Source organism: Leptosomus discolor, chromosome 6 (assembly GCF_034619465.1).
Source record: "Leptosomus discolor isolate bLepDis1 chromosome 6, bLepDis1.hap2, whole genome shotgun sequence".
Lineage (NCBI taxonomy): Eukaryota > Metazoa > Chordata > Aves > Leptosomiformes > Leptosomidae > Leptosomus > Leptosomus discolor.
In genome coordinates, this window is record NC_141396.1 from 9,897,466 (window position 1) to 10,185,823 (window position 288,358).

A 288,358-nucleotide genomic window follows, 5' to 3' on the forward strand; every position below is an offset into this window, starting at 1 on the left:
GATGATGAGGAAAAATGAAGACATCCTTAGTGAGCATGCTCTTTCAAACAGAAATGATTCTTCTGAGAAATAGTCTGTTTTCCCCAATTCCTAGCTCTGTAAGGAATGATAGGATGTGAAATAACTGGTCTCAGAAAGGGGTATGACATTTTAATTTCAGGATGGCTGGAGGGACTTGATTGTTTCCTATAACTTTGTGCATACAAGTTACAATGCTTCTGCCTGGGCAAAACCATTCATGACTGCAAGATGCCACTATAGCCCTGCTGCATTCCTGCCACTTGTCAGTATCCAGAACTACCTCCTAGGTGCCTTTCTGAAGAAAGGAGCTGATTTACTTGGAAATACACAGGGGCAGTCAAATAGCAGTCACAACCTGATTAACTAGATGGGCTTCTGGTCTCGCTCAATATGACACTTTATAGGCTTGCACATCTCATGGATGTGATAAGGGACACTCATGTGTAACTCTGCATTTCCTAGAAGACATGGAGTTAGTGGTTGATTCTACTGTTGTTTTGGCTTAAGTCCTATAGCTGAACCCAAACTCATTGATCATGTGAACTGATCAACTCTCTGGCACTCACTCTGGAGTGAGGTGACCTCTTGAGCAGAGGGATTAATTGGGGGCACTGAGGGTCAGTCAGGGATGTTTTCCTTGGAGTGCTGCCTTCCTCTTTATGTTGTGCAGCCCTGTGGGCAATGAATTAAAACTAAGATGGTCTGAGGAAGTACACGGAAAACAGACTGTTCTCCTGCACAACCCATGATCCTGCACAAGTCGTGTGGATGCAACTGGCTCTAGCCTCAGTTAGCACTGAGAACTCAAGCCCAAATTCCAGCACAGCAACAGAAGATATGACCATGGAAAGTAAGAGGGGAGGGCTCCCCCTGCCCCTGCCCCTCCTCCAGAACACAATCATCTTTGCCTTTGTCATTCTCACGCATTCCTCACTTGCTTTTTAAAAATCTCTTGTGATGCAGATTCTGTGTCATCCTCAAGCAATCTACCGCACTGCTTCCCTACACTTTCAATTAAAAGATTTCTCCTACTGTCTGAATGTCCCCTCTTGCAACTGATGCTTCCACTCAGGTGTTCCCAGCCCCATGTGCAGCAGAGCTACTCCACTTGCCTTTGCAGACCAGGCTCCCAGCCTGGGCAGCCCAGCATGCTGCTCACCTCTTTTGCAAAGGGACAACATCAAGCTCAGCTTCTAATTCAGTTTGCCTCCCTTTTCTGCAGTTGTGTTTGATTATTTCTGCCCCGCTGTAGTCCCTATAGAATTACGTTTTTTCCACACTTTTTTTTTTTCCTATTTGCCAAGGTATTCTGGCGTTTTAACTGTGATTGACTTGCAGCCCTTCCCACTTTAGTGGCCTCTGGAAACTTAGCAGGTATAGTCTCTTTTGGTGGAATCATGAGGTTTGAAATCCTCTATATAGCAAAGCTTTGAAACTGGAAGTGAACCTGACATCCAAATTGTCCAGCTCTCCCAGAACCCAAGGGACATTGGCTGAACTTTTTCTTTTAATAGCCTGCATTAGCATCAAAGAATACAATTGTGACCTGACACAAAGCTATTGTTAGAGATATTTGCACTCTCCTAATAGAATATAAATGTCCTCAGAAAACAAAGCTTCAGCAAAGCTTTATTAGAGCAGGCTAGTGAAGCTCAGGGGATGGAAAGGCTAGCTAAAGGCTTTCAGCAGTGTGCGCTTTTTCTTGTCTGTTTGCAGTTTTATTCCAGTGCTCGTATTATGATCTTGGCACAGATAAAAACCCCATTTGTGTGTGATCAGGAAGCAATACTTACTACCTCATGTTTGGACACTGCTGCAGGGGACAAATGCGTATTTCTTTCTTATGCACAGGCAGATGTTTCTGGATAAGGTAGATTATATCCAAATATTAAGGAAATAACTTCCAAGAAGAATTTCTATCCTTCCTGGTACAAATCTGAATTTTACTCTTTTTTTTTTTGTTCTTTTTTTTTTTTTTAATTCAGAAAGTCTATTTACTATTACTTTGACAAGGTTTTGTGAGATGTGCAGCCCTGCATTGTCAGGCATGAAGAGTTATTGTGACAGCATAAACCATAATCGTATCCATCTAGCCCATCAATCAAGTTTCCCAAAACACCCAATGAAAGAAAGCAGTCTTCTATCCACTTTCTGACTGTTTTTACTCAAAATAAGCAGAAACTAGATGAGAATTTCTGGAGGTCATGCAAACTGAGTCAATGCAATCCTGAATCCAAACGTGTTGCCATTAAGACAGATCTGTTGCAATTGCAGATGATGATGGTATTATGATGGCATTCATTTCTGTTAAAAAAACACGCTGCCCTTTCCCTCTCTTTCCCCGGCCTCTACTTTCCCTCTTAGTAAGGCAGGTCCAAGGGCAGGGACAAAGACCTGAATTCTCTTATCATGTTACCCTAATGCCCTGTTGGTCTCCTTGCCAAATGGAAGAAGAACCTGACTTGGAATAAAAATTGTCAGAGCTCTATTGATTTCTGTAGAGTAGGGATAATTTGTGCCAGCAGAAGTTTTCTCAGGACTCTTAAGAGGAAAGAAACCAAAGGATTACAGGGAAAACTGTACTGGTATTCATGGAAAAGGCTAATCTTGTGTGTGAATATGGTCATGCTCTGGCTAAACTAATTGCTGGCACTAGAGAGTAGCAGAAGTTAGAGTCTGTCATTGAGAACAATCTGTTCTGGCTCATCTTGCACTGGTTATCATGAGAGTTGTGGATGGGGGCAGATTATGCTGACCCAGTCCTCTCTGGCAGGGCTGGCTTGTCTGTGACTGCGGTGCTCTGGAGACAGCACTGGAGGGATCAGCGCAGGAAGGCTGTTTGCCCTTTTAGAGCAACTTATCTGCATTCTCTCATGCAGCCTTCTGCAGGAGGCAGCAGCAAGCAGAACAAGAGAAGGCAGAGGATGCATGGTGTCCAAAGACAGACAGGCACTTATCCGTGGTTTGTCAATGGTTTTAGTGACGCCAAGCAGCTGGGGCTGTTGGGAGGTCTTGGGAAGACAAAATGAGAGGAAGGGAACTGTTGCAATATTTGTTAGAGTAGAGCCCATTCGAGGTCAGAAACCCACCGGTATAATAAAAACACAGGCAGGCATAGCTATAGCTCCAAATTTAGCTGGCAAAACAAAGGGTAATGAATGTCCTGAGATACCCCAATCCCACCAGAAGTCAGAGACAGAGCCAGGAAGAGAACTTTTCCAATGACTGATGGTTTTGTTTATTTTTAAAAATTATTAAAATCCCTCCAACTCCCTACCCCACAAGTGTCTGGAATTTGATGTAAAGAAAACATTGTTTCAGATTCAAGCATTGTAGAATGTTCTAACATCTATTTTCTTGAATAAAGAAAGAGGAATGAAATTTCTAAATGAAGAGCCGTTTCCAACTGGAAGCCAAATGTTCTATCTGGAGTTGCCAACATGAAAAATTTCAGCTTTCACCGTTTATTGTGGTTTGTTATTCATGGACAGTTGAGCACAACTGAGACAGATTCACAAAATGTTTACGTTGCTGGCAGGTCTCCTGATGCTCTGCTGAGTCCCACCATGAGGAGCTCCTCCTGCATGTGCACAGCCAGGACAATTTGCTTAATCTACTGTTTGCCAGTTGGCACCTGCCTTACCAGTATTATTACCTGTGGCCTGTATTACTTGTCATAGTAGCAGCAGAAGATGGGAACACCAGTATAGCACCTTTCTAGACCTGGGGACACTTGAAACCCAAAGGGGTGCCAGTTCTCTGCGTGTATTCAGTAGGTATGGTCACAGTGTGAGCTTGGGCTATGGTGTATAGCCCATGACAGCCACCTACCCCAGCTGCACTACAAATGCTGGGTGCTACTGCATAAAAATGTGCACCACTAGAGTGTCTCAGTCAGAGGTAGTTGAAGCTGATTTGTGGCCAGCTGGAACCTGCAACTCAAGAAAGTCCCCAGTTCGCCTGACTGAATCATTCCAGGGGCATCTGCAAGCTGGAGTACCCGCAGGCTTGTTTGGCTATGCCAGTAATTATTCAGTAGCCAGCGAACCTATCCTAGGCATTCAAGAAACCTTCAGCTTCCCGATCCTGGGAAAGGAGAGATTAAACTCTCAGTAGCCCACATCTTTATTAGCCAGTTCATACTCACCTGATTTTTAAAACCATTTTTATAGATTTGTTAGTTTAAGAGAACCTGATTGTTTTTGTCACAGAAGTATCACCATAGTGCTAACAGAAGGATATTAAACTGGATATTTGAGTGGAAAAAAAAAATGTTTAGCAGCTGTTTGCAGATGCACATGGTTTGACAGATATTAAAATGACATAATACTGTCTACTCCTTCAGACAAATCTTAGAGCTATTTATAGCTATTAGCTATTTATCTATTATGTGTTAGCTCTTCATAGTTGTTTATAACATCATGTAGTGCACTACAGGGACAGGACTTCAGCACCACTGGGTTACCATGGTGTTTGCAGGGAACAGAACACGAGGACCTGAATTTTGGTGCTCTTTTAATTTTGCAGCACACACATGCACGCACACACACATAGGCGCTTCTGGTGCCAGTTTCTTGCTAGTACAAAAGAATGAAGCTCCTTGGTGTGCCTAGAATGGCACCCATTTACGTTATCAGGGAATTTGGCCTGTGCGATTTATGCCATGCTGCTGCAGGCAAGTACTGAACTGCTGTAGTTCAAGTACTGCTGAAGATGGGAAAACTCTCAGCAGCTACAAGAAGACATAACAAGAGTGCATTAAAGTTTGAATGAAGGTTTCAACAGCTTCACTGTGAACGGTGTTCAGTATGTGCTCCTGGGCTCCTGGGATTTCTGTCGTAAAGAACATCAGAAAATTATGAAACAGAAACCTCCACCTCTGCATAGAGAACATGAAATCTTGAAAAGGGGGAAAACAAGTTAAGTTTTGTGTCCAAAATTGAAGCTGCTCTCTGTTCAAGAAGAGTAGAAACATAGAATTAAACTTTCAAACATGGACATTTCCTTTGTGAATGCAATTTTTTAATGTTTTTTTTTTTTAATGCTGCAGGAACTCAAAGCAGAGACATTTAACCTGCAATGGTGTCCACTGTTGTTTTCCATCTCTGACCATTTTGGGTAATGACACAGATAAACAGAATTCACTGGAGTCTGTGTTTAAGCTCCTGGCTCATTTTCCCAGGATTGTTGCCAGCCTCATGAACTTTGCCCCAAGTTCTGTTTGGAGTTTTCACCCATGGTTTGACAAAAAGTGAAAGGTATTAATGATCTGACAATTTAGTGCTTTTCATCTAAGATGCCAATGTTATATCATCAAGCTTCATAAACAAAGGGCCAGATTCTTATTTATAGTCAAGATGTTTTGTGCAGAAGTCAGCATGTCATGCACAGAAACTGCATGAAGATTGCTGCCATATTCCTCTGACCTTGTTCCTGCTTAGCACAGGCTGGTTCACCTGTGCTGTCTTTGAACTGTCAGAGCTGCTCCATCTTACATTACCCTTCAATGGCAAGAAAAGGCCAGAAACAAGCTGATGAATGAGCAGAAGAATACTGGCCATGCAGTTCCCATAGACTCCCACAGAATAGAAACTCTTGTTTTACCCCTACACAACTGGGAGATCATCCTTGCCCTGAAGTCACCTACATGAGGCTGGAGTGTCATTGCAGAGAGGCTGCGCCTAGCAGGGAGAAACTATTACTTTGCACACGAAAATCTAACCCTTGTTTACTGGATGAATTAAAAAATATATTGATATTTCTATTACAACTAACAGGATTTGGTTAAGAAATTAGGCTCATTATTTCTCAGATTTATGGAAAAGTTTATAGTATTGGTTAACCCAAGGAGTAAATAATCTGAAGTTTACGTCTCCTCTGAAATGTGTATGTGAGCACACTCAGATACTTGTTTTCATGGGGAATACCATGGCCATTTGCCACTTGCTAGAAAAAATTCTCTGCTAGCATATTACCAAAAGGGCAAAACCCAGGTCCATTTCTTTTATAAGGGGCACAGTCATGTTAACTTACTTTCATTGCCCGGTCAGGTAAGGAGTTGGCTTCCTCCTGAACACTGATCAGAGCTACTTGGGAAATTGTTTTTATTCTCACACTCCTTGGAAAATATTGCTATAATTCTTAATAATGAAATACTCTCTAAACCTCCTGAGACATGTGTAACACAGGTAAACCCCACTGCCTGCCATTGTAGATAAAGCTTGGACACATGGAGTTAAAGCCTCCTAAATATCTTGAAATTACCATGATAAAACCTTGTCCTACCTTTTGAGTCCAAGGGAATAGGACCAGTAATGGTTGGCACTTAACTCAGGCCATTCAAATCAAAGAGCCTTTCAGGAATGGCACTGCTCTTTCTAGGCAGCAGCAGCATTACAATTTCCCAGACATTTATTTTGTCCTTTCCTTTAGTGTAAAGATGATCCAAAATATCCTGTGTGTGAGACAAAGCTGAGAGAAGTAACGAGCCTTCTGTGACATATTGTGAGTGGATGCGAGGAAACAGAAATATCTAAAATTGGCAAAAGTTGATGTGACACAAAGCCTGTGCTCCCAGCAAGACTTCCAGTGGCCGCGGTGAGCTCTAGGATGGCGACATCTCTGCAGAGTCCATGGGGACTGCTGCTGGCTGCTGCTGCAAGACATGGCTAGAAAGGGAAATACTGGGAGCCCTTACTAACAGATCATTGATTTCCTGTTTTTTTCCCCCAGATTATCTGAATCTCTGGACTCATTTGTGTGGAGAAGAAGGGGAAAAAAATAGATTTGGCACTTTCTATTGTGTTTTCTCAGCTTTTTTTTTTTTTTTTTTTTCAACTGACCTGTGACAAAAAAAAAATAAATCCATTTCGGCTTAGAATAGCAGAAATAGTGTCAGAGAGTTTACAGACAAAAGGAACTCTCTGGTTTAGGCACAATTATATTTAGATGGATTGTTTTCCTGAGAGCAATTCATCCTCTACATTTCCTTCAAGCTCTCTCACAGCAGTAAGTGGAGGTATTTCCCCTGTGTAATACACGGGTGGAGGATACTGAGACTGTGTTAACCCTAAGTGCCAGGTAGTTACCCATCCATCAGCAGGCTAGGTGCTTTTAGCAGAACACAACTGTACTGTTGGTTTAGGAAAAGGAGTGCTCACCAGAAACCGCAAGTATTTAGGAAGGTGGAAAGATAAGGACTTAAATCGGGAATGGGAATAGGACACAAATGCTGACAGATATAAAAAGGTACAAGAGAGATTTGTAGAGAATATTGGTGAGGACTTTGAGACAGGGTCTCTTCAGTGTGGAATGGTGCTGTGGTACACACAGCATTATGCGTTGTGTGGAAAGGTGGACTGCCTGGTTGTGCCTGCCTTCTTGCTACAGACACGGTAAATCTTCACCTTTCAGCACCTTTGATTCACCTCCCACCTGTGAAGTACTCTGAGAATGGTTTGGAATGTTCTTCCTATTACAGGTCTTCAGAAGAGTAGGACCACAAGACCCAGCTGCAGACTGTTGTTGTTGACATAACTCTTCCACCAAATAAAATACAGCGTTTCAAGATTCTTTGCCCATGAGTTATCTCACCTCCATACACACCGTCTTCATGTATACAGCACTTTATGTAAGCAGAAAAGTGTGTGGTTATATCAATGATTATGTGGGTAGCAATTTTTTTACTAGCACCAAACATCCAAGGCACAAATTCCTTGTTCACGGATGGTTTCCGCTGCTAGTATCTTAAAGTTGTTTTTCACATAATGTTAAGATTTTGATTTCTTTCCCAAACAAGTATTATCTATATCAACATTTATGTAATATGAGCAATCACAGGTCTTTACAATAGAGTTTTAAAAAGTTTAAAAAGCAGGGTTTGGCAGAGAGGTATGTTAGATAAACTCCAAGTCTACCTACATAGAGGGCCTATGCATGCACATACACACATGTATTTTCCATTCATACAGCACTTCCCATGCTAAACTTCGCCTGACTCCATTCTGTTAATGAAGAGTTAATTCCTGGCACATATTTAGATTCATATAACAATGGTCAGAATAACTAATAACAGTCAGGCCTAGAGATATTGAGCAAGAATAGCAAAGGAGTAAGACTTTGAGATCTGCGTTTCTATGCAGAAAGAGTATAATCCCTGACACGTCTACTGTAACTCTAGGTCCAAGCACCTATAAAGTACCATGGATATTCTTTTAGTCTGTGTTTTCCATGGAGGGGAAGCAGACACCACACTTATTGTGGGCCTAACAGTTAAGAATTAACAGCCTTAGTCCACATTTTTATTAACTGTGCAGTGGCAGTTGTGCAAGATGCTTTTGGCACACAAGAATTAAGAAAGTCTGTCCCAAAGAATTTTCTGCCTTAAGACAGCTTGCAAACAGGAGGAGGAGAGCGGCTTGAATTCAGCTGTCACTCTTAGCGAAGTGTGGCTGGCACATGAAAGCTGGGAACCTTTGAGATTAAGTATCACAACACTCATTAAAAAACAAGCAGTCAGCCCCCTTCCTCAAAGGACCATTTGTCTAACTTTCATGATTGCAGAGAAACTTGCGAACATAATCTATGAGACAAGATATACAGTTTTTAAAAATACTTTTTGATTTTAAGTAAAATTTTTGACCTGGAGAAAGCGTGAGGGGAAACGCATCACATTTTGTCTGCATGATGTCTGTATACTTACTGGGAAATTAGTTCTTTTTGTGAGAGGAGAATACAAGTCTACTTTGGAACATTTTTGCGATTCCTGTTGAATTTGTGAATTGGGCAACTGGTAGGATCTTTGAAAAGAGGCAAGTGTGTTTCTCCTATGCAGTTCTATTTATAAAAATACCCAGCAGCTGGCAAAAAATGAAGTCTGTGTATCTCACACTGCCCCAGAAGTTGTGAACAGCAGCTAAATGCAATCCTGACAGGCCATGGAGATGTTGTGAGCCAGAAGCTGCATCTGTTCACTTCCACCCTGGGAAACAGATGAGTGTGAAGGCAGGGAGTTGGAAACCTCTTCTGGACCTTTCTTTGCTGTTTGCTCCAAAGAAGTGATGGAGGAAACCAAATTTCTTCAAACTTAAGATAGCATTTTGAAGGTAGGAGAGTGACAGGACTGGTTCCTTACCTTCTAGCTGAGGATATTGAGTCTTTGGAACAGTTAATCCAGGAAGCTGAATTATTTCCACTCTTGCAACACTGAAACAAATTTAGAACATAATTCAGAAGTTTTAATTAGGATCCCAAGTGGCTGTTGCCCACACAGCTTCTCTTAATTAGCAAAATTTTTAGAAGAGCAGAGAAACACAAAGCAATGCAGGAAAGACTGTGAGGTGTCAGGAAGATGCCTTTGGTCTTTGCCTTATCTCCTCCCACTGCAAAAAAAGAAAGTTAATTTGCAGTTTTACTTTTCATTAGCTAGTCATTATTTACTACACCTGATCTGTAACTGATGGCATAGATTTTACATTCTACAAAGTTAAACTATCACTTATTTCCCTAATAACTTTTTGTAAAGCTTTACAATGTCACTGCATGTCATTTTAAAAATATATAGGATTTCTGAATGCTCCTTCAAACAGAAATCAGAACATCTGTGTAGGGTAACACGCTATTACACCTACGTTGCATAATAATATTGCAGTCATGATGTTTAAACTGCAAGTCACAAGAAGTCAGAATCAAAAACTGATGTCCATCTCCAATTGTAAATGATGTTAATATGAGTATGCCACGTTCTCACACACCTCACTGAAGCACAGGGCAAAATTTATATCCTGCCGGTAGAATATAACAAAGCTCATAATATTGCAGGGGGCTATTTCTTGCAACCTGGGACCCTTTCTGCTGACTTCTGCATTCAAACAGAAGTTTGGGAGCTTGGCTCGCTGTCAGTCTGTAGCTCCCTGGGTCGTATAGCCCAGCATACGGGCACAACGCCCGCTGTAACTCAGCTCTTCTGCTGCAGCGAGGTGAAGCTGGAGATCCGAGGGCTGTATTCAAACGGGTCTGAAAGGCAGAGCACCACCCAGGAGCCATAACTCTTTGTTTCTAACTTTCAATGCATCTCTTCATGTGGGACTTTAGCCAGGTCTACAGTGAGTCAGGAGGTATAGTTAGAAGGATAATTAAATACAAGAAAACTCTTATGACTGACAGTGTGGCCTTTCCGTTTTGTACGGTCCTCGTGGCAAATCCCTAGACCACTGTTTTCTTCTCACCCGCTTACCACCACTCAGATGAGCTTTTTATTAACTCACCTCAGCTGTAGATCTAACAGCTGACAACTGCTGTGCCAGCTGCAAAGGTTACAAAGGCGTTTTTGATATATAGAGCTGGCTAATGCACACAGCACTCGCTGTGCAGCAGTAAAACATCACAGGAGGGTGATATGAAGCCACTTCACTCCCTTACGGTTCAAAGCTTGTCAGGGGACATTTAACCTGGATGTTAGGAAGCATTTCTTTACTGAAAGGGTGGTCAAACACTGGAACAGGCTTCTAGAGAGGTGGTCGATGCCCCAATCCTGTCAGTGTTTAAGAGGCATTTGGACAATGGTCTTATTAACGTGGTTTAACTTGGTCAGCACTGACATGGTCAGGCAGTTGAACTAGATTATTGTTGTAGGTTCCTTCCAACTGAAATAGTCTATTCTGTTCTATTCTTATGCCCATATGCTAATTAAAGATTTAAAAAAAAAGATTGTGAATGCATGATTAAATATATGTAGAAAATGTGTTTGTACTCATCCACTTCTGTCACGTGTGTTGAATAGAGAAATTTGCTCTCAACCCTGGCTACCTGACATCCAAAGTATTGATTTTTCATTTTTCATTCACAACATAGAGACTCCCTTCTCCTTCCTTTAATTGTAGGTGGCTTCACAATGTCTTTTAGTCACCAATGCTCACAACTAAAACCATATGAAGGTACACAGTGCAAGCCTTTCAGTCAACATAAGATTCTGACAGCTCGTACCCCCAAAACATGTATTACTGACTGAGTCACGCTGTCATGTCAGATGACTTCTGCTTTCCAGAGGCACAGACCTGAGGCAACTTCAACATAGATTTTCACACGCATTTCTGACACATTTAATAGGTGAGAATGCGTCACCACAAGATGTAATTTCAGCCAAGGGTGGGATACTGGATCTGTATATGGATAAACACCACCACCTCAGGCTGAACCAATCCTGTAGAATCCCAAGATGCTAGAGGAAATACCAACTGTCATGTTGAGGGAGTGTCACCTCAGATTGTGCCTCTCTGTGAGACCTTACTGGGAGGCAGCAGTAACTTCCTCATAACTTCTGTACTACCAGAAGACTAGTACCAAGTCAGACTGACAGGGTGTTAGGCTTTGTGATTGAAGGCTCCAGTTTTAGAAACCGTGCAAATACACTTGTATTGTTTTATACACACAAATCCCTAGGAATGAAGCACCAAATCTTCCTTTTCTCCAGTGTAAACTTCGTGCCATCTGAGGTGCCAGAAGTCCAGTTTCTTCAGATTTGTGCTAGACAAAGCAGGATTTGCTGGGTGTTTTTTGTCTGCAATTCATTTATTTCTCCTGTTTGGTCCCTCTCTGATGGGACTTTAATAAGGTAAACTGAATAACAAATGAAAAATAGCCAAACTGCTCTAAACCCACCAACTTTCCCACTTCCTTCACCACCTCACTTACTGTTCCTCATATGGTAATATTAATTAATAATTAATAACTTCGGCAGCCAAGGTTTTAAGAGGCAATCACCTTTAACCAGTTAGAAGAAAATTAATTTGTCAAGCAGGCTGACAGACTAGTCAGCCCAAGCAGCTGTGTAATACTACCAGGGCAAGTTCCCAGCTCTGTGGCAGCACTAGTAATGTTGCATCTGCTGAGTTGATTACATTTTCTGGATGTCAGACTTAACTAAAGAAGGAAAAGAGAATAGAAATTTATGTTGGCATCTGCCTGCTGCAAAGATCAGCAGTAGAGCTTAGGCATTAAGGAGCAGAAAGGAATAGAAAATAACCCCAAATTGATATTGCCTGGATTGCTCATTATAATTTGAGAAGCTCCCTCTGGTCTCCTTAATCCTTTCCATAAAAACCCTACATTGACACATAAAAAGTAACACACCCTTACGGCTCCAGATATTATTCTTCTAGCACTGCTTTTTACTCCAGAATAGGAAGGAACCAGAGATTGCAGCTTTCGCTGGTATTTAAGCAGGCATCTGAATGATAATGGGATTCTCTGTGGATGGCCTTTCTGAGGGCTGCAGCTGAACTTGCTTCTTTAAGGTTCTCTGGACACTTCTTTTGGGTGTGAGTGTCAGTAGACAGTCCTCCTGTTACAAATATCTGAAAACCTCCTATAGTTATTCTCTGGTCCCTCTCAGACAGGGAATTGTTCTCTTCCTTCTTCAAGGAGAATTAAGGTGTAAAGGAATGAAGTTACTGCTCTGGATGACCCAAGGAATCCAGGTAGGGGTGGGAATGGACCCCACAAATCAGCATTCAGTCCTCTGGTCTGGATATTATTGATTTTTCTGGGACAGCATTTTTTTTCATGGTACAGCAATGAAATCCAAAGGCAGTCCAATCAGCTACATGACTTGTCCTGGAAGGGAAAGACAGTATTCTTATCTTTGATGACTCTGCCATGCGTCTAAGTTATTGGTCTATATCTTCTCAACATATGTGCCCATCACACTGTTTTCAGCCACAGGAATTTTCTTCCCTGAAAGAAAAATTACTTTGAAGCTGTAAAAAAGTAAACCACCTATAACTAGAAGGTACGTGACAGAAATCACTTTATTAATGAGAACCAGATAGGTTCAACAAGGGTTCTAGTGTTTCAGCCCCCCGCAGAATACATCTTGCCTTTAAGAGAGAATTTTATATGTTGTCTTTAAGAGGCAATTTACAGCAAAATTGTGATTTAGTCCTCCCACAGCATTGCATACAGCCGGCTGCACATGGGAAAATTCTCCTAAGGGTGACAAATATTTTCTTACAGTACCTGGGAAACCTTTAGCTTCTTAGCATTAGAAGCATGAAGAAAAGATCACACAGCAATTAGCTTACTGCTAAAAATTCATCACGCCCTTGATATTTGATGCAATTTTTGCCTGTCGCTGGGTTGTTTTGGATGTAGGGAAAAAAATCACCTCAAAAACACTACCTACTGTAAATGGGCATATAAAAAGTATTTCAGAAGCTTGTTAAGTTTGCGTAGTGTTGTATTTCCTTCATGAAGACAACATGTGCAGCGCTGAAGATGATCTATGAGAAGAAACAGAGCCTAAAGAGATCTGAAGATACAAAGAAAAGCAGAAAACTTTGGAGGAACAGAAAAGCAGGTATCAAAGCAATTGGCCTTGGAACAGAGAGTCCCATACTGAACAATGCTTTTATCTGCTTGACTGGTGCTGGGGAAGTAATCATGCCATAGTTATACTGACACTGGCAGTGAACAGAGAAAGGTTTGATATTCCTTTTCCTTTATTGGGAAGAGATACCATGTAAAAATATGGTAAAAAAAAAAAAAAGATTGTAGGCAGAAAAGAACAAACTGAATCCTGACATATTAAAAACAGTTTCCTACTGAAGTTTAAAAAAATGTACCATAACTGGAAAAAAAAGAAAACAACCCTCAACTGATCCAATGAACAATTGAAAGAGGTAAAGAATTATAGACATACCATTAATTCTTCTTTTATTTTTTTTTAACATAATTTAAAAATTCACCCATATCTTTAGCATTTGTTGAAGAAAGAGAACATAAATATAACCGATACAGCAATCTTGCTACTTTTAATCATACTAGAGTAAGTGCAAGGCTTTGATTCTTGGGGGAAGGTGGAATTCACAGAAGACAGAATGGCTTGGGTTGGAAGGGACCTCTGGAGGCCATCTTGTCCAATCCCCCTGCTCAAGCAGTGTCACCTAGAGAGGTTGTCCAGGACCATGTCCAGTGGATAATGTCCACTTCAAATACCACGTGAATTGCTACGAGGCGGATCAACACTGGCATAAGGGTTTCCATCCTGTTTCTCACTTGAGCCTTGTGGACCATTTGTGTATAAACCGCTGAGATAACCAGATGTTCTAGATCAGCAGAAGGAACAAAATTGACAACACGAGTGAATGAAGTTCTAGGGCATGAAAGAGAAAACACAAATCAGCTTTTAAAGTCATTACCTCTGAATTTGCGGCATGTAAAGCAGAGCATGCTAACCCCCAGATAATTTGTTAATTTGTTCTTACAAAAGCACGCAGTACATTTTATACTGCGTCAGCCAGTCCGGTATGCTCCATTTACAGCATCAAAGGGACGTGAACTTGAACCTCAGCTGAAACAGAGACCATTCTAGATAGTGCCCCAAGATTAAGCAATGTTTTGAAATCAAGTTCAACATAAGTCTTCTGTTCTCTGTGGAGTAAGTTATCACTAGTTCTGCAAACAGAAAAGAATATCTTATGTTTCCCAGAGTAAAAGGAACCCCACAGACTGAGAATCCAGCCAATATCAGAACAACCTCACTGTATATCATGTTTGTTTTAGCTGTATATCTTGGGCTAACGAAGTAATCAGTTTTGCAGTGGGCAAAAGGACGATATTTATAAAGGTTCAGGCAACCGAGCATTTATGATTTAATGTAGAAACATACATCTTTCTGAGGCAACAAACATACAGCAGTCTGAATATTTTTTCCCACTTGAAATAGGAGGAAAGCTGAAGAGTCTGAAGAGCCATTGTGTTTTAAATACCATGAAATGGATGGGTGCTTTTCATATCTATATTTAGTAACGATAAACATTGCACACAGAGATTCATAAACCTAAAGAGGGTACTGAAACCCTCTTGTGCTCTTCTAAGAAATATAGCAATACCTGTTCTCTTAGTGAGGCAAAATGAAGCAACTGTTTAATGTGAAGAAGGAGACAAAACGGTTACCCAGGAAACTATCTTGTGGTTAACGCAGGTATTAAAAGACACCTTTAATTCATAAATCCTGTTGGAAACATACACCTTTCTTCTTCCTTTTTATTCTAAAAGGTGACGATGGGAGTCAAAGTCACTTCACTTTCTCACTCAATCTGAAGAGCCCAGTTATCCGAAAACTGTGAGTCAGAGGCAGGAGGAAGACTGCCTACCTCTGACACCTAGCCTGAACCAGATCATTCAAAGTCCTGTGACAACACGCACTATTTCAGGTGATGGTGCATTACCTAGGGTGCTATGGCCTCCACAAACCTCAAAAGGCAGGTGTCCAAAATGTCTTTGTTCTACGTGGGTGCGGATGAGGAACTCCCTTGCATGCCTAAATTGGTTAAAGAAGAAAATGGAGTTGTACAGGCAGATCAGCACTGGCAGGTGTGGTCACTTGTTTTGCACCTGCACGTATTCAGGCACGCCACAAGTGACTGGACGTGCCTCCCAACATTGCTGTTGAAATAAAGAAGTCGGCCTGAGCAACAGCCTGAAGTACAATCTTTTACTAAATTTAACCATGCATGTTATTTGGTATTCCGTCTCTTTCGCCTTTGTCTGTGTACAGAGGTATGACCAGTGTGCCTGGTGAGTCATACCAGGAGACAAGAATAGCATCAATGAATTACATGAGTGTTTACGGCAGGATGTGCCAGAAAGGTGCCTCGTTCACAGTTTTAGATAAGACTCCAGCTGCAGTTTGTCATATGAAGTCCAATGGCTCTGAAACATGAAAAACTGTGACTTTATTAAGCTTGTCTCAGCTAAAAGTTGCTGTTTCCCTATCTTCCATTAGCTTAACTTCCACATGGGTCTTATATTATTGCAAGACTGTCAGAAATCTCTCAGCAGGAGCAGTAAATGCCAGTGAACTGTAAAAGTGAACCAAGCATTTCTAATAGCATACTGAAGGAGGGCGATAACTTGTTGAGTAGATTATCAGGAAACTTTCTTATGTGATAAATCTCTTCAGGCATTCAAAAATATGAAGAGGCTGAAAAAGGTCTGGAGAAAACAATTTATGTAATGCAGATCTTCTCAGAACCATCAGACATTTCAGCAGGGTTTTTCCTCAATCCAAGCTTTATTACCAGAGCATTGCTACAGCTCTCCAGAGGAGTCTGTGCACACCGTACCTATGAATAGTGTAACTGTGAAGCAAAGGTACCAGTTCAAATGTTTACTGTTGTTCTTGGTACTGGAACAGCAAGTTTTCTGCAGAGAATATTCTGGTCAGATGCAAAGACACTTTTATTAAATTTTAATTTGAAAAATGTTTTAAATCAAGTTAAGTTTGGTGGTGATAGCACTCTAAAAAGACAATGGATTGCAAATAATTTAATCTGTGAGTACAAGACTATGTACAGAGCTTTATCTTTAAGTTGTTTCTTAAGGAGACAGCACCCGGATCCCTCTTAGAAGGAGAACTATATCCACTGATGAAAAAAACCCTATTGAATTGTTCCAGAAATCTCCAGAAAAAGTATCTGACATTTTTAGTGGTTTTAAAATATACAATGTGCCTTTCTCTTTTTACTTCCTGTGGGTTTTTATGAAAAATAACTCATTTTGAATCAACATTTATGTGATAGAAAACTGTGAGAACTGCAAAAAGGCTGCTCTGAGACTCTGTGTTTAAAAGCATCTTCATTCAAGGACCCCTAATGTCTCCGTGCTCCCACGATCTGAATTGATTTATACAAATATATCTACAGACAGAAACACTGTTCAGGAATAACGATAGAGGTTTGTCGATGTCTGCCACGTATGACTGAACTCTTCTTTTGCCTCACTTTTTCTGGTAAGGTCGCTGTGGAGTTGCTGTTCCTCGTGACCGTTGCATGACTCTTGCGGTGGTGGCAAAGCCAACTCATCTGTGAGTCTGCTGTGGAACTTGTGGTTTCATAACTTAGCAACTTCAAACAGAAACAGGTATGATACTGCTCTTCTACCTCTAGCAAAGTAAATATCAAGTGCCTGAATGTTCTGTGACCGGGTTGACACAATCAGGTGTTGTGGAAAAAAATAGCCTTCTTTTTGCAGCCTTTCTTTTCATTCTTTTATTTCCCAATCTCATCCACTCCTCTATGCTTGTCCAATACCTGATCAGTTCATTAAACAAAGTATTTTAGTTCTTGCGGGTAAACATCTCAGAGAATATTTTTTGGTGCTGTGCCGAATAAGGGCATGGAACAATAGACTCACCATTCCTGACCTTCATAGAGTCCCTAGCTACTACTTGTTTTTTTTAATGTTACTGTCTGAATACTATTTATTAAATCACCTTAACAAAGCTGAAACTCAGCTCCCTACGTATATTCCAGTACTTCACCATTCTTAAATGCTCAATCTCTTTTTGCTCACTTTTTCTCCTTTACCCCTCAGCCACTCCAGGATTATTGCTAGATTAATGAAGACCAGAACCCACTGTGCTGGTACCACACTTACAGCTGTTCAACTGTCCCTTTGCCTTGGACTTATTAACATCTACAAACACCAGGCAGGTAAAGAAAAAGAAGTGGACAAATGGTAGTCTGTGCAGAGACAGTAGGATCAGGTATAAATTCAAGTTCCCAGTAGATCCTACTTCTTCCTCTAAAATTCCTTTTCTTTTCCTTTCGTGCATCATGTATCTGGAAAGCCTTTATTTAGCTCTGAAGTCTCCAGGTGACAGTAGCTCACTTTGAGTGTCTTTGCAGTAAACTCATCTCAGTTGAGCAAGTGGGAAGACCTAGGCTGAGCTGGGAGGGAACTGTCACCAATGTCTGTGAATCACACAAACTTAATTTGCATTTCAAGCTGACCCGGTGCTCTTTCTTAATGAGAAATTTACTGAAATGATGCTGTGCCTGCCTACACAGCCCCCCATAGCAAGGCACTGATTGCATTTGGGATCAGAGTAAGCAGCTTTCATTCGCATATTGAGATACTCGCCAGTTAAAAAAAGAAAAAAGAAAATAAGTTTGTTTTTTTTTTTTAACTGAAAAATTGTTCCTCAGAGGAAAAGAAGCAGTGTTGCTGGTCCTCAGAGTACATTTTGCCATGATACTTACTTATCCTTATCCAGTCCCTCCAGCAACAGTGAAGCAGCAGGTGCCTTTAGTTACATTAAGAAGGATGGCATTTGGTGGCCATAAAGTCATTATATATGGGAAACAAGACTCACATTACCCGAAGACTGTGCTGTCAGGGCAGCAATTTGAATGCCATCCCGCTTCCTTATGGTCAACAGTTGTTTTCATCTGAGGCTGTAAACCAGTCATTGAGACTTTGTTGAATTCACACTAATTCTTAACGGCCATCTGTCTGTATTACAGAACATTATATCAAACATGGTGTGCTTTTAGCAGAGGGGCTAAAGGAAGAGCAGGCAGGAAAACTAAACTGCCTTGTCACCTCCTGCAAGCACTCGAAGGCAGTCAAAGCTTGCAGTGCACCCTGGGCAGTCGAAGCTACAAACAGATGAGCAAAGGTTACGCTGACAAGTGGTCCCAGCCAGGTCTAACAGCAACAGACCTGTGCCTCCACGACTGGTACTACAACACCCTTCCACTAGCTGCAGCCAACCAATTTCCTTCTTCATGCTACAACCCACTGGGGGTGTGAGATGCTGAATTTGCACGTCTGAGCCCTGGTGGCAAAGAGACGTGCTAAGTGATGGCAGATGCTTGCTCTGAGTGTACACGTGTGGTGCTTACAAAGGCTCATGAGGAGGGAAAAAAAAAAATTAAGAAGAAATAGCACTGGGTGCAGTGACACAGTCTTCCCTTTCTTTTGGTTTAAAGTTGGGAAAGATATAAAACAAGATAGCTGGAAAACTTCAGGAGGATGGTGACTGAGGTATCAGATAGTCAGCATCTGTTTCTGGATGAGATGTCTTTTAGGGTGATGGTAATTTTTTTTGCATTAGATTATACCTTATGGCTGAAAAAGCTGATTGAGGATTTTTTTTCTTAAATGTAAACACATTTTCCTTTGACAGTTTTTTAAATGAAATGTTTCCTCTTGGAAACAGTGGAACATTTTTTTATTTTGATGTTTTCCAAATGAAATTTACCCGTCTGAAAAGGCATATTTTGCTAAAATTGTATTTAAAACTAAATGTCTCAAAAAAAGAGCATCAAATGAACTGAATTCTTCAAAAAGTGGAGCTCAAAGGGGAATGAAACATAAAATATTTGTTTCCGTGAAACATTCCTGCTTTGTTTTGTCCACAATTAAATCACTTTCCTCCTCCCACTTTTTTAGAGTCGGGATACACTGGGTGAAAACCCCCTATATTTTCCTACAGAGTAAAGGACATCAATAATGTTACAGAACAAGAGTGGAGGTTAAGCTCTGCAAAGGTTGAGTAGAGACAGATGGCAGCAATAAGCCTTTCCAGAGACTACTGCAAAAACACACCCTTGCCACTCTTAGATCATTTTGTTTGAGGAAACCCAAGTACAATGCCTTGGAAAGATGATATGCAGTGTGTCATTGGCAGTACGAGCACGCAGGAGGAGATGGCAATGGGAAATGCTGTATCTGCTAGGGCTCCTTTCCCCTCACAAGCTGAGTGCTCATCAACACAGCCAGTGGTAAAGGCTTGACTTGTGGGGGTTTCACATAGTTGAAAGACTTACTGTAGTTGTGAAGCTGACTTTTACTGCATGCATTCTTGATTCCCTCCTCTTGGGGAGGAGGGAAATGCAAAAAGCTGCATTGTTTTTTTTAGACTTACTAAATAACCAGAAGTTTTCTCCTAGATTTAACTGGGTATTCAGATAGTTGAACCTAAGTAGACTTTGCCTTTTAATTAACCCTCAGTAGCAATAAATAATATGAACTGAAAACTGGAGTTGCTAGTAAGTTATAGCACACTGCTTGCAAACGTGCAGCACTAAGTACACATTAACTTACTGTCTTCCATATGAATTCCCACTCTACAAAAAAAAAGAAAGCAAGAACGGGGCACGGTGTCATCCTTGGGATCATTGAAGAAAGTAAAAGGACAGTTCTGGGCTCTCGCACTGACACTTTCTGCTTTTTAGCATATACATATAATTACATGAGTACGCTTCACGGGTGTATCACCTCCTACATCTGTCTACATTTTTACCACAATTCTAAGCCATGTTGCCACTAAACGAACCAGGCACTTGATCCTTAAAATCTTCATTCAAGCACCAGAAGGAGTTTGCAGTGTCACTGAATCTGTCCCCCACTGCGTGTCATGTGACCCAGTGACAAAGCATGCCAGTCTCCATCTCTAAGCTAGACAAGCTCTTACACCTCTTATAAGGCTGTCCCAGTCTCACAGAGCTCTCTTGTGATACCAGCTGAGCTACCTACAACCTCTTGTTGTGCCATGTTACGGAGTACGACTGTTCTGAGACCTTTATGGACAAAGCGATCAACTCAGTAATTTTTACCTGCCTTACCTAGTGATTTGGAGAGCCATTTATCAACGTTAAATGGAGAGCAGAAGGTCCTTTTCCTCCTTTATGGTTTTGACATCATTGTTGAAAAGCTTTTGTTTCAGCTTGTATTGTATAACAGAGAGTGGTTTCTTCACATCCCAATTACCCAACAGCTAAAAGACCACAACATGACAGTATCTATAAAATCAATATCTTTCTTTCTACCCATTACAAAGCAAAAGAGGTACTCAGTTCTATCAGTTGTCCCTATATGGACTGGATATCAATAGTTTGGCTTATTAGTAACTTTTTGTACGGCTGAGAAATACAATGCATGAAGAAGCCACAACAGCTTACTCAGCAAATCAGTCAGTATGGTGTTATTTAATGTAAATATAGGGGAATTGTCCAGTCAGTGGAATGCATTGCATTTCATTTCTATGCAGCAATGTGAAAACAATTCTAAAACAACATGAAAGTATCTCTGTTAGATGTCTAAAGGAGTATCAAAAAAATGTCAGGAGAGTGGTGGTTTTAATAGCAACCTCATACAGTATTTTGTAGGTTCATAACTGAGGAAACTGCATATATTTTTTGTGTGTGAGTGTGCGTGTGAACACTTACCTCTTCCCCATAGCCACAGTACACAAGCAGTGTAGTAGGATTCTGGAAATGAGAGGCTTTAATTTTTAGCATGACCATTGGACTGGCAGGTTGGTTTTGACCAAATCAATTTTCTTCCAGTACACATCCCTCAAGTACTTTGATTAAGTTTCAACCTGATTAGGATTCAGGTTACTGACAGTGTTGTTGAGTCATTATGAACATGTGATCTAACTAGTTTAGCATAAAACCTGGAGGATGTTTATCTCTGTTTTCTGGGGCCAGGGGAGATCAGGTAGGGCCAGATTTGTCATTTGACCCTAGATCAGTCTGATGTCCCAGTCTTGGGTGTGCGCTGCAGCACAGCTTTGGGCTGGAGCATCAACCAATTCAAGGCAGTGGAGCAGACCTCAGCATGGCCGGGGAAATCCTCAGGAGTCAGCCAGCCTGGCCGTGCCATAACTGTTGGCTTGCTATGCACGTCACATTTTAGCAAGAACAGAAGTGACAGACCGAGAAATCTGGGATGGTCCTATAATTAATAGCTCGTGCTTAAAATGAAAAATTCAGCATGGCCAGTGTCTGTTATTGTAGGAATACAGATGGTTCACAACTGTTTTTCTAAGCAAAGGAATTAAATCACAGCGAGTTGAACAGTTTGAGGTTGCTTGAGAGTGTGGCTTTCTCCAGCAGAAACCAAAGTCTAATTGATGTCTTCTTTCCAGAGAAAAGCTCTCTCCTAAAGCTTGGATCACAGACAGGCCTGAACCAGACCACCAAGCAGCACAAACTTTGGCTGGTGGCTAATGTAAAAGCAGACTCAAACCCAGATCTAGAAATCCAGGAATAGGTCCCACCTCTGTCATTTGTCAAATTCGAGCAATTTGGGAGTGCACAAGCTCCAAAGTTTGTGAAGTCCCATGATTTTCTCTAAAAGGCTTAACAGAAACCTGGAATTTAAACACTGCTTCATGTACACAGACTAATGCAGGAGCAAACTTAGATTTCAGGAAGGTATCTCAGACTGATCCTGATTTCTCAATCCTTATATTGACCTTCTTTGCAACTTGCTTTCTGTAATGGAGGAGATGGGCACAGGTCCATCCTAGCTTGGTTTCTGACATCAACAGTCTGTTCTGCAGATGCTCATCAACATGCTAAGTCTTCTGATATATAGCGTGTTCTTTATGCCCCTAAGTCCTATTTAGCAGTAGAAATGCCAGGCATTTATTAAATCAGCAGTGGTATCTCGTGGTCACTGCCTGGCATAGACAGTCCTTTCCAGCTCTCTCTGAATATCTGGAAAACAGCAAGCAGGTTGAATGTAGCCACCGTCCCTGCAGATCCCCAGCTGTTTCACGAAATAGTCTATCAAAGGGCTGTAAAAACGAGACTGATGTCTCTCCTTCCTAAGTCACTGCTGGAGACCAATTGTTCCCAGACATACCTTATAACCTGCTTCCAGCTTGAAAACGAAAAAAAAACCCAGGTTTTTTTCACATACATATTCCTAGGCTATTTCTTGGTTTAGAACAACAATATATTACGTTAGATGTTTAATATTAGCACAGCACTAAATCACAGATACAGAGCTGAACCCACAGAAAACATTTTCCAGCCCAGGCAGTGAGGCCAGCAGCTTTGCTGAGCCTGCAGCTTGCTCGGAGGCTCTCGGCAGTGCCCTGGCATGGAGGGAGCTGTGGGAGGCACGTGGGACTGGCAAGGAGCACCACGAATTCCAGCAGCAGAGAGCGATGGGCAGGAGAAAGGCAGTGGCAGAGGCAGCACAGAAACAACCCTTCAGAAATCAGGTTAATTTCTTACATGAGGTCAAGCTTGAGTATTACTTGCTTTCAGTCTCATGCTTTAGAAATCTTATTGCTGGTTATGCAAATTTTTTTTTTGCCAGACAAAAATGGTGAAGAAAACACGGGTGATGATCAGATGAGCTCTTCAGCTTTGATAACACAGACCCCCACCCTAAAGAGACCACATGGGAGCGGAAGGCCCCATACGTCTGTGGCCATCACAGTACCCACGCACAAAGACAAGTTTTAGCTAGGCTTTGGAATCCACACCCAGCTGAGATGGAGTGGGACAGTTCATGCTTCTCAAGCTCTGTTTCTTCCTGGCAGAGCTGGAGAAATGCCACATCAAGCACTCACTTACTTCAGTGTTTCTGCCTAGCTAGGGCTTGAGGAGAAGGAACCCCCTCCTTTATATTCAGGTTTTCTTTGCAACACAAAAGGACGTGAATAATTACTTCAGTTAGATACTTTGGAAGCTGATTGAGCCACTGGAAAAACGTTGGTAGGAAGCGTCACTTCGATCCATCATGCACACACACCGTGAACACAAATTGCCAAACAGACGTTTAAGCTCCATTTTAAGAGAAAGTTCAGAGGGAACATGAGAGGCATCAACTTCCACAGCAGCTTGAACAAACCTTCAGGCTGAACTGAACTGTCACGTAACAAAGTTCTGGCTAATGCACTTCATCATCCACAGCCCAGGCACTGCCTGTTCTTCTACAGGCCCATCACTTGGTCTCTTCTCTAGATTGAAGACAATAGCTATTTTTAAAGATCATTACTTCTTTGCTGTAGCTTCTTTTGTTCAGGCTTGGGGCCCCTGTAAATGGCCACAGCGATGTTCATTGCGAAGGCGTTGTGAACAGGTTGGACTCCCAGGACACTCCTTCTTGACTGGGCTTTTTTCTTCAAAACAAAAAAGGAACAAAGAGATTGCCAAACACTTGCCTAATTAACACAAATATGTATGGCTTATCAGGGTGTTTAGATATAAGGAACAGTAAAGAGGAATAAGACCTGGCTTTTCAAAAGGATTTAATTCAGCCTGTAATGGTTTGCAGACATATCCAGCAAATCTCCAGATAATTAGGCCTGTTTCTAGCATACCAAAGCAAATTGTTTACATCTTTTTCCCTTTAAAATCACAGTATCTGGAATGCCGTCATTGATAGCAGGAGGCTGAAGCTCAGAGGCATGAAATATTTTGTGCAAGAAGACAACACAGCTGTAATGGTCTTTTCCATTAATTTCCATGAACTTTATTTTTGGACAAGCTGCCTCAAGACAATCAGGCAGCTTTCAGAGCACTGGCGTTACCCTCCACTGTAACCTGGAGTGAGAAGGGGCAGCAGCATCTCAAAGAGTAGCTCAAATGAAAAAGCACTGACAGATATCTGCTCTCTCCCTTTGCCTTCTCAAAGCCGCCTAATGTATTATCACTTCCATTACTACTGAGTGGAAATGAAAACACACGGGGCTTTCCTGCTGGCGGAAAATGAATGTATTCTCGTCTATTGTGTTCATGTGAAGCCAAGCCAAAATTAGTAAGAAAGAACTTTATTCTAATACCATGCTGAGAAGGTTTTATTCACCGAGTCTCCTTGCCTCAAGCCATGTTGCTGCCTTAGAGCAGAACTCCCACACATTCTGGTTTATTACCAAAGCTCACATTTTACAGGCAATTCTTAATCCTCATGTTATTTTGTTACTCAGAGAAATTTATCTAAAACTATCTGCAAATTTTTGCAAATACAGACTGTGCTGTCTGAGGATGGAGTAGTCTGGGACTAGCTGCATAAGGGAATACAAAAATGGCTTTCATTTGCTTAGAAGTTGCAAACAAGGTAGGTCATCAGGCCGTTTGAAAACTCCCTTTTGTTGCACTCATGGAGGCAAAGGCTGGCAAAACGAGGCTTAGGAACCCCACTCCAGTCTAACTCTCATGATAAGAAGTGCTCTAAACTTATGAAAAGGGACTCTTGGCCTTTCTTCCCAACTGTCACTTTTTAATTTGGGGGGGGAAATCCTGCAAATTCTCTATAACTCTATTTTATTATATCTAAAATGATCAGCCTGCATCTTTACCTTGTACATTGACCTCCTCAGATGTGACAGTAGAGTGTGTGACTTAGATCTCCCTTTGATGTGAGTATTGACTTCTGGCTGGTTTTCTCAAGTTTACCACAGCTGAGGATCTGTCAAATAAGTGTAAAAGTCTTTTCATAATAGCTCTTCCTTCACCTGCAATGCATAATTTAAGTGGCTCCTGTTGTCCCTTAAAAAGGTCAAAAATCCTATGTTTCATTGATTCATAAGGATACAGGAAAGGGGGTTTTAAGAACAGATTTGATTTTTTAATGTGCATTTAAAAACCGCCTAGAGTTTCTTTGGGACCTGTTAGAAAGGTTGAAAACTCTGTCAAAGCTTAAACAACCATTTTAAGTGGAAGGCTTTCCAACCTAAAGTTAAATAAAATAAAATACGCAGCTGAGAAAAAGAGAACTAAACCATTTTTTCACATATTTTTTCCTATTTGTGTATTTGTGAAATGTTTTCCAATGGATGCACAGATCCATTTATTGCAAATTGAAGCAGACCCACATCAGGCTTAACACTTTCAAAGAGCTCCACATGATGTTCCACCAAACCACAGGGACCCATGGGCCATTAGGTGGAAACAATTCAACCAGATTTCCGAATATTTCACTATGCTGCTCACAGATACATTCATCAATTCCCCACACATCCTGCTACAACATAAAGAAATGCACCTATAATATCCCATAGTTTACAGAGTATGCTTGCTATAATTCAGCACGGTAGAGAAGAGGGTGATCAGCAGGGCAGCTCAAGGCATTGGGTACTTACTACTTGCCATGAGCAATGGGAAAGAACAAGCTCTCCAGACTTCTGATCTCAGTCACTTCAATGTCAACCTGAAGCAGCTGCTCTGAAATTAATGGATTTGCACCTGCATGGCTGAGAGCAGAATCTAATTCCCAATATATATAATTTAGAGGGGCATTGCCCTAGTACCTTGCTATTTTCCACATTTTAGATTGCTCTAAAGTGCACTCTGAATCTTTAATGTGCATCATTGATTCATGGAAAAGGCATCATCATTAAACTAATTTACTTTAGACAATTCTGTTCACCTGGAAGTTTCTATTCTTTCTATTAAATGGAAATAATAGAAAAGAAAGCAAAAGGAAAAGGACAGTGTCTCTGGAAAATCATGGACTTGACTTTACCCATCACCTAATTATAGCGTTGAATTAAACCCCCAGCTTTCCATTTCAGACTTGTTCGATGTTAAAGTTGTAGAATAGTGGTAGGTAGCAGTTACGGTGAGAATTTGGATCTATATTGCAGACACTGTCTTGTAAAGATGTTAAAAAACAATTAAGTCACAGGTTTATGTATAAATTAAAAACTACACAGGAGAATCTCAACACCAAGTAAATGACAGTGTTCTGGGCTCCCAAATGCTCTGAGAAGTATTGCTAGGCTTACATGAAAGTAAACTTCATTATCATTAATTTTCAAATGTGAGACACAGGGGTTAATCAAATGATCCAGCTTTTAATTTTCCCCTTTTAAATCTCCGTACAGTACTTGTGATTTGATATTTCATCTCTAACAGTCTGTCAGCTGGGAATGCAGATGTATAACGGGAGGTAGCTTTCTCGTTTTCAAACTTTGGAGTAACCAAGCACATACACAGCAAAAAAGCTGTAAAAGGAGAAACAGATTTTTCTGAAGTTTCCCACTGAAAACTCTATAGAGATGTAGCAAGAATAAAAATAGCATGTAATAACTAGTCAAGACTTTCTAGTGGAAAGAAAGGAGAAAGGCCATATGAATATTTGCACTTCTAAAGCCTTAGGCTGAATTGTGATAAACTAGTAACATGCAATTTAAGCAACTTCAGCCAAAGTGTGATGGAGAGAGAGGACGCTCTCCCTCCTCCTACCAAGCTCTACTTGCTAGCTTGTCCATTTCACTATTGTTTTTAGAGAGGCATCTTAGTCATAAAATCTGATTTTGAGCAATCACCATCTATGAATGCCACAGAGAGTAGCGTTTTCCTCATGTGGACTCATACCTTTCTGTCAGGAAGACTGATACAGCAAAACCATGGAGTCAGGTTGTTCCTAATTACTAGATTATCCTTAACTCCTTCATTCACTGCATGTGGTTCAATGATGGCAACAGAGGGGTTGGTCCTTTAGATGAAGTCTGCCATCCACTTCAACACACAGACGAAGAGCCAAGGAGCCCTGGTGTGGGCATGTGCTGGTTGCTTTTCCAGGAAAACACAAGCTAATGCTGGAAAGTTACAGATGGCTTTAAGATTGAAAACCCATGGAGTGGGTCTGTCCCACTTCCAAAATGAATGTCAGTGTTAGCTCTTCTAACGGCTGATATTCAAATGCCACTCTAACATCCCACCTACATGGACCATCTGCCTCTTCTTGTTGGAGCCTCGGTGGGTGCTGGACCACCACCAGTGGCTGGGTACAACCTCACAACCGGCTGCTGGAGTGTACCAGCTCCCAGCAACGAAAAGGTAGGGGGAGAAAGTATTTTTATTAGCAGAAAATAATAAACATAGGGAAGACTCCTGTATAAACAGGCTTCTGGATGCAGCTCTGTAAATGAGCAGATCAAAAGAGCAAATAACCCTTGACACTGCTAATAAGTCACTCTCACTGTGTAAAGGACAGTGATTTTGTGGAGCTGCTATTTCACAGCTAGTCTACAGAAGATAAAATCTGCATTAGGCTGTATTTCTTTTGTTTCATGATTCAGGAAAAAAAGAGAAGGTGCTAAGATAAAAGCACAGGCTGGAAAGGAGATGAGGATTCCATTCTGAATTCTGTTAAATAGTTTCTTTTTGTAAGCCAGCAATTTTCTCTCTCCATATCTCAGTACCTGAGGTACATCATTCTGAGACAGCTATACCCATGATACAGCTCAAATTTGACACATTAATGTTTTAAGAGATATTTAAAGAGATGTGAAAGACAGATCTGCATTTGAGCTAAGATACATACACATCATTACTGTGTTGATTACTATTCTTTGTATACAAACTTCTAATAACACCATTCTGTTTTGTGGGGCTATTCTGGGTTCTCACTGTCATAGATAAGACTGAGAATCCGTCTTGATTAAGAAATGACTGTAGGTATGAAAGGGTTGAGCAGTCTAATTCTCATTCCCTTAGTACATTAGGGTATAAAGACTAGTATCACTTGGCAGGTAACCTTTCAAATGCATGATGCTGGGAGTTTCCAAGTTCTCTTTGTAGCCATGTGAAAGTGTAGGTCAGCAACAGGACACATACATAGAATGTCTACAGAACTGTTGCTGGTGTTCATGTGACCTGTAGAACTTAAGGTCAAGCCTTAAAGCTGAGTTTAGGAAAGCCAACTTTCTTCAACTCAGTTTCCATTTCTTTAGAAAGCTACCTTAGCTTATTTTTCCTCCCAAGAGAAGTTTTAAAGTTTAGGGTTTTTTTGTTTCTTTCTGCTTCCCTTGCTGATGTTGAAGAAAACTCAAGAAGAAACCATGGCAAGTTCAAGAAAAGAGAGTAAATACTGCTCTCTGGGTGGAGGACCATGGCTGCTTTAGAATTGCTAGCAAAAAGCCAGCAGATCCAGAAGCCAGAGAAAGGGCAACAATTTTTAAATTTCTGAGCAGCTCTGACTGTCCCTGGTAATCAGCATTGCTCTCAATCACGTCAGGATGGAGAGCGGAGTGACAATTTGAGCTACCTTTTCCCATGCCATTTTGGGCGCCTCTCAAGATGGTAATGACCTGCAAGTAAAGTAAGGATGTAATATTTCAAACAGTATGAGCAAGCAGAGAATAGGGCTTTTTAAAGGGTTGATATCATCACTATGAGGTCCAGATGAGAAAGGAAAGGGAATAAATTGTTTAAATATTTCCCTGGTAATTCTAAACAATGCACTACTATCTTTGATGTGAATTGACTCCTAAAACGTGCACTGATAAAACTTAAGTCTTCAAAACACACTGTGTTATTCAGTGTTTGAACTAAGAACTACCTGGAGAAAAACTAATTTCACTGGTGCTAGCATTACAGAACTCAGCAATAGAAATTAAGTAGATGTCCCTGCATTGATCAGGATCACATGCTCTTGTACCTTTTTTAATACTTTGTTTAGTCTCATTTGAGCAAAGTGAATTTTCACATTGCATTCATTTCCATATAGCTCAGAAACAAAATTAATTTAAAACCATGTTCCAATGACAGAAAGAAACCTGTAAGTTTAACAGAAAATGGGTCCAGTGTGTAGAATACTTAAGCAAAATGGTTGCATTAAAGAAGTTAGCAAGGTGGTGCTTTCCTGTGCCCAACTATTGTAATGGAAAGTACACTTTAAGGCAGAAAAGAAGGAGGAAATAAAAAAAAAAAAAAAGGCACAGGGAGAAATAAAAAGCCAAGAAGTCATCAAAAAAAAGAATCTATAACTGAGCTGGCGAAGCTACATGCCAAATTTCAGCTAAGGACATTGAATTTCAGCTGACAGGTTCATCTAATTTACTGCTTTGTTTTGGACATCAGGTTAAAACTCTAAAGAAAAGCTGGACCAACACAGCTATGTCCTGCGTTTTCCAAGCATGATGAGCTCAGCTTGGAGAAGGAACTGAGTGTTTGACCTTACTGTGCAGAACTGGAGTTTTCAATTTGCTTTCTTTCTTATTATTTTTAAAACGGTTATTAAATCATATATCTTATCGAGAGAATATGTTTTCAGGGCAAGGATTTAAAAGCTCAAGAAGGACTTCAGACAACACTGAAACAAGGACTTGTGCTTAAGAATGAAATTCAGACTGCTTACTCAGGTGGTGTGTAAGTCTAGCCTTGGGGAGCAATCATATTGCTTGCACTGCTTGCACTAGTGCCCAACCCCAGAGGAACCTAACCACCACCTCTGTATTTGACTGCTGGAATCTCTGCATGTGTAAGTCTAGGCACCCACATGTGTCTGGGAGGGCCATGGTACTGAGGTGCTTCTCTTCCCCCTGGGACGGCAGCAGTGGCCCAACAGCCCTCCCCTGCTAGAGCACTCCGGCTCCACTGCAGGGCTCGTGTGGGGGAGTCCTGGCTGAGTCCTTGCCTAGTTAGATGGCTGTCATCCGAGTGAAACCCATCCATGCTCTGAGTCTCAAACGGACAAATGGACAATAAACAGTCCTGACCGGTGCTCATGGACAAGAGAAGAAAGGGATTTTAGGCTGACTTCCCACGCAAGGCATTTGTAAGAACCTAATCTTCCTGTACAGTCTGTGAGGAGGGAAGAGGGTCCCACTTAGGTACCATTGGCCTTTCCTACAATTGTATAGAGAAGTCCTGGCATTTTGTTTAGGTATTCTCAATAATTAGCAGGAGTTGGTACCAGTTAGCTGTTGTGGGCTGACGCATCTCTACAGTTTAGGGATTACTGGTGCCTGAAGTAGGGTGCGTGACAGAACAACTCACACAATGGGGTCTTCTCAGAGGTCAGTTTTAAGCACATGCCTAGCATCTAAGATAACACCTCTACATTAATTATTCCACTGTCAAATGATACTCCAATACAAGGCTCTGTTCTTCTGTAGTCATTAAAAAGCCCTAACAATAGGGGTATTATCTCCAGTTTCCAACCAAGGCAGCTACTTTTGCTTTACCTATATTTTCCATGTGATAGTATGGCAGGGAGCAATACATTTTAAGTTGTTATGCATGTCATATTCCTGTATGATATGTCATATTCCTGTATGATGTGTCATAGGATTGTGCTTCCATATGATAAAGTGGTACATTAATGTGCTGGTCTGTATTTGTATATCCCTTAAGTGACCTCCCAGATGAAGGGTGCTATGTAAATTTAAGTACGTGTTAAGAACAACAAACTCACTTCCACAAAGCCTTGTCTCAGTCAGCTCTGTTGAAAGTTTAGCTTGAAAGTTTAGCTCACCATTGCAACTTTTAGTGTCACACCTCACTTTTCAGACCCTAACAGTAGGAGAGACACTTGATGTACAGACAAAAATTTCCTGTCCCACTTTGCAGTAGATTAGAAAAGTTTCCTGCATTGTGTAGTGTGTCTCGAAGGAAAATCAGAAGCCCAGGTTGTTACCTCTCTGCTGCTCATTCCTTGCCACAGTAGCCAAGATTTGCAGCTTCAAACAGCATGCCCAAGCCATATGGAGCTGCAGAACTTTGCAGCTCCCAGTGACTCCTCTGTGCAACTGAAGTGCATCTAGAACTGGTTTGTCATTGCGTCCTGGGTCCAACCTCAAGAGCAGACCTCAAAGGCAAATGAAGTTTCCATCCATTCATATTCTCTGTGGGCACATGTCCTTTTTTTAAATGACAAACATGTAATTTAAAAAATGTTTCCAAAATCAAACATCTTGGAATGCTGCAGCATGACTGAAGTCCTCAACCCCAAGGATGTCTAGTAACCAAATAGCAGGTGATGCTGCAGATGATGACTTAGATGAGCTGGCAGAGCAGCCTAAGGTCTGTACACTCTGTTGCCTAGCCACATTTTTATATCATTCTAATTACCAAAATAGTCTATAAAGTCTGCTCTGTCTCTCACCTTCTTAACATAAATAAAGACATGAACATGTTGGCTGCATTTAATTTGTGTATCTTTGCTTGCTGCCCATTCTTTCTGGTTTGGGATAGAGAGGTATAGTCCTCTCATCCACAGAACAGACCCAGTGCTGGCAACAGCTATTCAAGATTAACCACATCTGGGGATGAAATGTACTGCATAAAAATGGCTGTTACTGTCTCTTCAGCACTGTGCTTTAGCTTACAGGCACTTCTCTTTCCCCTTTTCTCAGAATATTGTGGGGTTTTTTTTGCAAAGTCAGCCTAATGCTGGTTAGCTGTGATGATATATTGGAGGGTGGCTGCATGACCACTGAGAGTAGACTGACACCACCAGTAACAGGTATTAAATAGGTATGAGGTAGGCAGTGCTTGTTCACTTCCACCTTGGAGGTGGCCAACAAAGGTTCTGGTTTCTGATGTGAATAAGCAGAGTTTTGGTAGATGTAACCTGACTGAAAATGTTATCTATATGAACGAAACCTGCATATTATGAGTCCCTTCCAACTCGAGATATTCTATGACTCTAATATTCTGTGAGTGCTTCTGTCCTCTGTAACACTACATGAACCATCAGAAATCTTGGCTTTACTGTTCATGGATATTGTTGCATATCTGCTGCATGCTTTTCTGCAGATTTTTTTTGTGGTCTTTCTCTCAGAATTTTAAATCAACTTTCCAGGGAGATAAGTCTAAGGATTTGCAAATGTGATGATTAAATCAACTCCAGAACCACATGCCCAGGTATATATTTCCTTACAGTTTCAAAATAAGTCTTTCATAGCTGGATGATTCATTCGCTCGCTTGTCTGATGTATAATTTTAGCAGCGTTACTTGTTGAAGAAGAAAAGCAGCACAGGTCAAGCTTTAGCTGGAAAGCAATACGCAGTTTTGAGGCACTTGTCATTGTCAGGGTAAGTAATGTCGAAAGAGGCAGGGAAGTGAAAATAATTTTTGGATTCCAAGGTTGTGGAGGTGTTTGTTAAGTATTTGCACGGTGCAAGGCTCTTAAAGGTGGCATTCTTCTAGCACTATTTTTTTTTTCTGCTGTGAAAAATAGTCAAGTTGCTTAAATTTCTCAGTGAGTTTGTCTAGAATTTGAAATACCATTCAGGTGACTTTCTTCTGTTATTTCTGCCACCTTGAAGCTGTAGTCTTCTAGTCCACAGCAACTGCAAAGTTTTCTAAGTTACTGTAGCCTTCACAGTGTGGGCTCACTCAAATAACCCTGATGATGACATATAGGCCACAAATGTCTGACTGATCTTCTTGAGTTGCTGTAACTTGACTTACAGTGTAAGAATATTTAATTTTTTTCAAAATACCCCGATGTCCTGATGTGCCAAGGGCTCCCAGTTAAAGCTTGATCCCTGTGACACTGAGTCAGCGATGTTCTCAACATGCACAAAAGCTCCCACTGTCACCTCCACCACTTTGGTGAGGTTTAGGTGTGACACCAAGACCCTCATTTTGGGTGGTGACTTCCAGCAACCCCTGGCAGTTTGGTGCTCACTGGAAGACACATCATTACTGTTGGTACCCTTTAGTTCGAGTATGAGCTCTCCATGGATCCTCCACAAACTGCTGACCTATGGATGTGAAAAACAGCAGCCATATCCATTCTGGAAATGTTGACCTGGCTGTCTAAGCAGATTTAAGAAAATCACTGATAATAAATCTTCTGGTGTTTCCTTTGTGTATAAATTGGTATCTCCATTTCCCATTTCTCCCTCATACATTTTATTCTGTGATTTATGTCCCACACAGAAGCAAAGCTTTTCAAATATAGAAGATGACCTAATGATGCAGAGCTGTTACAAATGGTTTGTAGTTAAATTAAACATACTAAAAATGTGTTCTACACTTAAAAAAGAGATGAGTTATCTTTGTTTCCTCAGTTTATAGACACCAGAGGACAAATAGCCTGCTGTTTAGGAAGGATTGAACAGCCATTCTTTGAAAATTAGATCCATTTGAGGGAACGTTAAGTTGCGAGTCCCAGAATTGAGTGCTTAAGTGCTTAAGCCACTTAAAAATATTTAGAACACAGAGCTCACCTGACAATCCGGGAACACTAGAGTGCTCCCAGGATTTGCAAAGATGAAAGACTTTATGGTAGACCAGCACTGCATTGCCAGATTCCTGCTGGATATACAATTTAATTTTGAACCTAAAGCTGCTTAGGCTATTTGATTTTTTATTGCATTTATTGAAGGATGTGCTCTGTGAAAGTGTTCACAGATTTTAAAATCAAAGGAAAAGAAGGATTCCAGGAGATTAAAGATGAGAGTGTGTTAACCCCTCAGATTTAGGATGACAGAGCATGGTACAGTGGACAAAATCTTGCTTATGGGATGGAGAATGTGTACCACCAAACTGGCATGCATAAATAATTTGACAATAGATATTAACCACCTGGCCATACTACTGAAAGAATCTGTTTTAAGAAGTTGTGTAAATAAACTCTGATAGCTCTCATAATAACATGTTTTTATCATCTCTGAAGCTGATGAGTTCAAACAGCAGGACATGGGAGATTAGCAACATGAGCCTTTCTTTGGAAGTGAGATTCAAATTCATCTGTACTTTGAACAGACTGGAACATTTTTTGCCACCATGAGAAACTCTCATAGACACACTACAGTAGGGTGTTTTTTTTTCATTTTTACATATTTATTTTGTACGGTAAATGGTACCTACAGGCTTAATTCAGGGCTTTTAACTCCTTTTTCATACTGCAGAAGGTTTTAATTAAGAATGCAGAAAATGCAATGCAACCTTTCAAATATCAGGCTAAGAAAAAAACAGTCTAGGAAATGCTTTTTATGACAGGGCTATTTAAATATAATCACATATCTGTCATCATACAAGCCTGCTTATAACAGTTTGTCAGTTCTCCTGGAAAGGAGGTGATCTGCAGTCAAAGGTTTTAAATAAGTTAGAGTGTAGGATTTTTTAAAAGTCTATAATGAGCATTTAAGAAAGAGTCCATAATTGTCATCATTTATTTCCATTAAAGCAACACTTAGCAACTCCAAGTTAGGGCTAGAGCCCCACTGTGCTAGGCACATGAAAAAATTAGTGTGTGCTTATGCAGCTTCATGTTTATTTATGGGCAGATCTCTACTACAGCGAGTAAGCTCTGGGCCATCAGCAGCAATGTGCCTGGACAATGAAGCACGTACATAGTTTTGAAAAACCGGGGTCCAACAAGTAGACTCTACAAAGATCACAGTCTTCCAAAACAAAACTTTTGTAGAATTGGTCTTCTAGGCTATTCATTCACAGAGATTATGTCTATACTAGCAAACTAAAGCTGTGCAGGACCTTTTCTTGATACTGAGAGGACCTGGCATGGAACAGCACAGATGCTACTAGACTCTCTGCTTGTAAGCTGCCTGGCCCTGCCAGCAACTCAACCCTACCTTGGAAATTTTGAGAGCGGTGGTACTTGTAGGCATCAGGGAGGCCAATACCAACACAACTACCAGGTGCAGTTCACCAGAGCATGCAATTTTGCCTCTGGGGAAATGATGACACTTAAAAATTAGTTTTCTTTCTCAGTAGGAAAAACAATATGAAAACTATTTTCCTCTGATTTAGAAGTGATTTCATAAGTCAAAAGTGAGGAACACCCTCCAGAAAACCAAAAGATGTTTTCAACTCAAGTTAAACAGCTAGATATTCAGGGGCAGCAGAAAGATACAGCATTCTAGAAAGCTGTTTCAAATACCTTGTTTACATTCTTCTAACTGAAAAAATTGAAACGCTATTGTCAATTTTGCACAGAAATTCGTAATTTGATGAAGCAATAGGCAGAAAAGCTTGCTAAAAATATTAGTAAGCCAGTGCCAACAAGAACAGTGCTTAATTATGGTCTAGGGGGACAGGAAACTGATAAATAACTACAGAGAACTGAGTACTCTCAACTCCCACTGCTGTAACGGACAAGACCCAACTTGGCTCTGTTGTGTTTTATGATGGTTTTGGTTATGCAGCCTTACATTCTTGACTAAAATATTAAGTGCATTAGCTATAGGGTTTTTTTAATCTTAAAAGATATAAGTGTGACGTTCTTAGGACTGTAAAACAAATAAACTAAAGTTCGGGAATCTGGGTAAAAAATTAAGTTCTTGAGATAGTATCTTAAAATTTTTGCTGAATTTTATGGGTCTTAGATGCTTATTTCCCAATGTTAATGTCATGCACTAGGTGCTTTACACTTCAAGTCCCTCCATTTTACAGAAAAGGGAAAACAGCACATTGTTCCTTCCAATATTTCCTTAGATACTGTATTATCTTAAAAGGAAAATCAACTAGAGGAAGGTGTGAAAGAGTTAAACAGACAGCTTTTAGTGAAAAGCTAAGCTCAGGATCCCACGCATACTGGAATGAGGCTTTGCAAGTTAGTTCTAATAAAACATGAGAAAATAAGGTTAGAATATCAGACAGGAATTCTTCAGGATTAAAGGTAAAAATAAACCAGGCCAGGGCAGAAGATTTATGTACAACTCCAGAAGTTTCCCAAGAAAAGGCTTCCTGACCATCTATCTGTCTGGGTGTTTGCACTGCACCTTGAGTACTCTGGGATTCCTCACTGACGCTGAGGCCTCACACAACTCCATCTCAGGGCGAGGCTTTCTACCTTCTCTTGTTGACCAGGAGATGTCGTTCCTGGCAGACTGCTGGCCTCAGTTATGAAGGCCTTTCATTGCCGCCTGCCTGGACTGTAGCAGTGTAATACCGAAGATGAAATCAGCACTGTTTCATGAACTACAGCAGAGTCATGGCACAGCAGTATGTCCCAACAGCAAATGAGAGGCCATTACATGTCTTCCTTCTCTACTGAGACAGGCTTCCCGTGAAAGAGTGCCATCTAACCAGCATTAACAGGACTTAACCACTGCCTTTCCTCAGATGAAATGACTAGTGGTCCAAACAGCCAAAAGCCTCTCCCTGGCAGAGGGAGCTGACAGCTTCTTAGGAGGAATCACTCCATCCTGTGCTACTCTGCAGGAGCAGTAGTATCATGTGTCCCCCAAAAGATACAGGAACGATGGGAAGCAGCTTCTGATGCTGAGTGTAGAGAAGTATGCAGAGAACAGCTTATATAGAACAGTAGACCTGTGGCTGAGGAGATTGAATCTTTCTGCTCAAAACATCAAGTAAAATCCATGAAATTGTTCCAGATGCTCATAGCCAAACATAATAAAGGCAGGTAGGTGTTAAGAAAGAACATTGATCAGTCATTCAGATCTCCACATCAGGGTAACAACCAGCAGCTCAGGCGGCATCCTTGTGGCTTGTCCGAAGCCACGGAATGCAGTTACATGGGAACTAAACATAGCCACAAACCTCACCTCCTAGGGACATTCTAAATGCACCCTTTGCAACAGCCCCCTTCACTCACATGTGTGTAGGATCTGTTGTACAGAGGTATCACAACACAGGATCAAACCCTGTGTCTGATGCTGTTTCGTTTTTTAACCCTTCCAATCAATCGTCTCTTTATCTACTAGAACAACTAAAGAAGCCAATAAATACTGTGAAGACAGATGCATCTCTAGCCAACTTCAACATTTTTTCAGCATGTGATCAGACATCCTTATAAAAAGCATGATAAAATCTTTGGACCCTTTAGGACTTCAACCTAGAGAGACATCCAGCTCATCTGAACTCCATGCGCCCTTCTGGAATTCTTGGACTAAGGACATAATCCCCTCAGTTCAGGAAAGTTTTTTAATTTATTTGCTTGTACATTGCTGAAGCTTCAGTAGGACAAGCAATGGGAGATTAGTCTACAAATACATAGGCAAGAGCAAGAGCAAGACATTGGAATGATGGAAGCAGAACTTCAAATTTTGTAGAAGTCATTTATTTTATTTTTCTGCCCTCTGAATCTATTTTAAAAGCTGTTTTGCTAAGATTAAGCACAGCTAGGGAAATAAACCTGTCATACCAACTGTTATTATCATTGATATTACCATAGTGTCTAGGAGCTCTTCTCAGGAAAAACTCTACGGCATTAGGTGTTGTGTAAACACATAGGGAGTAGAAAGTCCCGTATACACTGAGAGCTTACAATTGATGTACATCTCCAGGCAACAAACGATACAGGGCAGCCAATAGAGTCTGACAGCAAACACTGAGATACTGTTGGTTTAAGAGTGAGTGATCTTATCCAGGAGAGCCTAAATGTTGACAACATTTCAAGTTGTTGCAAGAAAGGCTTTGCCAGTGTTGATGAGGAAATCCTTTTGAAAACTAAGGGAAGCCTCAGAGGTAATTTTTGCAATGTTTTCAAGATTAATAGTGGAAAATGGTGCAGAAAGATGAAAAAATCACAGGCAGGAGTTGGTATCCTGAAAATTAATACAACCTCACAGACAGGATATGACTATGCTGTGAGTGGCATATTGAAATATGCGGAGGTGCAGCATATGCTTGATACTAGCAAGTAGGGAGAGCTGGCAGTTATTTTCAAGAAAGTAATGTTTCCTTCATCACCCTTTGGGTGACAAAACCAACACTTGACAAAGTTGTTTCTTGAACAGGTAAGAGCAGGACAAGATTCCGAAAACTAACACGGTGTGTTGTAGTGATGGAGAGATCAGGTAGAAAACCTTGAACAAATGTTCAGGCTAGAGAGAGAGAGAAGACAAAGGATGTAAAAAAAAACCAGCTGCAAAAATTCAGATACTGTCCAAATGCAAGGACCTAGTGAGATGCTGAAATCAGAATGAATGCTGAAGTTCTAAGGCTTGTCTGTAGCCAGCAGGGTGGCTTGATAAAGGAAAGGAGTAACATGAAGGAACAGTGAAGGAATGATTGGGAGTTTTCAGCTAAATTAGATCTTATAAAGTCAAAGGAAGATAAAGGATGAGACTCAAGTTTGACAGAAAGAGACTGTTCTGGAGGAGAGAGGTAGGACTCTGACTCCTCAGCGCAGGTGGCTGCTGAACTTCGTACAAAGACAAATTGTGCAAAGGGAAGAGGGAAGGAAGAGTGGCAGTCTGGGGGACTTCCCACCAAAAGCTGGAGATGGGGAAGACATGGACTATTCAGCCAAGGGCATGATGAAGGAGAAGTTTCCAGAGTGTGCAGAGAGCTGGAATAAAGGGAAGTACAGCAGCAAAGTGAAAATTTCCAAACTAAAAGACTGCCTGTATATGTTGAAGGCAACTGGCAGGTCAAGAAGCCTGAAGATACTTGGCTAGCAATAGATCATTAGAAACCTTGCTGAGAGCAATTTCAGTGGTCAGCATGGGGACAGCCAAATTAGTGGGATGTAATATAGAAGTGAAATAGAGGAAGCAGGAGCTCTTGCTAACAGCACATTTCACGAGCACAGAAAGAAAAGAGAAAGGGATGTACAGGTTATGAAATCTTTTTTCCAATATGAGAGAAACAAAATTTCTTTTGTGAGTGAAAAGAGCTACAAGCAGATAGCCAATGGGCTGCAAGCTTTGGGAGAACTAATTAGAGAGATGAAGGTAGAGTGAAAAGGATCATGTGCTAGTCATTAAGGAGAAACTCATCAGAGTAATTTAATGAGAGGAGTGCAGCAATGGAGGGTTAAATGCATCTATTTGCTGCCTGAGAGAAATGTATAAACTCCACTGGCTAGTTAGAAGCAGGAAAATTTATTCCACCTACGGGGTGAGCGTTCACATGGTTCTGTATCATAGAGTCAAACTTACTACTGAGTCTCTTCCCAAACTGAGGAGAATTCAGTAGCCTTTAATGCTGCGATGTACCATTGAAGTGCTGCGCTGGAACATAATCTTAGTGGATTTTCCGCACTAATTTCCTTGGCTCACAAAAAAAATGGATGGGATATATCATTGCTTACAATAGTCCTCATGCTGTTAAACTGGCAGGTCAAAATTTGTTCGGAATAACTGATCCCTTTTCTGGAAAATTTCTTTACTTGACTGTAAACATTTCTGAGTTTAAAACATACAAATTTGCTAGGCTAACAACATTGGGATTTTTTGCAAATAGCAAATTAGCTCTTTCCTGGGACCACTTTAATCATAAAGATAACTTTCCTTTAAGACTGCAAGAAGCTTCACCATGGATTAAATCCAAAAGAATCTTGATCATTTTTTGCTTGCAGCTGTACAAGGTACTCCACAAGCTTTCTGCATGTTAGGAGAAGGTGGAAAAAATTACTATGACAGGTTCGTCTGAGCTAAACTGTTCTCGGAAAACAGATGCATGCCTGCTGTCAGATGCCTATAATAAGGTAGTCTCTCCTACTGTCAAGACCAGATCTCTGATATGCAGTGTCCCAGAGGGCATCATGGTGATTAGGCTACTGAAGTATGTGAAAGTAGGAGAGACCCTGTACCAAGTGTATATAAAAAATATATAATCTCATGATTATAGGGGATGTACTTATGTAGACCAGAAGTAGGTCACAAAGTTGCTAAGATTCTCCATCCACTAACATTTAAAAATATGTGTTTTTTAAAATCAGCAAGCTTGATGTATATTAGAAAAAAGATGCTTACACTTCTATATAAAATGTACCATCCATCCTACTTCACCTCTCTTAACCGGTTAAGTTCTGTGGTTTTCCTGTATTTCATACACTTCCATGAATTTAAGCCTGCTGTAAAGAGAATTGTTCTGTTCAGCATCCTCAAGTTAAAAAAAAAAAAAAAAAAAATCCCCTGCTAGTTTAAATTCATAACTAATTCTGTTATGATTCAGTAAAGGCTTCATTTTACACTTACCGGTGAATTTGTGAGTCAAATTCTGTCACTTTTTTACTAGGGACTCAATTTCTGAGCATCCCAGTACATCCTCTGCACCTTCCTCATACGGTCTAAGAAGCTCTGCCACATGCACCTCCTTTGATTCAAGTCTGCGATAACAACAGCACTTTATAGCACTTCCACTGCTAAGAACATGGCAAAAATGCTAATTAAATCCATCTCCTTCCCTCAGCTGCATAAAGGAAAAAAAAAATTTAAAATGACGGGTTTCTCAGTAGCCCCCAGCAAATTTCCCTTGGATTTAACTGCCATTTAGGAACCAACGCTCCTACGCACTGCTTGGCACATTTAAATTTTACATTCTCTCCTGTGATTCCATTTGCTGAATGTATTAAGATTCTGAAAAACAGTTACATCTCTCATTCTTAGTGATCTCTGTATTTTAGTATCAACCCCAGATAGCAACTTGGAAAACATCACAGCTTTAGTCAAATCACGAGTGTGTCAGTGGGCACAAGGAGAGGGAGGGAAGGTGCAGAGACCTCCAGGCAATGACTGCTTACGCTTGCTGCTGACCACTAAACTCCTGACTCTACTTCGCTCTCCTTAAAACATGCAGTTATGTGCTGTTATCTCAGACGCAGGGTTCAGACCTTTGCTAGGGAAGTGATGTGCTGTCCCAAGCCCTGCTGCATAAAGAAGATATTAAACCTGATGCACTGCCGCCTTATTCGTAAATAAAGATGGTGTTAGAACAACTTCTCAGTTCTCAAGGACAATAATTGCAATGATAGTTTCAAAGATCAAAATTAACATCGTAGTTCCATGGTGGATGGAATTCACAAGTGAATACACAGCGTAAGGGTAAACTTGACTAAATATTTGGTTTTACTGAAGCAACCTCTTCATTAATATCTAACTACTCCTTAACACTGCAGCTTTGTTTAGTGTTTGGAGAATACACTCACTTTATACACCCCATTGTGAGGAGCTCTGAGCACTGGTAAGCCCATACACTCTGCTTAAGGGAATGCCTGAGATGGGAAAACTATGGAGAGACTTAACTAAGGGCTGCCACTTACTTTTCAAAAAAAAAAAAAAAAAAAAGAAACAACATGTGCTGCTGCAGCAATGCTTTAGAAACCTACTCTTTCACACTTGAAGGCTGAAATCCCCACCTCTGCTTTGATTTCTGTGCTTAAGGAAGAGGGCAAAGGAGAACAAATTTGCTCTAGAGAGCCCCGTTACAGCGAGGGTAGAATTTTGCTACGCACAGCAGCACATAAAATAGCCATCAGGGATCCGTCTCAGTTTCTGGTGGGACTGTGTGCATGAAATACCAGGGTGACGGGCAGAAAAGAAAAAATTCAGATGAGGCAGCAGGGTCATGATTTTGAACAGCCACAGGAAACTACTTCAGATGGGAAGGACAGGGCAGGGAGAGAAGCCATTTAAAGCCCCATCTACCCAATCTCCGGCTAAGTTCCTCTTGGCAGGAGATTGCAGAATCCCTTGCAATAACAAGAAAATAACTTGGCCCTGTTAGCAAATTTCACATGAAAGGCTCCTTTCCCTTGCCTTTAGAAACAACCCAATTAATTGTTTCCTCGAGCAGTGACATTGTGACCACAGAAATCTCTACCAGGCAGTGCTACCCCGGGTTCTGGCAAAATGCACAAGTCCAGCTCAGTCACACAAACGCCGTTATGCACACAGGCACCACAGGTTTGTGGGCACACAGAACGTACAAGTCTGTGTACACACAGGCTTCTTGTTTTAGGAATACTCAGATAAAAGTTGGGGGTGAAGCTGTCATTCCAGAGACGATGACTGAGAGCAAGTAAACTTTCAGCTTTACGATCCGAGGCAAATGCTCGCTAAGATGCTGAGAGATGGCACGACCCTGCCTAAACTAGCGGAGTTAGGCTTGGCAGAAGCTTTAGATGCTCTTTATAACAAAACAGAAATTTCAAACAAATTTGTTTGAGTGTTTGTCAAATTCAGACTTACAGCATCGGGCTAAGCTGAATATATTTAATCTGGAAGGAATTCAAAGAACGTTAGCTGAGTTGTATAAGTAGTAAGTATAAATGTTTTAAATATTTGAATAGATGAATAAACATGAGGAATAATCTTCAGCAAGGTGGGGGGGGAGGGAAATCAACACAGCTACACTACTATTGCTGGGGCTGACCTATGGCAGATATGCCAGAATTTTTGGCATACGATGCTTTCACTAACAATAAATCATTGTATCAATAAAAACATGGTGAGCAGCATAAATGAGGGATTAACTTTGTAGTTATGTTGATATCGGTCCTCAGTTGTATTGGTGCACACAAGAAGCCTGTACTAGTACTCTGTATCTGTATGTTCTTAGGAAAAGCTGCAAAAATGTTATCCAAGTAAAACAATTTTTTTTTTTTTTTTTTTTAGAAGTTACTGTTAAAATATGGTACACTCTTAATTATCAAAGAGGCACCCACACACTGCAAACCGTGGTGCAGTTTAGCCACAGTAATACGGCTAACAAACACTGCTTCAAAGTGGAGCTCAATGCAGCGAGATCTGTCGCACTAGCTAAGCTTGCTCTGGGGTCTCTGCAATAACCTGAAGGCCACCACCGGTCTGTGTCACGCAGAACACCATTTCTCCTCTCTCTTATGTGCAGAAACGGAGTAAAACCAGATCTCTGGTTTCCAGACCACTGTGTAACATTAGAACTGGGGAGTCCTCACGACTGCACAGTGTTCTACCAACCCTCAGGTCACCGCGTGGCTGGCTGACACCCACGGCTGCAGAGCCTTGTGGGAAAGAGTGTGTGAAACAAATAGTACTTGTTAATTAAAGGATTTTAAATCAAGCTGTAGCCTGCTACGTCAGACACATTTCATAACTTCCACATCTCCACTGATGTAAAGATTGACAGACAAACCCAGCCTTGAAAGAAAAGATAATTTTTTTAATGTTTATTTTTCCATGAAAAAGCTTTACAAGGAGAAAGAGGCTTCACAGGAGAAAGAGTACATTCTTTAATCACTGTTTATTTGTTGAATTGATATCCGAGGCTGACATTTCTTCTGCAGTGTATTTATTTGTTCCCATAATATTACAGGACATTTACCTTTTATTTAAAAAGGATCATAATCCATGAATACTGTTAAGAACATTATTAGGCAATGCTGTATGTGAAGAATTTACACAACCTACATCAGCTGTAGATTAAGTGCCTACAGTTTTAATTCTTCACATATTTTGTAGTAACAAATATAAAACACATCTTTCAAATGTTCAGATATTTGAAAGGCTTTGCATCACATGTAATGGAAAAACAGAGCTTTAATATCTCAAAGAGCAGACAAAAATATTCCAACGTCCACAAAGCCACACTGAAGTTCTCAAGGAAGAAAAAAAAACCCATCTTTACCCTTAAACCATATGGAGACATTTATTAAGGTGTTAAGTGCCGAAACGAGACTTTCTTCACCAGTATTATTCTGCTGGGATTTTCAGACATCCCAGCACCGTAACCTAATGAAATTATGCGGTTTCACAGTGACAGAACCTGACCCTTCCTCGCTGCCTCTACACACAACCTTCTGCCATTGAAAGAATCTTCGCCGATCTATAGAACAGGGAAAAAAGAAACTCAAACCAAAGACCAACGCTCAACACCTCAAATACCAAGAAGCATCACCCTCACCCTTTTAGAGCAGTGAATATTTTGCCTTCCATCTCACTCATATCACAATTGCAGCAGGATTTTGAAATCTCCCTGCCAAGTTTGTTCTGAACTGTACAAAAGAGGGAACAACAGTTTCGGAAGTTAAGTTCACAGGATTGAGAAAAACAACGTCTTAAAATACTTTGTAAGAAGAGTCGCTTCAAGAAAAAGCACCTTAATTTCAACTTAATTCAAAAACATGAAGGAGAAGGAAAACTCTTCAGAGTTTCAGAATTAGTACAATTAAGAAACTTGTGAACCATGAAGGTCAAATACCTCCTTTCAATCAGTACTCCAGCATTCCTGTAAAGACATACTTTCAAGTATTTTTATGCAAGGCACTGATTTTTTCCTTCAGCCATCATGATGTAATGAAAACGCAGAATTTCTGTCACACTGGGCTGAACTACTGGCCCTAAAGATATTTGCTGCTAATCTTGGAGGACTGGGATTTCACCTAGTAGCAGCTTTACAACTACCTTATTTGTCTTTATTAACTTCTTTATAAAATCACATAGATCCATCACAGGTTTTAATGACACAATGATTAATGGTATACAGAACAGAAAGTTCTAATTCCATTAATTCCCCTTTAAAAGTGAAATTGGATAGTTTCGAAGTTAAATATTCAAAATATAAAACACTTAGCAATTCTGTTCCTCTAATATCAATTCTACATTTTTAAAAACTGGAAGCCAGTTATCTGATGCAGGCAACTCTCAGGACAGATTCCTTGAATGGATGGTTCAAAACCAAGTATTTAAGTTTAATCAAAAGTTTGAAGAACAAGCTCCTCTTTTTTAAAAACATTAATGTAAAATCAAATCGGGAACCATTATCTTGCTTTCTATGAAGTCTGACAACAGACAGATGGGTTGTGTTTCTAAATACTTAGTCAAACGGGGAAATATACAGTGTGGAATATCGCTCTTCTGAGGCATGTTGAGTATAGAGCATTAAATTAATGTAGACTTATGGACAGATTTTTACAAGGGGGATTTCTTTAGCTCAAAATTGGTGATGTTTCAAAGGAACTAGGCAAGACTTGAAAAATACTTGCAATCTTTTTGCTTAGCCCTGGGGCTTGCAGTTGGTCAAACACTTCTCTGGTAGCCTTGAAAGCAATTGAACAGCAAAGACGTACACTAAGCAGTAAGTAATTATAGCTGCACAAACACTCCCCAACTTAGATGCAAGGTTTCCAGTTTTGCAGCTGTGACAAAAGCATGTTACCCTCTGAAAATAATTAAGCACAACCTGCAACAAGATAGCAAACTGGGGGACCTTTCAAATCACCTAGTAGCCAAAGTATTTAATTTATAGCATCAAGGTTTCATGAAACTAAGAGCCATCAAAATCCCTATATAGGCTACTCAAGTTTGATGGGATGCTCTGGGAGATTTAGAAGCAACTTCGGGACCTCACTAGACAGGGCCAGAGGTAACGGTAAAAATTGTGATGGTAGCTGCATCAGTGTATAGCTTGATGAAGTTGACCTGAGGACACAACCTAATTCTAAAGCTACCTAGAAGTGTGGGGGAGGGTCCAGATAGATCCTAGATTCCAGTAATTATTACCAGATTATCTTAAGATAAGGAGTACTAACAAATCAATTAACTGAAGATTTTTGCAGAAATAATAAGTGCAAAATTCTTGCTTTATTTATAGAGCAAGATTTTATAGGCTGCAAAGAGAAGTAGATCTAGGCAGCAGGTAAGCCCAGAAAGCCAGTATGCTGTAGGTCTATCCGTTTTGAGAAGCAGTGTCCTGGTGCAACTCGCCCTGAAACCCTCACCTCATCAGCAGCCTTTTGGAGTGAGCTGCCAGGTAACGTTATCTTTGTATGGGGCAGCCCTACTGCACTTGCTCTTTGCATCCCCACCCCTAAAACACAGGAGGGGCCAGGAGCTGGTGGAGGGAATTATCCTACTTGGATCCCTCCACAGTAACTGGCTGCATTTCATTCTTGGGGAAACTACAGGAGGAAAAGAGACTCAAAAACCTAACCAAAATCCCCCATAATATTATGACAAAGAAACTAAGATAAACTTGGAAACTCAACCAAAGGTGTGCCGAATCCTGAACTGGAATGAATCCTAATCCTTAACGAGAGAAGTGATTTTACATATGATAGTGCAAAACCTATGAAATATAGAACAGCTCCTTCTGATAGTAGATAGTAGTCAAATTGGGTTATATGAACATAATGGAATGTAAAATATTGGAAATATCTTCTCTAAATTCATAATCCGTTGTAGAATACACAGGCAGATGTGGTGGTTTAATTAAAAAATAACCAGGTCTCACATTTTCAACAACTGTCTCCAACTAATCGTCACCATTCTTATACCTTCCCTGCTTAGGACAGAGAAGCTCCTCTAATCCCTGACAAACCAATTTCAATTAAAAGTATAATGACTAATTCTAAATAACACATCTTTGCTAACATAAATCAGTAATTTTAATTGATTATAAGAACAGCTGAGCTGGCAGAATTGAACGGAGAGTTACCGGGGTGTGGTTGATAAGCTGCTGTTCATGGTAAACTCGCCTCAGGTACCACAACTGCAGCCTGGAGGACACATATATGTAACGTGTCACAGCATCTCACGCATATTATACAAGGAAGAAAACTTACTTTTGGGTTGCAACACAAAGTTTATGAACACACTTCCATGGGATTTTAGCTGCAATATATTTTTGAGGTAAGTCTTAATGAATAACAGTGGGTTTTGAAAATTACAGCTCTTAAGAATGTACATGAATCTCTGCTATCGTCTGCTAAACTCTAAGCCATTTTAAACCAGATATATCACTCATAGCTCTACAAAGTCAGACATTTAAAGCTTCCCTGTATGTAGAAAACCTTGTTAGGAATAAAACCCCCACATCTCTTTGCTAAAATAAATAGTCAATAATTAAAGGAACAGAAGGACACGTCCCTGCATGAGAAGGAAAGTCACTTCATTCTGATCATCCCCCCTCCTCTTAGCAAGAGATAAGGAACATGTTTTTCTTGACAATCTCACAAAAAATAGTTTTACCCATTGTTTGAGCTACAAGATTTGCCCATTGGAATAAAGTAGTGCATTAAGAATATATACAAAGTACTGGAAGCCATATGCACCTTTTCTCAGGCTAAGCAGGTAAGGCATTTACACGATGTTATAAAACTACTTTCTCACGTAGTACTCATCTGGTCTATACTTGCTTTGCCTCACATTACCACAGCATTATACAAACGTAATGCTCTCCAAGAGGACAGACATGAAAGGCAAAATACAAACCATGAAGAAGTGCATCCAGCAGAAAAGCCCCAAATGCCATGTGAGATTCTAACACAAAAAGGAATCAACTAAAAATGTATGCATAAAATACGCACCCATCAATAGGTTTACACAGTCAGCATCCCTACTTTTCCTTCAAGAGAAGGGAACAAACCAGAAAGATACTGCTGAATTCAAATAACACGGGAAAGCTATTAAAACACATTACGGTCCCTCTTCAAAACCACATTATCTTTTTCCTAGTCTAATGAAGAATATTGTACTGTAATTAAATAGATTTCTAAAAACATCTCACGGAACTACTAATATATTCATTCAAAACCAAAAGCTGTTCCAGAAAAGCAAACACTGCAACTAAAAACTCCAAATGCCACTGAACTTGTTCCCATTATACAATACAACCATGACAAATAATTCTTTAGAGATTTGCTATAGTAATTTATTACTTTATTAAGGTCTGATGCAAAATCTATTGAAGTCAGTAGAAAAGGCCTTGAATTACACACTTTTACGGTAAGGTACAAGTCTGGGAGTGCTGAGCCGTACCAACCTGCTTAGAATTTTTATATCACGAAACACTAATAAACTAAATTACCATACAAAGAGCAGCCATCAATCTATCCGATTTTTCAGTATTTAGACAGAGTAGTAACATTTTCTATTTTTCTGATTCATACTGTGAAGACGCTTTCTGGTAATTAACTGAAATAGATTTCTGTAGCCTGTACGTGCCGTTCTGTTTGCCCGTCTGGTTACATTTATGGCACTTGTTGCTTTACTGTAAGAGCATCTTGTAAACCCTGGAGGAAGCAATGGAAGTAGCACCCCTAAACATCATAATCTTTTAAAAACTGTTTTCCTAATTATAGAACAAATGTCTGTGCACCACAAGTGAAACAGAAGGAGTGACTCCAGCAATGTGTATGCTATTCCTCAGACAAACAAAACATAGCATTAGGCTATACGAATAAAGGCCAACAGTGAACACGCAGATTGAGCGAGGAGCAGAACCCCAGTAACCGCATCAGCGAGAACTGGAGCACATTGGGAATCAGCGGTTCCCAAGATGGTGAAGGAGAATGATCAGAGCAGTGTCCCTATGTGAAGCCCACTAAGATGAGTGAGGAAAAGCAGCCCTCCCTTGCAGGCTGAAGGGGTTATTGCCTAAAAGGTTTGAGGACTTACTGGATGCGGGTGGAAGGTATCTTGGGATATGGTTTTGTATGGCTTTTCTTTGTAAACAGTGGGCTGTGTGTCCTTTTGGGATGGCATCACACCTTCTCCCTCTCCTTTAGCAAAAAGCCATCACAGTGCAGTAGCAAGGAATGCCCTGAGGCTTTGTAGAAAGGGTAATAGTAGCATGGATATAGTATACCACCCCCCACTCCCCTAGTTTATTCAGTCATCTGCTGCAAGACATGGACTTAAAAGAAAAGATGAAGAAAAAATGTTGTTCAAACAGATATATTCCTGCTCTCCATTAGCAAAGCTGAAACTGTTTTCCTTGAAATGTAATTTAAAATTTGGCTACAACTAAATATTTGAAGATGCTTTACAATTTGATCCTGGACTTCAGCTTGATGTTTATGCAACAGTTTTCCTACTACCTGCTATCACATTTTCCCAATAAGCCTATAGTGGTTCTGAGGGTGGCTACATACAGTGACTACAAGTTGAAACTTGAAAACAAAAAAGGAAATGATATTTAAACACACATTTATATATTTACATTTAGATAGAAAACATATCTACAATACCATATTCAAACATAACACAAAGTCAGGAATACACAGTCTTTCCCCTGCAGCAACACATTAATTAAAATGTGTTAATAAGAAAACAGATTTGTTGACTTTTTTTTTTTTTGAATCCTGGAATACAGGCAGAATTGTACGACTTCATCCAATTGAAATAGACTAATATAATGTCATTCTAGTTGAAAATGACGGAGAAAAATCCATCTGATGACTTATATGTTCAAGATAACTGTAACAGCTTGGGTCATTACTCTGAACTTCTGAAACTAATGCTCGCTTTTTTCAGTAAGCAACAAAAAATTTGTGGGCTAGCTGGAAGCTGATCTAGGGTTTCCTGGCTACTATCCAAATTTAAACAAATAAACAAAAATTTCTGAAAGAGTTGTACTAAAAGTGTAAAAAAAAATTATAAACGCCAAAATAATTTCTTTACCTTCATCCTTCCAACAGCATTTGCAATCTGTGAATAAAGTAACAAAGCTTTCTCCTCCTTCAAAATGGCATGTGAGAATAGAGACGCTTACTCAAAGGAGCTAAACCACTGAATTAGAAAAGTTGCTTAGAAGACAAACACGAGAAAAATAATAGTTCAGCCCTTGCCTTGGTGACAGGTGAGATAATAACCATTTCTGGTACTACAGAGAACTCGCAGATAGACTGGCATTTCAATGGAAGGAAAAACCACGCCAGTCCATATGGTTCCCTTAAAACAAAAGCCTCTTGGGTTCATGACCAACATTTCAGTCGGCCTTTAAGCAAGAAAGAGCAACAACAAACCATACTGGACATTTACTGACAGGTGTCAGGAACAATGGTGATTGTTTTAAAAAAGACTATGTAAAAATTCTTTCACTACTGTACATTATAATATATGTGAAAACACCATCTTCAAACTTAAAACAAAATCATCTTCTCAGAATCGATCCTCATGACCAAAGCACAGAGCCTAATCCAATTACCACTTAAGCACTGTGGAAACTCTTCCAGTTCAAGTAAAAAACCTGCACCCCCTCCTGTATTCCTGCTACTTACTACGGCAAACTGAAGGAATTTTATTTGTAAGACACTTAACCACCGAAGGCAGAGTTTTGTAATGCAGTTTTAAAGCACCTTACTCAAAGATTAGGTTACCAGTTTTCTAGCAAAAGCTCAGAACCTCTAAACATGAATGTAAATAATCCATTATTAAATACACAGCTCTGGTTCAGTGGCCACTATTACAAATCGGGGGACTAACAGTAACTTCAAAAGACTGAATCAGACTTCAAGAGTATAATATTCTTCTTAATATTATGTATTTGCAAGACAGAAGCCTTTAAACAAGTCTTTACAGAGAAATCATAAAAGTAGGAAAGTGACTCACACTGCTCGAAATGCTTGACATTTAATTTTTGCAGTTTAGATATTCAACCATTATCTACCACTTACTATAAAACGTAAATTGGTACGTTATCAGAAAAACTCCAGCATGGTTTTGTGGTATATACACATTAGAGAGAGGCACATTCTTTGTTAGAAATCAGCACAAAATCCTTCTGTAGGAACTTGAACACTTCCTTTCACAGAAATTTTTCCATGAAACTATGCTCTTCATATAAGGCAGTCATATCTAGTTAAGCAAAACACTCAGTTTGCATAAAGTTAGAGCTGCACCTAGTTTTAAGATGTATTTTCAAAATGTGTCATAAATGCCATTACAGAAAAGTAAGCAAGATGCTTCTTTTACACCCTGGAGAAAGAAACTATTCGTTTTGACATTCTATTAAAATTTAATAAGGTCACAAAAGGAACATGTAACTGTTAGTCCAAAATGATCTAGCTATTCTAACAGCATGTACAGTGCAAAGAAGTTCTTACAGTAACATCACAAAGTAATACCAGCTCTTTCAAAAGCACTCTAAAAACTGTTGGTCATTGCTTAGAATGGCATACATCCAATATATTCACAATTGGCAACACAGTCTAGAGTATTACAATACTATTGCTGCTACTGTAATGAAAAGAAAAGAGGTTGTGATGATAAATTTTTACGTTAAGCTGCAGGGAACTCTACTTCATTTTACCAAGTATATTATTTCTTAGCTTTGTCATAAGCTCCAGGAAAATGAAAACCAGAAAAAAGTTAATCTATTTGTATTTTCTCCTACAGAAATGGTAGACAGTAAATAAAGTATAAAATTAGCTGGCTTTGGGTTAGTTGGTTAAAAACGTGTGTATCAGTTCAACTGGAGTCAAGCTGCCTTGGTTTGTAGTGGCTATCTGTAAAGGCTGACTGAATGAGATTCCTTTCATCATACAGGCACTGCTACCTTTGCTGCAATAGTAGAGGCACGCTTTGATAGCCAGGACAGCTTCAGCTGACAGACAGCTCTTGGGTAACTGAAAGGGAATAATAGTTTTGCAGGAAACATCCTTTATTTCTCCAGACAGACACTGTCCTTGAAGCAACCAGGTATTATCTGTAAAAGAAGGACAAGTTTTATCATTAGGATCTTTAACACCATGTCTTAAGCCTACAGAAAACACTAATTTTACCTACAGGACAACATGGACTTTCTTTCCCTAAGCAACATTAGGGGATATGTCCTTCCCGATTTTTCCTAGTCATGGACAAAAAAAAGGAAAAGTAATTTACAAGTGCTTCTTTAGCACTCATTTAAAGATGAACAGATCCATAGCTTTGCTTCAGAACTATAGGTATAGATACAGTACATCTGATTGAAATGCAATGGATCTGCAAGTTGTCCTGAATGCTCTTAAGAAGATATTAAAATTTATTCTGATTTATTATTTATAATCTAAAATTTATACTGTTAACTAATTTTAATTCTGTAAATTAAAATGTATCTCTAAAATATATAAAATTTATTATTTATTATCTAAATTTATTCTGCATTCTTATGTAAGCCAAATTCCTTAAATTAACAGGCTGCTATACATTTGTATCAGGTCTAATACTCCCAGGTAAGATATCCAGGCAGCATAGACGCATTAAACTGCAGGTAAATGAGAGCATTCCCAAACAGAAGTGCTGGTTTTACAAGTCGGCTGCTACAATTCAGCAATGTTCAGGCTGACTGTTAGAACAGAACTTTAGTTTCACATTTATTTAAAGAGTATGTGAATTGAAAAATGAACTGCACAATAAATTTACCCAGCTCACTGCATTGTACTCGGTACTGTAGTGTGAGATGGATGAAGTGCTCTTTTGGCGTTTTTCAGAAAATACCTAAAAGTTGGCTCTAGAATTTATGAGCTTGAAATGACTTCTTGAGTTTAGGTTGCCTACCTTCTCCAATTTTACAAAACCTTGAAGCTATCACATATATCTTTACTTCAACAATGTTTGGAGATTCTGTAGGCCAGCTCTCCTGGAAATAGCCTACTTGTACTCCAAAAGCACAAACTGAGATGAGAAACTACTTTAAATCATGAGGCATATAAAAAGTTGCAGTGCCTGTACAGTACTTCTTGACTGCTTTTATGTAAATATGAATTATAACAAAGTAGGTTCAAAGTGGTTAGGTATAAATGTACCGCAAATACTCTTTGGAAGAAACAAAAGAAAAAAAAAAAAAGTTTTCTCTTTCAGGAATATGCTTCAGCTTCATGGTAAGCTTCCTCCCAGAAACAGACAGTAGGGCTGTGGGATAAGCTGTTCATAGAGAAAGAGTGGAGAGGGCAAGTGTCTAAGGGGGATCGGTACCTTTGCAAGCTCTCACTGGCAGCTTGTTCCAAGAAAGTTAAGAAGAAAAATAAAAAATAACACAGCATGTATTAATCCCAGCAAAAAGCTGCCTATCAGTTGTTGGTTTTTAATTTCCGCACTCCAGCTGTTAAACGCATCAGTTCTAAGTAACATGTGTTGCATCACAAGGTCAGATGGGAACACAGGATGGGGAGGGACATTTTGATTCACCAGGCTGAGATCCCTTGTACTGCAGGGACGTCATGATATAACCCACTTTGCATCTCACCTACTCCTGTTCAACGGATAAAATAACAGAGATGATTTACCTTCTGCTGTGATAAACCAGGAATTGGGTGCTTCTTCATTCAGTTTTGAATCTGGAGGAAGAGTCAACTTTAATAAAAACTCAATTGTCTGGCCAGGAGCTACAGTCAGTGAGGGAAGTTGAACATTTGGTGCAGATTTAGGCAGTTTTGGAAGGTTTGTTAATTTATCCTTTTGCTCAGGCAGGTTATCTGGAACATCGCATGCTTCTGGATTCAGGATAGGCAACTATCAGCAGAAATCAAACAAATTATTTATTTTTATTTCTACTGAAAGCAAACAGGCTTTCATAATACAATCAGTTTCAAAGCTTACACGGACTAGGAAAACTAACACGTGATAATATGGCTATTAGACCAAAACTTTCTGACAGGGTGCAACAATACTACAACGACAAAGAAAAAGGGAAAGACAAAACCATGTTTTTAAAATGATAAAACTGATTAATCCAAATAAAAATATTATTTACTATGAAAACCATAAAATCCACAACTACTTTAGAGTATCCTTTAATTCAAAATTTTAACAGCTGCATTGTATTTTCAAATAAAACTTATAGGTATTTTCTTCTAATCTGGTGGTAAACTGCATGCTTCAGTAATAAAGCACAAGATTTTAACCATGCAGATTGATGCAATAACAAAGTAAAGGATAATTTCCCAGAAAAGCCACCAACATGTTATATGATACAAAAATTTAAACACACAGTAAGATCGTGTACTATTAAATGCAAGAAACATACAAGACGACAGTTGGATCATCATGTCATATTCATATGTGTGTGTGTGTGTGTATATATATATACGAAAACATGAAGACACGGTGCCATCGTAAGATGGACAGGAGCACAAATTTGTTTTGCATTCCAGTTTATAAGCAAATACAGCAGGGCTCCATTATGACAGTGGTTTTGATTGGACAACTTGGAAGCCCGCTATGTATCCTGCTTTAAGTCAGTGACCTCCCAAAATCACCTCTTACAGCTTAATTACAGGACTTGGTAACTGATTTCAACTGTCACTTGTTACAAAGTGCTTATGAAACGCTTTCCATACTGAAAAACCGGGCTGCATTTTTTAATAACTCATGTTTCTGCATCATTCTTTTCTAGAGGATCACCATTTTCTGTTTTCATGGAAAAGCTGCCTCTCCAAAGACTAAGGCTTTCAGCAACTGCGCTAACAGGCAATGTTCATTTGCCAGATCATCACAAATCATTCTGTGAATAAAGCTACTGTACCCAAAAAGTTTATTAGCTATACGATTTTTAGCTATATGATTTTTATACCATTTGCCAAAGTCTGTAATAGTAATTTATATCAAAAAAACCCCATCACTATCAGCCTGTTTAATAAGTATTACTTGCCATGGAAAGAATTTTTGTTTCCAAATCCAGCACTTTAATCTGATGATTATTTGTATCTGCAACATACATCAAGTGGCCATTTTCTTCCACGCACAAACCTCCTGGTTCATTAAAAGTTGACTCTGTAAAGCTGGACCCAATAACATTGCTTGCTTCTCCTGTGCCTGCCAGGGTAGCACAGTTCTTCATCTTGGGATCTACAACCTTAATCTAAGATAAACAAAGACACAAAAAAACTTCTCTGAAAAAAACTCCACCAGGATTCAGAAGTTCTGCATTATCTTATGCCCCACATTTTCAGAAGCCAGCACTAACTTTGAGTACTTTGGCTACCAAGTGTGCGCCCTAGAGGCTAAGTTATCATACTTTACCAAATGACATATCCCATCTTCCACCCTCTCCCCCATTCCCTGATGGACTTTACTTCTTCCTTTGGTCTTCATGCAGCATTCCCTTTCATAATTTTGAAGGCACCTACCCCTCTGGTATAAAAGCATGCTGAATGGCTTGTTTTTCTAATGTTTGTTGCCCTTCTGGAAACATTTGCAAAACAGTAAGAGCATAACAAAACAGGCAGGCTAACCTCTGTATCCTTTTTTTTTTGTAAAAATAGATGATTTTTTTTTTCTTGAAGTGATAGCAAAAAAGTTTACAATGTTTTACACAATACCTGAAACAAAATTTCACTTGCCACATAAATTCCAACAAGCATTTAGTTCAAAATAAAACAAATTACTTTTAATGTATTTAATCAATGCGCAGTTAACAACCTTCTAGACATGAAAGCTTATACAACATCATGTAAGAACAATCACATAGAACAACCTCTTATCCCAGAGTTCCATGGAGTAAACCCATAACACTTCTCAAAACTTGGGTGGCTTTTTTAAGGGAAAAGCAAGTCCTCTCGTTCTCCCAGTTTTATCTGTCCTGCAGTATTCCTGACTAAGCACTTTTGCTCTATTCAGCATGTTTGGGAAGATAGAAGGAAAGGGTCTTTAGTCCAAACTGTAACTCGGCACTTGAAATTCACCTTCCCAAGGAACCACCGTATCAACACAACACCATGCGAGAGCAAAACAATGGTAAAGAGAAGGACCTATAAGGGAAGGAAGGGAAGAAAAAGAACCCACAAAGGAACTTGTATCATTTGTTTCCTCAGCTTAACTGAACCAAGCACAATCTTTGTATGTTCCCAAAATAATCCTTTGTAGCAGTAAAAACTGCAAAGCCTGTATATAAAAAGCTACTATCTGCTTACCTTATGATTATAGGAATCTGCCACATAGAGCAGTTTTCTTTTCTTGTCCCATGTTACTCCTAAGGGATGCTGCAGTTTTGCATTTATGCCCGCTCCATCCACATCACCAAAGGCAAACAAATTCTGAAAAAGTATTTTATTAAATTAATACATTTGATTCTCCAATGTTGATGTGAATTGAAATGGTTGTAATAAAATGGAAATTCAATGACTTAAAAACAAAATTAAAAAAAAAAAAAAATCAAGGCAACTTCAAAACAAGGACACTGAAAACTGGGAAGTGTGGATGCTAACCATGGAAATGGAAACTCTCACATTTAAGTTGTCACTATGAATCCAGCTGGCTTAAATGACCACACAACGCTGAATTAAGTTGGCTACTTTAAAAATAAGCAAGTACTTCGTTATCTGAGGAGCAACAATCTGCACTACGACCTGAGCGTCACAACCGGCACACATTTGCATTCCAAGCAGTGAAGTTAAGAAATTGATGGCCACGGAAACTGATTTACCCTCTCACCCCAAAAGTGGTTCCTCCAGGTCAGGCTTGAGGAATATTAGTAGGGCAGTGTGGGGAAGTTTGAAGTGATTACCAATGGATCTCTCTCTCCTCCTACAAGGTGCTTCACTGCTCCGTCTCTCAGAGAGATGGTTCGCACCGTGCTGCTCTCGCTATCCGCTACAAAAAGGCAGTTCCATGGTTCCTCGGAAGCCAGAGAGAGACCCGAAGGCTGCGCAAAGCCTGCCTTATGCGGGTACGCGTTGTTTCTGTTCTCTTCGTTTCCGCTCCCAGCGAACCGAAGGCAGACTCCTTTCTTTAAATCACTAAAGGAAAACAGCACCCAAGTTCAAGAACAAGTTTGAAATATATGTGTGTGTGTGTGTCTGTGAATACTTCAGTATTTTGAAACACTTCAGTCATTATGCATAAACAGAAGCTACAGGATGAGCACTTGTGAGTTATAAAACCCACTGTATTGCAGCACAAGGAACTATTCAATACCTTTGTGCTAACTTTTATTTCACCTTAGTATCACCAGACAATTCAGCAAATGTAATGCAAAGTAATGTTCAACTACATGAATGTGCCTTCCCAAGTTATAGTTTTATAGCAAAAGTAGCATCTTTCATTTCATCTAACATGTGGGAAAAAGCAGGCAGACTTTAAAGGACACGTGCCTTTTAAGTCTGAACAGAAGCAGCAAGTTTCAAGCTAAGTACAGTTGAGAAAAATTATTTTTAGTTTAATTTGATTATCTCTCCCTTCGGGGTTTGAAAGCTGAAAGACAAACAGCAAATTCACGTATCTCGTATTACGGTTGCTTACCTTCCCTTGGGTAGTTTTCCACCTTCCAGCATCAGTGCCCAGACCTGATGAGTGCCTGCCATTGCTATCCATAAAACATCGCCTTCCTGGGTCCCTGAAACTTTTAAAAATGCATGTATAAAAACAGATGGAAAAAACCACTTTGGGAATGTTTTATAAAACAAAGAAACAGGCAAACCAACCCCGCTGTTGCCCCTACTCCAGCTCACTTTTTGCCATGGGAAAGAAAAAAAACAAACCCAACCAAAAAACAGAGCAAGAGAAGGACCGAGAGAGAACGTCTTTCCTCTACCAAAAAGTCTGCTATTTTTCTTCTGCTCTCTTCCCAAGGATATAAAAATTGTGTGTTTAATATCCCTACCAGATAAAGGCAAAACTTCAAAAGGGATTTGCTCTTTGCAACGTTCTGCTATTGGGTCCATGTTTCCCCTGCTATTTTTGGATTCGTATTGGCCAACAAATACACATATATCTTTGGTAAGCATGGTTTTGGGGGGTGTTGGACATGTGGTTTTGTCGTTTTAGTCTTTTTTTTACTACATTAGTGACAAAATTAGATATTCCAAAAAACTACTGGCAGCTGTTTACAGGTTTTCAGAGAAATAATCATGGAACTACCATTGCACATTATATACAGAGTACATAATGTTTCTGAGATAAGGGTACCTGATGCTTGCATGTCATGTAGATTACGCACTGGAAAGCAACAACTGCTGTTCATTCAAACTTTAGAGGAGTCGTGGACAATGACTAATGTCCCCCAGTTTCCAAGTTGTTTTCCCTACGCACATGCACATGTGGTATCACAAATGCAAGATGCAGATCTGCAGAACAGTGACCTTCTGATCAAGAAGTGCTCAAGTATGTGTCAAGCATCTAATTTTTCCAACTCAAAGTATAAAACTAGTATTCACCGATTCAAACCTATAAATTACACAAAGCTTGCCCAGATAATACTTCACAAATAAAATTATACAAATGGAAAGTAAAGAAGGTATAAGTACTCTATAGCTTTAAACACATCACATTACAACAGAAGAAAGAATGCATGAACACAAGTTGTGAAAGACCATTAAAAACACCCAAACAGCAAGCCAAAACCAAAAGAAATTTACTTATCTTAGCCTTTTCTGAAAATCCTAAGGAACAGCAAGTTATCTTTCTAACATCGTACTAGTCTATGCACACTGTATACAATGGTCACATTTGGTCAGAGACAACATTAAATTGTTTTTCTGAATGAATGTATCAGGTATTGGAATATCTATTAGCCACTCAATGGAAAAACACCTTCAAATTTCTCACAGAAATGTTTTATTCACATGAACTTATAAAACATTATGCATCTCATAGCTGTCACTGCAAATAATCTAATGGATACCTCCCCACACATGCACATATTTTGGAGTTTCAAAATAACAACAATTATATGTAAAATGCTTGCAAGCATTTTAAACCTGAGAAGTTAGTCCAAATCAATCTTCCTAAAATGAAATTACCACCATTCCCCCAACTGAGATCCTGCTGTTTTTCTTCTAATCCTAAACCTCTCCTGCATCACACACTGCAAGAGTGGAAAAAAAAAGCATCCTTCTGTCTCCAGAATCAATTTCCTCATACTGCGAGCCTTCTTCAGAGCAGTACGGGTATGATTTTAATGCAGTTTATCTTCAGCCTTTCCTGTTTCTTGGATCAAGATAAATGTTTCCAAGACTGTGATCAAAGGAACTCTGCTGACTATCCTGCACCTCCACATTGCTCCATGTCCTTACGCAAACCAGAGCTCCAAGAATAGAAGTCAAACTTCCAAAGCACCTAGAAGATTTTTGTTGAGCAGAAAGGATTGCAAAATGAGTTGGAAAACACACATTTTATGAGTCATTAGAGATGTTATGAAAGCACTGGCAATGCCAAAAACACCCCAGTAAAGAAAAAAACATCCCCCCTAGGGAATCACCTTTGATTAGAGCTCGTTTCCAAGAGATTTAAATTGAGAAAAGGCCTATGAAATCATTTCACTACTTCCTATGCAATACACGGTCAACTTCAGGATTTTACGTTTCCATGATGCATGCCCTGGACTTCTCAGATGCTATTATTCTGAACACCCCAGCACGAATAATGCTAAAATCACTGGCCAATTCAGAAAGTGAGCTTTTTGACTTGCTATGCTATGTAGTTCATTCTGAGGGATCTCAAAAAGTGCTTTGATAATTATTTAATATTCACTTCATGCACCAATGAAGTGAAGGAGTAAGATTTGAACCAAGCACTTTAGCAAAATCTGTTCCATTCATCTATCCAGTTTTCCAATTCCACCCACTGAAAACTCCTTGTGACAGTTATATGCTGAAAAATTGAAGAGGTATCTTACCCTAATTCTGCACACTGAAACGCTTATCAAATATGAGACATGGGGAAAAAGTATCAATAATCATTTTGAATTTTACTGAATATGTAAGATCAAAAAGATTGATCAATATGTAAGATCAATAAAGAAGATCCCTTCTTTAACTACAGAACAAGACAAGAAAAATAAGTAAGAGCATCATAACTGTCAAATTTTAATGTGATCTTTATTTTCTATTGGATGGCAATTAGAACAAAGAGAATGGATGCAAGTGTGGAAACAGCACAAGCACACTGAATTGTGGAAAATATGTCAAAACTTTAATTAAAAAAATGTATACAAACCCAGAAAAGTAAAAACAATGGCTACACTTGCACAGCTAAGGTATTTTATCACACAATGGTCCTGATGCTACAGAGTTTAATGCTTTATGTTCTGAAACAAAAGACAAAACCCCCTTTTCTTTCAGGATAGAACAGTTTAAGGACATGTCACTGTTGTCATCCTTGCACTGTTTTCACAGGAGAAGGGAGCCAGGGAGAACCAGCATGCTAAAATTACGGTAACGCCATCACTATCATAACTCCTTATCATCCTTGGATGGAAAGAATTTATTTTTAAAGAATTTATAAAACAACATAAAAGAATAAAGCAATTATTTTACATTTACTCAATTAAGCACCGCATTCCAACCTATCTCGAGCTGTTTTAAAAATCCAGTGTGTTTCTCCTTATTAGGGTATGTGCTTTCTTATCTTTAGCGCTGCCTGTATCAAAGCAAAGCGTGGCTTGCAAATGTTATATACTTGTGTTATAAAGATTCACTAATAATCAACTAGAGCTCTGAATGCGCTGGTGTTCCATATTACACAACGCTTCAGTTATTACACGATGCTTCAGTTCCTAAATCTGCCTCTGCTATGTATTTGTGTCTTAAGAATTCAGAGTCCTGTTTGTACACACACACAACTTTAAACAGCTCAGCACTACTGCTGACCATTGAGTCAATCTGAACGCACAGAAAAGACTGTAGTTTGTACCAATCAACAGCAATATCTGTTTGAAGAGATTCCATTCCCAGGACAACCCACACTTCCAGCTTCCGTGTCTGGGAACTGCATGCTTACTTCCAGTCTGGGAATTAAAAGCCTGGGAATCAAAGTTATATTTTGTGGCTGGCACCACTGCCATTTTCTAAATAGACTGAATTTTGAAAATATTCTTCTCGTCTACTAATTTTATCTTAAAAAAAAAAACCAAACAAGGAAGAAGTCTGTTGAAACACTCATCCTCTGCAAAAACACAAGAGGCAAAAAGGGGCTACACAACATGCCCTCTGGTTTACGCTGCCTTTGTGCACATATGAATTCAACTCTCGCCTCCACTATAGTCAGGGGAAGTTTAGCAAATGAAGTCCAAATCTGACTGACATAACAGCTAGAGAATCGTTGTTCCTCTTCAGTGAGACAGAGATAGCAAAGCCCCAAAGGAATGCCTTAGCACCGTAAGGCTGCACTGTAACAAGTACACATCATCCTTTTCAGAGGAGTAAAAATTAACTTCCTTTTCTTCCTGTGCTACCTGGCACTCTTTCATATAGTGTTGCATCATGCAGACAGCATAATCCTTTATGAAACAAAATGCTTCTGGAATTTTCCTCCTTAGTAAACATACCTGCCCTCTCATCAAGGGAAATCCTTGGACACAGATATCAAGGGGATGTCATACAAGGGGAGATAATAGTGAGCTAAAAATGATGACTATAATTAAGTATTTTCTCTGTCTTTCCCAAGTTTTCTAACTCAGGCCTTCTGACTGTAATGGCAGTAAATACTTGGGGGAAAAAAAGAAAAACAACAAAACCAAACAACCACAAAGTAGAAGTAACAGCATTTGTTAACAAGAACAAACTAATTTAAATTATTTAGTGTTGTGATACATCACTATAACTACAGAAAAAGCTAAGTCTGGTTATGTGTTTATGTGTGTTTTTCAACACTATTTAAGCACAGCAAACACATACACCTGAGGGTGCTTCCACACCGCAGCCTCCCCTGACCCACAACACCCCCATTCCATATTCAGAAGTACTTTCAGCATCAAATGAGAACAGTTAAAAACTGCGTCTCATTCCGACCCCAGCATGCCTGACACAGTCTCTGTGAGACTTGTTACAAGGGCAGATGGAGCCCAAAGCTGAACAGGGTATCTCTGAGTTTGTACTTTGCAAAGGAAACTGCTAAGGAGATCAGGCAGCCTTTTGCATTCCAAGTAAATCCACATAGCTACATCACGCTGTCATATTACATATGCAACATAGGTTTAGAGTAATTCAAATTTTGAGTTGTCCACAAAAACAATTCCTAATTGATCCCTGATGATCACAAAAGCAGTTCTTTTATTTTCAGCTATTACCAAGGAAAATTCCTTTCACAGGACAGTGAAGTCTGGAGCCTCAATGCCAGAATGAGACCAGACTAGAAGGAAAAAGAAGAGTGACATGGAGCAAGCGTAATTTCAAGATACAGACAGTTCATACATAAACAGTTCATACACGGTCTGAGCTCACCCAGAAGGTTCTACTTGCTTACTGCTGAAGTGATTATTGCTTTATTTGTTTGTAAAATTAGGGAAGAATCACCATGAGCAATTCAGGAAAAAAAAGTGTGTTTCCTCTGGAATGCAGTGGTACTAAATAACCCTCTAGCAGAAACATGGAGAGAAAAAAACCTCTTACATACTTTCGCCTTTTAAGGGCTATAAAAATTGTACCAGTATGATAAGGTACTGTACTTTCATTTAAATAATATCTATGTAAAACCTAAATTGACGTAAAAATTTCCAACTAGTTTACTGAAAGCATGGTCAATACTGTACTTGGGAGCTTCTATAAATAGATTGCAATCATGCAATTTAAGACCAGATTTTGGAATGTGAAACACACAGTTATGTCACCAAGCACAGGTCATTGTCCTGTTCCTTCCAGCAAGAATGCAGCTATCAAGTACATTTCACGCTCAGATCAACTGTGCATTTAAGTATCACTTGCTTTCAACACCCACTGAATAAAAATAGAAGGGGACAACAGAGAAAGCTAAAAAAGCACACAGTAATTTAATAATGTAGTTTTAAGCTGCTGGCCCTCCCCCTGTATTTCCTGCACAATCTATGTCAATGCAATTTCAGCACCAACTTCAACAAAGCCAGAATTTAATCCATGGAGTTCATTCAAGAACATAGAAGGCTGAGGGTAAAACACAAGCTCAGTAGCCACAATAAAGAAATAAAAAGATGACAAGGAAGAACACTGTCTGCCTGAATCTTAGCATGTGTTTTATCTCCATTAACTCCCCTACCTTAAAGAGAGACATTTGTGCCAACTTTGTTTTAAATGGTATTTCACAGCCACTTAACCTCTTTGCCTCAGACTTCAGCATCTGTATAAAATCAGGAAACAACAGCCTATTATCTCACGGAAATACTATGAGGATGCTTAAAAGCATGATACTTAGTAGTAATTGTTCTGAATATTAACTTATCTGCGCCCTCACAAACTTTTTTTCCATTTTTTTTTCATTTCACAACAAACTATACATTAAAATTTTAAAATGCAAACAACTAAGTCTTTTAATTGACCAATACATACTCTAAACTGCAAGTAGGAGTAATCTCAAGAAATAGAAACAATACTGAAATTTTTTTTTCTCTTAAGAAGTAATCTTTCCTTTTAAGACTTTTGAAAAATGTGAGCATAAGCTGTTCAATACTATTTAGTGTAGTAGAGAGTACGACACTACTGAAGAGGTTAAACATTTAAACTTCTTTTTTCATTTTCTTTCATGTTCTGGATAGCATGGCTTTGGACACTGAAAGGAAACTCACTGAAGCATCACTTGTTTAAAAAGTATAAAATCCATAAATCCATCTTCTGAAAAGAAAAAACACCTCTTGTACACACTTCAAGGTACATAGAACTAAGGAAAACAGGGAAAGTATGACGTTACGTCCCATATGCCATGCCAGCTAACACAAAGGTCAAGCTTACAAATTTTGTAACAATGACCCCAAGTTGCTGAAGTGTACATTACCTCCTGCAACTTGTACAGATACGTATACGCATATGTAAAAAACGGGCACTGCTGTGTGCATGTCAACAAATGTAATTTTTGAAACTCTCATTGATTACTTCACCCATCCACACACATAAATAGACACTGGCACACCAGTTTTAATATACTGACAAGAGGTTATCTGCTTGTCGGACAGCACACTGAGACTCACCAACAGAAGGCTGGGTCTCTGCCCAGGACAGTGAAGATGTCCTACAAGACTGCTTCCCCTGCATTTACTGAGGAACAAATGCATCCTATGCTATACCAGACAGTAACAGAACATCCTACCAGGCTCCAGCAATTTGCAGTAACAACTCTGACAAACTCTGCTGCAGTGTTGACAAACTATTTTGACGTCTGGCAACAAACTTCTTTAAGTCACTGCAGCTCGTGCCAGTATCTACGCCACAAGACAAATGCACTGCAGACTACATGACACAGTCCTGGTTCCTCATGCTCTGGGACAGACTCTTGTTAGCATTCTATTCAATATAACCCTCTGTTTTGACAACTCTCTCTGGTTATAGTTTTCTAAAGAGTTTTATATAAATATTACAGTAATTTACATTTTTCCTAGCTTACTTTACTCACACAAAACCATATAAAAATATCTTAATAAAAACCTGAAAGCAGAGCCTCATATCTATTTGGCCTTTTACCCTCTTAAAGAAGGAATTTAAATTGATTTAATTTATTCTTAACTGACAGGTTATGTTCTATTTTGCAGAGATCTAAACAGACAACTGACTGACTATGAAAAAAATCTATACTAGTCTAAACAGAGTGCATTTCAGAAGATCTGATTTCAACGCAAAGGCTTACAAAAACTCAGCAGTCAGTGTTGAACAGTGCCGATGACTAATCCTCTACAGGTGACTAATTCAGTGATTACTATGTTCATGTTGATAACGGTATTGATTAACATTTAACAAGCAGAGCTCTCAAAAATAAAAAGTATCAACGGATATTCAGCTACTGGCAGAAACAGAAGAAAGCATAATGAAAAATGAAAAGTCAAATTATAGGATATTTCAAATAGTTCTGTTAATCAGCTTAGGTTTCTGAAGCCTCCTCCTTTGCTGAACTGCAAAACAGCTCTGCAATAACATCCCACAGAGATCAGCTGGCTGGTTCAAGGTATCTTGAAAACTACACCGTCTAGTCACGCAACAGTCTACCGGTTCACAAAAGGAAAATCATTGGATAAAATTCAGGAAAGTTCATGCCTTCATTAATGGCCACCCACACCCAGTAAGATTCTCTTTCAGGTACTCCCCTTTCTCTTGCAAGTAGGATGCCATATGCTTAAAACAGGTTGTAGGAGTCATTGACAAAGCCTTTGAAAAAAGTGCCTTTTTTTTTGGTAGAAGACATGTTACTAAAATTGTTAAATCTAAAAATTGATGCCAGTTGCTTACTTAAGTAGCGAAGGCTGCTGGTGGTACACTGTCTATACTGACAATGCATTTCTACCAGAAGACTTCTATACAATCAGCATTATGAACTAGCTTCATGTTCCCTTAAACTTAATTTGAGTATGTTGTCCTCCCTCGTAACTGATCCAAGATTATAACAAATGCTTCCAGGTCAGTAAAATGCTCCAATTTACTGATCTTGCAAAGCTCCTCCAATTTAAAGATACTAGACTTACATCATGCTACTTCCCCACCCCGTTCACCTGCAGATTCAAGAAATCCCAATACTGGAAGTCAATTTTTATGCCTGAAATACTGACGTAAGGGGTCTATGCCGCACTAAAGCATTGTTCTGTCACTGTTAAGAAACTGGCATCTTCACCTTCTAAACTATATTGAAATGGAAACATGAGAAAATAAAGTATCAACTCACAGTTAATAACAGTTGAAAACATGGCAGTTACGCAATGTCAAGCTCAGGTGTGTGTTAAGCAAATCAGGAAAGAAAGCTACTCAAATCCTCACAAGCTGATTCTTGCATCCTATTATGCAAATATTTAGTTTTTACCCTTTGATGCTTGCAAGGTTTTCTCTGAGGTATATCTGATAGAGTCAATCATGATCTTGAGTCTAATGATTTTATGTCACCTAAACAGGAATAAATAGAGGTTCCCAACTAAAATTATTTTTACTTCCTAAACTCAAATATTTACAAGTAGTCAGACATGTCTGTATAGTTAAGGAAAGGAACTGCTAGACAATACTCACTTCCTGTAAAACATAGCTGTTTCTTAAGTGATCCTGGCATAAAGCACTGGCCTAACAAAAGCAATGACAATTTCCTTCTGTATTTGGACTCAGTAACTATATAACTTGCTACAAAAGAACTTTGCTTCCATCAAGGAACAGTTGACGTTTTTTCAGGATCCAAAGCAGAAATGCAGTATTTACTTTCAAATGAAACCACTGGTTTTTAGACTCAGTTGTAAAGTAAATCTTTACTTTTTCATACCTCAATTATTACCAAAACAGAAGAACATTTAGCAAACAGTCATGCATTTGTAAATAAGAGATGGTAGAAGCTCAACTGATACAATACCTGAATTTCCGAAGACCACATCCCACGGAGAGCTGATAGGCTGTTCTTCTCCTTTTGCTCCACCTTCCTTATCAATACCTTGTATCCCAATGCCTGCTACAGTGGTCACCATCTCTAATTCCAGGTCAATCTACAAGAAGCAAAATTCTACACGCTGAATGTACAAAATTAGCTTGACTGAAGTTACAGACTAATTTGAGCTAGATGTCAAAAACAGAGTTTTTGCTGACAAACAAAACCCAAATCCTAACAAATTTCAAGTATTTGTTTATGAAGGAAAAGAATTAATTCTACCAGAATGCTTGGTGATGGGGTGGGGGGAAGGGGGAAGCAGCAGGAAAAGCATGTGGCTGGAATCCTCTTCCACACGCAATAAAAATTAACACTTCCTCTGCAGTTGCAGAAGAAAGCATCAAAATTCTCTAGAGAAATACTCGGACAACGGATGTGGATATTTTATTTCAAACTTCTTTAGGCATATGACATAAAAATTTCAGATACTGTAACAGTATCTGCCATGTCTGTATAAAATAATCTACAGAGCAAATTATTTTTGCAGTATATTTCAAGCTCTAGAGCAAAATATTTTAAAATTTTATTTCTGCAACCTAAATCCCTTCATTTTTCCTTCCCTTCTTGCTTATTTTCTAAGTGACTTCCAGTTCCTCTCACGCATCTATTGTGATGACCATGTAAAAAGGGAGTTTCGCACACAGAACCTTCTAACTTTTGTAGCAGTAAATGCACTCTTTTTGCATGGCCCATGGCCTGCACAAACATTTGAAAGCACGCCCTGTAGCTGGGTATTACTTTAATTCTTGGATACCCTCATGGCACATTTAGATGAAACAGCTAATTATCATGAAAAACGCTGACACAGTATGATTCAGATCTTCAGATGCTTCTGTGCTGCCTTTGCTACCTGCAATGCTTAACTGCCTGTGGTCACCAGGCTACAGTGATGAATATTAGTACGATGAGGATCCTGGAGCAAACTACTCATTTTTAGTAACAATGTCTCTTTACCAACAGGAAGCCTTGGTCCTCTCCAGAATAAAACCTGGTAGCCCACCTCAGTGAACACAGTGCAGGGAGCTTGTGGACTAGTGCTTTGAACTGAAACACAGAATGAACCCCCTTAACAGTACAAAGGCACCCCAAACCGAGTAAGGAAGTACCTCCTCTGATCACGAATCAGACATATGGGTGAGGATCTGAGTAAAAGATCTTCTGAGACACATAAAATACTTTTAATAATAAGGTAATACACTGCTTCAACAAACTTAACTTCCAATTATTCTAAATTTGACCTAACCAAATGTAAGATCCAATGACAATATATATAAAGAGTAACATTACTACGTGCTAAAACCTTGCAAGCATTCAATCCAAAACCAATCCTGATAGAAAAGCAGTTACCTGCACTTTGGAGACCCAAACAGCTAACAGCAGTTTAGATAGTCACCAAACGATAGCAGTACAATAACTTTAGATAAGAATCTGATACTACTGGAAGTGAAACAAAAACAATTTTTGCTTCCAGTACTAAGAATAGACGTTACTCGTAACAGGAAAGTAAGAGACACTAGGGAAAAAAAAAATCTGTTATGCTAGAACGAGTAGTGAACACCACCTTCACTTGAAAACAAGCACAAAAGTATATGTAGCCCTTTAAAAACCAAACTGCACAACAGCATTTATTTATAAGATATTGGGCCAAATTTCCTTCCTGATGTTGAGGGCATCTGAAGAATAATTAATTTGGTGTAAATTTTCACCTGTGTAAGTAGAGTAAGGTATAAGAGATTAAATTTTAGATTTCCTTACGGAAAATTTACCTTTCTAATTAGGTGATTTTCTGTATCAGCTACATAAATAACATTATTTTTTATAGCAATCCCTTGTGGCGAATTGAAAGCTGCCTCTGAAAATCTTCCATCTCTCCTTCCACTGTTTGGACCTACAAATGAAACAAAGCAAACTCAAAAGTAATTTTAGGGAAAAACAACCAACTTGAAAGTAAAGTGCATACATTTAAACCTGTAGGAGAATTACATATTCTAAGAGCTGCTTTCAGAGCACCTTGTACAGTTGACGTTATTAATATTTTGTGGAGTCTCATTTCAGTCACTGTGCTATGTAATTGCAATAGACTCATGCTATTAACTTTTGAACTCATTCTCCACAAGTTCTCTGCTTCTTTAAGCTCATCTTCCAAAAAGAAGTCTTAATAACAGGCATCTGAATTGTTCCTGTTCCCTTGCACTAAAGGACAACAGCAACAACAGAAGACAGAAATAGAAAAAACTACATTGTTTTTTATTCCCAACTACATCAAAGCAAGCCAGCAGGAAAAATTCTAATGTACAAAAGTCAAATCCATTCCAATGGCTTATATTTTGGTGTAATCACAAATGAAACTAATATCTGATTAGCAGCATTTTCTCATTAATAATAATAATAATAATAATAAGGAAAAAGATTACATGGAACTAATTACACAAAAGAACGACAAGAATGATGGAGGGACATTCTTCTGCACAGAACAATCAAGAAATAGGAACATGACCCGAATATAACAGTATGAAAGTAAGCATCGAATTTCAGAGGGAGTAACATTTAAAGTGCATTAGCAGTGTGTGTCAGCAGAAGACATTTAGATAAGAGTTATGTGGGCATCATGATTTATGATGCAAATGTAGCAATGTCAACCTTTGTGCATGCCCACATTTATTACTGTATTATCAACTTCATTACATTATTTTCTGCTCACTGAATCATTTAACTGAGTCACTGAAACACACAAACTTTTACAACCTACTGTCAGAAGACAATTTCGACCTTAACAGACAGGAAGGGCTGAGGTGCTGGTGTGTCAGGTTCCAGTAGCTCCCCTTGTAAGCACCACGGTGCACACCCCCAGGGAAGGGAATAGCACAGAGGGCCAAGGAAGGAGGGGTACCTGTTCAGAGGTTAGGACACTGCCCTCCAAATTGCTGTTTACTGACTATCCCAGAACACTGAAGGGTAGCTTGTCAGCAGAGACCTAATCTCATGTATCAAACAGGAACCACATTCTCTCCCTTTTGTCATAAGAAATCCTGTTTGTACTTCCCATGGGAGAAGGGTATTAAGACTAATGCCTCTATCAGGTTAACTTGGATAATTAGTCTGTCTATCCAATGTGCTGCTATGTCAAATAGCAAGAGATGTTCTTCCTTTCTTTAAACAGCAGTGCCACTGGCACTTTTATGAGGTTTGTAGGATCCTGCCATGGGACAGGCATTAGTCATTACCAGACTAAGTAATATGGGACCCATTAGCACACAGGTCCTGATTCAGAGACATAAATGAATCACTTTTCAATGACCTGGGGATTCAACCACTTCCTAAATCTGTCTATTATGGTGGCTCATAGATGAACTCTCCTAACAGCTATGTACTTGCTGCATTAAGATGTAACTTTTGACCACAGTAACAGATTAAAAAAAATAAAAGAACAAGTCTGAATGCTTCATTTATGAAACAGTAGAGCATATAACGAGTGTGCAAATTTTCTTGACTTGCACTGTAAAGCAGATAGTAACTTTACAAAAACAGTTAAGAGAGATTAGGTTTTTTAAAGCTGAAATGTTACCAATATAAACTTTGTAACAAATGTAACAATTGAAAACAATTAATGTTACACCTCAATTTTGGTCAGAAGACAGGCCTTTACATACCTGCTAAGGCAATTTCATTTTCAGGTCCCCAAAAGACTTGAAAGAATCAGCCTAGTAGGCCCAGCAAACATATCACACTGCTAAACTAAAACCCTTATAATAAATTTATATACCCTTACCTCCAATAGTGTGTAAAATTTGTCCATTTTTTCGAGTAACCAAAATCCTGTGATGTCCAGTGTCTGCTATTACCAGCCTTTCTCCTGAATTATCTACAGTCACTTTGCCAGGAAACAGCAGAGGAGAAGGCGGGAGGGAGTCTCTGTACAGCTTTATTCCAATGTTGTTATCTTTGATTTGTCCTCTCTCCTTGTAGAATTTCAGTGTTATGGAAGTAAATAAAAACAACTTCTCTCTGTGTCCCTCTCCAACGAGTGAAAACAGCATATTTCCGCGAGGCCCGAGAATGACCAGCGTGGGCCAGCAGGACACTTCTAGCTCATGCCACAGTGTTGCATCTGCATCATTTACTACAGGGTGGACAATATTATACCTCAGAATTGCACTTTTAATGTTATCCAGAACCTTTTCGTTTGGGAATTTCGCTGAATGGACACCAACAATAATAAGACCATCTGAAAGGAAAAATAAAGTCGTGCATTGAAATATATTTGTGTTCGAATAAAAAAAAAAGAAAAGTAAAAGAGAAGCACACTTATCTCACAATGTGACTGCTTTCCACAACGAAAGAGGGTTGGAACAAACAAGAAGCAATTACATCTCAGTAGGAATATAGATAGCTATGAATACAAAATACTGAAACTCAGAAATAACATTTCAGGAAAATTACTGAACTTTAGGACCATTACTTCCCCAGCTGGTTGACATTTAATACGTCATAAATTAGTCTTAGTTCCCGAACCTCTACATACTAAGGTAGAAAATACTTTCAAAATAATTATGGGTAAGTTGTAGCAGTTCAACTGATACTCTGGGTATTTTTCAGTTGTTTATGATATCTCTTTGTCTTTTGATTCCTATACACAACTACGGTGTTTTAGAAAAGGAATTCTTTTCCACAGTTAACTAGGAATCAACTGTAATACTGAACTCTGGAAGTCCAGAGTTACCTTGTCATATCTAACTCTAGATTAACAGTAAAAAAATAATGTATAGGCTTCCGAAATCAATACAATATTCTATATTTAAATAAAAATAAAAATGACAACACAAAACAAAAATGATAACAACTATGATAACATGACAAATAGCACTTGTTACAAACCAGGCAGGCTTGAACCCTTTTCCTTAAAAAAAAAAAGAGCAAAAAGGGGACAGGAGGAGGATTAAATAACTGATTTTTGCCCCTCCCCTTAAAATGTTTAACTTAATTTCTGTATTTGATTAATAAAGACAAGGAAGAGTTTAGGTTTTCCCACAGCAGGGATAAATGCACTTGAAATCCTAGTATGAAGGTGTCACATAAGCATAAAGTAACATAATTCTGCTTATATACACTGCATACATAGTATCCACTCCAAGACCCATCAAAAGCATGCAATTACGAGCTTCCTTGAATTGTTTGCTTATTTTCTCAGTTTTACAAAATTCAAACACAGAAATAAAAATCTATGGCTCAGACTTCAGCTCCTTTTCCCTTGTGATAAGAAATAAATGTACTTCCACCCCAAGCAGACAACTATGTAAGCAGCCCCAAATTTTCCACTCTCCCTTCCTACCCAACAGAAAAAGAATGAAGAGCCTTCCTTCAGTCAAGCCACTCGTCAGTACTTTCTAGGAGCAAAAAAAGGGGAAAAAAAAAAAAAAAAAAAGACTACAGCATTTTCAGGGCTTTAAATTACGTTTTACTGGCGTAACTTCCACCAAATGAAGCAAACTGTGCACATGACATCACTACCATTCTTCAGCTCACTTTGTACTTAAAGAATACTATTAGCCATAAGCATAATCTTGTAGTCAAAGTAACCTGCCAATACTAACTGAAGTAAGGAAGGCAATAACAGTAATTATGCAATCGTAGGGAGGTGTAATACAATAATTTTAAACCAGAGCTGTTAATCTAATGGAAATCCTTAGACATTAATCTTACCACTCATCCAAAAATCACTTGTTTCTGGATAGCACAAGCATTTTATAACCACAAATAACAATTTGGATCTTTCTACTTCTTTGTCCAAGTAAATGCTTTAAATTTTCATGTGATCTTTTGTGTTATTTTGAGGAAAGGAGTAAAATTAAACGGGAAAGGAAAATATCCTTACAGTTGGCACCCAACTTGAGTTACTTTTACCACAGTATTAGAAATTAGTTTGATAACAAAGTAGTACTTTTTTTTTTTTCCCCAATCAGATATTTAAAAACCATTTAGCATTTTTAAACCCTTTTATCAGCAGCATTCAAATATCTGTGGTGTTTCCTTCCTTCCCACAGTCACCAATGTCTATAGGCAGCTCCTTATAGTACCGTACTTTTTCAGTAATACAAGCAATACCAAAAAGCAAAGAAGACTTGGAGTCTGTACAGGGTGGCATGGAGGAAGAACAGCCATTATCCAATCTAATCCAATTCTAATGATGCTTATATTCTGAAATACAAGTGTAGATCCTAGAAGAACTTCATAATATTCTTAAATCAGACTAACTTGTGCCCATACAAACACTCACAGCGACTGAAAACGTATTGTGCTACTATAGACAAAACAGGTTTGGCTGAACAGCTATTAAATTTAGATAAGCAGGATACAATTTAGTTACAAAGGATAAAGGCAGATGTGCAATGTGCTTCTCTAAGTAGGCAAGTTCTGTTATTCGGTGCTTACTCCAATATTGTCATGCTTTATCCTAAACAACAGCCAACGGAAATAGCCCTCCTGGAAGGACACTCATCTGGAAAAGACAATTTTTTAAATAAATGTTTTCTCAGCAAAGCGTTAAGAAGACTCGAGAGCATGAACTGTTTCAGTTACTTGTAGTAGCTGATACTTAATTTTTAGAAGGTAATTTTTTTCTTATTCAAATATAAACATTTGTTACAACAGGAAAAGACTTCATCAGTTTATCACAAATCTAATCAGAACATAACCTAAATATTTTCAGTCACCTTGCTAACAAATTTATTTCTCATTTTCTAGCTTCTCATGGTTGCTAGAACAGTACTCCTCTTCCTCCTAGTTTTTCTCTCTTCACTCTTCCAGTTGCAACTGCAATTATCAAAACCCAGAATTAGCTCTCTGAGAAGGAATGCCACACACAAAATAACTTTTTGCTGCTTGCATAATGCATCTTTCGCCTTTATTTGTTTAGCGTTCTAGCATTTTAATTTCTAATCCACAAAAAGTGTACTTTTTTCCATAACTCACTCACTTATACATTTTAGTTCATCTAGCATTAACTGTCACGTGTCACACAACAATGCCTTTCAAACTGGAAATTTACACAGCAGATCATTACTGTTATTTGTCATTCACTACTGAAACCATTAAAGGGCTTCACTATTTGTAAAACTTCAGGCAAGTATGTAAAATCGAAATGCTTTTGTAAAACAGTCCTCCAAAAGCCCTGCAGTTACAGCCAGTGGAGTTTGCCATTGCAAGAACATAGAAACCAGCCCTGTGATCAGAAAGGGCCTGAACCAGGACCCATAAAGTAACAACTGCATCCAAGGAAATGGTTTGGAATGGAATGTAGTATTTACTTTTATGCTTTTCCCCTGCCTTTACGGCAGAGGTGAAACCTGGATGGCCGGACATCTACCCTCAACTCTAGTTTTGTGGTAGAAACGTAAGAAAGGCAATTATTTCAGGCCTTAAATAATTGTGTTATTTGAGCTCAGACAAGTTTGTTTCCTTCTAAAAAATCCTAATTTAATCTCAAATTGGCTTTTTATTCAGTTAAGAGAAACGCAAAACTATTTTTCTCTTTTAGCCCTTCTCCTCAACCATAAAACAGTGCTAATGGAGAATATCATGTTCAACGTGACAACAGGAAAGAGTAAAGTGCTGCACAATAATAGATTTAGTTGAATATAACAATTTCACACGTACAGAATTAAAAAAAAAAAAAATCACCGTAACTGATACAGCCCTTATCAATCCTATAAGCGCAGCTGAAGTTGTAGTATCATTAACTGCTGAACTCCAAACAGCAGGTCAAATACTTTAACTTCAATAGGATCAGCAGCAGCACTTGTATTTGTCTTTCAAACATACCGTTCAAGCTAGAAAGACAAGTCTATACCAAACACCTGAACAGCACAAATAAGTTATAACATCCTCTCATGAAGAAAAGTCTTGTGGAAACTGGCAGATGCTATGCTGTTATAAGCATATGCACACCATTTAGAACACTTTATTTGAAGGATTATAACAGCACCACACTGGACTTACGCCAAGCTATTTCTGAATATTAAAAAGTACTCCCTCTTATAGAAGTCATTTCTGTACTGCTGATAACATGAACTGAATATGCACGGGGGTTTAAAATAACTTTCTGAATGCCACTTGAAACACAGAAATAGTACCACTGAAGATAGCAGCGAGAACGTATCAGATAAAGATGCTAGGTGACACTGAATCCTATGGAAAGCAGTCTTCATTTCGAAACAGATCTCCTGAAGTTCCAGACAACAGAACTACATGCTTGTGTTCAACGACACATATAATGGTTTAGAATCATCCTAAAACTACAGCTTCTTGTGATCAGACTTCTCATGCCTGATGATTACACTGCTGAAGTTTCAACATACTCCACGTAAGAGGGCATTTCAACCACGTAAACCCAAAAGTGATCACAGCGTCAAAAATGTACGTACACGATGTACAAAGACATTGTATCAATATTGAGGTTTGTTCTTGTCATGCAGAAAAACATAGGCAGCATTCCTTCAAATACTAAACCAACAGATTGAAGATCCAAATGCATATGAGATAGATGCTTTGTCAGAGTAAGACGCTTGTTTTCATTCTGACTAATATTGCCTGCTAGGTCAGCACCCTCTTCCATTTCTATATCATGGCAAATATATACACAAAACGTGTAAATAAATGCTATGTTTACAAATCTAAAGTTTAGTAAAGCTGCAGTTTCACTGTATATTTAATCTGACTTGCTGCTGCCAAAACAAATCATGTCACTCCTCTTTTGCACCAAAACCAATTTTTTGCAATCACGAGGTGACAGATCTCGGAACTAACCCAAACAAATGTGAAGAGACTTCCAGTAACCAAAGAAAAGAGCAGATCAAACCAGAATGAAACTCCAGAACAAAGCTGAATACCAAGATACCTGCATTGATGTATCTAGACATTCTTAAAGCATTTTTTTATATGCCTGACATCCTTTCTATTTTAGTTTTATTCTTCCAACTTTCTCAAGTTTCTCAAGTCAAAAACTCTCCCCTCCTTTCTCCCAGTGATTAGTAAACCATGTTTGCCTTTGGTGAAGAAGTAATGCACGTTGATATAAGGCCATCTACTGAAGTATTTTTCTATGGCTTAAAACCCCACAACCCTTACTGCCTTGATATATTTATACACATTACTGAAATGCTAAAATTTACACACTCAGCACAGCAAAGAAAGATTAAATAATTCTGAAAAGGCTGACAATCAAAACATGAAAACAGCTGAAAACAACCAAAAGGGAGATCTGTAGTGAAAAAAAACCAACGCATTTTTCTTTTTGTTTGAACCATCAAGCACCTTAATCTCTTCCTGACTCCAACTGCTATCCTCTGTTTCCCAATGGATTAAATTCAAGATTAATGTTGCACACACCTGCTCTTCTTTCCTTTTACCTCCACTTTCATCCCAAGTTATCTTTTTTTTTTACTCCAGTTCCTGTAGGAACAGGGTAGCTCAATCCAAAAAGAACTTACTAGGTTAGCTCAAAGGCAAAAAGAATTAATCACCTATCGGCAACCTACTTCACCAAGGTAATAACTCTATGACAGGAAGTTTAATACAAGTCAAACAAATAAATGTGTCTTTAAGTGGACCTCCAGTTCAGTTCAGAGTGCTGCAGCCTCTTCTACAGAGATGTTCAAACACTTTAAAGAGAAAGCTTGTGGGAGAGGTTGTTAACATGAATATTTTGTTATCAACTGACTAAACAGCTTGATCTTAAAAAACAGGTTAAGGATAGGACAGCTGTATTAACACAATACACTACACTACAAAATCTTTATAATTTAAAGATATTATTCATCATATGATCAATATAATCTTCTGAAACCTTAATCTGGACCTTCTGCCCAGCATGCCTGACATCCAGAGCAGTCCATTTATCATTTGCTAATCACCTTCCACTTTAAACTGCCTCGCTCCCATAAAAATGCCATGACAGTTTTTCCTTATATCTGAAATGCTGTATCAGGTATCAAGTTTCTCCAAAGCAAACAGTTAAGCTTTCTGAAGTAGAAAAACCAGTTTATTCGATTCTTCTGTAAAGGGCTATGTAAACCTACAATATTCAAGTGAACTACTTAAAGAACTTGAAATTTCAAAGGCATTGTAATTTCTTTTTCTCGTGAAAGAAGGTAACACATGAAAATAAATGCTGCCAAAATTAAAAACAGTCAGGAAGAATCAGAGACTTAAACAGTACAAGATAATGTTATTTACTACATACATATACACTATATTTAATACAATATTTTTAGGGCTGAAAGTAACACTGTTCTTCGTCTCACTGTTCAGCCTATTAAAATATCCAAGATAAGTGAGCAGCTGATACATTCTGAGTAAGACCACAGCTTATCTCTGACAAGTCATCATGATGACAAGAGACTGCATTCTAAAGAGTAATTACTCTGAATTTTTATTCACTCAGAGAGACAGATTTCATCTCAGATGTGACTTTAAAGACCTTAATTCCCTCTCCAGAATACAGGGCTACTAATGGTATATAATGTATAACGTGATGCCAACACGAAAAAAAAAAAAATTCTAACCCAAGCTTACATATTTTGTTATTTCATTTAGAATGGAAAAAAAACAAGTAATCTTAACTATATCCACTCTACCACCTTTACTATATTCTTCTCAGATGCTGGTTCCTAAGTCAGGTGTAGAGGGTTACACACCTATATTAACTTTGAGCCTGCATCTTACATCCTTGCATAGCTTTTTGCAAACAGCCTTATTTATCAGATTTGGGCTTTAAGCACATATCCTGTTCCTTTAATTATACAGGCACAACAGATACCTTATTTAACCCCATTTAAAAGTGTGATGCGAATATACACAGTCACCTTTTTTAGGCTACTTAAAAGATTAGAAGACATTTTTAGGCACCCCTGAAATTTTGCCAGCTGTTTAGTAACGAGCAACAAAGTGACTCAGCTACTCCGCCTGCAACACTGCCAGGAAATTCTATTCCAAGCAAGCCAAAGCACTTTTACCTTTATCAGAGTGCTGGTGCTCTAACGCGTGGAGATCAGGCAGCAGGTGCAAGCAATTGATGCAGCAGTAAGTAAAGAAATCCAACACCACAACTTTTCCACAAAGGTCTTTGTGAAGAGAAATAGGACCTTCAGTGTTTAACCATTGTAGATCTGGAATTCAGAGAACAGTGATACCCAGTCAAGGGAAAGGTAGGGAAAGGCAGACATGCCTAATTTGCACACCACCACACAACACTCTTGGTACATCTCACTTAAAAAAAGTTCAACAGCCCTTTCTATGAAGGTAGAAAAGCAAACAAAAAGTCTTCTATTTATCCAACTCCTCCGTATGTTCCACATTTCTTCATAATTAGTAAAGGAAAAGAAGTATTCTAAACAAGATTTAATGTAATAAGGAAAGTGCAGTTTATGTATTTAAATAAGCACCTTTTAATTGAAAGAATATGCAAGCCCATACATTTTAAAACATGATCTACATTATTCAACCCCTAACAATGTCATAGGGGTAACAATTAAGTATTTAAAACTCACTTAAATGCTAGTAAAAAACTGTTAAACTCTTAATGATTTTTCCAACAGTTTTGTAATGAAGTAATTCAGAGATGACTGAAATATTTTTGTGTTTATAGTTTTGATCTTGATTTTCAAAGTTTGAAATGACAGGTATAAATTAGTCCTGTTAATGGGAAGAAATACAACCTTTTCAGATATACCCAGCAGTACTCCTGGTCATTTATTTTAACCACCTGATATAAGACATGAAAGCATTTTTTTCTCACTGGTAACTGATATTCCTCTGATTCCATTAGAAACTGGTATCAAGATAAGAAATAAAATATCCTAGAATATGGTCTGCCATTATTATCACTTAACATTTCTGAAAATAATGGGGGAAAAAAAGATACATGTGATACAACGCAAAGCGATCTAAATTTTTTAAGGCCTATTTTTTAAAAATGTATGCTGACTAATCTAGAAATTTTCAAAACTTCCACCCTGACAGTTTCAGCAAACTGAGTTCTTACTGCCCCAGGAGAAGTTATCGCTGCCCAGGTCAGCAAGCGTTTTGTTTTCTGTTTCACTAAGAGGAGGATTGATTTCTACCTCCATACATGCACACCCATTCAGATTTGGTGACAATAATAATCTACCTAGTATATGCATTATTTCCATAGTATAAGGGCTGTACTGTTCACTTTTTAAAAGAAAAGGTTATTTATTTTACGCCATTGCTCCCCTTTTTACTAGAATTAAAAAACCTTTCATTAAAAAATACTGGAAATTAAAAATGTTGGCTACCTACTTGAACTCTTTTTAGAGGAGAAAATAAGCTTTGATAGAACAAGTGAGACAATATTAATGACAAAAGTGAAAATTCAATTCAGGGGTCCACATCTAGACAGAATAAGCATTCATTTTCCTCCATTGGTTAAATGAGAACTAATTCCCTTGACAGACCAGTGGTTTTAACCCTGAAGTTTACCTCCTGAGGTCTCTGTCTTGTAATCAGATGCGAGCTCCCACAGTTAATAGAGCCTTACTCAGGTTAGAAGGACCCTGAGCAGAACCTGCAAGCTCTTACAAGACTTAACCTCTGATTTCACACTCAGCGCAAGGAGAGATGTAGAAATGTGTGAAGCGTGCGAAAGGGAAATGGGCACTCCACCGAAGGAGGATGGCACCTCCAGCACACTGCGCATTATCAGGGACGTGAAAATGGACCGGGAAAGGCAAGTCATGGGGAGAGCGAGCTGGGAACACCCTGAGCGGCTGCGGTGAAAACGGGAGCCCAGGGGGCAGCTGCGGGAGTTGGTAAGGTTCTCCCTATGCCCAGGGGAGGCACATACCAACACACTGTACAGAGGGGAAAGGCTTTATTTAAAGAAAGGTAAATTAATTAAGCTAACAGAGATTTAGAAAAGAGCCTTTAAGGAACGCGTTTTTACAACCAGTAACGGGGGGAGCGTTTATAAACGGGTTCTTCTCTCTCGTTCTTTGCTCCCGGTGCCTTCAGGAGTGGCATTTCCTTCTAAAAAAGCAGCTAACGGGGCCGCAACTACACGGCCCTCGCAGGCAGCAGGACTTCAGGGAAAACACCGCCCGGTGAGCGTCAGGCCCAGCCGCCTCCGCCGCGGGAGGCCCCGCAGCCGCCCGCCCGCCCGCCCGGCGGGCCCGGGACGCCGAACCGCGGTCCGCCGCGGGGCCTGACCCGCTCGGGCCCCGCCACCCACCTCCGCCGAGCTCGGGCACCGTTAGGTCCCGCTCCCGGCTGTCCATCTTCTTCAGGTACTGGTAGACCAAGTTCTCCTTCTCCTGGGGAGTATCGGCGTCGAGCAGGGCGTACTCCAGCTGGGTCTGGGCGGGCAGGAGCCCCGCCAGGCCCCCCGCCGCCATGGCGCCTCCTGGGCGAGCCGGCAGCAGGGACGGGCCGCTGTTTACCGGCCTGCCTTTCAGCGCCGCACATTCGGCACCCCCGCAACGCGGGCGGGGGGGGTGGTGGTGGGGAACTGTAAGTAAAACAAAACCCAAAACCTAAGAACAAATACACAATAAATCGTCTGTCTTAAAAAGGGAGCGTCTCATTCATTTCGTGGTTTCAGGCAGCTTTGGTATTCACAGAAGCATATTCGTGAAGTGAATCCCCAGCGCTGATTCCGGCCCGGCAGATTCAACACAGCCTGATTTTCCCGCCCAGTTACTTTTTTTATTTGTCAGTGCAATGTATGTGAAAACCGAGCAGTACTGGCACAAAGTCCCAACAAGGCACCCGTAATTTAAACGGTGGGATTTTTTTGGGGGGGGAAACCACTATGCTATGAGAGAAGCGGGAAGTTGAGCGACAGCCGTGGTGGCGAAGCTGCGGAAGCGAATGCGTTGCCGCGGCGGCAAACGGCTGAGGAGGCGCCGGCCCGGGACCTTCGGTGGCGGCGGCGGGAGGCAGCCGCCCTCGGTGGCAGCGGGGAAGGCAGCCGCCCTCGGTGCCCGCGGCGGGAAAGCAGCCGCCCCCGGTGCCCGGGCGGACCCGCTGGCGGCGGGGAGCGCGGCCCCTCCCGGCATCGCCGTCCCGGTGTCGGCGGCCTTCGCCCTGTGGTGACTCCCGGCAGCGATCCCGTAGCCGAACGCTTCGTCGTTTTCTTTTAAAATCTTCCTGCTTCGGGGCAGCGGGGTGGCAGTCAGGGGAGCGGGGTGGCAGTCAGGGGAGCGGGGCTGGCCGGGCTTCACCTTCCGAGGCCGGGTGGGTGTTAGGAGAGGGATCGCTGAAGGAAATGGCTCACCCCGCAAGTCCTTCTGCATCTTACAGACTCGGGTTTTGTTTAACAGGAGCAATTACATCTATTCACAGAGAAGGCCGTTAAATTATTTTTAGGATAGGACCCACCATGCTTGTGTCCCATCACGGACTGCTGCTTGGTTTGTGGCCCAGTGTTGCTTTTTTAAAATGGAGTTCAGGTGCTTTTCCTCAGGTAGTGAAGGAGGGAGGGAAGAGAAGGCGTATTAGCGGAAGGAAAGGTAGATTTGTGAACTGTTGCTTAAAAGAAAGAATATTTCATGTGTTGCCATGTCTGAAGATGCTTTGTTGGAAGAGGACATTTGGGAGTACAAATCCATTAGGAAGCAAAAGCATCAGAGTAATTCAGAGAGCATCTCTATACCTGTGCAGAAAGTGAGTGATGGCAAGTGCAGGCCAAAAAGAAAGATAAATAGAAATAAAAAAAAATCCGTAGAAAAAAATTATACGCTTCAGAAAACTGAGCAGAGATCAAAGCCAAATCAGGATGGAGATCAATGTAAAGATGACAGTAGTGTGCATTCCCAGGAAAGCGTGAGCAGCCTGTCGGAACAGAGCTCGCAATGTGCAAAGCCTGTTCATGATGGATACTGTCCCAGCTGCCAGATGCCTTTCTCTTTGCTGTTGGTGCAGACACCTCGATGGCATGTTGCTGAATGTTTGGATACTCCAGGATCCATTGAAAAAGGTACGCATAGAGTAAGAAAAAAGCCTTCAGAGAAAAAAGTTAAGGGCTTCTCACATAATGTTGCTGTAAACCTTGGTTTTCATATTTAGTTCAAAATCTAAGGTGGTAGTTGGTATGATTTAGAATGTTACTACTGATAATTTATCAGTATTGTTTTTGTATGAGATTTCTGGTTCTTTGTGAAGAACATGGAAATCTGACTGGAAAATCTGTCATCAGAATCTAATCTTAAAACTTTGTAGAGTGGTCATAAAGGCTCATGGTTGTTTGTCCAGCTCCAGCTTTAGTAGTTTATTGGAGAAATTGGAGGTGTATACTTACCATTTTAAAATAATGGAACCTGTTTCAATTAGTAAGGCATTGTCAGCAAAAAACCTCCTTCAGTTAAGAGGATGCTACTTTTCACACAGAATTTCTTTCTCCTTAGGTATAAATTTTATTATACTGGATCCATGTTACTGTGTGGCTTGTCCAGTTGTCTATGGACAGTTGGAAGCTGAATCAGTCTGTTAGGCTAATTTACTTGAAACGTTAGCCTCTGGTCCAGTATGCTTTAGAAATTTTATACAGATTTATACATGAACATTCCTGTATCATAAAACAACAGTTTTGAGTTCTGTGCAGGAGGAATAAAACTGACTCATTCCAGTTGCTGATTTCACGTGGGGAAACACCATGTCTGAACAGATCCAGGTATCCAAATTAGGTTCTTAATACTTTTTGTAACTTTAAAAAATAGAGAGCATACAGTCAGGAGACTTGAATAAAAGCTGATTTAGGTAACACAGTCACTTTTCTTTTTACATCTTTGTAACTCCCCTTGAAGTTTCTTCTTCAGAACAGTGAAATGCAAGTCCTTTAATCCTGATTTTGGCAGTGGTTTTAACTTAAGGTAGATGTGTTAACACCTGATTTCCATTTCCTACTCCCATAATTAACAGGTAAAAACCCCTTCTGATTGATTTATGCATTCACCTTAACATTCTCAAAAGTAGGGCTAGTAAACTCCCGACAAAAAAGGCTTAGGAAACAGCCACAGATTTTTGTCTGGCATCTCAATCCTGAATGCTTTTCCCATGTAAATAAATATATGACTTTTTAAAAACAAATTCACATGTAACCCAGCAGACAAGTTGAAATGAAATTTCAGGTTGATTCAGAACCAAGAATTGGTTTATTTTGAAACACGTCTGCTGGCCTTTTCTGGTGCTGCTGCTCCAAGCTCATGGCTTGCACGTGAGACAATTCTGAACTAGAAGCCATATGATTACATTAGCACAGCACTGAAACAGGGTGAAGTGCTCTTGTTCAAGGCCTGTATTAATTCAGGCATCGAGCTGTATTAGCAGCAGCCATTTGGTTTCAGGTTGGAAGTGATCTCATTTCTAGCCAGCTCAGGGCAGATCTTGGCAGCTTGCAAATGACTTTACTTGTACCTTCTGTCCTCCAATTTATAAGAAAAAGCTTTTAAATTGTGTCTCATGTGATTTTTTATTTTAATAATTGTGCCAGCTATATTTACAAAGACATTATTTCTCTGTTTAACTTTTTTCATAGAGTGTCCTGATGGTTTACAGTGCACTTCCACCATTCCATCCCACTACAAGCGTTACAGCCATTTTCTACTTGCAGCAAGCAGGGCAGGAGATTATGTTGTTAACTCTTCAGCAAACAATTTGGAGAGGAAGATGACGTGTTCTACTGCTACAAAGCCCAGCTGTTCCCCAAGTCATGTAGAGGAAAACTCACAGAATGAGAAACCAACTAATAATGTAAAAAATGTCCCAGATGGTGACTGTACATTGATGGTACAGAGTTCACCGCAAATGAAGTCTCTAAATACAATCGGTGAAATTCCTTCCTCTTTTGCAAATGTTCAAAAGCCTCAACAGACACTTCAGCTTACACAGACCACAGATAATAGTTGTAAATTTGAATTTTATGACTTTGCATCCTCTCAAGAAAGCGGAACAGGAGACGACCTGTGTCATCTGAAAGATACAAATCAGCCAAGTCTACTACAGTCAAAAGCAGACTTCAGTGACTGTGAAATTTCTTATTCTCCACTGAGTACTTTTGAGGAAAGCGAAGAGGAAACTGAGGAAGAGGAGCAGAAACTAAAAATACCACAAAATAAATTATTCAAAGTCTGGAACTTTGAAGATGGAGAATCTCATTCTGTTGCATGTAAAACATTTGATGGACTTCTCTTGCAGCAGAAGCCTCAGCATGAGCATACCAAAACGGGAAATTTCATAGTTGAAAAAAACCGCTCTGAGGAAGTAAATACATTGAACCATATAGAGCACGGCTTAAAAACTGTTTCTCAGAGTCACATGAACAGCAAGTTGTGTAATTCAACATGTGAAGATAATCAGCATCAAGAAGAGGCACAAGCCAGTGCATCCTCTTTTCCTTTTAATTGTGAGGAGGTTGAGCAGGCAGAATTGGTTTGCGTTGCTGCTAAAACAGGTAACACAGAGCCAGAAGATACAGGTGCTCGTACTTTGGATTCTGCACACGTGAGTTTTACTGAGAAATCATCACTGCTGGTCAGACAGGATGCTGGGTCTCTTCTGACAAAGAAAAGTAATGTTTTGAGGGACCCAAATAGCGTTTTAGCTAATACAGATAAAACGACTGCTAATGATGTTGAAAAAACAGCTTGCCCAGAGAGTTTGCGGTCAGTAGTGGAGAAAAAAGGAAATCTTAATACGGCTGCTGTGTGCTTTCCCGGCCCCATCTCTAAAACAGTGCCATCTCTTTCTTTAGCAAGTATGAATGCCAAATCCAGTTCTGCCAAAGAACTCAAACAAATGGACATTGGTGTTTTCTTTGGGTTAAAACCCAAAGTAAAAGAGGAAAGCAAAGGAGAGACATGTGTGAGTGAGGGAAAGCAGATACCAAATTCAGTGACTCCCAATGGAAAGAGGCCCAGGCAGCAAAAAAGGAAAGCTGAAGGGTCTGTGGAAGATGTAGAAGCAGTTACAGAAAGTTCAAGTAAAAATGGAGCCTTTGCAGATGTAAGTTCTGGTGGCCAACGAAGGTGGAGAAAAAAATTTAAAGAATTACCTGCTACAGGTGAAGGAGCAAGAAAAAAACACTGCCCTTTCTACAAGAAAATACCAGGTGAGAGGAAACTGTTGCTTTTTGTAGAGGTTAGCCATTTTTGGCTTGAGTGTTGTTGGTTTTTTTTTTTCTTAATTTTAGGCTTCAGTATTCACTCTTCATAACTGTTTAGACTGCAGCTCATAATGAATTTTCTTTCTTCCATCTAAGCTGATAAAATCTTGTGTAGGTGCAGACCTCCAAAAGAAGGTGATTGCAGAACCAGAGCGTCAGCAATGGCTTAAAATAGTGAAATAGTTCTCTCAGGAAAATTATTTCAAGGACTGACTTCTAAGTGTTCTTGACAGAGCAAAAAACATAAGTAGTATTGAAAGATGGTTCTACTTTCTTAAATGATTTTGAATATATCCCTTGTTAGTATTCACTCCGAATTCCTGAACTTAATCTTTTACATTGCTTCAGTTGTGCCTGAAAATAGGGCTGTCAATAGCAATTATTTCCTTACACTAGGCTAAAAAATTGAGTTTAATTTTGCATTTGAAGTTCAATAGTATTAGAAATATGATTTACTACAACTGTGAAAACGAAGAAATGAAAACCAAGCAGAAGAATTTAGTTAAGGAAACAGCCAAGAATTTATCAGGATCTCCTCAAGCAATTACGTAAGTTACAGGATGATGGATCAGTGGCTTTGAAAGCTTCAGATCCTCACAGTTCCCATTACCACTAAAAGACTGTCTTAGGTGGATATTTGAGGAAGCCAAATAGAAATACATTCATGATCCTAAGTGCCAAGCTGCTACTTGAAGACTGATCTGTAAGTCTTTGTGGGGCTACACCAGTATCATGTGTTTGATGGGCTTAGAGAATTTTCCATATATAATAAATTGGAAGACCAGACTCCTATGCCTACAATGCAGTTTTAAAGTTGCTTTGTTATTATCTAGATTATCTTTGTTCTGAATTTTGTTACTGCATTTGAAGTGTATTTAACTGTATTTTCTCTGATGCTAATGGTAGATATTTATCCCCATGGCCTAGTCTAATTCAGCCTCCCTGAAGTTCTGAGTCTGGTACCTCTCAAACACTTGGGGAATTTTTGGTTTGTGATTTTTAATAAGCAGACTGCCTTTTTTTTTTTTTTTTTTTTTTTTTTGAGTTGCAAATACTTGAAGTTCTAGCATCAAGTAAGTAGAACTATTTCTAGTTCTCCTCAAAGATCTGGGAAATGTGCATAACATGAAAATAAAAATAATTGAGTGCCACCAGGTGAATTAGTTCTATGCACTATTTGGTGGTTTTAAGAAACTAACCCAATGTGAAATGACCATTTATTGGTATGTTTGCATTTAAAAAAAACCATTCCATTTGCAGAGAAAAGGGCTATCTTCTATCCAGCTGTCTTTAGGCAACATCTTTATACAAACAGCACCTCACTGAAAGCGTACAGTGGCAAATTGGTCACGTTTCATCCCAGCAGATATATTCAAAGACTCCAGATTGCTTGAATGATAATTATATGGTAGCATGTTTTAACAGGAATATTAAATGTAGAATAATTGAAAAGTTGCGATTTGGTTGCAAAACGCGTTTTGTTAAGCTGTTATCTGTTTTATTTTGTTAAGAAGTTGGTATTAGATTTTAATCTAAATGAACTTTCAAAAATACCAGCTGAACGTAGATAAATGTGTCATTTGCTTAACCAGTTACCATCTGTGTAGGACGGCAGCTGAACAATAGGTATTTGGGACACCTGTGAAAGTGTTTGTTTGTGGATGTTTAGTTAATTTTTTATTTTAATAAGTGAAAATTTTTTCTGTGACTGTTGGCTCATGTGCAGACCACGTGCATCTTTAAATGGCTCCTTCAGCTGTATGCAGTGTAACTGTATTCCCTTTTAATTTGGAAGAAAGAAAGAACAAGAAAAGGAAAAAATAATTAGAAACTAGTTGTGAACTTTGCATGTTTACTGACTGGCTTTCCTTCCCTTTTTGCTGTAGGAACTGGTTTTACAGTTGATGCCTTCCAGTATGGAGAAATTGAAGGCTGCACAGCTTATTTCCTTACTCATTTTCACTCTGATCACTATTGTGGGCTAACAAAAAACTTCAGTTTTCCAATCTACTGTAACAAGGTAAGGTTTTCAAAGATTACTAGATATTATCAAATCCATATGCAACTATAATCAGTTTTATACTGATGAAAATAAATAGAAGATCAGAGGTTCCGTTGTTGGGTTAGCTAGGCACAGTGGATATGTGTAGGGGTCTCTGGGTTTCGCTTATAAGAAATTATTACCCTGATTTGACTGATGAAGAAGATTAGTGAAACTTCCCTGTCTAGATACCATGAAAAAATTCAGGTTTAAAAGGATCCCTAGAAGTCTTACAGGTTGATCTCTGGCACAATGTGGGCCTAACTTCAAAGTTAGATCAGCCTGCAGAGAGCCTTTGTCGGTCAAATTTTGAAAACAGGACAGGGTCCACTGCGTCTCCTCGCAGTCCGTTGCAGTGCTTACCCACTCTGAAATGTTTTCGTAATACACAGTTGAAATGTCCCTGTGTGCAGCTTGAGATTGTAGGTTGATCTTTTTGTGTGCATCATGGAGAAGAATCTGACTCCTGTCTTCTCTATAACTCTATTCAAGTGACGCAAGTCTGAAATTAGATTCTGCTTAAGCCTTCTCTTTTCCACACTGAGTAAATGGAGTTGTGCTAGCCTGGTCCTGCGTGTCCTGTGCTTCAGGCTGCTGAATGGCCAAGGCTGCCATTAGCTGTCATATGTCCAGCCAACTCTACTTGACTTGTAACATGGTAGGTAGGGCACCTTGCCTCATCAACCTGCCCAGAACCTGCATCAGAAAAACTGTTTCTGATTTACTGTGGAAGTCTCCAGGAATGCTTGTGTCCCACGTTGCCCTTCTGGTGGATGTTCAGGTGACAGCAGTCCTCTGTGATAGTATCATGGGCTTGTGACCTGGAAACTTCTTCAGTTGTTTAAAGAAGGCTTTGTTATTCCCCCTTGTTTGCCTCCTCTGATTCCAATCCATAACCTGTTGACAGGCTTTTAGAAGTTTGCTTTTTTAAGACATCTTTTTTTCAGTTTGCTTTTTGAGAGGTGAAATGCTACTGAAAGCCTTGATTATAGCCAGGATCTCATAGTTTCTCACAGTTTCTCTCTAAGCCAGGCAGTCTGGCTTTGAGACCCTTTGTTTCTAAAATAAACAAAGGCCTTTTTTAGATTTTGTTCCTATTCCATATTAAATCCTTTCCCTGTTACAGATAACTGGCAATCTGGTGAAGAGCAAACTTCGAGTCAAAGAGCAGTACATCCATGTGCTGCCGATGGACACAGAATGTATAGTGAACGGGATCAAAGTGTTGTTGCTCGATGCCAATCAGTATGTATCGTTGGATTTGTTGTGGAGTATTTGTATGTATAGAGTATTAAAGATAAATAGCTGTGCAGATACAGTTTATGTTTTCATGACTTTTAGGTTTCAGTGGATCTGAAAAAAAAGGATAAAAATAATTCGCGTTCCTGAGTTGGCTTAGTAACATGCTTTTTCACTTCAGAAGGGAATTAGGCATGTAGCAGCCTAAATTTCTTGCAAGTAGGTAGCTTTTGAAATAGGTGAGTTATGTTTGAAAATGAAACATAGGGTTTTTTGATAATTTTAGTTTAACTTTGTTTGCTTGTAATGAGTACATAGTGTTAACCACACATAGCTCCATAATTTTTAAGCTTGTTGAGAGGCTGAATGATTTTGCTGATGGTCTGGACACTTTTAATTTTTGGTGTATAGTTGGGAACATCCTAAATTTCATTATCAGGTGTGTTAGGTTTCTGTATCTTCAACTGAAGATAGCGAAATCTTCAGCTGAAGAAAAATGGGATACTTTGGATCCCGGGAGAGACAAAACATAGCCAACATTTTGAAAACTGAACTTTAAAGAAAAACCTTTTGGAATCTGGAAGAAGACTTCTACTGGATTTGGTGAGAAAGGGTGAGATTTTTGTCTGTTAAACTGGCACTATGGGGTAATGCTGGATTTAAAGTTCAGTAGCACCTGACTTCCAGCCCTGTGCTCTTGCTGCTCTGCCTCTTGGTACCTTATTTGGCTATGGGCTAGAGGAAAAGTCCTTTCTCTCAAGTATATATTGAAATGCAGCACTGTGTCACAGCTGGTTTGAATATCACTTATCGTAGGATTTTTTTATAGTTGGAGAGAGAAGTTTCCATGAGGTCCTTTGAGAATCCTGTATGAGAATGAAGGAAACTCATTGCTTATGTAATTTGGACACTTCTCATTTTTCCTGTTTGTGATCCTCTGCTTCAATTTGTAAGGCATATAAACGTTAGGTACGAAGTTCAGCTTCTTGGAGAGTTCACTAATTCTGTCATTTTAGCTCTGATTCATGCCAGTTTTTGCTTTTTTGAGATTTCATTTACCCTTTACAGATGATTCATGTCCAAAATAGTCCCACTCTGGTTTTCCAGTCTGAGCTCTTGCCCTTCAGACAGCTTTGGCAAGGAACTGCAGAAGGTGCAATGGATTTGCTGGGAATCAGGAACGAGGGAATTCTGGATGGAGGATAATGTTTAAAATCTGCAAATAGAATTTAAAAGGAAATGCTTCAGTAAGTCCTGCAGGAATGAAGATACATGTGCAATAATACAATTCTCTTTCTCCTGGATAAGAATGCTGCTTCTCTTTGGTGTGGTGTTTCCCCTTTGAATCAAGTAATAGAACCTCAAGGTTTGCAACTGAGGCAGCATCTTTGTCGTACCTAGAAGCCAGAGCATCCCAAAAAGGCAGTTAAAGCTTGATTACTTTACTGTTGGTATGTTTTTTTTTCTTCTTTCCATCTCAGCTGAGAACTCAAGTCTTAGCTTGTCTATGGCCATGAGATGAGCTTCAGAATTCCTTTAGAAATCAGGAATTTCTAGCTAAATTAGGCTGCATAGTAGCTGTGATTTAAAATGCTGTTCTGCACACCTTCCTGCTGCTGAAGGGTGGTATATCTTGTAGGGCAATTTATCAATATAGAGAGCTAACATCATTTGTGTGAGGTTTTTCGTTTGTTTCAGTTGTCCAGGTGCAACAATGATCCTTTTCTCTCTACCGAGTGGAACTGTTATCCTGCACACAGGAGACTTCAGGGCAGATCCTTCTATGGAGCGCTACCCTGCTTTGGTCGGTCAACAAGTCCACACCCTTTACCTGGATACCACGTAAGTTGTGGTTAACTTCTTTTTTTCAGTATAACCCTCTTTTTGCTTTAGTAAGATCTTATGTGAACAAATAAATGTAAGTATAAATGATGTTTTAAAACTTGTTTGCTCTGTTTAGTGTTGAATAAAATGAGGTATTTATTGAAAGTCCATGTATTTCTAGCTTGTTCATAGGTTGTTACATGAGACAATAAAAGTGGGTGGTGGAAAAGATGCCAAGGTATTTGCTGAGATGGCCTTATTATTTATAAGTGATATTAAATTCTCGGTGTCAAAACTCATACATTGAGTGTTCAGCTCTAAAACAAGAGGTTCGTGGAACACTAGTTTTAGGTGGATTCAACTCCATTATGAAAAGGATTGTGGGGGAATTCAAAGAGTGAAAGAATGTCAAATGGTTAAATCAGTTGTCCAGGTTTTCGTTAGACCTTTCTCTGACTCATGTATATAAAATTGTTTTTTTTTGTGCATGATGACTAATGCCCAGCTGCAGCCTTTTATTTCTGTTCCATATGTTTCTGTGAATGAATAATGCCTTATGTTATGGTTTGTGTTCATGACAAAAAATAGACATAAGGATGTAATTAGTATATAACACAAATATCTAGCTTGAAAAAGCAGTTGGTATTTATAGAGGAAAAAAAACGCAGAATTGAGCGTCAGTGTCAGACAAGTGAATAGTTGTAGAGAAAAGACTGATAGACTCAAAGTAAATTTTGTTGCAACAGTTTCATCTGGGCATCTCAGTGGTTTCTAATAAGTAGACCTCAAGTAGACTGAAATTACATAGAAGGATAACATCTTTTTAATTACTTTGTTCTCATAGGCATGCGGTTTTGAGGGCCGCCTTGGTAAATTCAGATATCGTCCATCTTGTGTAACGAAGTGTGTATCTTCTTTCCCTGCCCCAGATACTGTAGTCCTGAATACACTTTTCCTTCTCAGCAAGAGGTTATCCAGTTTGCCGTCAATACTGCCTTTGAGACAGTGACTTTAAACCCACGTACTCTTGTTGTCTGTGGCACCTATTCCATTGGAAAAGAAAAAGTTTTTTTAGGTATGTAAAAAAAAAAAAAAAGTGTAAGGGATTAAATAACTAAATAAATCTCTAAATCAGTGTTAAAAGACCTTTTTCTTGAAGATTGTTTAGTCTTGATGATTAGATATTCTGTAAAGAAATTAAATATATTGAATAGTCCTACTGCTAGGGTTTTTTTAGTTTTCTAATCAATATGTTTTAACTTTCTGAAATAATTATTTTTTCTGCCATGCTTACTAACCCCGGAATATACAGAAGGCAATTTGGATACTAAATGAGTGAGCCAGTTTAATTGATTGTGGTGAGAAAATTGCTGATGGCAATTAAAAAAACCATAAATGAGGTCTTTATGATATTTTTGGTGTTAATTTCATTTTGTCAAGAAACAGCAAAGGGATATAATTATTCTTAAACTTCTGTTTTGCTAACAGTTTTTCCTTCCAGGGTTATACTACCTGTTTTCCTAAATATTCATAGTAATCAGTTTTAATGAAATCAATTTTAACGAAGCATTCCCCAAAACAAAACACATCTTTTTTGACTTAATGAAAATCTTATGTGCCATGCTTCACTCGGTTACAGCATTAGGAACCAACATGGTTGCCCAGATGTATACTCCAGAGCAGGCAGCTGTGTACCATTTGTGCTCTTGAGTATATTTAAAATCGTCAATACAAGATTTACTTTCACTGAAATTTAGTCTGTCTTTAAGGTGGGCTGTTTGTCGTAAATTCCAGAAACTGCCTGTGTTCCTGACATCTTTGGGATAAATACCAGTTCACCTTGGTAACATTCTACCAAAGAAATATGACTTAGAACTTATCAAAGTACTTCTATTCTCCTTCTCTTTCCAGTTGTCATACACAATTCTGCGGCTAAAATGCAAGAGCCAGCATTTTTTAACAGCCATTACAGATTTTTCATCTTAATTTTAGAATGTGAAACACTGTATCTTGTTGAATATGATCTAGTGTAATAATTAGGAATATCTCCAAAACAAGCAAAAAATGAACTCTTACAGTTTTCTTTATCTGATGTTTTTAAAGCAATTGCTGAAGTTCTGGGCTCAAAAGCGAGTGTGTCCCGTGATAAGTACAAAACGCTGCAGTGCTTGGAGTCAGCAACTGTTAATTCCCTCATCAGTGTGGACTGGGATGGTACTTTGCTTCACGTTCTTCCCATGATGCAAATTAATTTTAAGGTAAGTTCAGAAAATAGACTCTGTTGGTTAACCTGCTGGCTGATCTTCCTGTTAGCTCCTCCCAACTGGTGTTGTGTTTGATGCTTTTTAACCTCTTGTCAGATCTTATTTATTTAGTAAAGTTTTGAGGTGTAGCAATACATTGAAAATGAAATGCAATTAAAGGTTAATATCTTGTCTCCAAACATGATGCACAGAAAGCGTAATTTCACTTCAGTGCGGTGCTTCTACAAGATAAGATGAGGTTTGTTCAAAGGCTTGGTCTTTGCGGGCCTTTTTGAAGTAGGTTTATGTAGTGACTGCAGGATCTGTCCTTTTAGCAGTTAATGTGTTGTGACATGGAGTCCCTGGTTTTCAGCCTGACTTTTACCTGGTATGATGCTGGAGAAGACTAAAAGGATTTTCTGCCTGTGATTCTCCCTGTTTCGAGGCAGCCTGTGAACATGGCCAGCTTCCAGTCTGGTGTGCGATGAAAAAGGAATAGGGTTCTCCATGTTCCTCTCAGTTCAATTTCCATGTATTTATAATCATATTTTCACCTTTTAAATATTTTCATTTATTTGAATTTTAATTTTTTTTTCCTCTCCTGTGCTGAAGAGTTACACGGGATATGGATACTTGAAAGTCAATGAAAACTCACGCATAAACAAATACACACAGTGAGTGAACTGAAGGACACCTTGTACATACACATACTTCAGTTTTTCCACAGAGTCTTCTCTAATATTTGTAGCAAGAGCGAGTAAAATGGTTTAAGGCATTGTTTCCTGTAAGTTGTCTTCAGAGGCGCATTTCAGTGGAGATTTGAGGCAGTGGGTTTTTGTTGTTGAGAGATTTTGTGGGAATTTCTTAGTTAGGAAAGGTGACTAATTCCTGGAGGGAAAGAAGGTTTTTCTAAATAGACTACGAAGTACAGAATGGCATTAAGGTGAAGCAGCAGGCTCTAGATTAAAGGTAGCCTGGAAGAAAGAGAAAAACAGTGGTTGCTTACACCTTATGGACTTGGATGCGTTTTCCTGCTTTGCTTCAGGCCTGCTGTGCCATCTCAAGCAAATCCTTCTGAGCAAGATGGTATTTAGCTGCAGGACCAGTTAAGGTCAGAGTTGACCTAAAAAGGAGAAAAAGAGGTTATACAATTTGGATGGGAGCTGCAGGAGATGGAACTTAATATCTTAATGTTTTAATGTTGTTCTATAATCTTTTCCACGGTGAGACAGAAAATGAGTAATGGAAATGTGTGTGGATTTATTTTTAATGTGTTGTGTTGTCTTAACCAGTAATATATTTTAGTTTGTTCTGTGGATTTTTAGGTTGTTATGCGATTCTGCTGTCCTGTGTCCCAGCGTGTATGCAGTACTCGCGGAGATGGCCTTTTTCAGGCAGAGGGTGTGATTATACCACAAGGATGTCTAGACAGCTTTACTTCTCAGAGAGGGGCGGTTGTGTCATGTGCAGGGTCTCAGCTCTGAGAATAGGAGGTTCTGGAGAAATGTACAGCGTGTGAGAAACGATGCCTGGACCCTGGAAAGGGCCAGGAAGGGCACAGTGGTCTAGTGGACCAGGGTCCTGGTGTTACAGCCGTGGCCCTCTGTGCTGGGGCTTTGACTTCACGTGTGAAGTTGTTGGAACGTGGTCTCGTGCTGTCATCAGTAATTTTGTGTCTATGTAAGGTAAGCGTGCCTAGGTAGACTTCCAGAGGGCTAAATGTCTGATGATGTCAGTAGCTAGATGAATGCCAGGTGGGCGTGTAGTATTGGTAAAATGTGGAGAATGTTACATGCTTAAAGATGGGTTCGTATGACCATTGATGTTATTTCTGCTCCAGCAGCATTAGTAACGTGATTTCAGAAATTACAATATTTTTAAGAATAAGTTGCCTGATCACTTGTAATCTCATTCTAGTTAAAGAATGATGAATGATGTCATCCTGGTTTTGCAGACCATGTAAATGTTTATGTCATCATCTCCAGTTACTTTTTCCGTGTTGTGCTGGATTATACAGGTTTTGTCCTGAAATACTGGCTCATTACTGGGAAAGCCAGAATTTTTTTAGTGATCCTCACCGCTAAATGCCAATGCCTTCGTTATCTTCTGAGCGTCTCCTACCTCTTCTGTTTTAGTTGATCCCTAGCTCTACTCAAAACCACAATCCAACTTGTTAATTTGGGCTAATTTCCTGCTCCTGTAGTTTCAGCTGCGAACCTACAAATCCATGAAATCCATATGGGAGTATTCTCAGTGAAAGCTCAGGATCAGCCCTTATTTAGTAAACTGTGATCTTGTACATCAGTTGCCTTTTTAGTGTATGTAATGCAAATAGCCAAACCCTGATGGTATATTACAGTATCTCCTAGAAGCCCCAGTTTTATACCCTTTTTTCTCTGTTATGCTCTTTACTAATAAAAAAAAAAACCCCTACAAACCTGTCTGTGCCCCAGGCTTATAGTTCTAAGAACTGCAGGCGTGATTGTTCTGCCTTTTAATGTTGAAAAAGGCAACAAAAAAAGCTTCATAAGCTACGTGAGCTTACCACAACTGAAGCCTCGTTTGCAGTAACTGTTGATAAAACTCTACCTGCCCAAGGAGAGCTTCCACATTTCTGTGGCTGGCTGCTCCCAACTAAATCTGGATGCCCACAGCTTTCCTTTCTACCCCAAATAGAAAGGAAATGAATTCATAGTTTTGAGATGCTCTGCATGTACTTCCTTGTTCACGGGCTTTCTACTGTGATCAGGGGCTTTTTGTTTTGTCCTGATCATTGAGTTGGAAAATGTTATAATTTTTTTAATAAAGTTCATATTTTTGTATGCATATTCAGGAATTTTGGAAATACTTTTGCGGTGTCTGTGTTGAGAATATTTTTTTCCTTTTGGTGGCATTGTCCGGCTGTTTAATTCCAGTTTTGGGGCTATCTGAAATCTGCTTTTCTCCATGCGGATTTTCAGGAGTGATATCAAGCATGGTATTTTTTTTTTATTTTGGAGTCAGCTGCTTTATTATTTGTGAGCAGCTAGCTTAACTGCTCACATACGATTTATAAACGCTGTATTGGCTCAGCAGAGAGTGTCATTCACCTAAAAGCCACAGGCGCTTGGAATAGTACAGAAACCTCTCTCTGTCTTTCCCGTAGCTACCAAAGTTTAAAGACTAGCGTTGGTACCTTCTGCCTAGAACCGAAGCAAACAGAAACAAATAGTGACCGTAATTGTGTTAAATCTGCTATGAAAAACAGGTGGATCAGAGAATGGTTTTTTTGACAGGTTGAAAGATGGGTGTTGTAAACCCAACAGCATCCTCAGAATATGTGCTATACCCTGGAATTTTCACTTGGCCAAAGATTTGGAAAGGCACAGTCCATTGTTGTCACCCTTTTCTGCTTGAGCTGTCTTGAGTCAAGATGTGCCTGTTTCTATACAGATGCAGCCACGCTGAGGGAATGTTGCCTGCCTTGAATGTTTCCATCGCTTTTTGTCTTCAAATGTGTATCTGAATATTGAATTCCGGGCAATTTTCTGTCGCTGCATCAGGAGTTGTGTCACTGTCCCAAAAATCTGTTGAATAAACAAGTCCAAATTTGAGAAGAATGCCTATCTGTTCTGCTTCACCCCTTCACGTAGAGGGTCTCGAGCTGTGTGGTGAGGACGGAAACAGTCCCATTTGTAATACTGAATACCTGGCCTTGATGGATTTCGTCCAGGCCTTATGACTGCCCCCTTGAAAAGAACCAGTGCTGGAAATGCGCGTTTGGCCAAGATGTGTGATGTCTGAAGGGTCAAAGTAGAAAGAATAAGTCACAGGGGATCAGAGGCAGCGAAAATACAGTGGCAGAGGAATAAGCTTTTTGTGGTGTTGGTGTTGCTTGGGTGGGGTTTTTTTTGGGGTTTTTTTGTTTTTTTTTTTCCTGTGTATAGGTTTGGCTTTCTTGAGGAGTTTGTTTATTAGGAGTTGATACCAAACTTTCTTCAGGTGCTGCCTGGTGAGGTGACATGCTGTGGGTTCATGTTCTGGATACTCTTAATGGATAACACTTACAGAAATTTAAAAAATTAAAAATACACTGTTTATATGTGTGGGTTTTTAATTAAGATATTTATAAAAATAAAACATGAATTGCTGCAATATTGCAAGTGGATTTGGTATATGTAAAGGAAAGATTGTTTTTTTAAAAAAAAAGGGGATGTGGAACTGCACTGCAATGCTTGGTCTTATTCCAGTAAAATACAGGAATTGCTGTACGTACTGATGAATAGCTGTTCTTCGGTAAGGCAAATGAGTTCAAGAAGTGTTAGGGCTGATTGTAAATTAACTACTTAATCATGTTTGAGTCTTCTCCTACCTTATGGAATCTGTTTGCATGCACTGCTGACTTTAGTGATGCTGTAGATAATGGCCTGTCATGGTGATTGAAGGAGGCTGATTTAGCAATGACATGTATTTTCCATTTTAAAAGGAGGAAGGTTTAGAACAGTGTTGGCTAAAGCAATAAAAGAAGAAATTGGAAGGTGTCTTTAAAGTGGACTTGTTATGAATAAACACTGTAGTAATTTGTTTTGAGGGAAGAGGCCATCTTTTCTGTAACGCATGCACGGTTCTTTTGCAACAATTTTTATTGTAACGGTCAAAACCTGAGGCTTCTGCTATTTGAATATGCAGTAGAAGGTTGCCAGAGAACTGGGGTCTTCAGGTCTGTGCACCTCTTCTGTGTTGCTTATCTCAGTAATGTCTCGTACTAGCATTGAGGTGAGTTTTTCAAAAGTGCCTGTGATTGAAATGCACAAATAATTTTTTTTTTTTTTTTGTGAGATGGAAATTGCATCTGTAATGTGAATGCTGCACACTTGATTTATAACAAAATTTGAAAGCAGGTTAGCGTTGGTTGATAAAATAATAATTGTATTTGAAGTACTATATTTAGTTTTCATGAGGTCAAGGGGAGCAAATATGTGAATTAATCCCTTAAGTGATGTTAATCTTCCCAAAATGAAGTGTGAAGGAGAATTAGACTGCTACAGCTCCGTCTTTAATCTAGTGAGGACTGAACACTTGCAGTGTATTAAGAGCCATGGCAGCTAGCCATAATTCCTGTTGCTGAATGAAACGTGTGTTGTGGCAGGATTTTTGTTGTTCTTTGACGTGCCTAGCTTGTGGATTCTGTATGTTGCTGCTGGACGTTGTGCTGAAGGTGCTGTGGAATGTGGCAGTGTCACAGGCAGCTTTCTGCTTCCCTGCTTAATGACTTTCAAGTGGCTGGCAGGTTAGTTACTGTTCTGTCACAGCCTGTCTGTCCCCCTCTCCCCACCTTTTTTTAATCAGTCTTTGCTTTGTATTCCTCTTCCTGCTGATGATGCGAAGTTTATGATTTCGAGTTCTATAATCTTGTAGGACTTTCAAATGGAGGACGTGCCTTTAAGATTTTATACAGGACACGTGAAACTGATTTGCTATTTTTGGTTTGAAATAATACTGACTTCACTTTATCCAGGAATGGGATTGTACATTCCTTATACTTCCCTCTCATCCTTTTCCCGATCCTAGCTTAAACAACACTGAAGGCTAAGTTAGCCAACTTGGAAACTTTTTCAACTTAATTTTTTTTAGAGTGAAGAGATGAGGTGGTTTCCTTCCTGTCATGAAGGGAGGTGTGGTAAAACAGGGTTTAGTGCTCAGAGCAATACTAAACTCATGCACTGGCTTGCTGCGATTTTTTGGGTAGCTTGCTTGATTAACTCTGAGCGCTTCTGGGCGTACGCAGATGTAGGGAGCTCAGTGGCACTTTAAATTAACCAGGTGATTTTGAACTCAAGCAGGCCTTCACCATCTTTTATCACCACTCAGCTGCGAGGGTGCTGACCTCCAGCTGAGAGGAGGAAATGAATGACCTGGGGAGCGAGATCTGTAAGAAGATGTGATTATGCCTTATGTGTTCTGATCTGTAATACATAGCTGTTAGTATGTGCTTGTTCAGGTGGAGCAATTGAGATCCTAAGGGACAAATGTAATATTTATCATTCATAATTCCAAGGCATGTGGTATTTAAAATATAAATATCAAAACGTGAAAGTAAAATTTAGTCTGAAGTCTCTCTGTGAAATTTCCAACCTTTAGACTAATGAGCTATTTGATGGGTGTAAGTACGTGCTGTATTCTTTTCACAGGGCTTGCAAGATCACTTGAATAAGTTTTCTGAGAATTTCGATCAAGTTCTGGCTTTCAAACCTACTGGGTGGACCTACTCTGATTCATGCCTTTCTTTGGTGGATATCAAACCTCAGACAAGAGGAAAGATCACCATATATGGTATAAGAGTGGTGAAGATTCAATGCATTTAATTTTGTGTGGATGCTTTTCGTATTTTTTATTCTGGAAACTCCTACTGCTCTTTGTAACCAATACTTTTTCTGATAACTCATTGAGAAACCAAACAGATGGTCTCTCCAGGAGAGATCTGTGAACTGAGTCATTGGGAACACTGTAAATGCAGATTTTTACATGCATTCTGCTTCTGTCCTCCTTGTGCAAATAAAGGCTTTTATCCGATATAGGTAGAGACTTCAGTGGTGTAGTCTTGGCCTGACTGATGCAGGGGGCAGTGCAGTTCCAGAGCCAAGATTTCACTCCATACCTTACTCATTTGTGAGAGACTGTGGATCTTCCTCTTCCTCTCTGTTCTTGTTAGTGGGTGGAGTTGAATCTCTTAACATCCATTTGACCAAATGCTTGGTGTCGCTCAGTTTGCTCTGATGAATGACCTGGTAACTTGACGCAAGATAGTTTTTCCAGAAGGAAAATCTGGGTTTTCATTTTACCTTAGCTATGAACTTTAGATCTCAAATATGAATTTAATAAAATATTATCTAAAGTATTTCTTAGCTGGAAGGCTTGCAAGAGCATTTTGGCAAGAAGCTAAGTAGACTGACAGATCGCTGTGATTTGTTTCATTTCAGGGATTCCTTACAGTGAACACAGCAGTTACCTGGAAATGAAGCGTTTTGTTCAATGGTTGAAGCCGCAGAAAATCATCCCCACTGTAAACGTTGGTGACTGGAGAGCCAGAAGCTTGATGGAGAAGCATTTTAGAGACTGGATGATTGAGGGCAGTAGGCATAGATAAATATAAGGAAGAATGTGTATTTATTTCAAAGGAGGTAGGCTGGGGTGGGAATTGTGAGTTACTGTGAGTTTTATTTAACTCCCTTTTCCACGGAGCTTTCTTTAGGCAGAACTAAGCTGCCATTCTCCTGAGAAAGCGGAATTGCACCTTGCTTCCTCGTGTATCTGCTACTTATTTTTCCCATAATTGAATAACTTTTTTTGCAAACGCATATTTCAGGTTATTTTTATCTAGCTCCTCTCCTTTTTCCTCATTCTTAATTTTCCTTGGATTATGGAGATGCCCAGATGTATAATGCTGGGGAAGAAACCACCTCCGGGTTAATCAGTTCTGAAAAGAACTTATGGTAGTAAATGAGACGATATTAAGCTTGTGTCACATGCTGTCTGTTCCGGCTTCAGAGAAGCTCATTTCGTGAGGCAGAACTGGCTGTTGTGATTTAAATCTTGTAAACAAAATTTACCTCGTGAGAGAGGGTAGGCTGGGGCTTTTGCAGCATACATGCTTTGTAGAGTGAGTTTTATAGAAGACGTTACTACCCACATTACATTCAAGATTTTCTGATTTTTAAAACTTTTGTTTTTAATAAAGAACCTACATGAATCCTGTGTGTTCTTTCTGAGCAAAATGCGTTTATTTTCAGTACTGTAGTTGCTGATCTGAGGAACCTGTCTGTAACGCCCTTGGTGAATGTTCTGTAGGTGGTGATTGTACAAGATTGCTCCTGTGTCCTGGTTGTGCGAGCGCCCAGCACGGAGCTGGTTCCTCTCCCTGTAGTCCCGTACCACCCCTTTGGGTTTGCAGGGTTGTATGTGTGGGTTTGTTACTTGAATTCTGGAAAAACAGGGAAAGCAAATATTAGTGCTGGCAGCAGAAAGGTAAGTTTCATTTTGCTTTCTTTTCCCTCAAATCCTATGAGATTATCGGTGCTGCTTGTCCTGTATCTGCTTGGTGTTTATGATGCTGAAGTACGCGGTTGCATGCAGGCGCGCTAGTGTCATTTTAAGCACTGAAATCAAAACTGTTCCAAACTTCCAGGACTTAACAAAAGTTGCATCGTGCATAAAGAATCATCCCCCGGTCCCCCGGAATAGCTCATCTGAACACTTCAGTGCCACTTGTTGTTGAGAAGACATTTCTTTAATGATCAGTGTAAGCGTAAACAGATGCTTGTCTTCGAGCGACGGGCTCTGAAATGGGAAGTTACTTTGGTTTATTTCTGTCTTCTGAGAGAAATAACTGTGCGAAGCTGATGGGAAAAGTTCTTGCACCGATTCACAATTCTTTCAGTACATTCACTGAAACATGGCCTTGTTTTTATTTTACATAATGCATCAGGATAGTTCTTATCACAAGAGCTGCTATAACTGTCAGGGGTTGGCATGCTCATTCCTAGGATTCCGCTCTTTCGAGTAGGTGTGTGAAAATGAATCTTTTGCAGCCCTTGTGAATACCGAACCTGAATTAATGCCTCGTACAAGTCAGAGCAAAGTTGAGGATTCTGTTTGGCAGGCAAATGCCTGTAGCAGTTGAATCGTTAAGGAATTGCGCATGGGTTGTTTTTTTTTTTTTGCCTCGTTAGTCTTTTTTTTCCTGACCAATTTTGCACCAAATACGAGGGGCTGGAGTAAGCACCCCAAAGTCGAAATCTTACCCACGACTCTGACAGCCTCTCGCTTCCGTAGTTGCATCTTCAAGAACGAATGTTCCTACAGAGACTGTGAGAGTGCGTGGGCTCTCGACGCGCCGGGGCTGTCACAGGGCTGCGATGCCACGAGGGAGCCAGCGTGCAAGTGGTGACACCCAACCACAACCCTCCGGCTTCCAGTGCAGCCCGTGGCTCGTCCTGCGATCGGCTTCTACCCCGTTACCCAGAATGAAGGGTTGGGTGGGTTGGCTTTTTTTTTTTTTTTTTCCTTTTAAAAGAAAACTTATTTCTGAAACTAACCACAAAAATGATGTATCTTGGAAGACACTGACATTGGCATCCGCTGGGCTGACCCAGTTAATCCTGCCCTGATTTGGAACAGATGGGGATGGGCTCACTGCAGCCAGCAAAGCGGAACGGCTTTTGTGCTGGGTTCCTTCTCCTGTCTCTGTGTGCTGGGGTCTGTTTCCCGTTGCCTGCTCTGCTGTAGGTATTCCTGCATCAGCCCAGTGGTTCCTTTCATGACTCCCTCTTTCTGGTTTCTATTTGCACTTCTACCATCTGTTTTACTGTGAGCGGACATGAATTCTGCAGCATTTCGTCCACCTTCATGTTACATCTCCATGTTACTCAGTTACTTGGCCACCTTCATATGGAAAAAAGTCTTTTCAGCATCCAAACTCAGGAAGAAATTACTATTTTTATTCTTCTTACTGTAAAAGAAGATTAATAACAGGATTAGATTGCCAAGGAGGACGTACAAGCAGATGTGGAAAACCATTTAATTAAACAAGAATTTGGTGGGAAGATTTGTAGCAGGACCTTTTCCCTTGTCTATATTGTTCCGAGGGCGGCACTCTGATAAAAGCAGGTTGAGTCTGTTGGGGAGCACAGACGGATGCTAAACCTGATTTTGGGTTACTGTGCAGGTGTAGTTTATTAGGGAGCGGCTCGTGACTCCTCAGTTTCATAACTAAGGAGTGGATGTTTTTTTCAGTCCTGGCAGTGTGGGCATTACAGAGATACGGGTGAAAGCAGTCATTATTTTGGATTAGAGTGGTGGCTCTAACTACAGCGAATCTACCACTTTTTCAAAGTCAAGAGACTGAGATTTTTGGTCTCTGTGTTAAAGAAAGACTAGACCAGAGTCCCGAGAACAGTGGGGTGGGTGAGTCAGTCTGTGTCCTTACCTTCACATCAAGCGAGTGTCACATGTTGATATAAATAATATCAGATTTTACTAGAGCAAGATGGGCCTGGAATGCCCCGGAGGCCCTTCCAGTTTGTCTGGTGCTGACAGACTCAGGGCAGAAGGCAAAGCGAATGGAAGGGGCAGCTGTAACACTCGCTTGATCAGCGCCCAGAATGGTTTTCAAAGCCAACCACTCTAAAGAATCACTTTGTATTTCCCATCAGGACTCCTGCTCTGATTACATATCACCCCAATAGGCAGATAAATGAGCTAAAAGCAATGCTGTTTGGAAAGGGTAGAGGGAGGGGAAAGGGGAGAGGAGGAAAGCAGCTCGCTCGCTGTGCTGACTCAGGCAATGGGTTTCAGGCTGGCTGTGATAAATGGGAGCAGCTGCCTGCCCCCGTGCCCCATGGTGGCCACTGAGGAGGCTTCTGGGACGGCAAGTCTGAAACGGTTGCAGAAGCAAAGCATACGGATGGCTAAAGGGACCTTCAAGGTGCCGGGTGTCTTTTTAAACCTTGACATGAGAGCAATTGCTAGTAGCTTGGAGAAAGGAATTGAGATGTCGTTGGGATGGTTAAAGCATTTCTCTTACCTGATCAACCTGCCTACTCATATGTGCTTAGTAAAAGGCTATTAAGATAAATTGCTGTTTGAGTTGGCTTTTTTAAGGTAGAGTGACTTCAGATAACATCCTTCAAGCAATTTGGGATTGATTTTTGAGACTGTGTTTTGAATTTGAAGAGTGCTTAGGGGGATTACGTGGGAGACTTTTTACCATGTCAGGCTAAAGGTGCAGTTACTGCTTTGATGTGTTTTCTGTGTCTGTTGAATAATTCTTGGGAAGTTTTCTTTGGTAAGGGACAAAAAGCAGGTGAGTTCTGAGAACAAGAGAATGTAACCCAAACGTTCCCATCTCCCCTTAGCTACAGAAAACCAGCTGCTTCTCAGTTCAGAATCAAAACAAGTAAGAGCATCTCTTTCAAGGGTGGGGCGTAGGCTGCTCTAGGTCTTTGGGATTTCTAGTGAAATGATGCCATTTGAAATTGTATTCTGTATCTGCTATTCCAACTCAGCTGTGTTTGCAGGACACTCCCTATCAGTATTTGTAAAAAACATAGTGTTAGTATCTAGGGGGAGATAATGACAGGGATGAATGAAATTCACAGGAATCATTCTAAGTTTGTCAGTACAACTATTAGAAATTGGAGCTCTTGGACTTAAGTTTCACGTGTTTGTTCAGATTATAAATGTGCATTTGGAGTGATGACTTTAATGCTCTCCCTGGAAGTGCACAGAAAAGCCAGAAGGAGCCTACAGCCCTCTGACAGAAATGAAGGGACAAGATGGGCTGTCACTGATTACAGATAAGAAAACAGGACAGGAGAGCTGCTTTCCCACTGAACCTAACCCAGTTGTACCCGCTGTCTGCGGGCATGAGTTTCAGTGGAGGAGCTGTAGCCTGCAAAAGCAGAGCCCTGCACCGCTTGGATGCCTCCTCTGCTTCCCCTTTCTACTCTGAACCTTTACCCACTGTTGTACAATGGCACCTTGTTATCGAATCACCAGCAAATACTTTGGCAGGGAAGAGGCTTTTCCACTCTGTCACATCTGCTCTGGTATCTCAGAGCAGATAGTGACGTGTTTGTGCCAGTTTCCAATAATTACTTACATAAACCAAACAGTTTTAAAAATCCCTAAGTTTCCCTATTTGGTATTTTAATTTAATTTTATTCACCTTCCCTTCTGTATGTTATATTGGTTGTTAAAGGTGGAAGAAGAAAAAAATTCACCATTTCAGGGAAGAAGATACCAGCAGTGCACCGAGGAAAAGGTGACACAAGGACACAAATGCAAACAAGGGTGACTTTGGAGCTGAGTTCAGCAAGATCAGGGCTGGCTGTGAGGTTCTGCATTTACTGACTCCCACTGCCTCCCAACCCCTCCTGGCTGCCCACCACTTTCCTCTGTGCAGAGAGTCACTGATTTCAGTCAGCTCTGTTGTGAGAAGCAAGATTTATTTTTTCTGATCACTCCAGTCTTTGTCAGCTCCTAGCAGAGACCTCCCCAAAGGCATCACTGCTGGCAGCAGGATCTAACCCACTTTTCAGCTCCTGTTTTAGAGAAGAGATGGATTGGGGCATTTATCCCAGCAGGGCTTCCTCAATCAGAGAAAGACAGGTTGGATTTCACTTGTTGCTGAAGTTGTGTTATTTGCTTGGCTCTCTGCCCTGCTCTTGGTCGCATCTATTGCCTGAACAAGGGAGGTAAAGCTGAAACACTGTTCTTCGTGCTGCTACCCAGCGACCGCCTGAGGAATTGAGCTCTGCAGCACAGCAGGAGCCTGCTTTTTCTCTAACACCTTCGTGGTCACTCACAGCACAGCTCACTTCTCCCAGCTTTTCTGCAGGAGTAATATTAATGAGGCCCATGGCATCGCTGGGCCAGGGACTGACAGCCCTGGGGAGGGCAGAAACGGGGTCTTGGGACATGGGGGATGCCCTGGTGGGGGGGCTGGGCAGGGCCGTTGTGGATTATTGGTGCCCTCGGGGCCCTGATGAACATTTCCAGCAGCGTGTGAAGGTTCCCGGTTTTCTGCCATATAACAACAAAGTATTCCCACCGTGGAGCCCTCTGTCTTTGACAAAGGAGCAGGAGTGACAAAGGCAGAGGGACAAGCACGGCAGGACAGTGGTATGCTTAGCGATGGCTGGTTAGGTAACGGGTAACTCCCAAACTGCCCTAAGATATTAACGGGGTGGGGGGAGCAGGGATGGTGTCCCCTGTGCTCGTTTGGCACAGGATGCCTCGCAGCGCTGGAAAAGCCCGGCTGAGGAGAGCAGGGTGGGAGGCGAGCAGGGCATGGCTCCATGGAGCCGCTGTCAGCTGGATCTGGGGGTCCACAGCTGCCTTGTAGCAGTGCCCACACCAGCACCACCTGCAGACCTTCCCCTGGAGTTACGTGGAGGATGTCTGTCCTGCCTCACCTGCCCTGATGGCATTTCTAAACCTCCTTGCCGAGCACCATGTGCTGACAGCGTCCTGGCTGCATCCGACCTGGAGGAGCAGGGCAGGAACTTGCTGTGAGCTTCCCCTGCTCCAGAGAGACCTGGCAGCCACTTTCGGGTCCGTGATCTCCACGAGGGCCCTGGATGGGGCAGCACAGGAAATCCAACGGCCCACATTAACCTGTTTTCCATGCCAACCACAACCAAAGGGACAGCTGCCATCCACTCAGTGTTTTCACTGCCTGATTTGTACCACTTTGGGCAAATACAGCCTGCAAGGAGCTGCCAGTGATCCGCTCTCACCCATGAATGAACCCAAAAGCTCTGGGAAAGAACCGGGGAACACCATCAGGCTCATAAAAATCAGTGTCCACCAAGTGATCCAAATCAAGTAATTTCCTTCTGTTGACAACTCACTTCTTTCTTTTTCCTCTCTCCTGGTTAATCCTTGGAGGAGTACTAATTCTGGCTGGGGATCTTTGTGTGAAAATTGGAGTCTAAGCCAAAGGTGGACAGAAAAGGCAGTGAAAGGCTCTGTGTGCATCTGTAATAAATATGATCGTGGCAGAATGCGCTGGAGCGAACGAAAATTTGAGAGAGTTGCACACTGCACCAGCCATGAAATGTGATGCTTGATCAATTAGGGAATTACACAGCGACAGAAGTGAATCATCAGCGACTTCAGCCAAAGCCAGCAGGTGTTTGGGCTCTTCCAGTTTGCTCCTGAGATGTTCATTCAAAGAAGCAGCCTGATTCCTATGCCTGCTGGGGACAGCATCATCTCACCTTTCTCTGGTACTGATTTGGCCGCAGCCCCGCGCTGTTCATCAGGAAGAACCAGAGACACGACAAGGCAAAGGTGAGCAGGAGCCCATCGTGCAGGATGGTCACTTGCTGAGATGAGCTATGGCTCAGATCACACCCCCAGGAACACCTTCAAGCTGCTACTTTTCTTTACCCTTCTTGGGTGTTACAACATGGTCCAGCAGCCCCTGGGGACGCAGCAGTGCGTGGGGCTCCTGAGGGGACAAGAGCGGTGACCGTGACCTCCCGTGGGTGCAGTCAGCCCCCCGTCTCCTTGCTGCAATGCCAAAACACCCCTGCACTATTCCCAGCCTCGTGACCGTCAGCATCAGGAGCGAGTGCCATTTGCAAGACTTTTAAGACTTAAGACAAAGACGAATCGGTGGAAACTCCCAGGGTGCCAGGACCATGGGGTGGTGGATGTTTTATCACAGTGACAGAGAGATCAGACACATATTTAGTCAGAATTATTTCAATACTTTAGCTGACCTTGAAGGGCAGGTACTACTGCCACTTGTCTGATGCTAGGGAATAGCCTTAAGCTGATTTTATTTTTAATCACCAAATAGAAAAAAAATGTATTTCCAGCATAGAAGTCCAGTCTTACTGTCTTTGATTTGATTTTTTTTCCTACCCCCACTCCCTCTTACTGTTTATAGCTATTCCTCATGGCTCAGTTTTCCTTCCCCTCTGTTCTCCCCCCTAGCTACCTTTCCACTACTAGGGATTTCTCAGAAACACTATGCTGCCAGAATTCACCTTTATTCTTAGAAATAGGAGCACAGGACATCTGCTTAGAAGCAAAATGACAACTGCAAAGAATGACATGGGTGTTGGACATCGAATAAATAGAAGAGGGACAAACTGGAGAGCAGAAGGCCAGGATTCCTGGGGGGCATTTAATTAGTTCAATGGCATTTACCATGCAAATGAGGTTATTTTGGCAAAATGAGCCCTGGTGTGGAATATGTGACTGATCAGTAGGGCTGCTGAGGAGCAAGTACTGGAAAATGTGGGCTCCTCCTGTGTGAAAAAATTGTGCCACCTTCATGGCTGATGGTGGTAGTATCCTTCTAATTGGATACTACCTTGGCGGGGGGGCATAAATCATGGCTTTAAGCTGGGTTTTATAGGCACAGACAGAAACAGAAAGAGATTTCATGGGAAAACTTACGGGGTTATGACCATGGTGACGACCACTGCAGTCAGCTGTGTTTCAGAAGGATGTTCTGTGGCGTTTTGAGGTCCGTTCTGCCATGCGAAGCCCACACTTCTCTCCCTCTGTCCTGCAGCACTGCTGTGAGCAGAGCAGCAGCGGGCACTCGCAGCCACACTCAGCCAGCCTGGCTGGATGCCTCCTGCTTTCCCCCCCATCCCTGCACGCTCCACCTGCATCCCTGCTTCAGATATACCCCTGACCAGCCTGTCGAATGATTGCTTCACCAAATTTACCTCTCGTTTCAGTGACTCAAGAGCTGGGAGTTTCAGATGCTGTTCCCCAGCCAGGACTCTTTGCGCAGGAACTGATTAGTGGACCTGCCCCTGTGCTCATACCCCGCGGCTGCTGTGCTTTGCTGGTTTTCATGGGTCTGCACAGACCCTCTCTGCAGCACAGGCACACCAGGACTGATGCTTCATAGAGCACTGAAGCCAGTCTGTGCACAGATTTGGGATGTTCAAGTGCCTAGAAATCCTAGGCAAATGTGCAAGATCCTTTCAGTCTGCCAGAACAACATTTCCAGGTGGGAAAGGACATGTCTGAGAAATGCAAGTATGCAGTGGGCCTTTCCAAACGGGTTTCATAGCATACAACTAATAACTCAGTGCTTTTCACAGAAAAGTAAGGGCAGACAAGGCATATGCCCTAACCCTTCCAAGCTTTTTTCCCCTTGTCTCATTTTTCTTCTGGGATTACGAGAGATGGAGGTTTAGATTGATTTGTTTTTCTCTTCTGGAGCAAGGGCTTGCTTTTTGCTTTGGGTTTTTGTTTTGCGTTTTCGTGTGTGCGTGTTGTTTTTCCAGTTCTGAGGACCATTGGAGACAGGCCCGCACCACACCGTGGGGATTCCAGGTAGGTGCTGTGTAGAGCAGAGCTACAACACAAGAGGGCTCCCAGGAAAGATGGTCTCCATCTCTAGCTATTTGGCTGACCCAGCTCTAACACTGCTGAGAGAGGTGGCAGCATCCTTAGTGTTCATTGCAGCAGCTGTCTCAGATTTTCAGCCTACAATTACAAACTGTGTCATTTTCCTACAGCGCTGCCTGGGATTATGTGCGCTTGAAACTGTTATGTAGCAGCAGTTTGTCTGGCACGATCAGACTGATGGCCTCCGTCGCTGGAAGCGTCAGGGCCAAAGGTGGAGCAGGCTTGCAGGCAGCTCGTCTGCTCTCTGGCCACCCGGGAACCACTTGCTGGACGTTGCTCTTGGCTCTGACTGCCTCTACTCAACTTGTCAACCCTGTTTCCTTGTCATGATGGAAGAGTTGAACCAAACTGGGAGGGGGAGTCTAAGGAGACCTTGCAGACCTAAGCTCTGGTCCCATGCAGAGGGTTTGCTTGCTTTGGTGGCAGAGGTGTTGCGTTCTTCTGAGAAGAGACCCATGGGCTGGCAGCCTGCAACTAGAGCTCTGGATCAACACTTGAATGCTGATAATAGCAAACATTCAGCATTTTAAAACACGAGATTAGCACCACTGACACCCATGGTCTTAGCACTCCCACCAACTGCTTAACTTCTTCACCCTCTGGTGCTGGGTTATAAAAGAAACCTGTTCTCAGGCACAGATCGACCAGATACCCCAGGATGGAAAATGGAACACGGCCAGACACTCGCTGCTGCAAGTCCAGTCCTGCAGCCACCACAGCAGCTTGGGGCCGCCCGAAGAGCTGGTCCTGCTGTAAGATGGATGCGGGACGGCTGAGTCACTGAGCAGCTGTCAGCAGCAAAGGGCTCCTGGCCGCTGAGCATCCTCGCTGCTGCAGTGCGGAGACGCGGGTTCTCTTAAGGTGTTTTTGCTGAATGAAAGATTTGCATCAACCTTGGCTGGCCTCTCCTTTTCTTTAAATGATACAATAAATTAGAAAGCGGTAAGGGGCCAAAGGGAACATTTGAAATTCCAGTGGCATTTCTAGGAATTGCCCGGTACACTCCAAGTTCCTCGCAGCGACCTGCTGGCCGGCCCGCAGGAGGGAAGCGGCTGGCTACGGCGAGGCACGTACATGGGATGGTTGTTCGTCCCTGGGAAACAAATCAAAAAAGCCCTCAGCACATCTCAGATTACATTGTCAGCTCCCCAAATGTGAAGGTAGATGGTCCTGTGGTTAAGGCTTTCTGCTGAGATTCAGTACACTCTCTTTCTAGCCCTGCACTGACAAATGGAGCAGCAGCAAGAAAGTATCCTTGTGAAATTAGTGTGTCCCCTCATGGGGCCTGAAGTACTGGGTGAATCCATTTGACTGACTTTTCCATAACCCCTGCTCGGTGCAGCTCTCTGTAAGCAGCACACAACTGGGGTGAGCCCGTTCCCTGCAGGGAAGCGGGATCATCACCTAATGTTGGCTCATGATAGTGCTGTCTGACGGGCAACTGAGGGTAAGCCATGTTTCTGCAAAACATTAAAGACAGCTTCTCCCATAGCACTGATGGGCACATCATCATCTTTCCGTACCATGGGGCACTGACGAACCAGCCCTCGCGCCTGTAGCGTACAGGTCTGATGGAGGTGTTCCCAGCAGATGTTGTGGGAGGGAAAGCAATCAAAAATATTGAATGTGATGCCGGAGGCTGCATTTGCAGTAAGAGACAGCATGATGCAAACGTGTCTGAAATCACTTCTTGAATTTTACCGAATGTGTGCAAGGAAATGACCTCCTGAGGTCACCAGAAAATTTGAGGCAAAATGTAGGTGGAGCACCTGGTGTCCCCAGCTCACCACTGATCCACTCTCCCTGCTGTCTGCAAGCTGACATCGCTCCCCTTTACTGCAGCTGCTCCTCTATTGACTCCACTTGCTGAAAGTGCAGCCACATTGAAGCATGACTGGTTGGGTACCCCAGGTTGGAGGGACCCTAGATACCGCGTTGCGGACAGGTGCTGCACTACACAGAGCTTGTCTCTGGCTCAGTTCAGGATGGATGCAGGCAGCACAGACCGCCTTTCCCGGCTGGACTCGTTCTCCTGCAGGACTTGTCCTCTCTTGGTGAGGGTGTGACTCCAACCCCAGTTCTCGGTAGCGTTGCCCTTGAGAGGAAGTGTGGGGTTGTGTGGTCTGGTTTGCGCTTGCTGTAGAACGGGCTTTTTATTTACCTTAACTTCAGTGACCTCACACCAATTTGGAGACTTCTCTTACCATTACTTTCTCTCTGTTCCAGGACTTGCTTTTCTCCTGGACAATTGCCATTTTCCTGCTGGAGAAGGGTACTAGAATGGTAGAAAAAGCATGATTCATATTTGGGAATTCAGGGGGGAAAACCATCAGCCACTAGAGAGTGAGTGCAGCATGGGACTGCGCCATGGATTAATAGCCAGCGAAACAACCTAAAGGCACTGGCTGTATTCAATGACAGGAAATAAAATAGTGAGGAGGATGTTAATTGTTAGCTGATCACGTAATCTGTGTTTCAGTTGGTTGGGTTTTGTCTCTCTTGTTCACCCTGTTTGCAGATGCAGAGTGATTCCAAGTGTCGTGTGAGGCAGCCAGCAATGGCCCCTGCTTCCAAGCACGTTACTTCGTGGGGTCAGTAGTGCAAAAAGGTGTGAGGATCTGCAGCCTTCTTCCAGCTGTGTTTTACATAGGTTCGCTAGTCTGTGGATTCACTGAATTTCAGCTCATGGCAATTTACACATCTCTGTCAGGAACCCTCCATAGCCCAAAACCTACCTGGAGACCAGCTATGAAAAGATTTTGACACCACAGAGTGTGCTGCGACAAGAAGCTACAATATCACCTATTTCTTTAAGAGTGTGCGCTTACATGACACATTTAAAATGCCTATAAATGATCTAAGAAAATTACCAGTTACCCCTCAGATGCCATGGGTTTAAAGACATTCGCTTCAGGTCTTCCAGGACTAAAAGCAAGCACTGAGTAATACCATGCGTATAGGCATTTCCCTTTGCTGTTGCTTCTAGAAGCAGCCCAGAGATTTAGCCTAATTTGCTCATTTGAAGAAAGATAGAATTTTCACATTGGGAAAAAAATGTTAGAGAATGAGGTTGATCTTGGTTTTTTAAGAGTGGCGTTTTTCAAAAGGGCGGTTTGGTGACTCAGCTGCAGGTTACCTGGAAGTCACAGGTAGTCTTTGGAGGACGAGGAGGGGCTGTGTGAGGAGAAAGTGAGGTATTTGCAGAATACAACATGTTGTAAAGTGTTAATACATTTATTAATCGTATGTGGGCAGACAACTTCACACACCTTACCAGAATTTACTGTATCAATGTCATTTCCGTATTGTAATTATGTAAGTGTTATGAATCAGCCAGTAGGTGACATTAATTATCTGCATTTATCATTGTGCAAACTGACATAATGATCAATTATGGGGTAACACATCACTAACTATTTACTGAAGTACAGAAGTAATCCCCCAGTTTTCTGAAATATTCTGTAATTATTCTTTGCATGCTATATCTACTCAAATCCTATTTTTGTCCAAAAGTAACATCCGTCCATGGCCAAGAGGTGCAGCATGCATTGCTCAACAGCTGCTTCAGCAGCAATGCTGTGTGCAGGTTCCATGGTGGTGGCTCTCCTCCCACCACCATCTAAGGTTCACAGCCTTTTTGCTAGTTCACCTCTTTCTGGAAATGTTTCTCTATGAAGTTCCAGGAAATGTCTTCACGGCTGTCTCACCTCCTTTGTTCACCCTTAACTGGAAACACAAGTTATTTGTCTTGCAGTTCAGAGACATATGACCACTTTCAGGAAATATTTGAAAAAATATTGAAAGAATGCAGGATGTTTGATCTAAAAAAAAAAAAAAAAAAAAAAAAAAAAAAAGGAAGGGAGAACAGGCAGAAAAAACACCTTCCAGAATGAAGATTTCTCTGGAGACAGTGGAAATCAAGCATTCCCAATGCCTACTGAAAACAGGGCAAGAGAAAATCAGGTTCATTTTCTGAAAAAATCATCTAGGATAAAGACTAGGAAAAAACTTCCTAATTATACAGAGAGATGAGTCTTGGAACAACACAGGAAGGTTTAGACTTCCCTTTTCTAAAGTTCAGGAGAAGAGCTTAGGCAAACCGTGGGCAGGAAAGGTCGAGGATGACATCCTTGGTGGATACTCTTGAACTAGGTGATCTGTGATTTCAGGATTCAGGCCTAGAGGACTGTTCTAGCAGACTGACACAGTTACAGAGCTGGAAGAAGCCCTGTATGGTGGTAGCTGGCCATCCTGTCCCTCAGAGCCTCCTTAGGCAGAAATGGATTTGTTGTGCTCAAAGAGGCAGTGCAAAGGAGTCCCACAGCAGCTTTGGAGAAGAGCTCCCAAGGAATATCTTGTCTTCCATTTTCATCCTCTGTAGTTCCAGAACTGGGGTTTCCCTCTGTCTTTATGCAGAATTCAGCACAAACAGGCCTTTGAACACCACTGAAACAGAAATACCAAAAAGTGATCCTTTCCCACCTTGAGAAATAAACATGTCCCAACCACTCTTATCTCAAAAGCAGAAGAGACAGGCTGTGGAAATATTCAGTCTGGAAATTAATCTTTTGAATAGGAGCTGAGTCTGAATAGATTGTATAAATACTTGTGTGTGTTCGTTTTGAGTTGCTGATGCTTTTTCATCTCTGGCTAAATCAATTTTTATAATGTTTTAAAAAGTACAGACTGGATTTTAAAGGAAGTATACAAAACACATTTGTCAAATTTACTACTGGAGTAAGGGGCACCAACACTGATTTTAGTGAGTGCAGATTCTTACTGTAGTAGCTGGCTTGGCCTAATTCAGTTGGAAGCTGGACTAATATCTTCTTTGGGCCAAATCCACCTTAATCAAAGCTTATACAAATCTCTTAATATCGAGAATCCTATGCCTGCTAAACCCAGTAGTTATTTTGGTTGTACCTGGCAAGACAACATTGTCTGTACTCAAAACCACTGATTTGGTTTGTTGACACATCATTGTATATCAATACAATCTATCTTCCAGCAATATATGTGTATGTAAATACAGCTGCACACAAACACATATATACAAATGTGTACATATTCATGTAGAGAACAGGAATGTGTTCTGTGTACCCATGGTATCACACCGTGTTTCTGTATGCAACAGAGGTCACTGTAGCACAGGACAAAGCTCCCTTTTGGCATCCACTAAAGGCACCCCTGCAGGCAGTTTTGTATCAAGCAACAATACCTTTTGGTGTGATATTAGCTGAAAATCAGCCATGTTTCTATGATAGCAATGGAAGCAAGACATATTCACAAATAAATATTTACAGGAAATGTCCTTGTTTGGGAAACAAATGAGCATTTGCTCTGGAAATGCTGTGGTACCATTTGATAGCACCAAAACTCTTTCAGGGGACTATGTTTGCATTGGGCTGAGCACACATGCCCTCGTATACATCATGTCTCTCTCTGGTTTTCCCAGCTGCCTTTACCAGTAACGCTTTCACAGAGCAGGCCAGCCCTCCTCTCTCCCAAATCCATTCATTCATTCTTCACTTAGGGCTTGTTTTGGCTGCCAATGAACACAAAGGTGCTCCAGACACATTCCTTTTCTCCAACCAGCTCTTTTTCCTGTCATCCCTTGAATATCTTTTTGTGGCTGTAACCTAAGAGGGGCATAACACAAAAGGAGGCCCCACTGAATCACTACACAACATTTTATTTACCAGCCTACCTTCCAACACTACAGCTCTCAGCTTTCCTTTGCCTTTCTGTGGCTAAGGGGAAACAGGGGAAAGCATGGCTTTGCTCCAAATGTAGGTTGTTTCCACACCTCTAACTGATTAGGAGTTCAGTATAAATCAATGTAACTCTGTGTAAAGAGGTGAGCAGAGGTGTGAACCAGTAATTTCTGCTGAAGTACAAAGTATACATAGTGTAAAGATTTCAGAAACTATTTGACCCTCATTTTTTTTCATGTAACTGAAATACATGCCAACATGAAATACAAGCCAAACACACGCCATTCATATCAACAAAACAAGTTATTAGGACATAAAATGAAAATGAAATCCACATTCTCTATTCTTTGTACTGCAGCAACAAAAGATTCCTGGCAGCTCTAGAGGATAAAGATTACCTCCATACACTATATATCACATTCTTCTCCCTGATATTTTCCCTTGAACTTCAGCACTTACTTAATCATTGAGGTCTTTTTTTTTTCAGGAACATGAGCAGCCTTTAACATGGAAGATATCTGAATGTGGAATCCTACACACAGTAAGTTTCACCTTAAGAAGGAAAAAAAAAGGTGTTTTTATAGCTTCTTATATCTCATCAACATTTGTGCTACTATCTATCTGGCTTGTATTTTAACTAGCTAAATAAAAATGCCCTATTAAAAGAGATTAGTATTTTTCCTTGCTGAGACTGGTTTTCTTTTCTTTAGATGGCAACAGCATCTGATGACCTCAACTTTCTCAGCAAAATTCAAATATGAATGTGTTCAGGTACGGGTCAGAGAACCTGGATACTGAAATATGTGAGAAATATAGGTATCAACATGTAGTAGATGACAGTGGTGTTAAGCCACCACTTAGAAATCTCTCACATTCTTAAAAAAAAAGTGGTATCTCACAAGGAGATGCATGGCACTTGATAACAAATAGGAGGTAGGAGTCTAGGGCTCTGCCCTCAATACCTGGAACCACTATAAGCAACTACATATCCCCTGGAGGCCATCATTTATTTCCTAAAGTTTACAATTTGTGGGCCTTAGCCAAAAAATACCAAGTAACTCTACAGTTGCCCAGTAATATGTCTTGGGATTGCTCAGACTCTTTGAGATCAAGTTCTCAAGCACAGCAGTGCTGACCTTGCATTCCCCAAATAGCCCAGGAATAAGAGATGCTACATCAGAATGATGCTGAGGAGCTATTTCGTACTGAAGTTATTTATGATAAACTTAAAACAGAGTAAACTGGTTTGAATGGAGCCACTTGAAACGTGAAAAGCAACTTGCTTTCTCATTCGGCTTGGTTCATTTGACTATCACCTTCAGGTCAGTCAAGCTTACCTCCTTTCTTGTGGACCTGCTGATAAAGAAGTAAGCCTCCTCCACGTCCTGGGGTTGCAGATCATTCACAGCCACTATATGGTCTCCATGATTAAACAAACATCCCAGTCGGCAAGGACCAGTCCACTGTGAGACACTAGGGTATTTGGAGGACAGATGGTAAGGGAAACGTATGGGATATCCAGTTACTGCTAACAGAATGGCAATGGCTCAACAGCATTGCATTTATGGTACTGCCCTCTGGAAATAACACACAGGTTGAATGACTTCACAACTTTTTGATCTGGTTCTAGCTGAAACCAAGCTGCTTCCTCCGTCCCAACAGGTTCTCCTAAAAGTGCACATGACATGACACTGACATTGTAGCTTGTTAACAAGTGAGAGTGGTGCTGGCAAGGTCACCAGTGAGAGTTGGGGATTCCAGTTCAAAAGCAGTCGGCCAGACTCGCTGCAGCTACAAGTATGCTGCTGTAGATGTTTCAGCCCTATGTTTACCTGAGATGGTTTCCAAAGTCATCCCAAAAGATTGGAATTAAAACTTAATTATCATATCTATAATATAACTGTGAGGATCAGAAATCGATTGCTGTCCTGATGGGACCTTTATGGAGATTCCAGTATCTCTTTCCTGCTGGTCTCTGATAGACTCTCCTTGATGACTAGCTATTTAGAATTAGCTGGCCTAACAGTCAGACCTAGTGCTCTGTTCCAAACTCTTTCAATATGAATTTACAATGAGAAAGCTCTGTAAATTTAGATGTAGAGCCAATTATTGAGATGGGGTCCCATTTCCAGTCCCTTTTGCAACAGTTTATTTTCTTCTGGCTGACAGTGGCTGAAGCAAAGTGACTCGCTGTGCACACAGTGCACCTGATTGGTGTGAATATGAGAGCAGCAGAAAAAAGCAGTCTCAGTGCTGTGAGGCATTGAGAGATCAAGAGGAAGCACAGGAGTATGCATTGAGCATTTTTTCTGCTCCATCCTCTTTATCCTAGTCATTAATATTGAAGGCCTAGGGAGAGCGTTAATTTCCAGTGGGACTACTAAAAGGATGTATGTGCTCTAGCCCGTAACACCTACTTGTGAAAAATCTCTGCCTAGCACTCATCCCTAGCACTGAACCACTGCTGGGATTAATTTAGAGATCAGTTTGTGCTCACATCCAACTCAAGTCAGCTTGTGGCCCTGTTTACCCTATCACACGATATATCCCCTCACTACCTCTCTGAGACACACCATCATTGCGGTTCACCCAACCAAAGGTAAAACTGACGAGCAGTAATTAGGTGATTTCACGCAAACATTAGAAGAATAGCTTTTGGGGTGGGACTCCATTGCCAATTATTACACAGCATGCCGAGGGATCTGAATTCTATACAGCCCTTTTCAACAGCAGTTGAAATAGAAACTCAAGTACATGAAGAGTCAGAAAGAGCAGAAAGGAACCACTGAAGTACCAGCATACACTGACCCTGCTCTGTTCTGCATTGGCAAAACTGTGCATGGATGCGTATGGCTGTACAATTCTGTACCTGACTGTCACTCATTCATGTCTGACAGGCACCATCACAAGACATCCAGAACTTACCATATTTGTCCTGCTGCTTCAGTAAGTCTTAGGTGACTGTTAATATCAGCCAGGGGGACGAAAATATCCAACTTCTGCAGCTTAGTCTCATCTGTAACTTGACTGTGACAGAAAATATCAGAGACCACAGAATGATAGAGAATCTCAGGTTGGAACGGTCCTATAAGAATCATCAAATCCAACTCCCTGCTCCTCTCAGGACTACCTAAAAATAAATCCTATGACTAAGAGCATCATCCAGATGCTCCTTGAACTCTGACAGGCTTGGCACGCCTTGCCAGTACCTCAACTGAAACCTATGAACATGTCTGTCTTCTCTGCAAGGAAAATGGAGAAGACACTTACCTGAGCAGTATAGACAACTGAACCACCGAAAGGGGTAATGAATTTTCCCTTCTCTGGAGGGTTGTCTGCTGGCTGATGCTGCTTTCTGGGAATTTTAGGTCTCTGTTTGCTTCCAAGTCTCTTGGACATGCACTGTCTTCCTGGCATAGGGGAGGAGACGGGAGCCCATCATGTCTGTACGTGAGCTGGCAACTCTCATCCAGCAACCTACTGAAGAGGAACGGTGATAAAAAATGAACTGGTTTGACCATTCCAGGCACTCTTGTTGTGTTTGAAGCTGGATAAAATAGCCGTCAGGGAAGCAAAGAATAACAAGTTCTTGTAGAATATCCAGCGGACAAAATTACAGCTAAGTAAAATAAACGGTCCTTCTAAAAATGGACCATCAATCCCAAAATAAACCTTTTCAGTATTTAAAGACTATTTATTAAACCTGAAAACATTTCAGCTAACAGCATGCCTTGACAAAGAAACTGAGTACATGTTGTTGGGCTTGGCTGCACTGGCTTCTCCAGGGATGTAATGCTGTCCCCTGGGAGATACAATAACTCAGATGTGCTTGAACTCATTTTAGGTTTATTTGATGAGCCTTATAATGCTTGGATCCAACTCCCCTCCATGCCCCAAACAGGACTGGGGTTATAGCAAAAACTGCTCTTGATATATTTTAACTCAGACGGCATAGGCTTGTGAGGTTTTCATAGTAATTTCCTCCAGGGGGTCCCAGAGACACAGGCGAGCTTGAATAAACCTATTGGAATAAACTGGTTTGTGGGTTTGCATTTCCAATTGCCTCCCACTACGTGGCATAAGACCTGACTCTGTAGGTGGCAGGCCATAGCTAACAGCTAATGACTAGTCCTCTGGCTCAGGAGGTATGGGTTTACTATGTAGGCACACTTCTCTTCAGTATGCTGTGCTGTATCGTGGAAGTTGTAAAGTTTCCTTGTGTCACTGCAGCTGTGACACAGATTTCAGGTCTTTCTTTGTGACATGCCAAACACTGTACTGTCAAAGCACACAGCATCAGACCCATTCTTTGGGTGGGAAAATGGAATGCAGGAGATGACCTACTCAGGCTCACATAACTTGCTGTAAAAGCTGGGAGCTAATGCCCCATGTCTACCTTTCTCTTTTAAGCACTAGATAATGCTGCCTGCTTTGGAGAGTACCTGTCTGAATGGTTGCTGGAGCTTGGCTGTGATACCTGAATAAAGTGGTGGGCTGCTATGTCATGAAAACCTAGAAAAAGTGTAAGTCCACAAAAATCCTATAGCCAGAGCCTGTCTAAATGCATGAGTTTGCAGTGTGAGTTTAAATTTCATGGTGATGAATTTGAGTTTCACTCTGGTATTCCCATGAGTTCTGAACTTTCTGAACCAAGACCAAAGAAAGATTCATTCAAACAAGATGCAGCTTCTAGATATTGTTATGCAAATACTGCAGATGATGACTCTATCTGTACCATTATGTCACTCTTAATTTGCAAAACCTTAATGAAGTGGTTACACACAGTGATTTCATTGACACGTAAATGTCCTCCTTTACTGGGTTCTGCTGCACTGGCTTCTCTTGCACAGCGACATCAGACCCAGCTGTTTTGATAGGCTTTGATACTTCAGTAGTGCACTGTTGGAAACACATAACAACATAAGATGTTAATATCATTGCTCTGCCTACAGAAAAAATCTTCTTAATTTCCTTACTTCGTTCAGTGCTCACATTGTTTAAACACATTGGCTAACATGGCTTGGTTTTCCCCAAGTAAGTCAATTCCCAGAAACCATGAGCTAGAAAGGGAGTTAAAACTTACAACTTAATGCTGTCTGGTATTATTGACACTTCCAGATTGGGACATAACCAGCTATATTCTAAAGTACTACCACAAAAATTTTATTACATTTTAATTTAAGCAGGCTGAAAAAAAGAGTCATGTACTTTGGGTGTGCTCCACTTAAGCACTTAGATTATATGACAAAACCATATTGTTAATGTCCTTCAGTTAGATGTACAGTCTTGGGAGAGAGGCTGCAACTTCTGCAGAAGACTGACCACTTAGCTTCTCCTGATTATTAACGACATGGGAAGCCTCGAGAAATTAACCTCTCAAATTTGGTGTCAAAATTTGTTCAAAATTACCAGCATGATTCCTCCTGCTCCCTTGTTTCACAGTGAAATGTCAATACCAAAACATTTCACAGCATTTTTAAAGTACTGCTTCGTTTTATGCAGCTTACTGACGCTTCAACAGAATTACATTTTTAAATATATAAAAACAATGTACTGTTACATTTTCTAAATGAAGCTTTCACTTTCAAAAAAAACCCCAACCCTGTTATACAACAGGCAAAAGCCATTTACAATGGAACAGTCAATTTGGGGCATTTCAACAAAATCAGCAATGTTTTTGTCGAAATGCCACTTTCTACCAGAAAGATCCTTTGAATGAGTCTAGCGTATTTTTTCTTGTACAAATGAAAGCTCTATTACCTACTGCTTTATCTATGTATTTCTTTTGCAAGGTACTAGTGGTTCCTCATACCAGTTCCTCTTTGGCTCATTAAATGTCTCCTGTCTCCTTGGAGCTGTTAACGAATCAGCAGAACTCACAACTGATAAACTACCTTTGCTAAAATACTGCTAGGAGTTTGGTAATAATCTTCTTCATCCTTTTTGATGTCTTCATCTGTGTCTGACAACAGCAGATTTTCCTCACTCTTTCCCAGATTTTTATCCTGTTAAAAGAATGATTTTGTATTTAACAGGTTGTTATACAGATTGTTTAATGTGTATTTTTCCATTTACATGGAGAAGTAACAGAATCAGCAAACATCCACTGAAAATATGGGAAGATGTGTTTCTCCTCGAAGCAAGATACGCTCAGAGCCAGTCTGTTTCTATATTTGTGGTCCTTCTTGCATTTTTGAGATTCACTGCACATGGACAAAACTGGCCACTGGCATTAGTACTTCCCATAGATGGATTTGTGGTAAGCTGGCAGTTGCAATTGCTTGCATGTTAACAACCTGCTATTTTGTTTAAAAATCAAGTGGGTTAAACACTTCATGTATGAATCTGCGTGCATTTAGGCTCACTTGTGTGGAAAAGGTTTTTTTATTTGCATTCAGTTCTAAAGTCCTTACACTACGAAAAAAAAATCTGTCGGAAATCCAGAAGTGGATAGGGATATATTCATTGTTTTTAAGCACCTTTTAACTGCTACCAAGTAAAGAACGAATTTGGGACTACCCTGACTCATGAGCAGTCTATTATCTCATACTTCTCTACGAATTAGAACGTACCCTGCAGGGCTAGAGGTCTGACATTGAATCCTTTGTGTCCTGAGTGATATTCTGACTTCATAAATACCTGAAATACTAAGTTTGTGGCAATTTGGTAAGTCAAGGAGAAATTAATCCCTCCACCAAGTTTACCTTTCTAAGTCACAAAGATAAATTATTTATTTTTGAGTCTCCTTGTTGACTTCACTATAGTGAAGAATATGGTAATCAGTATTTTGCTGCCTCTCAATGCAATTCTCCATGCCATGTTTGTGATGCAACCGTTTTTATCTCTCCACTTACATCCTTGGTTTCCATGGCGATCATTTTAATAATTGCTAAATATGCCACAGAACATATTAGTGTTTTCAAGGTAAAGTAAATTAAACTAATTACTCACTCACATGTAAGAAGAAGAAGCTGATATTGACTAGAAATGAAAGATGATGAATGTATTTTTGTTCCTTGTTGGTATAAATGACATAAAAAGCAACTCATGCAGTAGGAGTCAGAACAAACAGGCAAATGGTCCTTCAAGAAATGCATAACAAAACCACAGCAGGAACGAGACTGGCTCTGTGGTCATGTTCTAAAGTCATGAATGAGTTTCTTAGTGACTTTTCAGGGGCTTTGGATCAATCAAACAAGTAAACACTGGGAGAGAAGGGGGAAGAGAAGGTGATTTTACGAAGCCTTGAGATCCTCCAACTCCTAGGAAATCTCAGAGAACAGACAGCACTCATCAGCTTCCCAAACTGAGTATTCAATCACTGACAGTGGCTACCTTTTGCCAAATGCGTAGTGTTTCTCCTTGGCATTATCACAGATTACAGGGACAATGGGAAGGAGGTTAAGCTGCAGCAGCACTATATTTCCCTAAGGCAGTTTGCCAACATCTCTGTTCCTCCAGGTGCTTTACCACCAGAGAAGTGCATTTAACCTTAGTGTACTGTGATGTTACTCTCAACTGTACAGCTAAACAAGCTCTTTAAGCCTCTGTTGAACCATGATGTGGATCTACATTAGACAGAAAGTAGACTACGGAGAAAACTGGCTGTAGCACAAGGTGGAAACGATACCTGGAGAACAACTGAGTAATTGTTAGTTACAGGCTCCATAGGGAAAGTTACGTGTTGCCCTTGGATAGAGAAACTTCTCTTTCAAAAAATCATGTGTGTCTAAGAGATCCCAACAAGGATGCTTAGGTGCCTGCAGTACAGTGATGCACCGTACAGGGTGACGCAAGTCGGGGCTCCTCATTTTGATGTACTTCAGGTATTGAAAGCTGTGCATCAGAACAGCTCATACTGAATTTCTGACTCAGATGTGGTTCAGTAGCTCCAGAATGTGGGCTGAAAGGGAGAAACGTCCCCGGGCCGCTCCAGGGTCCCTGCCTGCGTGACTAGACTCACCTGGCATTGAGAGGCCTGTTTGCATGAGTAACGGCTGCTGACCAAAGAGTTACCAAGATCTGGGCCTGCGTGAGGGAACCACTGATAAAAAGCAAAATGAATCAGATGCTAGAAATGTGGAGTTATACTTCTAAAAGGAAGTAAATACAAGGGATTAATCTGAAAGTCAGCTGTCTAGACATCACTGAGCAGAGAATAGATCCAGAGATGTTAGCAGATGCTAAACTTATGAGGCAAGTGAAATATTTTTATCGAAAGAACAAACGTTTTTGTTTCTTGTAGGATGTATGGCAAGGTTATTTAGTTTCACACATGCTGAAACAGAAATATGAGCTTCCTGCTATTCCCTCTGCTTCAAGCTAAAAAGGTAAAATCCAAATTCCTTATCTTTTAACCCTCATGGTCAGTCTGTCCTAGTTCAAACAGCTGCAATATAATACATGGTCTCTGAGGCATCATAACTATGAAAAGAATTAAAGCATGAGACAGAAAAGGCATGCGTAAGAGACTGAAAGAGAGCCCTGGTATGCATCTGGAGCAGCACTAGTTAAAATCAGACTAAGGGTTAACTCAACGCATTTCAGAGCTCAGACTCACAATTGTATTATTGCAGCTTCATAAAGTACTGTGCATCAGCTGAGCTGTGCTAACTGCACATGGCATTGCAACGTAGTTTCAGCTGTTTTCACTCCTTTCCACTAAATTTAGCTATATTACCTCATGCTTGCTGCCAGCCTAATACACACGGATGGTGACTGCAGCATGTAATTTACCACCCTGTTAGCTATGATAGCAGAACAGATTCTTTTCCCTGTATCTCAGCCACTCCAGATCATAGTCCAATACATAAACTGCCAATAAAGATGAGTTTAAACTCAGCTGCCAAACTGCATACTGGTGTGGTGGAGCCTTGGCTGTGCCTTCTGTTCCATTAATGCTGCTGCAAAGGCATTAATCCAGGGCAAAGGATGGGTGAAAACCATCTGAAACTGCTGCAGGTATTTGTTCAGGGAACACAGGTCAGAACATTTAGCCAATAATACATGATAATAATCATCATTGTATCTTTTAAAATCATTCCTGCCAGATATGGAAGCTAAATTACTTAAGTCATATTTATGCTGACAGAAGGTCAGTCCTGAGGTGTACCTCAATTTTACAATTGCCTCAATTTTACAAGTCCTTGTTCTGTCGTTCAGTTACATTGATTAAATTGCTTCTGGTGGAGGCTGCAGAAAGAAACCATTTAGGAAGACTATGGCACAACTGAGAAATGTGATGGCAGGAGCAAATCCTCAAGCAGTGCAACTTCTTGTTCAAGCTTGTGAGAGCTGCCACAAGTTGTAATTACTGCACAGAAACTCTGAGGATCTGCCTCCAAGAAGCAAAGTAAACAAAGGGTATTTCAAGCAAGTTCTTAGGCAATTTTCAGTGCTAAGCAAGACAACAGACTAAATATTTAGGAAACTTTCATAGTGAAAACCAACAGCGTGCTGGGAAATCTCTAGTTACAGATACTCAAGTAAGATAAGAGCCAACAGTCACTTCTGCAGACTGAACAAGTCAAGAGCTATTTGATTTGTTCTGCTCACCAGGCTTGGAAAATCTCCTCTTGGTGAGTCACACGGAGCCTGATGTGGGCCAGGATCTGAAACAGGCCTGTTCTGGTCTTCTGAGGAACCATCCTCCTGTATACAAAAGAAAAAAGTCGACGACTCCTAAGGATACACCGGAGGTGCTTCACCTGCCTTCAGCTTCCTCTAGCTGGGCCATTTGCACACAGCTTTGTGGCCAGAGAAAACCAACAACTCCGTGGCTGCTGTTCAGCCTGTCACCAGTGGACAGGGACTGCAACTGCTCTGGGACAGCAGCAACGCTTTCTTCCTTTCTATTTAAATATTGAAGGGGAAGATATGAAAGGCACAGAGGAACTGGACATGAACTCCCCTCTAAGCTTTACAGCCTGAAGAAAGAGACAAATCACAAACCAGGAGGAATGTGGCTAGCAGCTGCCAAAACAACCATCATGTGTCTTTGCCAAGGCACGTCAAAGCGAATCTTTAGGGACTTACTTCATGCCCCCTAATCTTTGCCAGTCAGTTGAGACAGCCAATGAATATAGCTTCTCATTGCCATCAACACCTGCCTTTACTCACATGCAGACTTTCCTCAAAAGTATTTCCTTTGTGGGGTCTCTCTGATATTATCATCTGGGTCCTACTTGGGAACCCCACTGAGAGCAGGACAGACTGCCCGGGCACACATTGCACAAGCTCTGAAGAACTTCTGATAGAAAAAAGCAACTATACAAATCAAATTTCACAGTCACCCCTAGGAGCAAACTCATTATGAAGGATGGCTAATCTGCTTACCTTCTGGTGACCTTGTCCTTCCGGTAAACTGATTGTATCTATAGAATTCAAGAATAGTGGTAAAGAGGAGGGCCGGCTTCTGACTTCCGGATTTGGAAGATCCTGGTTCTAGAATAAGATAAGAGCAGTGTAAGAAGACAGGCACCTGATGGGCTACAATGTACCAATGCATCCCACTAGTCCAAGTTTTACTTCTAATGGCTTAAAGAGGTTGTCTACATGGCATTTTTCAGGCAGATATAAATTTGCCCTGCTTGCTCTTTGAGCTAACTAGAAGCTACAGGGATGTAAGGAGCTTAGTGCTGCATCTGAACTAGGAGGCCTGGCTGGCTGACAAGGTGCAGAAACTTGGGCCTGAGCTTGAACTAATAGGGCTTCCAGCTGGCTCATAACATTGACAGACTAGATGTGGATTGGTTTGTAAAACAGCATGTAAATATAATCAAAAAGCACACAGTAAGAATAACGCGTAAGTTTTCATTCTGATGCATCAAAGGTGCATTTCACTGCAGCACACTGTCAATCATCTCCTAATTTCCATGTGGCTTACTCTTCAAAGAGATTCCTTCAATGTAAAATCAATCCCAGTGCAACCAGACTGTGCAGTGCCTGCTTAATGCATAAAGCCAGGGTACAGGATTTATATGGAATATGAATTTCTGATTAACCAAGGCAAAAGCCAACTTGCAGGGCCAAAATGAGGAAAATTCCTTTGCACAAGTTTCTAACGAAATTACAGACTTCTTTCTTTCTAAAATCAAGTGCAGTAACATGTCACCTGAGGGCAGCATCCTCCTCTTTTGGCATCTGTGCAGACTGAAGATATCACAGTAACCCAGTCCTCTGTTTCCTGCCTATAGGTTGGAAAAACAGAAATGAAAACCTATTCACAGGCAAAACACAAGGAAAACCCATTTGCCTACCCACTTTTTCCTATAGGGACCAAAATAATGCTTCCCAAAATCAATGGGGAAAATCTGCACCTTCCTTTCAAGAGAGAGTGCTTGGGTGGCCATAGTCAGATGGCAAAGTTTGACCTCAGAGAGGTGCAGCCCAGGACCGGGAGCCAAAAGTTATGCAGGGGGGACTGTGTGTGTGTGTGCAAGAGACACAGAGAGGGAGAGAGACAGAGCGGTGGGATGGTGCTTTCTGCTTCATTTTCTATGTGTAATGCTGTTCTGCTGAGTTCTGCCATAAAGACAACAAGGCTTGGGAATGCATTTGGGTGAGCAGGATGAGAAACATGCCATGAAAGGACCCCTGAAGCCCTGTTTCATACTTGCAGTGGATTTAGTTGGATTAATCCTGGAACACTTCCCATCAAGCTTGGACTGTGGCTGCAGTGCCCTGGGGGAAGGCGTGGGCTGGCACGCTCAAGTAACACACAGGTATGTGTTTTTCTTCTGTGCTTCTCAGTGTTTCACACATCAGCTGCTCTTCTGCATAAAGGCAGAAAACCCCCTGACATGCTTGCGGCTGGGAAACTGAAGAGTTGAAGCTGGGAAGCAGCAGCAGAGGAGCACTGTGCCAAATGTCCTCCCTCACCTAACCGAACTCTGGCTGATCACCTCGACAGCAGCTGCTTCTGCCCTTGCTGAGCACTGGATTGCAGCTTAGGAAAGCAGGGAGCACACCACCCCGCTGCAGTAAAGGCCTCAATCATTCCTTCTGGGATCTGTTTTCCCTCTGGGGGAATTTTCCCCTTCAGTCTGCTTCCCTTGATTAACAATGTACTTTCCAGGGCAAGATTATTTCCTGTGATTTATCCATAAGGAGCGGGAGCTTTCCTAACTCCCAGGAGCCGCTAGGTGAGAAAACAAAGCTCTCTGCTCTTCCTTGACCCTTAACCGGTGCAGTCGGACATGGCACCACCACACCGATGTACTGCTGCTGCCATCCCCACGCCCAGCCGCGTGCTCCCGCTACTTCCACGTGTTGGACGTTGTAGCAGTGTGGCTGCAGGGAAGGTTAGTTCACCTGTCTGAACCAGCAAAAATTAACCTGGGCACACAGGGAAAAAAATTACATAGAAAAGAGAAGGTTTCCATTGGATCAACCAGCTGAATTGCTTCATCCTGGAGCTGCGCCATCAGTAGCTGAGACACAAGAAGGGATGTAAGTGGTTGTGAAGGAGTAGGACCCTGCCTTGGGGCAGCAGCTTAGTGTGGCATTAGCTTAACTGTAATGTCATATTGCATTTCCACATCTTTCTACGCATACCTGCTGCTCCCAATGAGGTAGTAACATCTGTTTATAGTACTGATGGACATCACCTGCTCAGGAAGGCATTTAAACATCTTCCTCACTGTTTCCATAATTTCAGAATTGCTTACGCCAACTTCGATATTTATGATTCTGTTAAGATAACCACATGAACATCCTGTATAATTATACATACATACAAACACACACACATACATGTGTGTATGTGTGTATTTTACTCTAAGCACAGCATATGATGAGATCTGCATGGGAAAAGGTAAACATTTTTCCACAGAAAAAAATATCCAGAAAATAAGTGCACACATTCAAAACAGATGGTCTTTCAATGAAGAAAAGTTCCAAGCAAAAAAATAAGATCAACTTCTGCAGACATGTGTCCAGATTTTGGATCCTCATTTCTGAAAAAGAGTGGCTGTTGGGCTAACACAGAATCTTGGAAAGAAATGATAGTAAGAAAAATTCCTAGCGGATGTTTTTGAACCACTACAGAACAATATATTTGATTTGAAACTAATTCTATTAACAGTGTTTTAATGGAGGGGAAAAGGAACAGACAGGAGTTACTCTTAATGGGTGCTTAAATGGAAGCACTACTTCCATTAACTTCCAAGAAGTTAAATTAGTAAAAATAATAACAACAATAATGGTGGTAATAATGTAACTACATACAACTGAGCAAGCTGGAATTTCTTCAAAAGCTTCACAATGTAAATCCTTTTGATGGAAGAAGCATAATAGCAATGTGAGTCCAGTGACCTCCATGCCTAACAACTCCGAGAGCCTGGAGTATTAAGCTCCAGGTCTGATTGATAAAATCTTTACATTTCCCTTTACATTTACTGTTTCCCTTCTATGTATCTCATACCACATGTGACATTGTAAAGGGTGCCAGGTCAAAACCAATGACACCCAGCCTTGCTGAGGTGGACACTGTGCTGAGAGGAACGAAATGACCAGCCCAAACGAGGCAGGCAGAGCAATTTCTTGGTGGAATAAGAGGCAGTGGGGCAGCCAGCACGAGCCCAAAGAGCTACGTGAAAGCCAGGAGACCTCTGCACAACTTCCAAAGCACTATGTAAAGCCATAAGGTGGGAAAGGTTGTGTGCCACAGTTAGGAGTGGCATAGCCCATCCTTACTCACATGTGAGTGAATGCATAGCACTATCCGCCCAGAAGACAAAATATCTTCTACTACAGGAATACAGCCTTTGGGATCATGGAGCCAAGATGTCTGGTTTGCAGATAGCACATCACCACAACCACTCATAGATGTATCAAATTTCATCAAAGCAATTTAGGACTTTTACTTCTACATGTATCATACACTGTAAGTTGCATCCAAAGCCTACAAAAGCCCAGGGGACTCTTTTCTGGACTTCAGTAGGATTTGGGTCAAGGACCTCAATCAGGAACGTGTCTGTACAGTCAGTGGCCATTTAAGAGTGTTCATACATGACTTAAAAGAAAAAGGTGATGCATTTGAGTTACATACTGATCAACAGCTATGGAGCCTTTTATGTTCCGGCCTTTTAGATACTTCAGGATGTAATTGCCCTTGCTGGATTTGGACAGGATGAAAAAACGCCTTTTCCAGGAATTCTGACAAAGAGAAAGTGATTTGTCTCTCATTAAAATTCAGGATATCAGAAATAACAGATGCTTGTGGAGGGATTGCTGGAATACGACTAATCTGTGTTAGTATACCTGTGAGCTGAAAAGTTGAAGAGGTGGTGATTTGATGAGGAATCCATGCTTGCAGACTCCACCTTCAGGGCAAAACGCAATCTGAGTTGCCACTAATCAAAGAGAAATGAATGGCACCGTTACTTAATTTGTTGCAAATCAATCTCTCACAAAGACCTGCTTGAACTGGAAATTGTTGCTGAGCACTGCTTTTCTGTGCTTAAATAGCCATAAAGCACACTACAATTAGAGAAGACAAACACAAATCAAGGCTCTACAATACAGGGCCAGGCAGTGCTTCCCTGTTGTCAATGTCACTGCTGACAACTGGCCCAAACTGTAAACCACGGGTAATGACAATGTAGGGGGCTCGGAAGATGTCACGACCCTCTGTTTTATTTAACTCGTCTTATTTAACTTGTGGAGTCTGGTCTCACTTAACTTCACAATCAGTGATCTGAAAGACAGTAAACAGCCCCCTAATGAAATTTTCAGTTGGCATTCAATTTGGATAGGTTGTAAACACAGCTAAGGATAGATCATCTTACACTGTGAATCAGGATGTGACAACAGGAAAAAGTCTTATGCAAAATATGAGCTAAAACGTTGTGGGGGGAAATGCCTGAATGTATTTGTTCACGACCCTGCATACTCTGTGGCCAGCTGTAGTTTAAGATTCACATTTTCTAAGAACTGGTGGATTTCTGATCAAAATATCAGTTTTATTAATGCACTTTATCACCCACTGAAAGGAGTGGCAAACTGATTTCATTTTTTAATTGGGAAATTAAGATTTTTTTAAGAATCTAGTGACTGAAAGGAGCACAGTCATTTTGGATCTTCCAGTAAGGGACAGTAGAGAATGTACATGTTCTGGGAAACATAACAGGATCAAACCTTGTGGTGATGCAAGAAATGCTTGGTTCTGAAATCCCATTTACTGTTGACTTCAGTGGATGTAAGGCTTCATCAATAGTGCCTTGGAGATACTGACTGTATCTTCCAGTTCCCGGTTAATTTTTAAGGATTTTAATGTTTTTTACAAGCATCAGTTCAACCTCTATGCTAAGGACAAGAAAAATTCTGCTATAAAGGGAAATGCTGCATTTAGGACAGGTTCTTTCAGGAAGGAAGCAGAGGGGCAGAATTAACACACAGCATAAGTCCAGATGAGATCTCCAAATTTTTCAGGATGCTATTTTCCCGTTTTTCACCTATTGGTTACCACAAAATCCTTGGCAGGTGGAAGGCAAAGAGAACGGTATCACATATTGACAAGAATGGATTGAAACCTGATTCAGCCTTACTACTGACAAATCTTTGCAAATGAAATTTTGTACCTGCAGAATTTCTTTTACTTGTACAAGTCATCCTGATTGTTTCTTCCACCCAGATAGGAAAAAGAGCAAAACCCTTGAAGCTAATTCCTTTTGCTTTGCTTGCTGTTGAACAGCATTTCACTGCACGCACGGTCTCCTGAGAAAATAACAAATATCTCACAAGTGTTTATTTTCATAGTGAAGATTAAACTATACAAAATAAACATAGAAAAATCTATGATAAACTAAATAATTAATTAGAATGATTATTATTCAAGCATATTATTATACATCATAATATTTTATATTATAAAGTACACTATACATTATATGCTATAATAGAATACTTTTTCTATTGTAATACATGTATAAAATTACAAATAATAAAAATTATATATTTATAGAGGCCAAAGAGATGATTTGCCTAGGAAGTGGTGAGACCTGCCAACAGAACTTCATTTTGCCCCTTCCTTTGCACTAGACACACCACCTGTAGCCTAGGAATATTGCATCCCATATATGTCTCTGATGCTGCCTTAGCAGTGTGACCAGCCCTGTATGAAAGAGGCATAGTTTGGCCTAAAGAGTTTAAAATCTATTTAGAAAATCTAGTCATAATACTATGACAATCATAATAATTTGCAAGTCTGTAGCATTCTTAATACAATGCTCTCAGAGAGGTTTATAAACAGGGATGAATTAAACTTCACAGCTAAGACATGGATTAGTATTATGATTTTTCAGAGGGGTAAACAGAGAGTATCTGGGTTTATTTACGTCAACATATTTTTGCAGTATCTCCTCCAATATTACCAGGGAAATGGGAATTTCACTGTAAACCTGAGAAGTTAAATAACTTGCGCATTGGCATAGCCAGGCTGTGGCAGAGATGGGAATAGAGGCTGGCAGGGAGGCAGAATGCCTCGATGCAGCTCCACAGACTCCTCCAAACTTTTGTTAAATAACCCTTCAATGAAACATGCAGACAGCAGCCTGTGGGATTTGATATGTGCAGGAACACAGAGATGGAGCATTTAGAAGGTAAAAGGTAGATTTGGTTAATGGGCTTCCATTGTTGGGTTTTTTTGGCTAATTTGCCTTTCAGTGCTTTCCTGTGAGAAGAACACCATTTGGGTGTCAGGGTAACAAAGCCAGACCTCCAAAGCACTGCTTTTTCTTTGCAACTCGTATGTGAGCTCTGCACTCCTCCCAATCCACTTCATGCCTGGCACTACATTTTGCACGCTGAACAGTTTTTTATTACCTCACAACTGCTTTGTTGTTTAAAATCAGACCTAGTTTCTCTCATATACTTAACATTTCCAGTCTGTAGTACCTGTTTGTAATATCTGTTTGCAACATCATTTGGGAAAGTGTTAAAAGGTTTCCCTTTGCCTTACCCCAAAGTTCTCATTCCTTGCAAAATCAAATCCTTTCCTTTAGGTAACTTGGATTGAAGTTGTCTGTAAGCTACAAATAGGTTACAGTCTCCAACATGTGTGCCACCTGAAGCTGCAGAGCCTCTTCTGGGAAAATTCGAAGGATTGCAAGTGCTGTTCTCCAGTTCTTTGCTGAGCTCCCTGGCTGGACTAAGAGATTTAAGGGGTTTCCTTTGCTTCTGTTTCTTCAGTGATCTACTCCATGGTGCCAGAAGTAAACATGGCACAGTCAGGAGTGGTGGTCAGAAATGGTTGGTTATTTTCTGGCCTCATTCACCTGACATGGCATCGGTTACACACAAAATTTTACCTCTGACACAACTACTGCTATAGACTGCCACTCTTCCTGGTCCAGGCAACACCATGCTGTAAACGAGAATGACCCACTGCAAACTTAGGTCCATTGGAGATCTCTGCAGAACATTTCTACCTGTATTTTTGGGGTGCTTTTCTTAGGGAAACATTTGTGATTTTGCCTTCTTGGGAGAAAGATTTGTCGTAAAATTGCTGTGACAGACTTTTACAAAATTTACTGCTAGGGCTGTCATCTATTGCCTACTGAAAAAAAGGACAAAATAGCAATTTCTAAAACTAAACATAACTGCACACAAAGTCAAATTGTTAGTGTCAGTAGCAGGGGCACATGCCTGAGGTTGCAACAAAAGGCAATATAACAATCTTTTCAACGTTGACTGACAGAGTCACTGCGACAGGCAAATGATGCAATTCTTGCAAAACAATGTTCCAAGAACCTATGACAGGATAAAAGTATCTTCTAGGTTTCAGTAAAAGTCAAGATTTGCAGGTGGGAAGACAAAATCCCATAAGATTATAGTTGTGCTATCACACTTTGCATGTTTTTAGTTGTTGCGTTTAATTGTCTTCTCTTCAATGGAAAGCAACATTTTAAACAGGTTATGTCTAATTCAGAATAAACAATGCCAATTCCATGATTACACCCCCTCAGATTTTTGTGTGCCCAGCATTAAGAGATTTGACTGCTTTCAACCTTTTGAAATGCAGTGAGGCACTTCAGTGAAAATGCAAATAAAATGCTTCACATTATTAAGATGTAGGCTACCATAAAACTTCAAAAATATAATACCAGGATAAGGAAAACAAACTGTGTTGATACTTACAGGTAAAATGTCTTTATGGTAGTAGAAAGTTTTAGAGAAATACACCTTTAAGTATTTCCAGATTCCCTGTATTGCCTCCTGCAGGAAAACACGATGTGTCCTCGTCCTGCATTGTGACTGCCTTCTTATAGTCCGTGTGTAAATACAAACACCCTGAAATATGACCCACAAGGAAATTCCTGTTTCTGCCATGGGAAGCAAATTAAACACAATTCTAAAAGGGGAAATCCAGAAGATTAATATTAACTTACAAGCAGTGAAAAAGTATCCACATTTGAGGCAGCCATAAATGTCTCCCATGCAGAAAATAGCCTGAAGACAGCTCCTTTTTGTTGGTTCAGATTTCTAAACAGTCCCTTCGCTTCCCCTGAGCTGTGTCTAAAGTATAATATCCACCCATGACTGGAAAAAAAAGCAACATTAAGAACCCTCAAAGATCATGAAGTACCATAAAATGTAACCAAGGCCATATATAATGAACAGCATTTGCTAAAACATACAATAGTGAAGCAGGATTTCTTATGCTACCTGTGTAATGACAATGTACTTTCATTGTAAGGTCAGCGACTGTCTTGGTTATAGGTAAAGTTTTCAGATTCTCTCCAGAAACATTATCAGTATATCATTAATGATAATGATTTTACACACTAAACCGTTTGGCTAATCATGCAGATGGCATGGGAATTGCTTTTAGACAGAAAATAGTTATAAATTTGATCAGGAAATAAGCTAAAATGCCCTCAGCTTCTAAGTCACTACGTAGCTACCTGGCCTTGCTCAAGTGAGAGGGTCAGGCTTATTCATTCTGAATGGGCTGGCACAGCCCTCAGCATGTAAACATCACCAGTCAGACGTGATGTCCATCGGTGGGAAATTTTCTTCTTAAATAGTATTAATGGGTTTTGGACATATCTGAAGTAATGCTCCATCTAGCAGAGACCCTGGTCTCGACACCAAGGAAAGTTTTTCTCTCTTTTTTTCACTACTCTGTTATCTTTCAAGTTGCTTTTCTTCAGGTATTTTATGCTGATCTTCTCCTATTTCATATACTAGAACTAGCCCAAAGCTTGTTTAAGATTCAGCCTCAACTTCTTCCTTTCATTGTCAGTCAGCAGGTAGAATTGCTGTGCTCCTTTGTGCCATACTATCATCTTTTTCCAGGAAACCTTTGGTCTGCCAGGAGACCTCTTGCAAATGTTGAGAGTGCCTTGTTGGCTTGCCATATTAGAGCACTGGAGAGCTTCAAATAACGTTACTGCTTTGTCTTTTTTCCTAGCCAGACAGCTATCATTTCGCCTGTTAGTTGGAAATTCCCAAGCTGTCCTTATTAATGTCCGTCATAGCAAATGTACAACAAAATCTGATAAAGACCCACTCTGTCCGCCTCTTTTTTTTCTTGTATACATTATATCCAATAGGATGAATAGCTTTTCCTACTCATGCAGGAAACTTGCTAGTATTAACTCCTCTGATTCTTTCTCAGTAGTCCCTTGTAGGCTGGATCAGGGACTATTTCTAGTAATTTTTCTATTTTCCCAATTCTTCTAAGCTAAGATAAATATGCTGTAACTTTTCAAATATAAAATATCATTCTCACAGAACCTTTAACAAGAGGAAATGCGCTCCTTACCTGTTACGCTGTTACATTCCTTGGCATTAATTTAAAAAATTAAATGACCTGTTCCAGAGCCCCTACTTGCTCCTTTATTGTTCCCAAGGCTCTCTGGCTTCAGAGCTACAATGAATCTGAATAAAAGGACAGTTTTGGAGACAGGGGAATATTGTTAACAGAAATTTAAGGCTAAATCTTAAGCAAACCAACACTAATGAACTATAAATACACAAAACAGCTTCCAGAGGAGTAACAAATAGCAAAATGTCGACTGGACACATTTCTCATGGTAACACAGGAATATCTCTAATGCCAGAAAGCAGTTTAAGACAGAGGTATTTGTAATAGGAAGAACATTTTCATATGAACTGCTAGGCCACTGCTCACTTTACTGTATAAGGACATTTTATACACAGGGCAAGAACAAGCGCTGGTAGATCAGGATATTCCCATTAAAATATTTCCAGTAGTTTTGGTTTACTCTAAGAGAGGATGTGGCCTGCCTAACCCAAGTCACCCAATGCCAGCTTACTTCTCTAAACTACTTTTCAACTGACACTGTAAACCTCATCTTGAAAAAACGCCGAAGACCATCAGCATTCTTGACCGAGAAAGGTTTTGGGATGTATTTTGGTTGGTTTTCACTTCACCAGATTGAGTGACAAACATGCAAATATTCATAGGAAATGTAGAAAAAAGGACTTTATTGATTTCATGCTCAAGACGTCCATAAAACAATCATTTATTTAATTCAAACAACTGTAAATTTGACTCATGAAAAAAATATATGCCTCGCTATGTCAGTACTTGTAAGAAAATAAACTTAATGATTTGGTAACTTGGCTTTAATAGTATGCACTTATTTTCTAGGAAGATTTCAAAAGAGTATAGAGTACATTAACTGGGAAAAGGGCGAACAACTAATCATTTATCAGTTTAACCAAATATATAAACCTACTTTTTTGAGCTAGCTATCAACTTTGAAGAGAATAGAAAAAGTAGGAATATAAACATCACTGATGTAACTCTAAAATACAAAATCAAGACCGTACAGTAACTAAAAAGGCACTTCTGGTTTCTGATTCAAGTAAGTATTTCCAGTCTTGGCAAAATTCCTCACAAATAGAAGCTATATCTAAACATATATTTGTTACTGGAACATATAATTCTATCATTTCAACATTAAATTTTAATGTTTTATAACAAAGCCTTGTTATAAAGGCTTTGTTATAAATATATGTGTTATATATATAATGTTTTATAACAAAACTTTGGCATTATCTTTCTGTTGGTTCAAAACTTCTGATTCAACAAGCAGATAGTTTTATTTCTGCAAGCAGAAAAACTGCAATACCACTGTTTCAGGCCATTCTATCAGTTAATTGTCATTTGCAAGGCAAAAATCTTTACAACAGTACTTTAATAAGGCATCCTCCAATTACAGTTTGCCAATCTTTTACAAAGATTTTCATTTTGATTTTTCTATTTGTTACATTTCCATACTATTCAGATAAAACATCTACAAATATTGATTTTTTTATTTATCCATCTTATGCTAGACTGATAACTAAGTAAATTGACTTCCAGATTGAGCACGGAGTAACCAGTAGCCATCATTAATAATGTTCATAAAAAGGAAATTAATATATTAGACTAAGAAACATCCTTTTAAATAGCTACAAACTGTTTCATTGCTGGACATACCCATAATATGATGGTCTTTGGAAATTTTCAAGGAAGTTTTGGTTCCATGAGCTAGCAGTGAAAGAAAAGATGGAGTCTTATGACTTAATTTTTTTTTGTTCTTAATTTACAATCAGTTTTCTGGAATAAACCTTTATGGGTCAGGTAGCTGACTTTCAGAATATCTTCAGTAGCCATAAATCATGACAGCCACACTAAGGGAAATCAAGATACAGTAATTAATATTAGCTGTCAGGTTGGCCAACAGCATTTATTTCTTATTTAAAATCTTGCATATTGTCCATCCATCAAATACCCCGTCTTATACAATATAAAAATCTCGTGTAATTCATTTCTGTTGTTAAGAATGTGTTACTCCAGTTTATAATCAAATCTCTACCCAAAACCATATCCTGATCTTTCATCACTGGCTGCATTAAAATACACTTTCAGAAGTAAAGTTCCTTAGTGAGCATAGAGACCACGCAGGGAATCTGCTTCTTCTCGCTGAAGCGTGGATCATCAGACTGTGATTCAAAGTTTGTGGCAACCACATAGTTGACCCGCGTGAGGATCTGCATGATCTCAAGTTGTTTTCCATGCTCATTTAGCACAGAGCACAGGGACTGCACAAACCAGGAGCCTCTTCCAGGATTCCTCCAGGAGTAATAACCTTACAGGAAAGACAGATAAGAAAGTACATGGGGTTATTTTTCCTCTTTTTTCTATTTACCTTGTGCTGAAGAATGGAATGGCAGAGAGGTATGTACTAACTCGTGTGAAAGATTCTGGGCAAAGAGATGCACACAGAGAAAGTTTAATTCTTATCACTTGTGTCACATATCCTACTTCATTAAAGCGGAGAATAACGTGCGTTAGCACTCCAAACCTCACACTACTGGAGTACCGCTCTATATTCGGCATTTGGGAAACCGCAAGAAGTAAGATTTCATGTTTTTTCTCTCTAAGTTTCGTGCTGTAACTGTTCCTCTTCCTGCCTTCATCGCATATTCAACATAACTGGGACATGGAAGGACAGGATTCCCGGAAAATAGTCCTTCCTCTGTCACCTGTAAATGTCCGCGTCTTCTCGCGTGCCAAATCTGGGCTTTCTCCTGTTTCCGCTATAGCTAGTGTGAAAGGGCTGGATACAACACACTGGCCCAGCACACACTGGGCCTTAAGTGTTTTGTCCATCAATGTACAATGCATCATTGACAAGGGTCAGTTTACAATTAGGACAACATGGGTGATAAGGTTTTAGGCTTTTGGCCCCACCCTGCCCTCCTTTTCTTTACCTGGCACTGTGGAATATGCAAACAGAAAATCTGCTTCTACTGGGATTTTGTATCTCGGGTTGGCATCGGTTTCCAGAGTGTCGTTTGCAGGTCCAGAGTCAGTCTGTATACCTTCATCAAATTCAGAGCCTCTGCATGCCTGAAAGCAGTGAAGACAAAGAGAACTTGTCCAAAAAGGAGCAACAAGGTGCTATAAGAATAAGTATTCATTAATATTTTTAATGTACACAGTTTTAAGCAGTACTTTGCATGTATTAAAAGCAGAAATGCAATCCTAGGGGATATTTAATTGTTCAGTGATAAAGATTCTAATTACCCATTTTAAAATATACATCCTGTACAGTAAAGGGAGGTAATGGTGTGGCAGGCTTAGGGTCTCTGGATTGTCAAAGTGCCAGCCAGCACTAGCTTATTCTAACCACATTTAATTTTACCAGGCTACAGTCATCCTCAGCACTCAATTACTACATAACGTCTCGTGCAGCATGACCTCTGGACATTTTCTTCACAGTGGACTACACATTGCCTTTGGTTCCTGACCTGCACTGCTGTAGCACTACATTTCACAGAATAACAAAGTCACATCCCAAGACCATCTAGTCTAATCCCCCTTCTCAAGCCGGGACAGCTACAGCAGATGTCCAGGACTGTATCCAGTTGGGTTTGGAACATCTCCACAGATGGAGAGTCTACAATCTGGGCAACATGTTCCAGTGTTTGACCACCCCTTTCAAGTATATTGCATTTTTAACATTTTCCCTTTTCTCTCTTTTATCTTGGTTTCCTCTTAATCATGCGGTTTAGCTAAAGGGCACACTGGGACCACAGTCCAGGTTGGTACATTTCAGCTCTTGATCAGTAGCTTTGACTGACAACTCCTGCAAAAAAATAGCAGTCTGATGGGCTTATATAACATGAGTTGGTTGCCTTTATTAAGATAATTTTAAAGGCAACAAAGTACCCATTCCAAACTTCTAAGAAACATCTCTTTAGTAGTATGAAGAGTCTAAAATAGACACAATTTTCACTTTGAGGCTGAGGATTAATTGATAGAACAGCCTAGGGAAAACCACATCTGCTGCAACTCCCATACACACATAACACTATGACAAAAAAGAGAATTCAGACCCATGGTATGTCAGTTAATACCATTTGAAACAGCTGTCTTTACAAGCTTAAGTAAGATACAACTAATTATATGCTAATGCAATAATGCCATATAAATTTTTAGGCTACTGAGGGAGAGAAAAGGTATTTCTTTTAGCAGAATGCAGTAATTTGTAGAGACAGCTGATATTCAGAGAGACCTGGACGGTATTATTTCTATTGATAGTCACGTACTGTCCTCAGCTCTGTCTGCACAAGAGGGAGTTTATCTTCCTGTTTTGAATTTCATATATTACCAAGCACAAAGAGAAACCAAGTAAAAAATTACAATGACAATATGTTCTTTACATCTGTGACTCTTGTATATAAATTATCTTTTAAAAACAAACAATGCAAGTCACCCACAGTCAACTTCTCTCAACACATTTTTTCACAAAACCTCCAGCAAAATTCAGTAAGTTAACCTACAGGGCTCTTCCAGAGCAGACACCCAACATAGCATGTTTTCCCCACTGCAGCAGTGGGATATGTATTTACCTTAGGGCTATTACCTGAATGAAAAATAATTTGGGTTTGCCTATAAGGCTTTTACACTTGTCTCCTCTGAACAGCGCAGTCAAACTCTTGATAGCCATGGGTCCATCAGTGCCATAGATGAGACCTTCTTCCCCATGGCTTAGAAGGATACAGGCAAAACAAGCGGCATCACTGTGATTTTCCTCAGCAGCTACAAATCAAATACTTCTTAGCCAAAAGGAAGCAACAGTTTAAATGAAAATTATATTCAGCAAACACATTTTTCTGAGACTAAATATACACTGGGCCTCTACTAGAAGGCACAAGAAAAGGTGGATAAAGATGACACAACCCACTTTTTAGTACTGTGGTAAGTAACTTGAATATATGAACGCATCCTTCACTTGACTCTGAGTCTAGCCTACCGGAGGCAACAGACTCTTGATCTAACATGACAAGGCTGTTCACCTCACACACAGGACAGATGCTTCACTTAATATAACAAGAAAACCGTGTATTTCTGAATTGACGTTGGAGGAAGAGGTGAGGAATTATGCCTAATCCATTCAGAAACTGAATTGTCCTACACAGAAAATTGTGGGTAGTGGGGTCTAAGCAATCTGTTCTAATTTGAGCAGGGAACAGCTTCGGTGTCTCCCAGCAGTCTTTTCCACTCTGAATTATTCTATGATTCTAAATTTTTACCTTGCTTCAGTAATTTTTCCATATCATCACGGCTTCGGTCATTGTATGTGCATACCTCGAAACCTAAGTTTCTAAAACTCTTAGCTAGATCTCCAGCATCTTTGTCAGTGCCATTGCGTGTACCCATTCCTGCCAGAAAACAAAGAATATGGTTGACAGCACATTAAACAATTCAAAATAATTCACATGTTCAAAGTAAATTTTTAGAGGTTTGTAAATAATAAACCTAAACAATGTCACAGTGACACGATTTTAAAACAATCCTCTAACCACATTGAGAGCAACTTGTGAGGTCTGTTTTAATGCAAAATAATGCAAGGTTCAATGTTAACACGTATCTTATCCCGAAAAATGTTGGCATGCCTCCAGCACCTTGCAACATAGGACCCCTGTGGATGATTCTATCTCCTTTTGGTTATGCACTGCAACATATGCATAAATCACCCCAAGGAGAAACTGTTGAAAAGAGTCCCTATGATTCCCACATAAAACAAATTCATGTAAATTCTTCAGAGTAAACACTTCTTTTAGTGGGTTTGACAAGCATAGTAAAAGACCTGTAAAGTTGACTATAACACAAGTATCTGCTTTGAAACCGTACATGGTCTGAAAAGTTAAATGCAGGAGTGTGAACAGCACAGCTACAGCTGCTAGCTTTTGTAGCTCATAGCTGTAGCTCAGGGCCAGAGAAGTTAGAATGTGGGCTGCAGATGCGAAAGTTCAAATTTTAACAACATAGGCTTTAAACTCTGGGACAAAGGTTTAGTTTGAAGTTGGTAGAGCAAGGTCACATGCTCTTTGAAACATATACTGCAAAGAAGCTACAAAGAGCCACTCTAATGTAAGTATTAAAGAACAGGAATAAATTGTAGGAACAACTGTTTCTCAAAAAAGATTAATATATTCATTAAAATTCCATATCCTAAAAATGAAATGCTTATTGATTAATGAAAGTATAAAAATTCTAAAGTCTGTAATGAGTATCATCAAAGAACATTACCTGTTTTGTCTTCAAAATTTTTGTTGTTTATAATAATACATTTGCCAACTTTCTTGTAGTCCATATTATACTGGAATGTGGGTGTAACAATTCGGTACTGATTACTGAGAGAGGACTTTGGCTGTTCTTCTTCTCCATTCTTCTTTTTTCTAAGTGAACCAAACGAAATTACTGTTAGTGGCCAGTCACATGTAGTGTGCCTGTTTATCTTAATTCAAACCATTCGGGCAGCCCTACCCAATGTTTTTTCTTTAATGTTTGTTTTCTTCCTTCACATTTCAGATCAAGGCATAAAGATCTTGTGATTTCCACGATGTGATTCTTGTATGCAGTTGGATTCTGATGATGGTGAAATGACTCTACAGTGAACCGCAGCCAGCAGTAGTATATGCAGATCCTGACCCACAGATAAAACCGATGGCCTAAACATGAAGTCAGGCTGGCAGTAACCTTTCATAAGCTATGGTTCTGGATATATTTTACTTTTACTATAAATAATTCACAGAAGGACAGACAGATCTCCCTTAATAACTATTTCAAGCACAAGAAGATATGCAGTTTACTCCATGGCATGATAGGATTTGTTTATCGAATCACCATCATCCCTAGATTCTCTGAAGATTAAGACTGAGCAGTGGGTAGTTTCTACTGATAAAGGTTATAGATGTGAACAGGTCATGTGCTAATTTGGTCTGCAAAACAGCAGTCTGAACCTATGCAAAAAACTAAGCACATTTTAGTGTAATCATCAATACCTGAACCTCGTTTCAAACCAAACCAAACTATAAATGTTCTCTGTTGATACTACTGCGTATTGACCTTTCTGCTATGCGCAGGAGTCTTAGATTAGACTAGAAAGAGATGAAAAGGGATAGCACAGACATTACTCACCAATCTATTCTAAATGGAGTATTAAGAAAAAATCAATTACAGTCAGCATGCACACTGAAGTATAAGCAGGAGGAACTCAGCAGAACTTGCTTTTAGAGGTGGACTTTTTGGTCCAAGCAGATGGCTTCAGACGTTGGTAAGATCTCCTCAAGCAGAAGTGAAGCCAGTGAGGGCCTATAAAGGGTCTGATTCAACCTCAGAACTATAAACAAGCTTTGGAGCAAGCCCAGTTAGAAACTGCTCAGGAAAGGGCAAAAGAAAGTTATCAGCACCTCTCTTCCTTGTCTGATCCAACATCCTGCTTCCAATAGTATTTATTGCTGATGTCTGAGAGGAAAATATAATCTACTTTTGCAGCACAAATAACTGCATAATACAGTTTGTTTTTAACAAAATTAGATTTTTCCCATAATCTCAATTAATTTAAGTACTTTCACTATTCTCACACTGACATCTTTCTAAAGAATTACTAAGCTATTTGTTTCAATAATAGCCTGTAGACATGCGATTGCCGCGAATTGATTAAATGTTCTTTAGGTAATCTATTTTCTTACTTTCCTGATTCAACAATTTTGTTTAGCTTTAAGTGTCCTCTTTTTTATTACTAAAGGACAAGGCTAATTGGAAACTATAACAAACCTTCTCTAGATGATTCATCGTGTTTAAAAGCTACCACAGTTCAATTTTTAAACAGCTTGTTATCTTTGAGTGTCCTCATGTTCTGTTATAAAGGGCCAAATTAAATAGCTGCACCTGGCAGGCTTTCTCTGTACTCTTTTTACATGTGACCAGCCTAATATCATCTCCTCTTTTAGACTTCTCTTAGAGACTACAAAACAACATATTGAATCCTATCTGAGGATTTTGTCCAATACTCTGAAAGTACAGGTTTTTTCTGGCAGATTGCAAGTATTGGTATTCTCCTTGCATACTGCTTCTTGAGGGCTCTGGGAGCAATAATTAAATATGCTTTGCGTCAAGAAAAGATTTTAACCATTTAAAATAATTATCCACAGCTATATGATGTTAATATTACATTTGACTTTCAAAGAGATCCTGGATTCTTATTTTAGCCTAAAATTCCCCCTGGTCCACATCACTAGATCGCAATCTGGCAAAGAGAGAAAAAGACATTTCAAAACAACAAATAACCACTCAGGTCGACGAAGAGGCAAATTTCCTCAGTCCACACTGGATTCAAGTTTCAACAGATTTATCTGGCTTCACTGACTTCCTGAAAAAGCTAACAGACTAACAGTGGCTGTTACACACAACAGGGTATTTTCAAGGGGATTGTACACAAATTTCTGTTTATGTCCAAGCCCTGAACAGTTGTGAACACTGGGGACAGATCCACACAAGCAGTACGGTACCATGTTTGCACTGCTTCCTCTCCCGAAATGCTGGAAGGCATCTAATTCTAGTCCAGAAGTCATGCAGCCAGGTTACCCAACAAAAAGCTTCACTGAAAACAGCAGCTGGGGTTAAGTGCCATAATAATGTAGCCACACAACTTCTCTGAAACCATTTCACATCTGAGTTCAATAGTTTGCACTCATTCATGCAGAAATACTTGGGTGCTTAACGGATGTAGCTTCTGCTGCTGGTATTCCCAGAAGTACGCCAGCAGCTCTGTGCCAGTCAATGTCACATGTCACAGACAAGACTCATCAGCGCGGTAGCATACATCCCTCTGTCATTTCCCCATTCCTTACAGAGGACAGTATGGTTTTGTTCTAATGATTCCTTCCAAGTCGAACAGGCTAATGAGATACTAAGCAACCACAGCACGCTTTGTAGGGTTATGCCTATCATTTCCTTACAACAAAAAGTTCCAGAAATCTTTTGGTGTCTGTCCAAAACTGAATGAATAAGGAAGCAAAGGTTGTGAAGTATACATAGTCTGTGCCTGCAGTCCAGAGAGAAATTGTTTTTTGAAATTCTGTTTTCTGTGCCAACTTAGCCAATAGGGGAATTGCCTGACTGGACTGGACTGGCAGCATAAGGTCCAACTCTTCCATTTCAACAAGCTAAATCAGACCTTGTAATAATGACTAACAGAGTAATAAATAGGTAATAATCAGTCCTTAAGGGAAATGCCCTGTCAGTGACAGGCTACCTTATGACTGAAAGCCCAAAGCTTTCCAGCTAAATTTTTATTTTCTAAGCTTTGAACTGGACACATGTTAATACACGTTTACTGCTGTTGTTCTTACCAAGCTTTCTAATCACCATATTTTCTGAAAGGGTTTCCACAGGTTAGTTATGTGTTGTTATAAAAAGTTTTAAACTATTTGCCCTCTGTTTTATTTCATTCTACTTCTCTGACATCCCGTGTCTTTAACTTCCCTCTTTTGGGATTCAAACTTGCCCAGGCTAAATAGAAAGCTGAATTTTATGACTGTTTACTCTTTCTTCAGCTTTTAATTACAATTGTGCCATAACTCCTCACTCTGCTAGTGGTCACTGATCTTTCCCTTAGACAGAAATATTCTTCCTGTCACTGCTCTCACATATTTCATGTTCTCTCCCTTTGGTCAAGAATTCATAAAAATTGAAACTCCACTCTGGCACCCTCACATAACTTGCACATTTTCACCCTTACTGTGTCTCTAAATCCAGGCCTTAGGCTTGACAACAGTATGTCTGGGAATGTGATTTCATCCGAGTCCAGTTTCAATTGCTGTCAACTGTGGGAAAATCATTATTATCAACTTCTCACTTTTCAAATATAAAATTAAAGTTACCCATACCATTTACCATTTTGTTATTGAACTTTTAAATAGTAAAGGCTAAATTTCTTATCATCACGAGTAGCTAAAATTTTGTCAAAGTCAATGGAGATACATCACTTGCACCAGTAGTGAACTTGATTGTCTAAAGGACTGCTACTTATCACAGCAAACTTTCTTTTCAGTTAAGTATGGATATCAAGATTTAAGGATAAAAATATCACTTTTAACATTTAACTATACCTAAAGATTATTTTCAACAACAATTTTACTGAAAGCAGTGTCTCTTAGCAGCTGAGATTTCCTCTCTTTTGGCTTCCTTTCTACTGGCACCTTCCTGCACTTTCTTTGCTACCATATAAGAGTATGACATACCAACATACCAAGAATCCACGTGCAGGAGAATGGCTTCCTTGAGTGTTGCAGTCTCTCATCATCTCTCCCACCTGCTACAGCCAAGCTCTTGGGCTCAGCCCCCCAGAGTAACAAGAATTTCAGTAAGAACCAGCTGCTTGACTTCGAGTGTAGTGCGATATATTTCCATGGGGAGGGTCTTCACTCCCCATCACATTACCCAATTATTGTAGGCTGTGTGGCCTGGTGTTGCCTACCTGTGTGCAAGGTGTAAAGGCCAGAGACTGTAAAAACCCCTCTGCTCTAAGCAAGCTGGTCTGCTCTAACTATATGGACTCCCCTTGGAACAGTATCAGTACAACGCAGGGAAAGCTCCCAAGAGAAGACTGGATGAAAGGGAAACATTAGGAAGAAAGTGCAATCCTTAGGGTAGTAACTGTTACACCAATCCGTTTACTAAACTAAAGAGTGATGACAGTTAAGGGCAGACAATAGAGCTCTTCTGAAAACATGAGGTGCTTGGCCTTAGAAGAAATGTTGGCACTTAGCACACAGAAGTAACAGCTCTCCCTGGTAAAGAACGGTCACTTAAATAGCCTTACTAGCAGAGGATTAGATGAATAAAGACAAACTGCATGATCATCACCTCCCAGTCACAAGATGGGAGGAGTTTCCTGTTTGCTTTATTCCTGTTTGTTTGCTTTTCTAAGAGGAAATGAATGTGTTAACCAAAATGAACTCTAAAAATGATATTACAGAGGGATATCTGGGCTTTGAAAACAGCTATAGTCCCTCTCTCTCCCAGGAAATTTAGGGACTTTTGTTGCTGTACTGAAAAATGTAAGCAGATAAAAAATTTGACAATTATGATACTATTCAATTTAAGGAAGTTGACATTCAGAGGTGGGTGGAAAAGGCTAAACTAATCACATTAATTTCTATTTGAAGTGCACACACAAACACAGGGAGAACTCTGTCTCATTCTTGCTGTATGAAGTTCAGTAAATTTGGGCTTTACTGGGTAAGGAATACCACACAACATTGTGATAAGTTGTGCTCCGGCATCCTTCTTCAATACGATGTGCAATCATATCTCATTTTTGAATGACTGATCACGAATCATAGCAGTGGTACAGCGACGAAGTCCGTAGTACAAATCTTCTCAGGTAATCCATCAACATCCACCAGAACTTTCATGCACTTAATGCGGGATGCAAGGTTTCTTAAAACTGCAATGCTCTTCATTCTGTTACAAACAACCGAGATGTTTCCCTCATGACTTTTACATTTGAGGACCTCTTTAAAGGCTTCATTGGAATGAATTCCCCATTGAGTTACAATACTGTGGAGTTCTAAGAGTACAGGACAACACATTAGTTTTAAGACCTCTGAAGGAACTTACGTAGCCCATATTGCTGCTTTATTTTATGCAGTTTGTGTGGATCTATGTTGTTCTTTCTGTCTAAAAACCCCCACTGCTTCCATTATTGCACGCACAGTATAAATGTTGTCTGTGACTACTGTTCATCACAAGTTCTATGTTTGCTCTCCTGGGGAAAAATCATGGATTGGATTTTTTTTTTTTAATAGGTAGTTAAAGAATAGACAGGAAATAATGAAAATGCAGAGCGGATTGTGTTTGAATTCACAAAGAATCACAAAGTTATGTGTAGTAAAACTGAGTGTGCTGTAGAGCAATTCAGAGTTAGTCTTCCAAAAGAAGTGAACAGAAGACAGAATCCATAAATTAGACAAATCAAAGTTCACTATTTTGTTCCATGTTTCTACCTTAATCCCAATAATTAGTGGTCTATTCATATGTCTGATGCTTTCTGATGATCATGAATTAATATGTCTTACTTGTACATAACCTTCTCTCCAAACTGCCAGCTTTAATACTTTTATCCAGACTAATTTCATCATATTTAGTACACCTCTAATTACTGTACACTCTCCCCTCTTTGAATTTTTTTCTCTCTTGAAACCTATTGGCAATAACGAGCAAAAGACACTTGTTAAACCTGACTAGAGCTTTTTAGATCTTAAGTTCTTTAAGGCAGACTCTTTGTTCTTTGTCAGATCCGTTTTGGTAAAGTGTCACGCAGATTTAGAGCTGCATGCAAATAATAGATTATCCTGTTGCCTTTTTCCATTAATATTGCATCAGGTTGGCAGAGCAGCAACATTTCTGGACAAGAAGAACGTGTCACTACTTGAATTGTCTTTTATGAAAATGAATATTCCTTTACCATTAAAAATCAGAAAGCATAAATTATACGGGATAAGGACTAAGCATTAACCTCAAGGGCTAGACCAAACAATAAAACTGTATTACACTGCATTTGATGGCGTGATCCCGGGTCACACACTAAGGTGGCAGCATGCTAGAACACTAAGTGAAGCCTACAATAAACACTAACAGGTGTGGATTCACAACCTTTTCTCATGAATATACTCCAAGGGCAGGTGCACTTTCCATCTCTCTCTTTTCAGACAGATAACACTTTACCAAGGACTCTTTTGAAAGAGGTTAAATACAATTGTAACCCAAGAAAATAAATACTATCCCTCACAATCTTTTTTTAAACAAAGGTTACTCAGGCTTCCAAATTATGTGCCAGTAGGTAAACTGAAAAACAGCTTAATAGTTGAAACAAAAATCTCCTGAGGAAAAAGGGGCAATATTAATTACATAGGAAGAAGTTCAAGTAAATATTGCATACTTTCAGTTTCCCTACTGAAAGTTATTAGCAAATGACTGCTAACTTTGACAGACTAGCACCAACAAAATAACCAGTCCTTAGAAGGCTATTTTTAAATATGCTCCAGATAAATGTCAAAAGAAAATTTTAAAAAATTGCAATATTAAAGTCAGAATCTTTTCAACATAATAGAAAGTTTTCATTCAGAAGAGAGAAGAAAAGTGGCCCTACAAAACTGAACATAAAAGTTCCCCAAGAAGCATCTAAACTTTATTTCACCTATATTGCTTACTACGGCAAGGAGATGTCTTACACAAAAGGCATGAAAACTGACAGCTGCCATTTGGAATAGTAAACATAACACAATACAACTCACCCCACCCCGAACATTAAAACATAAAAACCAGTCAAATAGTCCTAGTCCTCTTCCCTCTAATGACCTTGTTTTGTCTGTTAAAGAGATTTTAAATTATGGTGAAACATGGCAAACCGATAATACTGGAGTCTAAAATTCATATTTATCAATGACACATAAAGTCTGCGTGACCCTTGCATCTTCATATACTACTCTGCTGAAATGCCTAAACCCTGAAAGCCATTTTTGGGAAGGGGTGGAATAAATGGCAAGTGTGCTTACTTGAACACCACAGCCCCTGATGAACCACCCTGCAATCCTCCTGGGAGCAGGCCTACTAAAAGCAACAGGACTAGTCAGGCAGTAAAATAATGCCTGTTTGTAACTGTTCTCAAGACCAGGGCTGTAATCATTACCTAGCCTCCAGCTTCTTTTTGAATTGCCATTAATTCATGACTTCTTAAGGACATGTTTGGAATTAGACTGTCAGCTGACTAAAGAAAGCCAGAGGCAACTGAATGAACCTGAAACTAGGAAGCTAATGAAGACAGTACCTCTTGTTTCTTTGGAAACCCATACCCCAAGCCCTCCTTATAACTGTAAACACACTAATTTTGAAAGGAAAATATTGCTGTAGCAGTCTTGAAAGAAATGAGTTAGGTAAACAATGAGATTATTTCCTTGAACTTATAAAGATAATAATAGAGCTGGGACGGACCTAAGCTATCATTAACAAATTCTTTGCCCAAGATAGGACTGAGTTCATTCATCCAACAAAACAGTATTATATTGAAAACCTACTTTTGCTCTTACTATGGCATATGTAGCAGTACTGTTACAGGTTTTGCAGAAAATTCAGAAAATAAAATGCTTAAATTTCCTTAAAAGAAACGCTGGCACCTCCCTGAGTTTCCCGTAGCATGCTGTATCACCTCCAACAGCAGAACACAAGCCATCAAAATATTTATTAAGATTATATGCTAGCTATGTTTTGTTCAATTAACTTGATGCTCAGCTGAGGGGATATGTTCTGTTATCCAGCAAGAGACAGTTGTGCTGTGGATGGAGAACTGAGTGTGAATGCTGCTTCTGCTATTGAGTAAGTCTGGGAAAGTAACTCTCTATCTCTTGGACTTAGTTTTTCCATTACAAAATGGAGCCTAAACAAACTTATTTTATAAAACAATTGCAGGTATCATAGCTTCTTTCCAGGGAGATTTTTTTTTCCTGGAAAAAAATGCTTGAAACAAAAGCACTCTTACTGTCTGCTATGGAGGTTTACAGTGGATCTCAGTCCAGAAACAAATCCCTCCTGTCTTTGGTCACTGCTCATTACCTTCCCTGAAGAGATAAAACCACAAGTGCCTGCACATGGTTATTTAACATCAACCGCAAAATGACAACGTTGCAGTCCACAGAATGTGGCATTTCCCCAAAGTATATTATAGCCCTAAAGGCCTCTGGGACCTTGGCTTAACAGTCAAGATACCACAGCTTATCATGTTGCAGCTACTCAGCTGAACTACAGCAACAGCTATTTGTACGTTCCTCTGCAGCCACAATCTAAAGTGTATTAGCCTGAATCACAATAAGGCCCCACCTACCACAAAGCATCATAACTGCAACAGTCTCAGAGATGAAAAAATCAGCTAGTGAGCTGCAACTTGCTAACTGCAGTAACTGACTCACCTGAGTGTGAGCACTTTCATTTGATCTGTTGCAAAGCAAGCTACAAACCCTTATTTCTGCAAACCTCCAGGTTCTGTTTAATCTGCAGAACATCTTTTAGATTTATACCCACTCTTTTTTTTAAAAGATCCATTTATTGATCCCTTGGATCCATTTATGAATCCTTTGCTTACAAAAAAGTGCCTTCTGATCTTCCCTCACCTACACATTTGTACAGTACACTATATATTTATATAGTACAAGCAAATTATCTTTCAACTTTAGTTAGCAAAACTAAATAAATTTTAAATCCCTCATTATAAGACATTTTTGAGACCCTGAGCTAGTCTTGTAGCTTTTTTGTCCTATTTCAGCTTCAGACCCTTCTCCAATTAGCAGGGAGAATCTTCTCTAAGAACTTGGAAAACAAAGAAACTCAGTGCAGCACAACTGGAAATTCACTGTGTAATGAAAGGAGTTGAGGTGTTTGAAAGAGCAAGCCTCAGACTACAGCTTCTGGCATACTTCGTACATTATATTTTTATATATATATATCTTCGGAGTTCTGACAGCTACATCTAAATATGTCTTCCTCTCCTTTTAACTTCGTGTTAGTGAGGACCTTAATATAATTCAAAACATGGATGCAATTTTATTTATTACACACAAATGAAGCAGAAGCAGTGCACTGGGCCTAAGCCAGCTATACTATGTAGAAGAAGTTTCAACGCAGACTGTTATGACTAATATCGTCCACATTTCACAACAGTTAAAAAAAGACAAGAGGGAAAAAAAAAAGAAACAGGGAGCAGTACCCTGGTCTTTGTGCACTTAATATTTCAAGTATCATTTACAGCCCACATGACAATTTTGTGGTGTAACGCCTGCAGCAGAAAGGATGAAAACAGAGTAAGTTCTAAACTCTCAACCATCAATCTGTAATTAATCTTCAGCTTCCTAATTAGCTGCATGGTATCTGTTGTGCAGGCCTCACAATATTGTATGCAACATAATATTCAAACAACGTTCAAAAGGTAAAATTTTGCAAATAAAGAATATTGCTTGCTGAAAAGCTTTCTGCTCAGTTCTAGAAAACCTGCATGTATATACCTTCCATGGGTGTTCTAGAAATTGAAATCTTCCATGATCATATCCTAGGTAGAATAATGTACATAAGCCAATTATACGAAAAAAAAAGATGAAGCCTCTCTCATCTGGCATAGGTACTAAGAGCAATTAATAGGTACATGTATTGCTATATGGACCGCTGGTAAAATGACTCAAAAGAAAGCAACCCCCACCCCCACCCCACCCCCCCCCCCAATACTATTTCTCAGAGAACACTCTGGCTAGGATCAGCAATTGCAAAATGCCAGTAGAGTTATAATTAACTTGATAAAAGCAGTGAAACTAAACTCTTTTAGGGCATTCATTCACGAAACTTCCAAACAGGTGGCGGAGAAGGAAGGAGAGAAATAACATTCTACAGTACCTTGGCTCGTCATCAAACGGTACTCCACACTGCATCTGAAAACAGCTTCAGCTTGTCCTCAAGAGCAAGTCTAATCTTCTCTGCTAATGCTAGGAGCCCACCATGCTCAGGGTTACATTGGAGAGTGAAACAGGATGCTCTCTGTGTTCAGGCCCAAAGATTCACATGTGTCAGCAGTGGGTCACCCTGGACTTTTCTATGGGGCTATTCAAACCCTCATAGCTATCACCCTGCAAGCTGAGGTCATGCAGGCCTGATCTACCTTTGCTGACAAGCAGAAAACATGCTCCCATCACTCTGATTCTATCACTGTTGCTATGTAAGAGTGTAGGAAAATACAGCAGATCTTGAGATGGAGGTGAGACAGCAGACTTCTCTCTGTAACACCTCTTTCTTCCTTCTCTCAAAACCTGATCCACCATTACTACAATATTTACACAATGAAATTTTCTAAGAAAATAATGCAAATTAACATGCACAGTTTACAAAACCTCTTTGTATTCTAATTCATAGAACTATTTCCTACATAGCTACTCTTAAACAGTATTGGTTTATTATACATTTGGCTTAATTCGGTTTTGATTCCTTCGAAAGCTTAAAAATGACACTACAGAATAGCTTTCCTCCAAATGTTGTATGATGACAGCCCATAGTTTGTTGTAATGAGGAAATAAATTACTACACTAAAAATTAATTAGGATACTTGACTCACTGTTGTGATCGCTACAGATACAGTTCATGAATAACCCAGTGTTTGCCGTGCTTCACAAGATAAAATCTCTAAGGAGACTGGAAACAAATATTGACTGTGAATTAATGAGTTCTTACACTTGGCACTAAATACTATTTCAAGATACTTGAGCATTTCCTATATGGTACTTCCAGTAAGCGTCCCAGGGAAAGTACAAGCATCAACCATGACTTTCGGTAATTGTTAAATACTCCTGCAGTGTTCTTCAGAAGTTGAGTTCCAGATCTAACAAAAACTGCAATAACAAAAAATAAAAAAAACAACCTCTGGCTTAAAAGAGAGTAATGAGAATGAAACATCCCTGTTGCTCTATGTTAAAATCTCTTTATTGTCTTTGTAGGAATTAACTTTAACAGTCTATAGATGCTAGAACCTATTACTGCTGAAATATGTTCAGCGCTTTGGGGAAAAATACACTGATATTTAGCTTATGCAAAGCAGAACCCACAAACTGCAAACAAAATTAAAATTATGTTGTGCTAGACGTTGGAGTTAAGATAGTAAAAGAAAAGATCATCACTCATTTACAGAGTAGACTAAGGCACATAGTGATTTGCTTTGAGACATAAAGGAAACATGAGGCTGAACCAAGAGTTCAGTTCAGACCTCTGAGCTGCAGCCCAGAGCATAACTTCAGATATCGATCCATCAGCTGTTATTTGTTTTAAAGTAACTTGCTGTTTTTATTCTATCTAAGGATAAAAGAGATACTTTTCTTAGCAATATTTATTTTTGAATGGTCTGTAATGTTCTGTCACTGAAAAACCTGTAACAGAACTGCATTTTTAATTTTAAAACTGTAAAAGTTATGATAAAAAGATGAGGTATCATTCAAAGCATCATCTGGACTCGAACACATTAATTTCAAGGCAGGAACAGCTGACATTCATGCAGTGGAGGCCCATACAGTTTCTTCATAAGCATACGGTGCTAGCAGGAGTACTTCTTCTACAAAGCAAGCAATTAATTTATAAGATCGGTGTAATGGGTTTGCATCGCAAGGTTTTGGTAGCAGGGGGGTTACAGCGGTGGCTTCTGCGAGAAGCTGCTAGAAGGTTTCCCCTCTATCTGAATACAGCCAATGCCAGCCAGCTCCAAGATGGACCCGCTGCTGGCCAAGGCCGAGCCCACCAGCGACGGTAGTAGTGCCTTTGGGATAATGTATTTAAGAAGGGGAAAAAAGTTACTGCATGAGAGCAACTGCAGCTGGAGAGAGGAGCGAGAGTATGTGTGAGAAACAACTCTGCGGACACCAAGAGCAGTGAAGAAGGAGGGGGAGGAGGTGCTTCAGGTGCCGGAGCAGAGATTCCTCTGCAGCCCATGGTGAAGACCATGGTGAGGCAGGCTGACCCCCTGCAGCCCATGGAGGTCCATGGTGGAGCAGATATCTGCCTACACCCCGTGGAGGACCCCACACTGGAGCAGGTGGATGCCCAAAGGAGGCTGTGACCCTGTGGGAAGCCCACGCTGGAGCAGGCTCCTGCCAGGACCTGTGGACCCGTGGAGACAGAGGAGCCCACGCTGGAGCAGGTTTGCTGGCAGGACTTGTGACCCTGTGGGGGACTCATGTTGGAGCAGCCTGTTCCCGAAGGACTGCACCTGTGGAAAGGACCCATGTTGGAGCAGTACACAAAGAACTGCAGACCATGGGAAGGACTTTCATTGGAGCAGTTCATGGAAGGACTGTCTCCCGTGGGAGGGACCCCACGCTGGAGCAGGGGAAGAGTGTGAGGAGTCCTGCCCCTGAGGAGGAAGAAGTGGCAGAGACAATGTGTGATGAACTGATCACAACCCCCATTCCCTGTCCCCCTGTGCCACTGGAGGGGAGGAGGAGGTAGAGAAATCAGGAATAAAGTTAAGACTGGGAAGAAGAGAGGGGTGGGGGGAAGGTCATTTTAAGATTTAGTTTTATTTCTCATTATCCTACTCTGATTTGATTGGTAATAAATTAATGTAATTTCCCCAAGTCAAGTCTGTTTTGCCCGTGACGGTAGCTGATGAATGACATTCCTGTCCTTATCTCAACCCCAAGCCTTTTGTTGTATTTTCTCTCCCTTGTCCAGTTGAGGAGTGGAGTGATGAGAGGCTCAATCTTGGTTTAACTTTGTTTTAAAATTTTGTTGCATGCAGGCTTGTCAGAGCGTATCCTGCTATTTCTGCTTTCTGAAACACGACTTTGTGCTCAACTGCAACTCCCCCTAATTTTTGTCCCCAATTTTGCAGTAAACAAAATTTATACCCTCCTGCCATCTAGTGGCTAAAAAACCCCCTAAACCGAACACCACCGGGAGCTGTTAATTCAAAACGTATTTCTTTCAGCTCTTTTCCCCGCCTAACAGTTTTTCCCCACCAACATTAACTAAGTACTAGCACTTTTTCAAAGAAAAGGAAGTATGTAGAAGATAATTTCCCTAAACTGTGGTGCAGCCAGAAGAACCTCTGTGGCTTGTTCTGAGCCTCACAGCCTCCATGGCAAAGGCGGCTCACAGGCTTCTCAGAGAGAAATACACCGTAGCGAATAAGATTTTCCCTTATTTCTACTTACTGCTCTTGCTAGCTAAATCTCCAGTCACAGCCAGAGAATGGTGAATTGGAGTTGTGAAGCTACTGGAAACAGCTGGTCTTTCTGCACGGCTTTGAATTCAGTTTCTCACTGCTCTGTTCTCTTAAATTAAAATTAATTTGCTTATTTAACAATACAAGTTACTTGTTTTCCTATTGAGCTTATATATTGTAAGCGATAATAAATGAAATATGATGTAGAATTTCACTGAAAGTACTCCACAGCTGGTAAAAACTGCATTGCTAAAACAAAACAAGGGACCATAAAACTGTAGTCAATCTAAAGCTTTGTAGATATCTTATTTTATAGGTATTAATTTCACATCCAAATTGAAGCCTTGGCAATCAAGACACAGAGCCATACTGGTTCCACCTACAAGTACATCTAGCCTCATATCTGGTACTGAAATTGGATACAGAACATATTCTCACAGAAACCTGATTTAGGAGCGTCTTGCACCAAAGATTTTAACATCAATATTCCCACTGGACTTTTCTTCCACAAACACATCTAATCTCTTCTGAACTCACCTAAAATCTTGACATCTGCATATCTTGTGACTTTAAGTTCTACAGCTGCATTCTGTACTATGTGAAAATTACATCTTACTGGTTAGTTTAAACCTACTGCATGAACTTTTCATTTGATGTCCCCTAGATTTCCTGTGAGGCACAAGGAATGATCCTTCTCTATTCACTTTCTCCTCCACTACTGTCATGATTTTAGATCATATCCCATCTTCCTTTATCATCTCACATTCCTCTCCTATCTTCCTTCAAACCAAAGAGTTTTAGTTTCTATAAGACAAAGACCTTGTCACTGTGCTTGGATTTTTAAGACCTTGGCTGTCGACCAGCTCGCTCCTCTTCAGGCAATCATCACCTTCTTCAAGAAACTCTGATAGATTTCTCAGACTTATTTTTTTTTCTACAAAATCTAAGTTGAATTTTCTCAACTACCTCATATTTAATCTGAGCAATTTTTTACTTCTAAAGAAAAATGTTTCAAATTGTATCTTCAAGGAGTTCCCAAAAGATTAATGCCACAAACTGACACATAGCCAAACTATTTGAAAAATTTCTTACATAAAAAAAGTGATAGAAATGCTGATTATTGCCTTTCCTTCACGAATGATGAACTTTGAGTTGCATAATTTAATAATAGTATTAGCATATCACCTTTTATAAAGAAGACCAATTCAGATATTAAAAGACTCATTTTACAAAGTTTAAAATAAATATTTGAAAAATATTTGGCAAGATTTAGAAACAAATGTTACATTGTCTATTTTGCATGACATGATTCTGTTAAAATTAACAATACACATGCACATCATAAAACATATGTGAGGGATGATAAAATGAGAGAAAGTAAAGTGATTTGCTAAACAGCACATCAAAAGTCTTCTAAAACTAAAGTATCTTCACTTCTGACAGATTTGCTACCCTCATTAGACTCATATAAGAAGCTGCAAAAATAAAATTATACCCTCAGTGTACTTTCTCTGAATTGTACTGTTCACTTGAATGTGAATGTCCAATAATTGAAAAAAAAATCAAAATATCTCTGTAAATGCAATAGTCTTTGTAATAAACACCTCTAATAGAATCTCTCTAAATCCATGAAATTCACAATGTGAAGTAGCCGTTTTCGGAAATTCAATAGTATTTGTAAATTTTGCATGTTCATTTTTCATCTTTTGCATTTTCAATCACATTTATCTAGTATTTTCAGGAAAGCAGGCAAGCAGTATGTAGTTCTTGCTTCCTATACATTCAATGAAAGTAAGCTTATGCTTCAGTGAGACTCTGTGTTTTAAAATGAAAGCCTTTTAATTTATTCTGTAATGGGTTACATCTCTAGACTCAGCGAGGCTTCTTTGTGCTACAACCTAGATGGCACATCCAGGCTTTAAACTAACTTAAATAGTCAGCAGGGATTCCAATGATGCAGGAGATTAGCTGAGTTGAATGCAATAACATAGATAATTAATGGCATATTTAATTCCCAGCTCCACCAAAGGGCAATGTTTAAGATGAGGGACTATAATTGATACTAAATGAACTTAGAGGTCTCTTGACTATCAAATAAATCTTATGGGAGGTACTATAGGTATCTATAGTATAGAGAGATGGTCTAAGGTACAGACCAGATACATTAAACCTACACAACATAAACCATCTCCCTATCCAGACCGTCTATGACATTGTGGACCCAGCAAACTGAACACCAAAATCCCATTACAAGGGTAGTACAACAGCTGATACAACACTAACGGGAATTAAAGTAGGTAGTAACTTACTTTGCAAAAAGTGAGAATCTGCTACTTCTGTCTGGCTTTGCATCAACTACATCATTGTGATCTTCATCACCTCCCTCTTGAGTCGACCTATCAACGTGCTGATCTCCTGACATCTACAAATAAAAGCACAAGGATGTAAGTGTCCCTCAATGAGCACTATCATTTCAGAAATACTTCTATAAACCACACCATTAAACTAGATACACGTGAAGTTGTTAGTCAGTTATACCATAAAATACTTCATCAATAAGAGTGGCTATAGATTTCTGGCCCTGAACTAATGTGACATTGCCCATGCTCAGCCGTCTGTATTACCTTGTGGCAGTTACCAAAAGCGACTTGTCTAATAACACTCTCAAAGATGTCAATAAGAACAAAAGCAAAAATCATTTTACGGTGAAAGATCTTATGACTAACTACCAGAAAATTTTTCGTGGTCTGGAAGGAAGCATGTTGGGAAGAAAGCAACACAACTAACATCAAAATAATTGTAACTGCAATCCTGTCGGCTACTGAGACACCCAGAGAGCTCCTGTGTTTTCATTCGAAAATACACAGTCAAACGTACATAAGAGGAAAAACCCTGTATTATCTTCCATGGATGGGATCTTAGGTTTTCACTTCTCTGATTTGTCTACATCCACAATTAATATGGATTTTATATTATTCTCATGATTAATTAATATATACGTACAGTTAGGCAAAAAACCAGTTGTGAAGTTCTTCTTGGAAATGAAAAGAATTTTCATTACATAAAGCAGCTTCTTACACAAATCGCTGCATTTCGGCCAGTATCTTTTTTGTTGTTGTTGTTATTCCAGTGTAAGCTTGGAATATCTTCACTGTGTCAAAAGTGACACAGGGCACCACTAGACAACAAGGCTGAGCTGATCTAATGACGTTTTCCTTACAAAAAAAAGGTCTCTCTCTCCTCTTCTTCCACGTGTACTGAGTTGCCCACTCAGGAAGTTTATTTAGATCATTAAGCAGGCAGAAAACTGCAAGAAGAAAGGTGTCATTTTTCTGATAGCACAATGACCTGCATCAGCTCAGCGTGAGACACGAAGAGCAGCGGAGAAAGCAGCGCGGGATCCCCACCTTCGCTCGCAGTGGGATGTGCTGAGCTGCCTTCTCCAACTCTGGCTCCAGTTTTCACGAGGAAAAGCTGCAGCGGTCCCTGCCTCTTCCCCGTATTTAGGCAGATTAAACTTTCTTTTATAATACATTTGCTCAGAAGAGTTCATGTTTACATCTAGCTTGAAAACCACCCTGGTGACCTTGCAGCAGCTTGGAGGCCGCCTGCCCTGCAGCTACATGGCACCCAGCACCACCCCAGACAGGACTGGGGACACTGACTGAGGTTTCTGAGGTCCCCGAGAGTGACAGCAGTTCCAAAAAGCTGGGGTCTAGATTGGGTTTTGCCAAACAAATCCATTTTGTAATCATCTTTTAAAGCAGTAAGACTGGAAGAGAGCGCAGGCCGCAGGCGGGCAGCCAGGCGGCCGAGGAGCAGCGCGGGGCCGCCCCAGGGGAGCAGCCCCGCACCGAGGAAGGCGCAGCCCCGAGGGGAGGAAACCACCAGCCCCGCCAAGAGCTACACACATCGCAACCCGCACTGCGAGCCCTTCTGCCCTCTCTCAGGGAAAGGCTGTGTAGCCGGTGCAGCCCCATGACGGGCCCAAGTGTACTCCCAGCGCTGAGGAGAGCCGCTTCCTCCCAGCCCTCTGCTGCGGGCGTCAGGTGAGAGCAGCAGGCCGGACCCCGGGGCTGCCGGCCAGAGGGGACAGGCTGGGGACAGAGGGGACAGGAGAACAGAAGGCGCGGCGGAGCGGGGAGGCAGCCGGCTTGAGGGGAGGGCGGGAGGCGGGAAGGCGGCGGGCCGGGCCCGGGCCGCAGGGGAGCGGAGCGGGCTCCCTGAGGCGGGCAGGGAGGGCGGCCGCGGCGGCGCGGAGGGTCAGGGGGCTGCGAAGGGGCCGGGAGCGGGGCCGGGGCTTGCCTTGGCGCTGGGATCCGGCGAGGCTGAAGCGAAAGCAAAAGCGAAAGCGGCGGGGTGGTGCCCCGCCGGCGGGCAGCGGGGAGGGGCGGGCTCCGCCAGCCCGGGCCTGTCCCGGCGGGGCCGCGCCTTCCGCCCGCTGCGGCGGGACTGCGGGCCCGTCCGCCGGGGCGGTGGGGTCTCGGCCTCTGCCTTCGCCCGGGGCGGCGGCGGTGTGTCGGGCGTGGGGCTGGGGGAACGGAGGGCTCCTCCCGCCCCGCTCCCCAGCCGGCTCCCCTGGCAGAGGGGCTCGGGCGCTGCCCCCTGGCCCTCCTTGCTTCCCTGGTAATCACGGCTTCACCCCAGCAAAAAGGAAATCGCCACTTTTTATTAGCTGTGCTCCATCACACCCCCGCGAAAGAAGAGCCTTAAGTTTCGTGGTGACACGAGATTGTCTAGATCTAAGGAAATTTTTTCCCTCATATAAACTTCAGTGGCATTTCCTTATCTTTCCAATTATTCAGTGTGTTGGATCTCTGCTAATTAAGATATCCTACTGTGTAGCCATTGCGTCAGGCCCAGCAGTCCAGTACACGGACCGAAGATTGGCACAGTCTTGCTAATTACTCCTGGATGCGGGCTCCAATCCTGCAAAATCATACACCTACCCAGCAGTGTGTGGTGTTTAACATTCACTACCTGAAGAGCTTTACATCAAAGCAACATTTTTCAGTGTAACTGCCTCATAATTGGCACAAAACACAGGCATGGTAACAAACAGCCTTTTGCTTCACGACAGGTCACTGCTTCGAAGTGATGGAGGAGCATCTGAATGGTGCGGCGGCTCTTGCCGTGTGTCTGCATGCTGCTGCTGGGGCCGGTCTCTGCTTCGTGGGATTATGCCTGTAGCTCCTGTTTGGATATGTAGCCAAAGTTTTCTCCGGAAAAACAGACTAACAGAATCCCATGGTTCCTTTCATGCCATCTGTTAGCTGCTTCTTTTTAAGAAGACAACACCACTTCCAAATCCATAATGGATCATTATGGACAACAGAGACACTGCAAATATATAGATCTTCAAGTAAATGTGTGGAGAGGAGATGAGGGAGACTGTGCTGTCAGCAGCAATGACTGGCAGTGGCAGCTGAACTTCAGAACATCCAAATGTGCTTTTCTGACGATGTGTATGGGGGTTACCTAGGAAATCCAGAAGCTATTTGCCAGCTGACCTTCTGTATCTCTATGAAAATGTTTATCCTTTGCTGTCTGGCCCCCACAGTCAGAATTAGCTGACCTAGAAATGGCTTTTTTTCTAAAAGTCATTGTATTGCTGTTGAAAAAGTGGTGTTGTATCTGATAACGCTTGCCAGTTAAGTAGACTTGCCTGTTAGTAGACTTGCATATGGGAAATTTCTGACTCAAACTGTTGATGAAACCCCTGTTTCTATTTTCTTTTCACGTGGGTTCCTGGCATTCACAAAGAGAAAGGTTGATTCCTCAGTGTGCTGCAATACCTTTCTTAACTACATGTTAGATTAACCAGTTTTAATGCAGTATAAGGTGCTAGATTTTTCAGAAAATCTTGCTTGTTTTCAGTAACGAGTAAGGGAGAAGGAAGTATCTTGCTTCAGGGCATGGAGTGATTGCTACCTGGGGAAGGGTCAGGAATATTGCACAGCTGTATATGTGTAGTATTGCACAGCTGGCTGTATGCATTACTGGGCAGGGGGAAGAGTCAGCAATGTGCTACCTATAGCATCAGCTTCCTTTTCTTACCTTGGAAGACTCACTCTTCTCCCTAAAAACATTAATAATGAAGCCTTTGACTGGGTATTTGCATTGTAGAAAATAAGTGTTTAACTACCAGGTAAGCAGCTGCAGGGTGACAATGGAGCGTGCCTTCGGGAAATTGAAAGGTAGATGGCAGGTACAAACTAGAAGGCTTGAGGCAACTTAATCGTACCTGTCTGGAATAATGACTGCGTGCTGTGTTCTGCACAACATCTGTGAAAAAAAGGATGGGGCTTTGCTAAGACTGGGGAGGCAGGTGTTGGGATACTTTCAGGATGGAAGATTTGAGCGACTCACAAGGTGTTCCCTCCTAAATGACAGTTGTTAGAATTTTATATATTTTGCAAGAAAGGATGGATAGGTTTGATATGCTGCGGGGGATATGGGGGCTGCACAGTGTGATTTGACACACCACAACTTTATGAAATGCGGTAGGATTATGCATCTCGGTTGGTGTATGTGTTTGGGTGGGATTTCTTTGTAATCAGGCAGAGATGATCTGTTGCACGTGCCGTGTGTTACAAGTTTTAAACTTGGGTCTTTTTTAGGTTATGATACATGATAAATGAGCATATTTGGACACTGGAGGTCTCATTGTATGCCCATGGGCTATGCTGTGCATGCTATGCACACATTTCGTCAAGCTTTCAGCTTAAATTGTAGTACATCCTCACTAGTTCTTTCTCTGCTCTGAAAGTGATGCCTTCTTGGCCTGTTGGTTCTTTTTTCCATTTCTCTCTATGCTCTCTCACTTTCTTTTGCTCTATTAGAAGCATTTGCAAAATCCCCACACCCTCAAGTTTTCCTGACACTAGCAACAAAGGGAAAGTGTAAGCACAAATCCTTTTAGTCAGGAAACGTAAACAGTTGTTGGTTTGTTTCCAGAACAGCAAAAATGTAAAAAGCAGCTGTACAAGTTTGGAAGGCAGTCCCTTAGAGGTTTTTCTTCAAGTCTTGGGAGATCCTGGTGTTGATAAACCTTTTCCAGCTTTCTTTCAGTATTTTTGCAAGCTAGATTTGCTACTATGCTAGATTTGATTATCATGGAGAGGCTATGTGAGACAAAAGGCCCTGAGCCCAGGTAACTAATTAACCACGGGTTCAGAGAAGGTTGTGATGAGGGGATCTAGTGTTTGAACTTTTACAGGCAGCTTTTAACAGTGCATAACACTCCCAGTTTCTGTAGTGAAACAGCACCTTTTTTTTTTTTTTTTTTTTTGCAAATAGAGGGAAGATAGGATTGCCATAATTTGTGGTGTCTGGCTTCCCGCTATTCATGTGGCTGGAAGGGCACAGCCGCTATTCAGGAGTGACAGAGAAGGAGGCCCTGACTTGAATGTCTCTTAAGAGGTTACTTTGTGTAACTAATGTGTGCTTTTTAGATTCAGATTCAGGATGCAGACGTGCTCTGAGCTTTCTATGCAGTTAATTCAATGAATTTTAGGAGGCTGGAGAGGTAACAATGTTTCTTCCTACTAATTTGCACTTTCAAGGTACTGTCTCCTTGTACTTTACACATAACTGCAGTACTTTTAAACCACATTGATTAAGGTTCTACTGTTAAGTAAAGCCTTTTAAGATTTTCATTGATATCAAAAAGCCTTTATGGGGCCTTACTAAAGGAGGAAAAAAGCCACAATGAGCTTTTAACTGAAGAGAAAATGTCTTGCTAAGATTTGTCAAGATAACAAACTTGCACTGGTTTTGTGATTTAATTCCTTGCATGATCAAAATGCAGTGCGTGCTTTGTAATGAGACCATACAATGCTTGTTTTTCAATAAACTCTCTTTTCTGTTAGCAGCTCAGTTTTAATCCAGTGTGGTGAAGAACAGACCATGCAACGGGACAGTTTTGAGGTGCTTAGAAATGGGGAAATCTTCAATAGACTCCAGCAGAACTGGCGCACAATGGATGCGAGGGAAGTGGCATGGCTGGGAAAGACAGTGGCTGTAGAGGGCATTGTGACTTACCCTGCTTCCCTTCTTGAGCGTGCTGGAACTTGGGGGAACTTGCAAAACGTGTTTGCTGACTTCCAGCCAAGCTGGTGGTCCCTGTCGCTGTGCAAAGAAACAAACAGGCTTTGTGTATCTTGAAATGAAGTAGGTTTTATCTGTGAGGTAAAGGACTCTTAGCTCCCTGAGAGGCCTCTTGGAAGGAACCACGGTCTCATTCCTCTCAGGGACCTCTAGTATGCTTTCTGGGTGCACAGTGCATATGGGCTCTATACACTCCAGGCTGGAGTCCTGCTGCCATCATCGGTGTCCAGGTGACTCCTGGATGAATGGTTTGTGCTGTAGTTACCAAGTCTTTATGTTTTTGTGTGGTTCAGGGATGTTCTGCTTTCAGCACCTCTCAGAACTCATTTCAGGAGGGCCTTAGGCAGTGTATTGTCTGTGCTGGGACACAGACATGTGTCTTTTTTCTTGCCAAAGTGTGAGACAAGGGCTCTAGCACGGATTCGGGTAGCATGAAGACAATTAGGACTATCTAGAAAATATACAATACGGTGACTCTTGGAGTAGATGAACACAAAGAGGCAGCAGCTGGTAGTGTGCCCAGTGCTAAAAAAGGAGGGGACAGCCAGGCCACTGTGACCCTAATGTAGGTCACTTGCATGAACAGAATGGCAATCTGGGATGAGACGTAAAGCTGTGTGAGAAGGGAACTGGAAGATTTCCAAACTATTTTGGTTCACAGGTGTGAGCAGGGTAAATATTATTGTGATGTAACTTGGTCAACATAAAATCACTCCTGATCCCAAAAGCAAGAACATGAGGTAACTCAGCAGTTATTTTAATACAAGAAATTATGTTCTGTGAATATTTTTTTTAGAATGAAAATACATCTGTTTATGTACTGATAGTAATTACTTTGAAAGACCTCAAGTGTTTTCAAGACTTTGTGCCATACCCATGGCTCTTCAGATTAGAGACTCTATTTTCAGCCCACCAGTTGCTGACAGGATGTTGTGCCAGTACATTGTCAGCATTCAGTAAAAGCAGTAATAATAAGTTAAGCAGAACTGTGTATCTCCATGGAGAGATGAACAGGAGGCCTCTAAGCACATGCAGAAGGTTTAGACAGAAATTATTTTAATTTAATTGTTTGTAATTTATATACAAGGAAAGTGCTTAGCAGTATCCCAGGACTGCTGCAGGCACGGGAAGTGGTGCAGATGCACGGGCAACTAAGTAGACTTTTACTTGGATTGAGATAATCTTAGCTGTGTCCCAGGGTTAATGAGCCCTGCAGCTGGAGGTATTATGATTAGGTGAGATGTAAATCTCAAATCCTGACCATTTGTTGCCAGTAGAATTTAATAGCTTCTTTTGTTCAGAGCAGACTTCACAGCCTGAATAACTTGCTTGAATCCTAATATCAGGCATAATAATTCCTTATCGTTATTTGGCTAAGGAATTTTTATATTCTGATCTATGCCAGCCTACTCATTGTGAACACTGTTAAATAGCTGCTTTGTTCATTCCGTTAAAAAGTAAATGGTTCCTTTCTGAAGTTTTTCCTGTAGGAGATAGATGTTTGGATTTGTACCATAATGTTTAGAACTCTTTGAGATAAGAGGCTCTGCCCATTTCACTGTGCGTCCTCCTACACCTGGAGATGGAGTGATAGGTTGATGAAACAGAAAGACACAAGAAATGAGTATGCTCTGCTCTGCTGCCCATAACATACAGGGTGAAACTGAGCTGGCAGCAAGAAAAAGAAAAAACTTGTCGGGGGCAATGGCAATGTACCTCTTCTAGATCCAGCAAAGGGCCAGGAAGCTCCAAACCCATCTCTGGCCTGTGTCTCTGGTGCTACCTCCTTCTAACATGAGGCTGTTCCTAAACACGGAGTAGTCCTCCATGAGGTCACTTGCTGTGTATCAGGGTGAGGAAAGACTACGATAAATTGCTGCTGCTGCTGTATATACATTTCTCTTCATCCTGGGCTTATGACAACTGTCTTTACAGCAAAACTGAAATACTAAATGATCGGACTGTAGCGTTCACATGGACATGATTCGTTTCTGTGAGTTCATTCTTCTATTTAGAGAAAGATACTGCTACCCTCCCTTACGCACTGACACAGTTGCCAAAATAACCACTCTTACTAACTGGCAGCTTTAAAAGCCAGCCTGCAGCTGACTTTGAAACAGAAGGTCAGCAAACGGAGCAACAGACTTCAATTCAGAGCTTTAATGGGAGCCATTGACCACAGCAAAAGGCCCTGACTGGAGTATCTAGAGTGTGCTTTGCACAGGCCAAAAAGTCACTTTCATACTCTTTGAACCTTTTGTATAAACCTATATATTTTTCACTCTGTGGATTTCAAGATGAATGTGCAGCCGTGTGCTAGATGTGGCTATGGGGTTTACCCTGCTGAGAAGATTAACTGTATAGATCAGGTCAGTTCTCTTTCTTTATTATTTTGGACTATAATAAATGTACAGATTGGCGCTTTTAACACAGTGCAAATCTTTCGGATCCAAAAATTCTTTACTCATAACTGGGTTCAGAACTTAAATGAGTTAATAATAGGCCTATATTTGAAGAAGCATTCTTCAAATTAATGAAATGAATTTAAGGGCCAATACTGAGATTTAAAACTCAACAGAGTAATAATGAAATATGAATCGTATCTGCTTGGTTTTATGTTTTGTGGTATTTCCAGACATGGCATAAAGCCTGTTTTCACTGTGAAGTATGCAAGATGATGTTAACAGTAAACAACTTTGTTAGCCACGAGAAGAAGCCTTACTGTCAAGCGTAAGTGTGTTTCCTTTTCTTATTTTTAATGCAAAGGTTTAAAATGCCAAGTCATTTTAGTGTAATAGAAGATCACCATTTGGAGTCAGCCTCGTCCCAGGCTTGATGTGAAATTATGTATTGTTCGTGCCTTCGTGCATATCTTTGGATTTGTGTGAATCACAAATGATGGGGAACTCTTGTTACTGTATTATAAAGCTTCCTCATTTGTCCAGTATGTTAAAAGAAACTAAATTAAGTTCCATTTCAGTATTGTGGGAAGAAAATAAACTCAAGCATAAAATTCAGTGCTTTCCAAATCAGCGGGTAAGAGTTAACAAGCTTGAGCTAATCATCAGGAAAATGTATAAAATGCAGATTTTGGAGTTGGTTTGTTCTAGGAAGTTTTTATTTTATAATGATCAATTCCTGTCAAATTTGTCAGCAGAAAAAGGAGAGATGACAGTTGTTTTTTATTCTATTATTCTCTTTTGTTATTAGAAACACAGCATTGATATGATGATCATTAAAATTAATTTTGCTCTAGGCACCTACTCCATACAGTAATAACGCGAATGCAATCCGAGATCTGTGTGTGAGTGGGGGAAAAGTTATGTATAGATGGGTGGAGGCTGGTATTGTGTTTTTGAATGCTCAAAGAGAACCTTTCTGGTGGGCTGTCTGCTGCATTCCTAATATCCTTTTACGTTTTCCTTTTTTAGGCATAATCCAAAAACCAATGCGTTCACAAGCATATTCGAGACACCAATAAATATGAATGCAAAAAAACTGTCGGAAGTGGTAAGTGAGGTAAGAAGCTTGAGGGCCAAATGTATTTAGCTTTGTTTTACAGTTTGATATATAATTTGTGTCTTGTTTTAGAAATGTAAATATGTAGTCTTTACTCCTGTGTTCTTTTAGAGCAGCAGGACCTCAGCCTGGGTTTGAATCATAGTTTTTGAAATGCATCTACTCATGAGAAAGCAGGGTTAGATCTGAATTTGCTCCTACTTTCAGAAAGAAAAATAGATAGCAGTTTCTCACCTGCCATATCTGATAATCTACATGGAAGCATTGTTCACATAAACTGCCCAGAGCTATGTAAACCTAGTGACTAAGTCAGGGGTGTTTACGCAGCCACTGGAAACAAGAATGACCTACTTGCTTTATGATCTCTTCTGAAACTGATACTGAAGGGCACAAACAAAAAAAACCAAATTATGTCTCAGTGGGACGTAGGCAAAAGTTCTCATAAATACTTTGTCAAGTATTTCTGGCAAACCTGAGGTGAGAAACACGAAATCCATGGAGCTTTGCATGGTTTTACTGAAAAAGTTCTGCTAACGCCTTCAGGATGGACCGGCTTTCCATGCCCTTTTAACTGAATCGGTCCTCTAAAAGGCTGCTGCGCCCCGGCGAACCTCTAGGGGTGCTCAAAGTCTTCTTTCTTTTCAAATGCCGTGCTTAGTAGTCTTGCATTGTTTTCCTTCAGATACATTTGTTTCAAACTTGTGTTTCTAAGAATTTCATGAAATGAGAAATACACAAACAGCCAATAATTGATAGCTATCTCACTTCTATATGTAATGGCACTATTCATTGCATGACTATATTTAGTAGGGAAACCAATGTGTTTTGATGTGATTAGTCACCATTAAAATAAAAGAAGAAAGATGTATTCATTAGATTATAGTATGCTAAATTCATTCTGATGTTCTGTATTAGCTGTACAAAGTCGATGTACATTAATAGCCTTTATCACATACTGCATCTTTTATCATTCTGGCACAGTATTCTTATGCCTCAGTTTTTGCAGTATCATGGGCAGTAACTATTTCAGCAGTGGCTGTCACACTTACTTTAAACTGTGTGTGACAGATCTGGTCAGGAATGAGTTTGGGATTACTGTAGGTTCTGTTTCTGTTTTTAGGCAGCGATATGAGACTCTGATCCTTCCAGTGCATGTGGGTATATATGCCAGGCAAATTATAGCTCAAAGATCACTTTCGCTTGTTTTTTACATCTAAAGCACCTTCTGTCCTTTTCAATCACATAACGAGGTTCTGGTCCAGAGAGAAAATTGCTAAGGGTAGTAAAGCAGCTGATTCTGCAGTACTTGCTTAAAGGGAATACTTCTGTAGAAATTTTGAGTGCAGGGAACCGTTTTCATTGGTAAATGTATAAAATAATGCTAACTTGGGAAAAAGTTTCAATTGCTACTGTAGTTTGTTGGGGTTTTTTAGGTAAGATTATTTCTTATGCAGAAAATCTAACATGTTTCTTCAATCCTAACGTGATGTTCTCACATAAGTCTTATGTTAAGACACCGACTCGAATGCAGAGATAAAAATTCAGCTCACTCCCTCTACACAGACTTTCTACGTGAGCAGACAAATCATTCCTCTCTCTACACCTCTGTACTTAATTTATAAAATGGGAATAATGGTACACATGCTCAGTGATTTTTCTGTCCAGTCAGTTTATATTTTGCAGTCTTCAGGACAGGGACTGTTACTTTTTGCATCTGTAGAGTGAGTTGTATAACAGAGCTGTGATTTCAGTTGGATTTCTGTATGCTGTCATGATAAAAGTGACAGTAGGAAAATTATGACCCAGGACTAAATATAGAAGTCATTTACATTTGCACAGCCATGATGCTTCGTGGACACTGTGCAGGGAAATAGGAGAGTAGAATATTGCCTACCAAGTAATAGTTTTTTCATCTGATGCTGCATTGATATGTTCTGCTTAAAATTTCTTAGGGATTTCAATCCTCATAGATTATTTCCCCCAAAAGTATTATCTAAAGACCGAATCAATTATTTCAGAGCTTCATGCCAGATTTCAGGTCTAATATGCTGCTCCTTTACGGATGTGCATCTCCAATAATAGCAAAAAATCTTGGGTAGAATCTGGAGGTGGGTTAGAGGGGAGTTTTGACCTTAGGGCAAAAACAAATCTTCTCCTCTATGGAGACTTCTTTTCCAAGAATGGGTGGCATGGGGGAAGTACTTGCGTTGTCTTTGCATGGCATAATGCTACAGGCCACGTGGCCTTTTTGTTCATAAGCAGGTTATAAGTGGTGTTGATCTAAAGAGGGAGAAGGAGGAAAAGACTGAGAGTTTTGCAGGCTCTCAGAAGGTGGTTGGTATTTTCTTGTGGGCTGTGGAGATTCGGTGGATCAGGTACGCTTATCAGAGTCTCTTGGCTTCTGCGTTCTTATCATATATAAATGTGTCTTCAGGGCAAAATTATTAGTTGGCACTGAAAACTAGGCTGGTCTGTAGCAATTGGAGATTGGTATGCACAGACACAGGTAAACATTATGACTAGAGTAAATCATCTTAAATGGAGTTGTGTTGATGCTGCCACCCAGAGAATTAGTTGTGTGCAGTCACATTGTTCTTCTGCTTCTCTTGTGTTGATATTGCAGCAAGGCCGATGAAGGAAGTGCCGTAGCTGAAAGCTAACACAGCAAAAGCCAACATAGTAATTCCCTGATCCAGTTTCCCTAACAGCTGCCTGACTGATGGCGTCAGCATGTGAGAGACAAGAAGCAGGGTTGCCTATTAGGGCCAGAGGTGTTTTTGGAAGTAGCCTTCCTTTAGAGTGGTTTAAGGTGTTGTCAAAACTAGCGGGCACTGAAGTGAATTTATTATGGTAGGAATTGCACTGGTTTTGTTGTGCTGTCTTGCATTCATCACGTTTTGTTGCAGCAGTTCATGCAGACTCCATATCATTATAGACTAAGAGACCGTTCACCTTGTTCGTCTCCCTTCTTGTTCTTCTCCTAAGAGAGATATGTCAGTCTGTACTAACAAACTACTAATACCTAGACTAATACCAAGTCTTTTTTTTTTTTTTTTTTAGATAAAATATCGAGAAGAGGGTGAAAAATTCAAATCAGTCTTTCAATGGGATGTAAGTTCCAGAGAAATTGAAGCTGCCTATAAAGCCCAACAACTGGCCACCCAGGTAAGAAATATCCCTCAAGTCTCCAAGCCACTAGCCTGCAGGAGACCAAGGATCAGCCTTGCTTCACTCACATCATTTCAATGCTGAAAAAGAAGACATTACTTCTCATTTGGCTAAACTTTTCAAGGCAGCATAGCTCAATTATAGCTTGGGGTGCAAGAATCATAAGATGAAGGTATGTGGAGTGTAGGTCTTGTGCTGTACGTCTGCAGAGAGTAAATTTAAATTTAACTTCTGCAGCATTGTGTGAGTTTCCTTTTTTCCTGTCACATCAGCTGCTCGTATATTAAAACAAGGGTGAAGATTGGTAGTTACTTTTTTCGTTTTGTAGAACGCTTACTATGCTGCCTATGAAGGAGGAAAGTCGTGGTACTCGGGAACCATCCCAGATCCTGACATGGTCAAGATAACACAGGCACAGAAGACTCTGAGTGATGTAAGTAGCCTGATGTTTCATGATCTATCATATTCTGAAGACTTACCAGTGCATCATAGCCAACCTTTGGTAAGATGTTACCAAAGGAGAGACTGACATGTTTACTTCTGTCAATAACAGTATTTAGCCATGTAAGTGATTAAAGCTACATAACAGTGCTATTGCCCGTCCTGGAAAACATACATTTATATGTTTATGTGATTGAGAAGCACTTTAACTACTGACCAATGATATCTGAGGCGACCTGATCCAGCAGGCAGTGTTGTTTTCCACAGCAGAGGAGAACTCATGATGGAAAATGTGTCTTATTTTCCATAGAGTAGACCTTTCATTGGCTGTATTTCCATGACTGATGAAAATCGCTTCTGAATTATGACTGATTCTCTATGCCCATACAATGGGTTAGTGACTCAGTCAACAGAGCCAGTTAACAGTGGATAATTGATATGAATAGGGAATGTTTTCTGTTGTATGTAGGAAGTATTTCTACCTAAGATATAAGTTCTCTAATTTGTTTACTTTTAAATAAAGTGATACGTACCTTTGGGAAGCAGACATTAAAAGAGAAATCACATTGAACTACAGTGGATTTTTCTGTAACAACACAACAAAAAATATTCATTTTCTAGTTTCAATATACAGAAGAATATGAGCCACGGACAGGAAAAGGCAGCTTTCCTGCTATGATCACCCCAGGTTATCAGGTTGCTAAGAGAGCCACCCAACTAAGCAGTAATGTAAGTTGCAGTTTTTTTAATTGTATGTTAGACTTCTGAATTTGGAGAATCACGGGTTTAGGCCATTCGCTTTAGACAGTGGGTTCTGTGATGAATTTGTTGTACTGTTAATTCTACAAAGTAAGAACACTAATGTGACGCAGGAAAGAGGGTTAACAAACTACTTCGCTTGGGAAGACAATCATATAGGACAAATGACAATACAGATATTTTCTGAAAGATGTAGCAACTTTTGCTGTAGTTTATCACGACCTGAAAAAGATTGGGAATTGCTCTTAAATGTTTATTTAATTAATCACCTTTATTTTTGCTTTATTAATTTATTTATTTACATCTGACATGTTTTGCTTTCTTTATTATTTGAAGATAAATACCTGTAATATTGGATTTAATTCATATACAAACTACTTTAAATATATGCACGGAAAGTTACTTGTTTATAAAAATAACAATTCAGCTGAAAAATATCCAGTAAAAATAAATCCTGTAGAAATGATTTTAAAGTATTGCATTGTTTTCTGCAAACACTGCATTGTCATTACAGTTTGATGTTAGTTGGGCCATTAATGACTATTCTCATGATATTTTAATCAAATGCATGGCTCGCGTAAATCTAGTATCATTTGGAAACTTAATTTCTGACTATTTGTAGAGTTCATTTATGAAATGCTTCTGGCATTCACTTTAAGGGAATTGGGCCTTAAATATACTGATAGCTTGACTGTACATTGGAGAGTGTCATGACTGCTGTTGCTCGTTTTCTCTTGAAGTCTTCTGACAGAAAATACATATTTGCTGCTTATTGTTTGTAATAGGTATTTTATATGTTTTCTCCCTCAGGTAGAATATAAGCGGGGACATGAAGAGAGAGTTTCAAAGTTCACCTCTGTTGTAGACACTCCAGATATACTTCATGCGAAGGTTGGAGGACAGCTTTCAAGTGATGTAAGTGAAACAGAATAGGTTGACCAGTTTTTGACTTGGCACATGGGTCTTAGGACATTTATAAATCACTTAAAAATATGAATATAAAGAAAAGTAAAAAATTCGTATTTTGAAGGCAGACTCATTTTTCCATTAAGTATTTAAAACTTCCTGTTATAAAGACCACATTCAGTTCTGGGCCATTTTAGGGACTAGCTGGCTGTCAGAACTGAAGGCAGACAACTAGGCTGTTCTGTACCCAGCAACTGGTTGTCATACAAAGTAAAGAAAGAAGCTGCCTGAGGCATCTTGCAGACAACTTTAGTATTTTCTTTAAACAACTGTGATCCATCCTATATCCTGAATGGTATAGGTCCTGCAGAAGATATGTGATCATGTAGTTAAAGACTATATTGTCAAGATTCAGACTGCATGGTTCATCTTCCTTTTGGCAGATGACAGCCATTGAATGCCTGACTTCACAACTTTAGGATTTGATTATATGTGCAATCGAGATACATTTGATCTAATTGTTCCTGAACTGTCTTGGATTTTTGCAGCTGAAATACACAGAAGACTTTGAAGAACGGAAAGGGAAAGGCAGCTTTCCTGCTATGATCACTCCGGCTTATCAAATAGCCAAGAGAGCGAATGAATTAGCCAGTGATGTAAGTGTCTGAAGCAAAGTCTCTTTTTGGGAAGAAAAGAATAAATTGTCATACAAATTATGGATTAAAATTTTTACTGGCAGAAATTCCATGAGCATTGTGGGGTTATGCTAGGAGTACACTTCATACACAGATTTTCAAGTGATTGTCTTTTTCAGGGACAAAGTTGAGTTTTATGCACAAAGAGAAAATTAGGCATTCAATTTGTGAATCGACCCCGGATTTTTGTGGGCAAAAGCATCCCCTTTACCCAGCCTCCTGTTGCATACAACCGAGAAGGAAGACAATAAGGAGTCAGCTGGAGGTCTTTGATTTCATTCTGCCCAACTCAGTATGAGTTAGAGGGGCTGAAGTGCAGCTCTAATTTACACAACCACAATATTTCTGGGTCACCTTCTACCAGGGGAGGGCTGTGTTTGCAAAGCTCTGCTTTGCCATGGCTTTCCATGCTCCCAGCAGATCCTTACAGTTCTTTCTCCTCTTCCTTCTTTTGTGCTGTTGCAGGATGAGGCTTTTATGAATACAAGAAACTAGCTTCTTTAATAGCAATTATGTATCTAAAGTATATACACACACAAACGCATGCATACATTTGACATAGGTATAGATTTATAGAATATAACTTTCTATTCCGCTCATTTTACTCTCTTTTTTTTTTTTTTAAACTCCTTGGTGTACTGATCTTTATTGTTTTTCTTTTCCTCTCCAAATGTAGCAAAACCACAACACCCCTGTATTCTTAAAAAAGCATTGTAAAAGGAAATGAGCATTGCTTCAAAATGTACAGTTAATTGTGTTTTGTCATTGGAGACTGAAGGGAAACCTCTTTTTGTTGGAGAAGATAGCATATTTTGCTAACTCAATGGAAGTTAATTTAAAACATTATTAAGAGTCATTGAGGAAAATAAGAAGAGATCTGTAATTTTGAAGGCAAAAGCAACTGACTCTAAAACATTTAAATACTTTTGTTTGCCTTTGATCTGTGGAAAACCTCTCATTTGTGTCAGCAAACAGGCATGGTGATTAAAGGGCAGCATCAGGTTACAGGCATTATTTTGACTTCAGCAAAGGTAGTACAAATCTTGGTCTAAACTTGAAAGTTGATTGCCTAAAATTCCCTTGATCACTGGGGAGGTCAGCGTCTTTCAGAAACAAGCCCATTTATTAATGGTGCTCAGATAGCCCTGTGGTAAAAAAATAGTGCTCTGTGGTAACCATGAATTTACATGACAATCAGTTCTTTTTAACCTGCTGGAGCATCAGGGATTAGCCACTGACGCGCAGGTGGTACTGAACACGGTGAACTAATGGTCTGGGTTGAAATGACAAGTCCCATGTTCCTAGTGCATTATTAAAAAGTACACCACTATTTTTGGTTTTATGTCTTCAGGTGGCATATTTGACTTCTGTGGATTGGTGGCATTGGGAATTTTGGCGATCCTTTATTGTCAACATGAGCATGTCATTGGTTTTTATTTATTATGCAGCATCTGTGTACCAGACTAAATTAATCCGGATGATTCTTTTCTTTTTCTTTTTTTTCTGTTAGGTAAAGTATCATCAAAGATATGAGAAAGAGATCAAGGGAAAAGCCAGCCATATAGCTGGAACAGATGTTTCTTTTGCAAGAGAAAATGTAGATCAGTATGGCCAGGTATGCAACACTTGAGAGATATCCATGCTGATGTGGGTCATTACTATGGCTGATTGCTTGAGACTTTAGAAACTGCAGTGAGACCTATTTTCACTTTGCTTTCCTGTATGAGAAAGCAGGGTCTCAAAGGAAAAGATGGTGTGTAACGGCACCATGCTCTGAATGTGTAATAGATTTGACATTGGTACTTACAAGATGAGACTACAAGGTGCATGCACTGTCACTGCGTGATCTGTGTGGTGGGGTCATTCCAAAAGTTAAGCCTTACCTCGCCACGTTTTATCTGTGGACAAGTACGCACTATGCATTTCTGTGGCGGTCGTGTTGTGTATCACACTGAAATGTGTTTACTTGTGGAAACTTTCCCATTCCACGAGAAAGAAAACGTAAATTCAGCTAGGAGAAAAAGTGAAAGGGCTGTGAAATGGTAGAAAGTTAACAGATAGTTAAGCATCTTTTTCCTGCCAGTATTTTTAGAAATCTTGCAAGCTTTGCGGCTCTAAATATGTACAAGTGGCACTGAAGATCGTACATGATCTCTTAGATTTCAGGTCTTCTACAAAAGTGTTACTGTAAGCTTGAAAAGTTGTAGTTCTACATTTGTGGAACCAAATAGGCTTTATTTCTGTTTTGGTTTGTGGCTTTCCTTTTGCTTTTATTTCAGTTTTAAGGGAATGCAATTATTTTTGTGGTCTCCCAAAATGCATCCAAAGTTCTATTGCAATTAAGTTAGGGAAATAATACAGCTAAATAGAACTGTATACAGCTAAAGGGAATTTAAAATGAATTGAATAGTCGTTTTGTATAAACAAAACTATGTGGTTAGTCTTAGATTTTTCATCCTACCTCCTCATGAGGCCCATATACTTTGGAGAAATGAAGGAACAGGGAATATATTGTCCTAAGACATTTGGGAGTTTTACTTTTCTTCACTTTTCCTGTGCAAATCTACATCTTGCAATGTATGAAAAGCAAACTATCCTTGAAGAATATGAGTTTAGAATATGTAGCATTGAAGCCTTCAATTAGTTTCTGTCTTTTGAACTACTACAAGTTTTAGCAAGAAAAAACAAATAAAATTAATTTGAAAAAGTGCTAATTGCATTTTCAAGCATTGGAATGCTGCTATCTTTAGAACTAATTTAAGTTTTTTTCTTTGAAATTGTCTTTGAAACTTCAGTCACAGACTTCAAATTTAATTTGAGTTTTAATCTTCATAGATTGGATTCTGATATTTTTATTCAAATAAAATAAAGCCACTGAAATTAATGAATCTTTCTGAATGAAGTGTGACTTAACATGGGTAAAGGGATTAGATTTCTAACTGTCGAGATCATGAAGGTACATCATACAGATATATATATATATAACATGAGACAATTTAAGGAATCTTACTGTAAAATTCCTGTGTGCTGAACACCTGTTTTGTTCATGTTTAAAAATCTTAGAAGTGGCTAAAATTAATTACCTTGAACTTTGAAAAACACTGTTTTGTAATATAAGCAATATTAGAAATTACATAAAAATGTATTTGAGAAAGTTGGAAGAAAAAGAAAATGGCAAGTTAGTTTGAAGAATTCAGACTCATGAATGGCATTTTGAAAAACTGGCTTAGCTGATTAGTCAAGGATATTTTTTATTTTCTGTGCATTTACGGAATAATTTAGATGCAATAACTATAATTACATTGTATTATTTACAAACTTATATGACCTAGCATATCATGTGATATTGATGGTACACAAAATGACCTACAATGGATTGTTTTGCATTGAGAACTCACAAGAGAGAGACACTGAATATTTATAGTCCTTTCTATCTGTGCTCTCCATGACATTCTTGACATACCACACAGTCTTTTTTCACTTAAACTGGCTCTTTACTGCAAAGGATTTACAGAATATTACAGAGAAGGCACATTACACTGTATCTTGCTTTTTTGTGCTTACCATGTACTTTCCAGATCTTGCCATAGAAAGCTTTGGGATGGTCATTGTGTATTAACATTTAAAAAAAAGCTCCAGTATTTTGTTATTAAATAATCAAAAGGCTTTTCAAATTGTCAAACATTTACACATAAACTTATCTATACATAGATTTAAGAGTATTAATTCCACAACAATTGTTTTTTTAAATCAAGCAAATGGAATTTGGGGATTTTGTTCCCTAAGGAGTTTACCACTTTAATATCTTGATATTTCTGCTTTATTAATGAATCCTGCTTCAAAATATGTCACTGCACGAGAGAAATATTGTTTTTGGTCAGTTACGATGTGAGAAATGGCCATGGAGAGATCAAGAGACTTCTGCCATGTCACAGAGGAAGGCTGACCCTACACTAAACTTGGAAAGTTTAAGCAGATCTCCTGGCTGCCAAAACCATTAGATATTTTTTTAGTTTTCCAGGGAAACATATATTGACAAAGAGTGGATCTAGCAGATATCAACTCTGTAAGAACCGAGGTGAGATTAGGAGGATATACATCATTATATACTTGAATGCTGTCTTGGCCACAGCTAGTTGCTACCTAAATTTCTCTTGCAATACAGCACAAATAATTTTACAGGCACAGTTAATTTAATGGGTGATTTTATTCTTATAGTTGGTCATTTTATTATCTTTTTTTTATTAAAAAAAAAGTAAAATGAACCAAAGAACTTTCCTACTAGCAAGGAATATGGGGTTTTGTGAAATCACCCATGGCCCCACCTGCTTAAGTATGATGAATAAACACTCTGAATTTTCTTCAGGATTATATGGATGAGTATGAAGAACGCAGAGGGAAAGGAAGCTTTCCTGCTATGATCACCCCCGCTTATCAAAATGCCAAGAAAGCAAATGAATTGGCAAGTGATGTAAGTATGAAACCTGAATCAATACAATTCATAAACAATTAAAACCAGCAGTTTGTCAGAGCAGTGCCTGGGAGCAGAATGCTAAAATTACACTTGAGAAGTAAACAACGACATTTCACTGCATTGCTGGGAACTGGCTGGCTCAGGGGATTAATAATATCCATTAATAGAAAGGGACATAGCTCCAACTTGCATGAGGGAGGAGATGGATGTAGCAACTAATGGGGATCCCTACTGTTAGGTTAACCCTCCTGGCAAATCTGCACCTGTATTATTAATGAAACCTTCAACTGCCTTAATCATCCTGTGGACTACTGTGGTATTCCCAGTAGTGAATAAATAGAGGATGAATGAGCTGAACTGGTTTTGATATTTTGATGTATCATGCCTCTAGCACAAAGGAAGTCATATGGAGGAAAAGAAACCATAGAGTATGACACTGTCCCTTCACAAGGCTGAGCTTATTTCTAGGCTGGGGATTTTTAGTTTTGAGTGGTAAGCTAAAGAATTGGCAAAAAAGGTGGTGATGTGTGATTCTTGCATGCAGCCTATTGATTAAAGAGCCTCAGTCTTATTTGAGGAGACCGTTTCTAGTAGTGACAGAAAATGGGTCAGTCTGTAGGTCACTGCCCTGTGGCTGCTGTGAAGGGTTTCTGCGAGTGACAACCTTTGTAGTGTGGACATCTATCCCCCATGGGGTTATCTGAGCTGATGGGCTCAGTCTGTTTTCTGGGGAGCTAACAGATAGCTGAGGCTTTCAGCCTGTACTAGCCTGGACTAGACACTAGCAGTAAACTGGAGTGAAAGGGTCAGCCATATTCTGTTACCTGAGCTCATGACTGAGAGGATGTAAAAAACCTGAAACCTTCTGTGACCAGTCCCTATTTTGATGACAAACTCAGTGATCCTCTGTTTAAACATGAAATATTTAACCTTTCCAGATAAAGATGGCAGTTTCATAGGTTTTCAAAATGCTAATGGTCAGTAGTTTCATTATTAATTTGTAATACCTGGAGCGAGGAGAAGGGTTGGTTCATGGCAGCAACATTTGCACACTAGAGTACTTATCAAGCTGCTTCATATCTTTGAAGCCTGAGAAACTGAGTGCAGAATTGGAGACTAAAAAAACCAAATACTTTGCACTTCAGCACATTTAAAATAATTTGGTTTTTTTTTAGATTACAAATCTGATTTTTGAATCAGTAACATATGATGAAGAACATAAACATCTCCTTGTATGCAAGAAACAGTGAAATATATTCTGAACAGGGTTTCTGGTGGACAAAGTTTGGCAAAAGGCCAATATAAGTATTATCTCTCTTCACCCGTCCAAGCCCAATTTAAATTAATAACCTGATGTCTAAACTAAATTAACAGATCCCTTATTTCAGTTTTGATTTGGTAAAAACATTATAAGTGCAAAAAGATACAGCTTTTTTTAAAAGCTGGTTTCTACAAAAGGAAGTTTGCAGAGCACTTGATGACTAGAAGTAATTCTCTGACTAGAAATCTAAAATTAAAGTCATGGGGATTAACTTCAGTAACAGAAGAGCACACAAGCTCCGCCTAGTCACTAGCCAAGAATCTGGTAGTTATCTGTTCAAGCGATGAACAACAACCAGTGCTGTTCAATCTATGTTAAAAACAGATTGAAAAAAATGCCATCTAGTGAAGTGATTTGACAGGGATTATTAGGGCTGTGATATTATGTGGTTTCTTTCAGGAAGTAACAACTTGCAGTGTTTCAACTTAGGAAGTTCTATTTGTTTATCAGAGCAAGAATAGGAAAAATCTTATCCCGACTCCTGAAGCCAATCTAAATAGCAATGGTGAGAAGGTAGACATCTATTTTATAATTTCCCCTACTTCTTTTCAGATAAAATACAAGAAAGATCTTTCCAAGATGAAAGGTGCAGCTCACTTTCACTCCCTAACGGCTGAAGACAACTTAGTCCTTAAACAAGCCCAAAGTGTTAACAAGCTTGTCAGTGAGGTAAGGGGTTGAATTGATCTGTTAACCAGTTTGAGAGCAGCTCATGCAAACTTTTGTGTCTGGTGGGTAAGGACTACAAATATAAAAAGCTGTTGTTCTTATTGCCCTGTATGTAACAAAAATTATCTATGCGCAGCACAGTAACTGGAGAGAAAGATGCAAGAAGAGATCTTCAGGTCCTGTTATGTGGCACTTCCAAAGATCTGTATGAAAGTACGGGAAACTAACCCCAGAAGAGTAATTCTAATTCTGGCCACATGAAGAAGAGAAGTCTAAAAAAATCCCCCTGAATTGTGCTCTTAATGTGCTGTGCAGTTATGATCATAAATGCTTTTGGATGACTTGGGTGTACCTTAGAGTGTTTCAGAGAAGGTTCTACTGATAACTAAAAAATAGCACCAACAGAGCCAAAATTTGTACCATTCTTTTAATGCAGGTTTCTATTTTCTTCCATTTTGTGAAAGACTGTGAGTTACCAATAATACATTCTTCTTCTGCTTGGCAAGGGAAGATTGCTAGGGAATTCTCGGTAGATTTTGAATTATTAATTTATTTATAGTGTCATATCAGCTATAAAGCTATTAATAATGTGAGTTTCTAGAGCTTCCCCATGGCAGTTTGAAAACTTACACTCTTGAGATGTCAAAGTATAAAACCTTCAATAATGAAAAACCCCTGGAAGTAGGACTGGAAGGGGCCTCCTGGGCCAATGATTCCTGGCTCCTGCTGTTTTGGCACAGTATCATGTAATCCTCTTCTAATTTCTAGCCTATATTTATTCCTGTCCACTTTATTACTACTGGGTTTTGTGCCAACACTACCCTTTAGTTTAAAAAGCTCTTCTCCCTGCATGATTACCTCTCTGAGATGTTTACAAACGTCTATAATTTTCTTCTCTCTGCCTTTATTTATGAAAATAAAGCAAGCCAAATTCTTCTCATCTCTCACAGTCTTTCATTGCAGCTGTTATAGGCTGAGTGCATCTTCCTTAAACATTGTTTAAGACCGTAAGAGTACATAAGTTCTTGAAGAGGTCTTGATGGAACCTGGTACATAGCACATGCACTTCCCAGCACCTGCTCAAAAGTCTCCTCTTGCTCCTGCCTTGGACTGCATTTGCCTTTTTCATGACTGTGTTACGTCTCACCATCTTTCTGTGGTCAGCCTATATATGAACAGTTTTCCTCTTTCTTAGCCTTTCCAGCTGATCAGCTCTTATAGCTGAAATTTTTATGACTACTCTCTACATATATTAGCCTCTACATTACTGAATTTAGTCCCATTTCTATTACCCCTTTTAATATCACCCTCAACATTCCTACTTCAGAGCAAAGGTACTTAATGAAAATATTAAACCAGTTCTGTATTTAAACTTACTCTGAAGAATTCTACTGGTGAACTTCACCCTGTTCAATCCTTCCTGTTGAAAAATACGCATTACTTTTTCTGCTTTCATTTGCTCCACACTGACCTTAAAATTCCTTCATAGATCCTTGGTTTTGTTAATAATTTTCCGCACAGCACTCTCTCATACGCTTTGCTGAGGTCCAAATGGATGAAATTGATTGTATTTCTTTTGCCTATAAAATGAGAACTGAGTATATGAAAATCATCTTCATATTAATTTTTGCCATATACCATCTGATGAAAGCAGTGTATCAAAGTCTTTGAACAGTGGGTCTGGCTAATTAAAAGTGTGTGGAGGAACTTGACAGAGCAGGTTAAGGTTTTACCATATCTTCCCCTTGTGCATTTTTGTCACTAAGGTGGAGTATAAGAAGGATCTTGGAAACAACAGAGGCTACAGCATGAACTACTGTGATACTCCGCAATTCAAGAATGTGAGCAAGATCTCAAAATTCACCAGTGATGTAAGTTTTCAGTACCTCGTGCGTGACTTGCTTCACCTGGTAGCTGCTGGAATTGCAAGTCATCTGTGTGTGTGTTTCAGATAAGCATGCACTGGGAATTTGATTGTAACTGATTTTAACCCGTGTCTGTACAGCACCTATCCTATTCTGTCCTGATAGATAAATGGGGCTCGTTTTATACAGGATTATGAAAAGAACTGTTATGATATATGGAAGAGAGGACTGCTAATCTAGCTGTTACTGTTTCCTATCATAATTATTACTTATTTCATTGTGTACCTACATTTCCTGACTGGAAAGGTAGGCAGAAGATACTTTACCGGAGTTAATGTCAGAGAGGAACATGTTTACTGTGTGAAAGTAATCAATATTAATAATTATACTGCTTGTATCTCATGATACTGAAATATAATTTTGCTTTATACTGCTTGCTATAATTCTCTGAAATCCAGGAGGAGTAAATATTTTGCCATGGAGATGAGATGGTAGAGTGGTTAATTTATCTTGTTGAACTCCCTGCTCTGGGCTTGGTGACAGCTGCACTAAAACAGTCCAGTTTTGATAGACGATTATATGTTCATTTGTTAATGTACAAATAATGCTTCCCTGCTACTTCATTCTAATATTTATTTCTGTTGAAATAATGTGCAGCAATAGAATGCAGAGGTATCTCCCTTACGTGGCATGCAGGTGATCTGGAGAATATGTAAATGGCATCTTGTAAAATAGGAAACTCACAGAGGGTTTTATTTTTTTAAAAAAAAGTACTCACAGGATACTTTTTATTTTTTAAAGTACCACCGTTGTTGTGGACTCATGAGTTTCTGTAGTGGTGCAACACTAGTAGACCACAGCTGTAATAATTTGTCTCACTGCTGTAAAATATGGAAACTCATAGAAAAACAAAATATATTTTCTCAGAGCGTTTTTGCTTTTTTTGTACAGCTTAAATACAAAGAAACCTACCAGAGCCAGATGAAAGGTCATTATGTAGGTATCGGCATGGACAAGCGAATGCTACATGCCATGAAAGTTGGCAGCTTGGCAAGCAATGTAAGTCTTTTTTAATCACACTTGTATGGTTGTTGCTTTCTTGTCTTTGAGTTTTTCCAGAATTAAGTTGATAGAAAACTTTAGATCATACTGTACTGGGGATCTGAAGGGTAGATATGTTGAGAAGAGGGGAAATTCTGGAAACCGTTTTGTACTGATTTATAGCTCACTGTGCGGAAGAAGTTAAAATAAGCAAATTCAGTGATCTGGCAACATACTGAGCTCCTTCAGATTTCTTTGACATCAGTAGGATGGCGAAGGTGGCTTGCCACCAGCTCCAGGGTCAGACCTTTGCTGAAAAAATAGTCTTTAATGAAGATTTCTGGATTCCAATTTAATTTACTGGGTTAGTCAAGAAGCTATTTCGTTACATACCATTCCTTCAAGTACGTTATTTACAAATCTGTAAGAAGCTTGAGAACTAAGCAGAAAGATAAAAGAGATGTGTCATAGGTGGAAGTTAAGTTAATGCTCCCACTGTTGGCATTGGATTAATTGAGGAGCTGAAAAAGAATCAATTAGTGGCTAAACTATGCAAATAATTTCATTTTCTTTGTCACTCATGACATTGAACTTACTTTGTTTCCTACATTTAATATTAATATTATTGTTTCTCCTTTCCTCTTGACTGATAATTATTCAAAAAAATGACAGCTTAAAAAAAAAAGAATGATTTTGTTTTTTGTTCTCCCTGTGTTTCAGATAGCCTATAAATCTGATTACAAGCATGACGGTGTTGACTACAATTACCCAGCTACTCTCACTCCTTCATATCAGACAACAAGGAAGTTGATCCCTTTGAAAGATGTAAATAATTTTATGTTTTGGTTTTTTTCCCTATGAGTTGCACAGCTCATCTTCTCTCTGCAGGAGAGATTGTGATAGATTGCATGTGTCAAATGGTGATTTAATCATGGGAGCAAACAACTACTGATAACAAAGCTAAAGCAAAAAAGTGCAGGGAGTCAAGAGGGCTCAGAGGAATAGAAAATGCTGCCACCTCCTGTCATTGGCTTCAGTTCAGCACAGATTGTACAATGATGTGAAATGAGTGAGTTCTGCCCTGTCCCTAGTCTGGGACATCTCACCATCTGGGCAACTTCAACAGCAGCATCAAGCACTGAAAGGACAAGGAGCCTTAGAGAGTCTTCTCAGCCTTTGTGAATTCCCTGAAGATAGGTGTTCCTCTTTGAAGGGGAACTAGTTGGTCACATAACCTTCCTTATGCCTGTGTCTGTGCGAGAGAGGTGTCCTCTGTGCTTGGGGCTGAGTTACTGATGGAACAATGTGAAGAAATTTGTGTACTGCTGTGGTTATATGTGCTCTACAGATAAATGAAGGACATCAGGCTGTAGAGGATACCATACTTTCACCTCTTACAAGCATTAAAGGCTTGATTGATCTCATCTACCATTAACCTGTGCCTTAGGAGCACAGTCACCAAGCATTACTTATAAAATCAACAGGAAGAGAGCAGCACCTCTGCAGGGCATTTCTGACTGCCTAAGATGTATGTAACCTGTCTTTCCGTTGAAATTGCAAGAAACCAGGGACAAGATGCCTTAGAGAGGCCATTAACATTATATGAGATTTACCTGGGCCTAAATACCTCTTGCAATTGAAAGATGGTAGCACGAAGGGATAGAATGAGAACGCTGATGCTTTTGAGGAAGTACTTGATATAATTCAACTGTAAGATGTACTATTGTCTCTTCAGCAGTAATTTCCACTTTGTCTTTGAAAAAGCTTAAAAAAGTTTGGTGTTTGATTGCTTAGTGTGTGAGAAAGCTGTATGGTTAAGGAGTTCAAAGTAAGCATGAATTCGTGTCCAGAACGTACGAGTTAGTTCTACCAGCTCTGAACTTTTCAGCTCTTCCTGTGGCTTTACAATTCGTAGTCAGCATTGGGGTTTGGAGCATGTGAGTCAATTGACCACAGAGACTTGGTTGCACTAGTCATGATCATCATCTAGTAGTTTGAAACAGTCCCAGGACTCATCTGCTCACTGATAACCAACATGCTTACTCTGAACTCTTTAAGGATACAACTCTGTCACACACTAAGCCACCACAAGTAGCAATAAACACAGTTTCAGTTAAAAAGAAGTGATCCCTTTCTGTGGAATTAAAATTCTTTCTGTCTCTGTAAAGAAGGAAATGGACTGTTTTAAGTACCGTGATCACTTTGGACCTGTGAGATAATTCAGGCCTTTTTTCCTAGTTTTTGTCATTCTAGCAGAAAGAACAAGATTACATGACGATACCTGACATAAGAAGGTTCGCATTAAAATAGTTTCAGGAGCTCAACGTCTCTAGAAATATACTCCATTTCACTGGAAAAAAGTGTTCCTAAGAAACTAGTTTTAAGCAATGTGATTTGCAATGTTTGCAAAGTGGTGGTATTCGCTACAGTGAATAATTAAGGCCTACAGATAATAATAATAATTGTATCCTGAAGTATAGCACTGAGTCCTTTGGCAGCAATAGGTTTGAAAGAAAGCTTCTCTATGATTTTTTTATCTGGCATAATTTTGGGATTTCATATATTTATTTGATAGTTTATTATTGCTGCTAACATGTTAATATGTTAGGAATTCAGTGGCCTCCAGTCCTACCAATGGCTGACATTAAAATTATTTTTTGTAGCATAAATATATACTTTTCTTCTCTCATCGTTCACACAAAACTCTTGCCACACAGGGGAATTCTGTGATTAATTATTGCATTAAAACTCAGTAAAGACGAAGTGTAAGAGAGTTCATTTGCTCTGCGCAGCATTACATTGGGCAGACCTCTTAATAGACAGTTACAATGTTCCCTTATAAAGACAGTCTGAGAAAGATAAAAATAATCCAAGTGATAGTTAAGAATATTAGCTTTATAGGAATGCTTTGGGGGACCAGCTGAAACTGCATCTGTTTAAGGATTTGTGGTTTTGAGGCGGAGGGGTTATAAGTGAAGTTCATTTTCAAAGTGGAATAAAAACTGTGACCTCAGACTAGGAACTTTTCAGAGCGTTAACTCAGATCTCATCCAAGACATCCTGGCATTTTACTCACCTCAATTTATTATGGTTTAAGTAATGATTTATCCAGAATATTAGCTGACAAAACTTTGTCTACTCAATGTCTCGTTTTCCAGTCTGAACATGTCTTCCTTTATTAAATCTTTTATTTTACCTTAAATTAGGTAAACTACAGGCAAAGCATAGACAAGCTGAAGTACAGCTCTGTTGCCAGCACTCCACAAATTGCTCAAGCCAAAATAAATGCGCAGCAGCTCAGTGATGTAAGTTCTGACATCATTAGCCACCATTGTTTATCAAAATTATGAGATAATTTTATTTCATAACATTTGTAGCACTTAAGTGTTTTTATTCTTGGTAGTTCATCAGTAGATTTATGACCAAGATAAGAATAGAAATTGAATGAAATTGCTTCCAAAAATATTACAAGCATACCAGTAGAGCTAATATTTTCCTCCATTTTTAAGATTTGTTTTAGTGTGCTTTGTTAGGGATTTATCTTCTGTGTATTTATTAATGCATGTTTTTAATAATATATTTTCTACATACAGATAATCAGTTTCTATTATATTTATAGAATAATCATGCTAATTCCTACTACTTAGGTAAAAGTTATAATTGCCTTACTGTCTTCATATTTACATCAGCCATACCTGTGAGTGTATCTATAACATATGGCACTAATAGCTGAAATTCAGCAGCAGTCAATCAGTGTAACAGTCATATTTTTAATAAGTTCAAAATAACTGAGTTTGTTGTTGGTTTTTTCAATATATGGCAGTTGAACTACCGAGCCCAGTACGAGAAGACAAAAACAAATTACACTCTACCTCAGGACGTACCTCAGTTAGTCAAGGCAAAGGCCAATGCAGAGTTGTACAGTGAGGTAAGCCAAGCGATGTGGAAGTGTTGCTATTCGTGATGCTGTTAATAGACGGAGATGAAGGTAAAGATGGCATTATTTCTGGAAGCATTTAGTATTTATCGTTGGTCTTTACTAAACAGCATGAAATATGGTAGCCAAAGTAGATAGGGATACAATCTCAAGTACACTGACACTGCTAGACATTTTTTTCAAGACTTTTTCAGATGTTTTGCATTTGTTCAGTAAATCAATGTTTACTTCACAAAATTAACTGCTTCTGAGATGGTATTTGTATGAAGAACCAACATTTGCGAAGTTCTAATAACTCAAAGCCTGCTGAAGTCAATGGAAAGAAATACAGTGACTTCAGTGATCTTGGATCAAGCCTACTGTTGCTGCCATTGGTAATTCATGACAATGTATAGTGATTTACTTAGAGACCTGAGTGTTAAAATCCAGCACTTACAGGAAAAGTTTAACTTTGATTTAATTTTTGAAGTATTTTTCAGGCCTCCACTGTTGTAGTTTTGGAGGGAAAAAAGCGCAACAAGACAAATGAAAGCAAAACCAGAAAAAACCTCCAGCCTTATTACTGGTGTGACTGTTTATTTTTGAACCAGTTTCGTAATTTTTTCATGGTTGTGAGTTGGCATTACTGCAAGTTTTTCCTGGTATATTCATACCTTGTGTTCTTACCCGAAGTTTTATTTGAGTTGCGTTGGTGAGGTGGTGTCGAGCAACATTCTTTGTGGCTATAATGTATTGGGATGCCTGCTCACTGTTAGATACTAGTAAAATATAACCATACAAAAAGCCAAATCCAGAAATCAGGGCTTCCTGGATACTTCATTAGGTGTATGCATAGTATGCATGAAGGCATACTTGATCCTGCTCTAATGGAATTTCAAGTGGAATCTTGAAAAAGACCTTAAACAACTAGTGCTTTAGCTTCCATTAACTTTCAGAAGCTAAGCAGGTGGTTCTCATGCATTTCATCTGCGTTTGTGGTACAGTGTGGCTCATGAGTGTGCTTTTGAAGCGAATCTCCTGATCATAAGGGTTGCTTCACATTGTGAAGTGGGCTCAGAGCACACGAGCTGGATTCCTTTTGAATGCAGCCAAACTGAAATGTGCTCTCCAGCAGCTCACGTAACGAACTGCAGCTACAAGTAGGCATTCAGTGTATGGGACCTGACCAGCTCTAGTTGGAGGGGGAGAAAAATCCTGAAATGAGTAGAGTGAGGTCTGATTCTGAGCACCAGCTGTTCTGCCCGATAGATCAGCTCCTGTTGATCTACACTATTTGCATATGTAGACATAACCACAGGCACTTTTGAAAAACCTTCCCTCCCCCAGGCCGGTTTAAAATTGAGAGCTATTGGTGCATGTTCTGGGATTTAAAGTGCCTGTAAACTCCAAGAATAAAATTCTTGACTCAATCGTGGCCAATTACTTAGCTCAAAATGGTAATGAACTGTGACTTAAGAAGGTTCCAGTTTGTGGACTGAGCATATTTATACTTCTGGTTTGCTCTGACTCATTTTCATGTTTGTTTGAAGATCTTGTGTGTTTATGTGTTAGTGACATGTTGCTGTCTTTCCTTTCTCAGATTAAGTACAAAGAAGGCTGGGAGAAGAGTAAGGGCCGGGGCTTTGAAATGAAACTTGATTCTCTGCCTTTACTTGCTGCCAAAGCTTCAAGGGATCTTGCCAGTGATGTATGTTATATTTAATTACCTAGGACTTATTCTTTATATAAGTTGCTATAGCACAGGGAAATAAAGCTTAGCTCACTTCATCTGGATTTTGACGTCCTGCATTTGGCTGTTTGTCTTTCCCAAAGAACAGTTGGAAACTTTCTCAGACTCTGCTATGAAATTTCACTCTCTGAAAATTATTTTTTTAAATACAAGTGTACAGAAAGAAGCAAAATATGCAGAATAACTTCATAGTAAAATTCAGTGTTTTCGATTGTTTATAGCCTCAAAAATATTGTTATCATCCACTGCAAAGGGAATGCATATTTCTTTTGTCTGTTTTTTTAGCATAAACACATGTATATAAAAAAGTTTCTAAACAAACGCTTTTTAAACAACTTATCTCATGATTCTTAACATGTGGAAGGGCAGAAAAGGAAGACATTTTTCCTTTTCCTACAGCTGGAAAGTGTTCAGCAATGATGGTGATTCTAAAATCCCACCTCATTAAGAGAGCCAAATCTTGAATTCCTTGCTTGTTTTTGACATGATTCGTTTTTTAGCTTTTGCTTTAAGAACAAGGTAATTTAGCTAATCAGAAGACTTCAAGTTTATAAACACACCCACCTCAGAGGAGTGAGCCTTAAACAATAAAGTTAAAGACAACATAAATGACACCAACCTTGCACCTTTGGGACTTTCTTAGAAAATCTGAGAAATCTGAAGTGACAAAGTGAGAAACAGGCTAATCGCTTTAAATTTTGACCATCCAAATTGCCACTGAAAAACATATTGCTTATCTCTTGGGTAACTGGAAATTATCTTTGACTTAAACTATTTTTTTTTCAGATTAAATATAAAGAAGAATATGAAAAAACAAAAGGAAAAGCAATTGGAACCAAAGATTCAAGACTTTTGCACTCTCTGCAGGTGGCCAAGATGAGTAGTGAGGTAAATTTTTTATTTCTCTTAGTCAAAAAGTGTTTTTCATAATTATGATTCTCTCAGCAACAATATGCGATCTACCACTATTTCTGCTTTCCCTATAAGAAATTCTTGGAAGTGTTTAACAAAAATTGGTTTCCTTCCTCTGTCCGTTAATCTGCAATTATTGCACAGGATTTGTGTTCTCATAGGGAATTTTGGGTTGATGGTGTCCTCATTTTGGGGCAGGAAAATAACATCCTATTAAACCTCCAATATAAACACTTCTACATAAAACTTTCAAGTAGATGAAAGTATGTTTGAAAGTAAGATGTACTGTAATAGAGATGTCTCTAGAGCCTGCAAAATTCATCTTGCCATCTGTTTTGTGAATCTTTCATAGGGGTCAGTTTCTACATGTGTTTTCCCTTACCTGCGTAAGGACCCAAGCAAGAGTGGAGATTTAAGATAGCTTTGCCATACACTGATACAGACAACTTATTTTCATTCCTTCTTTTTCTAGATTGCCTACAAAAAAGATTTTGAGGAGAGTAAGACCCATTTCCATCTGCCTATGGACATGATAAACCTGAGACATGCTAAGAAGGCCCAGACACTTGCTAGTGACTTAGATTATAGAAAGAGACTCCATGAATACACAGTGGTTCCAGAAGATATGAAGACCAAATGGGCAAAGAAAGCCTATGGTCTCCAGAGTGATGTAAGATGATGTATACTCAGCTTGACTGTTACAAGCAGTATGCATAGTTATAGACTTTTTCAGTTTGACATTAATTCTTGTTTTATATGGACACTGTTTGATTTGCATGGTGACTTTTTAAAATGCCTTTCCAATGTCTTTGAAACTGGAAAGGGTGCACATGTTCACATGCAAACATTGTACCCATGTTCCCCATGCCAATAAATGTCATTTTCCTCTACAGCTTCGGTATAAGGCAGATCTGATGTGGATGAAAGGAGCTGGGTGTATCACAGAAGGAAGTCTTAATATACAACAGGCCAAAAAGGCAGGAGATTTGGTCAGTGAGGTAAGCAAAGTGCTCAGGCTTCTGTCTGTTGTTTATTCAAAGGTTTATGCACAGTTATTACACTACATTATGTAGAATAGATAAGGAATCCCTAATGCAGGAAATCTGAGAAATAGAACGGGTGGACATTGTTTAGTTATTCTACAATTTAGGAGATCCTGGGTTAGAGGTTAAAAATATATTTTCCCATTATATGATTATTGTTTCAGGTTTATGAGGCAGAAGTCCCCATAACTGTGCTTCCACCTCTTTTCATTCACCTGCCTGTTTCACAGAGTGACATTGAAAGGAATTAGACTTTCCTGTGGTACATGCTACATGAAGTACATAGAGTTTTAAGGAACCGTGTTGAAAGATTAGCTATTTGTTAGCCATGTTTGGAAATTTGGTTGCTCTTTGGCAAATAAGGGCTGGGACTTTACTGGCAGCTTCAGCTTGTGCTGCTTTCCATTGCTTTCGCTTGATTAATTCATGGTTTTGCACTACCATTAACCTCATGGAAGTACACTTCCTCAGCTGCTTAGCTATGGTTGAGTCGTCTCACTAGTGCTAGGAAAACTAGAGGACAGACAGAAGAGTAAATTAGGGGAAGTTTGACAAGAAGGATAAAATCCCACTTAGTGCTGGAGGAAGGAACAGAAGCCAGTTAGTTACAGGAGATCACATTCTCTGATACCTTGGGTCTCTGACATCCTCTCACTACTCCTGCAAGGGGAAAAAAATACATCTTAGAAACAAAAGAAGAGCAGCTACTCTCAGATCTGGTGTCTTGCTAGGGATGGACTGACATCTGCTGCTGTGGTGTGCTGTAGTAATAATCACTTCCACAAATATTTAATCCATAATGATGTGCCTTTTCATTCCAGTGCTGTGTAAGGCCAAAGGATGGCTGACAGTCACTTAAACTGGAGACTGGTGGATATTATTTTAGAGATCTCTATTGCCTTACAGAGCCTGGCATTTTGTCATTTCTTTGCAGAATGTCACTACATTGTGTTCCATGCAATGTGACAAAACATGCTGTTTTTAATCTGCCTCCCTCCCTTCCAGGTTCCTAAAATAAAGCAGTGAGCACCTCTTTGAAGTGCTGCATGCTTTTTTAACTTCTATTTTGTGTTCCCCTAGCAGAGACACAGCATAAACTGATGTGTTCACCCATCAGTTTGAACAGAAGGATTTCTCTCCTGAAATGCCAGATAATGAAAAAATGCATTCACACCCTTCCTAGGTGGAATGCCCCACTTCACGGTTGAACTGTTAGAATAAGAATTCAACTAAAGTATACAAGAACTTGTTTGCTTGGTCTCCTCCATCATACTGTGGTCTTAAAATAGGGTGCTGCATTTCCTTGTACTGTCTCAAAGATAGAAAGACTTGCTTAGCTTGCTCTCCCATGAGTGATGCAAAAGGCTGAGGCAGAGACGTTGATTCAAAACAGGCCTGACTCAACGCCTGATGAAGCCAGTGGAAGTTTTCTGTTCACTTCGGTGTGTTTCAGATGTAAAACAAAAAGTAAGATGGAATAAAAGTAAGGGCAGTCTGATTTACCAAACTAGAAATGTTAGTGTCTATGCAAAGTTGTCTATTGAAATAGATTTTATGTAAGTACTGGTACCAGAGGATGAATGAAGCATAGTGTTTTTTCCCACACCCAAGACTTGAGCCTTGTGGAGGCCTCTCATAGCTGTTGCTCCCAGGAAAGCTTGACTGCAGCGTCTACGCTGAGCTCTGCTTTGAAAAGAACTGGGAGATGGTGGGAAAGATTTTGAATTTAAGTTACTTTCAGGACACTGAAACAGCCCATTCTAATTTAAATGATTATTTAGAAATATCTTAATAATTTAAGAATATCTCAGTAACATGTGTACAGTGATTTGAACAACACGTCCACATGCTTGAGAAGCCTTATGTAAGAAAATGAGATACTAATATTGACTGTGTAGCTTATGAGCTCTCTTGGGCCCTGATTTAAGACACCCAGGTTGTGAAGGGCACTCATTGGTTGGTGTGGAACCTAGATCTTGTAAGGTATGTAGCTAGTACATCTGGCACCGAAGAGTATCCCTGCTTGTAGTATCAGCAACAACGCATTTGGTATACTCTTTTACTACCCTCCTTGCCTCAAAACTACTAGCATTGGGTAGTGTTTGGAAGCTTATTTTGTTGATACCTGTGCTAAAACTGTCTTGGGAATTTACAGGGGACTTTTGGCTCTATCAGTCATGTGCTTTTTGAAAGCACTACATTTTTGGGGGAAGGTAAATATTGTAGAAACTTTTGTATAACCTGCTTTAATTTGATGTAGCAAAAGTACAGACAGAAGGCTGATGCTCTGAAGTTCACCAGTGTGGCTGACAGTTCTCAGATCAAGCATGCCAAGAAAAGCCAGGAACTGCAAAGTGATGTGAGTCCTTGAATGAATCTGTCTCTTTGCAAGTAGCTTATGCATAATGTGGTTGTTCCAGAGATACGTACACTGGGGTGGCAGTTGAAGAGAACCCAGTCGTGAAACCTTTCAATATATGAAATCTCTTAAGATTTATTTCTAAGGTGTTTTATTTGTTTATTTGATGAATTCTCTCCTTGAATTCTCTGAACTAGAACAACAACAAAAATCAAACCCCAACAGCAATGGAAATAGACAAGTGAGGCTCCTCATAAATCATGTCAAAGGCCAGAGAGAGACAGGGGGGGTGCCTCTACAAGACAGTCTCGGCAACAAACTTGTGGGTGGTGCAGGCTGGATTCAAATAGGGCTGAAAGGCGTTCATGAGAGGATACCTGAGTATTCCTGAGGTGTTAATGTCATCTGCACGAAAACTGGTTATCTGTGAGGTAGTAAATGTGAGGAAGGAACCTGGAGGGAAGACACAATATTCCCAGCTGATCCTCAGGCAGTGCTTCAAAGCAAGGTAGACATTAGCACAGGGACAGATATACATCCGTCCCAGGTTCTGTATTTCTCTCCACTGAAGGCCCTGTTAGACTACTTAAAGCTATGTCACCCTTGTTAGACCACATGTTCTTCAGCTGTTGCTGTTAAACTACTTTACTTACTTTACCAAAGTACTTTACTTTTAATTCTGTGATTTAGTAAAATGCTGATATCGGCATATTTTCCCGAACGGGTGCCTTCAGAATGCTCCCTATCCTTCCCTGGGGCTGGTGACTCTGGCTATAGACTAGACTAGAGCAGACTAGACTAGAATAGACTATTTCAGTTGGAAGGGACCTATAATGGTCATCTAGTCCAACTGCATGACCACTTCAGGGCTGAGGTGGTACTTTAGAATTCCTTGGCAGGACTTACCTGGCAGCAACTCACTTTTAAGTTTCCAAAAAAAGGGGAACCTTCTGTTAAAATTGCTGACCAACTAATTTTGGAATAGTAGTGACTTGCCAAGCTTTTTTAAAGTTACTTTTAATTTGTTATGCCTTGAAATGAAGATAGTCAGCTTCTCAGTTCTTATGTGAATGAAGCATTATTGCTTCTTGATTGGTCTTTTTCAGGCAGCTACTGTGTTTTCTTTTTTTGCTCCTCTGTATCAGTAAAAACCTGGCACTTACTTGGATGAGTGTTGTGTGTCTCAAAGATGACACCAGATCAAATCAGAGAAGAACGCTGGTCTCCTGATTCCCATTACTTATCTCCTATGTACTGGACAGTGCTGCCTTTCTGTATGTGTGTTGAAGTCAGAATAGTAGCCATGGATTTAGAGCATTTTTTTTTCTTTTTCTGTGAGATGTAAGAAATGTAACACTTTGCGAAATGGGACATCTTTTCATAGCTTTTCAACAGCTCCTCCAACAGCTTTATGAGCTTCTGAAAGAGAGCAGTTAATTTCTCTGTTGATGTTGCCCTGGGGCATAAAACGGAGATGTTTGCTACTTGGATCATAAAAAGTCCTTGATATTTTCATCGAAAGTTGGAATGTTAGTCCTCACTGGAGTATTATGTCAGCAATTACATTTAGGTCACAAAATTTCTCTGCAGATTCAATCGCTTAGTGTTCTTCATTTCATGCCTAAAATTCACTATTTCTGTGTCCTATTAAAGATTTCTGTTCCACCTAAAAAGTAGCTGCAGTTTAATATTGGATGAAATACATTCTTGCATACATCTTGTACAGAGTATGAATTACTGTCAGCTTTATAGCTAGTTAAGTAGCTAACTTTAGGAAAGAGAATTGAAGTATCCTGATATGTATGTTGTTTCGCTGCTTCCCTGAGATTTAACCACAAGTACTTTGGTCAGCCTGACTCTGTGGGTCAGCTTTTAAATTCATATTTCGCAAAAAACTCATGATGCTGAAGGCTAACTCACCGAATAAATTAACCTGAACAAACCCTTGAATATTTGTTTTAATCAGCATTCCTTCAACATTAAACACAGACTGCTGCCTGTTAACCATGTTTTGCTTTCTGTGGACAGGTTGCCTACAGGTCAGGAAAAGAGCAGTTTCTTCATCAGTACACCATCAGCAAAGATGATCCTGTCTTCACACTGGCCAAAACAAATGCTGCCAATATCAGTGAGGTACTGTGTAAGACAGAGGTTTGGATTCCCTCACTCCTGTGAATAGTTACAGCTGCTGTTGAAATGTTTGTTCTATAGATAAAAGTTAGGTTCTTTCTCTGAGAAGGTCCAAATGTTTTAGATGTAGAAACTTTGTATCTAAATTTAATTACTTGCTTTTGACCAAATGCTAGTCACATCTGCTGTTCTGAAGACTTGTCACTTTTAGAGTTTGAAGCTGAGTATTTTCCACATGCTTCCAGATGAGTGGCACATTGACAGTCTCACTGGAACCAGTGAGATAATGGGGTTACAGTATCCACAGTATCCAGCAAGATCTGATCCTTAGGCACATGGTTTCTGGCCATGGAGTGTACACTAGTCTGATGTTACTTGAGAGCTTTCGCTGTGACTATAGAACAAATACAATATATTGACAGTAATAAAGAGACTGTGTTATTGTCATCTCTTTAGAAACTCTACAAGAGTAGCTGGGAGAAGCAGAAGGAAAAAGGATTTGTGCTTCGTCTGGATGCTTTGTCATTCTTGACAGCTAAGGCAAAGAGGGATCTGGCAAGTGATGTGAGTATGGAATCCATCAGCCTTCTTTATTCTTAGGACAGCTGACAGTCCAGGTTGCTACCAGAGTATTGGGGATGTGTCACATATGTCTCAGTGCCCTGAGCCACCCTCACTTGGTTCGTGCTAAGGAGCAATGGAGCAGTTGTCTGGGTGATTGGCATTCCGTAATTAGTCAGAAGGTTTGCTCTGAGGAATTCACAGTTTTTCCCCACATGCTGACTGTGTTTTCCTATTCTCGTTTTGGCCCGAGGGTGAATTTTAGAACTCAAAATGAAGTGGAAATCTCCTGTGAAACATCATAACTTAATATATCTATGCCTGGACAGAAAATTCCTGAAAGAACCTTCTGACCTCAGTGCTTAAAGAATGTTGTTTTTCCCTGAGAGAACCAAAAAGAAATCTTACAGCTCTTTGTAAACATATTATTATTGAGAAAGGGTTACACTTACTAATTTCTAAGGCATTACAGGTTTTTTTTTGCAAATAGACTTCTTGCTTGTATCAAGGACCAAACATGTCACAACACTGATAGACCATTGCTTTACTACTAGCAGAGCTGTCAGTTTGGCAGCTTAGATCATTCACTCACGGTCTATTTTTTTCTTCACAGGTTAAATATAAGGAAGGTTATGAGAAGATGAAGGGTAAGCTGATTGGAGTAAAAGCTGTGGAAGAAGATTCGCAGATGGCTCATTCCCTTCAAATGTCAAAGTTGCAGAGTGATCTGGAGTACAAGAAGGCATTTGAGGACACGAAGAGTCAGTTCCAGGTCTCCATGGATATGGTTAACTTTGTCCATGCCAAAAAGGCTCAGAATTTGGCCACAGATAGAGGATACAAGACAGCTCTCCATCACTACACAGCCCTGCCTACTGACATGAAGGTGGCATGGGCCAAGTGGGCGTACGGATTGCAAAGTGATGTAAGTCCAGAGCTTAATGTATTTCAATACATTTCATTCAGCCCCTTCAGACACTTAGGACTGAGTTTCTTCAGATGCTTTTTATGCTTTTAATGCCATGCTATATTTATGCACCTGATTTTTCAACTATTGAAGAGTTAATATTAAGCCAGTAAATATTAACCACTTATTTGCTCAACACATATATTTATCTGTGCAGTACTTTTGAGGAGAGCTATAGTCCTGTTTATGAGCATGGCTTCTTCAAATCCTAATTCAAATGTTAATAAAGCACTAGGATTCATTATGATGTACTTTTTTTTTTTTAACCTAGTGCGCAGGGAGGTTAAATAATTTATGGTGATAAAATTGGTGGTAAAATTCCATATGGAGACCACAGGCTTAGCTATAACCATCAGATAAACCGATATTTTAAATAGTTACTATAAGTTAGACTTCCCATTCTGAAGTTTTTAAGTCAGAACTTTTCAAGGAGACTAAGACAGATGTATGTACAGGTCTTGTTGAAGTATAGCTGCTGAAACCCTTCTGGCTTCTCTGAGAAACATAGCTGTAGTGTTTATGTAAGCTTTTGGAATTCAGTAGACTCTTGGTAGGATAGATTTTGTGAGGAAAGTGAGAAGTACTCCTGTACTCTTCTTCCTTAAAGACACATGGAAAAAACAAAACAAAATGCTTTCCCTCCAGTAGAACAAAAGGATAGGGGTTGGGAAATGCTAAGTATACTTTTCTTATCATTGCAAATCATTAATGATCTTCTAAAGAGGGGAGTATGTACAATAAAACTGAAGGTTTTTTCTGTGTTGGAGTAAAGATTACAAATGACAATAAGGTGTAGACTACTTCTGAAAGCTACCTTGCAAAGCATATTGCACAAGTGCTGGTGAGTCCTGATACTTCTATTTCATTCTGTAATTTTTTGCTTTCCTTGCAACTGTGCAATAATGAATGAAACAAAAGCAGGCACTAATTTGACTTGGTTGTTGTTCCTGAGATGTCTGAATGCTTTAGTGGCATTTTAAGTGTATGAACACCAACAATAGGACTTTTTTTTTTCTTTGTCAGAACCGATACAGAGCAGATTTGAATTGGATGAAAGGAGCTGGATGGATAGCCACTGGGTCATTAAATGTGGAGCAGGCTAAGAAGGCAGGAGAACTCATTAGTGAGGTGAGATTTCATGACAGCATGTAACAGAATTTGCTGCATAATGTGTGCAAAATGTCTGTATAAAATTAAAATAATTTTCACTCAAAGGGGAAAGAAAAAGGCATACCACATGAAAGCCCTCAAAACCACGGATAGGACTGGTAATTAGAGGGAAACCAGATACCAAACACACACCAGTAGGAGTCCATATAGCCTTTGCAAAAACAAAGTAGGTGACAAATGATATTATGAATAATAATGGCAATCAAACAGTGCTCAATTGCTGCCCACTAGCCTACCTTTCTAATGAAGCAAAACATGAGAGGTGATGAAAAGATGCAGTCATTGGACTCAAAACCTTCTTTTGTAACAGATACATGTTCCTTCCTGATCCTTTTTCATATATATTCACGTTAGCTGTTCAGATTCATATAGATATCTCTGTCTGTAGCTATCTATAAGGCCCAAGTAGTTTTCATCCTTGTGTCTCCCTGTAACCAGTATCACTTATAGGAAAAGACGAACTCTTCCTTTGTGCCAGTCCCATTAGGCCTTCAGAGGAGGTTATGGTGGAAATGGTTAAAACATTCATAGTGTTCTGTTTCTGTTATTTCAGAGGGAGTCCTACTGGCCAAATCTGCTGCAGTAGGAGGCTGAATCCTATGATTTTTTAGATTACCACTGGTGCTGCAGGAATCATCTGTCCATTCACTCAATGAGAATAACTGCATAACCACTGGTGTAGTGTCTCAGAAAAATATGGTCCTCCTTTCATGTCTGCCTGATTGCTGACACTGTTTTTTTCCCATGTAACCATCTACAATGAAGAAGGCTGATTTGTTTAGATACAATAGTCTAGATCCTCAGCTAGTGTAAAGCAAGGTAACTTCATAAAAGCTAGTACAGCAATGCCAGCTATGAATCTGTATCGTTATACCATTTTGATGTTGTAGTAGTGAAAACTGCCAAGCAGAAATTTGACCCCCTAGGTTTTCCATCTCAGCTTCTTTGTGAGTACTAAACAATTTTAGGTGGCTATGAGCCTCCTCCCTTCTTACCTACACACAGTGACTGTCCCTTGTAATAATGCTAAACAGCAATTGCCATAATATAATTTCTAGGAATTTTATGTAGAGGTGTTCTGGTCAACTCTTATTTGTCTCTACAGCTGATTAGGACAAAGCGTAAACTACTTCTGTCCCCCATTAAACTTAGTAAGATTGCTCATTTTTGATGAATTTCCTTCTGAGACCAAAATATTGTTCATAAGCTTCTAATATGTTAAAAGAGTTAATGTGTTTTGCACTGGTGTTTTGAGTCCCCAAAGAATTAAGACTTTGCCTCAAATAAACTTTGGTGGATCACAGCTTAATTTAAAGGAGAATGACATGCCTTTAGACTCGAACAGTGAGGTATGAACGATTTCCTGAAAAGCCATGAACACGCTTATTAACTTGGGAGTACATCACAGGTATCAGGAAAATTTAGTATGCACTATTTGGAGAAGTGATAAGAGTGTTGATGGGTATAGGACATCTCATGCAGGAAGGGATGCTTTTAGTGACCTGGCCATATGGAAAAAGTGTCATTTTGCCATCAAACAGCTTTCATTTTAATTATGTATATATAACAAGATCCCTCAGAAGCTGCTATGGGTCTTTCAAGCAAGCAGAATTAATATCGTTATCTAGAAGATATACCATAACAATTAGGCACAGTGTTAATGGCTGCACAGATTTGCTATAGGTGTTAGGAGGAAACCTAAACCCTGAAACAGTGAGTTAAACAGTTGCCATTATTAACACACTATGGTTGTATATCATTTCTTCCTTAAAGAAACTATAAATAAAAAGTATAATCAGTCATCCTGTATTTGAAGTAATCTGAAAAAAATTTTAAAATGCTGAGTTCTTGGAGTATTTGGGTAGGCAGAACCTAATTTTGAACTGCATTCCTTATATTTAGAGAGAAATATTTCAATATTAATCGGCAAAAGGTTATTGTTAAATTGAAACAAATATTAATCTGAAAGTACCTAGGACATAAAGATGAGGAAAGAGGAATAATAATTATGTTCACAAATTCACTCTAATCTCTAGCAACCTATGATTTTTCTCTTTCAAATAGCATGAAAGAGCAGCACAAAATTCACAGCTTTGATCTTTTTCTGCTCAACAGAAGAAGTACCGTCAGCATCCACATGCTTTGAAGTTTACCAGTATTAAAGACACTCCTGAGATGATCCAGGCTAGAATTAGTTATAACCAGGCTGTGGATGTAAGTTATAATGTATATACATTATGATTATAAGAGTGGTATCCTCTTTGAACGACCTGATTGAAGCACTGGCTTTCTCTCTCTTTCTTTCTCTGAGATTATCCTTGGGAACCATGAAACTTCTGTGTTCTGGTGTGGTGCATCTCAGAAAGAGCATGTTTCTAACTTGGAATGGGAAGTCATACAGAGCCCACTAAAGTAAATGGGAGTTTCATGTAAAAAGGGCGTTCTGTCCAATTTTTTTTCAGAAGTAAAATTTAGGAGTAAGACTGACCTTTGACCTTTAGAGACTTTTGGCCTTTTGAAAATCATTAAGGAAGAACACATTTGGGGTTCTTCCCCCTTTTCAAACACATCTTTCAAATTTCAGTTTCTGCATGTTCTTTGGAAACAAAATGTAAGGCAGTTTGACAAGGAAGAAAAAATAAATTATTTCAAGCTGTCATCCTGCTGAGAGAGAAATCCAGGAGGGGAAACCTTAAAGGGAAGAATTGAGGCTGTTTGGTGTTTAAACATGTTTATTTTTAATAGAAGAGCGATTTAAAAATATTGTAGACTTAACTGGGATAATACAGAAGTGAATAATAAGCAAAAGTCACTCAAAAAAGACAAGTTTCAAACATGAGAGGATGTCTTATTGTGAAAATAGATATTTTTAAAGTGAAGAAGAAGATGAAAGACTTTGTGTAAAACACATGCTATTGTAATACTTATAGTGTCTATGCCTTTGGTTTAATTAATAACATCCAAAAGGCTTACATCTCAGGCAGGATAAATATAAGTCATTTTGTTCCACTGAGCCACAGTCAAGAGCAGTCTGCTGCTCTACTTCTTCACACATGGAGTTCTCATTAATTTTCCTCTTATGGAGCTTCAATACAAGTGGACCTACTTGCTAAAGGAAGTGGCAGCAGGGTGAAATGGAAAGGTTCATTGTAATCTAGAGGGTCTCAGACCCTTCCACAGAAATAATAGCCTGGGCAAGGCAAGTCAAATGGTCACAACATAGGTCAGTCATATCTAAGGCAAAAAAAAAACAGTGGCTGTCTGTACTCATCTGAAAATTGTGGAGTCAATGCAAGGGGAAACTAAGCTAGGAAAGAAAAATAATGTGAAAGAGGTGAACTCTGCATAGCCATTGTAGGGGAAGTTCCAGTTAACTGCATAGACCTCCTCTTACCTGGCTGCAGACATCCAAAAGTTAGGTAGTTCTGGGCCAACCCTATATTCTTCATCCAAGAACACCTGTTTTATGATGGAACCAGTCACCTGAGTTTTTTGTAGCGTCTTGCCATTGACTATTGAGCACCCCCTTGCAGCTAGCTCTGGAAATAGACTTGGAGTAATTGCACAGATAATTACCATCATATTTATCTGCTAAACATGAACAACTTTGGAGGGTTGTGTTTGGGGAACTTCAACTCCCCAGATTTCTGTGGAAATTCAAAGTGTTGGTGGGCCACTCATGGCTGCACATCCTTAATAGCTGCTGTTTATTCTCCCTGTCCCTATTCACATATGTTGGAAGTCGTACCAAATTAATACTAAAATATTTGAATTTTCATATGCATTAATTTACACACTCAAAACTTCAAGGAGTTCCTCTCTAGCATGCTCTAGCTGATAGGTGTATCAGACTCCCAAAGCTTTTTGGATACTTTTTGACCAATACAATTGCCTGTATTTGTTAATGCTGCTGTCACTTTTCTATATTCATTGCTTTCCATAAGCCTATTTGTTAATGTTTTTGTCTGAAATAGTGATTGAATGTTTAATGAGTACTTGCTACTGAAATTCATCTCTATTTGCAGAGGCTGTACAAGGAGCATGGAGAGAGCGTAAAGCATCAGTATACACCAACGACAGATCTTCCTGAAATCCTTCAGGCCAAATTAAATGCTATGAATATCAGTGAGGTATAAACCTGACCTTTAATATTTTAAAGGAAAGTGAAAAAAATTGATAGTGCTTTGCTATTTGTCCTACATGGGAAATCATACTAAATTTTTTTCCTTTCCCCATTACACGATCATTCTATGGTCTAAAAGTTTCTGAAGTAATAAGAGAAATCAAACTTCTTACCAAACTTCTCCTACGTTAGAAGGATTAAGAATGAACAAACAAATACATTTTTATAATGGACATTTGTCATGTGATTATTCCTGTTGAGTATTGATAGTTTCATAGAATGATAAAATACCAGATGGGAAGGGACCTCAAGGATCATCTGGTCCAACCTTTCTTGGCAAAAACATGATCTAGACAAGATGGCCCAACACCCTGTCCAGCTGAATCTTTAAAGTGTCCAATGTTGGGGAATCCACCGCTTCCCTGGGGAGATTATTCCAATGGCTGATTGTTCTCATTGTGGAAAATTTTCTTCTTGTGTCCAATTGGAGTCTTCCCAGGAGTAACTTGTACCCATTATGCCTTGTCTTTTCCACGTGACTCCTTATAAAAAGGGAGTCTCTGTCTTCTTTGTAGCCACCCTTTAAATACTGGAACATGTTGATGAGTTCTCCCTAAGCCTTCTTTTCTCAAGGCCGAACAAAACAAATTCTCTCAGCCTTTTCTCATATAGCGGGCTTCCCCATCCTTTGATCATCTTTGCAGCCCTTCTCTGGATCCGCTTCAGCCTCTCCACATCTTTTTTTGTATAGCAGGGACCAAAACTGAACACAGTATTCCAGATGTGGCCTGACAAGCACTGAGTGCAATAATGGCTGCCTTATATCTACTGGTGTTGCCTTTGTTGATGCAACCCAGCATCCTGTTGGCTTTCTTTGCCGTTGCAGCATGCAGTTCACTCGTACTGAGCCTGTTGTCTACCAAGACCCCAGGTCCCTTTCCACAGACCTGTTCTCCAGCCAGGTAGATCCCAGCCTGCGCTGCACTCCTGGATTATGTTTTCTCAGGTGCAAGACCTTACGCTTGTCCGTGTTGAACTTCATCAGGCTCTTGTTAGCTCACTCTTCCAGCCTATCCAGGTTTTCCTGGAGAGTGGCTCTCCCTTCCGAAGTGTCCACTTCCCCACTCAGTCTGGTATCATCAGCAAACTTCATTTCTGTTAGCCCTCTGTGTTAGAACAGAGTGAAACTAATGTGGTAGCATTGCTAGGATAACAATAATGCCTCTGAACAGCAACTCTGCTTTATTCCTGTTCCGTATTTCCTAGATCCGCTACAAAGAGTCCTGGGGAAAGATGAAAGACGGTGGCTATCAACTGAAACTAGATGCTATTCCCTTCCAGGCAGCAAAGGCTTCGGGTGAAATCATAAGTGATGTACGTGAACTTACTGCTGATATCGTCCAGTAGGATATCTCAGTCACTCCAGACTCCTTCTGCTCTGCTGAGTGACTCTTGATGGAAACAGCATGTCCAGCCAGCTCTACATCTGGGAGACATCTGGCCTCCATCTCGTTAGTTGTGCTTTTGGAGGTGCAGCCATAATGTAGTATTATTGGTAACTAAGACAAAGAAGGGTTTGCAAAAGCAAACACCCCTTATCAAAGTTGACCAACTTACCTCCTGTAGTGACTTGACAGTTCAGGAGCTGTGAGCCACAGTTAGCTAGACAAGCTTTGGAAGAGAGAGCTTATTCAGTAAGTTCTACCCTTCAGGGTTTGTCTTGAGTGTCTTTTAATGGTTATAGAGATACACAGGTTAATTTCAAGTGTAGGAGACCAGTTGTTCTGACTTTGCTAGAGAGCTGATGGAGAGAGGCTCCTCGAGGTTGACTCGGAGCACCTGCACCAGGTTCTTGTCTTCCACCACCTGTGTAATAGCGAGTAACTAACCCAAGCCATTTGCAAGTGTTCGTTGGTGTATTTTTTTGTATGTGTTTTTCTCTAGATAGGATAAAATATTAAAATATTTGCATAGGTGAGGTCTCCCTAGCATCTGCTAAAGGTTCATTCAGATTTATTATCATATTGAGTACAGACAGAATTTATTGTCCATAGCTCTCTTTCTGTAATATGAAAACCCTTTTATTCAGGTTTTAACTATCTGACTAATACTTACTTCACTCCAATTCACATCTCTGTTCTTATTTCCTTTTTAGCACAAGTATAAGGAAGCATTTCAGAAAATGAAAGGACAGATGGTTGGCTCACGTGGCCTGGATGGTGATATTCATATTGCTCATTCAGTCCATGCAGCATCGCTGCAGAGTGATGTAAGTACAGGAAAGAAGATGTGGCATTTTGGAATTGATTTCCTAACAGTGAGCAGTTCCTCATGGAAGATGCACTTAGCTGTGAACTATTTAAAACTTAGGGCTTTCTCTCCCACTTTCCAGATATTTTGATGTAATTATGATATTCTTACCATTCTTTTACATTATTTACAGTAATATTAATTTGACAATAAAGGAAGACTGTGCGTTCAATCCCCTGCTGAATACCTTTGTTGCCTAGCATAGAATATTTTACTCCGTAAAAATATCCCTCAGAGGCAGGTCTAATTGAGAATTGGTACTGGTGTTTGTACAGAAGTAAATTGAATTGTAGAGATACAAATTATTCAGTGATTATTTTCATTTTACTGTTTTCCTGAAAGACTAAAGGATGAATGAGTTTATGGAATTTCAGATTAGACTTTTTTGCTTGGGGAACAGTTCCCACTTGGTCTTGGGTTATGCTAAGTATCAAGTCATTTGTTCATTGTCTATAAGAATTGTAGCTGTTTAGTGCTTTTTGAACAATGTGGCTTGATCCAGAAAGCAATGAAATATTTGCCTGACTTTAAGCACATAAGTAATCTAAGAACTATTTATCTTCTCACCAAAACTCCATAGCAAGCCTGACTGTGGATATAGGTGGGAGAGTGTTCATGGGTTTCAGTGGGTGCTGGGCTTGTACTGGGATTCTTTCTTGTGTGATGGTATGCTTAGACTTACAGGTAACAATAAGTGTCTGAAGAATTCTTCCATCTGTCAGGTTACACTAAGTCAGTTTGATGATCATCAATAACTCTGGATGTTTGTTATCTGGGTGAACAGCCTGAACGTATCAAATTTGCATAATCTGATAGGGAAACGTTGTGTGAAAAAAGTTATTTGAAGATTTCTACACCTTTATTTTCCTGGATGGAGACAAGAAGTGGAAAAAAACCCACCACTAAAAATGACATTTAAAACTATGAAATTAAACTGGCCTAATCAATGGAGAACAACAGATATTTTGAGTGAGGATTTGTGCTGATTCTAATACAAGTATGGCTGTTTGCATATTATCCTCGGGTGGTAACACCTGTTTTTTGTTGTGCTTTCTAGAAATGCAGTGAATTAAATTTCATTTATCAGTTTGATAATCCTGTAGATTCAATGTATCCAGTTTTAACAAAAAAAAAAATTGTAAGTAATGTCTCAGCTTATTTGAATATTGATGGCTACTATTTTGGTGAAGAATAGGCTGCTGCATATTCTAATTATAAATATTGTTCATTCACAGTATAGCTAAACAAGTTAGGGAACTTACTTTTAAAAAGAATAATTTATACTGGAAATATGGAGAATGTCTCTTCTGATCAAAACCTGAATTCTAATTACCATGCTGTGGTATCTATGTGATATTTTTAATTTAATAGGTGAAATATAAGCAAGGTTTTGAGGATACAAAGACTCGCTTCCACCTGCCACTGGATATGATAAACTTGGTACATGCCAGGAAAGCCCAGTCTTTGGTCAGTGAACAAGAATACAGACAGCTGCTACACCAGTACACTTCTTTGACTGATGATGTGAGATTGCGGTGTGCCAAGAATGCATACAAACTACAGAGTGAGGTAATTGCAAAATGTCCCAATGATATTTCCCTGTTGGTTCTGATGCAAGATAGTTCTGTTCCAAATCATGACAGCTGACAGTATGTATTTGAGCAGCAGCTGAGGGATAAACAATGGCTGTTCCCCCTTGATTACATTCAGGAATGAGACATTTATCTTACTGGGCAGTGAGTGGTACAACGTGTGTGATCACACTATAACGAGAGATAAGGTATAGTAGTCTTTGATGATTGGGCAGAGAAGTGTTTGCGGGTGAGGATGATTGCACTGTTGGTGAAATACTCTTTTTGAGATCCTGCTAACCTTGCAAACTGATACTTGAGTTGGTTTGCATCTGGGTGAAATTCACGTGCACTTCCACAAGAAAGATGCCTATTGTTAAAAGTCTTGATATGTAAGAGACTTATAAACTGGCCCAAGACACAACCACTGAAATTCTAAGAAGGATGAGTTTAGCTCCCTACACAATCTTGAGTAAAATTAACTGGATAATGCCTTACAAATTCAAGGGTAGGCTGTGTCTGTAGGCCCAGCCTTGAGCAAAGGGCTTTTATTAGATCACATTGCCTCCTGAGACCTCAGGAAGGTCTGTGTCTTAAAAACACATCTGGTCCCAAAATGCTACTGTATATCAGTTTAACACTTTGAGCCAACAGTGTTGAAGTTGGCAGATGTTCAAAGAAATGGAAACATCAGCTGCCAGTTGTGCTGCCCTAACTTGGGTGAAAACACGTGTAACCAGAAATTCTGAGGCAGGTTTCCATCTGTGCCTCTCTGAGTTGGGAGTGAAATGCTGATTGGTGGCAACACATCTCAGAGTGTAGAATTTACTCTCTTACCAGATGGTGCTAATAGCTGACAAGCAGTGAGGACCACTGTCTAGCATTGTCCTCTCTTACCTTCTGACTCACAAAGGGTGTTTCCTGTAGGCAGCACCACAATGCCTTTGAGTCTAGAGATTAGCGCTGGACAGACCTGGATGGAAGAGAAGCTGATTCTGTTCTTCTGTGTGGCTGAATGAAATGAAGGCGTAGTCCATTTCCATTATAAGTGGTTGGCTGAACCAAAACTTCTTGTTAACTAAAGCTAGTTCCTCCCTCAGTGAGCGGTTTCCACATATCCATCAAGCAGGCAAATCTGTGCTTTACTACTGGTTTGGTCTTTACAGCTCTTTGGAAGCAGAAAATAAGATGATCCTCTCCTCCTCCTCACCCTTCTTATCATCAACTGAAATAATATTTGTTGTAATGTATCTACCAGCAACCTATTCGTAACTTTTGAAAAAGTAATATTTACAATGAGTCACTGCTGGATTTGGTGGTCTGGAAAATGTTTTAACAGAGTCTGTACAGTGGCTTAGTGCTATTTCTCTTAGCGCTCCCGACTTATATTATCACCATTCAGAACTGTTAAAAACCAAGGCTATCTTGTCTGCAATACCACTTATTAAAAAGTTACCAGCTTTTATTTACAAATATTTTCACAGAATCACAGGATGTTAGGGGTTGGAAGGGTCCTCGAAAGATCATCTAGTCCAACCCCCCTTCCAGAGCAGCACCACCTAGAGTAGATCACACAGGAACGTGTCCAGGCGGGTTTTGAATTGAGACTCCACAACCTCTCTGGGCAGCCTGTTCCAGGGCTCCGTCACCCTCACAGTGAAAAAGTTTTTCCTCATGTTAACGTGGAACCTCCTGTGCTCCAGCTTGCACCCATTGCCCCTTGTCCTGTCATTGGCCAGCACCGAGAAGAGCCCGGCTCCATCCTCCTGACACTCGCCCTTTCCGTATTTATAAGCATTGATGAGGTCACCCCTCAGTCTCCTCTTCTCCAAGCTAAAGAGACCCAGCTCCCTCAGCCTTTCATCATGAGGGAGATGCTCCACCCCCTTAATTTTCATACACTTTTCTAAACTGGTCTTATTTTATATATATTTATAAATAAATAATATCTAGCTGTGCTTTATATATTATATAGTAAGAAAATTTATGTGTGTAGGAAAAGTTTTTTCAAGGTTACAAATGGAAATTAGAGTCCAAGTATGATTCAGTGTTCATGAGACAGTACTCCACAGAATCTTGTGTCTGTACTGTAGATCTGTCAGGGCAGTATGCAGATGGGCACATATGTAAACACAAGAATGTAGGGTAATGTATGTGAACTCTCTGGTAGATACTGATTTTAATGGATTTATTTGAATACCATTATTGTGTATTTTTGGATGAATAAATATAGGGCATCTCAAACACAAACTTGTAATTACTTCTGCTTGGTTTTCCTTAGAATTTATACCGGTCCGACATGAACTTTATGCGAGGAGTTGGATGTATTACTCCAGGGGCCCTAGAGATTGAAGGAAAGAAGAAAGCTTCTGAACTCATCAGTGAGGTAACAAAAGAGGGTTTTGATTTCTTCACTACAAACAAGAGTTTGCCGGATGTCTTTCTGTTAAACTGGGCTGGCAAAGTGACTCACTGGATAATGCTAGGCTCCCTCCCCTTGTGTTTGATCATTCCATTCGTGTCCTAACTGCAGATGGGTGAACCTGATGGGCTTTAGGGTTTTGCAGACTGCTGTTTTCACAAATATTTTCTCCTATGTTTCACACCCAGGAGGTTGTTATTTTATGTTATTTATTTTAGAATTAGAGTGATCTTTTTTAAATAAAAATAGGGCTGTGCCTATCTCTACTAAGTACCTTTTACTGTTTCTCCAAAATTAGACTGACCTGTGGAGTGCCCAATATATTACACTGTCCTCATCTCTGCTCCTGCTTTACAGTCTTACTCTGTTTTTCACTTGCTGCTTTTGAGTGCTATTGTTTTTCCCTCTCTGTAACTGGATTTTTATTTCCTCTGTCCTGTTCTCTTCTTACAGTCTCTCCTAGTTTCAAATCTTGGATCTATTGCCCATATTCACTTAGATGTGAAATTAAGGAAAAAATGGATCCCTGCTTGCAGTGATCTTGCAGTTATTTTGTTCACAATTCTGACACAGGACCACAGGCCAGGCGGAACCTTATTTTTCTCACAGAAATGTTCAGCGGGATTGTGCAGCACCTTCTCTCTGGATCAAACTGCCTTTATTGTAATTCCATTAGCCGGGGTTAATGACACCAAGGAGTGAAATAACCTCGTTACTGTATTCAGCATAGAAGCACTTTTTTTTTTTACACCTGATTCCTTATTTTCTTTTCATTTCCCCTGTGAGACTTGAATGCACCAAATTCAGAGAAGCAAAAGCTAAATTAGTCTAATGGTTAATAGACACATACCCTTTGCAAAGTAGGGTTTTAAGCACAAGAAGCAATACTAGAGCACTGGTATTGGAAAGAGTCCCTTATCTGACAAGACAATTTAGTTATTCTCTTCGTTTTTCTTTGTGTGTGAACTCAGAGTAAATATCGTCAGCAGCCACATTCCTTCAAGTACACATCGGTGACAGACTCTCCTGGCCTCCTTCATGCAAAATTCAGCAATATGATTGCTAATGAGGTAGGCTCTCCTAACGTGAATCAGAAAATATGCTTTTCAAAATGCAGCGAGGCAGGGATAGAGGAGTGGGAAAGAGACAGCCCTGTTCTGAAAGCAAAATGCATTAAAAAGACAGCAAGCATCACTGATTTGTGCTTTTCCACAGTTAGATCACATTTTATTATTTTCAAACATTTAATACCATTTTCAGTTCAATCTCTTTTAAAAAAGCTTAAATAGTAGCCATATGATAGACTCCCGTTGTCAGGTTTTTTACCCGAAACAGAGCCTCAAAAGATCAGGTCTGTGGGGTGTTCTTGAGGGAGCTCATTTGCATAGTATGGTCCACTTTACAGGGCTCCTAAAAAAATAATAACTTTCTTGATTTGTGATAAAACAAGACAAAACCCATAGGCAAATTATCAAAATAATTTATAATAATGTGAGGAAAAATCCAAGCTAGAAAATATGTCCGGTCTGCCAGAAATGCCTACCCATTTATTTAACACATATCTGTGATGCCCTTAACGTTCTTAGGTCTGCTTTTGGCCTGCTGGGAACGTAACAGTGCAAGGCTAAGAATGTAGTGGGTTGGCATCATGATAGATGTATAACAATTAATGGAAAAGTTTTTTATGCCCAGAAAAAACTCCCATGCAATTGTGATTGCAGTGGGATATTCTTAGCTGTTTTTGTGGTGCCTGACTACAGTTGTCATAACCATAAACAACTTAAGTACTGCTGTTACGTTGTTGAAAAAATTAAGAAAATTAATTGCAATTTTCTTTTTGATTCTTTCCTAGCGCCTGTATAAAGCGGCAGGAGAGGACAGTCAGCATCACTATACACCGACACTGGGTCTGCCTGAGTTTACACGGGCAAAAATAAATGCAGCCAACCTCAGTGATGTAAGACTTTGCTCTGTACTTCTCATACTTATTTGCAACTGAGGATGAATTGTGCAGTGGCAAGGAGGATGGATAAGTAGAGGACTTTTTGGTCTATTGTATTTGTGCTGTCACTGATTTGATTATAATGATATTTATCTCCGTTACCATATATATAGTTATGAGTAAATGAAATCTACATAAAGAACGAGACATGTTTTGTCTGAGTTAGTAGAATTTGCCAAAGATAATTTAAAAAAATCCTTTGATTATCAAGAATAAGACTGTAATGCAGAATAACAAATGAAAGAGGGTTCCTTTGTTTGTTCCTTTGTGCATTTAAAAGTGAAACAGCGATCTACATGTGCCTTTCCTACTTTAGGCAAAATACAGAGAATCTTGGCATAATCTACGTGCTCAAGGCTACAAGCTGACAATGGAAGCACTCCCATTCCAGACTGCCAGGGCCTCCAGAGAAATTGCTAGTGATGTGAGTTGAATGATTCAACCTTCCTTCTTGCCTAATTTCTGTTAACTTCATGTAAAACAATGTCTAAAGCAGATTTTACTGAATTAAAGCAACTCCATAACCATGTGAGACAAGTGTGAGACAGAATATATTACTTATGAATGAGATTCTTTGTGTGAATTAAAAAAAAAAAGAGGAGGAAGAATCGCTGCTAATCGGGAACTAAGCTCGGTTAAACATCTTCCAGTGGGAAATAGCTAGTGAATTAAAGTATTTGCAGACAGACGAATCAGAGGGATTCTGCTCCTTTCCAGGCTTTCAGCTCCTCATATTATAAAGTGTTCATTAATTCTGTTCACCCTCCTTTGAGCTGACTTTTGGAAGCGCTTAGTGCTCCTGAATTGAAATGAAGTCAGAAGAAGCTGAGCGTTCCTTCGGTCTCCGAAAATCAGGAGCTGCCTGTCTGGTTAGGAAGTGAAAATCAGCGGATGCTCCTGTAAATGTGTGTCTCCTTAATTTCTGAAACAGAGGAAACAGGTCTTCTTACCCTTAAAGATATCCTCTCATTGGATTGTTTGCAAAACACTGGTTTTGCAAAACAGTGGTGGTATTGATTTGGTATGGTGGTATTGATTTGGTATGGTGGTATCCATTTCTCAGAAAGACTGTTCATCCCTTCTTCACGAGAAATTTAATAAATTCTAGGAAAAACTGACAATTAAGCTAAATTTAGTTAAAAAATCTTCACTTTATGTAGTATTTAGTTGCATATTTTATCTCTAATGTGATAAAATATGAACATATTTTATGTATATTTGTTTTATGAAGCAAGTATTTCTAGCTGTAATTTATAATATACGCTTAACCATATTTTGCAGAGTGCTTTTGGTTACAGCTTCAGATCTACTCTAAAGGGTACAAGTCCATAATAGAATTACATCCACTTACAAGAGATCTGAATTTGGCCCTTCATCTTGGAAGCACTTTATAAACATTAGCTACTGTAATTTAATCCCCACAACTCTCTTGTGTGGTTGATAAGTGTTATTATCCCATTTCAACTACATTATGAACTCTTCAGGGCCCAGGCCTTCCCTTTAAAGTTCCAAGCACCCTGTTGATGCTGTATAAATAATCATTATCATCATCATCACTATTTCACAGAGAGGATAAATGCAAGATCATAGGGAGAGTCATAGTCCCAGCTAAAATGAGAATGAGGGGTTGCTGGTGCTTATTCTTATGCTCAGATCACCGTCTTAGGCTTCACAACACAGTTCTTGATCCAGGAAAACTGAATTTACTCTTTAAAATAGCTGAGTGGCACCTGCAAATCTGGAGGCTACAGAGTGCATGATGTTTCTCTTTTGTATATTTTTTTTTCTTCTGTCTTTTGTTTGTTACTCTTACGTTCTCATTCCTAGCGATGGGAATAAAATTCTATGAGAGATAATAAACGTACATGACCTGAGGTTAAACATGATCAAAGCTTTGGGCATATGCAGAGAATGTGTTGAGATGAGCTTAACTTAATGTTGTAACTACTGTGATACTTAAATTTGAGAACAATGAGAGATTCCAACAATTACTTTCTAGTGCTGCATACCTTGGCTGTTTTTACTGACAGCAGAGATGTTTCAGTGACTTAGCCTAAGTTAATCAGCTAAAGTAGCCAGTCTAATTTTGGCACGTTTTCACTTTCACCCTTTTTTATTTTAGTACCAGTATAAACACGACTTTGTGATGGAGAGAGGAAAGCACATCGGTGCCAGAAGTGTTCTGGATGACACCAGATTACTGCATTGCTTGCACGCTGCCAAATTACAGAGTGAACAGGAGTATAAGAAGGGATCCCAAGAAGTGTGGTCTCAGTACCATCTGCCCATGGACATGGTGAATCTTGTCCATGCCAGGAAAGCCCAGGCCTTAGCGAGTGATCAAGATTACAGAAAGAGAGTCCATGAATTTACAGCCCTCCCAGAAGACATGAAGATGAAGTGGGCCAAAAGAGCCCACATGCTGCAGAGTGAGGTAAAGACTTTCCTTCTGTCAACAGCAAATTCAATTTAGCAGTAACAAAGCTTTGAGTGACTGGCACAAATTGTATATTGACATTGAGCAGTGTTTTTAGAAAGACCATTGGTAAACTTACTCATATGTAGCAGCAAGATATCTGATTGCTCCTCACATATGGAATATACGTGAATCAGAGGGTTCCATCAGACCCTGATGGAAAATCACTGTGGTCCTTGTTACTTATTCTAGATCTGAGGGATACGCACAATCATCTCTCAGCTCTTTGAATTGCAGCCAGTCAGTGGTTTGACATCTACTGCTCTACATCCAGAATTCTTTGAGCAGGAGGTTAAATGCTTAGATGTTGATTTGGGATATGTTAGAAGGTCATTTTGAAAACAGAGATGGTCATATCAAATAACCAGATCCCCAGATGTGTTTGCAGAAGTTGCTCATGCAAGTCTAAGTTCAGACAAACTTTGATGACAGAAATGATGGAATCTCAGCATGGGCTGCATCCATGCTCACTTTGCCCTAGCATGTACCTTTGTTTAGGGACAAGCCGTTGTCTGTATGTGCTTTCAAACAGATGTAGATACTGAGTGCCTACATAAAGCTGCACGGATGCACTTAGCTGTATTTCGACAGTTTAGGGTCCGTCATTAGCTGCTCTGTAGCAGGAAGCTGTTCGGGTGTTTTTTGTTTTGTAAGAAAAGAGACTGAATCGTTCAGCAGGGAAGTGAAAAAATTTGTTCGGAAAGTTATGCTAACTGTAGGTCTTTAGTCCTTTAGCTGATCGTTTACTGAGCTCAGGGTTTTATTGTGAGATGAAGTGATGGGATATTTGTTGGTTTTAGTTAGATCTGATGAGCAGATATTAACAGATACTCCAGCTAGGAAGCTAGGAAAGTCAGAGTGGCAATCAAAGCACCAGAGAGCTTCTATCCTTCTTTCTTACTCAGTGTACTTGCTATCTGGTGTCCCAAATGTACTCTTAATTGCCAGAACTCTTTTGGGATGTTCTTGGGGTGGTATAGAAGCTGTTGCTAGATGCAGTTCTTTGCCTTTCCAACTCCCATTCCTGCCTTCTCCTGTAATGGCTAACAGATGGCATACAGGCAGTTAGATCCAGGAAGGCAGAAGTTTTTACTATTTACTGGTGTGTGGTGGTGGCTTACATAATAGGGAAGTGGCATTTCCAGGGACTTAGTCCTTAGACCCTAACAGCATGTACTTCACAGCTTGCCTACAAAGGGACAGGACAGGAGATGAGTAAGAACCTCAGCACTTGGCTCCTTGCCTTTAGATCCCACAGGTTAGGAATCCAGAGAAATTGTGAAAGTTTTTTTTTGTCCAATACCCTCGCTATCTACTATCTAGTAGAGTAATGTACAACACGCTTGAGCTAGCTGGCTGTTATGTCCTTTTGCATACAGGGGTAAAAAAAACCCTGAAAGAAGAGATGATTGGATTTAAGTCACACTGTGAGCCACTGTCACTCTGAAGAAGTCAGAATTGTTGGGATTGTGGGTGCTTTACTTGTTTTCACTTTTTATTGGGTCTGCCTTGTTTTCTTTACTGGATTAGGAGTTAGAGCAAGCCTTTAATGTGAGTAAAGAAAGAGTAAAGTGTCCTCCTAGAAATGGGGTTAATGAGGAAGCATGCACCAGATAAAGTAATTAGTATTCCTGACTTGAACTTACCTCAGAAAATTATTTCAAAAGGGGTTCTTTTACGCCCAGTACAAACAGGTTATTACTCACTGCTTTGAGTCATACTAATTCACTCGTGGGGCCTTCTCTTGTAACTTGCATATGATACATTATTTAATTCCTGGTGGAATGAACAAATGCAAACAGTTTGGCTTTATGATGTGATATGTGCATGGCAAATGAAAAACCTCAAAATGTTAATATGAATCAGGGAGTCTTTTTAAAAAACCTTAATAGCTGTGGATACAAAACTGATAGCTAACGATTTTCATTTTTAACAGCATCGCTATAAATCAGACCTGAACTTCATGAAAGGAGTTGGTTGGATGGCTCTGAGATCTCCGCAGATAGAGAGTGTAAAGAAGGCTGGAGAGCTCATCAGCGAGGTAACTGATAAATCTTTCATGGGGTAGCACGTCTGTAGGAATTGTTTACCATCAAGGCTCCTCGTTACATGACACTTACGAATGTAGCTTATCATTTCCTTTTGATGTGGGAGCCTGTTTATACAAGGTGTAAGTTACCAAGAAGCAGTACGGGAGATGCAAGTCCACTGTGTGACACCTGCTGAATATTTTCCATTCCGAATGAAACACGAGAGTATAAACAAAACATGTAGCAATAAATAAATGCAGTAAACTCCATTATGAAATTCTAAGCAGGTGGTTATGGAAGTGATATAGAAAGATACAGCATTGACAACCACACTGAAGGGGCATTTGCCTGCTCAGCATCATGCATTAATGGAGAAAAATTGTGAGCTGTCAAAAGTGTAGTGTTCGAAAGCCATTTGCATGTGAATTTTCAGTGGGAAGTCCTTCTTGCACACGCACAAAAAAAGAAGATTGGTTCCTGGGCACCACAGCAATGATACAGTGGCATCTCTGTTCCCTATTTGAACGAGCAAGTGAGACTAAAGCAGAGCAGTGTGTTTTTAATACTGTGGCTTCAGGAAGGTGGCTTTTATGTTTTACTCCAGTTATCACACACTTGGAATTGTGATAGATTGTTAAGAGAAGCAAACTGTGGTTTTTTCCCTTTGTTTGTTTTTGTTGCCTCCTCACCCTCTCAGATAAAGTACCGTCAGAAGCCAGAAAGTTTGAAGTTCACTGCTGTGGTTGACTCTCCGGATTTGATTCATGCTAAAACCAGCTACCTTCAGTGCAGTGACGTAAGTTTCATTTTGCAAGTGATCTTAACTTTTGTTGTACTATAATGCATGAAAGAATTGGTCTCGACATTGCTTCCAGTATCAGTTGCATTCAATGACTTTCAACTCCACAGAGACTGTACAAGGCTGGAGGCTCCGAAGCCAGGCACAGGTACACCCTGCCTCCTGATCATCCGGATTTTATCCGAGCTCGCCAGAATGCACTTCAGATCAGTGATGTAAGTAAGCCTTCTGCTTTGGGGATTTGACTTGGTAAATTTGCTTGGGAATGAGAAACTTTGATGTATCCATAGAAGCCTGACTAAAACTAAAAAAGCCAGAAGCTGTGGACAACCAACAGGTTGCGAGGTTTGGGCTGGAGTGATCAGGAAAAGTCTGTTGATTTTTCTTTTGGGAATTCATTTTGCTTTCCAGGGCAGGAAGCTATTATTAAGAATTTCAGTCCTTCAGTATAGGTATGGCTAGTTACAAATTCAAATCTTTTTACTTATATCTGAGTGCAGGAGGAGGGAGAATCTTCTTTCCTTGACTATATAATCTACCTTCATGAAGCTGCAACACTGTGTTGAACTGATCCCTTAGGCACAGTTGTCATCAACCTGGATGCAACTGAGTCAGTAACTGGAATTGATTTAAAGGAATTTTGTTTCCGCATTATCCCAGACAGATGCACTTAGTCTATTCCTAATCTACTGTTCCCTGATTAAATAGCTGTTGTCTTTAACTGTAAGGTCAGAGTGACTTCAGTTTTTAAGAAGCTTCAAGTTCCTTGTTTGGTGATAGGTGCGCTATAGTGAAAGAAACAAATAGGATTTACATTCTTTGAAGTTATAGAGGAGAAGGTAAAAAGGCAAAGGAGTGATTGCACACAAATGAACGGTCAGCCCTAGGCATGTTAGCATGGTGTACAGTAATGCTTGCCTTGCTTCTACCACGCTGTCTTACAGTATTTCTGGCATCTCGGTTTACCTTCAAATTTAGCACCACCTGGCACTAAATTCACCAGTGAAACAGAAGAATATCTCTTAAAATGTGAAGTGGATTTTGTGCTTGTTTTCATACTGTCACAAACACCAGACAAGTGCATCACAGACTTGGAGAAAGCAAATGAATAAAATCAGAAAAGGACAGCCAAAAGTGTCAGCTGAGATACCATGGCTGGGTAGGAGGACCTGCAGACCGGAAGCTGTTTGAAGAAAGCTACTAATGGAAGAAGAACCAAATCTAGAGCAATTTTTCTTCAGCATGTAAATGTATTTCACATCCTCAAAGTCACATTAAATATGTTAGAACCGGCTGTCATTCCATATGAGTTAATGAAGCCACATGTGGCTGGGGATAGAGACAGGGATCATTTGAAAAGCTTGAAATAACTGGTATTGAAATGATGATGCCACAAAACCCAAGACACTGCAAGTGGATGCATCAAAAGAGAGAATAAGGGCAATATCAATGCAATATTGATGTGACTGATGCATCACAGTTTCTAATAGAAATTAAATCACATCAAAACCAACCACATTCAAGTACAAAAGGAAACCCTGGTGGCACTTTTCAGAAGAGGCATTTTATCATTATGGTGAATAGAAAAGAAGTTGAAGTGCTATAGAACTGTATCAAAACCTTGGAGATGGTACTGATGACTCTTGATACAAATAAGCCCAGTAGGATAAAACATTTATCATTGCAGTTACGGGACTGCGTTTAAGAAACGGCAGGGGGAAATGACTGTTTTGTTCTTTTCTTTTCAACACAGAAATTGTATAAAACATCTTGGGAACAGACAAGGGCATCTGGCTATGATTTTAGGATTGACGCCATCCCATTCCAGACAGCAAAGGCTTCAAGAGAGATTGCTAGTGATGTAAGAATTGTTCTGTTTCAAATACCTCCCGACCCTCTTCCCCACCCTGTAAATACGGGTTAATTCTGACGTAAGTGAGCCTTGTTCTGGTTTGGAAAATTGGTGACCCAGTGAAACCAAATGCTGATTAAGTGCAAAGAGTTCCAACTAAAGGCTCCCATTAATAATGTCCAATACCAGGCTGCTCTGTTTCACTTCAAAGAGGTATCCTTGGGAAGGAGGCATATTATGATGTAGTTAAATAAAGTAGGTACGAGGCTATGAATAGTTAAAGCCTGCTCTAGAGTAAAGTGGGTCACCTTTGAACACAGAAGACCACAGTTGGCAAGAAAGCTGAAGATGGAGGAGCTTCATTGCTTGAGCTGTGTATTGGGTGCACCCAAGAGTGCAACAGTAAGAGGACCTCTGGTTGCTTTAGAGAGTTGAGTATTTCGGGCTTCCTAAATCTTTCTACTCCTTTAAAAATTAGCAAAAAGGGCATCCTTCTAAAGTGTCTCGTTAGATTAGGAGATGTAGTTTGATATCAAACAAACCCTTGGCCTTTTTGCACTACAGGAAGCATGATTGGTAGCTAGGAGAGGGTAAGTTATTCCATAACAGAATTTGAAAGTAATCTGAATGTGAAAATGAGATTTTCCTCTGCCCTTCCTGCAGTACAAATACAGAGAAGCCTTCCTGAGAGACAGAGGCCAGCTGGTTGGATTCCTCAGTGCAAATGATGATCCCAAAATCAGGCATGTCCTCAGAGTGGGGAAACTTCAGAGTGACAACCAATACAGGAGTGGATATGCCCAAAACAGGGCACAGTTCCAGAGTCACCTCAACCAGCCAGGATTCCTCCATGCTAAGAGAAGCCAGCAGCTTGCAAGCAATGTTAACTACCGGCAGCCTTTGCACCAATACACTTGTGATCCTGAGCAGCTAAATGTGAAGCATGCAAAGCAGGCCTACAAGCTGCAGAGTGATGTAAGTATAGCTGAGCGACACTGTCCTTCCGAGTGCTTGGAGCTGTCTGTGGCAATGTGCTTCGCAGACCTTACCTCTCAATGAAATCACATTCTTGAAAGAGCTACAGTCTGTTTGCTGAAAATGAATAATTTGTTTATTATCGACTCTGTCTCTCTTTGTACGCTCTCTCTTGAATACCCAGGGCACGTGGTTTGATTAGAGCCAAACAAAATAATATTTGCTGGTGTATGTTTCGTTCTCTCAGGTAACATACAGGTCTGACTTGAACTGGCTCAGAGGCACTGGCTGGACTCCTCCAGGTTCTCACAAGGTCGAAATGGCAAGAAGAGCTGCTGAGTTGGCGTACATTCGGGAAATGGGATTGCAAGGTGCTTCTGCTCAGTATGCACCTGGAGTTGTAAGTAGAGTCAACCGTTCTTCTCGCAAATCCCGACAGCTCTGCTCTCTAGAAGGCCAATGGGCGCTCATCCTGTTTGATGCTTCTGAACACTCCCTGGAGTCTACAGTTCTCCCCATGATTTGAACAGAATACGTGGACTTCCCTCACAAAACTTTGTGGCTTTGAGTACACCTTAATTTGAAGGAGCCTATGAAGGGAATTCAGCACTGTCACAGCTGAGGAATTCCTGCAGGGTCTAGGAAGTGCCACAGGATAGGGTTAACTTATACTATGGGATGTGTTTCCCTTAACTTGTGGATGTTGTCAGATCTCCGTGTTCTGGTACCTCCACAGAAAGCAGAAGTAGAGGCAGAAGGGACTCCCTGTACAACTCCTCTTTTCCTAATTTCAGCAAGACACCATGTGTTTGCCGTGTAATTACGTGTTGCCGTGTAACCTCCACTGGCAACTGTATTGACAGGCTCAGCGTAGCCCCCTAGCAGCATAACGTGTGCTGTGGGAGCCTCACCAGTACTGTGGGAGGCGCTTTGCAAAGGGAGAATGCTCCAGCCTCCTCCATCTCTGTCCAGCTCAAGATGCAAGAAATTACAAGCTGGGATCTTCCAGGTTTTCCTTCTCCCTACCTCCACAGGAACGACTCGCAATCTGCTGGTGTCCCAGCACAAGAAAGCAGCAGTCCGTACAGGGACCTTGCAGCCCCTACAGTTAGGAAGCATTTAGTTACAATAAAAGAGAAACTCTGCACTTTAAATACCCGTTTCACTTAAGTTTTAACTTTGGCAGCAAGTCAAAAAATAATCCAGCCCAAGAGAAACAGGACATATCCGTGATTTACATTCTCACCTGAAAAGTTGCTCAGGAAATAAATTATAACTATGGTTGAGTAATGCAGGCAGTGGAGACTGCAGGCAATATATTCTTGAGCCCTATGTATGATAATGATCTGATGGTGCCAGGGGAATCTACAGGTGTCCAATCCACCTGGAACTCAGGTGTTTGCTGGTTTGCTCTTTATTTAGGGCACAAATTAGAAATTAGGACTTGAGCACATTCAGTCCTTTGATGGGTGTGGTCTCTAGTTTACATGAACAGCTCCTTTTTTTGGACTTTTCCGCTGTAGAGATTTGCTCAGTGCAGAGCAGTGATTTAGATTTTGGTCATTTGTTTGCCAGTTGTTGTAATTTTTAATATGCTAATATCTTTGTAGAATAATAGTTAAAACCTTCTCCTGGCCACTGGATGTCCTCAGAATTTACTTGGGTTTGATTTTACAGGACCACATGGAGACAGAAGGATCGCAGCAGGTCACAGTCAACCCTGATGCTTCAGAAATTCTGCAAGTCAAGAGAAGAAAAATGCAGCTCTATCAGAAGTAAACAGAAATATGACACACAACAAACAGATTTCCTGCAAATCCTGCAGCTTCTCCAGATTTTCTGGGAAGCGCAGTAGATGATGTCTAAGAACATTTTGTTTTAAAAAGCCATAAACATTGCAACTTGCAAAACTGATAGTTTTATTTTTGTGTGGATACTTTGTGATTTATCGCTGTATGTATTACAGAATATTATATTTATTTAAAGCTGTAAATGAAATTAATACTAGGTGACTGGCAGGCTCAGCTTTGTACTACCGATCAATGAACCTGATTGGTAGAATATAAAATAATTCGTAATGAATAAATTGGATGAATCTTATTCTGTAATTGTAATCTTTGGAGATTTTTATGTTCCTGGATTAGTGTCACCATTGATCTAAGAGAATACAAAAGAGTGATTCAGGTGGCTTAACAGATGCACAAGTCAAAGGCCAGTGGAAGCAAAGTTATCACTGACTAACCAAGGGCATGCCTCTTAGCGGACATTAGAGAATTTGTTCTTAACGGGGTGTATTCAGATCGCAGTTAGTTCTTCAGTGTCTTTCAAATCTTCCAAGGCAAACAATCAGATTAGTTTGTTAGAAATTATCACAGTAGGGGTAGCTATTGATAGATTAGGTAGAGAGAACATTGTAAACCCTGGAATTCAGGTGGAAGGGACACTACTCTTTTAAGAAATTGACTCTTCACAAACATGTCTGGTTTTTATATCCTGATTTAATACCAGTCCGCTGTTTTTCAAATTTCTGTGCAGAATCATTCGTCAAAAATTGCAAATTTGACTTGCAAAATTAATGGAAACCCAAGAAGTATCCACCAGCTTTAGACTCATATTTTTTAATGGGATTTAGTACCTTCTAGGTCTCGCTGCTGTCAAAGTTAAGCACATGTATACTGTAGTAGATCTGGAGCATAAGTAAATATGCTCTAATCAGGAATAAAGTGGATAATTCTAATATTGAATTATTTTTTTTTTCTTTTTCAATCTGGACTGCATCACTGATGGAATTTGTGGTCATTTGCCCTACAGAAGTGCTTTTAAAAATAGCTCTCCTGCCTGATCCTCACTTCTCAGATAATTCCAATGGCCGCAGTCTTGCAAACATAAGCACATGATGATTTTTACACATGTGAAAAACGGTACTGGCTTTAGGAGCGCACAGCAATAGCTTTGAGGTGTCAGGGTCCAATGAGCGCGGAAAAAACCCACCTCAGCCAGGGGCGTGAGGGGAAGAGGGAAAGGGTGGCAGCAGCTGAGCCTGCACAATTTTCAAGGCTTGAAAACTGAAACTGGAAACATTGGCAGCTGCGACTCTGATTTATTTGGGGAAGAACTGGAGTTGCTTTACTTTCTGATCTGCTTTGCCTACAAAATGTGGGCTTATTTCAAAGCCCCCAACAGGACAAGTGCCACTGACATTCTAGCAAGCACTTTAAGGCTATTTTCAAGGTGGTGATGAAAGATGCCCCATGTAGGCCATAAGGAAATATCAATAGTGTTTTTGGTCAAAGAGGAGGCATTTGGGGAAATGATAAAAAATAAGTAAGTATCTCAAGCTTACCATTTGTCATTCCGAAGCTGCCTCCTAATGAAGTGACCTTGACTCAGACCGAATTTTGGATTTAATCCAGCTGAGGAATGTTGTCACCTGGGTATATACTCCTGGCTTGTTTTTTAACCCGCACCCGTCACCCCAGCTCACGAGGCCATACACGTAGTAGGAGCCGTTTTCCATACAAGTCAGGGGGCCGCCGGAGTCTCCCTGATGAGAAGAAGCAGCGCACATGTTCAAAACATAACGCAAAACATAGGCTGGCAATTCTGGAACTGGGTCAAATGATACCAGAGCTTTTACATGTAAGTTTTTGTTTGTTCAAGTCTGTGACGTGTATCTGACAAGGTGACTCGGAACTTCCTTGGTGTGAAAGTACCAGGCGATCAGAGCCTGAGCTGAGAAGGATAAAGATGTGATCCTTGGTGTAAATTAAAATACTTGATCTCTCCCACACCCCTCAAAAGAACTTTAGTCTGAGCTGATCCGTGTCATGATTTCTGTTACAGAATATGCTTACAGTGGTAGTTTGCACCCTAGGAAGCATTGTTCAAACTCTGGCTTATCTTACAATGGCATAAATATGAACTTGCTTACATTTGCACTAGCTGTATTGAAAAGAAATATGGATCCTGACTTTCCCTACAAGTCTTAGCTCTGATAGTGAAAATTGGATTAGAATTGGTGCCCATGGCAGAGGCCATAATAAAATCGAGAGAAAAAAGGCAAGTTTTCAGGTTATTATGACAAACTGCCCCAGAAGCCAAACTTTCGAGGCTAGTCTCTAACTTCCATAGAACTGCCTGTGGCTGACAGTGGCATTACCTCTAGGGTTATACATCCCAAATTGTACAAAGACGATGGCTGTTGAGATGCACTGATGGAAGAAACAGATACATATGCAGTACCCTGCCAAAGCTATTCCTCTGCACAGTCTGACTATTTACACAAAAAAAATTAGTGTATGAATACAGAAAAAGCAACAGACCTGACAAGAATCAGCTCTGGGTCTCTGAAGACTTCCTGCACAAAACATGCTTTCATCCAGTATGTGATCATATGCTTTGGGTGCGTTGCATTTCCTCTGTGAAATCAGCTTGACATTGGCATCTAACAGCCGATGGGATATTTCATCTACGAGATGTGCACCAAAAAAACGGAGTCACCTTACTCCCAACCCTGTTACATCTTGTCTTTGTTCAGATTACGAACTTTCTTGCCATTTGGATGGGAAGGGGGAAGAGAAGGAGGGGATGCATGTACTAGCCTGGGAAGAAGAAAAGTATCTCCCTGAAATGATAAGGGTTAGAGTTGGAGCCTGGAAGTTTTACTCAGGACACCGAGTTATTGCCCGAATAAAAGCAAAGTGAGGTATTCAGAATTTGGCTCCGATCACTCTGCCCACGTAATCCGGCTTTTCAAAGGTGCTGGTTGTCTGCAGCTCCCACGGGTCCCAATGGGACTTTGAGCTGCTCAGCACTTCTCAGACTGGTGCCATTAGATGTTTTAACATGCAGGCTAATGAAACAGATGAAAACTGAAAATCATACAATATTTAAGGGCAATGATTAATTACAGTGAATCTAAAGACATAACTTGACATCTAAAGGCAATAGCCAGAGTTTCAAAGCACTACATCTGTAGATAATTAAAGGTGGTTTATAAGTTTGGTTCTGCTTGAGTTTCAGGAAATATTCCATTTCTACAGCGATTTCCTGAAATGCTAATAATAGCTCTGCTCAAAGAAGGAGCCCTCTAGTTTGAACACGTACAGGGTACTTGATATTCTTTGTTGGGGAAAAAAAAAATAAAATTCCCCATACCCTTTTTAAGAGAGACTTTTTATTTGGAACTTTTAAAAAATGTCCATTAAATTCTGTTGGTGCATTCTGATCAAATGAACACGCTTGTCTCTTGTGGACTTCAATGAGAGTTACATCAGAAGGGAGGATTTGGTCCTATGTATCGTATCAGGCTGTATCAGTCACAAAGCACTAGGACACCTACTGCAGCCTCAGTGACACATTTTCCTTCTGCTGCTTTACAGCAACACATCAATCAGAACATGAGAAAATGCATTTTTCAGAAAATTGCCATTATCTTTTTTAAGCATAGTAATTTCTCCCCTTAGGATTTACTGTGGGCAAGAAAGGTTTTGGAAAGAGACGGTGGAACTTGAAAAGCTTCGGATTTTTTTTAATTTTTCAGTGCATCTGAAGATCCAGATGCTGCTTCTGAAAAGCTTTATCTGACCCAATGGGCTGGAAAACCATGTGAAAGTTCCCGTCTTTCTTGGTCCTGTCTTGAAACACACAAACTGTACAATAGCCTCTCTCTTGATACCTTCTTGCTTCTGTTGCTGGCTTCAGATGAAACCATGACATGGTGTGTCAGATGGCAAGCAAAAAAAAATGTGTCAGGGATTTTTTTCAGAACTCTGAAAGGTTTGGTTCGTCTAGCAGTTGGAGATTTCTGCTAATGAGTAATTTCCATGGCAGGGTTCAGCCGTTCTTAGTTTTGAATTCCATGTCTTGGTTTCACTAAGGGCTTAGGTCCACATTTGGGTCTACTGAAAGTAGCAACCCACCTTTCCATGGCAGTACCCACCAAAATCCATCTAGCCCACAAATACCTGTCTCTTTTGCGCCCCATCCAGAAATGAAGCAGTCCGTCCCAACGGGAAAGAAGAAGTTAGGCAGACACGCTGTTTTCACATACTTTGTTTCCACTGCACAGTGACCATCAACTGGTTTCAATTTGAGTAGTGCTGGAGCGAAGACAAACAACAATAAAAAGTATGTGTAGCTAATTTTAATCCCTAACCGTCACCACCAGCCTGTGACACAGCCCTGCGCAAATCTGCCTCTACCTGACGGGCTATTTCCGCTGTGTTCTGGACCTGTGCCTCTTGTTTTGCTCCTCCCACACAGTGATTTCTGCTTGGCCATCACAATTCACATCCCAAAGATACGAATGGGTCTAAACAACAATTTGGCCTTATTATTTCTAGAATATAGTCTCAGTGAGAATTTTACATTGGTTTCAGCTGGAGAGAGGCGCTTCAAACAGTTGAGGTTGGAGGTGAACCACATGAATATTCAATAAAGGGGATTTACCAATATCATTGTGTGGGACACCATCTTTCTCTTTGTATTTGTAATGTACAATGATCTTCTCCACATCAAATATTTGCTCCTGATGCTCTCTCCTCCTGAGGTCTTGCTTTCCAAGGGCTACTTGGAGGTTTTCTGCTGGTTCTCTGCAAAAAAACACATAAATTACATGCCGATATTGTCTATCAGTGGTGGTCAAAACCTGCACCTTTAGTATCTGGAAGTCAAGATATTGCTTCCTAGCGTAGAGCATGGCCAGAAGATTTTCTAAAACTGTTACAGGAAGGCTTAGTCAGGGAAGCAGAGGTGTTGGACAATACATGTGCTGTTAACTTGTTGTAATCACGAAATGAAGTGATTTAAAGCTGCATGAATGTGGTTTTCTTTGCATTTTAGGGCAGAAGCAGTGTGCACACAGTCTATTACTGCGGCTGCGATGATGAGTGGCAACCCATGGAGCCATAGGAGTACGACTTTTTGCCATTGCCTGGGCATACTTAAATTATCTGTGCTGGAATGATCTCCAGAGTGTAATTTGCCAGTTTCCAAGGATGGCGATTTCCAATCTATTCAACAAAGATTTTGAAGGAAACGTCATATTCTAAGCTAGCTGGCATATAAACAATTGAAAGCAAAATGCATATTTTGGCTGTTCTGGAGATCTTAATTATGATGCAATATGTGATATTGCTTATGATATCCCAATAACCCCTGAAACTTTCATGGAGTCTTTCTTTTACACATTGCAAAACCTTGTTACTTTCTTCCTTTTTTTTTCTCTCACACAACTATTTTAGCTCATTTTAGGTGAGTAGGGGGTAAATTTAATTTGTTATTTCAGCAAGTACCATTTTCAAGTATATTTTCATGTACGTGTTCATTTTTTTTTCCCATATATGTTTTCCTTTCAATTTAATTCTCAGCAATCATTTGGATTACAAATAATTTGGATTCCAAATTGTCTTTAATAACCATCCTGATTTTTATACGTTTATCTGCCCTAGGCATAGGACATGCACCTACTCAATGCAGTGCCCAGCAGTAAGAACCCAGCATGCTTTAATTAGCACTCCACCACAGAAATGTCTGCTGCTTTTTGAAGTCTTTTTCTGCAGAGATGCCATCCAGGGATGTTTGCCAGCTGTAGTCTTAGCTCCACCATAGATCTTCTTTATCGTGCTTTGAATTTCTGTTTGTCCACATGTTTCGAATATTTCATTTGACTGAGGTGGGACCGTGGGTCTGTCTGTTGGCCACAGGCTCTCTTCAACTGTGTTGGAAGAGACAGCAGATGTATAATGCAGAGATAATATCAGACTGGAGGAGTTAAGTAACAGGGAGTCACCTGCTGCTCTGGAGCACCTGCACATTGCCAAACAGATCACTTGTAACTCTTTACCTGTTCCTGAGCAAGGTGAAATGTCACAGAAGTCCCATTCCACTTCACGATTTTTTCTGATGTAGCACCAGGGTTTTTCATCCTCATCGGGATTCCTGAAGGAAACATTGAGACTGTCAGCCAGTGGGAATGGGGAAATCTTCATGAAACCAGTGAAGGAGCTGAGTGAGGATGCTTAGGGGAGCAGCCTCACGCTTCCATGTGAGAGCCAAACTTACAAAGATATTCTCTCGTAAGATTTGACAAAGGAGATGCCTGAGATGAGAGTGGGGTTTCTGCCATTTTACTGTCCCCATACCTATCTTAGCCCTAAGAAAATTGAGGGACTGATTCAGGGAAATGAGGGCTGTTTCTGGAAGCCTCACATCAGCACGACGACTTAGGGAGTATACCTCTAATATCCTGGTGTTTATAGACAGGCAGAGTCTCGAAAGGTGTGAGATCTTAACACCATTATTTTACCAACTTCAAGAACAGTTTGTCCTCAGTGCTCTCTTTGATATCGACCTCTGCCATTGCTTCTCCAAAATATTACCTGCAGTAGTTATGTCCACCGATGCCATAAGAGTCAGCATCCTCCATAAAGGCATTAATAGGGTAGTCCAAGAGAACGTGGGAATTCCAGTGTAGGCAGGTCTTGCCATTTGCTGCTTGGTTCACTCTTCCTCTGTAATTAGAGGAGGCTTCTTCATAACAATCATCCAGTCCTGTAGGAAGACAATACTGGTATGAAAATGACTTTTGTGTTTTTCCTTGCCCAAAGTGGTTCTTCTTCCTTCCCTTCCTTGCCCTGTGTTCGTTTTATGGAGAATCAGAAGCACCTACTGGTATATATACCCCTTATACTGCATAGGCTAGAAATAAGAGTAATGTCCCAACATCTGTCCAGCTGGAAGATTGATTGACTTCAAATGACTAAAACCTCTTTTCATGGTAAAGACCTATTAGCTAAGAGGTGTCTTAATGCCAAAGCAGAATCTCTCTACCAGTGGCCTGGGCAAGAAATGGTGCCAGCAGGATTACATAGACTTGGGCACAGAGCTGCTATCGTGCTAGGGCAATGGATGTGCCAGAAGGAAGCTTGCAGGGCTGTGAATGTAACCTGTAGGCAGGGTGGAGGAAAAGCCACCTGCAATGTGGAGCATGTAGTGGTACATGGAGTTTGAAGTGCAGTCAACTTTTAAAAGAGAAAGAAACAAATCCTTCTTCTTGGCAACATGTGTGGGGTTTGGTGCCCATGGTGATGCTGCAGCAACAGAAGTCTCTCCATTCAGGCTGGAGTAATCTCTTGCCCTTGGCCACCCATCCACGTATCAGCAGCTGTCCCCTCAGCCTGTGGAGTCACAGACAACTGGACATGAATCTCCACTACATCAGCTTTTGAGTGTTCAAGGAAAGCCTGATGTTGCTTCCCCATGGGACACGTGCAACCTCTGGGAAACGTGTGCTCACCCATTATGTACCAGTGGCACCTCACTGAAGCACACTTAGAAAGCATCAGTATGGGAACTGGTTCGAGTCCCTTTCCCAATGGCAGCTGCAGAAGTCAGCCTCTTCCTCCGACACTCTCCCTAAGGAGGCTGGTGCCCTGGGTCTAGTCAGGCACTTGGTGTGGTGACAGCATCGGTTAGTCTGGCTGCGGGGTAAAGCCAGCCCTTGGCTGTCTGGAGGCTTCGCTCCTGCCCTCTCTCCGGAGCTATGACATACCGATCTCACAGAATCTCCCTCTGAAAGGTTCAGGGCACTTGCAGGTGAATTTTGATCTGATTCTGTGCCGTATGCAGATACCTCCATTTTTGCAAGGGTTTGGCCTGCACGGTGAAGATGCTGTCAATGCAGAAAACACAGAACAGCCTTGTCACTCTGCTGAACGCTGTACAGCCACTCGCATGCCTGATGGAAACTGGGGAGAACTCTTATGAGTTCTTATGAACTCTTGAAAAACACTAATCACTGGGGGTTTTACCAGTCTGAATGACCACCCTGTAAATCAAGTATGACTCATCACTGACCAGCCCCATGGATGGGAGCTGTAGCAGACTCCAGCTGGATGACTAGAGCAGGACCACCCTCTGTGGTGGGCTGCATGAGATTTCCCACCACTGACTGGCCGTGGTGAGGTGACCTCGCCGTGTTGTCCTCACCACATATCACTCAATGCCCTGCTGAGTGCTCACCTTGCTGGCAGTTGGGTGTCTTGTATGGATGATTGCAGCTGCACTGAAAATAAGGTGGGGTTAACATAATCAGGCAGTCTCCCCTGTGGCACCTCTTCTCCAGACACATGTCCTTCACTGTGGAAAACAGAGACACAAGGTAATTCATCAGCAATTGTGTGCGCACAAGAGCTGTGACCTCGCAGGGATCGTGGGAAGACATGCTTTCTCCTGATGCAAGGAGGAGGCTTTCGTTTGGCTGGTGTGGGCTTGGGGTATCCCTTCTTGTTCACAGTATCTATGGCAAAGAATCCACAGGACCAATGAGCAGCTCCCCACTGCCCACCTGGCAGGTGATAGAGGAGCGCTTTCTGCACACCTGAGGTCTGTTTACTGGATATTGCTTTAGACAGACCTTGGTCTGGACGAGGAGCTAAGTGTGAGACCTATGAATGTGACCGCAGCAGGCTGTCAAAACCCTCAGCCCAGCAAACAGTGGGTTTATAAAGCCCTGTGTTTGCTTCCATTGACAGAGCTGTGACAGTAACATTAGTTGCCCAAAAAAGGAGTGTAAGTTAGCAAAAGAGTGATTACCTTTCTCGCATGTAGTCCCAGCATACGGCTCAGGGCAGAGACAGCTGAAGCTGCTTCCTCTGTTTTCACACCTACCGTTGTTCTTGCAGGGGTTGGAGGAGCATGGGTCTGCTGAGGTAAAGATGAACACCTTTTAGGTTTGCTTTCGGCTTCTCTACCTCCATCACTTTTTTTTTTTTTCTTGTATTTCCTGATTGCAGAATGCTGCCTTCCTGGGAAGAGCATCCCATGTAGCCAGTATCGTGCTTATGCATCAGCTCAGCAGCCACAGGAGCAGCTATGAAATGCTGCAGAGCTTATTGCAAGCGGTAACAGCTCACAGCTTTGGTTCTGGAGCTTCTCAGCTCCCTATGCCATGTCTACGATGGAGCTGTAATGGGGTAATCCCTTCCTTTGCTGAGGGACAGATTCATCTCCATGGCAGCAGTGGAAGCTGATGCCTTAAGAGCCAGAGCTGGCCCTGGACATCTGCCTTCATGCACTTAGTATGAGGAGGTCTGGATTTGGCATTGCACTGGTCACAAAAGGGCACTAAATCTCCCCTGGAAAAGCCATCCACCACCATTACACTGTACGATACCCCTGGGTGTCTATTGCTCCAAGGGAAGGGGCACCTGCTGGTAGTCACTTGAGTGCTTCTCCTTACACCATGCCCAAGCTATCCAATCCAGGCTGCCAGAAGCAATTGGTATTGGGCAGCCACATACCAGTTCTGCTTTCTTTGTACCAGGGGATAACCCAGAGGGTGTTACAGGCAACTTCCCTGTCTCTTTTTGTGTCCCCTGAGCAATCTTGAGGATCCTTTCCTGCTCTCCTGAAGTTTGGCAAAACAGAAAAAGAAAAGCAAAGAAAAAACCCTGCAACTGAGAAAAAAGAAAAAAAAACAACCCACAAACAAAACCCAGGAAGCCTGCACTACATTTGGGTCCCAGCATAAATACAGAACATATATCCCATGAAAACAGCAATTACATCTTACAGTGCCTATAGACAAATAAGCCTGTGCTTTTTTTTGTAGTAGCAATCAGAAATGTTCTGCATGATCAGAATCCATCCTGTGAAACCCAGAGATAAAACACAGGCTCCTTACAAGAGAAATACAAAGGAGAACACTGCAAACAATCCTCCTAACTCATCCCTTTGATGCAGGCATTTCAAGAGCAGGCTGGCAGCCGAGGCCTGCCACACTCATGCTGCAAGCACAGGGCTGGGATTTTACCCCTTCCTCGTCTCCCTGCCCACCCGTCAGAGGTACCTTCTCTGGTATCACTGTAGCCAAAATATTCCTCAAACCAGTCAGGGTCCTCCAAGGGCTGCTCCTGGAGGAAGGGGTCCTGCTCCGGTTGGCTGTACTCATCGTAGTACTCGTATTCATCAGCCTCGTCTGCAGGGAGGGGTGAGAAGAGGGTGGAAGAACAGAGGAACTAAAACTGCTTGAAGGAGAGAAGGTATGAAAGAATTTATTCCCTGGCATGGACAGTCCTTTTCTCCTTCAGCTCGTTTGGGATATCAGTGGGTCCAGAGCTCGCATCATCCTGAGGACCAAAGGTACTGTTCAGCTCTTCCTTGGCGTGGGCAGAGCTCACCCAGCACCCAGCACAGCCACCACCACCACATGCCGCTGGCCCTAGCTCTGCCCTTACTACCAGTCCTGGAGGGTGCCGAAGCCCTGGCTGCTCAGCCGGCTCCTGTGGTGGCAGCTGGGCACCCCGGAGGGGACACAGGAGGGCCTGGGCACGAGCTCCCTGCATGGCACCACAGCCAGGGGAGATGCTGAGGGCTGTCACCAGCACAGTAGGAAAAGGAGGTTTAGGTTCCTACAAGAAGAAGGGATTTTCTTTGTCTGGCTGCTTTGATCACCAGCGTCACTGCTGCCGCAGCGCGAGGCAAGACCTTCACTGGCCCACGGGTGCCTGCTGCGCAGGGGGACTATTCAAGGGAAATCGGAGGGGACTGAGGGCTCGAGACACGTGCACACTGGTGTGGCTCCCTGTCTGCAAAACCCCTGCAGAGGAGAGAGGGCCTGGCACAGCACACATGGCCTGAAAAGCCCATCCATGCCTCAGCTGAGCCTGCAGCCTCCCAGCAGCCAGTGTCTTCCCTGGGAGCCCGGCACCGGCGGGACCCGCAGCTTTGCAGCCTGTGTTTGGGGGGGTCGGTTGATTAAAGTGTGCTGGCGGCTCCTTGCTCAGGTACGGCTGCTGCCGGTGGAAGCCACTCCGGTGTTTCAAAGACAAGCTATGGTAATGAGCAAAGCTAAGCTACGTACAGAGACATTTTAAAAAGCTCTCCCCTAGGGCCGGACCGATGGCCCCATGGATAATGCTCTGCCTTGAACTGATTATCGACTGCATTATCTTAGTTTTCTCTCCTCATTCATTCGCTTGCAGCCTTCATCTTTATTCTTTCTTTGCTTCTGAAAAAAAAAAAAAGAAATTCCAGTTTTGTACAATGGGTGTTTTATATTTCATATTAAAATAGAACTGTCTTTTTTTCTTCTTTTTTTCCTACATGCCAACTCTCATTTCTCACCAAAAAAAAAAAAATAAAGAGGAAAGTTTCACCTCATTTATTGCTATGTCAAGTCAAGACTCCTTTTCCTCAGCTCATTATTTCCACAGGAGCTGAGTCTTGACAGTGTGCAAGTGTTGCAGAAGTGTGTGCCTTGCTGAGGAACAGAAGGATCTCGCTGGAAGATAAGGACATTGTCTACAGTGAACAAAATTAAATTTAATGTGATGTAGTTAAGAAAGAAAAACAAAAAGAGGGTTTTGCCTGAAATACAGCCTGCAAGCTCACTTTATCGGATGGGAGATTTCGCAAGTGGCCTTGAGTTTGAGGGAATTGTCTGAAGGAGTCTGATTGTTTCCCCTGTTTATTTTCAAAATCTTAGTGGGGTACGTTGGCTTTTATTCCACAGATGCTTTAAAGAAGGGTTCTGAGGGATGGGGTAGCCCTTTGTATAGAAAAGATATACCTGTTAAAAGTTAGGAAGGATGAACAGGGGAGTTACAGCTGCCAAAAGCAGACTGCAAACATGCCCAGCATGCTTTACAGCGACTGATGAGGATGCTTTCAAGTCGACAGAGGAAAAACAAGTGCTCTGAATAAGCACAAATAGCTAAGCCATTGTAGAAGCGTCTACCGTGATTTTTTAAACCAACTGCTTAGTGTAAGTAAGCTTAAGAAAGGACGGTACTGTCACTTCATTTTGTTACATTGGCATTATTTCGTAGCAATGGATTAATCATTTAGTAATAACAGTTATGAAACTACTTGTTGACCCATTATGAACTATTTTAAGCGCGTCTCTGCAGCAAAACCCAAGTTGGCCAAGATGCAACTCATGTTTTGCAGGATGTCTGCTTCTGGCAGCTCTGCAAGGTGGAGGAGCACAAGCCCCTCTTTGCACTGATGGGGCAGGTGACCCCGGGCAGTTTTGGGACAGGCTGATGCACACCTGAGGCCAGCTTGGCACCCGGCAGCTCTTGAGGAGGGGACTTTTGGGTGGCCAGGGCTGAGGTCGAGCGGGTGACATGGAGCAACCCCCTCATGGTCCGGCAATTGCCACTGCAAGAAATTTTATGACCGAGCTGTGCAGTTAAGGGCACATGTGGAAAGGGCAAACCCTTTTGGGTACCCTGGCCCTCTGTGTGAACAGTGGGAGTTGGGAAGCTGAGCTGCCTGGCCTGGAGACCAGTCAAGGTGATGTGAGAGTGCAGCCGATCCGAGAAATCATCAGCATCCCTGCTTTCTCCATCGACAACTTTCTTTATGAAGAAAGATCTCCATCTCCATTTCTTTACGAAACTGTGAAACAGAAATACCTTCTACAGGTCATGCAAGTGATGCTTCCCACCTCCCAGCTACTCTGTGTCCTCCCCAACTGCACGAAGCAGTGAAAAACAAAGAACAGAAAACCCTGACTTGGGTACATGACATCAAACTAAAAGATGTCTTGTTTGTCATTGCTTCGACATTAAACAACTATTTGGCTTCCACATCTCTTATTTAAGAAGTGCTCCCATTCCATTTTTTTAATTATTCATAACAAGCCATAGGTTTAGTAAAGCAAAAACAACACTTTTTTTAATCTGAGCACATAATTAACGCACAAAGTCTGATACACTGGTTGATTTAAACATATTACTAAATCAGAGTGTTCATTCTTTGTAAGTGCTGGAAAACCTTAACATGCTTAAAAAAGCAGTGATCTGACATTTGTCACTGAAATGTGACTATTACATGAAATTAAATTAGACATCCTGCATGCAAATTTTCAAAGAATAACTTTCCTCTGTGTAGTACAAAAAAAATCCCCCCATAATTGATAGGCAGAGATTGACTTTTAAAGCTTCAAATCAGCTTTGAGGTCTGGGTGATCTTTTAAACTGCTCAAGCTTTCATCTGCAGTTTTTCACATTGCCAAGAGCTGTCAATCAAGTGATGGATTTCTGATCAATATTCCCCTGTTCATTAGCTTACATGGGCTCTCTGTTACGGAGAGAACAGATATCCCAACACCGGCAGTCACACTGTTTTCAAAACCTTCGCTGGATCAAGTCATGACTAATGTTCCGAGTGGGAAAGTGATGCATTAGGATGCCATCGAGTGACCTGAATTGCGATGTAACTTTGTTGGACTGCAGTTGTCAAGATGAGTGATGTGCAAAGTTAAAGCCTATTGCCAACACACATCAAGAGCGCCAGAAAGTACCCAGCGTTTGTTCAGGCTCTCTGAACCTCTGGGGATTGACTGAAATCTGGCCTAATTCAAGCACATGAGTTTTCCTACCACCTTTCTAAATGCTTTTTGTCTCCAGCTCCGAGAATAATGTAGTGTTATTTTTACGAGGCTGAAATCCTGACTGTATTTTAAATAATGAGATGTCCCTCATTTGCTTCTGCAGAGACGAGACCTCATGGTATTTCCTCCCTTCCACGCGGGCGGTGGCTGGGAGTATCTGCGGCTTCAGAAAGAAATTGAGAAAGAAGTGAGACCAGCTAACAACAAAGGCAGCCAGCCTTTCAAATAGTTTTGTGGCTGTTACTTAAAAGCAGTTTTGCAGCACCTTATCCTCGGAGGGACGGGCGCTGGGCGAAGGCGGCCGATGACGGCTGAAGGAGTGAGGGCGTGCAGGAGAATGGGGAGCGGGAGAGTGCAGAGGTAGTGAAGGGACAGAGGTAAGGATCATAAAGCATAAGGGAGGGAATGAATTCAGCAATTGTGAAAGGGATACTCTACCATCAAAAGGCAAATCAACTAGTTTGCACAAGGCTTGTGCGTAAAGCCTGGAGTTAAGTGCATGACTCTGCAGCCAAATAATTGAAGAAGCCAAATACTGAGCTCAGACTCACAAATTATTTGGAAATTTGTTTTCTGCACACATCTTGTTAGAAAAGCAGCATTGATTTGGGGAAAGAAGCAGTGCTGTATGAGCTACAAGGCTACTGGACTTGCAAGCTTAACCTGGAAGCCAAAATGCCACTGGAATGAACAGGAATGCAGATGAATAATGAGTGCATAGTAAAAGCCACACTCTTTTTTTGCAGGAAAATGAGAAAAAATAATGTAATACTTGATTAATTATAGATTATAAACTGAGATCTAAAAGCCACTGAAATCAAGAGAAGGAGGAGCAGGGCTTACCCTCAAAAAAATGCTAAACTTATCAATAAAACCATAATCTTCTACATGGACCAAGTAGGATACTAAAGGATGTACAAATCCTCACGCACTCTACACATCCTCACACAACATTCATCACAGCTTTTCCCTTATCAACATCTTAATGCTACATAGCCTTTAACGATTTTTTACTTGCATGAGCTCATAAACAGTTTTTGAACCTTCCTGCACTTTGGACAAAACCTTGTGGAAGTCAGTTCCACAGTTAGTTATATGCTACAAGGGAAAGTTAACCTTCATTTATTTGCCTTTCAATTTTCATGCATAACTAGACTCTTTGCTTATCCTTCTGTGAGGTTTGCAGCCCAGCACCATGACCTCTCCTCCAGCCCATGATCCACTGTGTCGCCCATGGGTCCCCAAAGCTGTGTTGAGCACATGAAGCCACAGAGTGGCAGGGAAGTCCTAGCTTGCAACAGAGCTATGAGTTGCAGATGTGGTCTAGGTGCACCCTGTGATCAGTTGCAAATTGGTTCTGCTGCTGTACCTCTGGTTTGGGCTCCAGTGTGCTGGACATGCTCCTGGCTGGAACCTGATGTGGCAGCATCTCCTACACCAACATAGAGCACATGTGGATGTCTGAAAGTGCTCACCATATTACTTGTCCAAAGTCAAACAGACTTTCTACTCAATCACAGGCCTTATTCTCAGCTCAGCAAAGCTGTGCATGAAGTTAATAAAATTCAGAGGCGGGCCCTAGTGAAAGCTCTTGATGGACCTGGTTGTCAGCCTCTCATTTTTTTACGCACAAGTTAAAATTAAGAAAGCGAAACCACTTACCGTGCAGCAAGTCGGCCAGGAAGAAGAAATGGGAAGCCTGCGTGAGATCAAAAAGGGGAGAAAGTCAGTTTCTGGAAAAACAAAAGCCAGCATGGAGCTCGGTTTACAGCACAAAGTTTCTGTTTGCCCACAGTGCTGGACATCCAGATAAGCTCGTTACCCCCTTTGGAGCTAACTGGGCTGGATTTTAAGAGCTCTTTCAAACGATTAACAAAATGCCTTAAAACATGCACTGCTCTTGACAACACACGGGGGAACTCCGGCTTTTCTGAGCATCCAGGCTGAGCCACTGGGCTGGCCTGCTTTGGGAAAGACCTGTCCTGAACAAGTTAAATTACCTCTTTGCTCATTAAGTGACTGCGCACTGATTATTTGTCTGACTTCTCTAAGATACCGACAGAAGCCCAAGCTGGAGGCTGTGTCGTGCTCTGGCAGGGCAGAGCGAAGGTCGGGCGGTGCGGCACGGCCCCGGTGCCTATGCCTGGCGCAGCCAGTGGGATCTGGACCTCCAAGCTGGAAGGCTGTCAACAACTTTTGGATAGAGGAGAACATTTCTGGCACTTCCCGTGAGGAAATGCCATGTGTCTGGCCTCCGACATGGGGCTCCAGCCTTTCCTGTTTGGCTCGTGATCAAGGGCAAGTGACAAAAGGGAACAGAAGAAGGAAAAGAACTCTCAACCTTTGAAGAGCGCGAGTGAGGTTTGTCTGAAAGGAGACGTACTGACTCCACACCGGGATGCATCCCCTGCGTGCTGATTTCAGCTCACTTTCCCTCTTGCTCTAAATCCCAGCTGTGGACAGGATTACCTGCTTGTGATGAGAATACACGTGCTAACAGCGGGTGTAAAGATGGAGATTTGGAGCTGCTGTTCTTCATACCTCACATGATTTGTCAGAAGAAAATGTGTTTCCAAACAATTTAACACATGTAATAGACAGCATACATACACACACACTCACACACGATTATTATGTGCACCTACGCATTGCTACAGACACAATTAACTGCAAATATATGCCCTGTTTAGTTGTGCATTATATATAGAAACAGTATGTAGAAGAAAGACATTCCTAGCTAACACTGGTTGTGACTAAGAACGAATGAATCAGAAGCAATGAATAAGAAACAGGGGAAAAAATGCCCAGAATTCACATTTGCGAATATTATCTGGAATATATAAATGAGTTTTTGCTTCAGGCATGTTTGCGTCCCTCTTGTGTTTGAGCCAGGGAGAACAGACACTCCAGCTCTCCCCTTCCCACCGACTTTAATGAGAGCGATGTCCCCTGAACCGCTCAGCGGAGCCCCTTTCCAGGTGCACTGAAGTGAGCCACACACATACATAACTAAATCCTCTGCAGCTGGAAGGACACACACGCTCACACTCACACAATTGCCCTTCCTGAATGACTGCGGAGATGACGGTAAATGAGAAGGCTGTAAAAGCTCTGCCCTTGGTGTGTATGTTTCTTGAGTGCAGGTACAGGGTTTGTCAGATCCTTTGCCAGACCCCAATGGAGACTGTATACAGAAAAGGTCTAATTGCTCCATTTACAATTAGTGGTAGTGTTCATCTGTAAACACGGACCAAAACAAACCCTGCAAGGGTACTCCTTTCTTTTGGAGGAATAGGTGAAACAAAGAATAAGGAAGCAGCAACAGGAGCAGAATGAAGCAAGAAACATTTCTCCTTCCTCCCCAGCCCTCTGCAGTGCCCTGTTGTGCTGTTTGCCTGATGGGGTGGGAAAGGGTTTGTGGGCAGAAGGGTTTGGCTTCAGTGAGTTTGCCCCTGCGCTCCAGACAGCCCTTGGCATCGCATGGGAAGGCCAGAGGGTTTCAGCCCAGGCTGAGTGAGGTGTAGGACATGACTGCATAGTGCTCTTCTGTGCCTCAGCTTCCCCCGGCTGTAGAGCAGAGATGATAGCCTCACAACGCTGAGGGGATGGTTCATGCATCGAGAAAAAAAGAAAGATGAGACACCTAGCACTTTGCTACACTACTTTCTTGTCCAGGTTACCCACCTATCGCTCCTGTCCAAGCACTCCTCCACGGGCAGAGCTGACCACAAAAGGGCAGATACCCTAAACTCCCTCTTGCTTTTGGGTGAAAACCTCTATCTGCTGCCACAGTACAAATGTTACCGGGAACAAAAGCTCCTGAAGCACCTGGCATGGAGAGTCCAAAAGTTGGACCCAATCTTTACCATATGCCTCCAGTGTCCTGTTCTGTCTTGGAGCTTTTGTCCCTCATGTGCCTGTCTCAAGCTGCAGCAGCAGAGCCACAGGGGACAAAACTCCAGGCAGAGCTGACCTCTCTTAGTGTGGAGAATTTCTCCTCCCTTCTGAGGTCCACTGGACCGTTCACCAGGCCACACTGGTTTTGAAGCATTTTCACCCCTGCTAGCCAGCACAGGGACAAATTTTAGCCCTTTTGGCTCCCTGCATGAAGCTTTCCAGGGTGGTGTGCAGCAGAGGAGGGAGAAGCACTCACCTCCTTCCCTCCTGCCCGCTTGAGCTTGCCTTTTCCACTGTGCCATGAGGGGATGCGGGGTGCAAGACGTGGGATGAAGAAGGAGACTGTTAGGAGATGGGCACAGGTTGGGGGGTCCGGTAGGGGTCTGCAGGCGGGGTGGGGCTGCAGGATGGGGGCTGCAGGAGGGGGTGCAAGCAGGGGCAGTGAAGGCAGGGCCTCCAGCCTGCCATGCCATATTTGCTCATGGCCAGCAGAGGAGGATCTTGTCCTTCCAACGAGGTGCAATACTGAGCCCAACCAGGAGCAGGATTCAAACAAAAGGCCGGGGGAGGGGGGGCGGGGGAGAGAAGAAATTAGACTGTGGGGCTGGTTTCACCAAACAGTCTCCTTGCTGCAGCTCGACAGCGATACTTTGTGTGCTCTCTCAAGAGGGAATAAAATCACGGGATCCTGTTCGTAGCAGGTCCGCAGAGACAGGGGATGAAGCTGGAAGAATTTGCGGAGAGCAATTTTAAATTTTATTACTTTATGCTCATAAAAAAGAAACCCTGAAAAAAAAATATCTGGGAGAGACATTTTATATGGGCACTGGTGCATTGCTGAGTGTGGAGCCGATTACATTTATAGGGCTCCTAGAAAAAATGGTGGGAAAATGGCTGAAATTCAAAATATCCTAATTTCACCTGACCTTTGTTGTCATCATCATCTTAACGATTAGCACTTCACCAAAGCTTCATTCCTCCAAAGAACCATCAAAACTTTGCTAATTAGGCTTTGTACCAAGGTTAAACACTGCAGATATACATGATACTCTCCCTTTTTCCATTTCAACTCCTCAAGAAAGCGAGATTAATGAAATGTAATAGATTTCAAACAGTAACACCAGAACCATGAGCTTTTTTGGTCTCAGGACAGAATCCTACACCTCTTTCTCAGACAAAAATGTCCAGTTCATCTTTGGTGATTCTTTCTGAAAAAAAGCCATGAAAATTTGACCCCAAATTCAAGGGAAATTATTTACAGCTGCCAAGGGCATTCTGCAGTTGAACTGTTGATTGTGTCTTGGGTACATTTGCTACCCCTTATTACAATCAAAATGAATAATTAAAACACAAAAGCAGGTGAAGAAACAGGCAGCACAAAGACACAACCCAGGGTTAGGCTGTGAATTTACATGTGTGCAAAACAGAAGTAATTCCAGAGAAAAGAGTGTAGCTACTCAAGCTGGTGTGACAGACTAGCAAGAGGGATGAAAACTACTTCTACACATACACACACTTTGCAACAAAGCACTACAGGAGCTCAAATATTAAACTGCATTGCTAGGAATTGGCCTGTTCACTTAATTGCATTAAGTTGTGCAAATTCTCCTGCAACTTGCTGCAAAGTGGCCTCCACCATACAAAAACAAATATTAGCCCTTTCATTTGTTCTTCTGTGCAGTCACAGCTTTGCAGCCAAGAAGGAGGTGGGATGGGGATGAACTGGAGAATGAGGACAGATATTTGATCAACTTCCATCCACAACTGACATAAGGCATGAAGGAGCCATGAGGGCAGACACAACTACTGCCTTTTCGTAGTGAACCCCTTGATCCCGCTGACAGCTCTCAGTGGGAACCTTTGTCTGGGCTTCTCGCCAAAGGAGGAGGGAATCGACAGTTCTGATGCTCTTACAATCGGCCAGATTTTTGCCTGCAACCATCTTGGGTAGTGACAGTCTTTGAACTTCAAGGGAAAGTGGCTTTTCCAGCAATGACATTGTATTTCTCAGCCAAGGCCATGGTTGCAGTATAATGAAAGCAGGGCATATTATCATCTGGAGCACACATGCAACACATGTTGTATTTTCAGCCTGGGAAACCATTCTCTGAAAGGATTCCACCAAAACCTCTGAGTTCTTCACCTCTCTGCTCACAAGACATCTCCTGCCTCCACACTGAGCTGCAACGTGTGCCTCAGAGTAAATGACATGTTCCTTATCAACTGGTCCCAGGGTACCCAGAGAAGTTTACATTTAAAGTCTTTATTTTGCTGATATTTAGTTGTGAACCTTTCCCACGGTAGCACCTGAACCAAAAGCCACAGGCATCCAGGGAAAAAGAAAGAGCTCTCTGAGGTGCTGCTGAAACCAGCTTGATTCTCTGCACAGGAGTTCCCTGCTCCTGTTTTCCAAAAGATCAAAGTTTCCAAATTAATCTTTGCACTGTGAGAGATGGCCTGGTAGCAGCTGGCTGTTTTTAAAGTTGCTCACTGGTGGATGAAGTGTGCTTGTGCTCCCAGGTGGAAAACGGGGTCAGCCTTGTATGCCACAGCAAGTGGAAGCTACAAAACCCATTTCAGGGGGGCTGGAGGAGCCAGCCTTGTCACACTAACACAAGTGCACTGTGCTATCAAACGCTTTTGCAGCCAGTGCTGGGAATGCAGGTTATACTGCTAGACTTAAAGCTTATGCAAAGTCATTAAGTCCCTTTAGTTACATGGGATATCAACCTGCACGCTGCAGGGCATAAGCTGATTGCCTTCGGGGGTCAGCGAGGAACGCTTCCCTCTCTGAGAGCACGGTGCACAATTAGCTGGGGGCACTCCCAAGGCTTTGTTGCTTTCCTGCTGCATCAGGCAAATTTAGGCGAGAGTGCTGCAGAAGGGCATTACACCTGATGGGCCACAAATCCAGGCGGGCGTGACAGCATTCGCTTCTCTTTGCAGTGATCCGTTAGCAACACATGGAGCATAAAGCCCTTGCGTGAGTGGTGCAGCGCTGGAGAGAGGGTGAGGGGATCAGAAGTGGGAGTTTACTACAGGAATAGATCCATTGGTGGGTAGAAAAAGATGTCAGACAGAGTTGATCTGGGGACACCCTGAAATGTCCGTCTCCAAACACCTAAGGCAAGGAAAGACCAGCACTGCTGGTGACAGTTTCCTCTGCTGTGGGCCAGCTATGAGACAGGGACCCATGATAAGTTTTCTTTGCAATGTGATGCTTTAATCCTTCCCTTTCTGCTACTAATTGTGCTTGGTTATTGGACTGGGCATGGTTAATGACTTCAAAACACTCTCCACCACAACCAAGCAGACATCAATTTTTTGAAGTTCTGAAATACTTGGTGAAGAGCCACCTCTGCTGCTCTGCCCTCACTGGTATTCCTCTCTGCTGCCAGGGGTGTTGAGTTTGAAGAGAACTCTGATACGAGGGAAAAGCCTGATCTGAACATGTGTTGATTTAAAAAATCTTTTTTTTTTTTTTCCTGCAAGCATGTGCTGAAGCACTTTAGGATGTTACTAAACAGGAGCTGCAGCCTGGTGTATGAGCAGCTCTGTCACCGGCGTGTTGTGGGATCCAGCTCAGTCTTGTCCTGTTGCAGATTTCTCTAGCTCAACTCAGCGCAATGTTTAAGCGTACCATTTAAATCTGTGTGTATTTCAGAAAAGTTGCTTCAATACAAGTGTGAGTAAGGGGGGGGTGCGTAGATGAATTGCACAACCTGCTGCAGCAGAGCTTTTTGGATTTCTCTTTGGCTAAGTAAGGAATACTTAACAATACAGTACATTATGGCAGGCACATTCCTACTACAGTATCTTGCTGAGCAGAAGTGTAATTAAAAGTGGAAAAAAAAAAACCAACCTGAGAAGACCTGTCATGTCTGAAGACAATCTTTGGTGCAGTTGCCTCATATATGCTAAAATAAAGGACTAAGTTTTGTTCTCACTTGCACCCATCATGCAGCTTTATGCCTTTTATGGAAATAGTTTGGATTCATACAGGTGAAATTGGTCTCTCTTCAGGTAACATGAAAGAACAGAATGGAAATTTTTGCTTTAGGGTCCTGCTCCAAACCTGCTGGAGCCGTGTGTCCGAGTGCTTTCCTGCTCTATTTTGACTGACTCAGTACAGGCTACTCTTTAAATCTGCATTTGACTTCTGCTGTATTTCACCAACAATATTTATTGATCATAGTGTTACTTATAAAAACTCTTAAAACCAGATTTGAATAAAAAATGAGAATGATGAAGATAGATAGCACTGGGAAAGGATGGAAACAGGAATTTAAGGGTGTTTTCCATGGTTTCAGCAAAGTGCAAAGACTATTCTTTTCTCATTCAAACTATTTCATTGTAACTTTTTCTCTGGAAAAAATCATTAAGGCAAAAATGTCCTCTCGTAAGATGTTTGTCATGCAATGGTCACGTCATGGCGACTCATTCCCGTCTTTTTTTTTCTGGGATCCATGCCAAGTGCTAAGCCAGAAAACCTTGTTATATTAATTATGAAGAAAAAACATGTTTTATTAAAAACTAGCCTGCTGAATATTCTGTCGTGCTGCTTTTCAGTGACAGCAGAATTGCTTTTGCATTTTAGCAATGTTAATGAATTTTCAGGGGCGTGGGGAGATACACGCTACATTTTCCATACCAGTGTTTAGAGCAAAATCAGATTAGGATTGCCAAAGCTAATGAATCAATCTAACACTTAGGACTAGTTAGGAACAAATTTGTGCAAGACTTCGTGTTGTCTAAGACTGCACCCAAATCTTCTTCACTGTGAATTAACACAACCAGTTCATTATGAGCTTATTTGTATTAGATTGGGTTCCCACAATGTCTGTAGAACTGACACGGAACTACCCTAGAACTGATCCCTCCAGTAAGTTGCCACATGTACCAGTGGATCAAGTCAAGCTGTCAGTGGATAGATAGCCCTGATGATACGGTAATTAATAAATACCCTATTGTGTTGCAGAAATCACTGATCACGAATTCACTGAGCTCTTCAAAAAGATCTACAACCCATTAAAACCTCTCACTATATATTTTTCCCAAAGGACTCAATTTAAACATGTCAACATCTGAAATTTTGCAGCGCATTTCAGTAAATATGACCCTGCACACATAGGAACCGTCATTAAGAAAGCAGAGGTTTGAAAGAACCCCAAATTCTTTCATGAGAAAATTTAATTGATTGCAGTGCATGGAGGAACAAAAGAAATGTTTTTTAAACTGACTTTTAACTTTGCTTTGGGTGCAAGTCAGTCTTTCAGTCTTCTTTAAAGAGGAGATGAATAGATTTGGGAAAGCATATCAAGCTCTGCAGGAGCAGGGCTCTGGCCATCTCTGGCTGTGTTGAATATTTTGCCATTAACCTTCCTTCCATGTTAGCAGCAATGATAATTTAGCCATCCAAAACATATGGCTGGGGTAAATTTTGCATTTGAGGAAAGAGCTTGCAAAACTGCCAAGCCAGCGCGTCCCCCTGACCTGTTTAAGCTGATATCTAGTGCCTTGAGCATGAAGAGGAGCAGCCCATGCTGCAGCCCAGTGGTTTAGGGCATCTTTCAGTGCCCAGGGCTGGGGGAGACACTGCACTCCGCACTGCACACCCCCGGGAGTGGGGCGGCCACCAAGCGCACCCAGATGGGCAATTCCTGGTCACTGCAGATATCTGCTCCAAAAAAACATGGGGCTTCCCTCTTATGTAGCGTTTACTTGGGCACCTCAGTGTCCTAAAATGTGGATACTCAGCTAAATGCTCTAGCTGTCTGGGAAGGGCTCAGCAAGGAGCAGAGCTGGCACGTGGCAAGAAAAATAATATAAAAACATACTCACGCACAAATGTGTGTTCCCTAGGAGAATGACCAGTGGAAGAACCTGAAGGGCCAAAGCACTGTTAACCATCCTTATGCTTGTTTTTTCTTGAAATTAGCCTTTTCTTCTTGCCTACGTTTTTTTCAGACAAGCCACAATCATTCAAGGGTGAGCTAATTCAGTGCAAATAATTAACTGTGCTTCAAATATTGTTTAATGTTCAACAGATTGCCCTGATTAAATAAGTGCATCCTGTCCAGATGATCACTGCATTAACTGCTGGTAAATATGCCAAATCAGTAAGTATCAAAGACTAGTATAAATTAACAATGAAACAAAGTCTTTTCCTTAAATTAGAATTATTTTTTTGGCTATTATTGTAAATTGAAAAAAATATGAATCAGACTTACTTTTCTCCCTTCCACAGGAAAAAATAGTGAAGATCTAGTTATAAAATATAAGATTTTTAAAAACATGAGAGTGTTGTTTTTATTATTTTCTAAATGTCAGACATCAAGGTTCATGTTCTCAAGCATTTGTTCATAAATGTGAGAACTTGGAATCTTACTTTTCATAAAAATTTAAATTCTTGAGTAACCCCCAGTCTGCAGAAGCTGAAGCATTTGTAACAACAGTAGCAACTGAGGAAATCACAATATTATGGCAAGAATAAACAACCCTCTGTTGCGGAAATGCTGACAAATTTTTTACTGATCAGATCTTGTTTGTGCTACATGTTATGAATACAAGTGAAAAGACATATTTTTTCTCACAGATAGTTTAGAGCCTGAGTAGGAAGAAGGTGATAGAAATACAGTGTTTTCACAACACAGGCCAAGTTCACAAGGAAGTCCTTAGCAATATGTTTCCTCTATGGTTATAAAACAGTTAAATAAGACAGTGCTGAGCACATTATGCAACACCAGGAGAAAAATGAATATGGTTGTCTGCTCAGGAGGACCTGAACAGTGTACAGTAAATAAAATGGATGGGTGGGGTGTCCATATGTTGAAATACGAGGAAGAACACAGTGAAACCACAAGGGCCTCATCATTTCCCATCCTGAATGGGATTTTCTGGTGAAAAAGATAAGATGTGAGCACTTGATACAGACTCTGTGATGAGTGCTGAAATCTGGATGTCAGAGACCCTTATTTCTGACGATGCCTCACTTTGGAGCGTGAACATCCTGAAGGAGATTTCATACATAAAAATATACACAAAGAATTTACGTATGCCGATTATGCCACACGTGCATAACTTAAGCAGGTGCCAACGAGTAAAACGTGTTTGAGATTTAGTATGTTGGTGGCCACACATACAGGTTTAAGAGATGCCAGATTCTTTAGCTAGTTAGAAACACAGCAAGATAAAAGGAGTTAGATAACGCACGACTTTATGTAATGTGTCCTTGAGTAAGCTGATTTGCACTGAATTTTAATAGAGTCCTGATTCATCAAATCTCAAACAGAATTAAGGTATGGACTGGATCCTAATAACATCATGCTTTATATCCATGAAAGATAAATTAAAGGATGCAAAACTGCTATTGACAAACATTGATTATATGTACTTTGATGGACTTTGAAGTTGTGCCAGATGCGTCTTGTCAGCCTCGAAAGTTTTCTTTTAAATCTCATTGCATAAGGCTTTTACTTTTTAATTATTTTTTTCCCTCAGCCTCTTTGATCAAGAAAAAATGTAGATCATATTTGCGTGATGCTATTTCCTATGCATTTTATTTAGATATGCCCTTGTGCACAGCTCATGATATGTAAAAGCATTACAAGGCACATAGGCATCGTACCTTGTTATCCTGGGTGCTAATTAACACTTAATTGACCTTCTCAAACCACTGAGCGAAATCTCACCATGTGCAGAGGGCTAGCACGCTGCTCGTCTCTTTTTGTGCCACATAAATCTACAGAAAAAGACGCAAGCAACAAGGTTGCTGAGACTCTCTTTGTTCCCAGGAGAATTTTAACTGGTGAGGATGTTCTATGGATCCATTTCATTCCACTCCTTTCTGTGTGGCACAGTGGTCCTCATGTCAGACCCTATGGAAAGGCAAACCTTCTTGCAACTTCTGCTGATTTCAGAAGATGGACCAAAGTTTAAACAGGTGAAACTCTGCCTCCTCTTTCCTATACACAGAAAAGTCTTGTCAGTAGGGAGCTTCAAGAAACTGAAAATAAGCTTTGGAGCGATTCTAATTCTTAAGTGTTTTGGGCCCATACCTACCACCTTGCTTTCCTTCTCCATCAGGATATGGCCAACACTTTCAGAGCATGGAGTGCATAAAGTATGTTGATGTGCACGGCAAAAGGCTTCAAAGGTGGTGTAGGATTTGAGTGCAGATGTTCTTTTTTGGGAATAGACCCATTCCCTACATCTCCAAGCCCATCTTAGTGGCTTGCTCATCAGACATGAAGTACTTCTCTGTGACAGTCTACGTGCTTTGAAACAATGAATATGGAGAAAAAAATAGATAAGAACTATAAAATCCTTTTAAATTGAGAATAAACAGACGAAAACAACTATTTTGAGTACTGAATCAGAACTGTGGTGTACTTGGAGGTTTCTGCGCAGATGCCTTGAACAAATAATTTACTCTCACAATTCCTTCACTTCCCACCTGAAGAGTGTGGGTAGTAACTTCCCTTCTTTCACTATGTGTTGCCTGTTTAGATAATAAACTCTTCTAGCTCTTTATTTTTTCCTGTATTAATGAGCACCTCCAGGCACAAGAGGTGCCCTGTCTTGGCTGTGATATCTAGTATAAGAGAAGGAAAAGAATAACCTAGGTCATAGTCTCAATGATGTATTTGGAATTACTACCAAGTATTGTACTCTATAATGCTTGAGTAGTTTTGGTTGCCAAAATAAACAGCAAGAACATTACTTTGTCCTTTTTTTTTTTTTCCCTAAAATAGGAATTTCCAGTGAAAAATTATTTTCCTTGGACATTTTTCTGCCACTGTGCACAACACTTGAACTCTGATCCTGGAAATCTTTTCAAACCCTTCCTGGCTGATAACTCTTCTCCATCCTCCAACACGAAAGAATATTCTGTACTGGATCTACTTACGTGTGTCTGGTGTGTGTGGATTATTACAGCGTTAGACACAGTAACTGCAGATCTAGTTATTAGCACCAGAAGAAACAAATCGCCGCAGCTGTGAGTGAAGAGAGAAAACTCCTAAGGTAAAAGAAAAATAAAAAATCTACTATGCAACTTTAATAAAAACAGCTGTTCTAGAAATACTTGCCTGCATCAGCCATCAACACCATGCCCACAAGAGCACAAGCCAGTCTCTGAGGGTCAGGACGTCTTTCTTCAGACTTGACTGCAATGCCATGCAATACGCAAAAATCGATGCTTTGAATTTGGCCTTTTCCACTGCTACCATTTTATGGCTTTCTTTAATTAACCTAACAACTCAAAAGCCCTATACATGTTTGTGCTTCCTTTTTAGTGTTCCCTACACTTCCATTAAATACAAGCCTTTTTCAAACAGCAAACGAAAATAAGAAAGCAGAAGCCCTATTATTCCTCTTTATACAGAAGGACCAGAGCTGAGTGAGAGTACAGGGAATTGACTTTTAATATAAAATCTGGGAAGGGGAGGAGGGGTATTCTCTTTGTGAAATTCATCTTGGTGCAGAAAGCCAGCATGAAGTCTAGACACCACTTAAATCAACATTTAAAGTGTTGTGGTTGCATTTTGTTTCATAATTCTCTCTAGCAGCACATTCCCAGTGATGGTTTCAATTCTTGGGCTCAGATCAAAAGCACAGTAAAAATTTAAAGACAAGCAAACAAACAAAAACCAGAATAAGTGCAGGCAGCAGAAAGTTCTCTTGGACGTGTAAAAGGGCTCTTCCCTCATCCCTGCCGCTGTAACCCAGGAGTAACTCTTCGAAGGCTTTGTGCAAGCTCAAAGCTAGTGCAAGAAGAGACTCAGCTAGTTAGGGAGAGAGACAATCCCACTCCAGTGGTACACACCAGGACCAGCAACCTCTCTCTAATGCTGATTTGGTACCTGACTCTTTCTCTGAAGGTGCATAAACACCACTGAGCCCTTGAAGAACAACCTGACATGGTGGAGCTTTCTTCCTGTCCTCAGTCAAAGACTGGTGTATGCCCTGGCCAAAAGGTTTTCTGTCCCCTTCTGGTCTCTTGGGTCTCCTTTTAAATCTTTCCTATAACAGCTCCAGATACTCTTGTTAGCTGTGCAGCTTTCTGAGCCCATTTTTGTGTCTCGGAGCTGCCTGCTAAAAGCATTAAAATTGTAAAGTGGTGGACAAAGGAAGACAGTTTTGCTTTCAAGCTGAAAAACAGGCATCAAAGTCCCTGTAGTAAATTTACAGAGTATTAAAAACAAACAATATCTGACCGTAGGGTAACATCATTTTAGGAAAGATGTGATGGCCTACCTCAAAGTCTGCATTTAATGCCCACAGCTCTCACTTAACCTGCCTAGGCTAGAAATCCCAAGGGCCAAATTCTGTCCAATCATCTTAAACCAGAAAATTTTTACATTGCAAAGGTAGAGCTAATATAGTCTCTCTGCTCTGATTACCAAATGCCTCTTCCACAGGCTCCATCAGTCCTTCTCCAGACAAAGTGCAGAGCAGGGAACATCAGTGCAAAGGAACATATATAAGCCATGCCCCCAAAAGATAATCTCTGATGGGGGAGTTAGAAGTGGGAGCAGAGTCAGGGGAGAGCTGGCAAGAGCTGACAGTGTCATCCTGCTGCCTTGGGGGATAAGACGGTTTTCTGAAAGGCGCATCATTTGGCTTTTAACCTGATGGCAGAAATAAGAGCATAGGGAGGAAAGAAGAAGCTGTAATAGCAAAGACCAAGTGAAGTTTCTGGGCCTGAAAGACCCTGACAGTAGGGCCATGAGGATTTTCCTCACCAGGGGTCAAGGAGCAGCAGCACAGTGGGGTGGCTGGGCTCAGCAGGGCACCAGGCAGCAGCTTGCACAGAGGTGCACGGACCTATCCCACGCCAGTCAGAGCCAGCCACTTCCAAAATATGTCAAATAGTTGTGGGCAAGTCAACTGAAGGTAGGAGGCTCTGCCACCCTCCTGAAAGGTGGCTCATGTAGTATGGTGGCACAGACCAGCTGCTGTGGGCTGCGTTCGATGGCCCAGTGTGAGGCGGTCCTTGGGCCACGGACTCACAAGCTGCACGGGATTGAGATGAGACAAAACAGGATTAGACAGAGGTGCATGGACTCCCAGGGTGTCTCCATCTCCTTTCCATATTCTGAGAAAGGCACAGACCCCACCAGGCACCCAGGGCTGCAAAGCTGTAATGGCTGCAGCCCCGGAGCTCCTCCAGGATGCCGCTTCTGCAGTCTCGGGTGCTGGTCAACTGCAGGAGACCTTGGTGCCACTTCAGCCAGCGTCTGTGTCTTTTTTACTCTCACACTACAGTGTAGATGACACCATCCTCATTACTAATTTATTTTTACAATCCCCAAACAAGCTGAATATAATGAACATTAGGGTGACTACGTTTATCCTGTTGAAGAAGCAAAGCCATAATGAAGTCTGACCCCCATGCTATTTTGCATGCATTTAGAGGAAAGCACAAACTAGAAAACACTTGGATTTAAAAAAAAGGTGTCTCCAAAATATGGCTTTGAAAAAAATTATTGCCATTTTTTTGATGATTCCCCCTCACCATTCACTGCAGTGTGGTTATTTCAGACAGTAGTCACACATTGCTCAGTGGGACAGTAAGGTATCATCAGTTTCCAGGAGGGGAATTCAACAGGAGGTCATACAGTAACTCATATATTAAATATCTGGGAATTATTTGGCAGAATAATTTAGCATGCTGTTCAATGATTTGTCTAAAATACTAAAGTAACAGAGACAAATAACTTCAGGTGGAACTACACACAAGTGTGATGAGTACAGCTATGCGGTTCCGATAGAGCCAACAAATCTTACCTAAGAACTATACACTTACTTCACTCTCTTTAGGCGTTTTCTTTTCCTTGTGTAGTGCTCTGAATAAGAACATACGCAGGATTTTCAATTTCCATTTAGTTACTAACATTCATTACTACACATTGACAGAGTTAGACATCTGAACGGTCAGCTGAAAGGACGCACAAGTGAAGCAGCACACAGTTGCAGCCCCTGCTCACCTCCTTGGTTCTCATATGTGGAGGTGATGAAATATGTAACAGCTCTAGTACTTACGTTGTGTTTATTTTGGCTTCGTGTTTAACTTGGCTGGCCTAGCATGATGAGCAGGGCCAATTTGGTTGAGCATATAGACGCTGATTTCATTTCAAGCCCAGCTCCCCCAGGTTACAATTCCTCTTTTTGATCCATCATCTCAGATCTATACTTTGACCTCAGATTTTCTTTCTGAAAAAGCAATTTTTCTATGGCCACTGATCCAATATTCAAGTTCATTTTTTATATAGTTGAAGTCTAACAAGTACTTTTTTAATTTAAGTCTCTGAAACTTACAACAGAAGTAGCACAGAACTGTTTGCACTCTTCTCCATGTTGCAGTGGCAACCACAAGTAAAATTGATTATGGTTTTTATAAGACTGTCTGGGATAAGAAAGCTGTCTCTTGAGTAGCAATGCTAAATGTGAGCTCCAGATCGATAACTGTGGGGCTAATAGCTTGCAAATTAGTCATCTGAATTGTGAGCAGATCCTAAGGGGTTTCGTGTCCTGCTCTCACTGAATTTCCCCTTACCTTCCTTGGAAAACCCGAACCATGGTTCTTCTGCCTTGTTCACTGCGTTCAGCACTATTTGCCTGCTTCCCTCTGGTCCTCTTTAACCAGACCTTTTTTTTGACTAAGATGCTCCTAAATCTCTTTGTTCCCTTTTCCACTTTCCACTTTCTATTCTCATTGCGGTCAAACCAGTCACGTTGCAGGATTTAAAGTTACACCGATGGTGGGTACTTGGGGCCAGACCCAGCAAAAGCGATGGGAGTAAGATGCCTGCAGCCCAGAGGGTCTCTGCGCCCACAGCACCAGCACAGCCTCTGAAGGCCCAGCCTGGGAATGGGCAGACCTGGCACCGTGAAAAATCAGCATCTGAGGTTCATAAAGGGAAATGCAGATGCTGTCAAGGGAGGCTTCCCTCATTAGCAGCCAACAACTGTATCAGCTCACTGGAAAGTCAGTGTGGTTTTCCTGCTTCAGAGTTCTAAACCAAGAACTGAATATTTTTAGGGTTTGGAAACTTTGGCATGAGCCCACCATCACAATGTTTCACGGCAGCAGTATTCAAGCTCCTGCTCCCCTAACCTCGGTAGTAATATGGGCCTCCTGGTTGGCAGTCTTTCTGTGATGCATCACAGCCTCCCAAAAAGCAGAGAAGAGGTGAGAGTCATTGTGCTCTTATGAAATGCATCACAAAAAGGATATTGGTGAATCATTTTGGCTGTTGTTAAAATGAACATTCTGTGAAGAAGTTGACATTGGAAAGCAGTACTTTTCATACAGTATGTTTAGACAGGCACCTAACTTTCGCTGCAAATTTTGAATGTTGAGGTGCTGGTGTGGGTGGCAGCATGTATCAGTATTTACATTAAAAGTAATTACAGTGATGTTATGATCATTGCTAAGCCAGGCATTGCAAAACTGAATAATTTATTGTTAAACTTAGTTCAAACGTGCTCCAAAGTGGAACTGATTCCTTAACAGCCCGGGCTTGGCTCTGTACTGACGTCCTGAAGCCAGCAAGGCAACATGGTTACATTATTGTAAAGTCTGTGGTCTGTGCTTAGAGTACACTATTTTAAAAATGTGTATTTATTTCCTCTTTTCACCTTCCCATAGTGCTTCCCGTAAGCACAAACATTTCTCCACTCTGATACCCATTCCCAGACATCCTCTCCTCTCCCGTAACACCCTCCGTGCTCAGCCCTCACTACACAGCACACAGCTCTGCCACAGCACATGCACCTCAAATCTTCTCCTCTGGGCTGCCTCTTCTTGCTGCTCCCCACGCACTGACCTGAAGTTGCCCGGCTTGCTGGGCTGGCTCAAGGAACAGCTAAGTGGATGCAACAGCTCCAGTTCACCTCTCCAGCTCCCAGAAGAAACCGGCCATGTATTGTCCTTCTCTATGTTAGCCCTCTCGCTTCTGCACCTAACTGAGTGGGACCCAAAAAGTCAAAGCGAATGACCCCCATGAGGGAGGAAGCTTTCACATCTTGTACAGGATGCTTTGGGACAGGAGTCTCCAGGCAGAGGACAAGCTGGAAAACCCACCTACCCTGGTCCCTGAAGCTGCTCCTGAAGCCCAGGTTCCCATGGGAGAGCTGCCCAACTCCTGGTGTCGCATCCAGCAAGGGGTCTGACAGACAGGCACTGCACGTAAACCCCCTTCACTCTGCATGTCTTTGGGACCATCCTTCCAGCAACCCACCTCATATACTTAGTGCTAAAATAAATTCCTGGGGAAGGAAAAAGCATCTCTGAACTTACCCCTTCCCTTTCGCTCTCTGCCCTTCCCTCCCCACGCAGATGTACATGTTCCACTGCCACATTTGCAATTTTTTTTTCTTCTTTGAGAGATTTTCGTACTCCAAAAGAGCGTCATTGAATTTTGCTTAGTTAAGGCAAGACGGCTCATGTCAGAAAATGTTTGCTAGATTGGATCTCATTTTGTAACATTTCCCCCTCAAAGGATCATTCAATGATGCATCTTAGAATCAGATTCCAGAGAGGGAACTAAAAGAAACATCAATAAAAAAAGAAACTGTGAGGAAACTAAATATAGAACAGGCCAATATGAATTAAACAACATCCTAGAAATCTTCACACAATAATTGATTTGCTCATTTGTACTTCTTTCTATTCTTTAATCTTTCAGCAGGGTTTCAATCCTCCCCCCATTGCTTTTTTAATATTCTCTGTTCATCTGTTGTCTACAATATTGTTTCTGATCTCTCTCATCCCATCAATCATCTATAAAAAGAGACTAGTCCACACACTCTGGTCTCCAATCCTAATGACTGTAAAGAACTAATCACCTAAACTGAGTGATGTTCATTGTTGTAAGTGTCTCTTTGATTTATTAAACATCTCTGTATAAATTCCTGCATGTTTTGCAAGTTGTTTCCTAGAACCTGTATGAAGGCACTTTGAAATCCTAAAACTGTCTGCTTATGGGGTTTTTTGGTTCACCTAATAAATGGATTCTTGTCATGAAAAATGAGTTTTTACTTAACTGAAAGGACCACTCAATTCCAAATTCAGGTCAGATCCTCAGTTTGAGCTTTCTCTGAATACATGGCAAACTTACAAAGGCCACTCATATACACTTTATATTAATGTGAAAGTGCTGTGTGCATCACTTCAGCATGTCTGCCTGCTGATGGAGAGCCATAGACACTATGGAAACACTCCTAATGATGGCATTTTCCCCAGCTGTCACTTTCGCATGCTGTTGCAAGCTCTTCAGTTGAGCAAGGAGACTTCCAACCTGATTAAATAAAGTTTAAGAACTGAATATGTTCACATTCTGTCCTAGTCGAAACGACGTATTCAGCACCACGCTGTCAGCGTGCAACTATTCCTCACAGTGACGAGATTTCGTTTGACTGCTGAAGCTGGCCTCTTTGACCGTACATCAATGGTGAGGCCACAAAATCCCTGCCAAAGGACCTGGGTGTCACCAAATTTGGGGATTCTCAAAGGAGTGCGAGATCCAGGTTCTGCCAGTCACGTCGAGGACTGCCTCCCCATCTATCTTGGTCACACTTGAAAGAAAAAGAGATACTAAGGACAGAGTGGAACTCAATATGAGCAAGGCACGTCTGAAGATGGTGTGAGGCTTTTGAAAGAGCCCGACATATTCTTACAAGCTAATTGTGGAAGTGGGAACTAGACAAAATATTACATGGGCACAGCTATTGGTATAACCACACTCAGGGGACAACACCCAAAATGGAGGACCAGTTTGACCAGCAGCTCCTCTGTGGGTCTGCCTTAGGACGTGTTTTTTCACCAGGACCTTAGGGTACAGGACTAGAAAGAAAATGTATAAAATGTTTGAATGATGCCATTCTGGGAAGGATTCTTTGCCAATGAGAAGTTTATAAATTCCCTTCCCCTTTCCCATGCTGGATTTGCACAGAATATCGAGTACCTGCTAAAAATAAATGCATATTCCTTAATGTTCACCACACTCTTTACAGCACTCCCTGTTAATGAACCAACTACTGTTACAGGCGGGTGAGCTTCATGCACTGATTGCCTCAGTGCCTCACACTAAGTAAAAAAGATGTTAATAATCTTATTATTACAGAAACATCATGGAAACTCATAAATATAGATTCAACAGTTAACATCACAAATCTGTGAAAACCCTTTTTTCAGCACAGTATGGGCATAGTTATGCTGGCAGGCAAAAGAGTGGGGAAAAATTATGTATAATTTATTCTATAGATTTGCCCACTTTTTCTGTTTACAAAATGTGCATTCATACCTTACAGCTTTTGTGTTCTTTAACCATCAGCAAAACAGTCTCCTACAAACCCTCCAGTAAGGGTGGATTAAGCCAGGCTGGTAAATCCATGTTTGGTGTATAGAGCTCATACGGGTTTCCTTTTCACTGCCTGATTAGCAGATTGTCAAGTGTTACTCTTAGAATGAGCTTCTTTTTCCTTACATTCACTTTACCTTTCAAAATTTGCTTACTGCACGTAGCTCAGGTTGTCATGCAAACATCAACATTTTTGTGATTACAGCTGTCAGCTAGAGTAGCCACAGAAAGTGATTAGCTCCCCCACAACTGCATACACTCAGAAAGGGCTGCAACATAGAAACGCAGCAGAAGAGGGGTCTTCTCTCTCTTTCTCTCTCTCTCTTTTTTTTTAAGGAAAATGCGGCAATGGTGTTCGGAAATTTTTTTTTTCCCCTCATAACTGAAAAACAAATGCAGAGAAAGTAGATTTAGATTTCTGTTCAAGCAAATATTCATGGAACTGATTGGTGAAGTTTAAAATGTCCCCATCATCTGTACTCATATATATAATGTTGCTGCAAAAAGATATTTCTGTTAATATCAGGTGAGAGAACTCCATTACCCAGTCATGAAAACATAAATAAATAATAGCCATCCACAACACTGGTGTCAGCACCTTTATCATGGATGCTGATTTGGGCTAGATGACTTCCAAACTCTCCAGAAGGGGAGACTCATTTCTATTCTGAGAGGCTCCTACTCAGAGGACTGTCACACAAACGGACAGAGACTAGGAGCAACCGACAATTTCTACATATGTGAACTCACTGCACTACAAAAAGGATGGCAGAGAAAAATGTTTTTAAGAAGTAATGCGCAGGCAAGATAGAGGCTTTACGCTGTGAGAAAAAAAGCATGAACAGAACAGTTGAAAACACACAAAAAATTTAACCCTCAAGCAAGTCCAACCAAAACATTTGGTTAGATTCATATCACACCACACTGCAGTTGGACCACCTATATTAATACTGTATACTTAAAATATTTGCTGATGATAGAGTCCGTCTACAAATTTGGTATCAGTGGTTTCACTGGGAAATGATCTGTGATTTTTCTCTGTGCAACAACACTGACAATTTAAAGTCTGTTATCTCACAAAAGAGATCTTAATAAATGAGTTCTTTTCTCAAACAAATGATTCACGAATCTCTGTGGGATAAATATGGTGATGATTTAACCTGTTTTACAATCCATTGAGCTTCAAACATGTCAGCTCATCTAAGAATGGATATTATAAATTTTACAGCTCTGGTTTGGGAGAAAATCCTACATCTTGAAGAAAAGAAACAAAGACTTTCCTTTACTGATTGAAGGGGTTTGGGGTTTTTTTGTTTTGTTTTGTTTTGTTTTGTTTTTTCCCAGAAAGATGGTTGCTGCTTGAGAAGCACTGAGCAGTAAAGAAGTCTGGAAGTAGTTAGTCTTGGTGGAGGTGAACTGTACGGTTAGAGGGCAGAAAAGGAGGTCAGAGGTATATATGATCAATACAATATTGCACAGGAATTGCCACAGCGGACACCTCATACCTACTTTGTGTGTGCACTTATAAATACCTGTCCGTATCGCCAATCCCTGGCTCAGCTGAAAAGGTTCTGTATCTTTGACGCGAGGCAAGAAGATCTCCATCCCCGCAGTTCTACTGAGATTACTCAGCTGTGAACAGATAACTCGATACAAAGAAGAGGAAGAAAAAGCAAGGAAAAAAGTAGAAGCAGACAATTTCATAGAGCCCAAACCAGACAAGACTCTCTCTGATGACCAAGGGAAAAGCTTTGATAAACGGTAGGGCAGCTCCTCAAATCCAGGTCTCTGAAAGTGGGGGTGGAACACTGCAGGAAATAATATGAGAGTCCCTGCTGTGGGAGTCAAGGGAGACAGGGAAAATAGTTCAGGTAATAAAAAAAATGTTAATATTACAAGAGTGGAATGCATCTGAGTATAATTCCAGACTTTTAAGTTCAGTTTTCAAATCTTGGAGAAAGAAAGAGACAGCCTGCTGCCATCTCACTAGTTTGTCACATTGGGTTTAAGGTGTGGAATAAATCAAAACTTTTTTTCGGAACATGGTACAAAGAAACGCATTAATAATACATGAAAAATGTTCATCACGTTGGTGTGCATCAGTGGAAACACTATTTTAAAGAAGCTATGAGCAACACATGAAAAGGCTTGACCTACGTTTCACTAGTGATGTGTTGGGGTGGGGGCAAGGAAACGTTTCTCTTACCCACTGATGTGCTATATCTGTGACTTCCCGCTTGGGTAGAGAAGTTGGGTTCCCAAAGCAGGGATGATTTTTTTTTTTCCCACAAGCAAGTTTGAATCCTCTGAGCCGTCCCCTCTAAGTGCATTCAAGAGGAACAGAGAGAGAAATAAAACAAAACCTCCCAGCTAACTGGTAGCTGCCATGCCTTTTCTTCCTCTGCACGCTGAATGTTTAAATGTCTAAAGACTCTGATGTTTGCCGAGAACAGCAGTCATTTTTGTGCTCAGCTCTGCACGCTGTAGAGCAGAGGACTGGGACACATGCACATGCCTATATCCTGTGCCTTTCTAAACAGTTTTGCTTTCCTTCCCTTTAGCTTCCAGACACACACTTAAAAAAAAAAAATAATAAAAGTTGTTCTGATTAAAAGTACACAATTGCTATTTATGGAAGAGCATAGCTGCAATAAATATTTGTTTCTAAGCTAGTTGAATCTATCAGCAATCAGAGTGTGGGAAAGATCAAAGGGAAGAGAAGATAAACACAAAAACGACATTCGTGATTCGGATTGTGGTAGCGCCCAAACGCTCCACACAAAAATGAGGCCTCCTGCAGTTAATGCTGTACAGGCAAATAGTGGTATTTTCTTGTCTTCAGAAGCGCCAGCAGTCTCAACGGGCAAATTGGACCTGAGGGGGATGAAAACAGATGATTTCTGTTAGTGACCAGAATGAAGAAATGCTCATTTTGCCAGGGTGCCTCTGCTCCTGGGGCTAATTCTGTTTGCAAGAGCTGTGGGCACCCTCTCTTCAGCTGGTGATATCAGAAGATATTTGGGTCCCACTGCCCCCATGGGGCTGTGCATCCATGAGGGAACCCTTCAGAGACCTTATGCTTTAGAAACGCAAGAGCTTTGGTTCCACTAGCTCTTCCATGAACAATTTGCACTCACAGGGCTAATCAAATGCAGTTGAGCTGGACAACTTCCTTCTCTTGGTGGAGGAGGAAGGGGGTGAAATGAATGGTCACTTGGCTGTGCAAACCCACACCGCAGTCTCTGTCATACACCACTCTTCCATACGTGTTAGAGGACACTTTAGCTGTGCCAGGGCAAGCACAGAGGTAAGAAGCATGCTATGCATCACAGAATCACAGAATCACAGGATGTTAGGGGTTGGAAGGGACCTTGAAAGATCACCTAGTCCAATCCCCCTGCTAGAGCAGGACCGCCTAGAGTAGATCACACAGGAACGTGTCCAGGCAGGTTTTGAATATCTCCAGTGAAGGAGACTCCACAACCTCTCTGGGCAGCCTGTTCCAGGGCTCTGTCACCCTCACAGTGAAGAAGTTTTCCTTATGTTAATGTGGAACCTCCTGTGCTCCAGCTTGCACCCGTTCCCCCTTGTCCTGTCATTGGCCAGCACCGAGAAGAGCCCAGCTCCATCCTCCTGACACTCGCCCTTTCCGTATTTATAAGCATTGATGAGGTCACCCCTCAGTCTCCTCTTCTCCAAGCTCAAGAGACCCAGCTCCCTCAGCCTTTCATCATGAGGGAGATATTCCACCCTCTTCATCATCTTTGTGGCTCTGTGCTGGACTCTTCCAAGCAGTTCCCTGACCTTCTGGAACTGAGGGGCCCAGAACTGGACACAATATTCCAGGTGGGGTCTCACCAGGGCAGAGTAGAGGGGGAGGAGAACCTCTCTCGACCTACTGACCACAGCTCTTCTAATACACCCCAGGATGCCATTGGCCTCCTTGGCCACGAGGGCATGTTGCTGGCTCATGGTCATCCTACTGTCCACCAGGACCCCCTGGTCCCTTTCCCTTACGCTACTCTCTAACAGCTCAGTCCCCAACCTATACTGGTGAAGGAACCAGAGCTGATGGGCATTCACATAGCACTTTGCATGCATTTCATTCCTCTCTTCCCACATGCTGCTGCTCCATCACTTTCCTCCACCTCTGGGGAGCTCAGGAGCAAGCATGGTTGCTGTCAGACCATGTCACCAACCACACATTGGGATGTGGTCATGGGACCTCTTTGCAGTGGCCTGCTGTCGGCCATCACCTCTCCACTGAGACAGCAGAGCAATCCTCAGCAAATTCATAATCCTAAGCAAGGAGAGGCTCAGCATCCAAAAATTACCCCGTCTTTCCCTGCTGGACCCCCATTTTCCAGTGGAGGGTATAGGAAAGAGGGAATTTGCTGCTCCAGCAGATGCTTATTGCACTCCTTGTATATGCCTTAAGCCTGTTGTCACCGTCCTCATTTGTAGTTTTGTGAACTACTTTTACCTTATTTAACAGACTCGCACAATAGGAAAAAAGACCCTAAGGAAAGAGAAGAAAAATTGTTACTTTGCTAAGACCTTGCCTGGCAAGTTTCAGCTCAGAAACCCCAGAGAATGCAGAAGAGATTAATGAAAATGCTGAGAATCACCATAATAATTCCAACTACCCGCACCAGTGTCAGCAGGCTCAGCAGGGCCTGTCATTAGAAAGCCCCCTTTTAAAATGGGTGTCCCTCCTATTAGTTAAATTATCTAGACTGTGGCGAAGAATATTCCAAGGTGACAGAAATCGGAGCAGTACAGGCTGCTAAAAATGAAAATCAGATAATTGCTCATAAATTACTTCTGGGGTCTTTCAAGATCTTTCAGCCTTGCTGACTGAAAGCAAGTAATTTGGAATGCAATAATTAAAATAAAAGCTGCAACATACAGGAAATGTAGTTGGAAGGAAGATATTAAGAGATATATTGTACCTGCATAAATTATCATCTGGTTTTCAATAGCATCCTGAATTTGCTATTATTCTCCTTAAAAAGCAAGGGTGAGAGTCTTGGCATGGAGATCAACCCTGGCTCTGGTCCCCAATCTCCTCCCTGGACTTCACACATATTCCAGCCAGGCGGAAAAAGAGGCTGGATGTTACTGTCATTCTTCACACTTTTTAGCCGGTGCTGTGTCTGGTTAACGCTCAGTGACACCCACTCTTGACACAGGGGACAAGCACATATTCAAGGGTGGCACAGCAGCCCTCAGGTCCCCTCGTGGCTTCAGGCCCTCCGGAGGTGGAAGACTGCCCCACTCACGTGGGTTGAAGGGACAACCCAAAATTTCCTCCCTTGGGATCGGACGTCAAGTCTTCACCAGGAAATATTTTAAACAGAAGGCTTTTTCTCCTAATTCGCCACATCTGAGGGTAAAATTAATGTCACTTGGTGTTCAGCACAGCCACCTCCATATTAGGTTTTTCAGTAGTTTTAGATGAAAGCTGCTTAGAGACAGAAGAGGTGCTCTGGTGAGCTGAGGGTCAAGACATCATCACCTCTTCAACTGTATTCTCTCTTCTTTTTCTGATCATCCCACACAGCTACTAACTGTTTGGAGGAGGATAGCAATGTAACTCCAGAAAATATCTCTTAAAAATCCCTTTGACAGTCATTTACTGCTGATCACGTTTGGTCTGAAAACATTAAGAAATTATTTCACCTTTCTTGGCATTTATTGGACTACGTGGAGATGTTTTTTCAGACTTTTTTTTTTTTTTTTTCAGACTAGACTATGTTTTGTTAGTTGCCCAGAGGATTTCATGCATGGGCTACTCTATAAATAAGACTTATTATTCCCCAGTGACAAATGTGGTTTCTTTCTGAGAAGTTGCATAATAGCTCAAGTGGGATAAACAGGAATTTTCTGATGGTGTTAAGTTTCACAATTAAACAGGGGACAGTTCCCACTATAAAAGGGATAGCTAACCAGTTTTTAAATGACTTTTTTATTTTGCACTGAACCCAGCAAGTCCTCTGCCCATGAGTTAGAGCTGGGCAGCGAGAACGGGAGAACACAAGCCACCAACAGGTAATACTCTGTGGTTGCCAGAAGATAAATTTGGTTCTCTCAACCAAATTTATAGCTAGGAAAAGGTAAGGGAAGCTGTAAAGTCTACCACTGGGCTGACACCATTATACTGATCTCAGTAAGGCCAAGGACCATACCAGCAGCTGAAATACCCCGTGCTGTTTGAGGCGAGGCAGGAGGCAAACCTGCAGGACAGTGTCTCTGCAGCATGAACAACCCTGTCTATTTCTGGGAAGGAAAATGGAGGGTTTCTGTCTTCAGGTCTGCTTCTCTGCACTTTTTGCCAAAACTAAATTAACCCCATGAACAGAGAACAAACGTACATACATTATGGGGCTTCTTTCATGAATAAAGGATGCCAGGTCAGCTAACCTCCATCCAAATGAGCAGCACAGGAAGGGAGAGAGGAGAAGGTAATTTGAAGTTACAGTGGGAAGGAGACAGAGGCTTACTCACAGCTGAATCATCCAACAATCCAATCTGTCAGAAATCAGTGGATATCATACAGATTCACATGGTTTTCATCAATCTGTTCCCTGTGCTAGCACTGCCAGAATCTCCTCTAGCTGCCTCTCTGAGACCTTGCATGGCAGAGACACCTCAGACTCCTGGCACAGCCCCTTCCAGCGCCCATCTCCCTGCAATGCTGGACTTCAACACAAAGGACAAGTCAGGGATGATTTTTCCAGTTATGACATAATTTCCCCACAAATTATGCTTTTCCCCAGTCCCATCACCTAAAGCTCCCTTAACACCCGGTGGTTTAGCACACGTTCAAAATTTCCGTTAAAGTGAGCCTTTACCGTTCTTTCTGTTCTTTAGGCTTAGGAAATACTTTGCATAGGATTCAGGGCATGCAGGTGAGAGTGTTCTTGCAGGCTGACCTGTTATAACCTGTAATTCTCAGTGGTCACAGTTTCACCTTTATCTGGAAACTTACAGGAAAAAATATCTTTTGGAACAATGAGAGAAAGGCTGATAAAATAACTGCCCATCAGCTTCTGGGATGTGTGAGAAGAAGGATGGTTATCCCTCAGTGAACGCCTGAAATCAGCAGTTGAGAACAAATAAAGAACTCATACTCCTATTTTATGACTGGATCTCAGCGTTACATTGAAATGAAGTCAGCTACGCTCGGTGGTACCTGGGCCCTTCAGAGTTCGACCACAAAAGGCATCGTGGGGCTGATGCTCAGAGGCACCACTGAGGTGCGTGTCTCCAGCACATGCACCCACTCGTAGGCACGTTTAGGAGGACAAGATTCCTAGCTAAATGCATTGAGATGGACCGTGTTGTCACTACGTGTGAAATACGAGTGTGCAGCCCAGCAGATACCAAATTTATTTGTACACAGGGGAATTTGGAAGTCTTTCATTGTGGAAACCCACTAGAGAGCAGAAGGATGTCAGGCTGCAGAGTTGGTATTTTGTGATAGGTCTTAGTTCCAGCATTGCCAGTCTCATGTGCTCCTCTTAAATTTCACTGCTCCTTTACCACGCTGTTTCTGTACACTTACTATTGAAAAATATTTACATGAAAAACGTTCAAAAGGGAGAGAAGTTAGCAAAACTCTCAACTGGGTTAAAAATATTAAGAAAATCTTTTCCAGCCTCCATGAAGAAAGAGATTTCTAGTGCTGCTTACTCGTGACATCTAGCAGGCTGCTGTACTCACATGGGGGGTGCTTTCTTAGCTTATTTTATGCGTCAGCTTCATATAGAATAATTGTTTGCTTCTGTATGTGAAGAACACACATTTTCTGATGGAGTTTGCCTACCTCAAGGTCAGACTAAACATAGATCTTCAGCTTGGAGAACATCAACTTTTTGTGGAATTTAGCTAGCAAATGTAAAGATGTGTTTACTTTCGAGGACTTTCTTCAAGGTGGAGCAGATACATCCTCAGACAAGACTGTAAAAATGTGATGACATTGAGGCTGAACTCAAAGCTGAGTACTTGGAAGCATATTAGCCCAGGTCTGAGAGCTCCATTTGCATGCATTTTTTTGAGAGGTAGAGACCTTTACATTCATCTCTCTAATCAGGCACATCTTTGTTTTCCTCCACCAATAGCAGGAACTCTTCCTTTTCCAACAAGCATCCAGCCACCTAAATCTCTGTATCTATACGGTAAAACTGGGACAGTTTTGGCTGCCCTCCCACAAGTTAGTCCCATGTTTTCCACCTACACTGCCTTTGCCCAACTGATCAGGACTCATCCCTGCACCCAAATGAACTAGGCCATACTTTTGGTAAGGAAACAGTGAAGATAGAAGAGTAGATGTCCTGTTGTGCTGGCTGAAAGAGAGGGAATAGAGGGAAGAAGAAAGGAGTGAAGCTGCCAAATGCATCTGCAGCGCGTGACATTGGGACAGACAGCAGAGAGGGGACAAGTACTTGTGGGATGGAGCAAATTATGCAGTCTGTTTACTCTGCGGTGATGAAACAGAAAGGTCAGTTTCTATACACCCTGGCTTATAGGCTGGCATATATGATTCATATATATGTATTTTAAGTCTTCTATATCTCTCCAGCTCAGGCTGCCAGTCATTTCTATTCTTCTAACAAGCAGGCTTTTGAACAGCATTCACGCTCACTTTTTAAGTTTTGAAAGAAGCGTCTCTTGCTGTAGAGGCTGCTGCTAATGAGAGACGAGGCAAAGTGAGGAGACAGCACTGCTCTAGGTAGTCTCTGCGTTGTGCCATCCCGCGCTGTGTGAGCAGATGATAGCAACGCTCTCCACCGCTCTGGCTGCACCAAGTGGGTCAGAGTCTGTGTTAGCACACAAGTAACCATTAACCTGGCCTTTGCTGCTGGCTTCCAAAAACATTTCTGAGCATTCACCTCTCGTTCTGTAAATAACAGTTGCATGCAAGGAAATGTCAGTGAGCAACAAGATAGGGCTCGCTAGAATAGGAGTCACAGAAAAGCAAGGTCATGGCAACATAGATTTCACTCCCATCTGGGCAAATAAAGAAATTCTCTCTCACCAGCTTGACCTGTGCGAAGGGAGCTGCACAGACACCGTCAGACCAACGGTGCATCTGCACTTCAACTCACAGCCACAGGAACAGGCTGTGACCACAAAGTCCCTCTGCTCATCCCACCGCTGGGTGCACACTTGACATTTGAGTGGCATGACCTGCAAGTTTGTCTGATCTGCACCAGGAAGACCTATTGAAATGGGTGCTCAGCACCTCTTAGCCCTTGGTCCTTTGGGATTTCATTTACAAAGCAGAGGAATAACGCCTCTCTCCAGCCACATCCACTTCAGACTCAACAATAGAGATATTTGAAACACAGAGGTCTGAAAAGAAGGTATCCTAGTACGTACATGAAAAGATATCTCCCCCTGTTTTATGATTCACAAAATACAGGGTTGAGAACTATGTGTGTGCAGTATTATTATTAATGGATGCAGCAGAGCTGTCTGGCCAGGCTTGTTGGATGGTCCCGTTAGAAGTTTTGCCTGCTCCTGTGGCCCCACCTTCTCCCCTTTGTCCTCGTCAAAGACCAAATACATTTCTTTTTAACACGGCTGCCAAGGCTCAGGGCTTGCCAAAACAGAAGGGCTGACGTACTGATTCCTCTCTTCTGACTCACGTCAGACCAGACCTTTAAGATGTGGACCCTGACAATGGTCCTCAAGCCTCTCCTTTGATGCCTTCATCAATTCTGCTCAGCAGCTCCTACTGCGACAGAGATGGGTGCTGCCAGGCCCTAACTCCCAACCCAGTCGCATCTCCGCTGTGGCCCCCAAACTCACCAGCAGCTCCCTTGAGGGTCTGTCTCCAGGAGAAAACCAGTCATTCAGTTTTGTACTTCTGACACAGAGGAAAATGGTGAAGGTGCTGGCAGAGCTTTGCTCATGACCTTAACCCAAAATCTCAGTTTCTGCATCCTGAAAACTCTGCTGACTCCCTCTGAGCGAAAACCAGGCCTGTGCCGACCCTGCATAATCCCAGTATAAGGGACAGGGGAGAAAGGAGATCACCCCTTTCCACAGGTGATGACTAGCAGTGTAAGTAGTGTGTGGAGTCATCTGAACCTTCTCATGGAGCATCACGGGAGCGCAGAGGTGGGTGTGGGTCATAAGCACAGGACTAGGGACCTCTCCCGCAGCCACCTCATGAAGAATGGGGTTTTCCCCTTGGGAAAGCAGGCAGAAGTGGTAGCTACCTGCAAGTCGCTGGTGCTGTCAGGGTATCACCTAAGGATGCTTCCAGCCCTGCCGCAGTTCCACTGACCCTTTATAATCCCTGACCAGTAAGAACCAGCACAGACATAGAAAGTCCCCGTACCTCTCCTCCTCCTCTTTGCAAAAACACTTTTATGAGAAACCTCCCCACACCAGGAACATCTGTTCAGTATCAGCAGAAGATAAAACCAGTGATACAACATCATCTTACTGGGAAAGTCCCACACCTTTGGAGGACATCAGTAACAGAGGAAAAACTCCAACCAGATGTGGCCTGGCTTTGATTTGCTGTGTCCCTCAAAATGACAAGTGGTGTCTACACAGTCCTACAGAGACCTGAAAAATAGAGGAAGGAGAGACGACTCTTGCTCAATTAAATTTTTCTGAAAACGCAAGGCTTCAAGGGCTGGGCAAGGCACTGCCCGGTGGAATGGTTGTGCTAAACATTGAGCAAAACTCCTCATTTACAGCTCTCCCACATTCAGCAGCATTACAGCAGGGATCAGCTTCACCTGCAGAACAGAGCTGTGCAATTTATACACCCTCCTCTGTCTTAAAATTCCCAAGCTGCACCGTACGAGCAAAGAAGCAATAAAAGACACGGTGCACAGACAGACTTACAGCCTGCACTCAGCTCTGATGCTGTTAAAAATGCCTAGCTGAAACAAAGATCTAAGTTTCATATCATTTATTTAACTTTCAAACATCATATCCCAGGTTTTACAGTGATGGGCACTACAGAAAACACGATGAGAAATAGATGGGTAATTATGGTGGTAGTTTTGACTTTTACAATCATCTAAAACTGTAGTAAAGTCAGGAGACACAGGTTTATGCTTCTTGAGATACGTGTTTAAACCTAGTTTGTGTCATAAGTGATCTGAATGCAATGGTCACAGCTTGACTCCTAACCGAGCTTAGATAAGTGACTTCTGTTCAGAACAGGATGGGCTTTTCTGTATCAGAGCCCCTGTACCACACGGTTTGGTACAAATCAGAGTGACTGGCAGAAGGTTGGCGACTAGGAGGGAACAAGAAACTTAATTTCTGAAAGTTGCAGGCAGCGATGCGCATGGGGTGCTCCCTGGGCAGCTGCCTGCAACCCGCCCGTTCCTCGCAGCCTGCAGCCCCTCGCACCAGCCCCGAGCGCCGCGGTTTGCGAGAGCCGCTACCCGCTTTGGGAGGAAAGGCAGGAGCAGCTGGTGCAAAACCCCAAAAATGTCAGCAGGGAAGGGCGGACGGGAAAGATATTTTAAATGGCACGTACGTACAGGTCACAGGGGAACTCTGAAGCGCACCGTTAAGTACAGAAGCGGCCGTCATACGGCCCGTCACCCCTGACCGCTGCAGAGGCCCCGCGCGGGCGGGTGCCTTTGATGCCCAGGTCCACGGCAGAGGCGTGAGGCGCCGCACGGCGAGAGCCCGCACGGCCCAGCCCCGCTCCAGAAACGGGGTCGAGGGCCGGGCCCCCGCCTCGGCCCACGGGGCCGGTCCGTGCTGCCTCCCGCGGCGCGGCCGGCGGGGCGCGGCCGGCGGGGCTCGGCCCCTCCCCGGGGACGCGGCGGCGATGCCCCGCGGGGGGTGCCGGAGGCTGCCGGCGCGACCGGCACTGCCGAAAGGGCGGGAAGGCGACGCGAGGCGGGGAGGGGTTCCCAGCCGGAGGGGGGCCGGGCGCGGGCCTCCCCGCGGGGCCTCCTGTCCCCCCGCGGGGCCTCCTGTCCCCCCGCGGGGCCGCCCGTCCCCCGTGTCCCCGCGGCGGGCGAGCCACGAGAGGGCACTGAAGGCTCGCCGGAGCGCTGGAGCTGCGGCGGAGGGGTCCCCGCCGGGCGCCGCCGCCTTCCCCCTAATTACATCTTTAGGTAAAATTCCAGAACAAAGGACCGAATCGGGGCTGCATCCAGCGCCGCGTGTCCCGACCGCCCCCGGCGAGGTCTGAAGCAGGAGCGGGGCTCGCAGCTGCCCTGCCCCGAAAGGCTGCGTGCGTCGGCAGCGCGTTGGGGGAAACACCACTTTCTGTTGCAGCCGTTTGTCAGGCTAAAACAATAATTGCATTGAAATTCATTTTTAATTAAACCGTTTGCTCTGCTCTGGGGATCTGCATTGGCATTTACGTAGTGTCCATCATCGCTGTATCGGTGTGTGTTATCTGCGCGATCAGCTGAGCTTAGTATGTTTTAATTGAAATTCTTTCAGTCTTTCAGCTGGTACTACCCCCTTCAGATTATCGTTCATATTATAGCTGCATTTCATGCTTATCCTATCCTGAGAGATTATTCTGCCGTTATTTTTAATTCTTCCCCACTTCCCCCTCACTTTCACAATCTCTTTTTACTATAAACTCTTGTCGTTATGAGGGAATTTGGTGCAAATCAGTTCACAGGTTTTGGTTTTTTTTTTTAGACTATAAACCAGATGTAAGAAACCCCAACATTAAAAACGTGCAGCACTGAAAGACTGCCAGTCTTGAGAACTGAAAATATGCCACTAAGATAATATGAAATATTTTAAAATGCAACTGGAATATGTAAGTACTGAAATTATTTTAATAAAATATACCCTTAAAATTTCCAAGAGACAACCTCATCAAAAAGGAATGAAAAGAGATCCTGTTACTGCCTTTTTTACACAACATATTTTCTTTTACATCATGTAAATTAAGTTTCTTTTACAATTTCTGTTAAGTGTTTTTAGCTCATCTCACTATTAAAAAAAAAAAAAAAAAAAAAAAGGAAAAAGAAACCAGGAGATTTACAGGTCTTGAATGAAAGAAAAAGGTTAAAATCAAAATTATCTGGAGAAGAGAGATTTTGATTCACATCTGTACAATAATTCCAGTATATTGACATGGTTAAAAAATACATTCTGTAGAAAGTTCTATCAATGAATACTCTCTTAGGAGTGCATTTTTTTACTGAACCCCCTGAAATATATTTTTTAAATCTCTATTTGATGTTCATTGTCTGTTGTCTCACCAGTATGGCACTATTTACAGTTTAAGTCTTAGTGCTGAAACCCCTTATCCTGAACAGCCTGCATTCCTAACCTCTGTTAGAAACAAAAGGGACAGGATGTAGAGGGAAGCTCAGAGGAAGGAATAGCATCGGAGTTTGTTTTTACTTCAGTGGGAAGCATCACATAAGTAAGAACAATTTGTGTGAATAAGGTTTCACAGGACAGCAGTCCACATCTGACGCTGGCAAGGGAGAGGACTTAACCTAACAGGTTATTTCCACATCTCGCTGCCTTGAGCGTAAGTAACATCCACCACGTCCAGCCTGAACGAGGCATTTATTTCAACTTCTGAGAGCTAAATTCTTCCCAATCATAACAGCATCGTTCTGGCACTCAGTGTGGACTCGCAGCTTCTGTTAGCATCAGCAAGGGCCCTGGGAGCGAAGCCGTACCGAATAACCCGCGGACACCTGCTCGGCAGGATTACAGGGAATTTTGCCATTCGTTCGACAAACCTTTAGACCTCGGGAGTTTTTATACATCTAAGTCCAGATCACTTATGTGGGGTGGGGTGTGCCAGTAAGGGAAAAAAACCTTCTCTAAGAATCTGTATTGCCTGGTGATGGTTTTCCAAGGAAAAAAAATAGGTTTTGCCCTGGCTTGTGCTATATTTCAGAAAGCTCATACCAACATAAAAATGCAGCAGGGACACCTCTTTGTGGTTCAACCTAAGCTGTGGATAATATTTTCTTGTGCTTCCAAACAGCTGACTTGCATCCACAATGCATCCCAAAATATAGAAGAAATGTATAAACACATAGGGACAATACTTGTGTATATCAGAGCAGTATATATTATATATGACTCTACCGAATATCTATATATGTATGCATGCACGGAAATTCTGCCTACTGCAGAGGGGTAACAAAACGCCGAAAATGCATCCCAGTTTAATCTGGTAAATTCCTGGTTACATTGATTAAGGAGAATAGAGATTTGTCTGGCTCCTGGGCAGATGACCAGACTGCAGCACACTCGGTATTTTCCAGCTTTAAATCTCTCATGTCCCATAAAAACCTTTGCAAGTATTTCTTATTGTTAACTGCGGTATCTCATGATGCAGGTAGAACTGATCTCTTGAGTGATTTCCTCCCACCGAACTACCCAGTGAAGCAAACCTGACACCAGCATACCCATCTACACATGCTTCTCTTTTGCACTGCTGGGAAACACACCAAGTGATATTCTGCCCACCGGGAGCAAACGCCAGCCCAGCAGTGCTTGAGATGCACTCTTCTTCAGGGGAGGGGGGAGAAAAAAAATTGTTTTCAAATTCTCTGGGAAGATTCAGCTTCCTCCCCCACCTTCTTTTTTTCCCCTCTTTTAAATGTCAGACTCCTACACAGTTTCTTTGAAAGTTTGAACAGTTACTTACATCAGTCTGAAAGCAAAACAAGCCGCAGCACATTTCACCTTTTGCAGAACTTTCCAAGAGACAGCATGCATTTCAGAGTGGTGACTATTCAGCATTTAGCTCTCTGGGGCTGGGGTGTAGACCTAAAATTCAAAACATTTTTTTGTACATCTGTGTTGAATCAGGGCTTTTTTCTGATTAAGGTGGCTGAATTTTTAATATTAAATTCTTTTTAAAATTGATCACTGTTGTATTTAGGGACATCAGATGGAAATGGATAGTTCTGCTGCAGAATTGCTCAATCTGCTTAAGATCCAAGTTAACCGGGTTGGAAGGTTTCTGATTTTTCCTTCAGCTGTGTTTTGCCTGAGGTACAGCCTGTGACAACAGAGCCTAGACTCTTTGACCTACTCGTGGCATTTTCTTTCACTGCGCGTGCTGGGAGATGCTCAGGCTGGTGCTCTTCCCCTTGTCCTGATCCTCGATGGGAAATTCATCTCCTCCACCTCCCCCTGCTCAGGGGGAAGCTGGGTGCTGGAGCATCCCAGGCTGATGGTTCATGGGGCACAGCTGAAATAGCACTTCCCAGGCAATAAAGTGCTATGGGAGATAACTGGTTTTGCACCCTGAGCTTTGAAGGGGAGTTGCTTCTGCTCCGGCTTGCTGCTTGAGATCCAAGCCAGAGCAGTGATCTTACTGCCTAAGAACCAGAAAGAGCAAGGGATGCAGAGCCATCACCACCACCATTCATTGTGGGGGGGGTCTGTAAGCAGCCAAACCCACCCAAACACCAGCCATAAAGAAGGGGGAACAGAGGAGAGGAAAGATTTGAGTCCTTAGTGCACCTGATAACAAGAGGAGCTTGTGTTTCCTTGTCCTCTGTTCCCAAAAGCAGCATCACTAGCTGAACTAGCAGCTAGCGGTCTGCCAAAATGCTCTCTGGTGTGCGCTGGTTTTGTGTGTGTGTCATCACCCTGGCAGCATCAGCCAGGAGGGTCAATGACACTTTTGTGGGTGCATAAGCGGACATTGCTGTGATACAGAAAGGTACCTAATGAGCAGCAGTGGATCTGAAGGGCCCAGATAATGATGCATGGCCAAGGCAGACGACACTGCCAGCTCGTACATCATACACACAGGCTCTGCAATGTGCCCAGCGTGATGCTCCGAGTGCTGTTTGCTGACTGCTAAATGTGGGTTAGCGTGTTTGTGCTCTATCCAGGTACTAGCAGGATACTCTCCAGGCAACAGGCTCATGCGGTCCACACCGGGAAAAGAGAAAGGGCAGCAACAGTGTGTGTCCAGTGTGGCCAGTGGAGTGCATAGGGCAGAAAAAGGTCCTGCCTTTTTCTGAAAACACTCCATTTACGAGTAATTAAAAGGGCTTGACAGGGGTTTGGATTCACTAGGGCCTGTCACTGAACAACTGTGGCTCCCATTCCCCTGGACCAGAGTTTCCACAGCAGCTGCCCACCAAAGCCAGGATGGGCGACAGGAATGCCTCTACCCTTCTGTCTGACCTTCACAGCCAGGGTCGGTTTGCAGCTAGAATTTATGGCACAAATTTAGATGCGCTGAAAGATAAGAGGTTGCTGTGCCAACATTAATTGTGCTCATATCAAGTTTCAACAGCTGAGTTTATGGTTAGGGAGGCGACGGCATAGGTAGAGGCTGGCAGCAGATAGGCAGCCTGCTGGGGAGGAAAGCTGCCTTCTGGCAGAACACTCGGGCTGCCTGGTATGGTGGGATGGTGAGAGGTGAGTGTGCCTGGTACGGTGGTATGGTGAGAGGTGAGTGACAGGGACGTAAATCACATCTGCACAACATTGGTGATCACGATATAGTGCAAGTCAACTCTGATAACACTGCTTGCTTGGAGATGGTGGCTGAATCCACCTCCCCAGTATTTTCAGACTGTTCCATGTCTGGTGTTTGTATGTGCTGGGATAATGAAGAATTACAATATTTATTTTTTTAAAGGAATGCATCATAAGCCTTAACAACCAAGAAAATACTGTGATTTATCTATCTGCAGTCACTGGATTTTCCCGCCCCATGTCAAACTTTGTTATTCCCTGTTATCATCCATCATGCAAGCAGAATGGCCAAGGACACCCTCTTCTTAGCCCTCAAGTCTAATTCTGTGGCAGCCCAACATTTTGCCTTAACTCTTTGCTCTCCGGACAGAATCCCCTCAGTTCTGAATTAAAGAGATGGCAGAAGCATTAAAAAGAAGGGTCCTTCCATAACAACTGTGTCTTCAGAATAAGTGGTCTCTTCTTCTCAATATTAGCAACACAGAAAAACTCTCGCTACCAAGCTCAACCCTGTGTACAGTTTGTGTATAACCTTTTAAACAGCTTTTGCTGTAAAACACAAGTCTGTGTTTGCTGTAACAGAAGCATTTCATTCCTCACAGTAGAATAAAAGAGTTTGCTGAAAGAGAAAGGGCATTGCAAGTCCCTGCTTTGTGCTCTGAATTCTTTTCCAACGTCTTCCTTTTAATACATCGCAAAAGGGGGGAGAGAAGAAAAAAACACATTAAAAAAAAGGTGTTTTAGAGTGTTTTCCCAAGAAATATCACAGACTGAATTGAAACACCTTATCTACAAGGAGGTCCTGGTGGCAAGTGCAGAAGCAACACAGGAAAAAAATCAATACAGCCTGCAGAGATTAAAAACGTAGTGGAAAAACATAAGAAAAATGCAACAATTAATGCCAGTTGTACATATAATATGTGAAAACAAAGCAGAGAGGCATTAGTGTCTACACACAGATCTATTGGATAGGTAATGCTTTTATCTCAACTTGAAAATGGAAGCTTTATTAGACTGCTTCCCATCAGGAGGCATCATACCAAGAACAGTGTAAAGCTCTAACTAGCTACAAGCCTCTCCCCCACACACTTTCCATCCACTTTGCATATGGGTGAAATTCAAATGGCTCAACCTCAGACAGAGGTGGTGTCAAACAGGGGTTCAGATTTACCAGCTTGGATGAAACCATGCTCTCCCACTCCAGTGGAATACATGAACTAGCCAACCGAGATGCCTTGTGGTAGGTGGGAGCATTTGCTCTGTGATTTAAAAAGCCCCTCCATGAAGTTACAGCTAGAGATTGCCTTATTGTCGCATTGTGTTATGCTGTATCATCTGTTGTTATATGCCTGACTTGAACAAAATGTCTTACACGGCTTTTAGCTATGGAGTATTTAATAATAAAATAAAGATGCTCACACAAAACTTAAGCTAATATTTAAGGCGTGGCTCAGCAGAATGGTTCCTCAAAATTCCCTCCAGCAGCTTTGCATCCATACAATACTTAGGCCAAGTTTTACCATTTTACCCAGTTTCTTGAGTGTAAATCTCAGGAAAAGGCAACATATCTAACAGCTCTTTCTTACTCCACTGCCTAACATTAAAGTACATTGTGAAGCCTAAGTACCACATTTACATCCTTAGTTTTCTGGATCAGAAACAATAAAGAGGAATAACCTCCTTCTCATAGACACATACCATCAACATAAATTTCAATAACACTAGACAAGATTGTCAGCAGGGCTATAGATAAGGGTAAGCATTGGATAGCTTGGCACTGCTGGAAGAATAGCACTTTAACCTTCCTTCTGCTACCATCCCATCAAAATAAATCAAGGTTAAAACCTTTCCTTTTAAATCCCAGAAACATGACTTATGTTTTACTCATCCCCTTCCTGACACCAGTAAGTAGAGAAGCAGATATAGAGTCATGCACGTGATGATGGCTTGGATGCTTGGTACTACTTCAAGGCAATAAAAGAGCTAAGCTGACTAAACCACCTGAGAGTCCTTCCAGTGCAGGGACTTTAAGGACTAACAGAGCATAAAACATCCAGGCCTCTAACTCACTGTTGGTACAATTTATATCCAAATACATCCACCATACTCTCAGCATTGCAAGAGGTCAGTAACATAGCAGCATCTTTAATGGAAGCTGGTGCTAGACAGACACAACTCGGGACAATACACAGAAAGCTGGGGTTATACGCTGCTGCAAAGGGAGGATTTCATGGAGTTAGGAGCTGTGTTTCGCATGGATTTCATGAACGGCTCTCATAGCTAAGCTCCTATTTTGTCTCTGCTTTTTGTGGAAGGGGCACCTCATACTTTGGCCAGGCTCCCATTTTAGCATCGTATAAATCCAAACGGATAAAGAACATACTTGGGCACTGGTGTTCCCACTATGGACAGGCTGCTTGCCAGCATGGATAAACAAAAGTACTTTTCATTTATTAGTTACTAGATTTCATTCAAACTCCCAGAGTGCCGATTCTTTTACTTTGGACCACATCCCGTGCTTCCACTGAAGCCAGTTGTAAGATTCTCCTGACCACATTGAGAGCAGATTCATTTGAAAAGCATTTTAAAGACTCAGCTCTGTCATTCTTACACAAGAAGGTGTAAAGAGACTTCAACAGGTAATTCACAAAGATGACTTTGCACAAGCCAAATTTGAAGATTTTAATGAGCCTTGAATAAAACCATGAGCTTTTTTTTCAGTAATGCTGTCTGCTCTCAGCAATAAGTAATAAACATTCACAACACCCCATGAGGCAAGAAGTCGTAGCTGGGCCTACTTTAAGACGCATAAGCTGCAGAAAAGCTATTAAGGCTTCATAGTGAGCCAACACTGGAGCCAGCACTTGGAGTGCAAGCAGTCTTGGCTCTTAATGCGCACATGAACCTGTTAGTGCTGAGGTTCAACTTTGTCCTGTCAGAAGTCTTGAGTGTTTACTAAATCCAGATGTCCTGAGGAAATAGATGAGATTAAAAGGAATCTGTTTCATTCTCACACTTCCCAAAGCCCTCTGCAAAGTATTCAGTTGCTACAGATAACGCATGTATGTGCAGGCAACAGTGCAACCATTATGAACACGCTGAGGACTTCATTTAACTTGTCCTCGGTGAAGCTTTAAAAGCCTTTAACACTTCCATGCCTGTAAAGAAAAGGAATGTGACATTCTGCCTTGTCCGTTCATTTTGACAAATGCTGCCTAATTTCTGGTTTTTGACTGTATGGCACCTGGGAAACATTTTCACTGACATCTCCAAGAGTCCTTAGTGGTGTTTCCAAAATATGAAGGACGGGGGGGGACCCTAATCTCTTTGCAGGGCACAGGAAGGACACACAGGGCACATGGGCTTTGCAGTCATGGAGAGGTGGCAAGTGGAAGCACTTGAGCTCAGATACTCACCACTCACGCTCTGGGTACACCAGCATGCAGATGGACTGAAACTTGCCAGCCCTGCCCAGGGGCAGGAAAACATGGGTTTGCTTAGTCTAGCTCAGAAAAATAAAAAACAAACCCAAACCCAAAAAGGCAGAGCAGACAAAATCTTCCACCATATGAATGTCTGTTATGAAAGAGAGATGATACCTGTGTTCCCCAGGGAGGTAAACATATTTTGAGTTTGGGCCATCAGCCCCCTGGAGCATCAGGAAGCTGTGGAATGCCCTTGATGGAATTGTTAGGGAAGAGCTCAGAAAGAGATCTGTCAGGATTGGCCCAGGAACACTCCATCCCACCTCAGTGTGGGAGAAGGACTAAACGGCCTCTTGAGGCTGTCCCACAGAGTATGTGCAGGGATGAAATTAGCCCTGCTGCCCTGTATGAGTGATGGGGAACTTTGTGGCCACATGGACTGTAAAACAGCACCTGGCTGTGCTCCACATTGGCTTCCAGGAGCACGGCATTCAGACACACTTCCTTTGTCAGAGAGCAGTACCATGCAGGACCGAGTGCTGCTGTGCCCATGGCCACAGCTGTACAGGGGTGCACAAACACCAGGAAGGCACCCAGGGTGCTGAAAGAGTGAGAAAGATGATGCAGTCAACTCTCTCACCTCATGGTATTTGTGGGCACAGGCTGGACAAGGAGGTCATCTTTGTAGCAAAAATGGACGAGACCTTGATTTTTCACTTTCAATAGCTACCTTTTACTTGTAAGTCCTTCTCAGATCTCCTTCCCTATGACTCACTTCCTTCTTCATTTTAATCTGATGAAACATATTTCTTGTTGTAAGAGAAAGGCACCAGGTTGAGAGCTCCATATAGAATGACAGGCGGGAAACATGCTCAGGGTAAGGGGTTGCGACTCAGGGAAGCCCAGATCACTGCTACTAGAGACTTGGACAGGTCTCCTGCTTGCTCCCCACTTTGGCTCACTGCTTGCAAGTCAGAGATAACAGAATTCTTTTCTTCCAGCCGTTTGTCTGGGAAGATTTGGGGTTACTGCACATCCAGCAAGAGGTGGCCCAGGCTTCAGCGGAGATGCCGGCACTTTACCATTGTACAAACAATAGCACCTCTGAGAAGCAAGCCTTTGCTTTGTATATTTACTTCGTTTCTTGTTCAAGCTTTGTTAGGGAACCGAGGCACTTAGGCTGGTTACTAAAATAAAGAAATGCTATAAAAAGAGATCAGCTCTTGCAAGGAAATCCAAGCTGCAGAAACATGAACAAAGATCCATTGAAAGGCAGGGTTAAATAAATACAAATTAATTTTGCATAGATCCAAAGTCCTTCGGTCAATACGCGCCTGTTCTCATTATTATTCAATAACATTTAGCTAATATATTTGGATTTGCAAGGCCAACATTTTCAAACATTTTTCTAAATTAGCACAAATCTTCTGCTTCGTCTTTTCTTCATCTACTGTCAGCGGAGCAAATAATCAGAGAACAAATAGATACGTACTCTGCTTATAAATTCTTCTTGCCAAAGACTCGACCTCTAGAGACCTGACTTCACATTTGCTTTCCTGTAAAATTTAACAAAATTAGTCAAATGCGATTTGTTGCGTGTTTGTTTCTTTTCAAATGACGGCAAAGCTTGGAAATGTCTAGCTCTGGCGATTAAAGGAAGAAGGGAGATTTTATTAATAATGCTTAAGTGGAAGGATATTAGAATGCCAGATATACTTGCTCATATTTCCTACCTGTAGGTAAAAGCTTATAAAATTTCATCTTCTGTCAAGACTGAAGTCATATGTCACTGACACAAAGTCAAAAACCAAGGGGACAAATCCTATCCTCGGATAGCCCTGTATCTTCCTGGCTGGGCTGTGTGTAGGGTAGGCGAAATACTAAATTTCATAACAGAATAACATGAAGAACACCTGCATGATATGGCCCTACTCCAAGTCACAGACAACCCAAGATGACTATGCATTGTCAAAAGCACATCCTTTCCCCTCTTTCTCATTAGAGCCAGAGGAACAGACTGTGGCTGATCCATTTGCTGCATTCAATGCAAGAAGGAGACATCTGCATTTCAATAAGATACTTGTCAAGGTTGACAGCAACTGGAGAGCTACTTGTTATAATGCTATGTTCCACAGTTGCCACAGCCCTACTGTATGTCTCTGTTTACTGCAAGCACACTCACTTGTCATTTGGAGGCCTTTAAAGAATGTGGCAATAGGGGCTCAAACACCGCAGAAAAGGAGAAGCAGAGGACATGGCCAGCTTCTTGAACGTGGTTGTGCCTTCATTTTTATGAATCAGCCTTTCTGGTCTTGAATGATAATAAATGGAGGGTTTGGAGATCAAAGGTAATTTGATTTACGGAAGAAAACTAACTGTGATAAACATGCTACCTGGGTATATTTCAAGCCAGCCACATCAGGGAAATTGTTCGGTTACTGCACTGATGCTTCCTCTTTAGAAACAAAAAATGTCAGAAACTGGCAGTCCTGCTCTGTTCACTTAGGAGCGGCTGTCCAAGCCATCCCGCAATGGCTAAAGTCAGCAAAGCAATGGGGAGAACACTTGGGAAGAGTCCCAGCTGTTGGCATCTCACAAGAGATGGTAGACACTCACTCAAAGGATAAAGAATTATTTTTTTTAATGGAATAGAAGTCACGTATAGAAAATTCGTACCTGTTGCAGATCTGGCCTTCCGCACTCTGCGTTCGTGGTCCTATGCAAGTACTGTGTATAATAAGTATTACTCCCCAACCCAACGAGACTGACATTTGCAGCCATGCCAGCTCCAACGTGCCACATCTAACTCAAACAGGATTCAGATGGTATTTTGGTATTTTCAAGAGAGAAGGTTACCCTAGAAGTAGAATTATCATTTCTTTTCACCAGCCTCCGACCTAGTACTAAAAGGAGCTTCAGCATGGCATGATGACACCCCAGAAGAGTGAACTCTGATTTTCACTTGAACCAGAGCCACTACAATGGACGACAACACCACCATTCACTGTCAGATTTGAGCATGATGGGATCACATTTTTCTCTATGAAACAGGAAAGTGCTTCATTCAAACCAGCATTAACACTTGTGATGAGTGAAACCAATACCTGAAAACAGTGTCCAAACCGGTAGCTGTAGTCGGTTGCTCTTGGCATAATTGGAGCAGAACAGCCAATAAAGTCTCCTCTGGAGATGCATCCTAGTGCCAATCACTTAGTGCCCACTGCCTACCTATCCAGCTTTCTCTTTTCATCTCTTCCACATTCCCACCTACTCATCTCCTCTTATCCTCTTGAGCCCTGCCTTTCCTTCTACTCCTTGCTTTTGTGATACTTTTCCATCACCATCGTTCAACACGCAGCTTATTCCCTTCTAATTCCGCTCAGGGAAAAATAAAATTTCATGAACAACATGCCTACAGGCTGCTTCAAATATGGCTTATCTCAAGTGGTCCATTAAGTAACACCTTCTTAAACACAGCACGTTCACTCTCTGAAAGGTATCTCAGGCAGGAATACAAATACTTTGTGCATGTCCACATCCATGGACAGTAAACTCAATGGGAAAGGCTGGCCTGTGGGTAAGCTCACCAAGGCAGGATGAGCACCACAATCTGCTTTGCTTTTTGCACTTTTTTCCTTCCTGTGTCTGACTAAAAGGAAGTCCTTGGCCTGCACAGCTTTCCAACAATGGTATCTATAGGTGACCATTCCTTTGTTTGACATCAACCCTTCTCTCTTTGTAGAAGAGGTCTTAATTTCCCAAATTTTTAAAAAGAAACAACCTCTCCCCTTCTCAAAACACACAAGGAAAAGAAATTTCTTCTTCTCTTCACTAGACAGCCCTGAGCTGTTGAAGGTGCAGTCAGGGTCAGCATTACCCAGGTGGTAACAAGCAAGTTGGCAAAAAAAAAAAAAAAAAAATCTTTTAGCTCTACCAAGACAAGCATCTTGTTTGAACAGATTTGTGCATTTAAGAGCCAAATTATGGGAGCACCTGCTCTCGTGCTATTGGGAGAAGTGTAATACTGTATTGTAGCCAGTTCACTAAAGCCACCAATGAGTCAAAGACTTCCTTAGTCTTCCTTTTGAAAGGCACAAGACTCACTTGCACAGTGAAATGACTCTTCCTGACAGTAATCCAGAAGTCAAGACGTGTTAGCTGTTACATTTCACACCGGCAGCCCAGCCCTCTCCAAAATCACAAGTGCTTGGTGCAATGCAGCTGGGCTCCCAGGTACAGCAGCTTGTGTCACGCCCATGACCAGCAGTGTTCCTGCATGCTGGGCCACCTGGAAACACTGCTGGAAGGAGGAAAACAAGTATGGGAGCTCAATGATGGCTTCACTGATCCTCTTTGATACTGGAAAAACCTACTAAAAACAGGAGAAAAGCAACAGGAACCTTGAAATCATTCAACGAGTAAATCCCTCAGTGCAGATAAAGGTTTTTCAAACAGATCTGCATGTCCCCAAGACAGTGTGTATGGGCGCTTCTTAGCCTTTAGTGATGAAGGTCTGGAATTCAGCAGCTGCCATGGACTAAAATGGGTTGCAGGTTAGCGAAGACCTGCGATTTGCTGGGTTAAGACCTAAAAAGCGGGGTCTCCAAGGAAATCCATCACCCACCTTCTGCTCACTTTGGGAGCAATTGGCAGCCCTGTAAAGCGTGGCCCTTCTGGCTTTCCGAGGTCTCCTGGTGTTCCTGAAGGCAGCAGCAAACCACCATGTGCTTTGATGGACAGAAATACCCAACAATTCTTGGCAAAAAAAAGCACTGTAACATGGATGAAATGTTCGAAAACATTTCAATAACCTTCTGCAGCTGGAAGCCTAATTCACATTAGTGGTTTCAAGAACTTCACCCTGTGTTCCAGGTAAATTCAGAAGATATGAGATCTAGTCATAATCAAACCAAAACTTTAAAACTGGGCCTATTTTCACTGGCCTCAGCAGGCCTTGGATCAGACTGACATTTATATTTGAAACAACATATTTAAGAGCCTGTACTAAGTGAGTCTGTTCTGAATATTATCCCAATCATGTGTTTCTATGGAAATATTGAGCTCCTGTTACTTCACTGAGCATCCATTTATGACCAAAATAGACTTTTTTTTTTAAGTTATCCAACTCCTCAAGGTAGATAGAGATGCCTCTTAACTGAAGGGACAGTTGCAGATGACTCAGAAAAGATTGAACCATTTTAAATGTTTTTCCTTTAGGTATGAAAATCACTTGTCCTCATTCTTTTAAACACAAGCTGTTTAGTTTTGGATGGGTTTTTTTTTGTTGTTGTTTTTGTTCTGTTTTGTTTTGTTTAATGGCATGATTGGCCTTCTTCATTCTTATGAAAAAAATCATAGAAATAAAACAGAGATGAAATAACCTGCTGTAAGCTTCACCGGGTATGAAAAACAACACAGGCTCAGTCAGCTGCTCATAAGGAGTTAAGCTCGCTTGGGAGAAATCCTTTCTAAATAAATAAATAATTAAAAATAAACAAATAAAAAGTTTGTCTGTCTTAATCTTCTGTGTTATCACTATGTTTGCCCAGAAAGCTTCTGTAATTTTAATAATGTAAAAAATAATTTCTTTGTCCTTATGGACAAAAAGCCTTTTTCAGCTCATTGTACACTGGAAAAATCTCAACTATAAGGTGCTTTGTAATTTAGTTCTGATATACACCTTGGCTCACAGGTGTAATTAAAAACCCATTATAATCATCCAACGAGCAAATCAGAGCAGTCCCGAGAGGAGCTGAGCTGAGAGAGCCTCTATTTATAAAATCATATTTAATGTAGTCTTATCTCTACACTGAAAAAAACATCTGTTTAACATACTGTAAACAAAAATATTAAGGTTCCCTGGCCTTTTTGTCAGAATGACTTATGACATGATCTGCAACATACGCAATTAAGGTGTAGCAGAAGAACTGCCTAATTTCTATGGAAACAGCTACAAAAACATTGTACGTTTGCTCCTGGTTGATACTTTCAGCTCAGGAGTGAGAAAACAAGTACTGATATAGGGGGGAACTGGGGGGATTTAAGGGGGGCTTGGTCAACAATTTGCAGCCTCTTATTTTTTTTCATGTCTCAGCCCAGACGAAATAGAGGTGGCAACAATCTTTTTTTCTATGATTTTGTCTTGAGACTGCAGGGAAAAAACATGTTGCCTCAAGTGTTAATGAGCTCAAATTAAAAAAAAATATATAAACCAACCACTACCAGCACCATAAGAGAGTAATAAGCGCATTTGCATAATCCACTCTCTCCCATGCATTTATAGATAACCATGTCTTATATCCGGAAGACGAGATGCAGTTTGTGCTACCATGAGGATAAAAATGTGAATATAAGCGCTTTATGATTTAAGAAGTTAGACGAAAATAACACAATGAGACCAACAGAAATTGGCCATCAGCTGTTGTCAGAGTCATTCTAGGGAAGTCAAGCATGAAGTTAAAATCTTTTCCACTGCCCCTGTGAAACAGTGTCCCCCACCAATATAGTGAATTTAAAATCGGTGGATAGACACTGAGTGCCAGGATCAGGATGGACATCGATGAGTGGTGCTGCACTCAGATGCTGCTCTTCCTGGGAGCAGGACAGATCCAAGCAACACCAGGGTCTTCTGCTTGTCAGTGGGCAATGCACCAGCATAGGCAATGGTGCTGCATACTCAGGTTTCCTTGGGAGCTTCATGGATGTCATGGAGCGGGATGTCACACCTGAATTCATGTGTGCATCGAAAAAACAGAATAAGGGTCAGTGCTGGATCTGGCAATGCTCTGAGCAGGTTAGACTCCTAAGCTACTGTGCTGTAGGAGCCCAGCACTGTCTGTGCTGGTACCCAGTGCTGCTGTCACAGGCAGGGAGGGCTGGAGCTGTGCTGGAACCCACACACCCTGAAGGGCCCAGTTTTATGGTAGCCTGGACCAGCTGCCATCCAAACCTGGCATGTGGGCATTTCTTCCAGCCCATGCGTAGTGACTATCTTCTTGCTTTATTTTTGTCTCTTTGTTAGGTCAGAGAACCCCATTGCAACTGCATTCCTGGAATGAATTAACTTCTCTTTAGGGATAAAGCTCTGTTTCCCTAGTTTACTCTGGCCAGGCTGTTTTAGAGGTGAACGTTAAATGCAGCAATAATTATGTTTTTAGTAAACAGATAATTTCCTATGATTTCATGTTGATAAAGCACAAGATGCAGATGAGCATCATCCCAAGAACCTGAGAAAACTAGATCAGAAACATTGTCCCAGCAACGACATTGCTAAAGATGGAGAAAGCAATCAAGACATCCAACACTGCTTGGTTTGTTTACTTCCATGCTCTGCTTTTTTGGTATGTTAAAGTGCCAGCGTACAAATGTGAAGGCTCTCATATGCAAAATCCAGAAGCAAACAGAGAGATGGGACTTCAGGTTCCTTCAAAAGTGCCTAAATATGGTAAATGTGCAAGGTACACAATTGCCTACCTGGACAAAAAGGTGTCCTTGACTTCCAACTTTCAAGATCATGATGTTCTGTATTAAATGACTAGAACAGGAAACCAAAACCAACATAGGGTAAGGCAGCAGCATTGGGAAAACATCCAATTGTAACATTCCCGAAAACCAAAGGCAGTAAACATGCTGTACTATCAAAGCTCTTCCTAAACAATCTCTTGCTAAGTGCACTCAAAGCTGTGGATGAAACTGTGGGGCTACCGAAGCCAGTGAAAAATTTCTGACCCATGTAATAGCAACAGGATCCTGCCCTGTGCGATGTACCCATGTTAACAGTAGTTAACTTTCAACATCTGCTCCTTTTGTGAGCTGGTGCAGAGGGTATCTTAATTCAGACAGAAGCAATTGGTAATTATTGGCTCTGGAAGTCTTGTGAGTGATCCACCTACAGCAGCAGAATTACAGGCTGTGTCTTCAATTCCAAATGGGTACACTGGCAAACAGACAGTACGTGGCTTGCTTGAGATTACATGATTACAGTTAACAGCAAAATATACCTGGTTAAGAGAAATTAGAAGACAATCCAGTTTACAAGTGCCATTTTTCCTTTGAAAACACTTCTAACGGGCTCTAGCTACATAACTGAGCCATTCCCCTGCTCTTCTCAACAGCACAGTTGAGTGAAAAGGGAAGGATTTCCTCTGATGTCCACTTGAGCCAAAAAACCAAAACAACCTCAGAGCTGAATTTAGCACCTTTTCGCAACCACCAAGTATCAGAAGGGACCATCGGAGATCACAACCCACACACAAAGAAATTAATTTCTTGTTGACACTTCGCAGTGCTTTGAGACTGTAAATCAGAGGCTGCTTGGCAGGTAACAAACACCACCTCCCTTAAACACAGGAACACAGCAGCCAAGAAGACCTTTATGAGTCATCAAGCACAATCCCCCACTATCATAGACTGCAGCATCTAATATCCCTGCTTCCTTAATGGCCCTCATTATCACAGCAGCTAAGCATCTGGCAAAGTACACAACACTGGCACTGCCCTCCCACAATGATCTGAGCCTATGTGCATGCTAAGAGGAAATAGATATCTGTTCCTACATATTGATATAGCTGTGAACTTCTGAAAACAGACAATAGCCACTTATAGCCCAACGGAAACCTGGGCAGGAAAGATCTTTGAAATATTTCTCAGATGATTGAGAAAGACAGAAATAAAGCAAATTAATCTTTCCCACTCTTATACCTGGCAGGATCAGAGTATATTTAGGCAATACATTCTATGCAAAAATTTGGTCCCAGACATTAAAAAGAACAAATAAATCTTTCTAGCCTTAAAAAAGTCTGTGCACTCAGCTTAGATGGGCACACTGCAAAGTGGAACGTGTATTCCCTGTGATAATAAATCTCCTAATGGAAATCAAAGCCAAGTTGAACTGCATGTTAGGCATTAAGTGTCCCAAACTGCTCATCTCACTAAACCTTCATAATAAAATAACATTACAGTCTATAATTACATGGTGTAATGATGCCACAGGAGTAAAGCTCAGGAAAGGCTTAATTTTCCAGGCTTTGCAACAAGTGTGAATTGGTGTGAGGCTTAAAAGGTATTCACAGTCTGGATCCAAGCCTAGGCACAAATAGGACTATCATATGTGACACAAACCAGAGAAACAGTACAAGTTTATGCTCAGAGTTCCTAAGCAAGAACCAGGAAGGGAAATTCCTGAAAGCTGGTCATATTGGCGCAGCGTTGCAGCGATGGCTGCCTGTGGCACCTACGGTGTTGTTTCTGACAGGTCTGGACCGAGCGACCTGGAAAGGCTGGTAGACTTTTTGCACCATTGCTTCTGACAAACTGTGAAGCAACAGCACCTAAAACTGGGAAATGAAAAAAGATTTCAAAAATACATATTTTACTTTTAAAAGGATCCCTTGTCCTACAGTCCCCAAATGTGACCATTTGTGGTTTTAAAATGCAGGGTGCTCTTCCATGTTAAGAGAACTTCAAGACGTTTTTGGCCAACACTGGTCTGGTACTCAGACACAAAAATGCAGCAAATTACCTGCAATTATTCTGACAGCCCGTGGCGGCACAGAGATGTCTCCAGTAGCCAAGGAGCCACCCCACGTATTGTACTCAGAGCAAGCTGCTTCTGCTTCAGTAATTCATCCATCTCCCAAGCAACACGACCTGCAAGAGGATTTGTCTCCCCCTTTTTCTTGCAAAGTGAACAATCACCTGAAGTTTTCAATGCTGTCACCTGATATTCTGCAAAAAGTCACCTGAATGTTGGTTTTAAAGTTCAGTGTCATAAAATTACACTTAAAATTATCTTTCTCAGAAAAGTGGTTTTTTAAGACAGTGTTTATACCTACAGAAGGTCTAAATGCTAAGACAAATCTGTTACCTCTCATTAAAGTAGTGATCTCAGAGGCAGGATCCCATTTTGGCAATGCAGATGGGCTGCTGAGTAAAACTACAAGGACATGCTCTATTATTACAGAATAATTTAGGTTGGACAGGACTTCAGGAAATCTCCAGTGCAACCTCGTCCTCACAGCAGGGTCAGCTTCAACAGGTCAGGTTGCTCATGGCATCACCCAGCGTAAGTCTCCAAGGGTGGAAATTTCTCAGCCCTTGCCCTGGTGCTTCCACATTCTTGCTGTGAAAGTGGCTTTTCTTCCATCAAGCCCAAAACTTCCCTTCCTCTAAGTATTGCTTCTTGTCCTTTTGTACAAGGCTTCTTGTACATATAATCTAGTAATGTTGCCTCCTTCAACCATCAACAAAGATGGAGATAGTCATTACCATTCCCATGGAGAAAGATAGCCCATATTCAACTGTTTCAGCATAGGACAAACCATCTCCTGGAAATGCCTCTTTTTGTCAGTGCCTGCAGAGGGACCCTAGAGGATCTGGGTGAAATGTTCAAATTATAGATCACTAAAGTTTGGTTAAATCAATCCTTTTGCTCAGCTTTTCCTTCACATTCTCTTGGAACTTCTGACCCATGGAATACTCCAATGTTGTGAAATCAATAGAAGATGTTGAAATATCATCAAAATGCTCATGGAACAAATTGTTCAGGAACAAACACAGTCAGAATTAGTAAAATGTTTAATTTCTGTATCTGACTAAAACAACATTTTGGGGATTATGGCAACATTTAATTTGTCTTCTTTCACTGACCTGAAATATTTCATTTTGAATCAAGACATGCCAAACCCAAAACCAAATTAAATCAGTATTGTACTAAGCTGAAATAAAATGTCTTATTTAGACTCTGCAGAGAGAAGACCAGCATTTAGAAGGAAATCAAGTTTTTTCCAATCATTTCAATTTTGTAATAGCATCACCTGCCCATTAAAATAATATTCAGAATTCTCCATCAAGTCCTTTGACTATGTGAGATGCTAAAGTTTCAGATACTTCTGCAGATTTTTACTTTCATTATACCCATGGATCAGAAATTAACCCTGAAGTCCCACTTGAAATGAAGTACCTGTAAGTATTTCAGTAGCACGCCTTAACCTCAGAAGTTGCTTTTTTAATTTTTTTTATACCAGACTTCCTCAAAAAATTTCCTGTTACAAATACAGACTCCATTTTATAGATCTAAAAGATTATAATAGGAACAGATTCAAGTAATTAGCCCTTACTTATCTATGACTTAAGAACTACACATGAAACAACAGGTCTCATTTGTCATTTGGATGCTTTCTGCATATTCGTCACCATTTTTATGCACCATATTTCTACTTGAGGAATGGGTGAAGAATAAAGAGCAGATCCAAAGGATTCGTGAAATCTGTGTTGCAGATCAGAAGGGATAATTTTAGCCTGCACCCCTAAGGATGATGGAAACACACCACAGCAAAGAACAGAGCATCAGGACTAAAGGTTCTGGGTTTGAACCCAGGCTGCAGGGTTGGAGGAACCATCCCTGCCATTTCCTTCCAGAAAACCAGGATTGTATTACTAGTCTGCCTCCCTCAATCTGTTCAAGAGTTGTACCAGCAAGAAAGAAGAAATTAAATTTTCTGTGTCTGGGCAATCTGCACAGCAAAACTTGATAACAATTTCTATGTTGCAAAAAATACGGACAGATGTAGTTTCATCAACTGTTTATATAGGGTACAGTGGAAGCTGTATCTCTTATGTATTGGCAGAGATACATTATGCAGCATCTTTGTAAGGCTTTGTGAATACTTTACATGCTAATCACTCAAATGCTGAAGTCCTTACTTATGACTTGGTTTTGGATGCAGACGAGGAGTGCACCAATATGTATGTATATACTTATAATACATATTTGGATGTTTTTAATAGTGACTAGATTCACCATTTGTCAGTTCCTCTACACTGGTTGCTATTTTATTTCATGTTGCATTAAAGGTACAAGCTGGTAGATCTCTTACCTGGGTTGGGGTCATAGCACTCACCTTGGTTCGTTGCTCTGCCCAGTCATGACTAAAGGCACAGGTGGACAAAATCCTGACCTTAAGAAACCCATTATAAAAACAGGGCCAGGATTTCAACTCTTTCTTTCCCATGGTGCTCAGGTATTGCCACAAGTGCTCACAGACATATCCAGGGACTTAGGTCTCTTGAGTATTAGTAACTGTTTTATTTACAGACATGCAAGACCCATAAGGGTCACATAAATAGCAATAGGGGAGTGAAGAGGTCGTATGTCCCCTACAAACACTCTGTCCATTACTGGGCACATGGCAATAGGTCAATCATGGGGTCCCCTAAGCCATGTGGGAGCTACACTTAGGTGTCTGCACAGCTTCCTCACAAACTCCATCTGGGTTGGAGAAACTACCTGTTATATCTATAAATGCTTCTGTATGATAGGATGACTATAAGAAGTAAGTCTCTCTACAGACTTCTCTGATACACTCTTCTCTTACTCACTCTTCATATGCTTTTGACAAACACTAGTGAAAGCAGACTCTTGAGGTATGGGGTTAATTGTTCTCCCTTTTCTGTTTACATAAGTATTCTGCAGACTGAGAGTTGCTATTTCCAGAAATATATAAATCAATTAAAAGTTTCATATCCCCACCTCATGGATAATTTCAGAGCCTGAATCATCTGGTTTGCAGCAATTAAAACAAAGGACTCTTGTTCTAACGCATTGTTTTCACACTAGAAAGCCCAGTCTGCCTTCAGCTGTCTTTACCAACTAGGAATTCAAGAAGAAAGAAGCTATTAAAGTTTTCCTCTACCCAGTTTAAATGTGGCACAACACACATTCCTGGCCAACTTTTCAGACTAAACATCTTAGTAAATTCTTCCTGACAATAGTTAGTGACAAGCATGTCAAAAACAACAAACTCAGTCACATATAAGGCTTATCAATAATTTAGTCTTTTTCCCCCATGAGAGACTATGTGTTTTGCAATAATGAAATATATGATTTTAAAAATAAATAATAGGCTGTTGTCAGGCCGATTGTAGCTAGAAGTTATGAATTTGATTGATTGATTGAACATTTGACTTCATTCTCTCTAGCAAGATCAAAGCGAAACTCTTCCATTTGCCCAAGGCCACTTGCAATTTATTTAGAGATTGTGTTCATATCCCAGCAGGTAGCAATATTGGACTGAGGTACACAGAAAATCAGCTCTTTGAGGTTTTTTCTGAGTCCAAGGGATGCAACAAATGAGATTTTTTTAGTTCATTAAATCATTAACCACTTAATCACTAAAAACCACAGCATTAGTTGCATTTTCCCTTCACTAGGTGTAACAAGGAAGCAGTCATGGTGTTGAAAACCTTCGTTTTAACAAAGGTGCCTTTGTTGAATGTGACAAGCTTGTATTTTTTATTTGTATGGCTATTTACCCCCCACCCTTTTTGGTTTAATTAGCATGGCAGGAGGCAATGACACCCAAAAGTGACAGGCATATGAATTGGGATGAGAAATCCTTCTAAGAGCAACATGGAAAAGAGACATACATGTGCATGAAAGCACACAGAAGACGTTTGTATAGCAAATATTGCAAATACCCTAGTGTAAAAGAGCCCCAAACAAGCCAGCCAGGACTAATGTGAAACCTTCAGTCACCCTGAGACATAGCCAGCATCAGCTGCTTTTTCCCCCCTCTCTCCAGATAGCATTCACATGCTGACTACAGACTTTTGCGAGGCTTTCTTGACAAAAAAAAGAATCATTCTTTAGCTGTCCTGTATTCGTCCTACATAAGATTCGGGGATTAGCAGCATTAAAAGAAACAAAACCCAAACCCAACCAAGTAGGGTCAGCGCAGACGGCTGAGCAGCAGCTTGTTGGCAGCGATGCACACGCATGCAAATCAGCAGCGGCTGCGCGCGTGGGACCTCAGCGGGGGCTGCCAGCAACAAAGAGCCAACGGCCCCAGAAAGCCTGTACACACACAAAGATAAGGACGAACGAGTGGAGGAAGGAGGACTTCCAGGAGTTGGGTGAATCCACCTCACAATGAGGGAGGGAGTTTGTAGGAACCATAGCAGATCCAACCTGGGTGATCACTAGAGAGGAGGAGTGTAACACTGCAAGTGTTTAGGATGCCTGATTCAAGTCTGCAACAAATCATATCACTTGTGGCCTTAATGCCTTTTGCCAATGGTTAAGACTTGTATCTCCCATTCAAGTGGCAGAAAGATACCTCTTGATCTGATGACAACTTGGATGAGGTCTAGATTCAAAGCTCTGGTTAAGTGCAACTTCAATAGGCTTTGTCTACACTAATGAGAGCATGGATTGGGAGCAGACCTATCCATCCATAGGTCAATGAGCAGCAGTGCTAGGGTCTCCTCCAGAGGGTCTGGCACTATCCAGCTAAAGGGCAGAGTGTCCCCAAGGCAGCTGGCATCTTGTACTGTCTCTGCAACAGTGCTCCTTGGATCCCTGAACCCTGCCTAAAGAAGCAGAAGCGAGGACTTAGGGATCCCAGTACTTTTTTAAAAAAAATAAAAGATCTACTTGTTAAAGTGATCTCACAGCGAGAGCTGGGAACACAACCAAGCAATCCCAATCCTCCTATTTCCAGTTCTGCTGCTCGTTAGGGACAGGAAAATTACTCCAGCTGTGGAGAAATACAATTAGACGAAGTAACAGCAGTTGCAGATGGGCTACTCCAGACCAAGGGTGAAAGCGGCATCAAGGTTTATCAGGGAAAAGTGACAGCTATTATCTGCTCCTGCTGTCTGGAAAGAGAGGGAACAGAACAAACACAGCAGTGTCAGAGCGGTTTCTCACATACAGTAGCTTTAATATAAGTGCGGAGCTAAAAGGAAAGAATAAAGAGTGAATGTTTTTGCAAAAAACCAAACTTCATTAAAGTTTCCTGTAACAGACCAGTACATTAAGTGGACAAAGATCCAGCTAAGTAACACTTCCAGGTAGACATACAAGATGTTTACCGAAGAATACACAGGCCATACACAAAGTACAGCTCCTTACAGTGATCACCAGTCACTAGAGGGCATTTATGTCCATGAAGCTGTCAGATCCAATTTTTTCACTGAAGGCTTGATTAGTTAACGAGGCTTGACAGTTCCTAGAGTTCAGCTAAACAGCTGAACATAATCATGTGGAAGCAAACATGTAAGCACAATTAGCAGAGCTCTTCACAGACTTTCAGAAATGTTGACAGTGAGTTACAAGAATAAGCCTGGCTAGTTTTCTTTGTCGTACAGCCTGAAGGCGAGAAAAACCAAAAGGCTTCAGGGTCCCAAGGCAGAATTAGTGAAGATACAACTCCCCTAGGATGACGGCATCAGAGCACAGATTCAATCTGACTGATTCAGAAACAGGAGCCCAGTGTGAAGAATGGGAATAATCTTTGGACCTCAACAGGTATGAAATGGTCGATTTAGACACTTCATCGGGTAGGACGTTCATCAGGAGCTTACATGCATATTCCATGCTGTCATGACTTGGATATAAATGCTTCTTGTATGCATCAGATTTTATTAAACAACAGACTAGAAGCACAAAGCTGCAAGCAAACCCAATAAAAGCTTAAGAACTGCTTAATAACTGCGTTGAATAATGTGAAAGAGGCATGGCAGAAGCATGCCAAAGCTAATCACTTTTTAAAAATTGTATTTCCACTCCATCCAATCTGCAATACTAACTTTTTTTTTTTTTTTTTCATAAGTGTTAATGCCCAGGTGATTAAGAGAAGAAAAGAAATCAAACTATAGACCACTGACACTCTCTGGGACATATGAGGAAACTAGATATGTTTAGAATAATTGATGGAAAGCTAGGTAATACAATTGTTTTTCTATGAAAAGCCTTTTCTCTAAACACTGTCTTCCCACCGTTAAGACAAACCATGGTTTGGTTCTAAACTCTTTGCTGATTTCGGTGACAGGTTGATCTTCTATGCAAACACAGATGGTGAAATGAGTATTGTAAGTCAGAGTCTAAGTCACAGAACTGCAGGGATTAATTCAGCAAGTGAGCCTTAAGGTAGTGGGCAGAGCAGATGCTATACTTTAAAGAGAGGAAAACTGTTAACTTAGCCTCACAGAAAGTGATGAAGTGACTGAGTACATCTCTATGGAAGACTCTAGTATTTTTTCCATTCATGCTGGAAATAACAACTGTTTAGGATAACAAAAACTGTAAACAAAGTGTTCTGAATACACCAACAGTCTTGAATTGACCTTTTAAATTAGCTCTCACTTTTCTCAAACTTGCTCACCCAGTACTTGTTCAACCATGAATAAATATTCTGAGTAGGGAGAAAGAAATCAACCACTGAACCATAGAGCAAATCTGGGCAAAACTCCTGGAGCCTACAAAGTCACCTTCTAACTCATGAAGAAAATAATTAACGTCTTGCTAATGACAAAGGATTAGCATCACTGCAGTCCTGCTAGTCTAACGGCACAAGCAAGACGGTAGCAGTGAGGAGGTAAGTTATCTTTTATTAAGACAGGTAGTTTTGCCTCTCCTTGAGACCTTGCTTATGCTTAGACAGTCATGGCTACAGCGTGGAATGTAAAGATCACCATTTGAAAGGGTGGCTACCAAACGTTAGAGAGATTAACAGCAACATCTTCTTTCTAATTGGTTTACTAAAAAGCTTTAGTTATTCCCACAAACTGTACCTCATTAATAACACAATGTCATCTTCCCCAGCTGGGTAGTTAGTTTTGCCCTTTTTCATTCCAGCTTCCTGCACATATATCCCATGGCCCAGGCAAAGGAAGGAAAGTTTGGGGTTCTGGATTCACCACCTGGCTCTGAGGCTGTCTATAAATGTGAAAAAAAAGATCCAGTGCAGAGAAGAGAAGGTTTTACCATCATCTAAGAGCAGCTGAAAGTACACAAAGGCTCTTCAGCATTCAATGTCCAAGAAGGTGAATGCAAGTGTAAACCAGAATTGAGATCAATGAGACACAATTTCAAACCAGAAAAAAAATCACAGGCTTAAGGCCTGATGAAAGTTCCTGGGTAAAAAGATAATTTGAAGTTTTGTAACTGAGAAAAAAGAGTCACACTGCACATCAGTGAGGTGGAAGAAAGTTCTGGTTATCTACATTGGCAGGGAAATGGTAATTAATGAAAATCACTCACATTCTCTGTCTACTGCCAGCAATGGTTGACTAGCTAAAATTGCGACATAGTGATAGGCTGAAAAATGCTGCATATATTGGCAACTCTTACTTTTCCTCCCGGTATCCCCCAGCTGCTGAATTTATTTTTAGTTTTAGAGATTTTGGACTTTTCCGCTAGTCTCCTGTTTTTGCTTTGGTGTTACAGCATGGTGGGGTCCTAGCATAAGTTCCTAGGAATTTAGAAAATGGATAAATAGAATTAGTTGTAGCTGTAGTGGGAAGGCTAATTCAGAGTAAGCTATTCATGTTTACCCATGACAACAGCTGGACTTGCTTAAGTAGACATCTTAAGCATGGTGAGACACCTTGGAGCTAGCGCCACAAAGAAAATTGACTCTCGGAGCTGCAATTTCGAAATTCTTAACCATCTAATGAAGGTAGTAGTCCAGAGTTAAGTGTGCAGGGAACACTACCCACCTGAAAACATGAACCACAAAAATCAGGGCTGTGATCATGAGCCAGTGGCAAATGCCAAGGAAAGATATAGAAGCCCCATGTAAATCCAATAAGGTGCAGCAAACATTTCAGAAGGGTACTTCAGCTATGTAACTACTGAAGCAGGAACTTGGCTTCCCATCTGCAGACTCAGTATCTTTCCTATTTCTCACCCTACATAACTGTATAGCTTGATTTCCATGTCACCCAGCTGCTGGAGGCTGCTTCTCCTGAGAGCATTTGCTGATGTGATAGTATGAAACTTCATTTATTGGTTCAAATCAGAGCCACAAA

At 40.8% G+C, this 288,358-nt stretch overlaps 6 protein-coding genes across 9 annotated transcripts; 2 read left to right on the plus strand and 4 right to left on the minus strand.

The window, feature by feature from the left end:
- Window positions 1–50,233: 50,233 nt before the first annotated feature.
- On the minus strand, window positions 50,234–79,378 carry NHLRC2 (NHL repeat containing 2). Its single transcript, XM_086466700.1, has 11 exons — window positions 79,216–79,378; window positions 76,982–77,134; window positions 69,742–70,197; window positions 67,739–67,860; window positions 65,901–66,030; window positions 56,925–57,024; window positions 56,191–56,422; window positions 55,598–55,720; window positions 54,337–54,546; window positions 52,973–53,198; window positions 50,234–51,414 (listed from the first exon to the last, which is right to left on the minus strand). The coding sequence occupies exons 1-11, from the start codon at window positions 79,376–79,378 to the stop codon at window positions 51,149–51,151; spliced, it is 2,181 nt and encodes a 726-aa protein (XP_086322826.1). The 3' UTR covers window positions 50,234–51,148.
- A 1,165-nt stretch (window positions 79,379–80,543) lies between these two features.
- On the plus strand, window positions 80,544–98,858 carry DCLRE1A (DNA cross-link repair 1A). Of its 3 annotated transcripts, none has more exons than XM_086466920.1 (10): window positions 80,544–80,961; window positions 82,519–83,282; window positions 83,340–84,090; window positions 86,031–86,164; window positions 87,312–87,430; window positions 89,123–89,266; window positions 90,178–90,323; window positions 91,352–91,506; window positions 97,662–97,803; window positions 98,451–98,858. In XM_086466920.1, exons 1-10 carry the CDS (start codon window positions 80,544–80,546, stop codon window positions 98,615–98,617), a joined length of 2,940 nt encoding a protein of 979 aa, XP_086323046.1. In that variant the 3' UTR covers window positions 98,618–98,858. The 3 variants fall into 3 exon arrangements, with proteins under 3 accessions (XP_086323046.1, XP_086323047.1, XP_086323045.1); XM_086466921.1 differs by having other exon boundaries at window positions 82,519–83,266; window positions 83,363–84,090; XM_086466919.1 differs by having other exon boundaries at window positions 82,519–84,090.
- Window positions 98,859–113,612: 14,754 nt separating this feature from the next.
- On the minus strand, window positions 113,613–128,741 carry PLEKHS1 (pleckstrin homology domain containing S1). 2 transcript variants are annotated; one of them, XM_086467244.1, is made up of 14 exons: window positions 128,711–128,741; window positions 127,392–127,483; window positions 127,180–127,286; window positions 125,685–125,819; window positions 124,243–124,318; window positions 123,465–123,572; window positions 122,685–122,780; window positions 119,426–119,428; window positions 119,024–119,134; window positions 117,913–118,028; window positions 116,400–116,609; window positions 116,055–116,156; window positions 114,467–114,602; window positions 113,613–113,681 (listed from the first exon to the last, which is right to left on the minus strand). In XM_086467244.1, exons 1-14 carry the CDS (start codon window positions 128,739–128,741, stop codon window positions 113,613–113,615), a joined length of 1,392 nt encoding a protein of 463 aa, XP_086323370.1. The 2 variants fall into 2 exon arrangements, with proteins under 2 accessions (XP_086323370.1, XP_086323369.1); XM_086467243.1 differs by lacking the exon at window positions 119,426–119,428.
- A 5,803-nt stretch (window positions 128,742–134,544) lies between these two features.
- CASP7 (caspase 7) lies at window positions 134,545–155,111 on the minus strand. The gene is made up of 6 exons (XM_086466476.1): window positions 154,999–155,111; window positions 139,189–139,337; window positions 138,189–138,317; window positions 137,519–137,694; window positions 135,861–135,999; window positions 134,545–135,235 (listed from the first exon to the last, which is right to left on the minus strand). The coding sequence occupies exons 1-6, from the start codon at window positions 155,109–155,111 to the stop codon at window positions 135,012–135,014; spliced, it is 930 nt and encodes a 309-aa protein (XP_086322602.1). The 3' UTR covers window positions 134,545–135,011.
- Window positions 155,112–163,095: 7,984 nt separating this feature from the next.
- NRAP (nebulin related anchoring protein) lies at window positions 163,096–216,824 on the plus strand. The gene is made up of 42 exons (XM_009953540.2): window positions 163,096–163,167; window positions 163,434–163,528; window positions 164,230–164,317; window positions 167,378–167,482; window positions 167,814–167,918; window positions 168,548–168,655; window positions 169,496–169,600; window positions 170,140–170,247; window positions 171,797–171,901; window positions 174,653–174,757; window positions 176,634–176,750; window positions 178,517–178,621; window positions 179,567–179,674; window positions 180,377–180,481; window positions 182,863–182,961; window positions 183,480–183,584; window positions 185,173–185,280; window positions 186,109–186,210; window positions 186,707–186,904; window positions 187,128–187,232; window positions 189,538–189,636; window positions 191,665–191,769; window positions 192,223–192,330; window positions 192,941–193,252; window positions 194,318–194,422; window positions 196,580–196,678; window positions 198,490–198,594; window positions 199,854–199,961; window positions 200,743–200,856; window positions 202,269–202,466; window positions 204,750–204,854; window positions 205,862–205,960; window positions 206,743–206,847; window positions 207,209–207,316; window positions 209,015–209,326; window positions 211,305–211,409; window positions 212,096–212,194; window positions 212,308–212,412; window positions 213,951–214,058; window positions 214,713–215,024; window positions 215,272–215,424; window positions 216,702–216,824. The coding sequence occupies exons 1-42, from the start codon at window positions 163,096–163,098 to the stop codon at window positions 216,801–216,803; spliced, it is 5,214 nt and encodes a 1,737-aa protein (XP_009951842.2). The 3' UTR covers window positions 216,804–216,824.
- A 1,567-nt stretch (window positions 216,825–218,391) lies between these two features.
- On the minus strand, window positions 218,392–240,234 carry HABP2 (hyaluronan binding protein 2). The gene is made up of 13 exons (XM_086466858.1): window positions 240,133–240,234; window positions 232,090–232,126; window positions 226,876–227,004; window positions 225,621–225,731; window positions 225,048–225,164; window positions 224,578–224,697; window positions 223,406–223,577; window positions 222,857–222,965; window positions 222,495–222,766; window positions 221,475–221,617; window positions 220,991–221,125; window positions 219,347–219,492; window positions 218,392–218,568 (listed from the first exon to the last, which is right to left on the minus strand). The coding sequence occupies exons 1-13, from the start codon at window positions 240,232–240,234 to the stop codon at window positions 218,392–218,394; spliced, it is 1,770 nt and encodes a 589-aa protein (XP_086322984.1).
- Window positions 240,235–288,358: the final 48,124 nt, after the last annotated feature.

Bases quoted from the DNA above. Each gene is read 5' to 3' on its own strand.
- NHLRC2 (XM_086466700.1), bottom strand. From the start codon at position 79,378: ATGGCGGCGGGGGGCCTGGCGGGGCTCCTGCCCGCCCAGACCCAGCTG. The intron at 66,031-67,738 runs GTAAATTTTCCG...TGCTTCTTGTAG, and splicing joins AAAATCACCTAATTAGAAAG to ATTGACCTGGAATTAGAGAT. The intron at 53,199-54,336 runs GCAAGTAATACT...TTCTGCTGATAG, and splicing joins AAACAAAAATTCTTTCCATG to TTGCCTATCCTGAATCCAGA.
- DCLRE1A (XM_086466919.1), top strand. From the start codon at position 80,544: ATGTCTGAAGATGCTTTGTTGGAAGAGGACATTTGGGAGTACAAATCC. The intron at 86,165-87,311 runs GTAAGGTTTTCA...TCCCTGTTACAG, and splicing joins TTCCAATCTACTGTAACAAG to ATAACTGGCAATCTGGTGAA. The intron at 90,324-91,351 runs GTATGTAAAAAA...ATGTTTTTAAAG, and splicing joins AAAAGAAAAAGTTTTTTTAG to CAATTGCTGAAGTTCTGGGC.
- PLEKHS1 (XM_086467244.1), bottom strand. From the start codon at position 128,741: ATGACTTGTACAAGTAAAAGAAATTCTGCAG. The intron at 124,319-125,684 runs GTATGCGTAGAA...TCCAACCTATAG, and splicing joins TACCTCATTGGGAGCAGCAG to GCAGGAAACAGAGGACTGGG. The intron at 118,029-119,023 runs GTAGTTTATCAG...TGTTTCCAACAG, and splicing joins CTAGCAGTATTTTAGCAAAG to TGCACTACTGAAGTATCAAA.
- CASP7 (XM_086466476.1), bottom strand. From the start codon at position 155,111: ATGTCAGGAGATCAGCACGTTGATAGGTCGACTCAAGAGGGAGGTGAT. The intron at 138,318-139,188 runs GTAATGTTCTTT...GTTTTCTGGCAG, and splicing joins AAATTTTGAAGACAAAACAG to GAATGGGTACACGCAATGGC. The intron at 137,695-138,188 runs GTAAAAATTTAG...TTTGATTTGTAG, and splicing joins GGAAAAATTACTGAAGCAAG to CTGCTGAGGAAAATCACAGT.
- NRAP (XM_009953540.2), top strand. From the start codon at position 163,096: ATGAATGTGCAGCCGTGTGCTAGATGTGGCTATGGGGTTTACCCTGCT. The intron at 204,855-205,861 runs GTAACAAAAGAG...GTGTGAACTCAG, and splicing joins CTTCTGAACTCATCAGTGAG to AGTAAATATCGTCAGCAGCC. The intron at 212,195-212,307 runs GTAAGTTTCATT...TCAACTCCACAG, and splicing joins GCTACCTTCAGTGCAGTGAC to AGACTGTACAAGGCTGGAGG.
- HABP2 (XM_086466858.1), bottom strand. From the start codon at position 240,234: ATGGTTAACAGTGCTTTGGCCCTTCAGGTTCTTCCACTGGTCATTCTC. The intron at 227,005-232,089 runs GTAAGTGGTTTC...CCCTCCCTGCAG, and splicing joins CCTGGCCGACTTGCTGCACG to ACGAGGCTGATGAATACGAG. The intron at 221,126-221,474 runs GTAAATCCCCTT...TCTTCGCTCCAG, and splicing joins TGTCCCACACAATGATATTG to CACTACTCAAATTGAAACCA.